The sequence below is a fragment of the Bemisia tabaci genome, chromosome 4 (assembly GCF_918797505.1).
Source record: "Bemisia tabaci chromosome 4, PGI_BMITA_v3".
Taxonomy (NCBI): Eukaryota; Metazoa; Arthropoda; class Insecta; order Hemiptera; family Aleyrodidae; genus Bemisia; species Bemisia tabaci.
The window spans coordinates 6,805,492-7,093,849 of NC_092796.1; the positions used below are offsets into that span (position 1 = coordinate 6,805,492).

Below are 288,358 nucleotides of genomic sequence, written 5' to 3' on the forward strand. Positions count from 1 at the left end.
GATCACATTTTGCAATAAGGAACCACTAGCATTGGCTCTACTATAAAAGCACATATCTGCATAGGGAAACCAATGGCATGTATGCTGTTTCTGAAATGGGCAATAAATAGTGGTTCTTCATAGCAAAATGTAATCCAATTACCAGTCATATATGTATGTAAATTGCTGTAGATTCCTGACGTAATAAGTAAAGGAATGGAAGAAAAATATATTGCCCCCCCCCCAAAAAAAAAAAAAAAAAACCAGAGAATTACACACTTTTCGTGAATAATAATTATTATAATAAAAAAATTTCCTTTGACGCGGTAGGAAATTGATGACGTTCAGAACCACCGGCAGCATCTATATGATACATGAATGCACCTTTGTTAGTAAGTTGAAAAGCTTACAGTCGTTGGAATTCAACGTTATAACGTGAACCGCGTTTAGCAGAAAGAAACAAAAGCCACATCAGCTACTGCAAATTTAAACGGGCAATTTCATTTTTTACAAAAGAATGTTTGTGCGGATTCCTTTGAAAAGTTTTAAAGAATTCCGCACCATGCAAACAATTCACTGAAATTTGCGCCTAAATCCGCACAACCGTTTTTATGTAAGAAATGAAATTGCTTTATTAAATTTGGCGATAGCTGATGAGACTTGCTTTCTTTCTGCTTAACGCGGTCCACGTGTAAGACCGCGAGAGAGGTCACATATAATAGGACGAAAAAAGAACAACCGTCAAAATAATATGACACGATGACGTCCGTATCATATCCGATCACAAAACTTCGCCTTGCCATTGGTGAATGTCGGTCTGAGCTTTCCCCGCGACAAGTCCGTGTTCTACGTGAAATTTTGGTTAAGAAGCATGTATCAGAATGCTGGAATTCGTACCTTGTCTAGTGGTCCATTAGTTTGGCAAACCAAACTTAATTTGCTAAAATTCGCCCAGCTAAGTACTCATTCCGACATTCGCCGGTTCTAATTTGGCAAATTTTATTTGGTTTTATTATGTTCAACAAGGTGCTCAACAATCACCATTAGATGAAAAGCAGCGTTGACCTCCGAACTGACATTTTGCCTCGCTCTATTATACGCTATACGAGCACCTCGTTATACGCGCACTCCCTTATGCGCGTATCTCCTCTTAAGTGTTCTTCCGTATAATACGCGTTAAGCGTTTCTTTCGTTATACGCGGAATAGACATGCACTTCGTGACACGCGTCATACGAGTGTTTCTGAGAGAGTACCGACGCACGGTGTATAAATCGCCTTCATTTACGAAGAATACCACACGAGCACATCAGAGTACGTTTAGTTGCTGGTGGCCCCTTCCGATTCCGAACTCTCCATGCGCTCTACCAACACAGCTTTCTCAGTATCATTAAGTTGCTCATAGATCATCATTTGATGAAAAATAACGTTGATCTCTGAATTTCACTCTCGCCTCACCCGATTACATTTGGACGTTTTTATACAAAAATGAATCATGTGCATAGGGTTTGCGTGGAACGTAGTTCTTTTAGAATATAATTACGATCGTTTCTTAGATTGTTAGTGCAGAGTCTCTAAAATATACAAATTTTGTCCCTATTCTGGCCTAGAATACCTGTATGGAGAGAGTTTGAATTGAATTTATTCTCGATTTAGTGTGCAACAGGTAATAACAGACAAATAGGTAACAAACTAAAAAAAAAAAAAACGAAAATAAAACACCCACTAATAACACTTGGCCATTGTGTCGGGTGGAGCCTCTTTGTTTGATTTTATTTTTTTTCATTATTCCCCTTTTCCCCTTCTTTTTATTATTTTTTCACATCAAATATTTGAGTATGGACATTCGATATGATCTTTTTTGGTGCAGAAAACGTGTGCCATTTTTTGATTGGTCTCCGCATTTTAGCATTTTTCTTGTGGTCGTGAGTAAGCAAATGCTCCTATCTGCCGATAGGTTTCAGCGGCCCGATTATTGAAACTATGCCGGCACTAAAAAAGACTATAGACACAGTCCTATCTCACTCGTGCAATATATCGAATTTTGATGATTATTCTGCTGCTTTAAACTTTCAAAAATCGGCCTGCAGAAAGCTCATGCCTACCATCGCACTATAAAATATCCCAGATGCATTGTTACCAATCCTTTCTTTTTGGATCAACGAAATGTATGATTTTCTTCAAATCATCATGTCATCTTGACCTGAAAGTACCTGAAAGGTTCATTTATAATCAGGTACAAATCATACATTCTTGATCAGATATTTCATAGTTATTTCAATAGTTCCTCCGAAAAGAAATTTAATGGTTGTGTGAAGTCGTCATATTGTTTTTTTTCTTGCGGACGTAAAAGAGCCCTATATCAGACTATTTTTCGCGACCAATAAATTAACGCACACAAACGGCAAATCTCCCTATGGTCACTAGTAGTGTGACGTCATAAAAGAGCGATATTTATCGATTTATTATCATGGGTAGCATTGAAAGAGTTTGAGTCATTGCTATTGTTTGGATCCAATTGAATATAATGGAGAATCGGTTATAGGACATTTCGTCAACGATTTCTTGTCCGCGCACCTGTTTTTTCCAGTAATTTACGTCCACGCGTTTTTCCGGCACGGGAGTTTTGGTCCACGTGTCAGTTGAGACCCGAAGTTAATTGGCCTACATGTAAATACAAACGACAATTGCTCGCGACGTTTTTGGATGAAAATATATAATGTCTTTGTAGAATGGGGATTTGCTTGTTTTTTTGTTTTGTCTGTTTGGTCCAACGGAGAATAATATAAAGTTGAGAGTTTTGGTAAAAATGGGGGAGCGTCAATTCCATGAGACAAAATTCACTAAAACTCTCTACACCTCTTTGGTGTAACAGGACATATTTATCTTTCAAGAATTCCCACCTTGTTACACCTGAACCGGATAAACCTCTATATTTGCCTCAGGTAAAGGCTCTTAGATTTTTCCTGTGTAAGATAAGTATCTTGATTTATTTTGCGAGGAAAGACTTGTGCTTTTAAAAGATGCCTGTCATTCTTAATACGTTCAATTTCGTTTAATACTGTGCAACACCTCTGTTGTGAAATAGTTGCTTCAGGCGCCGCCGCACGGCGGGCGGGCGGCCAGCGTGGAACGCGCATTGGCGCCTACAAACCTAAGTGGATACTTCAAGCATTGTGCAATGCGTGAAGTATCCACTTAGGTTTGTAGGCGCCAGTGAGCCTCGCGCTGGCAGCACGCCGCTCCGCTCTGTTAGGCTTTAATATTTATACTCGCATAGTCAGCGTTTTTTAACTGATGATTTTGAAATTTTTGCACACTCTGCATTGATTATTCTCATTTAAACTGATGGGAAAAAATATGTATCAATTTATCAAAGGAGAATAATAATATAATGTGTGTTTTTTAAATACAGGTGTTTCCGTGTCAAATTTAATGATTTCCAAAGCACTTTAATCTTTTCTTTTACATTTTGTGCTTTTATTGTGCTGCAGCGATGTGCACGCGCAACCAAACGCTCAAAATTTGACGTATTTGACTCTAAAAGATCGATGTACAATGGGTTAAAACTAAAGATTGCGTGCTTCTTGGTTATTTTTCCCTCTTTTATTCATTTTTGCAGTTTCTTTCGGCACAACTGCGGCTCATTGAGATTAATGAAAAAGGATGAATGGAAAAGGTTTTACAGATATTTGTCACATTTTAAAAATATAAATGTTTTCAAAATGAAGTAATAATTTCGTAAAGAAAAAATAAAAAAAAATAAAAAAAGTACCGATACATATAGAAGGTATATTGTACATTCAATATTTTAAGGATAGAAATAAAACCAAATATTCACCAATGAGAATTTAAAAAGATGATTCAAAAGGAGAAAGTAATAAATTTCATTTAGAAAATGAGCAACCATAACAACACCTCCTTCTATCTCAATTTCTCATTTCCATATTGTCAATATAATTTTACATACCGACTAAAATATAACGATTGGACCAAGCCGCACTGTTGCTTATTTTACGACAAAAAGGTGCGCGGACAAAAAATCGTTGACAAAATGTCCTGAAACCGGAGAATCTTTAGGTTGACGTCACTTGTAATAGCGTCTGTATAGGGATAGTAGTCGACCTTGATGGACGGAAATAAAGGATTTCTTCCGCTCCGCGAGGAAAAGTGGGATTTCTCCGACCGGGGGATCTTACAAAGCCTCAAAAAACAATGCGGTCCAAGTTGATGGTCGGACCAAGTTACTTTTTCCCCGTTGATTCGAATTGATGTCCGGTAATTTATATCAGTGAGTGGCGGCTATGCCATCAATATTTAATCCGTCTGCGGGAGGCGCAATGGCGAAATTAGCCGATCGTAGTAAAAAATGAACGCACTCCACGCCACACGTAAATCACGTGATCAATAGCCAAGCCTCACAGGCATCGACTGGATCTAAATCCAGATGCTCGGCCGAAAGCTTTACCTTCCCGCCAAACTATCATAAGCGCCATGCTACGATTCAAAAGTTCCGCCGCCATTTTATTTTTTTACAGAGAACTTCTTCAAGGAAGCTGTCCAAAAATGTCACTTAATTCTCTTTGTGCTCCTGATAAAATCCTGTGAAATTTTCAGACGGATTCAACCAAATTTCTCTGTAAAAAAATAAAATGGCGGCGGAAATTTTGAAATATCGCGTGGCGTTTGTGATAATTTAGCCGGAGGGTGACTTTGGACAGGGGTTTATTTTATATCGTCTAACCGAAAAGCTATGATGGTTGTGTAAAAAAAATATTATTTATATCTTTTTCTCGGATCTTTTGGATAATTAAAGACAACCGATTGCAAGTCATTTAAACAACAATCATCACGAAAAACTCTTTAAATCTGGCTATTCCTTTGGAATTCTGGTTGCAAGAGGGATGAATACGCTTGGCCACATGTTCATTTCCAAAATTTTCGATTTCTGAGTGCCTCGGCGCAAAATGGAATGAGTCAATGAAAGAGGGCGGACATGATACTTTTGACTAAAACTGCAAATATTGATGTTTATTTCGTCACATTTTACATTTCAATGGGTGCTTGTAGAAGACAATTTCACGAGGAAAGCGATGAAACCACTTTTAGAACCTCGAAGTTCTGTATACACGGAGTCATAAACGTTTAAAGTTTCCAATTTTTTTCCGACCTCTCCTATTGAGGCGATCCGCACTGCCGAGCTTACGAGCTTCATTGCTATTTGGACGTATTTCTGATGAATAGAAGAATTTAGCGATTAAATCAAAAGGAACTATGAATGTAGGATTTAAAATTTTGTCGTTTCTTCTGATTTAACTTTTAGTGCACCGTTCTTTTCAGCATGAGAACGTCCAAAGTTGACGTCTGATTAAACTGCTGTATAAGATATATTTGTGGTTGAAATTAAAAAACGCAAATCTCTCATATATCTAATCATACAAATCTAACATTTCTAATTATTCTTGAAGCTTTCTCTGAAATTTTTCCGCTCATTCAAAATTATTCACACAAATTTTCAAGGTGATATTTTGGGTAGGTTTTTTTTAAAAAATAAAAGATTCAGAGATTTTGAAAAAGTTGCAATGGAAATGCGTATTCTTTTACTGTAGCCATTGATATAAAGCGGGGAAATGCGTGCGAGTATGAAAAACATGAGGACAGGACTTACAAATGGAGTGTTGTAATGAGGTCATAGTTTGAAGAAGACTCACCTGAAAAAGAGGGTTCATCAATTAGTATCAGTAAAATGTTATGTTACAATAAGAAACATTGGATTACTCACAAAGAAGACAACCGTTGAGAATTTATCAATGTGCTAAGGAGGATGATAGTTGCGTCGAGGAAGTCATTTATCGTGCCGAGTTTAATTTTAGTTGTGACAATTTAAAATACACGCAGGTTTTTTTCCTTTAAAAGCATACCATATTGATTACGTTGTTTCAAAATTTCTGATTTGATTTCATTTTTTGAAAAGGAAGCGAGACTATTTTACTCCTTAAAATTACCATAGACTATTTTCCAAGGGATATTTTATAAGTTTTAGGAATTTTCATGACAATGTTGACTCCATTTGACTGACATTTTGCAAGTGAGACAATTATTATTTGTTTCCGGCTCATTTTAGAGACAGCACACATGACATTAGTTTTGCATGCAAATAGGTTGTTTCATACTTGAGCTGGAAATAGAAGCTCTTCTTTTAAGGAAATGTAGTCCATTTCCAATGAGTCAGTTGCTCTGGTCACAGAATCGTGTTTTGATGCTCAGTTCTTGTAGATTAGTTGAAAATAATAAGATTTGTATAGACAGCAAATTTCTGCGTTCAATATTAGTTGAGATAACAGGATAACACGCTTTGAAAATTCGGGTTATGGCGTCATTCACCGGAACAGTGACTCCTTTGGTTCTTTCCACTTTGCTGTCATCAATCAGTAAAAAACACATTTGCACAGGTTACTCAACGTAAAACTCGAATGAATGCAAGGGTGTAAATGGATGGTGAATGACGTCATAGAGAGACTTTTTCAAAGCGTGTTGATATTAAACGTAGAAAGTTTCTGTTCGGATGTACATATCTTAATATTTTTAGCTAATCTACAAAAATCAAGCATCAAAACACGATTCTGTGACCAGCGAAAACGACCCATTGTATAAAATATGACGGAGGCGTAGCAAATCAACGAACTTATTCCCCGAATTTAGGCATCAACGCACTATAGACACCAGAGCCTCTTAGTTTTGGAATAGTTTTCCAAGCCGCGAAGTTAAAACCTGCTGGCATGCGAGAGGTATCATTTAAAGTTTTATTTGTCTCTGTGGGTAACTTTCCGGGTGTTTACCACAGCCCATTTCCGATGAAATTTCTGTGGTTCACAACCGAAACGTTCGTCCAAATTGTGCAATTATTTCAAATTCTAAGTTGTAATAAAGGCAAAAGAAGGGAGTCGGTAAAACCGAGCTTCAATTTTTATATGAAGCATTCATGCAATGGGATTTCACTACAAACAGCTGCAAAATGACGCATGAATAATAAAACATGTGATTGGTAAGCTTTCCCGGCGAACGTCACGCGATCTAAACTCTCGAGCTATTTTTAGCGCCTAGTGAAAACGGAGCAAATTTTATTTAGAGAATGTATACCGAGCAGTCATAAAAACGAGCTTTACGAAATAAACATAGGACGTTTTTCGCTATTACGTTTAATGTTGAAATTGAATTCGTGACCGTCTACGGATAAGAGGACCTTGGTCCACTAGGACACAAGATTGAGTCACATGGGCATTTCCTCTTATAGCATGAGAATTAAAGTCAAATAAGTGAGTGAAGTTGCGAGGGGTCAAGTTTGTTTTTGTGCCCATATGGTTCCATTACATTCCAAAAATTGTGTGTCCTATGCAGCATTGATATTGAATACATCGCACATAATACGTATCATTCATTCATTCATTCATTATGAAATTACACGAGAAAAAAACAAAGTTGCCAACTTACGGAAATGGCACTTGATGCAAGTCAAACTTCTGATTTACCCCTCTTCTCCCGTGTTAGGGAAAACAGTCCTTTAATTATTTGAAGTTTGTCACATTTTTTCCAAAACTTTTTTATTTCCTAAAAAAGTTATGATTACTTTTCTTTGAAATTTTCAGACACAATTATTAAATTATAAATACAATTCTGCGGTCAATTCAGAGGTTGATTTTCGTAATATTTCTAGAAATATTTTCTGAAATTAGCGCGAATTTGGCAAGTCCGAATATCCATACAGCGTGTTTCCTTTAGAACGGGAGGGTAAGGATATCCACGCTTAGAAAAGGCCGGACAAAATATTCATCTCCGAGGGAAGTTATGTTTTAAAGTTATATTTTGTTTTCAAAATGTTCAGACATCGAAGATCATATTGCGAATAAAGTTCTTTGAGAAATTTAAGGCAAATTTACACCCTTTTTTTTTTTTTTAAAAAAAAAAGAAATATTCTATATACAATACTCGACAACGTTCAAATGTTCATCCAAAGGTTTTTAACGCGAAGCACACACTGGACCAAGTCAATAGGAGAAGTCGGACAATATCTTGAAACTCTTAAAAGCTTATACTTTCGAAAATACGAAACAGTTAAGTTCAAAAGTCGTCCAGTTGCGTGATTCGTAAAATTTTCTCTCTGAAACACCTCTCAATATTGAGTTTGTGACTACAAAAACATCAAAATTTGAAATTTTAACCAAAAAAATTCATATGCTATCTCTTCTATTAGCTCGATTCACTGTGCGGCAGTCCTCTACGGAAAATCACGACCATAAAGGGTGCGCGATGATGGAGAGGAAAAATATGCTAACCAAGGGTTATTGGCACAAGGTTTCCCCAGCCGCAATTCAATAAGGAAGAACTTGACTCACATTTGAAAGAATTTTATTTTCCACGGTAGTCTCATGGCGTATCCCTCCTTGATTTGGGCGTGGCGCTTGGTTACCTCTGAACTTGCTCAAGTGTGAGAATGATGCTCCGATCGTGGCTCGGCTGACGTAAGGGCGTAACTGCACATTGAGATGAGCCCGGAAAAGCATTGAGTGTATGGACGATAGGGTTCATCGGAGGGTGTGTTACGCCCTTCCGCGAGGGGAGCGACGAGATGATGGACCACTTCAAAGGAACTCCGGCCAGAAATGTCATTAGAGAAAACTCTCTTTGAGGTTGCGGGCGAGTATTTTGAGAGGAGCCGTTCCAGTCGCGTAAGAGTAAGTCGCGCGGGTGGGCACGGGAGGATGAAAAGAGATCCTTCACATCCTGTCGCCCGTCGCACACGCAAATAATACGGGAGCGCTTCCCGATTCGCCCTGTCTCTATTTTTGGCGTCTCGTCGAAAAACCTCGTATCCTCACCCTCCGTCCAAAGTATCTCAAGTGCCGTGCGACGTTTCAAAATTTCCGCCGCCAATTTATTTTTTTACAGAGCAAGTTACTTAACCAAATTGTCCGAAAATGCCCAATGAAAGGTTGGAGGGAGGGGATTGAAGCGGAAATGTTAAGGTGCTCAATGCCCCAAGATTTGTGGCTTGAAAGAGAGCAGTGGAGGTTAGGAGTCGTAGAGTGCGAGGGAATGCTCTAAAGCGACTTATATATATGTATGTATGTGTCCGAAAATTTCTAAAAAAATTCTTCGTGCTGCCGATAAAATTCAGTGAAATTTTCAAACAGGCTCAATCAAAAATGTCTCTGTAAAAAATAAAATGGCGGTGGAAATTTTTGAACGTTGGATGCGGATGCCGATGTGAACTTCCAAATGTTTGCCAACATTTTTCTGGAAACATGATGAATTCAGAAAAAAAGCTGTGAATATTGTCCCCTGAAATTTTCCTGAAAATATCCTGAAATGTCCCCTAAAAATAAAATACAATAGAAAATCAAGGAGCATGCTATACAGTCCTGGTACAATTCGTTGCACTGAAAAAAAAAAAAACACATTGGATCAAGAGTCTAGACTCTTAAAAACATCGACAAGAAAAAATACTCTTGATTCAATCAGATTTAAGCTTAAATCAAGAACCAAGCTTTTTAATTTGAGCGGATTTCCTTTTGATTTAAGCTTAAATCTGATTGAATCAAGAGTCCTTTTTCTTGTCAATGTTTTCAAGAGTCTGGACTCTAGATCCATTTTGTTTTTTTTTCCAGTGTGCTCTATGAACGTGTATAACAACGCCTTGATGCAGCTATTGAGTTTCCAGCATTGCATGCAGGAAAATTGAAAGCGCGATACACGCATCGCTCCCTAGAAAATACTGTCTAACACCTGTATCCGCTTGCACGTAATTTGAAATCCTCGAAAGCCGAACTTTTTTGATGTGGTGACTCTACAGGTCCATAAGGCGTGGAGTTCCCGCGGAGAAGGCGCTAATAGCCCAGCGAAAATCGCCATCCCACATGCAAAGCGTCGAACGCTCATCGAAGGAGCAATAAACACATTCGAGCATAATGCAGTCATGAATACCTGGAATTTTATCAAACTCCATTTATCTTGAAATACTGAGAGGGGGCACGAAAGGGGAGGTTAGACGGGGGAGGGGGGTCAATTAATTTTTCCGCCAGTAGATGGGCGAGCCTTTTTTCACGCAACACGGTGCCCTGCGGAGGCGACCTCCTCCGCCGAGTGATAAAAATGCTAACTGGATTCTCTCTTCGATCGATACATTTGCGGAAATGTCTCTACCGTGCAGATATCGCGGCTCCCGGCGAGTCTGCCTCCATTGAGTTAGTAATAACTCAATCAAGGCGAACACAATCGGATGTCACAATGGACGGGTAAATGGATTTTAAGCGCCCGAGCCCGACGCGACGAGACGGCCCCGATTACGCAAACAGGAACTTTCGCGCGCATCAGCGTCGCCGTGCAATCTGCATTGTACCCGGGGAAATTATTCATTTAAAGTTGGGATTAATTAAAACACTGCTCAGGAATGGCGGCGTGTTGACATTCAAGCTCTGTCGAATAGCCCGAGTCCAACGGAAACGCACCAAATTACATTTTCGGGGGAAAAAGAGTTGGGAGCAGTTTTTAATCCCGTTACTCGTAAATTTTCTCGTGTCGAAAATTCAAAGCCGAGGAAACACATTTTGAGCGTGAAAATTGTCGTTAAATTTATAACCCTGAATGAATGAATGAATAAAACTTCAAACTTTTTTCCCGATTTAAACATTTAATGCGACTCGCAGTGTTTCTTTTATACTCGGTCGAAATAATTTGAGAAGAACACAGACAAAGGTACACATGCTGCCCAAAACGGAAATAGTAAAAGCAAAATATGGAAACAGTGGAAACAAGGCTAAAATACATAAAAATACACGGGACGTTTCGGTGTCTCACGACACCATTATGAACCGCTAAAAAAGTACACAAATAAAAAAAAATTAAAACCAAAAGAGACCAGCACGGCGTTATACATGGTGATAAAAAACTGCAGTGATAAGACTGGTGCACACACTAGGTTATCACTACAGTCTTTCATCACCATGTAACGCCGTGCTAGTCTCTTACGATTTTAATTCCTTTTTTATTTCAATACTTTCTTAGCGGTCGATAATGGTGTCGTGAGACACTGAAACGGCCCGTGTATTTTTATGTATTTTAGCCTTTTTTCCAATGTCTCCATATTTAATTTGAGAAGAAAACATTCACAATTTTCACTCAAAAGTATTTTACCCCAAAGATATTTGGCAATACAACGCCTAAAATTCCTTACGACGTTTTTCATGAGTATTCCTCTCGAAGACACAACGGCGCCGGGATGCAACTAGTCTTGCTCTACGGATATGCATATCACATTCAAGGAATTGAAGGCGCTCTTGATTCTCGTAAAATTACTCCATTTCTGCAGCGAAAGATCGTCTAGACGAGTAATTTTTAGCAGTCCCTCTTAAAATATGAACAATAATCACACAGAGATATGAGGAAGTGTGCTAAACTTGCGGTTCAAATTAATATCTAAGGATGAACTATTAATTATTTACGCGAAAAGTCATTAATATTTTCCCAGCCAATTTTCAAGTCTACTTGATTGATTGAAAATGAAATGTTCCAAAAAAAATTAAAAAGAAAGAACTAAACATTTTGCTTTAAAATGTTTTTAAAATGTTTTTGATCAGAAAAAATTTTACAACGTCCGAATGTATATTAAGGAGTTTCTCCGCGGCGCAGCAGGACAATTGATGAGCTTTCCGGAAAAAGGGCACATACCGAAAAAACAAGTTGTGAGAAAAACTCATTTGAAGTTTTCATTCCTACTTTCTGGGCACTGATGATGACATACATCGGAACTGGGGCACTCATATCAACGTTCATACACTGTAGAATGAATAACGATCATTATAGTAAAACTTACACTTCTTTCCGTGTTGTGGGAGGAATTTTTAAAAATTTTCCGTTATGTGCCCTTTTTCCGGAAATGGACCGGTGGTTATAGGTTTTGGCTTTCAAAGCTATATTTTCAAGACTTTAACGAGTTTCTAAACAAAAATAAATCATAATTTCGATCGCGAACGTGCGGGTGGATCATTTTCGATCATCGTTAATAAAAAAGACAGCAAAAAACGCGAAAAAAACGAAAAATTCAAACCCACAAGAGACCATTAAAAATTGAATTATTAATAATTACAAAATTTCACGTGTCACCGGTGCAACGCGTAGACAATCACTGCAACCAGACGATATAGCATTCATTAGTAGAATCAGTGCGATGCATCTGTAGTGAGGGATCCTTACTTACATCCTTACCCATCACCTGCCTGCCTGCCTGCGCCCTGCGCGCTATCTCCTCAACGTCGCGTCGCGGCGACCGTACCCAGAGGCAAATAGATAAAATACGCCTGACTTAGCCTCACAAAACTTGGTCTCTTAGCTCCAAAAATTGATCAATTAAGCTGAAACTCGGGACATTGGTACATTAGGATGCGAGGAATCCGTTTCTGTCATTTCCGGAAAAAGGGCACATACGCATATGTGCCCTTTTCCGGAATGTTCCTCAATTCTAGCTGTTTTCAATATTCTGTTTTCATTTCTAACCACTTGTTTATTTTTAATCCTCGTATAAAAACCGCCCATTTGCTAAATACAATTTATTGGATTGCATTTAGCAACTAGGAATTACAATTTTTGGCTCAGACATGAATCATGTAGGACATATGTTTTTAAAAATTTAATTGTTAAATCAGCAATCCATTTTTTTCTGTGTAAGCTGGTTTTGGTTACGTCTGTCCAAATTTTGTAGTTTTGATACTGCCTTATAAATTTTGGTCTGCTTATTTTTTTCTCATTCCAATGAATGCGACTGTTCGGGTAAAAATTATTTTTTGTATCCATGTTTTCTAATCGATTTAGCCGTCGTCGAAGTCTTTCAGTGTCCCTTAACGTGAGCATTCTATATTACTTGAAGAAACTAGGCCAAGCTAAAATACATATAAGTGTGCAGCGCATCACGTGAGCGATGTTCATTCTACCATCCCTGTCTGGCGTAAAAGCGTATCCCCACGTGAGCCGTGGGAAGCATGGTCTTTTATGGATAGTATGACTCAACTTAAGACAATTATTTGAGCCCTTACGTCAGAAATTCGATGATATGAGGCACCCAGGAAAACTGCTCGAGGCCCGGAATCTAAATTGGTACTAAACTCGGTGAGACGCGAAATCCAATCTGAGTGCTTTGCATACTGAAATGCGACTGCTGCATCGGAAGGATCTCAATATTAGCGGTGGAGCTCGAGTGTTTTAAGTCCCGAATTAAGTGTCTGAGCACAAATTTCCCTCAAAACCCCACGCCTATCTCTGTCTGAACGTTTACACTTACTTAAAAGCCGATCAGTGGTCAGTCTGGGCCACAAGCTTCGTCTCTTTTGAGCTCTTTTACAAATTGCGATAGTTTTGTGAGAGTATTTTTATCAACTATATCTCTCAGAGACTGGCATTAAGCTCAAAAAGCATTTGCGATATGATCTGTGAAAATGGATAAGAGACCGCAGTAAGTACTCAATATGAAAAAGGGGTGAAAACTACCCGTCTAACCTCCAAGTCTAACATTTTTCACCCCTTTTTCTCATCGGCGGAAAAACGCTCTAACAAGCTGGAAGCGAGATAGGCCGAGATTGGGAAAGAGCCGTATATCACCCTTAGCGCGAACTACATTCCGACTGTGAGTGGGTTACGAGAATAGCCACGTCGACTGCTGTCTGTAATTCGGATCAAGTTAGCATACATCTCCCCGCGATTAGTGCCTCGGTGGAGATAAAAGGGATTACTTGAGTCTCGCGCTCATGTAACATGGCACGGAGTTAAAATCGATATCCACCTCCACATCGTCACCCGAAGGAGAAAAAATCGTCACTTACTCTGCCTTGCAAAATAAAAACAACGCATGAACTTGTACATGTTGCCACTTTTCCTCTAAAAAAACTTATGCGCGAGGAAATTTCGTCGTCTTTTTCGCGAAAGAACGTAACCGCATATCAGCGTTGTAAAATTTCCTCCTCGCAAATTGCATATTAATGAAGAGAATTTTGGGCTTTTCCAAATGAAAATTTCACCAATTTTTCCTTCAATTGCATGGAAAAATCAGACAAATTTTAGAAACAAATTGCACGGGTAAATTTTTGTAAAATAAATCAACTGTTTGCGTCAATGTGACAACCTTGAAATTGAGTTACGTTCCTTCGTGCGGGAGACGCCGATTTTTCATAGTAATTTTCTTTTAACGTTTCGGAGATTTTATTCATTACTTGATCTTTAAGGGTCGGATTCATGTTCATCTCTTAGTAAACGCTTTTCCTGAGGGGATTTCCATGGATTACATGGACGTATTTCTGCCAAACAGACCTATGTGCAGGTGAGAAACATGGGGTGTGCTCTTGGAAGCTGCATAAGAAACAATGTAAAAGAGGGCGTGATTCCTTTTGAAGAATTGGAAAAGCGGGATTTTACATTCTATCAAAGAGACCTATGTGTCATCTGAATGCGGGATATATGAGCCGCGGGCATAGCACGAGAGCGTTGTGGACAGGGCTCATGAGTTAAAGACCACCGACGACGATCTCCCCGCCGCGGCGCGTCTTGATCATTGCCGCTGACGTCACTGGCGCTTTATTACTCTTATGCACTCTTACGGCCAGAGAACTAACGAGCATACCCCATATTTCTCACAACCACATAGGTCTGTTTTATAGAAATACGTCCACATTGTTGACTAAGGGAGGTTTAAGATTGCATTGACCATGGCATTATATGGAGGACAAAATTGACGAACTTTAAAGTGAAATTCGTCAGTATAGCTTCTGAAATAGACCCTTCCAAGGTGCTAAATTTTCGTGCAACAACAAAAAATACAAAATATTCAAGGAAAAAATTAAATATGACTGCGGTTTTGCAAAATTTAAGGTAGTTCCGTATCTACCTGAACGATTTTTTGGCAATTTATAGGCTTAAACCATCATAAGACGATCTGCAGATGGATCGCATTTAGCAAAAAAGAACAAGCGCAATTACAGCGTTTTCAAACCGTGCAACTTATTCTTTTCTTTTAAAGAACGCTTGATACGTGTACAGTATCAAACTTTACACAATCGTTTTCCTTTAAAATCAACAATTGTTGGATAGTAAGCAAGAATGATTTGCTATGTTATGAAATTTTTTAGATAGTTATGAAGAAGAAGCAACATTTTGAAAACACTGTAATCACGCAAATTCCTTTTTGCTAGATACGATACATGTGAGCAGCGCAATGAAGCCATTCAATGAAAAATATTCAGAGATTTCCTAGAGATTAGATATAATTGGACGCATTTATACTGAAAGGAACTATGTGCAAGTGGAGAGATGGGGTGTGCTCGTTATTGCTTGGGCCTTAAGAATAAATGGGGATTTTAAAGCGCCAGTGACGTCAGCGGCAACGAAGCCGTCTCCATTGTAGTTCTTGCTCGGCTTTTCAACTCATAAGCCCTATCCACAAGGCTCTCGTCACATGTCCGCGGCTCACGAGTAGGCGCTCAGTTCTTTTTGATTTAGTTTCAAATCCCGCTTTTTCATTTTCTCAAAAGGAACTAAATCCTCTTTTAAAGTGTTTCTTATCCAGCTCACCGCGAGCACACCCCATCTTCCCACTCGCACATAGTTCCTTTTAGCACAAATCCGTCCAATTTGGCAAGTTGCGGAAGTTGATAAGGGGTTTTCCTCTTGAGTTGTTGTTTGTGGAAAGCCGCGCGGACGAGAACCCGGGAGGAGTTTTATCCATCTCTATCCATCGCGACATCTATGTTTCTTTTTCTCCTCTGGCTGGGTCCTCGTCGAGCGTCCCTTTATGATATCTCTATTATTTATCGATACTCTTCTTTCGCAACTTGTTCCTCGGCGAGCGCCGCCTTTTCCGCGCTCCAACTTCCCGTGTCCCGCCCGGATCGATAATGTAACTGTTTACGCACTCGCTCCTCGAGTTTTGTTTTCGGTTCAAGCACCTCCGCTCGGCCCCGGCCCCGGAGCGGATACTCATCTTCTCATCCTCGCTGAAATGGACCGCTGCACAGGATAAAAATTAAAGCTCGCTCATTGCATGTAGAGACAATGGAGATGTTGCGTGTGTGAGGAATTTGCGATTTGACTGTTGATTCTTATGTAAAAGTTCGCGAGAAACACGATGGTGCCACTGGTTTTCTCTGAAATCAACTCCCAAGCTCAAAAAAAGCTCTCAAGTTGAAGCCAAAATGTAGGGGATATCCCACGCTATCCTGAGAGTCCACGTCTACACCAAGACAAACTCTCCATGCAAAGATAGGGTGCAAATACATCAGCAGGGTTTCCGTGTTTTCAGTTTTGGAGTCCTCAAATAAAGTGGCAGCCCTATCAATATATTTGCTCCCTATCTTTGCATGGAGAGTTTATTTTGATGTAAAGGTGGACTCTTAGAATAGCGTGGGATATACCCTCCATTTTGACCTCAACTTGAGAGCTTTTTTTGACCTTGGGAGATGATTTCAGAGAAAACCAGTGGCACCATCGTGCCTCTGGCGAACTTTTACATAAGAACCAACAGGCAATTCGCAAATTCCTCACACATGCAACATCTCCATTGTCTCCATCTAATTATCCCCGAATCAGCATTTCTCAACAGGTTCACACATACTATTACACGTCACCATTAAGAAGATTCGACGGTTGCCATTTTTTGCGTCAGAGCGACGCGCTATATACCGCATCAATTCGTTTCATAATTTCAGCTACATGTCATTTTTTTCGAATTTTGAGATCGCACTTCTGTTGTCATGAGACTAAAGAATACATGTACCACATTTGACAAAGAAATTCAACATATTAAAGGAATGTTTTTTTTAGAGGAAAAATATCCCATTCGATACTGGTCTCGATACTGGTCTCGAAACTGCACTCGAGTGCGATATTTTTCTTCTAAAAAAACCCAGCCTTTATTACGATTAATTTCTTTGTCAAATTTGGTACATGAATTTTTTAGTCTCATGACAACAGAAGTGCGATCTCAAAATTCGGAAAAATGACAAGTACCTGAAATCATGGAACAAATTGGTGTGATAAGTCGCACGTCACTCTGAAGGAAAAAATGGCAACCGTCGAACCACCTTAATGAGTGGTGACATGAATAATACTTAAATTTTGTCTCGATATGCGATTAGCCAGCTTCGTAATCTCATGCTTCGTGTCTTCAAGGACGAACGTCTAGTCTTCGGAAACATGAAAAATGAATAATACGCTTAAGACACCCCCCTACACAAAGTTTCAGCTACTCGCGATAAAATAACCACGAGTTACATCAATTGAAAAGGAAAAAATGGCAACTTTGGATGTGTATCACTTAAGCGTTTTTGGACATAATTATGTATATAGGGGAAAAAGGCATATTTTGAGCCTCAAAATCGATCCTGAAAGTTAAGTACGTCAATCTCCAGACACCCAGTATATTGGACACGTATAATCTATTGGTTAGTATTTTGCATTTATTAAAATTGTAGGTGAAACAAAACTATATAAATAAAACTGATTTATTTCCGCGCGACCCCCACGGGGAGAGAGATTTCAGCGCACGGGGGGCCTTAAGGACCTTAAGGGGTCATTACCCTTAAAGGGCACTTAAAGCCAAAAAAATTGCACGAAAGCGGTTTTTGCCGCATTTACACGTCCTTATTTGCTTGGTGATTAAAACTGTCGAATTGTACGAAGCCCCAATATGACAGAGTTGAAAGGTCGGACTCTTTCAACGTCATTGCCTTACATTTTTCCGACTCCCTTTGGCGTTGGAATGCAACGGAAGTGAGACGGGCGCAAACTGTCTGCGTGCCATCATTAGAGTTAATTATGAAATCCTCATTATCGCCGTAATTAAAACGAGGGAAGAGGAAATTTAGCGAGACGCGGGCGTTGTTTGGCGGAGCGGCGACTTGAAGCGCGCCGCCAGCCGCCGCGCCGCGAGGATACGTGATGTATTATAGCCTCTTGATGTAATTTGTAATAAGTGCCGGCGGTGGAGTTCTCCCGACGAGCGGTGTTGCCTAACCAAAGGGAATAACCTCACCACAGCGCCCGGGCCCCGAGCCGGCGAGGATTGACGTCAACGCGCTATGTGCTTAGCTATTCTGACTGTCGCTTCGTCGGGGGAAAAAAGGAGAAGAAAAGAACAACTCTCTCAAGGGTGAATTAAGTCTCCTCGTGGTTAGTGACCTTTTCAGTGCACTCCCTTTTTTTTCTTGGGGGCTTTTTACACTTAGTACGCTGTCTTCGTGGTTCCGAGACGCTTTTGAAAACAAGCTGGGGGGGGGGGGGGATCAACTTCATTTTCAAAGCGCCTAAGATCTCTCGCCCTCCATCCGTTAAAGAAAAACGCCGTTTGAGCAATTGAGTAAGGCCAAACTTCCTCTAGTGAAAATTTATTATTGAAGAAACTTTTGAATTTTTCGGTTTGAAATTTCCGGATATCCAAGATCGAATTGCGAAGGACATTCTTTGAAAAATGCAGGGAAATGCATGCCCAAGATTTCCAGATTATTTGTTTTTCATATAACTTGAATGGAGAATTTACATGCACATTTTTATTGCCTTATCTGAACATGCCTAAAGAGCTGATTTCACAGTATTTTTCATAATTTTTTTTCTGATATGGGACATAATTCAGAAATAGATTTAAAAGTAAGAAAATTCACCGCCTAGGGACGTCATCTGGCGGCATTTCCCATTTAAATACACGTATTTTAGCAGATTAGATCATTTTGTCATATCTTCTGCAATAATTGTTCAATCCATGAACAAAGGGTATCCTCGTGTTTAGTTCACTCAGTAGTTTCCACTGAAACACGAAATTCATCAATTTTCAAACACCTGCAAATTCTCTATTCTGAAAAGGCCCAAATGTTCATGAGGCGTATTTCCATGGCGTTATTGGTGTGATACAATTCTGCGTGGGCGGAGTCCTTGTGCTAAGCGCTGTTCATTTATTTCTACTCTTTAAGGCGCCATCCGTAAATAACGTGATACCAAGTCTGCTGTTTTTGGGTACCCGCCAACCCTGTGCCGCTCCGTGGTGCTTGACTTATCTGGAGATTTCCCCATAAGCGACGTAAAACTGGCTCTGACTATAGCCTCCCTCCCCTCCTCTATCCTTCGCTCATAAGTGTCATAAGAAGCGTGGTAAGGCAGTGTTTCAGGCCAGGTTTACTATTAATAATATGCAAAGAAAAAATTACACTTTAAAGACGGAAAAAAGTAGAAGACATTTATTAGTTTATCGATTCGTTTGTTGAAAGTTCTGTTAAAGTGTTTTTAATGAATTGGCCGCGTGAAGCATGAATCAAACAGACATTTTTTTCAAATGCCCAGTCTGCAAAGAATGCGATTTTGGAGGAAAATTAAGTTTTGCATGTTATTCATAGAACATTCTGACCGCCTCAATAAACAAAAATTATTTTAGGAAAAAAAAAGTTTTCTTCAAATTAATATGATAATGTTTTTCATTATCAAACTACTTAAGTATTTTCTATTTTATGGAGCATCCATCAATTTTTAGATACATTTTTAATCCCAAAGCTGAAAATTCTGGGAAAGAATTACAAATAAATCTAAAAGGTGAAAATTTAGCTTTTATCCGCATAATGAATATTTTCTCTTCAAAAATAAAGGAAAATCTCAGATTTCAACCACCTAGTGCAAAAAAAAAAAAAAAAAAAAAAATTAGGATAGGGAACCGTTGCCTAAAAAAATGAGGACGGTGAGATTGCATTGAAATCATAGGGCTGTTCTTTTGCACCACCAGGACGCAAAAGAACTCAGATCGAATCATGTCGATCGTTTATCCATGAGAGAGAGGACGGTGTTGTATTCATGTCGATCGTTTATGCATAAAAAAGGACATTGCTGTATTCACGGGAAAAAATTATATTACTGATTTAAAAATTTAGTAGTTATAAAAAAGTGTCTGACATATTCCAAAATATTCACCATAAAAGATGCCAAAAAACCACCCCAGTGGTTGAATTAGCTTTCCACGATAGAATCGGTAAGATCGAAAACACACCAACTTGATAACTCAAAAACGCGCAACTTTCATTAAAGACGGTCAATTTTTATGAAGGTCATTGAAGTTAGCACATCTGTTTCAACTTGGACCTTTAAAAGTTTCTTAAGTGCCTCTCTTTCGGCACCAAACAACTTTTTCTTAGACTACTTTCTTTATCTACTGAGCACTTTTTTGTGTGTCTTGATTTTTTTCATTTTTCCGAGTTGGTGTGTTTTCGTTCTCACTGATTCAATTGTAAAATATACAGTTAAAACATGCCGGACATATTTTTTAACAATTTAATCGTTAAATGAGCAATGAATTTTGTCCGTGTTGTGCACGGAATAAGGAGGATCCACTGCCGAGCGCGCTCTTGAAGCATGACTGCTGGTGTGGAAGGGTGGTTTTCCGGGAGCCGCGGCCGCGGCTGCATTCCGGGAGCGGTGAAGCTCGGGTGCGGTGACAGGTTGATCCGGGGTTAAAGCCTCGAATTCCCGCTATTCTTTGATCATCAGGTGGTTACAGGATCTTCTGTCCAGGCCCGCTACCTTCCCCTGTTGTCTAGTCGAGAGCAAATTTAAAATCGGCCTAATAGAATACTTTCTTAGGGACAGCATGACTGCTGAAAACCTGCCAAATCTAGGAGCCGAATTTTGTTGGCCCTCTACCGCACTTAAATATACTTGAATCAGTGAGAACAAAAACACACCAACTCGGTGGGTCGAAAATGCTCAATTTTCATTTAAGACGGTCAATTTTCTTGAAGGTCATTGAAGTTAGCGCATCTGTTCCAACTTGAACCGTTAAAGGGTCCTTAATTACTTGTCTTTCGGTACCAAAAATCTTTATTTTGGACTAACTTTTTCGCCTACTGTGCAGTTTTGTGTTTGTCTTTATTATTTTCATTTTTTTCGAGTTGGTGTGTTTTCGTCCTCGCTGATTCACCTAGAAAGAGTCTCGGCTCCACTCAATTCTGGCTTCTCCAGCGCCTCAGATTGGGCGGTGATGCGATTTGGATTCATTGATGGATGTTGCACCTCTATGTGAAAGAACCGACAAAATTCGGCTCCAGGGAAAAAAAATTCAAAGAGCCGAGGCCCTGTACCGGCACCACTGTAATTGGGTGAGGCAAAAGTTAATTTACAGAGGTCAACGATACTTTCCGCTCAATGCCAATTGATGTAGCAACTTGTTGAGCATGAGCGTAAAATCAAATTAAATTTGTCTAAGAGGCCCTTTTCCTGAAGAAAACTCACCAACATGTCAATTGAGATTATTCCCCACTAAAGTTGGCGGAATTTCTTAAGTTTGATCTGGTTTACTGAATGTGCTAGTGAGGGTGTTTAGTGAGCTCTGGGAGTAGAATGCCCGAGGTGTACTGATGCGAAAGGGGCTACCAGCAACTAAATGTGCTCTGATGTGCTCAAGTAGTATTCTCCGCAAATGAAGGCGATTTATACACCGTGCGTCGATGATCTCTTAGAATCACTCGTATTTACAACACGTGACTGGAGTCACGTGTTGTAAATACGAGTACGCGCGCAGCCCGACACAGATGAAGTAAATTGCTCGCAGATCATTTACAGGGGAAGTTTTTTGGCAAAATCTCAAATTCTGATTTTTAAATCAGACTTTACAATGAGCAATGTGCTAGTAGTGAATATATGGGGGCGCAACGGACACACAGGCAGAATTTGACCTTGAAAAGTTCATTGACCCCTAAAGTTCATTGACCCCTAGCGTAAAGTTGACCTTGTAGTATTCATTCATAAAGTGCATTCATACATTTATGCATAAATTAATTCATAACATTCACATTACGGTCATACATTTTTAATGAAGATTTTGAAAGTTCAATGAACTTTAACGAAAAGTTGCGTTTGAATACTACAATGAAAAGTATGAAGGAACTAGTATGTTAATTAATAAAATGCGATGTAAATGTTGGTATGTAGAAAAACTCCCCCCAAAAAAAATTTAATTATTTGTTATTGTGATAAGACAAGAAAATATGTCAGAAATTTGAATATGAAACATTGAAATAGTGATAAGGTGAGTGTTAAATTGTTGTAATGTTCGTCGGAAAACGAGGTTAGAGATAATCGAGAGAGAGCCGTGCAAGCGGCAATGTTATTCGGATGGAAGACTTGTATGTCTAGACGACATCTCCAAATATGGAAGTTACCTTGAAATTATGCGCGAGAGATCCGTTGCATCGGCAGGGGTCCAATTTCAAAGAGCGGGAGAGGTATGTACAAGTCGTCTATGAACAAAGGGTACATGTTTCAACCATGAAAAATGCTCGGTGTTTTCGGAAAGAGGATTTGATGTTTCGCAAAAAAAAAAAAAAACAACTATTTTACATACATAGAGTTAAGTGATGTAATGTGTGTCGGTAAACGAAGTTAGAGAAAAATTGGAAGAGACAGGGAGAGAAATTCCGTAGATGAGTTATATGTCTAGTCGTCAACACCAAATATATGGAAGGTAGCTAGATCGCAGAGAGATCCGTTGCTTCGGCAGGGGGTAATATCAAAGAGCGGGAGAGGTATGTGTACAAGTCGACTATGAATAAAGTGTACATGTTTCCACCATGAAAAATGTTCGGGGTTTTCGGAAAGAGGAATTTGATATTTCGCAAAAAAAAACAACCATTTTTTAAACGAAGTTAGAGAAAAATTGGAAGAGACAGGGAGATAAAATCCGTAGATGAGGCATATGTCTAGTCCTCAAGACCAAATATGGAAGGAATCTAGATCGCAGAGAGATCCGTTGCTTCGCCAGGGGGTAATATCAAAGAGCGGGAGAGGTTGGAATGTACAGGGTGTCAACATGAAAAAAAAAAAATCCCTTTTGGTGTATAGGTTACGGAAAGAGACTTGATGTTAGGGGATTTAAAATTTGACAGGAAGAAAAAGAGGATGCGTTGGTAATTAAATATAGGGGAGAGAGGATTAAATGTGTGGAAAATGCAAGTGCGGTTCGATTGAAGATGACAATGCAAAAAAAAAATAATGTATTGGATAGACTAAGTGACTCGAGTATATCTAAGAAAAAATATATTTTGTTAGCGGTTTTTGTAAAAAGAAAAGATTAATTATCATTCAAAATTCATCCGAGAAGAAATAAGTCGGTCGGAATAGGTACTTTTTTATTTTAAAAAATTATTCGAAAAAAAAAACTCGATAAATTAGAAAACGAGATTGTCAGATTGTTGAAATGGTAAATAATTGGTAAAGTCCCCCACCACAATTGTGTTGTTGTGAGTCTCTATAAAACGGAAAATGTTGCTGCGCTGCAAAACATTTGTGCTTGATTCGTGGACCGTGAACTAAAAAACAAACGTGAAAAAATGGCCGTCCTTTGCAAATTGTGTCCCCAGTTGGGAAAATCTTACCGCGGAGTCACCTTGTGCGAAACACATTTCCGAAAGTTCCGGTCGGAACACGCCGATTACCACCTATGTAAGAGTTATTCGCGTGCGCGGAGGAGTATGAACAATCAAATTTTGAAACGTATGAAAAAAATAGACGCTACCATATCTTACGAGGACACAAAAATCGCCTTAGAACTGTATTCACACCAATATATGGGACAGATCGAAATAAGAAAAAGACTCGCTTTCAGTTTGAAATATTATGACGGTTATATTGACATTGCCCACGAGAATTTTATTAAAACATTAAGAAATAGATACACACCACCGGAGGAGACGGACGATGAGTTTGTTAATATTGCGATAGCGTGTTTACAGAAATATCATTTTTTAAAAGAATAGATTAATTTGTGTATGTAAATAATGTGTGTAAAGAGTAGGTTAACGTAAAAACTTGGGATAAACTTTTTTTTGGGGGGAAAAAAAACTGAAGATGTGCGGAGTGGGGGGTGTGAATGTAAATAAGTGATTACGCGAAGACATTGCGCATGTGTAAAGTTTATGTAAATATTATCGAACACGAAGTAAAAAGTTGAAGCAGGGAAAGAGTAAAGGAGTGTGGGGGGGTCGACCACCAAGTGTGTATATAAAGGAGCGACACTGGATTCTGGAAATTGACATCATGACACCAGGAGAGGAGGCTTTCGATGGAGCGTATAAATCTTATAGTATAGTAAGTCCGGAAACAGCTTCACCATATGATTTTTTTGAGGTTAATAATGTAAGAATTAGAGATATTTTGGATCAACATCGTAGCATGCCGATAAAAATTTCATCCTTTTTTTCAACTGTATTTTATCACGACAGGACCAAAACTGAATTAGAATATACGATAAGTTCAATACCGAAAACCCTTGTAACGCCTAGAGACTATAGTGAATATACAGATTCTTTGTATAGAGACTTGTTTCGTAGGATAGTAGAGTTAGAGATGCGGAACAGTCAGTGGAGGTTATTGAGAATATCCGCATTAGAATTAAGGGTGTATTCGTATGTACCATTGGGAGGAGGAGCAAATTACGTGATACCGGCTTTTATAAAAAAAAAGCGAGGTATAATTTCGTTCGTGACGTCCAAGGATGATTTGTGTTTCAAATGGGCGATGTTAGTTAAATTTAACGACGGCAAGGCAATAAAATCTGTTAAGACTATCATCCCTTTTTTGAAAGAATATCAGTGGGTAAGTTTTCCCGTGACGATAGATTCGCTCGATTTGTTCGAAAGTAAGAACCCCAACACTTCGGTGAATGTATATTCGTACGATAGTCAACTTACGTTGTACCCTCTTAGGATCTCCAAACAAAAAAGAAGTGACCATAATAATTTGTTACTGTACGAAAATCATTATTATTATATAAAAAATTTAAGCAGTCTCGTCTCGACTAGATTGGATAAGGAGAAAAAGAATACGTGTGAAAAGTGTCTTTTGAGTTTTAGAGTGAAGAAAGATTTGACCAATCACGAATATTCTTGTAGTGGAAGGATCGTGCGAGGGAAGAATGTAACGTGTCGAAGTGAGAAATTACCCACTGAGCTTTTAAGACGTAATGCTTTGTTCGTGCCGGAAAATCTTGTGCCTGACATATCTTTTAGCGTGGCGGTTCACTCTGCTCTGAATGGAGCGGTGCCGGAAGAGTTGTCAGAAATGGAGCCACCGGTAACAGTGAACGACATAGATAATTTTAATAGGGAAAGTACGGATGTTTTAATTAACCTGTACACTAGTACAAACCAGAAAATTTATCCTTTAGTAGTGACAAAAAATTCCAAAATATCGAGTAAAAACCGAATGATTAATTTGTACATGTCACAGAGTAAAACTTATTATCATATAACAAGTCTGAGTAGACTGGTTCGGGCACAAGTAACGCGTAATGAACATAGCATTGCAATTTGTCATAGATGTTTAAATCATTTTTATAGTGAGGAAGCGCTGTGTAGACACATGGATTTGTGTGGACCAAATCCGGAAGCTCGTGTTCGAGTACCCTCCCGCGAAAATTGTAAACTAAACTTTAAGAAATTCAAGTATAAAATTAGAGTAAAAATAGTAATTTATGCAGATTTCGAGACGATTTTAAAACCGATAGATAGATCAACTTTGAACGGGAACACTAAATTTTATCAAAGGCACGAGCCGAACAGTTTTTGTATGTTAGTAGTTAACGATTTTGATAGGTCAACTCTCCCGCGCTTGTATCGAGGGCCGGACGCTGTTAAGGTATTTTTTGAATATCTGAGAGAAGAGGCGGACAAGGTCATCGACTATATGACTCGGTACACGCCGTACGATAAGTCCAAAGTTTCCGAATTTGATCCCACCATGTGTCACATTTGCGAACGAGCTATCGTGCCTCCTCAAAAAGCTGTTGTCGATCATTTTCACCAAGGAGACGGAGGACCCATCAGGGGTTACGCTCATGTTTTGTGTAATCTTGAGTACACTGAACCTGACTATCTTAATATTTATTTTCATAATTTAGTTTACGACGGAAAGTTACTTATTCCTTATTTGAACGAAATTCCAGGAAGAATACATGTAATCGCAAAAAGCGACGAGGAATATATGACGTTTACGAAATATTACACTAAAGGAGGGTTTACGGTGAAATTGCGATTCATTGACTCGTTCAAAATATTGCCGAGCTCACTTGAAACCTTAGTTGCCAGACTTGGCGGTCGAAAAGAATTGTTCGTTCAAACAAGGAAAGTAATCCCTGATCATTTAATGCATTTGACAATGCGAAAACAGGTTTTTCCTTATAGTTATATTACCGATTGGGAGAAGTTTAATGAAACACAGTTGCCGGACAGGTCAGAATTTTTCAACGATTTAACGAAAGAACCATGTTCCGTGGAAAATTACAATTTTGTAAAAGAGTGTTGGGAAAAATTTAATTTAAAATCTTTGGGTGCACTGAACGATCATTATTTAACCTTGGATTGTACACTCCTCGCAGACTGCATGGAGCACTACCGGAATTCCGCTCATTTATCGCACGGGCTGGATGTAGCCCATTTTATCAGCACGCCAGGGTTCACGTGGAACGCCGCGCTTTACCACACGCGGAAAGAAATCGAATTATTGACCGATATTAATATGTACTACGCATTTAAGAATAGCATACGAGGGGGATTAGTCGTGTGTAAAAAACGATATGCACGAGCAAATAATAAATATGTTAATCCGAATTTTGATCCAAACATTGATGTGCCGAGTTATCTGTTTATGGTGGATTTTAATAATTTATACGGGAAAGTAATGTGTGATTATTTACCTTTGCATTCGTTCCGATGGATGAACGATTCAGAATTACAATTTGTTCGGCAGAATATTTTGAGTATATCGAACGAGTCCAGTGAGGGATATTTTCTAGTTTGCGATTTGAGTTACGGACGGGAGCTCCACGACCTCCATTCGCGGTTGCTACCTGTGTTAACGGAAAATATTACTCCTGGAAACTCGAATATGCAAAATTGACGGCTAATTTGTACGATAAAGAAAAATACGGTCTTCATTACCGATCGTTAAAAATGGCAGTATCGTTGGGGGTAAAAATAAAAAAAATACATTACGGTATAAAATTCCATCAAGAGCCCTGGTTGGCGTCTTACATTAACAAAAATACTGCGTTGAGACAACAAGCTACGGATAAATGTCAGCAACAAATCTACAAAGACCTGAACAATATGTTGTACGGGCGCACACTTTTAGATAAAAGCAAGCATAAAAATGTGTTGATGATTAGCAAAAAGAGACTTTTTTTGAAACACGTTAGCGATCCTTATTTTGAACGAGCAAGTTTTATCGATCCGCAATTCATGATTGTCCATAAGCGGAAAAAACAGATATATTTTGATTTTCCTATCTATGTAGGAGCCTCAATTTTAGATATTTCTAAGACTTATATTCTAGATTATTTGTACAATCACGTAGCTACTCATTTTGGTGACAATGTGACAACAGTGTACAGTGACACAGATTGCCTAGCGCTGTATTGGAAGGGGCAGGACGCTCCCGATCCTTACGAGATAATCAGGAAAGAAAACTTGAAAGGAGCAGACAGTTGGTACGACTGCTCGGGGTATGCGACAGATCACCCGTGCTATTCTCCGATCAATCATAAAGTGCCGGTAAAATGAGTGACGAGAATTGTAATGACCCCATGGTAGAATTTGTCGGTTTACGTAGTAAAATGTATAGTATCCGTACTTTGTTGGGAGATAAGAAAAAATGTAAGGGAATCAAACGTTATGTGGTTGAAAAAGAAATTACTCACGAGGACTATCTGAGAGCTCTTTTTCTGAATGAACGTCACGTTCATTCGCAGAATGTAATCATGTCAAAAAAACTACGCATATATTCCGCCTCGGTGAGAAAAACTTCCTTAGATTCGTACGATAACAAGGTTCATGTATGGCCGAATAACATCGATACGTTTCCCCTGGGACATTATGCAATTGTCGAGCATAAGGAAAAAATGAAGGCGTTAAGTGAGGAAATTAAGATGCATTATTTGAACGACATCATGACCTTGTTGACGACGACATCGATAGTACGGAAGAATCTCAAATTTAGTTTTAGTATTTTATGCGGGAGCAATGCCCCCTCCCCCCAAATTTAAAATGTAATTAATTTTTTAATATGCGGCATGGTTCTGTTGTTTATCATAAGAGTTGTACAAAAAAAAAAAAAAAAAAAAAAAAAACGACATTCGAGAGTGTATAGTGTATAGTTCTTGATGTCGCTCAGGGTGTGTGACACCCAAGTGATTTTTACGAAGTCGTTTATTTTTTTGAAAATAATGCAGAATTATCTTACGTATCAATGTGTTGAGAATTTGCGATTTGACGACTGTGTGCTAGCGTTGAGAGTAGAACTACCTGTCGATTTATCATACAGTGTGAAATTGAGACTAGTTGATAGACTATATTTTCGAATCGAAAATCATTTGCTCTACTCCAACGTGCGAAGTTGTCCGTGCAGATTTGAATGCGTAAGCCGACTCTGCAAGATTTTGGAAGCTTTAAAACGAGAATGGAGTGAGAATCTTTCTTTGTATACATGTATAGTACATTTGTTCCGTAATTGGTGTTTACATAAATTAGGTCATAGTCATCCGCTGACGGATTTTATGGTAGACGTAGATTATTACTATTATAGTTATGAGAGTATTTAAGAGAGATAAGTTTTACTGGTCTCAAATGGATGTCGATAGTTTGATGATAAAAGCAGTGCATAAATTAAGTTTTGACGAATGTATATTTATGATTGAGAATTTTAAATTATCTTATTACGTGGAGAATTTTATTAAAAGACAACTTGTAAAAACTTTGTCTAACCGAACACGTGTTCATGACTCCAATGAGTTTTGTCTTTCTACGAGTAATGATAATCCTTGTGTAGAAATCGTAGATACACTGTTTAGCACTATACGACAAAAATTGCACAAAAAACGTTATTTTTATCGTGCTTTGATGCGTGCATTTTACAAGGAAGTATATTTAAATTTTTCGTTTTGTTACGCCCAGCAACGTTTCATTAGAAAACAATACTTAAAAGAGACCTATGTTTCCAACCCCAAATCACTGTATTTCGACTGATATTTAATGTTGAAGTCACCCCCCCCCCCCCTGTTTTTTAAGAAATAAAATTTAAAATGTGATACAATGACGGTACCGGAGTTGCAAATTTTAGCCTTGAAAAAACTTTCGTTTGAATCGATTGTTTGGTTACTGGAGCAAAACTTAGATTTCCCATGGTATGTTACGACTGAACTTGTGGACCGTTTAGCGTGTAAGTTTTTACGTCGAATCTCGCCACCGTACGCATATATTCACATTTTTTGCACGAAAAGAAGGTGTGTGAGAGAAGTGTCACGTATTTTAGACTTGATAGAACAAAGATTCAGTAGCAATCCGTACGCTTTTCCGGCATTCATACGTCGCCTGCTCATGAAAACTCGAAATACTTACAATACATTGTGTTTGGCACGCCTAATTTTCATTGCGGAAAGATACCGACTTGTAGCGATAGCAGGTGTTTCCATTCGGAGGGGATAAGTCCATATAATCTGCTCGGTTGCATATAATCAACATATAACACACACGTGTGTGTATCTCTCTCGTATGGACCCTGATAAATTGTGGGAACTTGCGTGTAAACGGTAATCTTTTGACGAATGCGTTCATTTACTGACCGAATTTGAATTCCCACAAGAGATCGGGTGGCGAGTACACAATCGTGTGGTGACATTGTTGTTTGATAGGATCAATCCTTATCACCGAAGAGAGTGGCATCGATGCGATTATGATTGCATCAATAACCTCCAATTAATACTGAACACAGTAAAACGTAGATGGAAATCCTGCCCGCAAAAGTATAATTGTCTGATCGCAAAATTTTATTCTTGGTGTGCAGACAACTTTCTAAAAGAACGTAATCGAGTAATATTTGATTTTGTAGAAACCACGTTTTTACTGTTGGACGACGACGTGACCTTGCCGGATTGCGATATGTTATAGAAAATGGCTCCTGCTCTTAGTAATCTTTGTGTCTACAAATTGTCCCTGGACGAATGCTATTTCGTGTTGAACGAACTTTCTTTACCGGCGTCTCTGGAAGAGGAATTAATGAAATACGTAGTCAATTTTCTCACACAGTATCCTATTGTGCATAGATTGAGTCTTTTTTCGTCGTTGGCTTTCCGAAAAAACTTCTTTTGGGCTTTCGCTAGATTGACCAGACTGGAATATTTGAATTTGTATCATAGTAAAACTGCATTGGATCGTCACTTCCCGGCGCATTAGTTGTTGCGACAATGTCCGAAAGGTTGGAAATGATGTGTTTAAAACAAATAGATTTAAGCACGTGTACATACGTATTGGGAAATTTAGGTTTATCTCCGATGTTGAGAGTTGAAATAATAACTCGCACAGCGCACGCAATGTACGAGGAATTTGTTCATTTTATATCATGTTTTGACCAACTTTTCTCAACGCACGTGTGCGGAGTATTGTGTTGGTCACGACTAACAGTTTCCGTAGCTAATGTATATGATGTGCTACGTAATATGCACGAAAAACAGATGTTTATCACTGCTTTGATTGTAAAATTTAATTCTAACAACGATCCTGATAATTTTATAAGTATAAATTTGTTTCAGACGTACAATAATTTGCAGAGACAACTACATCCGGGTGATTCTTATGATTTGTATCGATCCATTTACCATTTTCGATCGAATGAAAATTAGAAAATAAAATTAATCTAATAAGTTTTAAACTTAATTAAGTAAGTTGTTGCTGCGCACGATTTAGCAGCAAGGGACATTTTATTGTGTGTGTGTGTGTGTGTGTGTTAGGTATAACTTATATTATTGATGATGTTTTCATGTAGTAGTAGTAGTAGTAGTACTAGTAAGAAAATGAGAAAAATAAAAATGAAGAAACAAAATTGGTTTTTTGGTAAAATTATTCATCTTCCCGCGCACTAGTGCGATTTCCCCGAAAAAATATAAATAAATAATTGACTAAACACACGCACGTGCACAAGCGGAAAACAAGTGTATTTCAAATTTTAAAGTAATCTTTTTGTTTTTTTTATTTTTCCATAAATTATTCTATTGCATCCTGCTGCTAAGCAATCAAATTTTCCACCACGAAAATTCTTAACACTCTATTCTCTCACACAGAGTGCTCATACTGTGAATCATCAATAAAATTAGACTGCATTTTGCAATTTGGAACTATAAATTCTGACTCATCTGAAAAAAAAAACACTTATGTGTGTAGGGAAACTATTGACACATACGTTGTCGTAACCGGGTTGGAATTTATAGCTCCCAATTGCAAAAATGTAGTGCAAATGTCGAGCGTGACGGCGTCGACGACTTGAAATACACTTGTTTTTGTGTTTGTACGTTGAAATAATGTGTAAGATACACACAATTCAAACTCGACAAAAGTCGGAAAAACTCAAAACTCAAAAATGATGACGTCAAACGTCGTGTGTTAAGATTTGAATTTACTTGAATAGCAAAAAAAAAAAAAAAAAAAAAACAATTTAATAAAAAAGAATGAATGAATGAACTGGAGAGAAAAAAAAACAAAACAAGTAACGCTAAATGCCGCAGAAATAATAGTAAGTTTTGAAAAGAAATATTGACTAATTGTAGAAAAAAGATATCACCAAGTCTCTCTCACTATACATCATAATCCAATGAAATCAAATCAGAACATTTAGTTATTCTCCAATTGGTTAATTGACTGCGACAAAATGGTGGTCAAGCCACGCCTCCTTCCAATCACAATCTCGCTCGTCGCCGCACATTGATATCAATATGTAAAAACAAAATGGCGATGCGCTGCAAAGAAAATGTAAGGCAGGATCTTACCGAAGGTATTTCCTAGGTAACCACGAAGGTATTTCTATACTTAGGTAGGCCATAGGCCTACCTAGGTATATCTTACCGAAGGTATATTCTATACCTTAGGTAGGCCTTAGGCCTACCTAAGGTATATCTTACCGAAGGTATGTCCTTACCAAGAAGACGCTCCGCGTCTTCTTGGTAGCTTACCGAAGGTACCTTACCGGAGGTAGCGGGGCCTCCCCCCCCCCCATATCTAAAGATAAAATGTTGATCAAAAATGTATATAAAGGGTGTTGACGAACGTAGTTAGAATATGATTATTACGAGAATGCCTGCTCGTGGCCGTTGCACAAGCCGCATAAAACGGGGGAAAGGAATTTTAAACACTGTGGTGGACCATTTTCTTCCGATTGACGTAACGTTGAGAGGTACACGATATTGCGGTCCCAAAGAGGATAAGGCTGCTTTGATCAAAGCCGGTCTACCGCCACTGAATAAATTGGACGACGCGTGTTTACGTCACAGTAAGCGATATATCGAAACTAGTGACGACGCAGCTCGTTCGCAGGCCGACCGAGAATTACAGGACGCAGCTTGGGACAGGGTTAAATCGTCCGACTCGAGTTTACGCGAACGCTTAAATTCGTTAATTACGGCCGGCTTGATGAAAGCTAAAGTAATGACAGGTCAGGGTTTGAACAAACGTAGCAGGCGACGAAAAACGCCTGCCTCGCCGCGTAAATCTAAACCTCGAATATTGTCCATCTCCTCGCTCACTAAGGGGGGTAAATTGAGAGTTGTGCATCGAAGAAAAACGCTCGTCTCCAAACGTAAAAAAGCGACAAAAAGGAAATCTATCGTACATTTAATGACGGGAGGCGCGTTGCGCGGCGCGAAACGACGAAAAAAACGCGTGCTGCGTGGCGGAGCATTTTACCTGAGACAGTTTAAAAAAAAAAGCCCGTATACATGAAATTACCGACGAGTGCGCTTTCTAACGTTCAACTTTTGCGTTACGCTGCACGTTTGGCGATTCCCAATTTCAGAGGAGTCTTTTGTAAGGACTCGTTACCGACGCTCGGAAAACCGCTTAAACGTGAATGCGCTATTGTCAATTTAGACGATTGTAAAACCGGTAGCGGCACTCACTGGGTATGTTACGTGTCGAATTTTCCGCAATGTCATTATTTCGATCCGATCGGAAACTTAAAACCGCCCGTTGAATTAAGCGAATATTTTCGCGGATATCGAATACTATATAACTACGATCGAGTCCAACCCGTAAAAAGTAGTTTGTGCGGACAGTTGTGTTTGCAATTCCTCTCCGAAGCGACCCTCCCCTCCCCGCACCTTGAGTCATGAGTTATAATATTTGCTTGGACGGCCGGAGCTCCACTTTAGTTTCAAAGTTTTACCCGCCTATCGAATTAAATGCCGATAAATCCTACGAGATGGCACTTGTAGAGTGCGAGGTTGCCAATACTATCCCGAATGTCACTAAGGGTCGAAACAAATTTTACTACCGCAAACACGGTGCCAAAGATTTTCTATGGATCGAAATGGCAGAGGGCTCTTACGAGGTGGACAGCATTGCCGCATTTATCGAAGAACACGTTCCCGGTATCGTAATTAAACCGAATTCGAACACCATGAAAGTTGAAATTATCTCCAACGAATACGACATCGATTTCGCGAAAAACGACTGCATAGGTCCGTTGTTGGGTTTTTCACGAAAAACTTTCAAGGCCAAAGATAAAATTTTAAGCGATAAACCGGTGGATATAATGTCCGTTACAGCGATCAGGGTGAGTTGCAATTTGGTTAACAATTCGTACGTGAACGGCTCGAAAAGTCACGTGCTTTTTTCGTTCGCCATTGACGTTGATCCCGGATTCAAGATGAGTCAAACGCCGTCTCAGCTCATATATTTACCTATAAATAAAAGAATCATCGACGAAATAATTTTGACGTTTCACGAAACAAACAATAAATTGGTTAATTTTCGGGGTGAATCTGTCTCGGCGCGTCTGCACATCAGAGAATGTTTAACTTAAAAAAAAACTATATAAGACGTCGCATGCGCGATCGAACCGTGAATTTTGACTCGATCCCGTTAGGATCGTCTAATTTTGGAAGTGGATCTGGCAACGTCGACGTCGTCGGAGGTTCTCTCACTCGTCAAAGTATTTTCACGCTGAAAAAACTGGGATTAAAAATTAAAAATGGCGCTCGCGGCAGCAGACGTACTGGGTCTAGCGCAAAAACCGGTCTTGGACGAAAATCAAATAACAAGTTATGAATATTACGTTTACAGTCCGTTCAGTCCGGCAAGTTTAGGTTACTCGGACGAAATTACTATTGCGATTAATTTTCACGATTTGCTCACCGACACGGCGAATTCTTTTGTTTACGTTGAGGGAAAAATCACTAAAGCCGATGGCGTGACGAAGGGCGAATCCGAACTCGTTTGCAACGGTGTCGCGCATCTATTCGAGGAGGTTCGTTTTAAAATGGCATCGCAAGAAATATCGAAAACACGCAACACGGGTATCGTGTCGACGTTGAAAAATTATCTCTTATTGAACCCTTTAGAATCGCATTTCATGCAAATGTCCGGCTGGGAAAATCCGCACACGTCTCTTACTAAAGACGGAAAATTTACTGCATTTATTCCGTTGAAATCTCTTCTCGGATTGGCCGAGGATCTGAACAGCCCTATCATAAACGCTAAACAAGAGCTGACCTTATTGCGGTCCCGCTCCGACGTTGATTGTTTGAAAGGCGCCGCTGGCAACACCGATAAAATCGTCCTATCCAAGATCGCGTGGCACGTTCCGCATATAACACTGTCCGACTCGATGCGTTTGAAATTAATGAAAATCATAGACGCTGACCAACCGTTACAAATCGCTTTTCGAGATTTCTCGATTTTTGAACATCCTTTGACCGAAAATAAAAAAGATTCGTGGACCATTTTGACAACGACCGCGCTGAAACGACCCAAATTCGTAATTGTTGCATTACAAACGGGACGCAGAAATGACGTCACAAAAGACGCGTCTGTTTTCGATCATTGTTCGATAACCGATATGCGATGTTTCTTGAACGCACAATGTTACCCGTACGCTGCTTTGAACAGTGATTTTACTCATAACCAATATTTACAACAGTATTTAAACTATTGTCGCATGAAAGGCTCGTTCGCAGGCACTAATATTTTCGAACCACTGCTCAGCTACTCAGACTTTAAAAGCAAAGCTCCCATTTTCGTGTTCGATACGACCAAATCTGCCGATAATTTAATCGATTCTACGGTCGATTGTCGCATCGAGTACTCTAGTAGTGAAGCCATTCCGAAAGACACAATTGCTTACGCACTGATTATTCACGATCGACTTTGTGAATACAGACCGCTCAGTAATTCGCTCAAAACTCTAGTTTAGCTTACAAAAAACAACAAAAAAAAACAAAATAAAAAAAAATAAAATTAAAAAAAAATAAAAATGTCCGACAAATCTTGTTGTTTCGTTGATGTTCAAGGCTTCCAATGTGACAATACGTTCATTTTAAAGGAATTAGCATTGCAAAACTTGCACGGAACAGTACAAGAGCATTACTTGTTTAAACCTCCGTTCGAATTCTGCGAACTTTCTCAAAAAGATCAAATTACAAATTCTTGGTTGACTCGTAAAAATCATTGTCTCGATTGGTACTGCGGCGAAATAAAATACAATAGATTCACGCTCGTTCTGGAACGTATCGCACGCACTTACTCTTGCATTTACGTCAAAGGTAAAATGAAACGTGATTGGTTGCTAGATTACGTGCCTCGCCATTGCAAAATTATCAATTTAGAAAATTTAGGGTGTCCCCCTCTCTTGGAGCTTAGTTTCATCCCCACCATTTCTTGTTGCCTCAATCATCCGTCGTGCGCGCTGAGCATCGCTTCTAGGCTACGTACTTGGTATATAAGCAACGACACCACGACCGGCGGATCATTCTAACCTACAAGTTTTCTTTTCCGAGTGCAACCATGAGTTCTGTTCAGCAAAACCCTAACGTCTCCGGTGACATGAAACCTGCCTTCAGCACGGCTTCTCGTTTCGACCAAATTAACTCGGGACATTTGCAACGGGGTGAATTTCAACCTCAACCGTTGCTGATCGCTGCCACGACGTTCTTCCTGAACTATTCTGGTTTAAAGCAAGTGTGCATCGGGTTACGTGCGGACGAAAATTTTGAAATTAAAATTGTGCTGTCACATTTAAAGGTACCCAGTCGACATGTCGAGTTGTCAGTTTCTGATTTCGAATCGTTTTTCCAAAATTTCCCACTTTTCAAGCAAGCATTTGCCACGCCCGACTTTGGATCGAAAACTTTAGAATTTGACAACTTCAATATTATAATAGATCAGTACCAAAACAAACCGACAGTCACAATACAGGACAAAAAAACTGGAGCGAAATTTTCGTTCCAACGCTCCGTTTTCGACTCGTTTTCATGGTTGCGCGAAAACATATCGGCAGCAGTCATGACGAGTCGAGTCTTACGCGATGCACTCTTGACGACCGATTTTCAAAATTTGACTAACATTAATGACGTCAGAATCCAGCAATGCATCGCTGAAATGAAGACTTACGGTTGCATTCTGTAAGGAAAAAATGTACATATAAAAAAAAATTTGGGAGACGATGTGTTTTACTTTTTTTATTTACTTTTTTTTGTTCACACATATTTTATGCATGTACCCTTCTCTTCCCGCACATCGTCTCCCGCCATGACCTGATTAAGGTCAACCACTTTCGTTTGAATCATGAGTTTAGTTGAACTGTCTCTCGCATAACCTTCGTCCTTGATTACTCGAGGAGGGTTATAAGATGCGATCTACGGCGGTTCCTTTGACTCAAATTCGAACAGTATAAATACAATTGTTTCTTCTTTTTCTTCTTCTTCGTCCTCCTTGTTCTCTCTCTCTCTCCCTCTCTCTCTCCCCCTCTCTCCCCTCTCTGTCGCTCTATTTCGAACGATTATGGAGTCGTCAGAAATTTTGCTACACTTAGTCTCTCTCGAGCGGTCTCTGTACAAACGTCTGCGCATTGACGATTTGTCGGAAAACGATATTGTACGTTTCGAAAATACTCTAAAATTGTGTTCCGATTCTTTGGTGCATTCCGATCCTTCGTACGATCGTATAACAAAAAAAATAAATCGCATCCGTGAAAAAATTTCTAATTACGTTAAAAACTATGGGTCCGACATGTAATGGTGCACGTGACGTTTTACGAAAAATTTCACAATTTAAACAACGTAACCGAGGGTTTTTGACCAATAGTGATTTGAATACACTACAAAAATGGTCAACAAAATTGGAAAAATTAATCTCTTGTGGCGAACAACAGGGACATTTTAAATGCTGTCCTTTGTCAGAGTATTTTCCGGGATTAGCAGTCGACGTAACCGACTCGTGCGAGTGCTGCACCGTAGGATTTATCGAGTTGCGCCTGATTGCATGGCAAAAAGACATTCAACCCGGTCGTTCTTCGCTTGTTTGCTGACACCGTTAAAAAAATGAAATAATCTAAGAAAGATTATGATCGCAGTGTCCACTTGTGTTTTTTAAATTTTTTTCTTTTTTTTCTTGTTTTTTTTTTAAATTTCCGTCTTTAAATCATATAACTCCCCGCCATCTGACTGGATCAATAACCACAATAAGGTAATATATTTCACATTACATATAATTTTCTTTTGGTATGGGTATTTTTTTTCTTCTTCTTCTTCAAAAATACATTTTACCCGCCTTATGTTGATGGAAGAACGGGTAGTGGAGAGCTCACACGCACAAGCGTAACTTTCGCACGTAGATCTCCGTAACTAGAAAACACTGATAACTGAAGAGATCAAAATTTTTGGGTATAAAAGTTTGGTGGTCTTTTTGCTCTCGGCTTTCCTACGTTGAAAATCAGTATGCAAGCTCACGATTCAAGATTCCATTTTCGCCCCTTCAAAAAAAAACTTACCGTTCTACCCGTCGTCGAAGAAACAACGACAATTTCCAAACATGGAGAATTATTCCCGGCCAACGGAGTACGGTCAATTATTTGTGGCGTAAGTGGAGGAGGTAAAACAACCATACTCACCAGGTTGCTTGAGGATGCTAACGGTTTAAAATTTCTTAATATTTATTTATTTTCCCCTTCGATCAATCAACCTAAGTACCATCGATTGTTCCAGGTTTTAAGCAGCATCAAAGAGATTAGCGTTAACTTTTTCCCTTGCGTTTCGCGCATACCAATTAAACCGCACTCCGTTGTTATTTTTGACGATTGTCAAACGGAATCTAATTCTCTCAATTTTATCTCCGAACTTTTCGCCCAGGGACGTCATCAACACATAGACGTTATTCTTCTCGTGCAAAGTTACGCCAAAGTTCCGAAACATTTAATCAGAGACAATGTAAATTTCTTAATCGTTCTGAAGCAAGACATTCAAAACTTACATCATATCTACAAAGATCACATTGCTGGTGACGTCACTTTCGCTCGCTTCTTAAGTTTAGCCAGAGAAATTTGGACTAAACCGTTCGGTTTCATGGTAATTGCTAAATTTTTTCCTATAAATAAAGGTTTTCTCAGGGAGGGATTTCATAATTTTGTCACAAATGTCTCGTCAGTCGAAAATTCGTTTGAAACGAGAGGTGGCTCTCGCCAGAAGAGCCATAAAACAAAAGGCTCTAGCCTTGAAGAGAGGTCAAGTTGATTTTGACATCGAAACTTCGCGGGCTTTCAAACCGCTTGTCGAACCTCTCGAAAAACTAGCCTCGAATAATTTGTCTAATGATAAGATTAATGTAAAACCTAAAGTAGAAAAACCCGAACCGGAATTCATAGTTGACGACGCGGCGTACGAGGAAGAATGGCCGAATCTTTCGGATCATCCTATTTTCAATCATGAAACACCTGTTACTTCGCTTAGACGAACAAGCGGCGCGTCGTCAACGATGGAAACTCCTAAACGTGGCTCTTTTTATCCGAGTTTTGCAATGGACGATCCTACAGAATACATCCACAATCCTGAAATAAGAGAATCTTTCAATAGTATTAAGGAAGTGTACGGTCCCCTCGCGACGAGATACATTGGGTCCGTAACTGCTAACAAGGATTTGCATGATTCCACGTACGGTATCACTTTTCATCCCGACGGTGTTCTAAAGCTCGGTTCGGCCGTAGTGGATTTTGAAATTAACGATAATATTCACGTGAACAGTTCCGTTTTCCAAGGTACTCCGGGCCTCTACGAATTACTTTTCTTGAAAAATCCTTCTCCTTCGATCATTACCCATGTCGATATGGAAAACTATAAGAAAATTTTACAAATTAGTAATGTACATAGGGTCGGTTTTGAAGACACGGGTCGATTGCGTTCCACACGCATGGACAAATATACACGATTTATCGGTAAATTATTCCCGAGCACGAAACGTGTGACAGGAAAAGGTTTCATCAGAGACAATACAAAAAATTACAATTATATTTACTGGAATGACGTGAATGAATTGATTTCGAGGTTAGAAGTGCTGATCGCTGCCAAAAAAGCAGGGAATTCAGGTTTGGATCCTGAAATTTCCAGTATTCTAGAGGAACTTCGCGAGAACGGCACGATTCATTAATTTAATTTTTGTCCACCTATAAATACGCGAGGCTTGTCCTTTTTTTATTTTCGCTCTCCTATCATGTCGATCGATATTTTCGGGAGAAGTCGCAGTAAAAAAACTCCGAAACAAGGTCCCCGGGGGATCGGTTTCAATTTGACTAGTGATGGGAATTTCGATTTACGCGGTAAAAAATTATGCAATGTTGCCACTCCTACTGAAACAAGTGATGTTGCAAATAAATCGTTTGTAATCTCCTCTCTCGACTCTCGAATCAGTCTAGAGGCGGATGGTCTGTCGGTAAATAATCGTAGAATTGGCAACGTAGCACCACCGGTTTCGCCTAACGATGTTGTGTGTAAATCTTTCCTAGAAAATACTGTTCCTTTCCTGGACGAAACCACAGATTGTTTCGACTGTAAATCCAGGAGTATTGCAAACGTTGGACCTCCGGAAAACGCACAAGACGCTGTCAATCTCGATCATATCGCTGAATTTTGTCTTTCCAAGGCTGCCGCCACTCTTGAGGACCCTAAATCGAAAAAAGTGACGCAATCGACCGTTTTCGATGCTAAAAACTTACCCATAGACAATTTAGCTTTACCCGTTAGCGCAGATTCTGCCGTGCCGTGGGGTCATCTGGAAAATATCCTAAAACATTTGACAATGTCCTTGACGCATGAAATGTGTGATTTAGCCATGCAATTGCGTAAGGAAATCTACGAGGTTGTACCCAGATCGAAAAAAACTAAAAAACAACTAGCTGATCATTTCAACAGCATTGACGGTTCGATAGGTCGAAATTGGAGGTCGGCACTCGAAGCGACTCATTTAAAAAGGACAGAGTACTCTCGCGAAGAGTTGATGAAAGCGAAAGTTTGGTCGGAAAAACTTTACGAATAAAAAAAAAAAACATGCCTTCTATTAAAACTAAAATTGTCGAGGAATTGTATCGACCCGCTAGGAAAAATTTCCCCCGACGACACGTAGAGTTACGCGGGCTTGACGATTTAATGCAAATTGATCTGATCGATGTCCAATCTCTGAGCAAAAATAATAAAGGAATGAAATATATTTTAGTTGCCCTGAACTGTACGAGTAAATTTGGCTACGCCGAACCCATCCCAAATAAAAAAGGTCCCACTGTGACGTCTGCTATGGAACGTATTTTAAAAAGATGCCGCGAAAAAATTAAAAACGTACAGAGCGATGACGGCTCTGAATTCTATAACGCTCCCTTCCAAAAACTCATGAAACAACATAATATTAACCATTACAGTACTTTCAGTCACAAAAAAGCATCAATTGTCGAACGCTGGATCCGAACTCTCAAATCTCGCATGTTCAAAAATTTTCAGTTGCAGGGTAATTTTAATTGGGTCAACCATTTACAAAATCTTGTCAACGAATATAACAATAAAGTTCACTCCTCTATAAAAATGAAACCCTCGGACGTCACCATCAAACACGAGAAACGTCTTCTCCGCTTGTTGAACAAAAAATCCTATATAAGAAATTCCAAAACTTCGCTGCGTGTAGGTGACTCAGTGCGCATCTCTAAATACAAGGGCATTTTTGAGAAATCTTACCACGCTAACTGGAGTGCAGAAGTCTTCTACATCACCAAAATCCTCAAAACAATACCCCGCGTTTATTTATTAAACGACCTATCCAACACACCAGTTCTCGGTGGCTTTTATGCATCCGAATTGCAAAAAACAAATCTCACAAAAGATTTCCTCATCGAGCGCGTCATAAAAAAACAGGGACATAAATTATACGTCAAATGGTTGGGGTTCGCAACTCCGTCTTGGATAAATGCAAATGCTATTCTCTAATTTATGCCACCTACATCGCATGTCTCCCTTTCATCTTTTGCGATACCGACGAATTGCACGCCGCCTTACGGGTCGCTTACTGCCACAATGACACCCGCGAAAAAACAGGTCTTGCCGCACTGCAAAATATTACCCGTATTCTTTTAGCATCCAATTACACAGATGCTTGTCTCAATCTCAACCTTACCAAAATCGAAGAATGCCGTGCAAACCTAGAACTTAACCGTTATTTTCAACTTATTAATCGATCTATCGATCATATTAAATTTATATGCATCGAATCGAAAAACAACTCCACCAACATTACTTCAGAATCTAATTGCAACTGTTCACCGTCTAACAACAATCACATTTTTTTACTCGTTCTCGCTGACGACACCATTACCAATAATTCAAACTCTCCATTGTGGGACTCGATTCTTTCCATCAGTTCTTTTATTTCCACTATTCTAGTATTTATGTTCGTAATAAGCGGAATTTGGATATTCTTCACTTCAAACTGCCAATTAGCAACATTGCATCGTAATTAATTAATTTCATTTTTTTCTAGTAGTGAATTTTTTGGCGGGAAAACGCGACCTATTATCAAATGATCTTATGAATGAACTCTATGAATGAACTTTATGAATGAATACTACAAGGTCAACTTTACGCTAGGGGTCAATGAACTTTTCAAGGTCAAATTCTGCCTATGTCCGGTCTTCGCCGCCATATAATAACTACTAGTATTTTTTCTTGTCAACGTTTTCAAGAGTCTAGACTCTAGATCCAATGTGTTTTTTTTCCAGTGCTCTGTGACACCCAGCCGTCGAAGTCCCGTATTCTCCCAGAGCCCTCAGGGAGCTGACACTCCCTCATAATCCAGTATCAAAATAGCCATTACTTTTCTAAAGCGTGAATATTTTATCTGGAAGTAATCTGGCAGCATTGGAATGCGCAGACGTCATTCTTGCTCAATGCGAAGGAGTAATAGAACACTTTGTGCCCTCCTGCGTTACCTTAGTCACGCACTTACGTGTCTGAATCCCGGGACGAGCGGGTCGTACCTTTCCTTTTCCGCAAATATTATTCGCGGTATTTTGCACGCGTAACTGAATCTTGTTATTGCTCTTTGTTCCTCGATTGTCTGGCCTCGCCAAGCAAACTAATCTGGTAGTCTCCTCCGCATCGCTATTTATTATTTAGTCTGAATTTACCACCGTGAATCTCCACAATGACGAAGTTGCTCTTGTTAAAAGTTATTGTTTGTGTTCCCGCTGTTCTCGACCCCGGAGTTCCGAGAAGAGTGTGGGATCGCTTCGGCAACTAGATCGGCTCAGACTTTCCCGCCATGTTGAGCTTTGGTCTTGAGGTCGTCGAGTTGTGTCATGAAATGTGGATTTCATAGGGGTTCGCCATGTATTTTCCGCATAATCTTGCAACAATGCTCGCTGTGCATCGCATGGGTAGAATTGGACGTATTTCTGCCAAACAAAACTATGTGCATTAAGACATGAGCCTTGAGACCCATAATAATGTATGCATAACAGGGCTTACGTCATAATGCACATAGTTCCGTTTGACAGAAGTACGTCCAATTGGAGGGGAAGAAGTTGACTCTCGATTGAGTTTTACATCGTAGCACTCGTTTCGTGGATACCCGTTGTTCAGCAAACCGTAGATTTGAATTGTGTGGAGTAAACCGTTGAAAGTTCAAACTTCCGAAACTTAAACATACAAATACACATGGAAATATGAACGGGAAAAATCAATAAAAATTTGCATAAATACATGAATAAATGAACGTGGATTTTTGATGGGCTTTCGCCGTTCCTGGGTGATTTTTGTTTTGGCTGATTTCATAAAAATATTTATTAAATTTGATGGCAAGGAACATTATAGGATTCACATGACGAGCAGAAACAAAAAAGTTCGATCGTATGAGCCGAACGTGCGGTGTTTAATAAGGGCCGTATTGTTCGGTTTATACGACCGTTCTCTCATTTTTGGGACCTGTAATCTCGGTTCATGCAACCGAGCATTTTCGTTATTTATTCTGTTTGATTTGAAAGTTTGGTTGTATGAACCGAGGATACCGGTCCCAGAACCATAAGAGAGCGGTTACATGGACCGAAGAACCGCCGACATTGAACACCGTACATTCGGTTCGCATGACCGAAGTTTTTTTCTCGGTGTCTCTTAGAGACATTTCACTAACGATCCAAACAATGCAATCTAATTAGGCAAAGTTACGGTTTATGACCACTGGATTTTTTCGGTCAAAGCCTGAAAAGCTGATGCTGAATACGAAGCTTGGTTTTTTCGGCTAGGAAAGCTCAACAGGTCTGCAAGCTCCCAATTATGTAGCTAATTTACTTCTCGAGGTTATCCTAGGATTCATCAGGTGGAGCAAGGCCAAGAGACTTATCTCTGATCAGACCCGGTCCTTATTTTAAGCACCAAGAGCGTCCTCTCTCTTCCTCCTCCGAACGGACCATTTAACTTGGCGAACGCTCATAATATACATGAGGCTCAACTGGACGCATTCATGCTAAAAGGAACTATGTTCCACGCAAACCCTATGTACATAGTTCCTTTTGGTATATATACATTCAACTGTTCCACCTCATGACCGCATAATTAGCACTTTCATAAGACCACCGGATCAGAGAAAACATATTTTAGAGACTTAGCACTAACAATCAAGTAATGTAATTGGATGAGGCAGGGAAGTTCGGAGCTCAACGTTTCTTTTCGCCCTATGATGATTGATGAGCAACTTTTTGAGCAAAAGTTGAAATTTAATTCGCCTAAAGATCTCAATAAACGATCAAATTCCAAACCATTTCTACTTAGAATAGATCAGTTGATGACCGATGGTCACCATGCAACAGTCTTCTTTGATCAAATTTGGACGGGCTGTCAAATTTTGATCAGAATGGAGTGCCATCACTCATCATTCCCCGCCGCACGAAACATTTCTGTCCTGTCTTCATTCTAAAATTAAACGATTTTTTGACTGATGTGTCCTTTTATGGTAATTGGTTCGAGAATTTGATCGTGTATTGAGACCTTAATGCATCCAGTCCACGCACAAGTTAGGGACTTCAAAGAGGTTCATCGATGGAACTGTTGACTGTTGCCTTGCTTAATCGTAAGGCTGACGATCTTTGAAGACAACCGATGTGTGTGGGACACGTCACAAATCAGATCTTGAGATTTTCAAGGAATTTCGTGCAGATATGGCAAATAAATTGAAGAATTAGTGTCAGTTTGAGAGCCCCGATTTGAGCGTGAGCTGGGCGGTTAAGGCGCGTTTACTGTGGTGAATGCGTAATGCGTGAAGTATTCCTGCAGTCTTGTAGGCACTACGCGCCGACCGGCGACTGCACTGTGTTTGGCGCAATGCGTGAAGTATTTCTGCAGTCTTGCAGGCGCTAGTATGGGTTCCACACCGACTGGTGGCCGTACTATGTTTGGCGAGCAGAAAGAAACTCTGATGATGGAACTGTGATGTGGACTGTGTATGTGTGGATTAGTTTCCTCGTGGAGACAGGTGTTTTTATGGATGAGCCAGGAGTAGTGGTACTAGCAAAATGCAGTCCAAATATCGGGAACCGCCTACATATTCTACCTTGCTAAGGAAAAACGAAGTATGAACCTTTAGGCATCGCCAAATTTCTTTTGATAAAACACAGATTCCCGGGTAAACTTATAAATATTTTCCCTCAATTTTTTTTAGATAATTTTGCTCGCAATTTCACCTATGGCTCCTGAAAATTTCAAGGAAAAATATTCATAACTTTCCTCAAAAATAAACATTTTATTGAAGAAACTTTTGCAACTCTCGAATGCTCATATACGGCGTTCTTCCTTAGCACGGCAGTATTCAAGTCTGATGGCGACATATTTTGTATTAGTCCGTAATGATTTCAAACTAATGGAATGCATATTACTATTATCTTTATGGTATCTTTAATTAGAAGTGCATTGTTGCTAGATCCCATTTCCTCCCTTAAAATGGCGTACCGCTCGCAGTGTTTTCGTCAGGTGAGGGCACATCGTCGCTCCAATTTATCGACGTGTCAAACTGCGGTGCGCTGCACCGCGTTGGATAAGCGCAAAAACGTGGAATGCGTCTCTCCTTGAATAATGGCTTTGAGGGTTTTTATGAGCCCCAAACCTTGTTGCGCAGTCTTCGTGCGGAGAAATTCCACTCTACTAGACTTACAATTAGACTACTTGTGCACTGAAAGTTGGAGTAATCAGGATTTTGGTGACTCGGGCTGCAACGAAAATTACAGTTGTAATCATCGAAATATGGATTTGATTTTGCAACAAGGAACCAAGAGCATTCCAATGTTGCTAAGATTGTGTAACTTACATTCTTTCGATAAAATTACTGAAATCGTGCAAAAAAATTAAATTTACAAAGGTAATTTTCGGCTTGAAGTTATAGTTTATTGGGAGTACAGATACAATGTGTATAGATAATCTTTGATATTTGCAAGGCAAACAAAGTTGCACAATCTTAGCGAAATCGGAATGCTCTTGGTTTCTTTTTGCAAAATGCAATCCATATCATCTTTGAAAATTATATGCGGGAAACGAGCTGCATGAAATGAATTTGATGAAAATGAATCGGTTGTTCTTAATTATGTTTGTCAAGAATGTCTATATGAGAGTCGGGAAGTAATCTTCGTTAACATACATCGATTAAATCTTTCATCGGAGCATTGACGTAATTGTTTTCAATGGTAGCAATGGAACAGAACTAAAGACATCAGGCTTTTGGTGACAGAAGGGAGCTCTTACTTTTGAGGACCTAATATTTCTTCTTTGAAATAAGTTAAACAGCAACAGTTATCGTATCTTATTCTTGGCTGTTGAGTTTAGGAGTAAACGTGTCTGACACATTTCTAGTCACAGTTGTTTTTGCTGAAAAAGTAGTTCAACACGTGACACAGCAGCCAACGAGGAAGTATAGATGAACACTGCTCGTTTCTTAAATGCCGCGATCACACGCTGAATTTAGCAGCTGAATGTGGAAGTCAACAGTCATCGCCCAACGGCTGAAATTCCGCAAATTCGAGTTATTTTCATCCAGATTTGTATCAAATCTACTCGAATAGTTCAGACAAATTCAACATTAGTCCGATGGTTGCTGAGAATCGTTGCTGAATTTTGCGCGTCATGAGCAAAATTCAGGTATCGGGCCGATGTTTTCCACATTCAAGCCACATTCAGCTCCCACATTCAGCGTGCGATTGCGGATAAACTCAGGAGCGTAATTAAATTTCAATATTGCAAAATGACCCCGGCAATTCAAATTTTCTTCGAGAATTCGGCTGCGCAATTCTTATCGGAATTTTAGCTAAATCTCCTTGTAATCAGGAAAAAATTCAGTTTTCTTTTCATTCTGGAATGGCAGACAATTTTTTACTGACTGTATAATTTGCAGATCGCTTCCTCCATTTTTAAGATATTAGTAAAGGGTTTTCATTCTACCGTGTTACCATAAAGAGTCGTTACTGCATTCTGGGGTGAGCTTCGAGACACATAAAAGCATATGCTAGCCTTGGCTCTTATAGAAGTTCACTTACTGCTCTCTTTCGTAACATGGACGTTTTTCTCTCTGCAGTGTGATTAATCGATACCCATTGAAAAATCGATACATCCTCGTGACATCGGTCTGATAATTTGATTAAAAGCGGCAACAATGCGAGCTCGTGCGAGCCAAAACAGTATCGGACACATAAATCCTACGGAATGGCGAATTACTCAAACTTGGCGCACTCTCCGCAGCCCGCGCGCCCTCTGCCGGCGGGTCGCAGGAACGTCCTCACCGCAGTTACGCCACTAATGACTCATCGAATAGATACCCACCCGGCACTAGTCGCTGGTACCTCCAACGGGGGACGGGGGGTTACGAACTTTTCGTACCCCGCTCGGGAAAACGAGAGAACCGATCAATGCTGCGAGAATTTCGGATCTCATCTGGGTGCCCTTAGAATTCGAGCTCTGTCTTTACGAATGCAGATATGCAGGCTCTCCTCCAAGTTAAAGATAGGAAACTGCTCTCACAGAGGTCCTCTATAGGTTTCTGTGGTCATTAGCGGATCCAAAAAATTGGCAACATTGTTTATTCCCCAATTAAAAAGATGGAAATGTATCGATTCTGAAAGGGGCCAGGTGCACGGAAAAAATCGATCATTTAACATATGTTTAAATGGAGGAAATTCGGTGTTGCCGAATTGCTGGATTCGCCTTTGTCTGTGGTCTCTAGAGATTTTATTTACTCCTCTAATAACGCACAAATGTTCTCGGTCAATATTTCCAAAAACTCTAGAAGAAGTTATTGAAATCTATGAACCGTTTGGATCATTGGTCTTTTATAGACTTACTCGATTAAATAACTGTAATTACAAAAAATAATCGGTAATTCCTCCATGATTAATATCTGCTGGATTTTTTACAAACTGAGAACAGATTAGCGGTATTCCTTATTAATTTTTTTGAATATGTCTATACGAATAAGATACTTCGTTTAGATACTTTGTCCGAAAAAGTGTACGTGAAGAGGTCTTCATGAAACTGATTTAGGTTTTTATAGTTGTTTTTAACACTATTTTACAATGAATTCGATTATTTAATCATAGCCCCCCGTAAATTTCACTTAAAATGACACCGAAAACGTTTTATTTTACGTAATTTGAACAGTTTTACGATTGTATTAGTAAAACTTACAGGTTCGTTTCAAAATTCGGCAATAGGTAAGTTTTACTAACCACTGAAGGTGGCTGTATTAGCTTTCGATGCTTGTATCTTCATTATATTCGGCGATGCTTTACTTTTACCCTTAGTTTTTTTACCATGATGGATCACGTGGTACATTCCATTATCCTTGTACAAGAGAAGAAACCCGTCTTTGTTAAGTTCCATTACGTCGGGGAAAAAAGAGTAATGGAAAATTAACTTTTCCCAGTCCTTTCCCTTCTTTTTACAACCTCACACTCCTCTACTGGATTTGAAAATAGCACTCAAGTCTATAAACTCGTAAAGAATGCATAGCGGGCGTATTGAGGGGAACAAATAGTCGCAACGTTTCATCTATTAAGTATTATTTCAGCTAACTTGATTTTAAAAAAAGAGCTCTATTGAAAACAGGATTGCATGTAACAATGTTTTGTGGTTTTGCAAGTGCATTATTTTTCCTTAAAACGGCATTGCCTCGAGTCAGTCTCGACTTCTGAATTTCATCGCAAAAAACAATGTTAAAAATACCAGTGATTTCATCCACTGCTTAGTGTATAATTAAAACTGATACTTGAAAAAGAGGAGGAAAAGACAAATTTAATGCTTTCTCAACAAACAGCACAGAATTAGAACAAATCACTTTCAAGTTTCAACTTCGTATTCACAAACGTTGAGTGCGACGCGCGAGAGACGCAGCATACGAAACGCCTTGATGGGTTGATGCAACTATTCGTGATCCTGGGATGCCCGTAATGCATACACGAATGTTTGAAGGCGTTTTGACTTCCCTCTTGTTTACTGCAGTACGTATTATCCGTATGAACGTGGATTTCCTCCTTTCAATATTCAAGAATATATTGTTCAAACACTGTCTTTGATATTATCGACCCTTGTGTCGAGTGCCACTTTTACAGTTTCGTTAATTCCACAAAAATTATGCACGATGTCAGTTGTTTGTTTGTTTTCGGTTTTTAGCACTGAGTCCGAGAGTGCCATTCGTTTTCTCCCATCAAGTGGACGTATTTCTATCAAACGGAACTATGTGCATTATGACGTGAGCCCTGTTATGCACAAATTTTTATGGGTCTCAGGGCTCATGTCTTAATGCACATAGTTTCGTTTGATATGAATACGTCCAACTAATGATTTAAGAGTTGCAGTTCAAGTACGGCAAGATAAATCTAGCATGTATATTTTTTAATTATAGTATAATATTGATTTTTGTCAGAATTTTATCTATCCCTAAAGGGACTGTTAAGTTCATAAAGTGAATAAATCCATTTTTAATAATGAAATAAATAGGGAAAATTACAAAATTCAGAGCAAAATTGAACTTTAATGGAGAAAAAACCTTTATGAATCGCTCAAAACTACTATATCGACGGTGCAAGTCGGCAATCACATAACTCGTTTGCGGTGTCTGAAAATCTCCGCCTCTACGTCATTTTTTTAAAGGAGAACAAATTGATATTATTTCTTGAAGTTTTTGCAGAATTTTCTTCGCATTGAGAAGAAAAATCATGACAGTTTTAAAGAATTGCCGTTGAGTAGTTTTCTATTTAAAAAATAAAGTATGACAGGAAGTCTGCGACGTCGCAAACCGAGTTATGTGATTGCGACTTTCACCGTCGATATAGCTGATGAATTTAAGAGGGAAAGACGAAAGAACCTGAGTATACACCATCGCGGTAGATGACGTCATCCTCCGTTAATGTCGAAGGACGGTGTCTTTGGTGATATTGAATTTAAATACTTGAAAGGACTTTCTTCACTCTTTGCTATAATCTTTCCATAAAATCCAATTGTTTAACATATTTGGACGTATTTCTATCAAACAGAACTGTGTGCATTATGACGTGAGCCCTGTTATGCGTGTATTCTTATGGGTCTCAGAGCTGATGTCATTGTTCTGTTTGATAGAAATACGTCCATTTGTAACTGGAGCAAGTGACTTTTCGTGATAATTTTGTTTGAATATCAACGATGAACCTTCCAGACTACGCATCTCGTTTAAATCTCTCTCCATATCCATTGTGTTTAAAAATATCTGCTACTGCCTTGTTTCTTTAAAGAAAAACAAATCAACATCGTTCCCTGACCTTTTCTCCGAATATTTCGCACACACAGGAGAAAAATCACGGAAGTTTTCAAGAATTGACGTTGAATACTTCCCCATTAAAAAAATAAAATACGAATGTATAAGTCTGCAATGTCACAAACCGAAATGTGGTTTAGGAGTTTCACTATCGACTCAAAAAAATTACTTAATCAAAATTACGATCAAATTTTTGTGTATCTGCATATTTAGCTACAATTCAATTGCTGCATTCAGCAAAAAGGAACCTGCGCGATTGCAGTGTTGTAAAAATGTTGCTCTTTTATAATTAACCAAAAAATCTCCTGAATAGCAAATAATTTCTGCTTCCCACCAAAAATGTTTGATTTTAAAAGAAAATAACTGTGCAAAGTATTTTTGAAAGTAAGGGGGAAGTTGCACGATTTTAAATACACCGTAATCGCGCTGGGTCCGTTTGCTAAATGTGATCCAATTTATAATCATACTTTTGAAGGAACTAGTAAGCAAAGGAAAGCCTTTCCATCTTCAAAACTTTTCAAGAAATGTTTCCATTTGGTTTTTTCGGGGAGAGGTGGCCCACTCGGGCAACCACGGATTATGATTAATGGCAGTGCCGACAGTGATCTATGGTGACGCGAAAAAGGAGACGAAAGGGGAGGGGCAAGCGTGCAGCAGCGGCAAGTGTCTGGGACCAAGGAGGCGGGGGGGGGGGAGGAGATTTTCGGACAAAAGGTGAAAAACACTGTTACGCAGAATGACAGCTCTTCAGCTCCGGCTGCAATGTTGATATTCACGCTGCAAACTTCATTCATTCGGCGCCTCCGGCTGAGATGAAGACCTTTTGAAGGCTCTTTTCATAAACGCCCCCTCCCCCCTCCCCCTGGGCCCCGACGACAGCATAAAACGTGAGTGTTTTCCGGCGCAGCAGCTCCCTCTTAATTATTGTTTCCGCAATGAGGAGCGGTCCTCAGTGGGCTTCTACTCTTAAAAAGAGCACCGCACCTTCAAATATTTCAATTTTTATATAATTTCAGATTATGGGACACGTTTCTAAACATTCACAGTGAGGAAAATTGGACGCATTTCTATCAAACGGAACTAAGCGCCAATTTGAGTTCCTTTTGAGGAATTTAGAATCCCGGATAGCGCGTTCTGTCAAACGGACCTAAGCGCCATGGAAAATCATTGCGAGTATAGAGCGGAATAAGCCGGAAGTCCGATTCCGCCGCCAATCCAAGCCCCCCTCTACTTTCCTCACCATATGGCGCTTAGAAATACGTTCAATTATAATCAAAATCTTGTGTTCATATGGGAAGTAGAACACGAAGTAACACAAGTTGTTGGTCGATTTTTTTGTGTTAATTATCCCCTTGTCAAACGACCAAATATTCGGATTGAGGTGACCACACGGAAAAAAGTATCACGATTTTTCATCCTCTATTTATTGTTTCACAATGGAGAAACGTTTTCAAATATTTGATGATGCGTAAGTTCTCGAATAAAATTTTACTCTTTGAGTTGTTTCATCGCGAACTAGGGTCATGGTGTAGGTGTAGGGATGCGTAACTGTCGTGAGTTTGACACTCTATTTAAACGGTAATTTTTTTTATAAAAAACAATTAATATTGGCAATCTTTTTGTGTTAATTATTAAAAAAAAGTGTTTTCTTAATATTTAGGCCAGAACATAAAGAACAAACTTATATGCTAATAAAAGACCAGGGACAAGAATGTCGCCTATTTCAATATTTTGTCCAGGGACCTTTATACAGAGGCGGTTTCTAGTCCTCGAATTTTGGCACGTATACTGCCGTCCTAAGAAAGAACGTCGTAAATCCATCAAGATTTTCCCTCGTTTTTTGAAACTTAACACAAAATAAAAACTGTTTCACCCATACACCTTAAATTTTCAGGTTGAGTCTTGATAGTGCTTGCGAAAGGATTCTTTAAAAACACTGCCCCAAGGTACACACGTGGTTCTGCGCTGATACATTGTTCCCAAAAAATGTTAAATGGCGTTTACGGTGTTTTTTGTGTTGCACGGCAGTATAGGTCGCAGATGTGTCGAAATCGGCTCGTCGTGCGGCGAGAGGCGTAGTTTTAAAATTCGGTCTGTCGTCGCGTTGCAGCCGTTGACAGTTGAACCAGGGCCGGGAGCAAATCAGATTGGGCGCGACGCAAATGCAAGTGCATTATTTTTTTCGCAAACGTTGCGGCTGTGCCTCAGTTGCACCCCTCCCCCGCACGAAGCGTCGCTTGCAGCGTTGATAATTATTGCAGAAGCAAAAACGGCGCTGAATTTCCGGCCGCGTTGCCTTCCGCTCTTTAGAAGAATACAAGAAAATAGAAGCAAGAGATAAATGAAAAGGAGGAGAAGAAGCTGGAAACAAGCAACCAACGCAATGAGTCTGTTCCACACATCTGATGAAGTCAACTGATTAGAGTGTCTGTAACACCCTTATATCACGCAAAAACGTGATTGCTAATTTAACAATTAAATTTTTAAACAACATGCCCGACGGTTTCAGGGCATTTTACACATTCTATTATTATTCTCCTTTGATAAATTGATACATATTTTTCCTATCAATTTAAATGAGAATAATCAATGCAGAGTGTGCAAAAATTTCAAAATCATGAGTTAAAAGACGCTGACTATGCGAGTATAAATATTTAAAGCCTAACAGAGCGGAGCGGCATGCTGCCAGCGCGAGAGGCTCACTGGTGCCTACAAACCTAAGTGGATACTTCACGCACTGCACAATGCTTGAAGTATCCACTTAGGTTTGTAGGCGCCAATGCGCTTTTCGCGCTGGCCACCCGCCCGCCGTGCGGTGGCGCCTGAAGCAACTATTTCACAGCAGAGGTGTTGCACAGTATTATACGAAATTGATCGTATTAAGAATGACAGGCATCCTTTAAAAGTACAGATCTTTCCTCGCAAAATAAATCAAGAACCTTATCGTACACTACAAAAATCTAAGAGCCTTTAGCTGAGGCAAATATAGAGGTTTATCCGGTTAACGAAATTTAAAAAGTCAACAGCACGCAGTGTTCCCAAGCGGTCTCCCATCTAAGTACTAACTACGCCCGACGCTGCTTTACTTCGGGGATCGGACGAGAACCGGTGCTTTCAACGTGGTATGGCCGTTGACGAAGGACCAGACTGTCGCTCTGACCGATGCAATGCCAAACTGACAGAAACAGTATATTTTAGAGACCCTACTCTGCTATCTCCTCTATGGTGTAAAAGTTACTTTTGGAAGTCGCCTAATGATATTTGAAGACCGAAGAGTTGAGTAAGTGCCTCAGCAATCCGAAACTTTTTTTCCAAAAATTTGCCTATATAGCGAAGTGCTCATCCTGATTTTCATCATCAGTCATAATTTACCGAAGTTCATTTGATTTTAGACTTAACACTCCAAAAATAAAGTTATGCTGATTAGGATGCATTCTGAATGCAAAAACTCACAAAACGCTGAATAAACCTCCACAGCAGTTAGTTTTACAGCTTGACATTGCTAAAGTAACTGCTGTAGCGATTAATTAAGCGTTTTGTGACTTCTTTCACACTTTTTTACATCCCGAATCTTAAATCAGCATCACTTTCTTCGGTGCAGGTTAAGCTTGCTCTATAGCCATCATTAAACAAAAAAATAGCGTTGATTTCCTTATGTTTTAGCTTTTGCTTCGATTACATTGCTTACATTGTTTTCCAAACTATATGGATTGCATTTTGCAAAAAAGAACCAGGAGCATTGCAATGTCGCTAAGATTGTGCGACTTCTTTTGTCTTGGAAGAAAAACCAAATACTAAACAGATTAACAGTTTCTATTTTACCCGCTAAAAACCGTAAATTTAAGACACAAATTACCATGTAAATTTCATTTTTTCATAGTTTCAGTAATTTAATTACAAAGGATGAAAATGCACAATCTTAGCATCATTGCAATTCTCTTGGTTCCTTTTTGCAAAATGCAATCCATATTGTCCCTGGCTCAATGCTTCATTTTGAGCTCTAAATAAAATTCCATAATTTAAACCTAAACGATCGGCCCCATTGAGAAACAGATTAGAAGGATTGAAGAATCAACTTCCAGATTCTTTTCATGACTGCTTCCCGTTCCCCCTCGTCGCCCCCGCCTCGAACTACCCCACTCGATCCTCCAGCACAGCGAAGTCGAATCCCGGGGGTGAGTTTTCCTCCCGACTACTCCCTCACTTTTTTTTCCTCATCCCCTCAGATTAAATTGATCGTGATTACACCGGTGTTCCGCTCTTGCTTAGCGCAATTTAAGTGGGTATCGAGGTCGCGGAGCAGTGTAGCCGTTTGCGGGGGCGTCGTTGGCGCCCGCACGCTTAATCGGTTCGGGGAAATTCGCATAAGTTCCCCGAAATCACAACATCTTGAGCGAAATCTGCTCGTAGATTAAGGAGTTGAATCGCAGCAATGCAGCGTATCGCCGGGAAAGCAACAGCAGCAATTAAAAGTTCCGAGCGTTTTAAATTGAGTTGAATTCGCTCGGTTTTCGAGAACAGCGGAGCGTGTCTGCGTACGCGATAGGGGTAGTTTGACTCTCGGCTAGTTCGCCGAGTGAGGGAATTTTTCCCCCATTCGAGTTCTTTTTTCGTGGGTTTAATGGATCTGTCCTCGGTGGTTTGATTTCGTCGGTAATGGATAGAAAAATGTTAGCGATGACTTTGGATTAAGTGGATTTAATTTACTTGGTTTTGAGACAGTTTAAAATGCAGATCGACGGCGTAAGTCCGCAATTACATATCTTGTTCGCGGTGTTTGAAAATTTCGCCTCTGTTTTTTTTTTAAAGAGAACAAATTGACATCATTCCTTGAAGTTCCTGCAGAATTTTCTTCGCACAGAGAAGAAAAATCAGAGCTTGCCGTGGAGTAGTTTTCCGTTTAAAAAAATAAAGTATGACAGGAAGTCTGCGACGTCGCAAACCGAGTTATGTGATTGCCGACTTACACCGTCAAAATACATCCAGGAAAATATATGTTTTGATAAATTTAACCGGGATCGGCCAAACTGCAGGAGACATTGCATTTTCTCTGATCATTTATTTTTTTAAGCAGAGAACTTAACAACACTGAAGTTGTTAATTGTTTTAGTGTATTTTTCACAATTATGGTAAAACAGACAGTTAAAAAGCTGTAAACAATTTGGAACTCAGGAGAAAAAAAATTATGAAATATGAGAGAGAGTAAGGCAACATGAAATACAGTTAGACTGATTTTGATTGGATATGTCCATCTGATCAACTATAGATTTCCGGAAAAATTTCTGAATGGACCTTGTTCCTGATCTTCGAGTGTTTTTCGTTTGTGGATTAAGTGGCATCAAGTTGGAACGAGCAAGGAAGGTTCCAAATTTTATTCTCAGAAATAAATCTCTATGCACCAAAATAAAGTTCAATCCATTTTTCCATCTCCAAAAATTATTTCTCGATAAGGGATTGTTAACCAGAGGAAATTAAATTTACTGTCTAACTCAGAAGTATTCTTCACTCAGTTTCTTGAAACATTTGAAATTGATCCTTCCCTTTGAATTTGGTTTATGACAATTGATGATCATAATACTTTACTTTACGGATAAAAAACCCTACTCTTTGAGCTGCCTGCTAAGGCATCGCTTCAAGAGTTGCCGTTCCTCACGAAAAAGTTCAATTCAAGATTCGGAAAGCAAATCTTGAGAACTTCATAAACTTGGCGACGCTGATTGCATCATAGTGCGCCAACTTTTCACCAAAGACATGTTTTCTTCCTGGACGAGTGACAGAAGAGTGTGAAAGTTTTCCTGTCTGTCTACGCTACGCCGCTTTAGAGCTATTAGCGAACTTCCCGAAGCACCTACAACCAGGGCTGAGGAGAAACTTCCACGCTTGTTAGTGATATTGATATGTCGAGACGTTCTGGGTTCGAGTGCAGAACTCTTTCTTTGTATGGGTGCGGGTGTGTGTATGTGGTAGTGTTATGCCCTCGTATGAACTATGCCTCAGCGAATATTTTTGTCTCGCATTGCTACTTATTCCAGAAAGGCTTTACTCATGAGAGTTGTTTAAGCTCAAATACGCACTTATCTAGGCCAGACTCATATAGGTTAAGCAAAAAAATAAATTAAGCAATTCCCCTGTGGGAGTGAGTCCATCTATCTTTCGACTAATTACACTGCCTTTATTTTATAAATAGTCTGTGTAAATCTACACATTCTGACGTCACTGACTCACTAAGAGAAACAAGAGACCCTCCACTGGCCTCTTGGCGACAGGTGGAAGCTTTCACCTTCGGGAATTCAATATTTCCTTATGGACAATTGGATTACATTTTGCAATAAGGAACCACTATCTTTGGCTCCTCCATAAAATCACTTTTCTCCATAGGGAAACCAATGGGATTTATGTTCTTTCTAAAACGAGCCAGAAATTGTGGTTCCCTATTGCAAAATGTGGTCCAACTATAAGGGAGCTGAGTGTTTCATTACGGACAACTATAAGGGCCCTGAGAATATGCAATGGATCACTTGACAAGATGCAATTTTGAGCATTCTGATACATATTTTTAACCAAAATTACACATAGAATACGATTCGCGCCACGAAAATTGCTAAAAATAACCCTCAACCAATATATTAATGTTTCTTGACAAGTAAATTTAAACTTTCCGCTCATGAAAACACAATGGTCTATATGAGTCAAATCGCACAATAAACGTCGCCATAAAGGTCTCTTGGTATGAAACTATGGCAACCTTAATCTTGACGCTCTAGCTCAGATATTACAAGTTGTTTACGCGCTTTAAAAACACGTGGTGGGAAAGGAATAATGGTCAATTGAGAAAACTGCCAAAACCGTCGTGGTGCGCGACTTGACTCAAGTAGATTATTGCGTTTCTTGACCGGACAATTCAAACTTCCCGTAACCAATGTAAACTAAAAACGTTAATATCTCACTGAAAGAAAAAATGTCGGCCGTGGGAGCCGCAATTACGGTCTATATAGACATACCGTCCGTTCCGGGCTCAAAGGCCGAAAATTCCGGCTGCTGGAGCCGTAGCTTCGGCTTCTGAACCCGGAACAATCGAAGCTACGCCTCCAGCAATCGGAATTTTCGGCCTTTGAGCCCGGAACGGACGTTATGTCTAAATAGCCCGTAATTGCGGCTCCCACGGCCGGAGTTTTTTTTTCAGTGCTTATATTTAGAAGTTGATTTCAGTAATTTTCGATGCGAAATCATGTTCTACATGTAGTTCTGGTCAAGAAACATGTATCAAAATGCTGAGATTCCTACCTTGTCTGGTGATTCAATGTGGGCGTTATTTTCTCGAGAAAATCCGGGGAATCGTCCGTGGAAGAGGTTAGGGGGAGAAAGGGAGCGGGGGGCGGTCACTGCGGGATAGGCCGGAGTGCTGCGGCAATTACCGCACGGTGAAATATTAAAGTGGATGTCTGCCGAGGGCGCAATGTAAAACAGGGGCTTGGGGCCGCCAGGCTCGGCTCGTAATAAATTCGCGAAGAAATTAATCGGGCGTCGTGATGAAGCCGTCTGATGAAGCACTTAAGCACCCGTGTAAATTAAAATACGCCGCGTAAATGGCGTTAATAGCGCCCGGTGATTTATCTTTTGTGGCCCACTCAACGATTTTCGACCCAATTTCGGCGCGCCGTTGCCAAGCCCTACCGATGATGACCCCCCGATAAATTTCACAAAAATTTGTGATTCGTGAGGCCCTTGCACAGGGTGGCGAAGTCTCACGAAAAATAGAGTCTTGAGATTTCCAGTGAAATGTTTCATGGAATTTCAGAAATTTATGACGGATATTGAAAAGTACCGGTTCCTTTTCATGTTTCGCAAAATGTAAAAATTGTGGCTTTCTCCTAATTTTTCTGTTTGACCCCCCGAAAAATTTCACAAAAATTTGTGATTCGCAAGGCCCTTGCACAGAGTGGCAAAGTCTCACGAAAAATTAAGTCTTGAAATTTCCAGTGAAATGTTTCATGGAATTTCAGAAATTTATGACATATATTTAAAAATACCGGTTCCTTTTCATGTTTCGCAAAATGTGAACATTGTGGCTATCTCCTAATTTTTGTGTTTGAGTGCAGGTTGCATACCCTAGCCTCCTGAAAAATTATGAAATATTTCACGGAAATGTCCAATCTTTCATCTTTTTCTTGCATTTCATGCCACCCTGCATTTGCATGCCTCGGGGATCCGATATCTAAATATTTTATCCGCTGAGTAATTAGGTTCATAGAATGCGTTACGCTCTAGGAAGGATAAGTATTCGACTGCGGGTGTAAACATATTGCTGCTGGTAGGATTGTAGGCGCGTCACACTACGAAGATGACTCCACATCATTCCCTTCTCTGGCTCGCGCGACGCACAATGGATCGCGTCAATAAAAGAGGTCAGACAAAATTTTGAAACTTAAAACGCTTATAACTCCACTTAAACAAAATTTTGAAGTTCTAAAAGTGGTTCCATTGTTTTTCTCGTGAAATTTTCGACTGGAGGCCTTCCTTGGAGTTTAAAATATGACGAAATAAACATAGAAATTTACAGTTTTAGTCAAAAATGTCATGTCCGACCTCTCCGATTGACTCGCTCCACCGTGTGACGTTAAAATCACCGTAAAACTAGGACCACGCATCAGTAGTCTTCACTCTTTGCTCAGTTTTTACGATAATTAAAGGGGAAATACTACAAAAATTCAGAAACTCAGATGATGTTACATTTTTTCCTGATTTGAAAAAAAATAGATTAGAACGATCGAAAATATTGCGTCAAAATTCTCTTGATATATTTGAAATCATTTAGGAAAATTCGCGGAAACTCTTTAGAAAAACTATGTGTAAAAATTACACACACGGCTATCAAAAATAAAACATTTGCATCGGTGCATAACGTTGCAATCCGAGATAAAGGAGTCCAGTCATCTCCGCAGAGTGACGCGCCTTCAATCCGGCTAGTGGCAATATGCCTACACCCGTGGTCGAATAGTTATCTCAAATAACCCTTGCATTGCATTTGGTGCGATGCGAGAAGTATTCATGCAGGCTTGTAGGCGCTTATATGCGTTTGACGCCGACCGCTCTGTTTGGCGCAATGCGTCGCGGTTGCGTTATGAGCGTCGTTTAAATCAATGATTCGTAACGCCAGCGTTAGCGCTTGGCGCCGATTTTTCGAAAATCGAAAATGAAAAATTATCCACGCGGGGTGGCAATTCTTCATCGAAAATGTATCACAAATCGCTAAAAGACGGGGAGGTTGAACTGAGCGTCACGTAATTTTTAAGGGGTGAAACGGTTTCGAGCGCGGAGGGAGGGGTGGGTCTCTATCGGAACTACGAGGCTGCAGCCACGGCAACTCTGCGAATGTATTCGCTCTCTCCTTCTTTCAGCATGGAGAGTCTAATTTCAGATAAAGAAGGGTTACCCTTGAAAAGTGTATTCAGTCGGCTGTATCTCTTGCTTGCAAGGGCCCACTTTATTCAGGTAATGATGGTCTAGCCGTCTTTTGCGGAAAAATTAAAATTGTTACATTTTTGAATTGTTGCAGATACCCCAATCGAGGGAGAGGAAACCGGTCTGCCGTGCATAGTGTACATCCACGGAGAGTCGTACGAGTGGAACTCCGGAAACCCGTACGACGGAAGTTCTCTGGCAAGCTACGGCAACCTCATCGTCGTTACCCTTAATTTTAGACTAGGAATATTAGGTAAGCTCCACAATCATGATATTATACTTTAAACTTCACTGGTAAAAAAAAACCTCTTGGTTCAAGAATGCAGTTTCTTGTCGCCGGATTTAAGAGTCTGGACTCTTCTTTCAATGCAAAATCCGCTTGAAACAAGAGTTCAAGACTCTTCAATTCGGCGACAAGAAACTGCACTCTTAAGTCAATGCAATGCGGCATTGATCCAAGAGGTTTTTTTTTTACCAGTGATAGAATAATTTTGAAAACAGAGTTTTTGAGTCATTTTTGGTGAATGTGTAGCAGGGAATGGGTCAGTTGCGCTGGTCTTAGAATTATGTTTTGATGCTGATTCTTGTCAATCAGCGAAAAATATTAAAATCTGTCCAAACAGCAACTTCCTACGTTCAAAATCAACCGAATTATCGCGATTTGAAAAATTCGGTTTGAGACGTCATCCACCGTGGTAGTGACGCCCTTGGTTTCTTCAACCTTGCTTTCATCTGAGTTTCACGTCGAGTAATCAGTGCAAATGTCTGTTTCCCTGACGGATGAAAGCAAGGTGAAAGAAACCAAGGGTGTCACCACCGCAGTGGATGACGTCATAAACCGAATTTGTCAAATCGCGATATGTTGGTTAATATTCAATGTAGAAAGTTGCTGTTTGGACGGATCTTCAGCAAATCTACACGAATCAAGCATCAAAACACGATTCTGTGACCGGCACTACTAACCCATCAGCAACTGCCGATTATTCGCAAGCGGCTTACTTACATATTGTCAAGGCAAATTGCGATGATCTGCACTAGTATAATACGAGGGTTTCATTTATAAATGCCTCTGAAAGCACAAAATTGACTTAGAGTGCCTTCATTTTACCGTGATACATTACGCTTTGTCACGCAGTTAGTTTAGTTGCCTGTCCGGGCGGAGCCCAACTGAGGTCACTGGTTTCACTACACGCAGCATGCAATCACTACCATGCACTTAAAGACAAGAGAAATCTCATTCGAATCAAGTAAAAATAATTAGTACTAACTTCTAACTCATCCTCTCTGAATTTTACGGTTTAATTAACTGAAAAGTTGTGATTAGCTGGCGATAGCTAATTTTCTATAACATATCGATGGGCAAATTTCGAAGTCACATATCACAGTTTGTTACGGTGTAGACTTCCTGTCATGCTATATTTTATTTATTTGTTTGGAAAACTGCCCGGCGTAATTTTTTTTTTTTTTGAACATTTTAAAACAGTTTTAAATTTTTTCTCTGTGTTAGCAGATTATTATAAATAAATTTCAATCCATAAATTTGGCTTGTTTCCTTTCGATAATATCGAGCATGAGTGAAAATTTTAGAGCGTTGAATTAGAAATACAGGGTTTTACTTTTAAGCCATCAATATATGGCATCGCACACTAATAGTTTAAAAAGCATTGCCCAGGTGTACATGGTCAATCGTTGTATCTCACATTGCAATACTAAGATTTTTCTTATTTTTAACTACAACCTCATCATTGTGTAAGTATGAAAATCCTATGCGGAATTTTCGATGATAGAATGATATTTTCAGTGAAATAAATACCAGTGAGATGATTTGTGAAATTATTAAGAGAGGAAGTCTTGAAACAAACAAAAAAAAACCCTTAACAATGCCTGATTTCTTTCTACCTTCCGTTAAAAGTGCTTGAAGACTTAAATGTATTTGTTTTCAACACGTGTCTTATTTTGTCTCCTTTTCCATGTTTGTGTACGTTTCTTTCCCTGAGTGCAATATTGCCATTGCATTCTTCTTATGAGTATTAATTTTGTACGTGAACATGCCTCTCCTTCGATGGATTAGTGGAATCTTCGCAAAAAAATTAATGGTTCCTCATCTCCACGTTGAGGAAAAATATACCTTACCTGACTTTCCTCATTTTAGGATGTAGAAATAGCAAATGATTGGTCAAATCTAAACGGACGCCACGTTGTATTTGAGGATGTAGCTGTAATTGTGTTCATTCTTGATGTAAGTTATGATATACACTCAAGTTTTCAAGCAAGTTTTCAAGACAACCAGCAAAGAACTTTCAAACACAAGCACTGAGGACACTCATCTGAAGATATTTGTTTACTAAACCTCACAACGAAGTCAGTACATCAGTAAATACCTAAAATGTAACCTTGACACGGAAGAAATCTTCTTTCCTTAGACATATGAAGTTTCGCCGATTCGAATACTGAAGTCTTGAACAGTTTTATCGTAGTTTTGTCGAAGATTTTTATCTCAAAATGGAATTTATTAAATTGTGCATACTTTTTTACACAATGCGCGTCTCAACTTCTGAAAAAGCATCCCTTTTTGATAATCATACAGACTATGAGACTTTTTTGTCTAACGTATGCATCCACTCAGTAATCCGCTCCAAAATGGACCTCTTTTACGTGATCAACTTGAACCAAAATATTAACCACGCCCGGCTCATCCGCAACCTTCACGACAACGACATAGCCACAGTCACAGTAGACCGCCCCCACAAATTCCATACCTGCGTCGGAAACGAGTACGTGAAAAACATACTTTTCATCCTGAACGACTGTAGCGACGTACTCAATTTCATGTTCGGCTCCATGATCAACCACTTCAAGAACGTAAGTGAACCCCGTTCACGTCGATCATAGTTTTAACGACTCTCGTCCCTTAGACGAACGCATTCTTCCTAACGTTTGCCTTGGTCTTGGCACGCTCACCTTGAGGGACAGAAATAGGGCTTGCGACATGAATATCACTTCATTACGGGAAAGTTTCCTAGACGGCGCTCCCTTGGCCACTGGCCTTTATTGGCTCATCAGGGGCAATGTGTACGATGAAGTTTGGAACCCGGATAACTTCCTCATCTTCGCCACCGGCGAGGCCTCGGGGTCCAACTGCGATATCCGTTTCGCGCTGCGACTCGCATGGCGCGTGTACAAAGGTCGCCGAACAGTGATCTGCGCGGGAGCGACCTTAGGGTGCGTCAAAAAAAATGAAAGTCTGAAATGTTCCGCTCCCCAGGCGGCAATCGATGACGTTTGGTAAAAAAACATGTTTGCCAAAATTTGGGCCAATTTCAACCATTTTAAATGGTGCCAAAGGTCAATTTTGTGATGAAATTATGATATTTTGGTTTAGACCTCGATTTCGTACAAAAAACTCGATTTTACGCTGAAATCGTGCGTTTACGAGAAAAATGCCAAAGAACTCGACTTATAGAGGATGAAATTTTACACTAGGGGGACGTCTTTGTAACCGATAAAAATCAAATTGAACTAGAAAAACTCAACTCGGTATTTATTTTTTTGGTCCTCAGAATTTCCGAGGTCTTACAAAGTAGAGGTTTAAAAGACTAATTTTTCACGAAAATGAGTCGAAAGAGGGTCTAAGTGAACTGTAGGCAAGTGTTGAGGATGCAAATGTCATCAGAACTTCCTCAGTTTCAAAAAAAGTTCCAACAATTTTGCACAATCCTCCAAAAAGTGTACGGCTCGAGAAGGAGGATCGTGCTATAATAGTAAGGGGAAAGTGCGGTTTGACCGGGAAAAATTGCGTAACAAACTTTCCCTATGTAATCGTCATCAATAGGTCCCCCTGAACAACTTCCTAAAAGTTAAAAATGGCCCGACCCCGGAACACCCCTCAAAAAAGTTAAAATTGAAAATGGCGGCCGTAATAAGAGGGTCCGGGAAATCGGTATTTTAAAATGCTCATTCTGTCTCATCATGTTAGGTATCATTTCCTATGTAATTTTGGTCGTAAATTTCATTAAGGAATTCCACAAGGTCCTCCGGCCAAAGAAGGCGCTCCAAATCAAAGATGGCGGCCAAATGTGAAAGGCAGGAGGTTGCATTGTTTTAAATATTCACCGAAGGAACAAGGAATGTGAAGTGTCATTATTTTCATGTATTTATGGCCAAGAAACTTAAATTTGATGTTATAAACGTATTTAATAAAGGAAATTAAAGGAAACATACAACTACCGAGAGAGACGTAAGTTCAGAAGGGGCCTTGCGTAATTCATTTATGAAATCTACGACCAAAATTACATAGGAAATGATACCTAACATGATGAGACAGAATGAGCATTTTAAAATACCGATTTCCCGGACCCTCTTATTACGGCCGCCATTTTCAATTTTAACTTTTTTGAGGACTGTTCCGGGGTCGGGCCATTTTTAACTTTTAGGAAGTTGTTCAGGGGGACCTACTGATGACGATTACATAGGGAAAGTTTGTTACGCAATTTTTCCCGGTCAAACCGCACTTTCCCCTTACTATTATAGCACGATCCTCCTTCTCGAGCCGTACACTTTTTGGAGGATTGTGCAAAATTGTTGGAACTTTTTTTGAAACTGAGGAAGTTCTGATGACATTTGCATCCTCAACACTTGCCTACAGTTCACTTAGACCCTCTTTCGACTAATTTTCGTGAAAAATTAGTCTTTTAAACCTCTACTTTGTAAGACCTCGGAAATTCTGAGGACCAAAAAAATAAATACCGAGTTGAGTTTTTCTAGTTCAATTTGATTTTTATCGGTTACAAAGACGTCCCCCTAGTGTAAAATTTCATCCTCTACAAGTCGAGTTCTTTGGCATTTTTCTCGTAAACGCACGATTTCAGCGTAAAATCGAGTTTTTTGTACGAAATCGAGGTCTAAACCAAAATATCATAATTTCATCACAAAATTGACCTTTGGCACCATTTAAAATGGTTGAAATTGGCCCAAATTTTGGCAAACATGTTTTTTTACCAAACGTCATCGATTGCCGCCTGGGGAGCGGAACATTTCAGACTTTCATTTTTTTTGACGCACCCTAGGCGACCTGCTACCGCTACGACGCCTTCTTCGACCGGATGGAGTACTTCACCGGCGCCTCCGGGGAGAACTACTTCGACTTCTCCTGGCGCAACATGAACGGCGCCCCACTCGTCAGCTACATCCTGGACAGCAACGCGAATGTCCTCGAGATCCGGACCGGCTACGCCTTGTGGTCGAACATTATCTTTTACGTTCTGGGGGACTTCGCGAAGCACCGCTCTGCAGTGGACGTCGTGATCAGCGTGCCTGACTTCGACATCATGCCTGACACCGGTCTGGCGCTGTGGTCTGACGCCAGTCTCATCCTCACCGAGATGAACGCTCGTTTGAGGTGGGACGACGTCAAGTTCAGACCCACCGTCGCCACCGACCACGGGTCCGTGTGCATCTTCGTCCCGCGGCGCGGGTTCAAGCCGCCCTACCTGGCCGTCCTCAAGAGCTTCAGTCCCACCGTCTGGGTCTGCATCCTGGTCACAATTGCCGTCTCTTTGACCGTTCATCACTATCATACGTCGCTACAACTGCGACAACCGAGACTGTACACAGAAGCGGAGCTCACCCAGTATGAGAATCTGTCTAGCTTCCTCACCATTTACCGGTACTTTTTGGGCGTGGCGCAGCCACGCCTCCTCCTGGGAAGGCCGACATCCGGGAAGATCCTATTCTGTGTCTTCATCTTCTCGGCTTTGATACTGACGACTCTTCTTCAGAGTAGAATGGTGACGCTGACCAGTCATCAGCCTCGCTTTGCAGACGTCGACACGATGGAGGATCTGAAGGACAGCGGTCATCTGGTGCAAACGGCCCAAAGGAGCCAGGACTTTAGGTTCCTCACCGCGGATGCCACTTTCAACTGGCTCTTAGAACGCCTCAGTGATAGCTTTTACTTCTCCTCCGAAGTTCTATCCTCTGAATGGATCTACAACATCAACTATACCCTTGGTTACTCCCACCCTTTGAACAACAAGACAGTCGAGCTTATCCGACTGTCAAAGTCCTCCGCAGTGAAAAATATAAGGGCGGCGATGAAATCGGATGCCTTTGCGTCGATCCGGCCGTCCCAGATGGAAGGCCGCAGGTGGTTCTTTCCCGTCGATATGGAGGAATACTGCGAGTACCACTGCATAGAGGAGTGTCTGATCACGTATCCTCATTTGTATCTCGCGCCGAGTCATACGTTCGCTTTTGCCGAGTTCAACGCCTTCCTCAACAAGTACTTCGAGGCCGGGATACTGGTTAACTTTAAACGGAATTTCTTGAGAGATTTCGACGCCGACCTGCCGAGTATCTCGATCGAGGATAGCGCGTATTGGAGACCATCCTCCATCAAGGACATTCAGATCGCGCTCATTTGCTTCATCGGAGGGCTGCTACTTAGTTCGGTCGTCTTTTTATGTGAAATTGCATTGAAGTTTTAAAACACTAGGAAGAGGAAGGATCTCTTTTTGTAAGATCATCACTTTTCTAGAGTTCATGGCACTTTGAAAGTTCCTGAATGCACGGTCCTCACGCAAAAAAATCGATCGCTGATTTAACGATTAAATGGTTGAAGAATATGTCCGATATGTTTCAAATTTTACATAAGAGAAAGCTAATTGGACGTATTTCTGTCAAACGTAACTGAGCGCCAATTTGAGATCCTTTTCAGGAATTTAGAATGCCGGATAGCTCGTTCTGTCAAACGGAACTAAGCGCCATGGAAAAGCGTTGCGAGTATAGGACGGAATGAGCCCGACGCCCGGTTTCACCGCCAATCCAAGCCCCCCTCTACCCTTCTCCCCCTGTGGCGCTTAGTTCTGTTTGATAGAAATACGTCCAATTCAACCTCGGGGGTGGTTAAATCAGCATTTTTTTCACGTAAAATCTACATTAAGACATGTCGGACACTTTTTTAAACTACATAGTTGTTCATATCAGCAAGTTCATTTTTTTTTTCGTGCTTTTTTCTACGCTAGTCATATAATGTTTTGTAATTTACGAAGTGCAATTCTCTTGTTTACTCTAATTTATGCAGGAAAACTTGGCTAATGATGAGACCCCGATTTTAACTATTACTAACCTCCCTCATTTTGCATTCATGCGGTCTCGCGATAGCAGAACAAGAAGTGCTTTGATCTGACAATTCATTCCAATCGGAATAGCGCCAAATCCGAAGTTTTGTCATCGACAATCTAAAACGATGTTGCCACTTTGTGGAGAGTCTCGGGTTTCCCAACACGTAAAAATTAAGACATTTTCTGGGCAAATAAGCCGTAGTTACTACGCGGTCTAACATTCAACACTTTAATGCACCTAGTTTTTCTAAGAGCTGATTTAATTTATTATGCTTCTATGGACAGTACGATATTTGGTCTTACAGTGCTACAATTATTTTGCGATATTTATTATCATATTCATACAATTATTGTACAACTGTGCTAGGAGATAAGCAAGTTTCATCTCTATCTTTTAATTTAGTTGTCTACGTTTAAGCACCGTTCCTTAGAACCGTGTTTTCTATTTTTTTGTTGTTGATGTCAGAGAAAAATATCAAAATGAAGCATTTCTTCTATAATTGAACGGCTTAATTGTCTGCTCTCTCATAGCAAAAACTGTTGCGAACCTTTATGATTGCTTTAAGAAATGCCCTAATCTGTCGGATGCTCAAGTCTGCTGTTTTCCCGCACCACACCGTAGATTTTGATTTCCAAGGAACAGCAAGGGAAAGCCTCTCTCAGATTCATTTCATTCATCTTTATTTCCGTGTAAAGATGCTCAGTTACTACTACGTATATGTCGCAGGCAAATAGCAAAATTAGGCATTTTGTAGAATGTCTAGGCAAATAGTCAAATATTCTAACTTAGATTGAAATTCTGATTATTTTCCTAATTTCAGACAGGATAATTAATTTCTCCTGTAAGGAAAAATTCTCAGTAAAAATTTGCATCACACAGTACTTAATTTAGCAAAGAATTCTTTTGAATTGTTTTATTGAATAGATCCGAGAAATTTTTGGAACTTTAACTCTATTTTTGAGGCTTCTATGCTGAAAATTTTAGAAAATACTCTGTGAATAAACACAGTGTTTTTCGATAATTAAGAGAGATAATCATCCTCAACGAAGGTCTTTTCCCACCATCCAGAATTTCTGGGGGGGGGGGGGGCAGCAGATGATACTATGTTCAATTCTAGGGGGGCCAGCCGCCAGCCCCCCGGATCCCCCCTTCGTAAGCCCACGGAAATGAGAGATATTGAAACATGGTGTTCTAGAAAAGACAGGACGTTGGGACGTTTTCTATAAGTTATCGCGAATGTTGACCGAGCGCAAAGCCCCCACAAACGGTGCTTGGGCGCGGCGCACAGTGGACCGAGTTAATTAGAGAGGATGGACATGGCATTGTTCACTAAAACCGTACATTTTGATGTTTATTTCGTCACATTTTAAATTTCAAGGGGTGCCCCCAGAAGAAAATTTTACGAGGAAACCAATGGAACCACTTTTAGAACTTCAAAGTTTGTATAAACGGAGTTATAAGCGTTTAAAGTTTCCAAATTTTGTCCGACCTTTCCTATTGACTCTGTCCATTGTGCGCCGGGCGGAAAGTTCTGAGGAATCGAGACAAAAGGAAAGCGCTCGACGCCGGCCTATTGTTCGTTTCTTACTCCATTATTTTGCATAAAACTTAGTCCGAAGATGCAGGCGGCGGGCCTTATCGCGATGCCCCTTGATCTTTTTTATTATATTATTGGCGAGATCCTCCGTTTGTGTCCGCCCGCGCTTGCCACATCTCCGTCGTAACTGTCTCACAGCTTACAGAGCTTTGAGGTAGAGTGGAGTTTAGAGTACCTGTATACGGGAGAGTATTGCCATTTCAATCCTTTTACTGTAGAAAAAAAGTGCCGCTCTCTGATTGGTCGGCTATCATGGAGCCCCAAAGTTGGACCAATGTAAATAAACCCCAGCCTTTCGCTCCTAGTTTGGCCCAAAGTAATCAAACAAGATGGCGACAAAGTTCTACAAATTTCTAGACGTGATTTTGGATGTGATGGAAATGTTTCAATATCCAACTTCTGAATTCCTTGGACTCCAACTTTGATGGATATTTATGCCAAAAACGTTTGAGTATGATTATCAGTCATTTCTCAGTCGATACTACGTGTTCCTCTGGGTCGGGTTTGTTCACATTGGTCCAACTTTGGACCTTCATGATAGCCTGAAAACTGATGAACCAATCAGAGAGCGGCACAGAGACGGCAATACTCGCTCCCGTATACAGGTACTCTAGTAGAGGGTGGCCAGACATTTAACCCAGTTTTCTTTGATCCAAATTCTTCACTGTCCATTTATACAGTTGGTCAAATAGTTTTTTTTTGTGTGCAATGCTCTATGAACCAATAGTTTACTTAGTTCGGTTATAAGCAATTGAATAGATGCTGAGATTTTGCCAAATAATGGAATGTAACCCTTAGATGTCCAAACCGGTTCAAATTGACCCAAGGATCGCTGAAAACACGTACTTTGCAGGTTCTATGGGGCTGGTACATCCGAACTGAGATATAGGTCTACAAATTTTGTATTGGCAAAAGGTCAAATTGGAAAAAGTACAAAATCAAATATGAACACAACCGAAGATTGGAGATTCGCTTTTGTGTCTGATTTTATTACTTAATCCCTAATCAGAGCGAAAATTCATCGGCAGCGGTTTCAGGGCATTCCGTCAACGATTTTTTTTCCGCACACCTGTTTTGTCCAGTAGTTTACGTCCACGCGTGAAATAAGCAACAGTGACTTGGTCCAAGTCATATTTTAGTCCGTAAGTAAAATTATATTGACAATAATGAAATGAGAAAATTGAGAGACGGCAGAGTTGTTGTGGTAACTCATTTTTTGAATGAAATGTTATTTCCTTCTTTTGATCAATCTTTTTAAATTATCATGGGTGAATATTTGGTTTTATTTCCATCCTTAAAATTTTCGATGAAAAATAAACCTTGTAAGTACTTTTTTTTAAATGAAAATATTACTTTATTTTAAAAACACTTACATTTATAAAACGTGGTTAATATTTGTAAAACCTTTTCCAAGCAATGGCATCGATATTAAAGTCAGTGAGCAGCAGTAGGGTCGAAAGAAACTATGCACAAATGAATAATAGAGGGAAAAAACTGAGAAGCACGTAATCTTCGGTTTTAGCCCATTTGTACATCGATCTTTCAGAGTCAAATACGTCCTATTTTGAGCGTGTGGTTGCGCTCACTGCACCACGCTGCAGCACAGTATAAAAGCACAAAATATGAAAGAAAATATTAATGTGCTTTGAAAATAATTATATACGACAAGGAAACAACCTTAATTTTTACAAAACGCACATTAAATTTTCCTTTCATATATATATTTTTTATCAATTAAGAGTAATCCATGCAAAGTGTGCAAACATATAAAAATCATGAGTTGAAAAACGCTGAATCCGCAAGTTTAAATGATAGGGCCTAGCATAAAGCGGAGTGATGCGACGTGCTGCCCGCACGAAACGCGTACTGGCGCCTACAAACCTAAGCAGATACTTCTCGCATTGCGCAATGCTTGAGGTATCCCTTGGGTTTGTAGGCGAAAATGCAACTATTCCACCACGGTATTGCACGGTATCAAATGTAATTGAAGGCGCACTAACGTACATGGTATTAGGGGGTATTTTTTAACGAGGAACTTTCACTCAAATGTGTGTTCCGTGCTGGCTGGCTAGCCGCGCCGCAGCCCTTCACTATTTCGCAATAGAGGTGTTGTACAGTATTATACGAAATTGAAGGCACTCCAACATACCAACAATAAGAATGACAGGCATCCTTTAAGAGTACGGAACTTTCCTGGCAAAATAAGTCGAGATAAGAGAGATATAGAAACATTTTTGAGTATGCCGTCAAGAAGATTTTATTTTGAATCAAGAAATAAAATAGGTGAACAAAAGCGGGTTTCTGCTTGATGTATGTGACTTTCCTTTTTATAAAAGCATCTTTTCTTCTTTAGGAAAACATTATTTTCTTTATTAACTCATAAGGAAATCTTCTCGGCGGTAAATTTGAGGATATTTCTCCCTAAATTAGATCACTTGATCTTCTAATGAAGTTAAAAATCACACTAAACTTTACTAGACACAGATACTAGGACAGTAAGTTTTTCGACTACCACTCTCTTTTTGTTGTCGTCACTCGATTTAATTTGCGAGGGAACTTCGTGCTTTAGAAAGATGCCATCAATCATGATACGTTGGGGGGCCCTCTCATCTCATATAATACTGTGCAACACCTCCGTGGCGAAATAGTAGCTCGAAGCGCTGCGGCAAACCAGTGTCGAAGCGAAGTTATCGTGCAGAGGAAAAATATGAGATCCTTTAGTTGAGGCAAATCAAAAGGTTTTCCAGTTCAGGTATAAAAATATGGTATTATCTTGAAAGATAATTAAATCCTGTTGCACCAAAGAGGCTTAAAGAGTATTAGTGAATATTCTCTCATGGAATTGACGCTCCCTCATTTTTACAAAAAATCTCAATTATATATTTTTTTCTGTTGGAGCAAACAAACAAAAAAAAACAAGCAAACCCTCATTCTTCCAAGACATTAAACATTCTCATCCAAAAACGTTGTAAGCAATTGTCGTTTGTATTTACATGTGGACCAATTAACTTTGGGTCTCAAGTGGTAAGTGGACCAAAACTCCCCTTCCGAATAAACACGTGGACGTAAACTACTGAAAAAAACAGGTGCTCGGACAAAAAATCGATGACGAAATGTCCTATAACCTCTGCAGCATAAAACGGCAGTGGCGAGGCATGAATGATCGATTATCGATATTTCCCTATTTAAAGCTATGGTATAGAATCGATTATTAAGATGTTAGCTGCGAACACCCTGCTTATCGATCCTTTTCCATAGGTTTAAATGGTAGATCAATCGATATATCGCAAAGCACTCAACGCCACTGTAGAGCGGAGCATCGCGAGCTCACGCATCGTGCCATAGCGCCTTCAATTTTGCAGATGCATCACAGACATCCATCAAGTACGAATAGTTGTTGTCCTGCGCCGTCATCAACGCGCGACCGTTCCCTTGTCCCCCTTTGTTCCTATGTTGTGTTGGTTCCACCTTTGTAGTAGTGCTTCAAAAACTACGTCAGCAAAATAGCCGGACATAGGAGAGATGTTATCGGACCTTTCTTTTACTTTTTCTCTCGAATCCAAGCTATACCTCATTGACGGCATAATGCGGAACATTGCGAGTTCACGCATCGCGCCTTCAATTTTGCAGATACAACACGGATATCCATCAAGCACAAATAGTTGTGTCTCCGTGCCGTTATCAAAGCGAGTCCTTTCTCTTACTCTATTTCCACGTTGTGTTGGTTCCGTTTGTCTTACTTGTAGCGGGGCTTAAAGGGCGACGTGAGCAACACAGCCAAATGACTTGGATTCTATTAGTTGGCCAAATAAGGTGTCGGGCGAAAAAAAATTGGGTCAAGTGTTTAGCTACCTAGTGGAGTTTTCCGACCGAAAAAGAGGAGACAGAATTGATGCAAAGAGGGAATGAGCTTTACGCAAGAAGTAAAAAAGAAATCAATGCTCCTGCTTAAGGACCATTATGAGAATGGGCAGGAAAACAAGAACACAAAAGTTCGGCAGGGTACTTGCTTCATGATCCGCTGTCTCAGAGTAACCTACTGTTTGGGTCGATTCAAAGTCCTTTGGGTTGATCTGACACAAAAAAGTAACACGGAGTAACAACGAGTATATAACACCAAACTCAGAAATTCTTCACTGTGTAGTTCACTATGTGTGTGTGTGTGCTCTTCTATGGTTCTTTCCGGGGCGAAATTACAGAATTACATTTCAACGTTGTATTTGCTCTCACAATTTCTGTTTACTTGGAAACTATTGGATGTTCCTAATTAGAATATCATCGACTTTACTTCTAATAAAACAAAAAAATCGGCAACATTTTAGGTAAAAATTGTGCATATTTCCGTACAAAAATTTGGTTGTATAAGTTAATTTTGCAACTTCATAATGGAATCTCGTTTCTTTCGCTTGAAAAGGACGAAACAGCTTTGCGTCGATTTTGGGTAGGCACCAATCCTGCTCACGCGGGATAGGGCTGGTACCTACCCAAAATTTAGGTTAAGCCATCTGACCTCCTTCCTTAGGCATGAGCACTATACTTTTTTCTCCGTGCTTATTCCATCCACGCAGAATTAGTATTACACCTAATTGAATTTTGTGTATGGTTTTTAATAACCAATTTTCTCTTTTTTTTTTTTTTTTTTTTTTTTTTTTTTTTTGTACATCTGTTTTATGAGATGACGTAAAATTCATGTGCATCGCGAGGTTTCCGCGAGATTTGAGTCATAAGGTGTGAATTTTGAAGGAAATTCTGTATCACTGAAGCAGGTGACATACGATAATGCACAATATGGCGAGCTCACAATTATTCAAACTCCAAAGACATCATTCTTCGGAAATTGAATTTTCGAACCAAGGTTGCCTGCTCAGTTCACTGGGAAACAACCAAACTTCGTGTGTCGTTGCACCGCATACGTGCGAAGTTGATTTAATTAACGATGCAAAAGCAAGTAAGACGCAAGTTCAACCGTTCCAGTTCATCTACAACATCTCCATGAAGCCCATTATGGTAAAATCAACCTGCGATATATCTCCTTGGGCTCTCAATCATTCAAGCAGCTGTTTTCGCGATCAAAATAGGACATCGATGCAACTGTTGAGGAATGCTTACTTAAATTCAGAAGCACCTCTTTTTCGAATCAACAAAAACCGCGAACAGAGTATCAAAAAGACATATGTGCCAAATTCTGTTCACGATGTATAACAATCAAAAAATTGATGCCCCTCGTCTGTGTTTCGTTGGAGAACACTCAACTGTTGCATCAATGTTCCATTTCGATCGCCTCATTTTGATCCTGGAAAAAGAGCTTGATCCGGCACAAAAGTGAAATCCTACATTAACTACAGCAACTATTCCAAGTGAGTAAACCACCGACATTGATTCAATCTCAAGCCGAGGCTAGGAGGGCGACGAATTGTCACGTTGACAATTACAAAATAAACGTCACAAGTTCTGCGGGCTGATTATTGGAATTGATAGACAAAGCGATAGACAAGAAAAGAAAACTGAAAATAAAGCGATGCTATTGGTGAAGGAGGAATTGCAATGGACAAGGGAGATAGTAATAGACAACTAACGGCAACTCACGAGAAACTGGACCGTGTAGTTAGTCCAGCCTTTTACCCCCAGTCTATAACAACCACCCGTTTCAACCAATAGGACTGCTCCGTGTTCTCTATGTCCTCTTTGTGTACCGCTTTGTCTATCAATTTCAATAATCAGCCCGCTGGCGTGACCGATCAGAAAAAAAGGAATCCACCAGCTACTTTCTACAGCGTAATTTTAATATCAAAACACTATGCGAAGTGAAATTATCATTTCTAGTTGGCGAAAACACGTCGATGCAAGTGAAGACGTTATACCTGCATCTTGAAAATGCCAGCATTTCCTTAGATCTGGCGGCTTAACGGTCGTCAAATCATCGGTACCTTTTATTTGCCACGGAAAAAACAGCGGAGCACCTCGCCGTCCGGCGTTGGCGTCGCGATTCGGCGTGAATTGCGATATATCGATCTTTATGTCATTAAAACCATGGTAAAGAATCGATCATTAAGGTGTTCGCTGCGAAGACCCCGTTTATCGATCCTTTTCCATGGGTTTAAATGGCCGATCAATCGATATATCGCAAAGCACGCCGCGCCGCTGGATTCGATGGCGCTGATTGCTCCCCCGGAAACGGAAGCAGAAGTAGCAGGAGAAAACGGTCCTTGTTGGGCTTTCCGTCGCCGCGGCGGTGAAGTGCGTCGCCGGAAATAAGGCTTTTACTCCAATTTCCGGCTCGAGCGGAGAGAAAAAGTCGAAGACCTGCATTCCTCTTTGCATGCGCGCCATGTTACTTCGGATTTCAGACTGTCTTTGTCCTCTCAGTGTGTTCGTTGTTCGCTTTTTATTGACAGTATTGCAATTTTCTCGTATTCCGCCGTGCTAAGGAAGGGCGCCGTATGAACCTTCAGACGTTGTTTTCTTTAATATAAAACTAATTAATTGGGAAAATTGTGAATATTTTTCCTCAAAATCTTCAAAAAATTTTGTTCGAGATTTGATCTGAAATATCTGGAAATGTCAAAGTAAAATATGCGTGACTCTCCTTAAAAATACATGTCTCATCCGGGAAAATTGGAGAACTCTCGAATGTTCATAAGGCGTTTTTCATTAGCAGGGCAGTATGATATTACTTCATTTTTCAAATTATTTCTTTCAGGTTAAGTTTCGGTCATATTATCCAAATTGTTGTCAAAATCAACCGGAAATTTGGCAACATTATAAATTTTTTATCATCATTTAACTCTTAGATACTCACGACTTTTTTTATACTAACACTTTTTTGCCCTCTCTCTTCTTATCCACTACATATATCTCCCCTAAAACAGATAATCCGTCGGGTCAATTTATGATCCGGCTTGGGATTCCTAGGCACAATCGTGAAAAGAAAAATTCCTTTACGCGACACGATTCTCGCCAAAATACCAATTTTTAGAGGTGCCTCCTTTCAGGTGATAGAAAAAAGTCTGATTTCTTCCGTAGTTTTTCTAAAATGTTCATTAATCTAGACACATTATCGCATAATTTTAGGAAACCTGACCCTACCTTTTTCTCGAATTTCGAAAATTAGAGAGACCTTAACGCGCGTTGATTACAGCTCAGAGATACAACTATTTGTGCTTCATGGATGTCCGCATTGCGTCTGCAAAATTGAAGGCGCGATGGTGCGAGGCGTGAACTAGCAATGCTCCGCTCTAAGCTGCCAATGGAGTGTCACTCAAATTCGGGATAAATGTTAAAAAAAATCAGGCTCGATTGGGTATCTCTTATCCTCGATTGGTCGCTCTTGTAGCTCTTAAAGCACCTCCACAATTACAGGACAAATTGAAACGAACAAAAAATGGAAATAAAGTAAGGGAAATGACATGCGTTAATGACGGCGCAGAGATACAACTATTCGTGCTTCATGGATGTCCGCATTGCGTCTGCAAAATTGAAGGCGCGATGGTGCGAGGCGTGAACTCGCAATGCTCCTAAGATACCGATGAAGTGTCGCTCAAAATCGGGCGAAAAGTTAAAAAATCAGGCTCGATTAAGTATCTCTTATCTTCGCCTGGTTGCTCACGTAGCTTTAAAAGCACCACCACAATAGTTTATGCAGAATTTTCTTTGCTCGGAAAAGAAAAATCGTGGCAGTTTTAAAGAATTGCCGATGAGTAGTTTTCCGTTTAAAAAATAAAGTATGACAGGAAGTCTGCGACATCGCAAACCGGGTTATGCGATTGCTGACTTACACCGTCGACATGTGTCGTTCCTAAAATAAGCGAGGAATAGTAGTTGATCGTTGCTTAATATAGTGCAATTAAGCCGAGTGCCGTTCAAGACTGGATAGTTGTGATGGCTCAGTGTCAATGTCTCCGGGTGCGAGAGCTGAAAGGAACATTGAGAAGACGACACAAGATCGATTCAGACCCGAGCAGATACCCTCGCTGTGCGGGACCCGCATCGCTGTGCATTTATTCCTCCAGAATATTAAAGAGCATTGACTCAACTGTTCTGTGGACACACTTCTTGAACGAGTGGAACAAGGATCTGTTTTTGTCTTTTTCAAAAACATGTTCAAGACACGTGTCACGCTCATCGCCAGATCGTAATATCATGAACACAACAGCAAATGTTTTCCTTAAAAGTTCACAATATTCGAGAAAAAAACCATGCCGATAATGGCGTTTTTTTCCATCTAGCTGTAAACAACAATTCCTTGATCAAACTCGGAATTGAATTATTATTTCTATTTTCTGTATATTTATATTAGAAATTATACAGACTCGGAGGGACACACACACACACACACCCTCTCCCTTATATACTAACACATGGACGTATTTATGCGAAATAGAACTATGTGCAAGTGGGAAGATGGAGTGTGCTCGTTAGTCGAGAGCCATAAGAATGAATGGGGATTTTAAAGAACCAGTGACGTCAGCGGCAACGAAGCCGTCTCGGTTGTCGTCCTCGCTCGGCTTTAACTCATGAGCCCTGTCCACAACGCTCTTGTCACATACCCACGGCTCACGAGGTAGCGCACAGTTCCTTTTGATTTAATGTCAAATCCCGCTTTTCCATTTTCTCAAAAGGAACTATATCCACTTCTACATTGTTTCTTGCACATAGTTCTTTTTAGCATAAATGCGTCCATATAATTTACTGCAAGAAAAGATTTGAGGACAACCGAAGACACCTCCTCAAACTTACGCAGTCCGAAGATTCTTGTCTGACCTACTTCGAAAATTAAAGGCAAAATGTGTAACCATGACATCCCCTCGGTGTCAATGCCGCTCCGTCTAAATTATTTTTGGGGACTTACACTGTGCTTCAGCATGATTTCGTCTCGTTCCACTTTTCAGTAAGTACTCGGAAGAATATCCTCAGTATTTTCCCAGAGAAACCTACTACTTATGCTATCAAAATTTATTTTTTCCCTCCCTGGATGTATAAACTTTGCAACCGTGTTTCGACTGGACCAATTTTGAACTGGAGCTAAAAATTTTACCAGGGGCTTGTGGCTCGTTCCGTATGACGAGGTTTCGTCGGAGCCACATTTCAATAGATCCGGCGAGATACTTTGGGGAAGGGCCACTTTGAGGGGAGGCTCGATGCACTGTGTGCAGAGTTATTGAGAAAGCGAGGTTTTTCCTCTCGCCTGCTCAAGAGGAGCTCCCTCAATTTCCCTCCATCGCGGAAAACACCCTCGCCGACTCGAAAACACCCCGAAACCACCCCCGCCCGGGCCCTCATAGTGAACTGAAGATGCTTCGATAAGTAAAACAATTAAAAGACGAGCATAGCGCGATCGGAGCTTTCAGCTTGTTATCAACTTTTCGAGCTTGTTAATTGAATTGGCGGGCGGCGCGGCGGCGACCCTCCCCCTCCCCCAGGAAACCCGACCCCTGCCGCCCCCCGCGTCCTAATAAGCGTCTGAATGATAGGTCCTAATGGCACCCAGCCCCCTCCAATTAACAACCCCTCCACCCGCGGCGCTGGTCTAGATACTCGGGCTGGCTCCTGCTATTATGAGTGCAGCAAGAGACCGGACTCATAATTTTATGACGCGATAGTGGCGAGTAGCTAATTTCACAGCGTTTTAACGCCGGGCCCTGTTGCCAGCTGCACGAGAGATACTCTCGGAGGATGAACTCCAGGGTGGGTTGAGGGGCTTTAGATGATGCTTCATGTTACAATACCCCACATATCGTCACCTTCGAGTCCTGCCTAAGTATCACGAGCGCCAGGCGACGTTGAAAATTTCCGCCGCAATTTTTTATCTTTTTACAAAGAAATTGTTCAACGAAGCTGTCCGAAAATTTCACTCAATTTTCTTCGTGCTGCCGATAAAATTCGGTAGAATTTTCAAACAGATGCAACCAACGTTTCCTTTGTAAAACAATATAAAATGGCGGCGGAAATTTTGAAACGTCGCATGGCGCTTTTGATACCTAGGTGGTGTATATGTTTCTCCTAAAATTAACGAGAAATTGTCACCTTTCAGCCTAAGTATCATCAGCGCCTTGCGACGTTTCAAAATTTCCGCCGTCATTTTATTTTTTTACACAGATATTGTTCAACGAAGCTGTCCGAAAATTTCACTGAATTTTCTTTGTCCTGCCGATAAAATTCAGTGGAATTTTCAACTCAACCAACAATTCCTCTATAAAAAAATAAGATGGCGGCGGAAATGAAACGTCGCATGGCTCTCGTGATACTTTGACCGGAAGTAGAGGGAATAATGTTTTCGTATTGCAAAATGTAGTTCAAATAGGAGCTTTTTTGCATCAATGAACCATTAGACAAGGTGCGAATTTAAGCATTCTAATCCATGTTCCCCAGCCAAAACTCCACTTAAAACACGATTATTTTTAAACAACAAAAATTTCTGATTTTAGCTTCTAAAATAGGTTACCTTCAGAAAATTTGAATTTCCCGCTCATAAGAAAAACTATGATCTACTTGATTCAAATCGTGCGATTCTGCCGGTGCAAAAGGCAGGCTTCCTCAATAAGCAATGTTCCATGTTTCCTTTCCACCTTGCTGTTCAAATTGTTGACAATGTGCAACAGCTGAGAAGAAAAACCTAAATTGGAGTTACCATCTTTCCGTACCGCAGAGACAGTCACAATAATGATTGGTGGGGAATGTGACTCGCATGAACTCTTGTTGTTTCATAGGCGGGAAGTTTGAATTTACGCATCGGAAAACGTTAAATATCCTAGCAGGAGGTCAATTACTGTGGGTAAAATTTTGATCAGGTTATGTGTGTTAAATTGCTAAAAATCGCACTTTGCCTAGTACTCCTTTGATAAAATAATTCACCTCGAATTTCGTTTTTTGAAAACGTCACCTATATTGAAATCACAGTTTTTAAATAGCTTTCCTCTGGACATGTTTGCAATAATATTCTCCTTTTTCTCTGTTACAGGCAAGCCAATCCTTTCTTCATTTTACAGTAGCTCATCTTTATCAAAAATTTATGACCAATCTTTTGTAAGTAATTCACAACATCTAATGCTTGTCGTCCTTGGAGCAGCTAGTGTAACTCGTGCATTACTTATTGACGAATGTAGTACTGAGAAAACTATCCCTCACGGCGCATCATACGCCCTGTTGCACCTTCATAATTTTTATAGGCAACACGGACATAATGAAGCTTGAATAGTTGAAATAAGGGATTATTATAAACATACGTTCTGTATTTTAGAATAGAGAATTTGCAGGTGTCTGAAATTTGACGAATTTCGTGTTTAGGTGGAAACTACTGAGTGAACTGTACACGAGGATGCCCTTGGTTCATGAATTGAACAACTACTGGAGAATAAGATATGACAAAATGATCTAATCTGCTAAAATAAGTGTGTTTAAATGGAAAATGCCGCCAGATGACGTCACCAGGCGGTGCATTTTCTCACTTTTAAATCTATTTTTATACTATTCCCCATATCAGAAAGAAATTATAAAAAATACCATGAAATCAGCTCTTTAAACACTTTCAATTGGAGCAATAAAAAATGTGAATTTCCATGCTTATTTTTTGGAATCGATTTGGATCCATTGGAATCAATCGAACTACGAGTGTTCGATAGTGCAGTTCCATTTTGGTAGCTCCTTTTTGCAAAATCCAATCCAAATGTAGAGCGAAACCACCGCGGAGCTCTACGAAGAGAGTTTGTCTAGTGCCACCCGAAGGAACAATAAAAAGACGTAGCTGAAAACAATGGGTACCTGACTCGTTCCCTCCTCTCAGTCCCCGAAGGGAAAAAAGGAGAGAAAGTGAGGTGCAATCCACCTGAGTCTTTCCCTCCAACCTTGATACACATTTAAGTTCCGGGATTAAGTAGACAGGAGAAGAGCCAAGAGGAAAAAGAAGACAGACAATATAAACGCAGCAGTGGCTTGGCGTGAATTGCGATATATCGATTGTTATGCCATTTAAACCTATGAAAAAAGATCGATTATCAGGGTGTTCGCAGCGAACACCTTAGTAATCGATTCTTTACCGTAGCTTCAAATGGCGAGATATCGATAATCGATTATTCATGCCACGCCACTGAAACGCAGCTTCACGACCGCGCTTTCAGGGTTAAAAGGGATGGTTCAAGATAAAAATCGAACTTTTAAAGTCCTCGGGGACTCACCTGCCCCCCTCCCCCGCGCCCGCGACCCCGCGCCATTCGATTACGATCCTATTTTTCTGACGCCCTCATTATGTAAATCAACTCCGACTCTCCGGGTCGGTAGCTTGTTACACGGGCTCTTTGCTTTTGTCCCCGGCTACACAAGTCATTCTTCAGCCGCGGTTACACAAGCAGCGCGCGACGAGAAGTTGACCCCCTCGCGAATTTGACCGGACGCAATCATTTTAAACCTGCCTGCTGCTGCTCTTGTGGCGATTCTCGTCACCAACGTCTGTGGTAACGGATAGAGTACCTATAAATGGTAGAGTATTGCCATCTCTGTGCCGCTTTCGGATTGGTTCATCAGCTTTAGGCTATCATGGAGCTCCAAAGTTGGGTCAATATAAACAAACTCGACCCAGAAGAACACGGGTTATCTGTTAAGAAATTAATTACAAACACACTCAAAGATTAGTTTTCGGCGATAATAATTTTGTGTTTGCATCCCCATGGCTTTATATTAGGTTTTTCCTAATAGATCTTTTGGGAGTGAACGCCGATAATGTGCTTCTTAGCGGAGTGGATCCGTTTTGTGCCAACGATTTAAGAAGAAAACGATATTACAATGAAATGGACGCGATATCTGGATGAATGTTTTAACTATTTACCTTAAAATATATGAAAAAAATATTTTTTGGCTAGACTTGTTGTGCAATTTGTTTTCGATAACTCGATATTTACTCACATCAAAATAGGTATCAACTAAAAGTATGTGAAGGAAGAGCCGAGATACGCCCCTAGACGTAATGAATCCGTTATCCGCCAAAAGTTCAAAGCGGACTAGTAGTTTAGCAATTTTTTTTTTTTTTGTCAAGAGAAATTATTTATTCCATAGATAACAAGAGATTTTACAAAGATGAATGATAAGCCAAAGTACTTAGTGTTAATATGTAAAAGTATAGTAGGTAAGTAATATATAAAATTATAGTCTAGTATTTAGTGTAGTAAAGTAAATGATTATACATACATAGTTATTCATAAGCACAAATAGTTAATTAAATGAGTATAAGAGTAAAGTAGTCAAGAGTTAACTTCCCGAGACACGCCGAAATTACCACAAGGTATATCTTCCGGCGTGTCTCGGGAAGTTAACTCTTGACTACTTTACTTTAGCAAAAATGTTTGATGCCTCTATGTTCGCTGTTTTTCCACCGTGCATCAACCTTAAATCTTGCTCTCACTTGGCGTAGTCAGCTCTCCGTCGCGAACCGCGTGTGGGAGCGCGGCTTCCCGCCTTTGGCTCGGAACTTTCAACGCAACGGCGAAAGAAAAGTTATTCAAAAGTGGATCGGCCGAGGGGGCCTCCCAGGGAAAGGAGAAACTTTCGACTCGTAAAACTTACTCGCGCAATGATGTAATTATGCGGGAAAAAAATTTAATGGTGTTAACGTGCGCTCCCCCGTCCCTTCGAAATGCGAGTTGAAGTTCCAAGTTTTTTCCCGTTTAATCTCTCCGAGTCTTTCTTGCCCCCCCCCCCCCCCCCCGGTCCAACGTTATCTTTGATGACTCTCTTCTGTCTTCCACTCGGCGCGGCGAGTTTTCTTTTCGGTGGAGTGACCGTGCTCTAAGGAGGATTTTTTCTGCGCCGCACATTGGATCGAGTCAATCAGGGAGGTCGGACATGGCATTTTTTACTAAAATTGCAAATTCAGATATTTATTTCAGTACATTTTTGTATAAACTTTAGTGTGAACGGAGTTATGTGCGTTTAAAGTTTCAAAATTTTATCCGACTTCTCCCATTGACTCGTTCCAATGTGCGCCTATGCCAGGAAATACAAATTTGCTGCCTTGTTTCTGCTCGTGGCGATTCTCCTAAGTTGATGACAGTGCTTTTCCTCTATTTGGAGGTATTTCTGTCAAACGGAACTATGTGCATTAAGACATGACCCCTGAGACCCATAAGAATATGTGCGTAACAGGGCTCACGTCATAATGCACCTTGTTCCGTTTGATTCGGCCATTTAAGCACCGTAGAGTCTCGATTATCAACAATTTCGGTTCATACCGCGATTTTTCACTTTTTTTCTAAACCTCGAGTGACCGATCGCAAAACAGTTTGAGGTCGAACTACTGATTGGTTTGGAAATCAAAATAGCAGTCCCGGTCAAGTAGCGAAAAACTATCAGCCGCATTTTGCCTATATGCTGTTTATCCACGATTTTTGATCACTTGTGATACCGCCGCACAGTGGTTTAAGTTAATTAGAGAAATTGACCACGAAATTTTTAACTAAAACTGCAATTTTGATGTTTTATCTATCACATTTTTACTTTTAAGGGCAATTATACGATCAAATTTTCACGAGGAAACCAATGGAACCAATTTAAAACCGCGAAGTTTTGAATGAACGGAGTTAAGAGCTTTTAAAGTTTCCAAATTTTGTTCGACCTCTCCCGTTGACTTGATCCATTGTGCGCCGGTCCTTTGGCATGGCGGATAATCGAGACTCTACTGCACAGAATAATTATCGATATTAATTGAAGCATATGGTAAGACAAACTTAGCGCTAACACTTTAGGTTAAATATTTAAGACCAAGAGCCTGTGGCTGCTACGCGGCCGCCAACCACTGAGAAATACTTAACGAAAAAAATCGTAGAACAACCATGTCCAAGATGTTTCAGAGATGAATGGATTCAAAAGCCGACGGTGCGCGCGAAAGAAGCATATTTATCTCTGATTGCAACGCCATGCACCATTTGTCATGTCTTACTTTTAAACACCGGTCTAGCAAATAACTCTCGCATTGCGTTTGGCGCAATGCGAGAAGTATCCATGCAGTCTTGTAGGCGCTAATGTGCGTTCGACACCGATTGCACCATTTGGCGCAATGCGTGAAGTATTCCTGCAGTCTTGCAGGCGCTGAAGTGACTTTAACGCCGACCGCACCGTGTTTGGCGCGATTATTCGAACTCGCGTTGTATTTCGACGCCGTCATCAGCAACTCGAAGTCTTTGAGTCAAGTAGTCACTTATAACGTCCATCCGCACGGACGAAACGCGTTCTCCTTTTAAGGATTTGATGTGCACATGACAGTTGTAACTTTTTAAGTTTTAACCAAGTTTGCGTACGGAGTTTCCTGAGTGTTTGATTCGATCGAGATCCATGTTTTCGTAGTTCCACTGGCGATGAAAGGGCATGATGCGATGTGGATCTACTAGCGACGTGCTTCTCTCTGCGTTATCTTCTTCCGGTCACTTTATTGTGAACATAGCGGTTAAACAATCTCAGCGACATTGCAATATACAGCGGTATTGCATTATCTAGCTTAATTTGGCATTGCTGCTTTCATTTTAAAACTTTAATACATTTATTTCTTTATTAATCTTGGAGGCTTCTTTATTGGTGCGTTTTAACGATAATCTTAGTCACGTTTTCTCTCGCTTTAAAAATTTGATCCGAGCCTCCTTAGTTTGATTCAGATTCATTTCATGAACACTCGTTGGCGTTGAAGAGTCAGCTTGGTTTTTTCTTATTTTTCCTTTTCGCTATTCATCAAAGAGATTTGTTATTCTCTTTTCTTCCGCTGTGCAACTGAGTGTAGCCGGCGTGGATGAAGTGGATTTGCAAGGAGCTATCTTCGAGATTTTCTCGCTAGAATTACAGTTTTCGGAGAGCAACACCCGACACTAAAGCTTCCAGACCAGAGTTGCAACTCAGCCAAGTTTTTGCTTCGACTCAGAGCCATGCCGTCGAGTGTACTTCCGATTTCATCGCAAGTTGCCAGCTTGTGCCATAAAATTCTCATTAAAACGCCTCGGAAACCGCTTAAGACTAGAGTCCTTCTATACCCATATTGGCGCAGTGTAGAATCCATTTCTGATTGCTTCCTGTTTGTATGTTTCATACATGTCACATGGGGGGGGGGGAAATATACCAAATTTTACCTGATGAAAAAGTAGTGAGCTGGAATGGACTAAGGATCTGAATGTCAAAAAACCTTACCAACTAATCTTCTTGCCCGTTTGTGACATCCAGAGACATGAGCTCAATATTATACAACTCTGGGTATTATCGGACTCTACTAAGAAGAACGGACTCTAGTATAAGAAGAATTAAACTGCCATGCTATATACAAAATTCCATCCTCAATGATAATATTTTTGCTGTGGTGCTTATGAAAGGACGATGAATAAGCAAAGTTATATATTTGTGCTCTCTTTTTACTGATGTAATGGTTTACATTCCGTCAGGAGTTCACAGCCAACTGTATCACTTATGAATTGTCTGTAGACATCAAAAGATAGACAAATCTACGCCCTGTGCAATGCTAGCTTTCATGGATTAAAACAGAGTGGAATCCATTTCCACTGATCCACTCGTCAGTTCGGTGAACATTCGTTACCGCTACCAGAATTTGAACTTGAGACATATTTTGACCTAGAGTCAGAAACGCTGATCACTAGGTCACCCTAATCAGCCAGAGTGATAGTTCTGGGGAGTTTTCCAAGGGAGGAAAAATAAAGTGTTGCATCTCGAGCATTTCGAAAAGAGGTCGGTGACGGAAGTGGGTACACAAATTTTCTCATCAATACTCTCGAAAATGGTGAGGTTAACGGAGCGAAGTCGTACGACACGCTATTAAAGTATAGATTTTGATAAATCGCGCTGAAACAACGGACGTGGCGGTCGGTTTTCCATGTTTTGGATTTCGATTTTTGCTGGAATCTTGACACCGTATTGTACCCACCTGCGTCACGATATACACAAATCGGAAACTGCCATCACCTTTTTTTTCTCTAAGCGCTGAAGTTTCCCTAATCAGCAAAGTAGTTGGGCAGGTCTCCGGTTTTTGCCTCAAAAGGCAATTCAAAAGGTCGATCCAGGCTCCCCAAAATCTGACGACCATGTGCTCACTCTCAGCACGCGAATGAGGAGCTGGAGCCGAAGATTACGGGATCAAGATTTGTTTCGGGGGAGGGGGGCGGAGGGGGGCGTGTGCGGGCGGTATCGCGGCCAAGTGAAGGCGCGGAAGAAACATTTAGGATGCGGTGAAACCCCGGGCTCTTAATACGAGCCACTTAGCATATAAATGCAAAACGAGGCCGCAATGACAATTGAATAATGTCGCCCCCTCCCCGACCGAGCACCCCCCACCGACCGCGGGGCGACCGACGACCTAACATTTGGAATTGGTCGCCAACTCACAACTCAACCTCTCCCGTTAATTTATGGGTAGGTACCGAACTTTATCTTTAACCGCTGCGTTGCCAAATTTTGCCTCGAACTGCCGTGGGAGAGACTGCGCCCATCGCATCAAATGGGCAGTGACTCTCTCCAATCAGAATTCGCAGGCAACGAGTCATACGTTTGCAGTGAGTGACTTACAAGGAACTTGCATGACGCCAATGGGCTAATTTTCGAGGGTGGAAAGTGTACGTGGATTTATAAATTCAATATCTTATAAATTAAATCTCAATTTCCGTTTTAACTGTGTCTCAACTCACCCATGAACTAAGTTTAAAAATTGACACATCACTGTATTTTAAATATTTGAGGGGTGTTTTTTCCTTATAGTAAAAGTGATTCAGCCTGACGCCAGGCTATGTTTCATAAACTACTCTGAGTCTGACTGATGTCAGACTGACATCAGTCTGACATCAGCTTGAATCAGTCTGACTCAGGGTAGTTGATGAAACATAGCCTGACGTCAAACCGATTCACTTTTACTAGGGAATTAGAATTTCATGCTATTTAGGAGGATGAAACCTTAACTAACAGATATCATCACGATCTTTTAATCACAATCCCATTATCGATAATTCTATGTATTAGGTAATGTATACAGCAAAATGAGGTCAGTTTATTACATATTTTTTGGTGTACACAACTGTAAGGTCAACTCGAGTAAACCTTTGAGATCGTAATGAAAAGATATATTTTTTTCGTAAAAGAAACGTATAAGTTTGTGTTGCCGTTAAAATCTCCGGTTCTCTATGATTTTCTTGTTCCAGTTCTCACAGTTTTTAATGTTGTGGGATGAAAATTGAACGTTTCTATGCTAAAATAAACTATGTACATAAAAACTATCTGCTTCGTTGTTCAATTTTATTCAAAGAATTCGAACTTACGTAGTTCCTTTCAGCATAAATATGTTCGATTACCATCTCGACAATCGGAGCACTCACGTGGAGTGGCAACACTGCTGATGTATTCAGTATACGGCCTAACAACATTCCGAAAAAAAGCGAATGCAATCAAAAGCTACAAAAACTATAGAGTGATAAATCGATAATAAAGCTCGATGAATCGATGGCTAAAGTCAAAAAGTGCCTACTCTCCAATTGAAAAATGCACAGTGTCGCATGTTTCTATGACACCAATGATTCTCCTATTCAAAAACGAACGAACAAAACATTTATCCTGAAATTTATTGTAAATTTTCATCACTTTTTCGAAATGTTCGAAGAAAATGTGAAGGAAGGATTTGGTTTGTTTTCTTTTGAAAAAATATTATATAATTGGATAATTCGAAATGTCCTAACGTTGGTGCGCAATTCTCAACTGAAGCCATTAAAATGCTCTTATATTTCAGGTATTATCAGTTTGAATGGGCGTCTTTATGATATATGAACCTTGTTCCACACTAACTCGAGTATACACATAGTTATTTTTACCAGAATGCAAATATGTCCAAATAAGAATTAGCAAATATCAAAGAAATAGTTAAACTTTAATTCGTTCTGTTTTTGGTTTTACAAAAATCATATTTTCAATCCAATTTCTCTCTCCATAGTTTCTTAATCATCTCTAATCTCTGTAAATCTTCCTCGAATGCATTAGTTGTAATGAGGCCAATGAGGCACACAAGTGTTTTTTCAACGTTATCATTCAATTCAGTGAGAAATCACAATGGAAAAATACTCTGCTCTCACACAGCTCCTAACAAGCGCCTTCAATTCCGACGATACCACCTGGCATGGCGTAGGTGCTAGTTTAGTTGTATCTCTAATAATGCTCTCATCATGCGCAAGCGTACTCAACCGCGTAATGGCTGTTGGGCATTTGGAGTTCCTTTCTTATCAAACCTTTGGCTTTTAGACCGCCTTATTTTTTCTTTTAATTGTTTTAAGGTTAAACTGAATAGTTCCTTCACCATTTGTTAAAGAAAAATACGCTAGTTGAAGTTTTTAAGCACATGATTATCTTGAAAGTATGTATTACTGCCAAAGAAACTCCTTTTGGAGAGGGTAACATTTTTTTAAATATATTTTAGTCGATTGCTATAATCTTGACAATGTATTTCAATGAATTCACGCACACATAAGTAAAAAACCCTCGAAATAATGCTCGTAAGAATGCAAGTTAATTTTAGTGGTACATGAAAGGACATAATGACCTCTTATGACAACCATACGAAATAATTAGATGTAAAATCAGCCATATCTAAAAAAATTATCAATTTATTTTTTCTCCGCAGGCTTCACAAGAGAACAAAATTATTCGTACGGAATTTACCAGAATACCTAAGCCTAACGACATTAGACATTGCCTAATTTTTTCTCATGTTTTATTTTTTAACCAAAATTTGAACAACATTTTCACTTGAAATCTTGTGAAAGTGATCTTCACGATAACAGACAATTTACAGAAAGTTTCAAAGCGGTGTTGGCGTTGTTTTCCGTTAAGGCCTTAATGAGATCTCAAAATCTACATATTATCAATTGATCGATTGATACACTCAAAATTTCTTTAGGGTCACCTCGATTCTCTTGTATGATGGTAATCAGCGACAATGAATTCATAGACTCTGCACTAACAAAAAAAGCAATGTGGTTGAGTGAGGCAATGTCAAATTCGCAAGTCAACGCTATTTTTCGCCCAATGATGGATAATGAACAAGTAGTTGAGCGCAAATTCAAGTAAAAATTGTCTAAAAATGACTGATGAATGTCAAAGTTAGCCATTATTTAATCGCTAGACGAGTTTTTGCTAGTTAAATTAGGATTGCTAAACCGAATGTTCAACTCTTTTGTCATCAGACGTCACTAGGTGATGCAACGCGTTGACTTCCGATAGGATATTTTACGCTACAGGAAAGATATTAGCGCAGGGTGTTTAATATGCATGGGCTAGTTACGATAGTCACAGAATCGTGTTATCATTATTGCAGACTTTAAATCAGCAAAAATAATGAGATCCGTCCAAACACCAAGCCTCCGCGTTCAATAATAACGGATACATCGTCCTTTCGTAAACACCGAATTTAACGTCATCCACCGCAGTTATGCATACCACAGTTTCTTTCCTCTAGGTTTCATCCGTATTTTAAGTCAAGCAACCAGTGCACAATGTATCATTTATCTATGAAACCAAGGTGAAAAAACCATGGTATGCACAGACTACAGGTAGATGTCATCATGTACCGTGGTTTTCCAAGGGTGATATCCCCGACGTAGAAACAATGGGTTAAAGAGGTCTTCTTATGTTTTGCTAATCTGCGGGCTGATAGTTGAAATTGATGGACAAAGCAATAGACAAAGAAGACGTAGAAAGTATGGAGCTATCCGATTGGAATGGTTGGTTCCTATAGACTAGGGGAGAAAATGATGGACTAGCTATAGAGTCTCTCGTCGGTTGCCATTAATTCTGCCGTGCTAAGGATAAAACTCGATTTCCTTTGATAAAACTCGAATCTCCTACTGCATCTATGAATGTTTCTCTTTCAAGTTTTCAGGTAATTTTTTTTTCTTGAAAATTTACCTATATTTCCTGAAAATTTCAAGAAAATATTATCATAATTTTCCTCAACAATACTCATTTTACCGGAGGAATTTTGACCACTCTCGAATGTTCATACGGCGTTTTTCCTTAGCACGGCAGAATTGGACGTATTTCTATCAAACGGAACTATGTGCATTAAGCCATGAGCCCCGAGGCCCATAAGAATACATGCATAACAGGGCTCACGTCACAATGCACATAGTTCTGTTTCGTAGAAATACGTCCAATTAGTCTATTACCTACTACCTTTTTTTCCCATTACAAGCAACGGCTTACACCAAAAGGATCCCTTCACGACCCCTTTGTCTTTTTTGTCTGTAGCTTGTCTATCAATTTCAACAAGGAGCCTGCTGTAAGCTGTAACCATCAGAGTAAAATTCTACGACCAGGGCAACTGATCCATTGTCTCCGACGGGAACCAACTCTTGTCCTATTTTTTGAGCGCTCATCCGGCAACCTGGCGAGGGAACACCTCAAGCCGGACCAGGACCGGCGGGAGAGGCGCGCGGCAGTCAAATTTTTTTCCGAATTCGGGACGCGCGGCCCCGGCCTCGGCTCTCAGTGTTCCTGAGCGGTTTCATAATTTATGACGTCCCGACAATCGCTTAACTGGAATTGAAAATTTATGATAATGGCTCCAGCCTCTTTTTCTCCTCGTTGCACCCCATTTGAATAACTAATGTCGGAACCGGTCTCGTGTGCCCGGGCCCGAGGCCCCTCGCCCCCCCCTCCCCCCCCCTCGCCCGCCCCGCCGCCCCTCGGTGCAAAGATTCTAACGCGCTATTGGGAGTTGTAAACGCACCGCGGAGTATATTATGGGTTCGCATAAAGGTATCTTATCTCCTCGCGGAAAAATTGAATTTCCCCCCGAACGGCTCCTTTTATCTAAATCAGACCGCACGCGGCGAGGAAAAATGGGCGCATAAAAATATTGACGGGCTCCGTAATAACTTGAATTTTCGCTCGGTGCATTATGCTCTCGCCCGTGTTTGGCATCGTCCTTCTTCCGAACGAAAGGACGTACCTACTTCTCGACGATGCCAAATTTCCTTTCCCGAATTACAATTTTACGGTGGGACCTTTAAGGAGCCGTTCAAGTAGTATTATGTACGCACTTAGGGGGGAGAGTCAAGCCCAGCGTTACGTAACAAATCCAACCCGGGGGGACGTAGGACTTTGAAAAAGAAAACGTGCAAAAAAGTGAAAATCCCGCCCTTATTACCCCACCCCGTAACTTACTCAAACTTGTCAAAAGTGCACTTTTCCGTAAAAATTATGAATAAAAAAATCCTCGTATGTTGAGATTGTGATACATTTACTTTCTCGCTACCTTAGGGTAGAGGAAGTATTGTCATCCTCCAAGGGGGAAAAAATTGAAATTTCATCATTTCTAGACGTTTTAAGGTCCCAGGAGTCAAAATAACCATACTTGAAAACGTGTGTCCGTTTTTTTCAGTGTGCGTTTCAAAAAAATAATTATATTTTATCCGGATAAACAACATTAGAGTGTTTATATGGCGTTCTTCCTTGAGCATACCTACGGCTCAGAGTTAACCTCGAGGCTGAGCCCAAATTTGTGGTCACCGGTTCTGATGTTGCCACCCTCGAGTAGGACCGAGGCGTGGAGGGTGACGCCCTGGGCGAGGACCTGTGAGTAGCAGAGGCCGACGCGGGCGAAGCTGTCGACTTTGGCCCGGAGGGAGGCGTCGAAGGGGAGTTGGTACTTGAGGACGACGCTGCCCACTGGGCCGTCCGTAGTGGCGTTCCAGCTCACCTCAGTCCCCGAGACGAGCTTGTCCGAGAGCTGCCGGCAGATGGCGCCCGAGACCGTTTTCGGCGAGGACTGCGGCTGCTCCATGTTGGCCACTTTCACGCCGCCGGTGAGGTGGGTCTTGTTCCGCGACCAGCTCATCAGCAGCTGGCTCGGCCCGAAACGCCGGTCCTGAAATCCGTCCCAAGAAAAAGATTTCAGAGTAAAAATCGTTAGGAACCGAAGTTGACTTGGAGGATAGGCAATAGCTCAACTCAAAGACTGTGCGGAGAGGTTCGTAATTAGAAAAAAATTCCTGAGAAATGTCCTGAACTCTATATGTAACAAGGTCAGTGGCGTGGCGTGAATTGCGAGGTATCGATTGTTATTCCATTTGGCCCAATGGTGAAGAATCGATTGTTAAGGTGTTTGTTGCGAACACCCTGTTTATCGATCCTTTTCCATAGGTTGAAATGACGGAGCAATCGATGTATCGCAGAGCACGCCACGCTACTGAACAAGGTGGCGAAAGTATAGCTCCAAAACATTAACTCGAATTGATATTGTTGGAACTTTTTGGCTTTGCAGCAAATTTTATCAACAAAATCCCAAAAAACCTCCCTACCCGCGACACAAAATCTTGAAATGACGTTTGGACCGCGCTAAGCAGAAAGGAACCGTACCACATCAGCAATTCCCGAATTTGATTGAGCAATTTAATGTTTTACATGAAAACGGTCGTGTAGGTTTTTACGCAAATTTCAGTGAATTTCCTGCATAAGGTGAAACAAAGTTCTTAAACTTTTCAAAGAAATCCGCACGAACGTTCCTTCAAAAAAAGTTAAATTAGCCAGTAAAATTTTGACTACAGCTGATGAGCCTTGGTTCCTTTCTGCTAAACGCGGCTCATTAATTGTTAGGATCGTCATAAGTTACAGTCCACTACAGATGTATAAACTTTTTACGAAATTTCGAAGGAAAATCTTTCATCTGTCTTAGTCCACTAACTCATAATTTTTGACGTTTTGTCTTTCATTTTTACCAAGATTTGAGCATGAAATTACCTCAGACACCCCGTCTCCTCGTAACTGAGACTCAAGAAATTTCCTCTTTAAAATGTGTAAATAAGATAATCGTCATTATTTTAATGGAAGATTTGTATTGTTTCATTTTAAAAGTCTCAAATGCCCACGCTTCTCACGGTTTTTTTCTTCTTTATTTTTCTTTTTTTAACGAGTTAATTCAGATTTGTCCACAGTATGTTAATAAAACTCTTCTCTCTGTCGTGTCACATTATCGCAGCTACTTTATTGGTCAACCGTGGTCGAATACAAGGAAGTTCGATATTTCGGTCGGAATAGCGGTGACCTAATTCCGTTAAACTCCATGAGTAAAACATGCTGAAATCCGCACAGTAAATTCTGTTAGAACGTGTGCTATGTTGTTTATCCTGAACATTTACGTCGTAAATATTTACGAACGGCTTCTAAGTCATGGGAAAATAAACAAAAAAGGAAAATGGAGAAGAGTAAAATCAATAACTCTCCGGAAATCACAGAAAGTGAGAAAACTGGTAGGAAAAAGAGAGAAGAGAAAAAATAAATTCTCTTTTTTTTAGTTTCGATACTTTGTTAAGTAGTGCAAATGAATTTAATATAATAAAGGCAACATAAAAGCAGTTTCTACAGACTTACTACGGTGCTGCCGCGCAGAAGAAGAGCATCGAATAAAAATCTCCCCCAATACGATACGAATTTTCTGAAAAATGTGGAAAGCTTTTTATCTTATAAGGATTTTTTTTTCAATGTAATCCAGTGTAAATACAATTTTCAAGTAGAAGAATTGAAAGGTCATATTCTTTTGAAAAATTGAATTAATATGTGTGTTGAATGAAATGTCCAAACGCTCGCACAACGTTTTTCCTCCACACGGCAGCGCAGCGTAGCCGTAGACTGCCACGCGACAAGGCGCCATGATACAACTATTCGTACTCGATGGATGTCTGTGTTGCATACACGCTCAATTGAAGGCATTTTGGCTGTTCATGAGTTTTAGTGATTCTACGGCTGGATGGAGAAACGTAATAAAACTTTTAATAAGAAAGGACGATAGAAGTAGAACGAATGCAAGCCGTAAGAATGTTTGGTTTTCTCATTTGCATGAGAAATAAATTGAGCAAACTTTATGAATTGGACGTATTTCTGCCAAACGGAACTATGTGCATTATGACGTGAGTCCTGTTATGCATTACAGATCTCAGGGCCCATGTCTTAATGCGCATAATTCTGTTGGCAAAAATATTATTCAATTAGATCCATACATGGGTATATTTAATTTAGTGTTGTACATTCGGATAACGTTTAGAGAGAGGTACAACAACCTTTCTTGAATTAAGAGATCTCCTCATGTATGAGCTGGCATTCAACATTTACTCAATAAAGAATTTTTTTGGATCATTTTTTTAATTTGAATGATTATTAAGGTATCTCTCTTCATTCGAAGCAGCAACAGTAGTGAATTTATTCGGCAATGAATTTTTATTCAGCGTATTTTTAAAGTTGGTTTATTTCTAATTTTATTGAAAAAGGATTTATATTGAAAAGAAACAGATGAGCAAGTAATCAGTGGAACACATTTAGCCAGAATTAGCCTAATTCTCATCATGCGTTGCCTTACTACCTATACCATATTTCACTTTTCCAACGGAAAACCAAGCAACATTTTTCGATTCAACAAATTTTCCTGAAAATGAGTGATTTATCCAAAGAAATTCGGCAACGCCTGAAGGCTCATACGGCGTATTTTCTAGCACGGCAGCATTTGGCCTCCCTTGCGGTCCGGCTCTATCACATTTTGTGACGCTTGACTTTCGTTGCTTTGGCTTCTAGCTAACATTTTGTAAGCACTTTGAGTACCTATTTTCAACTGAAAATAAATACTTTTAGTTCCAATTCGTATCCCCAGAACCAAAAATGTCACTTAGATCATGGAAAGCCCTAAAATCCCAAAAATATCAAAATTAAATGAGCGTAAATAGCGTAATAAGTTTTACCTCGACAAAAGATCCAGTTCAACTAGAAACTGGGGGCCGATTATTGAAATTGGTATAGACAGAGCGATAGACATAGAAGACAAAAATGATATGAAGGAATCCTATTGGTGGAAGTGGGTTGTTGCAATGGACGAAGGAGGTAAGCAATAGACTAACTAACGGCATCTGGACCGAGTTTATCAGAAAGGAGCCAACGCACATTTTCGAAAAAATTAAGATGAGAATATTTTTGAATTCCTCTACACAATGATCTTGAAGCAAAAAAAAATGCGACAAAAATGTAACAAAAAACGGTTTGCGGGGTGAGTCTTTGATATGTGTGAACTTAAAATCGCGGAAAATCAAAATCTTGGCTGATCCGAATTTCAAGATACCGCAATTTTAAATTTTCATACTGAATTAAAGTTTTTTACTGGTGTCGATCAGCTATTTTATTTCTTCGTCCAATGAATCTGTGTTGATCGGCTTAAGTTTTTATTTTTCGTTCGATTCATTTCGATCGAATACACACCCTCTCGTTACATGCAGACATCCTACCATTTCTTTTTTTTTAATTGAACAATCCGCCTTCTATTGCGTCTGCAGCAATTGTTGTTGCGAATATGTTGTGCGTGCTGATTATAGTTCATTACATACTCGACTTCCTGAAGGCGTTTTATTTGCACAAGTAGCGCGATCTGTTGGAGAACGAATGAAATAGGGATTAATTGATTCGTTCAATCTCCGAAAGGGTGCTCTAATTTCGCTCATTAAACGCCTGCAAAGAGTCAAGTATGTAATGAGCCGAGATCGGCACGCACAACATATTCGTAACAACAATTGCTGCGGATGCAGCAGGAGGCGAATTGTTCAATTAAAAAAAAGAGAATGATAGGATGGCTGCATGTAAGGAGAGAGTATGTGTTCGATTGACATGAATCGAACGAAAAATAAAAACGTGAACCGATCACCACCGATTCAATGGAGTAAAAAAACTGATCAAAATCCGTAGAAAACCTGCATTTACTATGAAAATATCAAATTGCAGTACGTAGAATGTACGATCAGCCAGGATTTCGATTTTTCACGATACTAAGACGCACGTACCGCAGATTTACCCCCTGCAAACCGTTTAAAGGTACATTTGTCGATTTTTTTTTCCTGCTTCAAGGCAACCGTGTCTAGTTGCATATTTCCTTCTGTATAAACTCAAAGTCGGAAAAAAATACTAGTTTCTAAAAATAAGGGGTTAAAGTTTACTTTCCAAAAGTCTTATGGGGAATAAAACTGCTTGGCTCCTTTCTGATAAACTCGATCAAGCTAATGAGAGACCCTTCAGTTTGTCCATCATTTTCTTCCTTAGTCTAAAAGAACCACCCATTTCAACGACTAGTATCGCTCCAGGCTCCTTATGTCTTTTTTGTCTATCACTTTGTCTGTCAAGTTAAACAATCAGCCTGCATTTCCCAACAACTGCCCATGTATACCTGAAAATAGTAGCCGGATTTAGCTCCGCCGTAAAGACCACCAGCGCCAAAAACCGCTGACATCTTGACTAATGGCATCTTAACCAGCTCGGCCTCTCCGTTCAGAGCAATGTGATCAGTTTTCATCTCGCCTTTGATCCCGAAGTTCTGATCGAGCGGTGACGGTGGCTTCGTGAACTGAAGGGACACCTTCGCCTTATCCCAGAGGGTCGGAATTGATACCTGTGAAAAGTCGAACTATCGTTAGAAATTGAGGCATTATCTGCAAATGCATGCCAAAACTGCATTGTGAGCTAGCGTATTTTCACTTGTCAAAAAGACATAATTCAAAAAGGAGTCTATGTTTTTCGGCCAATTTTGTTTGATATTGTAACTAAAATTGGATCCATAAGGAGAAAGAAAAGCCATAGGCGGATCAAGACACCTCGAATGTGTGAGGGAGGGCGGAAGGTGAGTCCGGAGGTCTCCTTCGGAAATTTTTTGAATTATTAAAGCATCTATAATGCAGTTTGAGTCAAAATTGTCGTAGATATGATTATCAACAAATGCTTGCGTCTTTCCTTTCTTCTTTCTTCCGTTCCTTTTTTCTCTCTTTTTTCTCTTTTCCTTTCTCCTATTTTTCGGCCGAACGGGGGGGGGGGGGGGGGCGCATGCCCCCCTCCTGGGTCCGCCCATGAGAAAGGCTTGGAATTGTGAGATAATAATCGAAGTACAGTTTTAAAATGACATACATTGAAGATGGAGTCCTGGGACATTGCGCTCTAAACGGTGATATAAGCCAACTTAATCTCTCAATTAAATGAATTATATGAGAGGAACCGAACAAAATCGTGTGCAGAATCGTCAAATACGCCAATTAAGATGTTTCCACACCCAGCAGTCATAATGAATGCCACTGCAAAAGGAAATCTGGCGGGAAGCCTCTCTAAGCTCATCAATTGGACCTTCCCTTGGCGCGTTACTCGTAGAGTGAGGGTATTATTTTTCTTCAGAATATGAGAAATCAAAAATATCCCTCTCTCCAAAAAGAACCTTTTTCTTGCAAAAATTGCTTAAATTGAGAGTGAAACGGATTGTACCGACCGACAATTTCCGTCGGCACCTCTTGGATCTGCCACAGTCAAAAAAAGTGAAGTTGATTTAACATTCTGGATGTACAAAAAAATGTGCGAAAACTTACAAAATACTGAATTAACTACTACAGCAGTTACTTTGGCAATGTCAAGATGTAAAATTAACTGCCGTAGCGGGTAATTCAGCATTTATAAGTTCTCACACACGTTTTTTTTTACATACAGAATGTTAAATCAACTTCACGTTTTTTTTACATCCAGAATGTTAAATCAACTTCACGTTTTTTTTACATCCAAAATGTTAAATCAACTTCACGTTTTTACGGTGCAGTAAAATTAAATTCCGCAGCCACCCAAGGGTTTCAATCCTACTGTATAGGCTTAAACGACTGGCCTAACCACTAAAACACTAAACCAAATCCATCTTTAAATAAAAAGATGGGCCTTTTTTTTAAAAAAATCTTATGTGGTTGTTTCCCGCTTATTTTTTGATATTCAACTGTAAAAGTAACGTATACCTCTGTGAGCATCACTTTGTCTGAGTTCATTTTTGCGGCAACCTCGACTCCACGGTAAGGTAAGGTTTTCTTCCCTTCGACAAACCCATAAATGTTTGACCCGTTAATGCCACACAATCCACACGCTTTGAAATCAGAGTCAGTCACTGGTTTTGAGTCGAATTCCAGTTTCATCAAGTCCGAAGCAAAACCTGCGTCAACAAAGTGACAGACTCATTCAACAACTGTGACACTAAAAATTTTGGAAAATATCAAGTGAACTGTGGGTTGATTATTGAAGTTGGTAGGCAAAGCTATAAGCAGAGAAGACAAAACAAAAACAGAGTGATCTTATTGATTGTAGTGGGTGGGTGGAATGGAAAAAGGAGGTAATAAGGACAAACTAACGGCGACCTAGGAGAAGTCCGTACAGTTTGTCCATCATTTTCCCCTAAGTCAATAAGAATCACCCGTTTCAACCAATAGGATACCCCCATTTTCCGTTTGTGTTCTTTTCACATGACTTTGCCTATCAATTTCAATAAATCAGCCCGCATAAGCGATTCTCGTAAATTAGTAACCCTGTATTTTATTTTAAGATCAACTATAAAAATAATATTTGATTCTTACAGGCTGGCATTCTTCCTACTCTAATAAGGCAGCTTACTCCAAGCTATACGGAAAATCAGTTTGCTTGATTTCAACATTGTAAAATCAACCATCCTAAATTTTCAGAAAATCCATTTTCAAAATATCCAATCTTTCTATTTTGGAACTTCGATTGATGATAGTTCTTTTCTGTATTGTCAAGGTTTTATTATAGGGATAATTTATTTTGATAATCTTATATGCTGACACTCAATGATTATGTGTCTGAGAATTTTTGTATTAGCGCCTAAATATATGCTCTAAAACACAGCAATGTGTTTTCTAGTATCAACACTGAAGGGAAAAAAATTTCCTCAGGTATTTTGCTAGAGAAATAAGATGCAGCTTCTGAAAATTTCTATTGCCCGAAGTTAAGATGTAGACTGCTTTAGTTTTCCATTCATTTATTTGTCATTTTCACCGCCAGTTCAGTTCTTAATAAGAGAATGTCGACAGTTAGTAATTTAAATAAATGAGCTGCAGGAGGTATTTTAATGTTTCAACATTTAAGGAGAGAAATCGCTGATTCCAAAAATTGTATAAGCCCTTAAACTTGCACTTAACTTCCTCCTCTTAAGAACCAATTGTTCATTCAAAATGTAACCCTTATTACATTTTTATCTTTCAACCGGGAAAATAAGTTGCCCCCGGCTGCACCCATTTTACTTGTATAGTTAACACTTTACCTTTGTGGAAGAGATCGTAGGGTTGCTTCCCTAGTTGGTTGAAAAAAGGAGGAATTTCCTTCTCCTTCGATGAGAAAATTGAGAAGACGGAGGATTTTTCACTACCTTGCGAATCATCTCTCTTCCCGAAGAACTTTTTCCTCAGCGTCTCTGTCTTAGATTTTTCATCCGAAGGCTCGTTTTTCGAAGATCCCTCCTTCGAAGAATCTTTTTTTGGAGATTTATCTTTCGGAGATCCCTTTTTTGACGAGTCCTCCTTCGTAAGACTGTGGATTGCAGCCGTGGGAGTCATAATCTCATCGGGTAATGCTGATTCCTCTATTTTGGACGTTGAAACGACCGACTTTCCACCCGTGTCTTTCAAAACCGGTTCTTGTTTTGAAGCTTGCTCCGTTAAGCTCACCGAGGAGCCCTCTACATCTTCCGGGTTCTGCACCAGCTTGGATGCTCCAGGCTGAATGCGCCCCTTCTCGTCAGTGAAACCGGTTCCGCGGACCGGAGTTGTGGATCCAACCAGTTCAGAAACTGGCTCATTTATCTCACTTCCCCCATTAGTGGGAAGAATCGTGTCGGATGGATGTTCCTCGAGATCCGCGGAACTGTTCCCATTTTTCTTGTCGGTGCGAAAACCCCGGATCCACATCAGCCGGCCGTTCCTTTCATCTTCGACATCGGCGTGGAATGCTTGTAGCAGCGATTCAAATACATGTGGTTTCCTAGGTGACGAAATTGGATTTCTGTTATCATTTTTTTCATCGGTAAAACGGGGCCCGAAGAAAAGCGGCGAAATCACGTTCATCGAAGACACCTCTCATAGAATTAACTTTAGAATTTAAGTAATTTTTGAAATTAAAAATTGGCGTACGTTCCTGGTTTTAAAAATCGTATAATGTTTGGTGAAAAAGAGTCGGTACCACGTAAAATTTGGGAAAGGAAACATTACCGAGAGTGAACAATCATGTAGCAAGGAAGTGCAAATTTCCATCGGCGCTGGTTGCTATAGATATTTCTCAGCGTTATGCTTCAGAGATTAGCGTATTCATTTCTTGTCATTACCAGAGTTAAGAAATTTCGTGAGGAATTTTCAAGAAATTTCATGGGGAAAAAAGAAATTTCGTGAAATTTAAGAAATTTTATGGGGAAAAAAGAAATTTCATTCGATAAAATTTCTTTCAGCAACTCTGGTAATTACCGAGCTCAAATATTATTTTCAGTCAGTTTATCTCATCGGATTAAAAAGTATGTGAAATCAGGTGATTTGCCAATGAGGTTGATGAAGTATTTAAAACAATCTTGAATCGAGGGATTTTAGTTTCAACTTCTCTCCAAGTTATGAAGATTGCTGGTTTTAGGTTACGCTTTCATGGGTACCTAAGTATACGGAATAAAACTTCTGAAAATTATCAGAATAGTGAATTGAAGGCTACGCTACACACAGAATAATTTTGAACATAATTGAAAGTAATAATTAGGATGAAATGGTTTGAGAGTTGATCGTAACATTAAAAACATTCTTCTTGCACATTCTGAAGAAGACGTGGTAGCATTAAGTACATTGAATTATTGGGACTAAATGAGTAGATGAACATATGACCTCAATGAAAAAAATGAGAGGAAAATATAAAATTGAAAGAAATATGAAATCTTCAACCATAGTTGGACATTTCTAGAATCACGAACTTGAGTTTTTCCCCTCTGATTTCAACTGATGGAATTGTTCAATCCCCCTCCCCCTATCTCTAAGTCAATACTGTTTTCTCCCCAATCAAACCAAAATCAAAATAAAAAACTCAACCATGGAAATTGATATCCATGGGATATTTTTTAATAGTGTAGCATTATACTTCTGAAAATCTCAAGCTTCAATGCTTACTGCTAGAGGCCGTATATACTTTAAGGATCCCGTATACTTTCCATCCACCGCTATCTTCCTCATACTATAAAAGTTACTTTCGGAAGTCAATTAACAGATCCGCTATATAATGACTTATGACCAAACAGTTGATTGATTGGTTAAACAATCCTAACCTAACTGGCGAAAACTCGCCTATGGGAAAGTGATCGCTCGGCATTTATCAGTCATCATTTGGCGAATTGTATTTGACTTTTTTCTCAAAAAGTTCCTCAAAATGTCGGCCTCCTGTGGTATAGAGGTTGTAGCGCTTACTCTTTGATCGGGTCCCGGATATTCGATTCCCGGCCAGGTGACCCGAATATAACTGCTGATCCTAAACAACGGTTACCTGGGACTGGTTTGATTAGGAAAGGAGGGGGGAGCTACCCCGTAACGCTCGTAATTTTACCCGCTCAAAGACATTTGAAGTAGGGAAAAAACCCGAAAAATAGCATCGACCTCTAAAATTACGTTTTGCCTGAACCGATTACGATTTTTAGATTGTTAAGGCTTGATCTCTAAAATATATTGCTATGAAAATTTATATTGACGTCTCTGCTTGCTCCGCGGAAAAATGTAATATTCCTCGGCCGTAGATATGTTGAGACGTCACTCTGGCGGCACATACATTTCATATCAAATAACGCTTGCCGCATAAAGGTGGCGTTCAGGAGCCTGAAATATTGACATCGAATCTATATTCGGGTGATTGATGTCAGGTAATTCATATTTCGTCGCTCGGTTCGAGTAAGAGCGTAACTCTATTCTCACGTAAGCCTTAGAAAAGATAAAGGCATACGGGGACGGCACGGCTTGACTCAAAGTGCAGTTACGCTCACGTTTATACCAGTAGCGTGGCGTGAATGATCGATTATCGATATCTCGCCATTTGAAGCTATGGTAAAGAATCGATTACTAAGGTGTTCGCTGCGAACACCCTAAAAATCGATCTTTTTTCATAGGTTTCAGTGGCGTATCGATCGATGTATCGCAAAGCACGCCACGCCACTGGTTCATACGTCAACGAATAGACGATTTTTTTGAGCGACTACCAAAAACCGATAGTCCCCCTCTCTTAAACATGACGTATTTTCAATGACGCTAGCACGAATGTGTTTTAGATTTTAAATATTTTCAGACACTTGCAATCATTACAACTTTCGACAGAGACTTGAATACTGCGATACATCGTTGGCAATTAGTAATCATTGGCCCTTTGAAAGCGGCTTACGTGATGGTTCAATGGGCCTGTTTCGAACTTTAGCTAGAGCGAAAATAAGATTTGTTACACATTGAAAATTTCTCAAAAATCATGGAAATTTCTCAAAAATCACTATGAGCGAATCGGTAAAGTCTGAAATGCACTCTTTACCTCACAATTTGCATTTAAAAAATTTGCATTTTTTTTAGCTTCCCCCCTCAAAAAAATATAATACGGCACAGGTGAAAATTTCGGCAGAGGAGTCGTCCCATCCAACCCCTGCTCACAAGTCACAAGGATACGACAATATTCAACATAGCCGATGCCAATCCGCCAAAAAACATGTGACGGGACGATGATTCTAACCACCTGATTTCAATCGGTGCAGCGTGTTTGCAATCACGTTTTTCTCGCGTTGATAAATATCCGCCTTTATTGACCTCGTGCTCTCCTCAACTTGCGCAATGAAGCGTGGGCCATGTTGAGCAAGGATTGAATTGAAAAACTCCTTTGACGAAATGTTCACCAGTGCCGTAGTATCCTTTTTGAAGCGGGAGGCTTAAATAAGCGCGATTGTTTCTCATGGAAGAGATGAATTAAGAACGGAAATTTTGAAACATCGCAATGGAGATACGTGGTTTCGCACTTCAGTCGGACCGATACGGACATCCAACAAGTTTAAATAGTTGCATCAAGTCCCCGTCACCGCCGACCAACGCGTTTGTCGACCGAATCAACTACTGGTATTATGCGTAGGAAGTCAAAACGCCTTCAATTTTTTGAACGCAATGCGGACATCCGTCGAGGTTGTATAGTTGTATCAAAGCGCCGTAGCAAGCGCGTCCCATTGTTTATCGTTACAGGCGAATATAACTTGAGAGAGGCCAGTCAGAATGCCTTCAATTTTATAGATACATATTTTCGGGCGAAATGAGAAACGACGTTTCTCCATTTGCGACGTTGCAGACTTCCTTAGAAATTTTATTTTTCTTTCGAGAAGCGTGGTCAACATGAAACTTGAATTCTGCATGATTTTTCATATTCGATAGCAGAAGATTTGGTTCAAAATTTAAAGTCGTAAATTTGGATTGTTTCTCATGGAAGAGATGAAATAGGAACGGAAATTTTGAAACACCGCAATGGAGATACGTGGTTTCGCACTTCAGTCGGACCGATACGGACATCCAAAAAGCTTAAATAGTTGCATCAAGTCCCCGTCACCGCCGACCAACGCGTTTGTCGATCGAATCAACTACAGGTATTATGCGTAGGAAGTCAAAACGCCTTCAATTTTTTGAACGCAATGCGGACATCCGTCGAGGTTGTATAGTTGAATCAACGCGCCGTAGCAAGCGCGTCCCATTGTTCATCCTTAAAGACGAATATAACTTGAGAGAGGCCAGTAATAATGCCTTCAATTTTATACATGCATATTATCGGGCGAAATGAGAGACGACGTTTCTCCATTTGCGACTTTGCAGACTTCCTTAGAAATTTTATTTTTCTTTCGAGAAGCTGGTCAACATGAAACTTAAATTCTGCATGATTTTTCGTATTCCATAGGAGAAGATTTGGTTTAAAAATTTAAAGTCGTAAATGCTCTTAGATGTCTTCAAATTATATGCGGGATTCTCATTTTTCAACCAAATTATATGTGGGATTCTCCATTTTTGATTATTCAACGGAACTCTACAGAAATTGCTCCACTAAACATTTTGTTTTCGTCGACTAATGTTTCGCTTTCTATTGACGGTTACGCATTGATAAAAATCGGAAATGCGTTTTTCAGATTACAATGAACCGTGCGAGTCTTCAATTTTTTCAAGGATAACCAACCATTAGATCCTATTGAAATTCTCTGTATATTTTCATCGCTTTCTCTAAATAAATCACAACCAATTGCAATGAAACATTTCAATTAGTTTTCTTGGATTAAGATCGAGTCGGACGTTTTTTAAGGTGATTCGACGATTGCTATTTTTTGCCAGAGCGACGAAAGATATATCGCATCAATTCGTTTCATAATTTAAGGTACTTATCATTTTTTATTTGAATTTTGAGATCGCACTGCTGTTGTCATTATGAGACTAAAAAATTGTAAGGAGACTACGAAAAATATAGCATTCGATACTAATATCGAAAGTGCAGTCGAATGCGATATTTTTCCTCTAAAAAAACCCACGCCTTTAATACATTGAATTCCTTTGTGAAATTAGATACATGAATTCTTTAATCTCATGACAATAGAAGTGCAATTTCAAAATTCGAAACGAATGACAAGTAGCTGAAATTATGGAACGAATTGATGCGATGTATCGCACGTTGCTCTGACACAAAAAATGACAACCGTCGAATCACCTTAAGCGTTACAATTGAGGTTTTACTTTTTCGCCTTTAGCCATTGATACGTGAAGAGTGGATATTCAAAATCTGGAAAGTGTCATCCGGTATTGCTAAAATTGTGCATCTTGCTTCGTAGCGTAAAAGGACCTGAATATTTCCCTTCATTAAATTTTAGTGAAGAAATGTTCTATGAACTTTGACCTTATAGAAACTGGTGCTCAATCGTAGCAACACCTGGGGGCACTTGCCAGGTTTTGAATTTACGCTCTCCCTATAAAAAAGATAAAAAAGCACTTGATGAAAAGATTCTCAGGTTTTGATTTTACTTACTCAGAGGAGGAATAGAGGAACATATTTTGACAAGCTCGTTTCCACACCACCTTAGGAAAGCCCGATCAGGTAGAGGATACGGTGCTGCTCCTGGAGGTAGAGCTTACGGCGCGTTTTTTTTAACGTGGTGTCGCCAAGAGCCCTAATCCACGGGGAAGGGAAGAAGAAAAGGGAGAGGAAAGAGGAAAAGGGAGAGGAAAGAGGAAGAGGGAAAGGGGAAGAGGAAACAAAAAAATACACTCACCAACGCCGATGCATCTCCACCTGTTACTTCTCCATGCCGTTTTTGATACTCCTAAAAACAGCTGTGCCCGCAGAAGACGAAAGTAGCGCCCTCCGCAACTGATTATGGAGGAGGAATAAAACAGTATCTTACCTTCGGTTGCGGGAAGATCCAGCAGCAGCAGCAGCACCTGGAACAGAGAATAAAAAAAAGAAAAGAAAGAAAAGAAGGGAAAAAAAAATAAAAAAAATGCGACGATCCCGGCACGATGGCACCCAGCAGCAGCACCTGAAACAGAGAATAAAAAAAAGAAAAGAAAGAAAAGAAGGAAAAAAAAAGAAGAAAAAAATGCGACGATCCCGGTACGATGGCACCCAGCAGCAGCACCTGCAACAGAGAATAAAAAAAAGAAAAGAAAGAAAAGAAGGGGAAAAAAAAAAATGCGACGATCCCGGTACGACGGTGTCCACCAGCAGCGGCCTCCCCCAACCCCGGCTTCCAGCGTCCCGGTTCCTTCCCAACCTCCTCCCTTTTTTTTTTTTTTTTTTTTTTCCACTCGTGGCTTGCTGAGATCCTCCGGGGCGTAACGCCCCGGAGCCGCCGTCGCCGGCAGGGGCGCCCGCCGGGACCCCATAAGGGTCCGCTGGGCGCCCCCACCCCCGACCCCCCGCGAGGGGGGTCAAAAAGCCCCCCCTTGCGGGGGGGCAAAGTGACCCCCCTCGCGGGGGGTCGGGGGCAGGGGCACCCAACGGACCCACGGGGTCCCGGCGGGCGCCCCTGCCGGCGACGGCAGACCCCGGGACGTAACGCCCCGGAGGATCTCAGCAAGCCAGTCGCGGAAAAAAAAAAAAAAAAAAAAAAAAAAAACCCTAGTCCTCCCCCCGTGATCCTACTCCGCGGCCCCTCCCCCCTTGGAAACCCTGCTCCGCGATCCTACATAAACCCAACGGAGTCCCCCCTCTCCCCGGGAACCCCCTTTGGGAAACCCTACTCCGCGATTCCGCCCCCAACCCCACGAGCCCCCCTTTCCCCGGGAATCCTCCCCCCCCTTGGGAATCCTCGTCTCGCGGTTCTTCCCAACCCCACGAACCCCCCGTTCCCCGGGAATCTCCCCCCTCAGCGAGCCCTCCCCCAAAACCCCCGCTTCTTCTGCCGCATCTTCTGGAACAAACAAGATAAATCGAGAGTTATTAGTATGGTTTGCAATGGGTGACAAAACTGGCTTTTAGAATTCTCTATTAAACCCCTCATTATAATTAGAAGTTTTCTTGTTATCAGCAATTAAATTAGTTGGACCCATGTATGCTAAAAGGAACTATGTGCTTAGGATTTGCCTGCAACATAGTTGGTTCTAGCCTAACAGTGTCCAGTTCTCTCTCGCCAGGATTTTAGTCGATGCATTATGCCATAATGAATCAAACGTTATTTTTCCAAATTTTAATTTGAATTGCAGTTTCATACTCTCTTTGGACTCGCAACATCATTGGATCACATTTTGCAATGAGAAACCACTATCTCTAGCTCTCATAAAAGCACATATCTGAATAGGGGAACCAATGGCATGTGTGTTATTTCTAAAATTGACAAGAAATAATGGTTCCTTATTACAAAGTGTAATCCAATTACAAGTTTGCATTCAGTTGTAGTAATTGAACTGCATTGCGCAAAAAGGAATTAATATTCTTGGCTCTTCAAAATTCACCTACTTATGTTGGAAAAATGAAACTCGTGTTTTCTCTACGGTGAACCGAGAAAGATAATTTATTTTTGCGTAATGCAGTTTAATTTCTCCCAGTTAAATGCAATATTATTTGACTGAATTAAATGAGAACCATGCGCAGAACTGGAAGGGATAGCAAATACTTCTTATATCCCTTTAAACAGCTGAGGGCATTCAAGTTAAAGGCCTCTATAGACGATCAAATTCCCGAACCAATTCCGATCAAAGTAGCATCAAAGTGTCGGGAGTCATCAGTCTGAAATTCATAAATTTGCTTAATTTTAAAATGAAAACTTGACAGAAACGTTTCCTGTGGCAGGAAATGATGAATGATGGCACTCCTGTCTGATCTCACTTTGATCAAAAAAGTGCGGCCCGTCAAAATTTGATGGTAGATGGTGACCACCAGTCATCAGCATGTCTACTTTGATCGGAATTGGTTCGGAATTTGATCGTCTATTCAGGCCTTAAGGTGATTCGACGGACGCCATTTTATGTGTCAGAGCGACGTGCGATATATAGCATCGATTCATTTCATAATTTCAGCTACTCGTCATTTCTTGCGAATTTTAAAATCGCACTTCTCTTTTCATGAGACTGAAGAATTCATGTACCAAATTTCGCAAAGAAATTCAACTTCACAAAGGCGCGGTATTTTTAGAGGAAAAATATCGCATTCGAGTGCAGTTTCGATGTCAGTATCGAATGCCATATTTTTCCTCTAAAAAAACCACGCCTTTATTACGTTGAATTTGTTTGTCAAATTTGGAATATGAATTCTTCAGACTCATGACAACAGAAGAACGATCTCAAAATTCGAAAAAAATGACAGGTAGCTGAAATTTCAGAACGAATCGATTCGATATATCGCACGTCGTTCTGGCACAAAAAATTGCGTCCGTTGAATCATCTTAAGGATACGACACGTTTAAAATATAATTATTTTTATGGATTTTATGAATGAAATTAATTAAAAATTGATTGGATAAAATTTCAATCATACTAGTAATTACTACTTTCTAAATTATATGGAAATAATACACATTTAGGAGGGCACTACTTCCGTCCTCAATGACTCAACATGCGGAGCATCCATCCTCTTCGTTTCTTTCCGACCTGAAACAGACTAAGAAGAAAAAAAAGGAATGATTAGTTCTTAACCTAAACCTAACTTGTAAATAAAAACTTTTATAACAAATTAGTTTTGATTTTTGCTTAATATATTTGTCAAAACTCATACCTCCTCTTTTCTAATGCTAAATTCATTCCGTGCAAATATTTGGAACTTAAGGTGATTCGATGGACGCCATATTTTGTGTCGCATCGATTAGTTCCATTTTTTCAGCCACTCGTCATTTTTCTCGAATTTTGAGATCGCAATTCTGTTGGCAGGAGACTGAAGAATTCCCTCACCAATTTTGACAAACAAATTCAACGTAATAAAGGTGTGGTTTTTTTAGAGAGAAAATGTCGCACTCGAGTGCAGTTTCGATATCAGTATCGAGTACGATATTTTTCCTCTAAAAAAACCACGGCTTTATTAAGTAAAATTTGTTTGTCAAAATTGTTAAGTGAATTCCTCAGTCTCCTCACAACATTATTGCGATCTCAAACTTCGAGAAAAATAATGGGTAGCTGAAAAAATGGAACCAGTCGATGCGATATCGCATGTTGCTCTGACACATAATATGGCGTCCATCGAATCACCTTAGTGCAATTGTTTTTACGCTATTTGTTCTCCTGAGCTATTTATTCTGTGAGCAAATAATTAGTCATTTCAAGTGGCTTTTTGAACGCAGCATAATTGGACTGCATTTTGCAATTTGGAACTATAAAGTCTGGCCCGGTTTAAAAAGAACGTATGTGCCATTAGTTTCCCTATGCACGTAAGTGTTTTTTTCAGATAAGCCAGAATTTATAGTTCCAAATTGCAAAATGCAGTCCAATTATAATTGTTCTGATTTTAAATACTTAAAATATCAAACATCATTAATGAGCGATTCAATGATCAAAATGTGACTTTATGATACGTCTAAATTGGACCATGCTGTACAGTAGAGGAATTGATAATTTGTCTTATTTCAGAAATATTAGCAGTTTGCAGATAAGTGCTTTTGTGAGGGAAAAAGAATTAGTAGTTTCAATCGGATGTATTTCTGTTAAACGGAACTATGTGCATTATGACGTGAGCCCTGTTATGCATGTATTTTTATGGGTCTCAGGGCTCATGTCTTAAGGCACATAGTTCCGTTTGACAGAAATACGTCCAATTACAATATGTACTTCAACTGCAAATGGTGTAAAGTGGCAGATACACTTGCAAGTTAGAAGCGCTTGTTAAAAGTGAAACATCAATAGGAAACCGGGATTTCAATCGCTCGACGTCTAGCTATCAAAATCTTCCTTTCCTATTGGTGTTTCACTTTCAACAAGCGCTTCTAATTCGCAGGTGTATCTGGGTCTTCAGAGGAGACGCTAATGAAAGATGGAAGAAAGAATAAATAAAGAAAGAGAAATTAATAAGAGGTAGTTACGAAATAAAATGAAGAGAGCAAAATAAAATTAGGTATGAACTGCTTTCACTGCACCCGTTTCTTGCCAATCTGAAAGAAGAAGAAAAAATGGAAAATTAGTTTGAGGTATTTAGAATATATAAAAAAAAAAAGAAAAATAAAAGAAGATGAAACAACTTTCACTGTGTTCGTTTCTTATCGATGTAAAAAGAAATAGATAAAGAAAAAACATGATAAAGATTTGAAAAAAACACGGAGAGAAAAAGTAATATGATGTTTGAGAAAAACTACCAATTCTGTAAAGCAATTTTATCCGCGATCAGTATGCTGAAAGTAGCTTGTGCTCTGACCCTGTCTCTTGTCAATTTAGAAGAGATAAATACACGAGAAAGGAGAAAGAAAAATTAGCATGAAGCCTTTGAAGAGGAAAAATAAAAATTTAGTCCCATAAAATAAGTTGATTTCATTCAAAAAGCAAAATGCCGGAAACTTCATTACTGTTTTGCCGATCTGGAAAAATAGAAAAATGAAGGAAGCAGAGCTGCTAAAGATCTAATGTAAATTAAAATTATAGCCTGTGCGCAATTTTTTTTTTTTTTACTAAAACTTTAACGAGAGTTCGAATATCGATATCTGAAGGTTGAAAATACTTATCTTTGACTGTGACGTCGCAAATCTCTGCTCTTGTTTTATTATTTTCAACCAGAACTAATCAGCAGTTTTTCATTAATAGTTTTCATTAATGAGTTTTCATTATGAGTTTTTCACTCATTCTATAATATTTACGGAGAATTTGAGGGAGATTCCTCGGTTACTTTTCTTTTCTGAAAGTGGAACACCATCGGAGATTTTCAAACGTGGAGGTGTAGTTGCGCATTTTTTATTTAATCAATGTATTTTGATGCGATTCTGGATGCAAAATAATGACCTGAAACAAACAAAAATAAAAAAAAGAATTATTAAAAGTCTAAAAGCATGAAAATAATTGGGAAATTAATGAATAATTGAATTGATTATTAATCAATTTTAACCTAGCAAATATGACCTTCTTCTAAAAATTCTGGGATTTTGATTTCGTTTATTTTTTTGACTAGGCGCTAAAAATTACTCAAGATTCAAGAATGCAAAAAAATGACCTAAAAGAAAAATAGCAATAATATAAGTCAAAAAGCATGAGAGCGATTGGACAATTCGACTACATTTTGCAATTTGGACCTATAAATTCTGGCTCATCTGAAAAAACACTTATGTGCATAGTGCACACTAATGGCACATACGTTGTTTTTAAACCGGGCTAGAATTTATAGTTCCATATTGCAAAATGCAGTCCAATTAATGAATACTTTGATTGATTACTTTTAAACTTTAACCAAACGAATGTTCACTTCTATTAAAAAATCTGCGATTTTGAGGGTTGATTCTCGTTTATTTTTTCAGAATAAGCGCTGAAAATTACTCAAGAATTCAAGAAAGTTTTCACAATCTAAGGGTTTTTTTGGTTGTGTAGATCTGTGCAAATTGCAGGAAAACAATGAAGGTGATTCGATGAACGCCATATTTTGTGTCAGAACGGCATGCGATTTCTCGCATCAATTGGTTCCATTTTGTCAGCTACTCGTCATTTTTCTATATTTTGAGATTGCAATTCTGTCGTCAGGAGACTAAAGCACTCACTTACCAATTTTAACAAAGAAATTCAACGTAATAAAGGCGTGGTTTTTTTTTGAGAGAAAACATCGCATTCGATACTGATATCGAAACTGCTTTCGAATGCGATATTTTCTCTCTAAAAAAAAAACCACGCCTTTATTACGTTGAATTTCTTTGTTAAAATTGGTAAGTGAGTACTTTAGTCTCCTGACAACAGAATTGCGATCTCAAAATTGGAGAAAAATGACAAGTACCTAAAAAAATGGAACTAATTGATGCGATATATCGCATGCCGTTCTGACACAAAATATGGCGTCCATCGAATCACCTTAATATACTGTTGATCCATAGAATTCGAATGAATTGGAATAAAATATTATTACTTTCCTTTTTCCTTTTTTATTTATTTACCTTCTTTTTTCCTTTATCTTTTTTCTGAGAATACGAGTACCTAAAACGATGATTAATAAAAATTTAAACCTGGTACGGCCGTAGTAATGATAAAATACTATAGAATATACCTAAAATTTATAATTTATAAGCGAAAAAATTTCAATTTGAAAAATGACTGCTTTATTTAACTTTGAAAAATAAAAATTAAAAATTTGAAAATTCAAAATTTGAAATTTGTAAATTAAAAATTTAAATTTGAAATGTTTAAATTGGAGAAATAAAAATTTGAAAAATAAAAAATTTAAAATTAAAACTATCAAAATTTCAAGTGTATAAAAATAGAAGGTATGAGTAAGCTATAAGGTTCACTTACATATTAGGAGCTTAATCCAAATTGAGTTACTACAAATGTTGGAATTCCGGTTGCTGACTTCAGTGTACCACTAAATCACTACCACTGAAACACTGAAACACTGAATTACTGAAGCACTGAACCACTAAACAACTAAGCCACTGAGCCACTGACCCTCTGACCTGTTCACCCATGGAACTTCTTCGCTTTCTAAACGCACACTGATTGAGCTTTAGGGAATGGGTCTCCCTTTTGTAAGCTCGGTTGGTCTGTAGCCACCTCCAAAATTCCCACCCCCCTCTGCTGACCCCTCCTGCAATTAGGATGTAATTTAGAAACTATTTCCTCATTGTCCTGTGGCGGGAAACCCGAATTTTACGGAACAAAAGGGGAAAAATGCATCCCTTTTGTTCCATTGAGGTAAAGGCACTTCTTTATTGTAAACAGGATTTGAAAATCCCTGTTCTGATCTTCGAGAAACTTCGAGACTACAAAACAATGAAAAAGGATTAAATTGTGTAAACAATAAGAAACGAAAAGAACGCTGTGAGGATGTATTTTTTGGGGGAAGGGAGGGGTAAAAGTCCGTAAAAGTTCAAAACAAAAGAAAAATACTTAACCCAAAACCCTTTGGGGAGGGGCGAAAAAGAGAGGAAATTTCTAAATGAACTGTTCCAGAATGTTCCAGAAACAAGAGCGTCTATAATGTGATGATAATGGGGAAAAATTAATCAACGCAGAACTTTATTTTGCGTTCAAAACAACGTAGTTTTTTCTCCGTTCTCAAAATTGTCACGGAATCACCATGCGTGCACTGAAATAAGAAGCAACTTGCAACAGTTTTTGCTCTAAACTGGGAGGTGTGACTTGCAAAAAAGGTTAGGTAATTCCAATTGGACTTCATTTTGCAATTCGGAACTACAATATTTGTCTCATTTGTAAAAACTTTTGTGCATAGGGAAACTAATGGCACATTCGTTGTTCCTAAACTAAGCCAGAAATCGTAGTTCTCAATCGAAAAATGCAGTCCAATCGACCTTTGATGTATATTCGATGCAAGCTAATTTTTTGCTTGGATATTCCGTAAGTCGCAAAAAAGTTAGGTAAATCCAAGTATTGGACTTCATTTTGCAATTTGGAACAACAATTTCTGCATCATCCGCAAAAACACTTTTGTGCATAGGGAATCTAATGGCACATACGTTGTTCCTGTACAGAGCCAGAAATTTTAGTTCCTAATTGCAGAATGCAGTCCAATTCATCGCCCCGCATTGTGTCTCCGATGCAAGCTAATTTTTTGCTTGGATATTCCAAAACAAAAAAGGAAGATCAGGAAAGGAGGAAAAGGGAAGGAGGAGAGAAGGAGGATAGTCGCAAAAAAGTCAGGTAAATCCAATTGGACTCCATTTTGCAATTTGGAACAACAATTTCTGCATCATCCGTAAAAACACTTTTGTGCATAGGGAAACTAATGGCACATACGTTGTTCCTGAGCAGAGCCAGAAATTGTAGTTCCTAATTGCAGAATGCAGTCCAATTGACCTTCTCGAATTTTTTCTCCGCATACAAGCTTTTTTTCCGCGGATGCTCTGAAAAAGTCCCAGAATATCATTTTGTCGTTGTTGAATTGTTAAATTTAATTTATTTTCGTTTTAGTACAGAGGTATACAAAGCTTAAAGACATATAGTTTTTGTATATACTAGCGTATTAAAATATCGTGGTTTATCCATTTCCGAGTAAGAGTTGCGCTAAAAATAATTATTCCAACAACCGTTCCTAATCAAATAACGCGCGTATCAAGAGTATTGAGTAGTTCTGAATGATGGGTAAATGAAAGGCTTCCATTAGTCTTTAAGTGCAAAAGTGATGATTGGATAATATGAGACATCGGCTATAATCCGATATACTTATAACTTGCAGAAGCATTCTTCTCTATGAAGAAGACCCCTCGGGACTTTTAAAAATAGTTTCACCTGCGCCTTTGAGAGTGTGTTCCCATACTGTCACTTTAATTATCGATCACTTTACCTGAACTCGAAAATTTCCGTTGTTATCTCAGTGAGAAGTAAAATTCGACGGATTAAAAATCCAAAAAAAAGGGGTGAATCATAAGTTTAATGTTACGTTCTATCCAAAAACCATACATAAAACAAAAGTTCATAATTTTTAAAGAATTTTAGCGCAAACCGCAGATCAATAACTCAAGTGGTTCAAATGTTATCGAATTTTTAAGGTTGCAACTTGGCAACGCCGCCAAAGCGCGGGAAAATTTTTTTTGGACTTGAAATTATCAGAAACGGGGGCCCTTTGTTATGGTAAAATAGCATACTAAATAATGGAAGCAATCGGAGCTACGGGGGATTTGGCCGTTTTTGCATAAGGCTCCTTGGATTGTTTCTCATGGAAGAGATGAAATAGGAACGGAAATTTTGAAACACCGAAATAGGGATACGTGGTTTCGCACTTCAGTTGGACCGAAACGGACATCCAACAAGCTTAAATAGTTGCATCAAGTCCCCGTCACCGCCGACCAACGCGTTTGTCGACCGAATCAACTACTGGTATTATGCGTAGGAAGTCAAAACGCCTTCAATTTTTTGAACGCAATGCGGACATCCGTCGAGGTTGTATAGTTGTATCAAAGCGCCGTAGCAAGCGCGTCCCATTGTTTATCGTTACAGGCGAATATAACTTGAGAGAGGCCAGTCAGAATGCCTTCAATTTTATAGATACATATTTTCGGGCGAAATGAGAAACGACGTTTCTCCATTTGCGACGTTGCAGACTTCCTTAGAAATTTTATTTTTCTTTCGAGAAGCGTGGTCAACATGAAACTTGAATTCTGCATGATTTTTCATATTCGATAGCAGAAGATTTGGTTCAAAATTTAAAGTCGTAAATTTGGATTGTTTCTCATGGAAGAGATGAAATAGGAACGGAAATTTTGAAACACCGCAATGGAGATACGTGGTTTCGCACTTCAGTCGGACCGATACGGACATCCAAAAAGCTTAAATAGTTGCATCAAGTCCCCGTCACCGCCGACCAACGCGTTTGTCGATCGAATCAACTACAGGTATTATGCGTAGGAAGTCAAAACGCCTTCAATTTTTTGAACGCAATGCGGACATCCGTCGAGGTTGTATAGTTGAATCAACGCGCCGTAGCAAGCGCGTCCCATTGTTCATCCTTAAAGACGAATATAAGTTGAGAGACACCAGTCATAATGCCTTCAATTTTATACATACATATTTTCGGGCGAAATGAGAAACGACGTTTCTCTATTTGCGACGTTGCAGACTTCCTTAGAAATTTTATTTTTCTTTCGAGAAGCTGGTCAACATGAAACTTAAATTCTCCATGATTTTTCGTATTCGATAGCAGAAGATTTGGTTTAAAAATTTAAAGTCGTAAAACTGCTACGCAGATTTTGAAGTTAGGAGTGCATTTCAGAGTTTGCCGATGCACTCATCGTGATTTTTCAGACATTATCCGTAAGGAACAACTCTTATTTTTGCTCTAGCAAAAGTTTGCAACAGCCCCATTGGTACAGGCCGTCAGAAGCGAGACATTGGCTTGGAGCGCCTCCATTTTGCCTTGATACCTTACGCTTTATCCTGCGGTTAGTTTAGTTGCCTATCCAACCGAGACTTAATCCTGGTAATTAAAATAAGGATAAAACAAAACGAACATTGGCGGATCCAGCAAACTGGCAACATTGTTCTTCCCCATTTAAACCTATGGATATGCATCGATTCTTAGAGGGGCTAGGTGCTCCGACAAGAATCGATTATTCATCATAGGTTTAAATGGAGGAAATCCGATGTTGCCGATTTGTTGGATCCGCCTCTGAAAACGAAACACCCATTCTATTACTTTTCAAATTAACGTACAATTGTAATTTGTAGTCCATCGTATGCATCTCAGGTTTAAGTCCATCTTCAGTGATATCATAAGCTAAAATAAATCAAAACATAAAACAACAAAGAACATTATCACAATGCATGGTTGAAACCTAAAATGCATACGATGAATTATCAATTACAATGGTATGTTAATTCAAAAAGTAAAAAATAAGTGTTCTGGTATTTTTTCTTCTTTTTTCTTCGTATTTTAAGTGTTATAATAGCACGCAAAATTCACTTCATAGATAATTTAACTCTGCGATGTCTGATTTTTCCACTCGGGAATGTATTAGTTTCTACCATGTATTTACAGAGATAGAGAGCAAAATCTTTTTTTTTCTAATTCCGGGCAAATTTTTAGTTGCAGCATTCAAAAGCTCGTCTTGGTATGCTTTACTTCGCCTCTGGGAACAGTCAAAACTTGAGAAGGTTCAGAGTAGCAACATTTTATGAAGCACATACTCCTAAACGTCACGTGTATCATTTCCTGACATTTTTCCAAAATACGTGAAGTACATATTTTAAATTGTCGATCATCAACCTCAAAAACTCACGCGCGCCTTCATTACCAAGTTTGGCCCTCTCTAGAGTCATGTGAAATTACCTACAGTACTTAGTTTTTTATTTTATTTCTTTTCGAATTTTCATATATTTGATGATTGCATTTATGTATCCATCCAAAATGCGCTTTTGATTAAATCATGACCATTGTTCACTATTTAACATCTACCTAACGATCGCGTTACCATCAACTGGTGTGAACAAATTCCTCATAATTTCTAGATATATGTTAACAATGCAAGTAGAATAGTTATTTTGGTTTGATTTTAGGTGTTCAATAACGCGCTACACACGACATACGCATACATTTTGTAAATAAACACTACACTTCAATCAACGCATATCAACGCGGGACGCATATCCGCAACTTTTTTGGCTTTTAAATTTTTTTTTACTTTTCTCTCTGTGATACATTTCCACCGCTGTCACTCACTCACCTCAGTATTCAATCAGACGATATATATGTTCCGGAATCATTCCATCCGCGAAGCGAATAGTAATCCCATAGCTGATGGGAAAAAATGAGGAAACACAACGGCAGTAACTTGTTTTTTATGGCCACATATTTCCACTTGAAACGAGGAGCATGCGTATTTGGAGAGCTGGGGAAAATATATGCAATCAACCGAAAGTCATAACATATCAATTGTGTTCTGTTAAAAAATAAAATGTGAAAGGAAATAAGGCAACTTTAAATAAAGTCAGGATAATACTAGTGAGTGGCGTTCAGTTTGCTGTGAGATTTATTTTTCTGGTCTAAGAAAAGTCAGGTAAAAACTATAGAGAAAACTGGGATATTAATAACGCCTAAATATGACGAAGTGTGTAGCCAATATTGCCCACCGTTTGAGGCTTATATGTGTTTAATAAAGTCCTGTGTGAATATTCGCCGATAAAGTATTGAAATTAATACAATCTTGAATGACCATCAAGGTAAAAAAACCTTATACGTGTTAAATAAATACTCCTAAAATATTTAAAAAGTACTAAATTAATATTGTGGCAAGACTTGTCTTTGTAATACTGACTAAAGTAAAACAATTAACTGAATAGTCTATGCAGATTTTATAACACCACCATACCGGAACTGTGCAATCTTTTTAGCGCTGGTTCAGTATTAGCAGAATATCGATGGTGAGAGTGCAGAAGTGGGTATCTCGATGTTTGACAGTTTTGAGTTAGCTGCAAAAACGTGTTGCTAAAGATGTCTTCTATCTGCCAGCAAGAGACTATAATCGAAAAAATTGGGAAGCCACCTGAAACAGTAAAACTTTTTTCGCGTATCTCGGGCTTCAGTGCAGAAATGCGTATCTCGTTCGATTATTAAATAATACGATTTTTTTCGTCTGTAAGGCTTATTTCAAAAAAGGGCGCCAAATGCTTGCTTTAAAATGTGGTTTTTAATTCTTCTTGCTTTGGTTATCGTATTATAATGCGAATCGGAGAGAGTTGCCATTTACAAGATCGCAACCTACTCTAAATCTGTTGTGAATTCAATATGTTTCGCACGAATGAAATGAGCTTTCGTCGATGAACTTTAAAAATTGAAAGCAAGTTACCTTGTCCACTGGTCCATTTTTATTGGCAGTGGGCAATTTAATTTTTTTACAAGAGAACGTTTATTGTGAAGATTCCTTGGATAATTTTAAGGAATTCGCTGCGCACTATGCAGAAAATTGACAGGAATTAGCATGGAAATCCGCACAACCGTTTTCATGTAAAAAAAAGTTCCCCATTAAATATGGCAAAAGCTGATGTGGCTTGGTTCATTTTTGCTGATCGCGGTCCAAAAAAAGAAATCCCAGATACGACATAATATTTTTACAATATTGGACAAATATTGTCAGTATTGTCGCAATATTTACACAATACTGACAATATTTTGATAATATTTTAATTAAAAATTATTTTTTTTAAATATTTAAAGAATCTTTATTCAGTATTTTTAAAAATAATGTTTACCCAAAATATTTTAAAAATATTTTCACGGTATTGACACAGTATTTCACAGTATTTTAAAGTATTGGCACAGTATTTATGCCAAGAGGAAATATGGTGTACACTTTTAACGTTGGCTCAATATTTAACCAACATTGATCCAATGATTGCAAAAATATCCAAACAATATTGTATAAATATTGGCTAAATATTTCTGTCTTATCTGGGAAGGCTCCTGAAAGGTGGCAACCTGGATGAGCCAATGGAAGACGTCATCCGTGGCGGAGAGTGACGTCTGGCTTTTAATATCGCAAAACATGGGGTCCCTGCACTCAGCAGACTGTATCCTTGGAATTGATTCTATGTATATTCCCGCGAGAGGCCACCGAAACACTCCCTCCCGAAATCCGCCTCCACGACCCTCACAGCCCGGCATCCGATGCTAATCCACTCTGGATACTGAACCACCGAGACGGCGCACAATTCATCGAGTCAATTGGACGTATTTCTATCAAACAGAACCATGTGCAGGTGAGAAATACGGGGTGTGCTCTGGAAAGCCAGATGAGAAAAAAAAATACATATAAATAGTAAATAAAAACGGCGAAATATGTGCCAAAGAGCATTCAATTGGGTCAGGCAGTCAACCGTCTTAGATCTCGAAAGTCTCAAGATAACATTTTTGGCAATTTCTGCCATTTTGGATTTTTGAAGTTTAAAAATTTGAGTTGAAATTCAAGTTCCTCGATAGAAAATACCCCCTGACACCATGGCGGTAAGAGTCAAGTTTCATACGTTAGTGCGCCTTCAATTACATTTGATACCGTGCAATACTTTCGTGGTGGAATAGTTGCATTGGCGCCTACAAACCTAACAGGGATACTGCATGCATTGCGCAATGAGTGAAGTATCCCTCTTGGGTTTGTAGGTGCCAATGCAACTATTCCACCACGAAAGTATTGCACAGTATCCGATGTAATTGAAGGCGCATTAACGTATGAAAATTGACTATTACCGTCAACCACTGTTTGCCAAGTGGTAACTTCACGCCGACTAAAATATTTTACAGGGTCCAAATTTTCAAAATAGATACTCATGATATAATCACCGTGTTTTAGCGCACTTTTTCGATGGCTCCTGAGTTTTTTTTTTTAGGTCTAAAGAGATGATATTGAAATAAGTCGAAATTCACGATTTTGCTCAGAAAAATGACAACGTCGCAGCGTGTCAAAATTATCAGAAGGGGAGCATTGGGAGCATCTAAACTACTAATTTCACACTCTGATTACAATTTAGGCATCTGTAAAGTTAATTTATCGAGAGGGAAAAATCATCAAAAACAATAAAAAATTCGCTATTTTCATGCGTGAAAATGGCAACCGCGCGTCGGGTCAAAAGCATGGAGGGTGACCAAAACTTCACTAGGGTGTAGTTTATGAACTAATTTTGTCCTTAGTTAAATTTGCAGACCCCTCCGACTTTATTTTTTGGGAGCGAAAAATTACTGAAAAACAGTAAAAATTCGCTATTTTTGCGGGGATAAATGGCAACTGCGCGTCGGGTTAATTTTGTCCGATTGACCCCAAATTTCATTTTCCGTGTTTTTGAACATGCTGTAACCGATTTAGGGGGTTACGGCTATACATTTCCGAAATTCATTTTTTGTGGGCCACCCAAGCATTCATGTATACATATTCGAGGATCTTTTTCGTCTCAAAAGGAGTGATCGGAAACAACCGAATTTTCATTTTGAAATACGATACTATCTGCCTACGCAACGGACCAATTTTGAATTTTCCCAAATTAACAACTTTATTAAGATAATTTCAGAACTTTGACGATGCGGTTGCCGTGATTTTTGAGCCATTTTCCATGGAGAACAACTTTTAATTTTGCTCTATCTGAGGGTCGTATCGGACACATTCCAGAATTCAATAAAATTTCAAGTTGCAGCTATATTTGAATAATTTTAGAACTTGAAATTGTTGAAAAATTGGCAACCCTGTGTGCAGCAATCGTATCAAGGCGGGTAAAAGATAAGCTGGGTAAGCCGGGTTTAACGATCAGGAGCACATCCCATCGTAGACTGACAAAATGAAATTCAGTCTTTATTCGATTTATTGGGACGTAACATTTTTCATGATGTTTCGTCTTGAGGGATGAAAACGTTCACATGCTGCAGTTTCAGCATAGTCGATAATCTTGATGAGATGAGAGGCATGTGATGTTACGGCACAGAAAAACAGCACGTTTGGAAAAAGACGGACTAGCTCTAAGATTCAGTTTTGCAAAATGTGTATTGTCCACAGTCTTACGCAAAGTATTTTAGAGGCCCGGCTCTGTATTATTTTTAAAACTATTTCCTGTGCAAAATCAACCTATTTTAAACCTATTTCTCTTTGTCAAGTAACAAAATACTCATCGCCACATCGATTGGTCATCAAAAAATGAAAATATTTGTCAAGCACTTATGAAACACCGTCAAGCCGGATATAGTATTGCTTACAAAAATGAGCTCAATATTTAAAAATTCTGTGATCTAAACTCACCAAGTACTAAGTAGATTAATATAATTGAAATATTGAGATGACAGAAGTGCGATTCAATTATTTTGTAAAAGTAATAAAAAAGTGAACAAAACTTTAAAAGTTTAATATGTTAGGTATGGAATTAATTTTCCTCGACCTACTTATATAAGTGTATCTATAGGGAGCCATGGCCATGAGGGCTACTCTTCCCTATAAATTTCAAATGAGTATCATTCTGTCCGTCAGAAATTCTGTATGGTTGAAAAAAATCTTCGTCAAAGATAACGCTTTGTCACGGTGTAAATTGTTGTAACAATGTGTCAGTGTTTTGAGCTAAAAACGCTTTAAACTGAGTAATTTATTTACAGAAATTAATGGTAGATTTGCTTCGCGGATGCCTCAAAATGCGTCCAAATACAGCCAGGGGCGTAGCTAGGAAATTTTTCTGGGGGGGGGGGGGGGCATGGGACCACCTCTCGTGGTGAAGAGAGCGGGGGGTGGGTGAGGAATGGAGGATCCCGTTTTTCTGGGGGGGGGGGGGCAGCCCCCCCCCCCAGGACCCCCCTAGCTACGCCTATGAATACAGCTATAATTTCAGAAATGTTCCAATTGAGGCCCCCTGTGATACGGGGGCCAGGCTTTCCCCAGCAAAATAACCCAGTTTATGAAATTACGGACTTAGTCAAAATGCTTTGCCCTATGCTACTAATGAAGTAGCATGAAGTGCCGCTTAGATTCGGGAGAGAAATTGAAAAACGTGCCCCGTCAGCGTCTCTCTTATCCTCAGGTGTGTTGCTCACGAATTTATAACCCGTTAAGCCAAAAATGATAATGAATAATCATTTTTCAATTTTTCATCTAGTAAAATATAGCCCATGACCCATTTTGGTTGCTTTAAACTTGAACAAATATAACACACACAAACAAACAGCACAAATAATAATAATTTCTTTGCACTGCACAAATATAGTAGCGGAACAAGCACAACATTGAAATAGAACAAGGGAAAGAACGATCGTTAATAACGGCGTAGAGATACAACTATTCGTGCTCGATGGATGTCCGTGTTGCTTCTGCAAAATTGAAGGCGCTTTCTCGCAATCGCTATGCTCCGTTCTATTCTTCGAATGAGCTGCCGCTTTTCGGGGGAAAAGTTAAAAAACGAGGCCCGATTACGTCTCTCCTATCTTCTGCTGTGATTGAATCCCGATTTACTTCGATCGTTTTTTTTTTCAGCTTGATGTAGTTCTTTTTAGAATAAAGCAATCTTAAACATTATAGAAAATGAAACCAATGGAAACAAGTATGGCGAGCCTCTCTGGTAGCGACAGTGAAAATGCTCTCTTCAAACTGATTCGCAATGTAATCCATATCAATAAGCCAAATACCTTCATGTAAAATTTTGCTTTTACTTTTTCTTAAATTAAATCATTGACTTTATGACGTGCCGAGCTTGTCACACCCCGTAAGTGCTCATTGTTTTCATTATTATTACTCTATAAGCTCCGCTTTTATTGCACGTTCTCAACTGGCCAACAAATATAATAAGAGTAAGAGGGAGGAAGTTCCCTTTGTTTTCTTTTTCCATACAGAGCAAAGCTTAGAAACTTTCTATGGACCCGACCCCTGTTTCGTCATCCGATAAGCGATCATTAAAAAAAGGATAACGCGTTCATTCCTCCAGAATGTCTTATATTCCTGCCGAAACTACCAAACCAACGCGCAATATACCAACGTAAGGTTTTGTTGAATATCTCGCAATTCAATTTCTACCCTCTGATTACTGCAACGTTGCCACTTGTACACATTATTAAAAAAAACATCCGAGGCAGAATTGGATTCGGGGCGGAATCGGATGATCCCCATTTTGATGGGGATATTTCGCTGAGATACGACGGGAAGAGACCAACAAAGATGTGAGAATACACGATTTGATGTGTTTTATTCATAAATTTACCGGAAAAGTGCACCTTGGACAATTTTGAGTAGGTTAACCGGGCGGAATTGTTACGCAACGCTGGGTTTGACCCTCCGTCTCCCCTTGTAACGCACCGTAACACTGGCTCAAACCAACTCCCCCTCCCCAAAAGCGTCACGCCATACTTGAACCGCCCCAAAGTCCCACGTAGCAGGTTTCTTTCATCTTTAGTGGTTCTTCGGCTCAATGTAAATTCCGATGTCGCTCAACGCACCATTTGAGTTCGACAACCCGTTGGCCGGAGCCCCTGCAGCAGGCCTCCCAAAACCAGGTGAGTATGTTGACGGTGCACTTGAGTCTGAGCTGATTAGGCATAGCGCGGCACTCAGCGTCCCACGGGCTTCCGCAACGGAAGAATTTGTACTTGAACCAGGGCAGCCGCCGGTACTCTTTCAGGGCCTCTTTGCAGTACTCGTTGGCCCTGTTCAGCTGTTCCTCGAGCCGTTGGCGCTTAAATGACCCCGATTTCCCCCTCAGGCGCAGACCCGGGCTGTGTCCTTCATTTCGTCCATCGAGTAGGGATTGGCTAGGCGACGAAGGTGGGTCCAGGGCACTTGCGGAAAACGCCGCGCAAGGGTCCTTGTTTTTTAGCCCTAATAAGTTAGTGAACGTTTTCTGCTCGCGCGCTGCGGAGACTCCAGGTTGTTCCTGAAAGGGTAATTGATTTTCAAATGAACGTATTCCTGCCAAAAGCCGCTAACACACGTACACTTCGAATGTACATTATGGCCTACTGCGCATGCGCGGGCATCGCGAATGTACACTCATCATTCTCTTGGAAAAGAATGTACAGTTTGACGAGAAGAAGAAGATACCCGCGATGATCTTTTACTCATTCCTGTAACGTATAGCTGTTCAAGAGAACAAAATGAGGAACATTCTCGATGCCCGCGCATGCGCAATAGGCCAGAATGTACATTCGGAGTGTACGTGTGTTAGCGGCTGAACGGAACTATAGACGAGTGGAAAATATGGGGTGTTCACGAGGTTGCCACGGACAGGGAATACCGGGAAAGCCGGGAAATGTCAGGGAATTTTTAGAAGTCAGGAAACATGTTTTACTTCACCTTAATTAAGCTTTCTATAGTAGATTTAACGTTCAGAGCAACACATTTTGCCTGGAAGCTATTTCAAAATATGTCTTTTTGGCCAAATGGTATATCTTCAATTGTAAGAGAAATTTACTCAGAAGTGTTAGGCAAATGTCAGGGAATTTCATTTTCTTAATTATGCGGCAACTCTGGAAACAATGTTTAAGTGGGAGTAATTACCTCTGTAGAAATGGAAAAGCGAGATTTTACATTCTGTCAAACGGAACTATGTGTCAACTGAATGCGGCGCTGAAGAGCCATGGGCAGGCATGTGACAAGAGCGTTGTGGACAGGGCTCATGAGTTAAAGCGGACCACGCGACGTGACGTCACCGGAGCTTTATAATTCCTATTTATTCTTACGGCCATCGACTAACGAGCACTTCCTTCTTTCCCACTGCCGCTGGTTCCGTTTGGCAGAAATACGGCCAAGTGTATTTCATGGAAACAAAAATACGCCTACCGTGAAGCACAGAATACGCTGTGGATACTTTAAACATATTTGAAAATATATTAACCTTCGTGAAATTTTCTATGAATACTCAGAGCCCATATATTCATATTCCAAATTTTTTTTCACAGGCTTTTTTACTTCAAACAAAGATAAAATCGAAAATTTCTAACAAGGTCAGAGGGTTGTATGTAAACTTTATGTGGACAGGAGCCGAAGCAATAAGGGTTTGAAGGGGTTACAAAATGAAGTTCATGAGTATTTTAAAGTAATAAAAGTGTGTCAAATACATGTTTCCAGAACGTTCAGATATTTTCCCTTGAATATTCATACAAAATATTTCAGTTTTGTCAACGCTCTTATAGTCTCTAATTATTAAAAGAATATTCCAGCGCCATATGGAAGAGGGAATATATCTTTTCAGGCCCGAAACGGCTAAATTTTGAATTACAGACCCTAAAGTATTCTTACGCTGTAAGGTATACCCCTTTTTCAAGGAATTAGAAGGTTTCTAACTTTATCAGTCCCCTGAATGGTAATTTTTCGGACTCAAGTGGGAAACTTCCAGTACGGACTCCTGCATACTAAAACCATTAATCTTACCTGAACAATTTAGAAGAAAATATATGAGAAAATAGCACTGTGGGAAACTTCCAGTAGGGAATCCTGTACACTATAACCATAAATCTTACCTGAAGAATTTGGAAGAAAATACATGAGAAAATTGCACTGTAAAAGAGATATATACACACTCCATGGAAAAGACTCGTGTTGGACTCGAACATTTCTGATGGAACAATAGTCTTCATCAGTCATGGGCGATAACTCTCCGTCACCTGGATTTTGAAAATAGATTATCAAGCAGCGTCACCGCTACACTCGGTGACATGCTGAAAATGGAGAGTGAGGTAATAGGCAAAAAGTTATTAGCGAAAAATGCGATCGGCCAAAGTTCGGAATTTTCCATTCTCTTTGATCTTTGTGCCCTGCTAAAAATGACAAGGACGCTATTCAGAATTCGCCAGCTGACACAAGTAGAACTTCCTACTTACATGAGTAGAAATTCTACTCATATGAGAAGAAATTCTACTCATACCACTAGAATATTCTACTCATGAGAGTAGGAAAGTTCAACTCATATGAATTCAATTTTTTTCATTTTTCAGAAGAGCTGTTTCTGACCAGGAGGAAAAATAAAAACATTTTGTACTTCTGATTTTTTTGATGCGGTAACTAGTTTCTGAGATATCGGACACGGTAGATTCAACGCTGAACTCATGTGAGTTGACATCTTTAGTCATATGAGTTGGAATCTCTAGTCGTAGAAGTTGGCGAAAACTGGATGTAGAAATTCTGCTCATATGAGTTAAATTCTATTCATATGACTTTGATTTACTACTCATTTATACTCACCATTTTCAGCAGGGTGGGAGTCCAATAAAAGCGAAAACGGCTAATCGTTTTCGTTAGCTCAATGACGAAATAATGAAAATTACTGATTTATGTCCAAAAATTTCGAGGGACAGGAACTTCATTTTGGAATAAAAGTTGCAAAAAAAAATCCAATTTATTCCAAGGTCAATTGCAAAATAGATCTACTGAGTTTGCAGCAGAGTGAATTTTTTTTGCCACATTTCATGCATGACCCAGGAATACAAGTGCAAATCACGATCCATAAAAAATTGAAAGGCATGTGTCGCAGCTCTCAAAAAAAGTAACACGGCCGCCCGTGGTAAAGGCCACGCGGTTCGAATATATTGGACGGCAGTGATGATGATCATCTGTTCAAGTTAGGCTCGCTCTTAAATCTGTTCGGTTTTTAGATGGTTCTGTCTAGAGTCCCTTTATACTGAGAGTCAAGACAACATCCCTCATGGAGTCACAAACGGGAATAAAGATTACACAAATTGAACGTTTTTCGTAATCTTTGATCGGCCCATTCTCAAATTCCTTTCTCCGTTCCTTCTCTCATTCCGTTTGCTCCTTGCCGAACCCGTAATTCCCTGGTCCATTCCAGATTATAATCTTTGCAATCGGTGAAAATGTCATCTTTATTCCCGTTTGTGACACTGTGAAGGCCTGAAATACGGGAACCAATCAGAAATGGATTCACGTTGTCTTGACTCTCAGTATAAAGGGACTCTAGTTCTGTCTTGATGACTTCAGACTGTTATTTCGCGTTATTTTTATGGGTCAGCTGCGCTGGTCACGGTATCATTTTTTGACGGTCAAAGCTTACAGATCCGTGGAAAACGAAAAGCTTTATATTGTGGACAAGTTTCCCCGTGCAATATTGACGGAGTATCGTTCATGGAAAAACTTGGTGCGTGATGTCTTTCACTGCCGTCCAGTGGCGTGGCGTGAATTGCGATGTATCGATTGTCATGCCATTTAAACCTATGGTAAAGAATCGATTATTAAGGTGTTCGCTGCGAACACCCTGTTTATCGATCCTTTTCTATAGGTTTAAATGGCATAACGATCGATATATCGCAAAGCACGCCACGCTACTGCTGCCGTCCGAAGTGAAAACGCCGTATCTCCATTCAACACTTTTTCAATTTTTTTTTCCTGAAAAAATACTGTTTTACAAAAAACCCAACAAACATTTATCCTTCATTTTTTCGATACTACTCCGCCACACCATTAGGAACTAAAAATGAAAAAATTCAGCCTTGTGGCGATTGAATTTTTTTTATAATAGAGCAGGAAAAAAGAAAACAATTGGACGTATTTCTGCCAAACGGAACTGTGCACATTAAGACATGAGCTCTGAGACTCATTAGAATATGTGCATAACAGGGCTCACGTCATAATGCCCATAGTTCCGTTTGATAGAAATACGTCCAATTTTGAATGGAGTTACTGCGTTTTTGCAAGTAAAGCACATCATAGTTTCTTCCGTCTTGGTTTATCTGGTGTTTTACATCGAGTAACCAAAATGCGTTGCAACTAAATTGGTACGGCACTCAATGATGAAACCAAAGGCAATAGGAACCATTTTATGCATTACTGTGGTGGACGACATCGAGTTCCCTCTCTTTCCATGGTAAATATCAGCGTAAACGCTGATCCAAAAAGTTGGTTCTTTTGAACTTCGGACGTTTTCGCATTGGCCGATCTAAATAGAATTGGCACTTGTGTGAAAGTCCATAGCTCATGGTTGGGTTAAAAATACATAGAGTACATAGAGTCGTGACATAAGTTGGAGAGCTGGCGCCACTTTTAAACATTTTCCAGGGCCCGAATTCCGAGACTCCTGTGTGACGACTGACGCCGGGTCACTTTTTCGATACATTATCGATTGTTTTCGATACACGGGCACCTGGCCATCCGAAGTAAACAAAGAAGATAGGAATCACCAAGTATTCCACACCGCCATTTTGGATTGAACACGTATCGAAAAAGTTACCGAAGCTCGGCGCACACCGAGCTCGGAACTCGTCGAGGAGGATATGGCGCCAGCTCTCCCATTTACATCACGACTCTTTGTACTCTATGTAAAAAAGTGACCACCATATGCAAGCTAAAATCTTGAATCACGTTTCTCATTCAGGATTTTTTATCCTGAAATCCAAATTGTGTATATGAGCAGCCCAGGGGAATATACTTTATTACCATTTTAGGACTGTTTCTCGACTAGTGGTTGACAGTAGCGCTATGGTGGTACCAATCACGTAAGATTAACTTGGGAAAGTCTTGTTAGACGCATCAAAGATCACAACTATTTGAGCGCAACAGCACTAATATACTCTGTAATGGACCACTAGACAAGGTACAAATGTAAGCAATCTGTTACATGTTTCTTAACCAGAATTTTACGTAGAACACGATTAGCGCAACGAATATTACTGAAACTAACTCCAAACGAAGATATCAACGTTTTTATTTCACATTGGTTACGAAGAATTTGAACTGCCCGCTCACAAGAAACTCAAAGCTCTACGTGAGTCAAATCGCCCACTACAACGGTTTCAGCAAGCTTCTCAATCGAGCAATATTCATTTCCCACCATAAGTTGTTCAAACTATAAGCAATTTGCTATAGCTGAGCCAAAGCGTCAAGATTGAGATTGCCATATTTTTATATCGCAGAGACTGTCATGATAAACGTTTAGCGCGCGATGTGAATCACGTAGAGCATTGAGTTTTCATGAGCGGGTGGTTTCAATTCACGCATCAAGAATCATTAAATATCTTTGGAAGGAGTTGATTTCCATAATTTTCGCTGTGCGCATCGTGTTTTACGTGAAATTTTGGTCGAGAAACATGAATCAGAATGCTGAAATTCGCACCTCGTCTAGTGGTCCATTGCCAAAATTCTTGTAAAAATGTGAGATAAAAATCGAATTTTTTTATCGTTTCCCTCCAGATTTAAGTTGTCGAGCGGTTCGACTTCACCCGCTTTTATTCAAGGTTGCCATGCTCGTCATTTTCAGCGCGGCAGCGGATATCCCTTTTGACCCTCTCCGTCTGCACGCTGAAATATGACAACGCTGGAAGGGACGGGCAATATGCTAATACGGGCTCCCGCGAGCTGATAAGGTGACCAACTGGTCGTGGGTTGTAGTGTATGTTTGCATTGGTATCGCTTAATCATCGCGCGTGTCAAATCAATGAACAAAAACAAAATTGATGAGGGGTGTATCTCGGGACTCAGGAGCATGACTACACTCGTCCAGCAGCCCCCCAACCCCCCAACCCCCTCCCCCGGGGCCCTCGGTGGTGGCTTGAGCGTGCCGTCTAAACAAATTTAAATTCTGCTCGGTGCCAGGTAAACTTGTTTCCTGACAGTCCGGGGCCCGTTATCCAACTTTCACGCTTTCCTCCGAAACTCAGAGATTCGATAACGCCAAAGATTCTGATTTGCATGCTACCGCACATAGTGGCGAAATCTTGGTGTGTTAATTAGGAGAGTGAAATAGCGTTGGAAATGAGTTTGAGGAAGTTTTGTGTCGTTTAAAAAATTAAAATGGTCTGATTTTCAGAATTTGTTTTTTTTTTGGCCCAAAAATTGTTCATTTTAAAGGAAATTTGGTCTTACGCAAGGAAGAACCTCTTTGAATGAAAGAAATTATTTTTACCAGTTCAATGAAAGTTTGTTTTTTTTCTAATGCAAAAAAAGTTAAATTCGTCATCGACAACAAACTTACAAGTTTTCAATTTTTATTTTAAAAAAAAAAAATCTGCAGTATTTTTTTTCATTGTTTCTTTTTTGAGTAAAAAACTGCTGGAATGTTTTTTCTAACTAAATTTGTTGTTTGACTCTTTCTTTGTATGAAAAACCCTTCTAAATCATTTTTGCCAAAGTGCGTTCAATATTCTCCCTTGTTTTGTTTAACAAGGAATCGAACTCTTTTTGGAACAAATATATGTACTAAAAACAGAAATGATGCTAAAGTATGATCAGTTCATTCAAGTTAGTTTTATGATGATTTATTCTACTGGTAAGACTGATTTTGACCCCAGTGCTCAGAAAATGTCAAACATATTTCTCCAGTGTCGGTTTTGTGCTTCAGACAACATTTTTCATCCCAAATCAAGAGTCATCAGACGTGGATTCAAACCTCTAATATTACCTACTCTCAACTCCTTGAAGAAAGACAAAAATTGGTGGGTTCAAAAAAACAAATTTTCAGAATTTGAATAAAAATAGCGCAATATTCCACACCATGACTCTCAATTTTTATAAAATACTCTTCACGTGATGATAAAAAATCTCGTAATTTGTCAAGATATGACATCAATTAGTTTTCCATTTACAAAATAAAGTATGACGGGAAGTCTATCATCATGTAGGAACCCGAGGTGCGTGTTTCTGCAGTTCCACTGTCAACATTTAAATTCAATTTAAATGTTTTCTTGTTAGATCGTAAATGCCGTGAGAGGGCTGAAAATGTAACATTCCATTCCGCATTGCGGCAACTCCGCCAATTCTCATACTCATGGAGAGAATACACTCACACATTAAGTTCTGTTTTCGTACCATGAATGATCGTGGAGATGTCAGCACATCTAGCTTGTTGCGCGCTCACATCGGCTTTCGTACTCCTTGTTTGCATTCGGAGAATACTCAATCATCGACTCTAAAATTTGACCCCGATTTAAATCGAAATTTAATGACGATATCTATACTGCTTAGTTAATGACGATATCTATGCTGCTTAGTTAATGACGATATCTATGCTACTTAGTTACGGCATTTCAATTTTTTTTCCAAAACCTGATAGACGGCGCGGCGGTAGTTAAAGCGCTTCTTAAGTTCATTCTAAAATCCAAATTTTGTATAGTATCAGCCTGGGGGAATATATTTTGTTACCGTTTTATGACTGTTCGTCGACTAGCTGTCGACAATAGCGCTATAGAGGGTATTTATTGCGTAAGATTAACTTGGAAAATTCTTGTTAGACGCATCAAAGATTAAACTATTCGAGTGCAACAGCACTAAGAGACGCTGTTGTTACCAAAATCCTTGTAGAACTGCGACTGCGAGATACATCAGCAAAAGATAATGTAGGCTGTAGAACTTTTGTTCTCTGTTTATCCACAACAAAATATTTTCGATGAATCGTGCAAAAGGAATGCACGGGAGGTTTTGAGAGGTATATTTGCAGATATACCTCTTAAAATCCAAGCTCAAAACCAAGTGGGAGTACCTGCAGCAGTTGACGATATCATGGATGTCCAATAAATTGTCCCTTTACTGAAATAATGGCGTAACTACACATCGAGATGAGCCCGGGAAAGCATTGAAACGTATGGAAGACAGGGTCCATTGCAGAGTGTAGTTACGCCACTATGTCAGGTAGGCGACGAAATGATGTAATCCGGTGAAACGTAACTCACGCAAATAAATTGTATTTTCAAGTTTTTTACAAACTCACATGAAGAGAATACTATCGACCATTGAAAATGAACAATTTTGTTGGAAGACTCAAAATTTACGACACTTTGATAATCTGAAAACAGTTTGTCGAAGCTTTTCTTAAGAGAAGAATGTCGAGAGAATTGGTTTGCTTTCTTAGCAATTTTTTAACAAAATGTGTTTTAATTTAGGAATGGTCGAGGTCGTGGTGGAACCTAACACTCTTATTGCTTTGGTGGTATATAGTGGTTCTGAGGCTATAGCCGTGGCATATCTTACTAATGGAAACTTTAAAAATTGGCATGTAGAGAAATAAAAATTAAACATCTGAGTAATTAGGAATGAATAAATTAAGATAGAAATGACACGAAAAAGGAAAAATCGAGCTTTTTATCTCACGATTCTCGGCACTCTTTAATGTACTCTCAAAAGTACTGTAGAAAATATTTTTGGGATGACCGCGCTATTCTAATTTGATATGCAAACTTTTCCATGAATCTTTATGTAGCTCTTTAATTTTAGCTGATTAAGTGAAATAATGACAATAAAAACATCGGAAAGTCTTGAAAAACTGCAATCTTCGAATAAAAATCATAACTTTATGTAAACATGTTATGTAAACATCAAAACATTCTACCTCGATTCAATCTACAGGGTGATCCAGAGTTGAACGGTCAGACTGCAAGATCCGAAACACCGCCAAAATCCCTTTTTAAACTGAGATTTTTTCTTTCTTTTTTTAGACCGTTTATAAATTCAGGGCATAAAAGTACAGAGAAGTACACATTTTCTATAAGATTAGGTTCACGACTGTTGCTAAAATTCAGGAAAAACGATTTACTCTCCGACATTGGGGGGGGGGGGGGGGGTGTTACCTCCAACTGGGGACACTTTTGGAAAAAGAAAACTTTATACAACAAAAAATTTTGACCCTTAGAACACGCTCCTGCAGTCTGGCCATTCAACCCTGGATCACCACGTATAGGCATCAGTGCTATTCATGAACACTTTTTTAGCGCGAAAGAGAATCTAGAATTCTCGTAATGGAGATAAATTTAGGCCGTGAAAATTACGTCTCTTGTTCACTGTGCCGCGGTGCAACTTACTCGGAGGTGATTTAAGGCGACGCCGCGGGCACGTCGGAAAACATTCGCTCAACTGTGTGATACTGTTATTCAACTCCACTCGGCATTAAAGGTTAATCTTAAGATTGAAGCGTGACGCTGTGCGGGCTGCATCCGTGCCCCTTGACCCTCTCTCCCGCTCCGCCGACAAACCCTCCTCTCGTATCTCCCTGTCGCACAGTCAGCTGCGAAGGAAAAATCCACGATAAGAATAGGAAGAAACTTAGCTCGGATTCCGATTAATGAACTTCCTGCCACACTAACTCAATTTATGAAAATTGGCTGCGTTCTGACTAAAAAAATAGGTGGGGGTTGTTGGATAATATGGGCATTGCCGATTAATTGTGGTAGCACCCCAATAAATTAGATTACGAACCCGAATGTTGCGGTGCCACCATAATTAATTTGAAATACCCATATCATCCAACAATTTGGGGTGGTACCACAATTTTAGGGAATAAGGCCTCACACTTTTTTTCGAGTCATTTGTGCAATGTTGCATGATTTTTTTGGGAGGAACCCAACATTTTAGAAACTATGAATAGGGTGATCCTATGCTACGCCAACGGTGAATTTCGTCACCAACCACCCACCATGGGCAAAAATTAGGTTAGGACGAGGACAGCAGATTTCCATGGTTTCTTACAGGACTGTTGCTGAGTGCGAGCTTAATGCGAGCAGGGATTGAATGGAACGACTTCTCTAACGAAATGTTCACCTGTGCTGTAATGTCCTAGCGGGAATCTTAAAAAAAACGCGAATTTCTTACGCAGATAGTGAAGTTATAGCGCGTTGCTGAGTTTGCCGATGCGCTCATCGCGATTTTTGAGACATTATCTATAAGGAAAAATTCTTATTTTTGTTCTAGCAAAAGTTTGCAACAGGCCCATTCTATCCATGAATGGAGATGTTGCATGTGTGAGAAATTTGCGGTTTGACTTTTGATTCTTATGTAAAAGTTCGCGAAAAACACGACAGTGCCACTGGTTCTCTCTGATATCAACTCCCAAGCTCAAAAAAAGCTCTCAAGTTGAGACCAAAATGGAGGGGATATCCCACGCTATCCTGAGAGTTCACCTCTACATCAAGACAACCTCTCCGTGCAAAGATAGGGAGCAAATACAGTGGCAGGGCTGCCACTTTATTTGGGGACTTTACAACTAAAAGAATGCAACCCTGCTAATGTACTTGCTCCCTATCTTTGCATGGAGAGTTTGTTTTGATGGAAAGGTGGGCTCTCAGGGTAGGGAGAAATATCCTCTCCATTTTGGCCTCCCTTTAAGAGCTTTTTTGAGCTTGGGAGTTGATTTCAGAGAAAACAAGTAGCACCATCATGTTTCTCGCGAACTTTTACACAAGAATCAACAGTCAAATCGCAAATTCCTCACACAAGCAACATCTCCATTATTGGCACCACCACAGGTCTCTTCCTTGAAGCTCATACGTGGATCCGCGTGTTGAAAGTTGCCGGTCGGGAAGTCGAAGGCGCAATTAATCAGCGGTAATTATCGACAGTGGCTGGACGGGCAGAGCTCGGGGCCGCGCGGCGGCGGGGATAAATTATGCGCCATTCCACACTCGCCGCCGAACCGGAGCCCGGAGCCCGAGCCCGGAGCCCGGAGCCGGAGACTGAAGGAGGAGCCTGCTGACAGGCCAATCCGCTAGTATTTATTGAAGATTCATCCCTGTTCATCACTTAGTCGAGCCCCGCATCCCCCGCCCCCCGTCCCCCGCCTCCGCCACGCGTCGCGGCTCCATTACTTCAGACCACTGACACCGGTCCGGCTCCAAATTAACAGCTCCGTTGCCGCCACCACCCTCGCCGCTGAAGCCGTCGCAAAAAAGGGCTGCGCAGTTTCATCATGTCCCGGATCCTGGGATCGCGTGACCTCGAGAAATCCCTCCGAGGGTAGATCTGAGACCTCGCGGATCCAGGAGCTTTAATCAACCACCAGGCGCAGTGTTAGGATTCTGCCGTGCTGAGGATAAACGTCGTATACAAATTCGAGAGTTGCCCAATGCTCCATGATAAAAACAGTATTTTGGGCAGCATTCATGCATATTTTTCCTTACAATTTTCAGATATTTTAGATTAAATTGCCGACAAAATTGTCTGCAAGTTTTGGGAAATAATATTCACAATTTTCCCAGTAAATCGGAGGAAACTTGGCAACGTCTGAAGACTCATACGGCGTTCTTCCTTAGCACGGCAGAATTGAACTTCCACGGGCTCGCGGGCCACTCATAAGAACGTAACGCTAAATGAATTGCATTTTGCAATAAGGAACAGTGATAGATCCCACGTGTATGTCTTAAATTTCAGTGCGAAGGGATTAAGTTAAATGTCATTGAAATTATTCTATCACTAATTTCGATGGTAGGAGAGTTTAATTTTTTGTGAGGAAAAGGTTGGAATGGATGTACTGTAAAAACGCTATTAATTCTCTCATTAGTTGAGATAGGAATTTTTTCATGTGTTTACAGTATTCAAAGGAAAATCTGATGCAATATCTTGTGTTGTGGTCATTGATTTCTTTTTGCTCCAGTGGTCCATTCGGTCAAAAGCTTACGCATCAGTTCGTAAGAGTTTTTCAAGATCTTTGATCAGCTAGTTTTATGCGTTTAGCCGACAGCAAGGGGTTTTTGCCTACAACTTGCCTCTCCATGTTAGAATAAATACTAGCGCTGAAGTGATTTAATGGCGTAACAGGTCAATAAGAAGATGACGGAATCTTGATTCACAGCAGTTTGTAAGAAGATTGGCCCCGTGTATCATTTTTAATGTTTTTCTTGACTAACCTCGGAGAGTATAAATTACTTTTTTGCGATTCTCTTGTATGAAGATAACGTGGTTTGCTCCAACTTGATCTGCAAAGTTTTAATGAGGGTGTTTTTACATCCAAGTTTCAACTCTCAACATAAAAACTCGCCTGCCTTCGTAACCTTGGTTACGTTTTATGGGATAGAATGTGCGCACACATTTGAGAATGTTTAAAAGGTCTATAAGTCTAGTCTCTTCATATTTAAAACTCCTGATTACAAAAGAAAAACACGTAAAATGTTTACTTTGAAAGCTCATTTACTCTAATTGACATGCGTTTCGAATAAAATTCAAAACAACATGCAGCCGATGGTGTCTCCAGTGGTTCAGTGGATTTTAATATTGGTGGTTTTTAAGTTTAAAGTTTTTCTTTTGTTGCTTTGGTTGAGGCATTTTTTATCAATATCAATTAATGGATGAACCAATTAGCGATAAATAAGCAGATACTGTAAAATTTACCAGTTTGCTTTCGTCACGCCGTGATCAGCAAGAAATTTAAATCACAGAGTCGTTATAGCATCTTTGGCATGATTATGCCAAGGAGTCTACGTATGAATGGTTTTACCTCAAATCATGAAAAATCAAGAATATTCCTCCCGTGCAAAAATACCACTTCACTATAATTTAAGAGCACCTTAAAAGGTCTTTACTTATCTCTTACGTGGTGAGCAGAATTCCCAAGTACTTTGATGACTACAACTTTCACCTAACTTCATTCCTTCCTGAGAACTTCTCAAAATTCTATTTTATCTCCATCAAAAGTTGAAACGGTGCAGTAGCTCTCCTTTTATTTTGTTTCTCCATCAAGTCGAGCAGCTGGCGTGGAGACCGAAAGAAAATCAAAGAAATATCGAATTAGATTATTCCGAAAGCTGTGAGCATTATATTTATAACGATGCAACTTCTTTTCCTCAAAGCACTCTCTCACAATCACCCACCCGAGAGCTGAACTTGATAAATCCCTAAAAATCAGCGCTTGCCGTAGGGCTGCGAGACGACAATGACGACATAAAGACTTTTTCGCAGCCACGCTTAAGCCCGCTGATTCTCCGCCCCCGCATGGATGCCAACTTCCAATCCAAATCTGGCATTCTTTCTTGTACAAGGTGTTCAAAAAACAACTTAATCGGCCCGAAACATTAACAGAGACCCAACTTAAAACGGGACTAAGGCCACGGGTCTCACAATAACAATGGTGAGGCTCATAGTGTCTTTTCTTTTAATTTTTCTCGTTTTGCCGGTTGAAAATGCGGGTGTGGTCCCTGCGAAATGTCCCGGGTTTCTCATTTTATTTTATGTGTTTCTTTTTATTATTTGCGGCCCGTTTTAAGTTCTTTCTCTGCACAAGGTGTACAAAAAAAGGTGTATTGAAATGGCTGCTGAGAATGTCTGAATGTTACCTATGCCGATGCTGCCATACCAAAGAAGAACGCAGTATGATCCCTTGGATTTTATACGAAACTTCCTCCGCTTAGACGTACATTTTCTGTAAAGGATGCGTGAATTTTTTTTTTTCAATTTTTTTTGAGACCTCTAATTGCAATTTGATCTGAAATATCTGAAAATTTTAAGGAAAAATATTCATAAATTACCTTGAAAATTAATGGTTCATCGTGAGAAACTTTAGCAACATTCGGATATTCATACGGCTTTTTTCCGTGTATCATGGCAGTATGCAGGTTTAGTCGTTTCCACACAATTTCCGAAATCGATCCAAGACACTTTTGTTCTGAAGGAGAAACATTATTCAATGAATCATTCTTCAGCAAAAATGCATCTTGTGTATTCATGATACTTCTATCACCTATGCTCATAGTTTACCGGGTGCAACTCAATATTTAAAAAAAAAGAAAGAAAAAAAACATAGCGTAAGATTACCTTCTCTGCTCCTTTGTGTGAAGGGTCATTCAGGAAAAGGGCAACATGTCCATTCAGAGTCGCCAATATAGTGTTCTACTTCATTGCTCTTTTATTTAAATAAAAATGTATTGAGCCCTGCACAAAACATTATAGAAGACCAACACCTGAAATTAAAAGCGTCTGTCTCTGATGAGCCTCTGCGAAAAATGTCAACTTGACCTTGCTTCGAATGCATCCTCATTTTTGTTCAATTTTATCAACTATTAATGTCAATACATTAAATTGCAACTAAACATCATTCAAGATCCTAGTTCATATGAATTTTTCTTTATGATTGGGTCTGTTGGAAATAAGAAATACAGCGAACAAAAAATACTTCCCACAGCCAAAATCGCTTGTGAAATACATTTAATAAGTTACAAATGCACAATTTGCGTAAATTGATCTTAATATCGCCCCATAAACGCAGAGAAATGCCCTCCTCGCGACTCTTAAGTCATATTTCTTACACCCAGAACATGTTCCAACGCATAATTATTCGTCGTTCGCCATACGGAGGAACGTATATACATTCCAAGGCTGTAAAATATACTAATACAATCCTATTTTTTACACGACGATGACAAAGCAATTTCTCTCCAAAATTTTGCTGTTTTCCGACGACGATCCAAGAAAATACTTTCGCAAATTTTCAATAAAAATTTCCAATGGTTTCCGAGTTAAAATAACATCGTGAAAAGAAACTTAGCAACCTTGAAATGTAGTTACGCCCTTTCGTCTGAAAAAAAAAAAAAAAAAAAAAAAAAAAAAATGGCCGCACACATTATTGAATAAAGATTTGCAACCGTTTCAACCTTCTTCAAGGAAGCACGTCTTAAACATTAAATTCTACGACCACCCAAAGAATCAGTCGTCTCCAAAAGGGAACAGGTCCATTCTTCGCTGAGTCTTAGTTAGCATTTCCTCTTATGGAAGCCAAGGCTCATGCTAAAATGGACTGGTCCCCTTTTTGAAAACAACCGATTCACGACACTCGATTCATGAGCCGTGATTTCGAGGGGAACTTCTCGGACACACTGTTTTCGACACGCTGCCGAGTTTTCCGCGGAAATCCGGCTTTGCTATCGCGCGCTCGAAGTTGCAATATCCTATCGCTGGAGCCGGCTCAAAGGAGAGGGATCAAGAAAAATACCCCGAAGACCTGTCTGCTCTATCTTATTATCTGACGATGTTTCCGTTCTTGACGGAATAAAAAGGATCTGCGACGGCGGGAAAACGGGGAATGGAGGGGGGGGGGGGAGGTCGCACATCAATAGCTGACATGGATTGCGAACGCTTACGCTCGCCACCCCCGTGGAGTTTCAATTTTCCCCGCACAACCGCACCCCTGCCAAATTTACCCATGTCCCGCTGCTAGAGTTTCAACCCCCAATTTTATCGACTCTGCATGGGGTTGTATGCCGCAGGCCTCTCTGCCGTGCTAAGGAAGAACGCCGTATGAACATTCGAGGGTAGCCAAATTTCCTTCGATTGAATGTTTATTTTTGAGGAAAGTTTTGAATAGTTTGCCTTGAAATTTTCAGAAACTTTAGGTGAAATTGTGAGCAAAATTATCTGAGAAATTGGTAGACAAATTTTCAAAAAATTTCCTGAAAATTAGTGATTTGCCTGGGTAAATTTGGCAACGGCTAAAGGTTCATACGACGTTTTTCCTTAGCACGGCAGTACTGATCTAATGCCGAGGCTAATAGTCAAATTTCAAAAACCTACCGCCAAATCGCATTTATGTCCTAAAACCATAGCAGTGAATTTTTGGGAATACTACTTTTACTCTCTTTATCTCTTTCTGTCTCAGCATGTCTTCAGTCCTCTACTTTTAAATTCTTCCTTTCTCCTCTTTCTTCCCTATCTTCTCTCTCTTCTCTTTCCTTCTTTTCTACCCTCTATTTCATCTCGAGGGCGGCCATGTTACCGAGCACTCCCTCTCCTTTTATCTGCCACTGCATGTAAGTCGAGGGAGACCTCTCTTTAAAAAATTTGAAATTTAAAACTTTCTTTAAAAAAAATTGAGGCGTTCTTTGACGCTCATCGTGCGGGAATCGAAGAGGAGAGGACCCCATGTCAACTGCACTATGAGCCTACGACAAACTAAGGAGAAGCCTGTGGTCAGAAAAAAATTAAAAAGTTTATGTTGAGTGGAAGGGCGAAAGGGGAAAAAAACTTTGTGACGCGAGCCCCCTGGCGCGCACCTAGTGCGCTAAAAGTGCGCTAAAGTGATGAATCCGGCCCCAAAAATTGTGCGACGCACGACCGTGTTCTTAACGTGTATTACAATAGAACGTATTTATGCTAAAAGGAACTATAAGCATAGAGTTTGCATGTAACATAGTTTCTTTTAGCATAAATACGTCCAATTTTCCCAATGATCTGTGTAAAATTTGTTGCGAGCGATTGTAACTTAATCTTTTGCAACAGTGTCCATTGATGTTCATGAGAATCCTCCTGAGTATTTCCCTTATCCCATTTGGTGCTCTCGAAACTTTTACCTTTAGTTGTTAAGACACAGAGTGTTCCGCCTCATAATCTCTTTCAATCGGACGTATTCCTGCCAAACGGAGCCAGAGGCAGGTGGAAAAGAACGGGCGTGCTCGTTAGTCGAGGACCGTAAGAATGAGTGGGAATTATGAAGCGTCAGTGACGTCAGCGGCAACGAAGCCGTCTCCGTTGTCGTTCTTGGTCGTCATCAACTCATGAGCCCTGTCCACAACGCTTTTTGCCATGCCCACGGGTCATCAGTGCCGCATTCAGTTGGCACATAGCTCCGTTTGACAGACTGTAGAATCCCACTTTTCCCTTTCTCCAAAAGGAATCACGCCCACTTAAACAATGTTTCTCGTGTAGCTCTCTGGAGCACACCTAATCTTTTCCAATCATCAACACTTCCGTTTGGCAGAAATACGTCTAGTTGAAAAACGATGACTTCGCAAGTTCGAATATTAGAGCCAGACACAGTACTGCCAGCGCGATACGCGTACTCGTGCCTACAAGACTGCATAGATACTTCACGCATTGCACATACGCACCGTGATTTACGTGCAACGCGTGAAGTATCCTCCGTGGTGTACGCGTAATGCATGAAGTATCCTTGCAGTCTTGTAGGCGCTAATATGGGTTCCGTGCTGGCCGCACTGTGCTTGGTTCTAATATTCGAACTCGCGGATGCAACGTTTTTGAACTCATTATTTTGAAATTTGTCTGCACTCTGCATGGTACTATTCTCGGGTCCTACAATGTCGGTAGACGCCCAAATACTATTCTAATTCTACGGTCTTGAACTGTAACTTCAAATTACCAAAATTATTCGTCGGACAGCTCTCCACAACTGACGGACACCATTTCGCAAGCCAAACAACGCGCAATATTCCCTTCCCTCTTAGTTGTCAACATTTGCTTGCAAGTTAGAGGGCAGAATAAGTTAATTTGTTTTTTTTTTTTTTTTTTTTTTTTTTTTTTTTTTTAATTCCACATCATTGACTATGTCTATGATACAATTGTGCTAGCCTAAAAATCAATATGCATGATGTATTTTTGGCAGGAATGCTGATAAGATTTCAATCCTAGAATTTGATAAAAAATACAGCAGGAATAAATAAATTATTTACAAAGTTTTCTCTTTTTTTCTTTGAAGGTTTCAAACTTGAACCTCCTTTCTCTAGCTAAATTTGAATTAAATCTTTATACGTTTGTTGTGGTGAAACTAGAAATACATCTTGATTGCTCGATTGCTGATTAAATGAACGAAAAAACACCATCGCATAAGATTTTCACGGAATACCTACTCTTCGGAAAAAATTAATGAAAAATAATGAAAGTTTTTAAAAAAGGAAGGTTTTTCACTCGAAATGCACGCCTGATAGGAATTTAGCAATGCTGCAAATCGAGTAACGTATTTTCTAAGTCTCATCATCGACGTGTAGGAAGTCACAAGATAAAAATGTAAGTTCGAAAGTTCTATAAAATTAGGAGTATTCTTAGGGGCGTATTGAGAAGAGCTGAGAGTCCGAAAAAATGTGGCAGTGATGATAATATTAGTTCTCTTCAGAGCTAGTAAACAACGCGGCAAATGTGTTTGAATGAAATTTTACGCGCTCGAGTTGACAAAAGTGTAATGACAGAAACATTAGACGAAAGTTACTTAGCTGAGAAAACATCAAGTTTTTGTTGACTTTGCGAAGAAGCTGGACGGGAAAAACTCGAAGTAGGATCCTTCACGTAATTCGACGAAATTCGGTACACAAGTAGCAAAAACTAAACTTCTGAAGATCAATAAATGCATGCATTCAAAGGCTGCCGCAAAATTCCAGATCTACTCAAAACTTAACTCTGGTCATTATTATGTCCATGGCTACAGTCGAAGAGTGCAAACCAATAAGTACACGGAAAAAATAGATTGCTGATTTCGCAATTAAATTGTTAAATAATATGTCCGGCATGTTTCAAATGTACGTTTTACGATAGTGGAAAGCTAGTTTAACCAGGGGGGCTGTTAAATTAGCATTTGCTTTTGTAAAATCTACATCGGAATATGTCAGACACTTTTTTTGACTACAAAATTGTTAAATCAGTCATTTCATTTTTTTTTTTTTAACTTAAAAACCTCCTATGTTTTACAAGGAGAGTACAACTTTCCTGGTAATTTCATCGTCAATAATTTTGACTGAGTAAAAAAATTTACAGAGACTCTGAAGGAAAACTGTCGATTTGCTCTTTTTTTAAAATAAATGAATAAAATCAATTAAAATTACGGCGATGCGGCCCCTGAGAGTTTCGTAGTCGAACCCCTCCAAGCGCTTCGCGACTCCGGTGATATGCATTACGCGTTACTATAATAATTTGGAATACATTTTGCAATTTGGAACTATAAATTCTAGCATGGTTTAAAAGCAACGTATGTACCATTAGTTTTCCTGTAGGCATACGTGTTTTTGCAGATGTGCTAGAAGTTATGGTTCCGCATTGCAAAATGTAGTCCATAGTATAGATGAGTTGAGATTAATGAAGTCAAAAGCGGAGTCGCGCACATTTTGACTATAATCATTGATATTCAATTTTTCATACTCAAAACCCTCTCATTACGCTTACCTGGTTTTTGAATTTCTTATCTTCGTGTATTCGCAGTCCTAACCTATTAACTTCCGTATTATTAGTTTTATACCTATAAACTACAAAAACCCTCAAAAACATTTTTCGGGCAAAAAATCCGGTCGAGGAAATTGACGTGTCACTTCCTTTTCAAGTATAAGATAGGCAAAAACCTTTGATGAATTCCCAAGGTCCACTAAGACTAATAATCATCAAAAAGTTCAAAAAAAAAAATAAATCCCTTGCCAAAAATAAATAAAAAAAACCGATTTTGAGATAAATCCCTCGAATGAACTTGAAATCACAAAATCGGTCGAGGATGTCAACTGAAACTTTTCCCCCTTTAATTATGAGCTCCGCAACAAGCGTGACTCGCTTGTACCTTTTCATACACGAGCCGCACGAATTCATCTCTTCTTCTCTCCTCTCCTTCCGTCCATGGACAGAGGTCCAAAATTTTTCGGATTTACTGACGCGACCGGCTGCGGCTCGATGCTCTCAGTGAATCGGTGCCTTCTTATCATCCCTGATGTCGGCTTCAAGTCGGTTGCAATTTCACCAGTCGCCCCATTTTCCCATAACCACATGTTAGACTTTTTCGAAACATGATTCATCTGAAACATGGATTTTTTTTTAAGGGAGCTTACCATTTGCTTTGGACGGTAGGTAGGTTGTAAGTAATAATTGTTCTTATACTCTATCAATTAAGTATAAAATACATCTGTACCATTGGATGACATTTCGACAGACACGTTAGGTCCGGACAAGTGAGGGGATTTCTGAATCGCAAAATTATTAGTGGAATTGTTATAGTGGAGGAGTTGAGTCCCTTCACGGAATGAGCCCCACTTAAGTCGACAGGTTGTACGTGTATCTCTCTGACTTATGTGTAATATTAGTATAATCCACCCATGTTTACGCACCGAGCCGCAGCCGGTCGCGTCAGTAAATCCGAAAAATTTTGGACCTCTGTCCATGGACGGAAGGAGAGGAGAGAAGAAGAGATGAATTCGTGCGGCTCGTGTATGAAAAGGTACAAGCGAGTCACGCTTGTTGCGGAGCTCATAATTAAAGGGGGAAAAGTTTCAGTTGACATCCTCGACCGATTTTGTGATTTCAAGTTCATTCGAGGGATTTATCTCAAAATCGGTTTTTTTTTATTTATTTTTGGCAAGGGATTTATTTTTTTTTTTGAACTTTTTGATGATTATTAGTCTTAGTGGACCTTGGGAATTCATCAAAGGTTTTTGCCTATCTTATACTTGAAAAGGAAGTGACACGTCAATTTCCTCGACCGGATTTTTTGCCCGAAAAATGTTTTTGAGGGTTTTTGTAGTTTATATCAGGTCGTTTTTGGGTGAATAAGTACCTAAAGGTCTGGCTGTACGAAGAACTGGCAAAACCGAAGCGTCGAAAAAACACAAGCAGTGTTGTTGATTTCTCCATAAGCCACCATGTTAGAATGCCGGTTTGGTTCACACTTTGTATAAGTCAGAAATTAAATCCCTATATGAATAAAATCCAGGAGTAACATACATGAATGGATTTATTATGGCTTTGACCATCTATTTATAGCAAAATTTACACAAATTAATATCGATTGACTTAAAAAATGTCGAAAAAACACGAGCAGTCGTTGCTTTTCCCGTAAGCCGCCGTGATAAGAAATGCTTGTCGGTTCACACTTGGTTTAAGTCTCAATTTACTTCCTTTTTGGAATATTTTTCAAGAGTATGATACATTAATGGATTCACTAGAGTCCCTTTATACCCAGAGTAACGACAACTCGATTATCAGCTGACTGGCAGCCGACCTTGGCTGGCCATGGAGGCCGAAACTAGTGCACTCAAACGAACGATATTGAGGGATAAGGATCAGGAATCCTGCGATGTCTGTCACACAAAAACAACAACATCAACAAATTGATCAATTAAAACGAAAATTAGATTGGTTTGTGAATAATTTCTTAATCTATTTTCATTTTAGACCGATGGAAATAACAATTTACTCTTGATAAACCACAATTAGATAATATTTTCATTATTCTTGTTCACATTCGAGGTACCGCCATCTTGGTGCACTAGTTTCGGCCTCCATGAGCGAGAACCAATCAGAATTGGATTTTTTTTTAGGCCACTTTCAGCCCAATCCTGGCCCAACCAAAAGTGAGTTGTCGTAACTCTGGGTATAAAGGGACTCTAGGATTCACTATGGCTTTAACTACCCGTTTCAGCAAAATTTGCAAAAATTAATGATGATCGAATTAAAAATGTCGAAAAAACACAAGTAGTTCTTGATTTCTCCATAAGCCACAATGATGATAAGTGCCGTCGGGTTCACACAGCGCTTACTGGTGGAGAAAAGTGAAAGTGAAAACTAGGGTTTTGGCGTTAGCCGCTAGAGAGCGCACCAATGCTGATTCTGAAACGAATCTGCAGGTGTTCATTGGTTCATGGTTGAGAAGTAACTCTAACTGCATCATGAAGAATGTGGCCACCACAAACCACAATTGAGTCCTTATTTTTACTGAACTTCAGACAGTGGGAAACGCACACAGAACTGTTGTCAAATTAAATGATGTTTTTAATTAATAATAATGGAAATATCGTGATCTTTTTATCCAAAGGAGTGATGCCAAATCACGGACCGGTTGGGAACAATTGAATCTATGAATCGCTGCATTGCAGCTAGTGTCCTTTGTCCACCCAATGACAAAAAATTATGTTGGTACCTGCACTTGGTATAAAGATTGACAACTGACTTTACCTATTTAATTTATTATCTTATGTGTTCTTAATGCAGTAAATAAGTCTGGAGATCTAAGTATTGGCATGAGTTCATTAGAAAAAAAGGCTTATCTGAATGTGAGCGGCCAAAGCGGTACTTACGGTCACCATACCTGGGTTCGTAGGCTCACCCTCGTACCTGCTGAGACGGCAATCTCCATCTCTTGATCGGAGGATATGCCGCACCTAGTTGGTAAGAGTGGAGAGGCATTTATGATTACATTGATACCATGGGGTCTAATTGTATTTAGCCTTGATTAACACGATCACACTTATTGCAATGGAACTAGACAGGAACACGTACCTACGTATCTTAATACTGAAGTCCTCTAAACAGATGGGCGATACATTCTGTTACTCTTTTAAATAGAGGAGGGATGGACGCACCCATTTCACACAGCAATTTATGCAAGAAAATGAAGCCTTCATTGTATTTTTATCATCAACTCATGAAATTATGAGAATAAAACGGGTACATACCTTTCATTAAAGACCTTGTTATTCATTGTTGGGCAAAATGAAGTTTCTAACAACTCCTGACGCAAAATCAAAGCGACTCAGAAGAAACCAATTTGAGCAAATGCTCACAGTCAAAGACCTTTGATTATGTGACATTAAGTTGACCTATGATTGAACTGTTCCGAAAAGGGATGGAATTGTGCCTCACATACTCAGGTTCGCAAGCCACGCGTAACAAGAACGGTAGAAGAGATAGGAGGATTCCAAGATAAATCATGAAGGAAACATGTTCTTAATGTAAATAACATACACTTCAGAGAAGCATAATCACTCCAGAGCACATAGGTTGATGGCAAGATATAGAGCGAATAAATTTTGGTCGAAGTTCAGTGACAGTCGCATGTGAAGGCCGAGGATCATATTCCAGTAATTTTTAGACTTTAGTCACGAGCATGCATTCTGTGATGTAAATGCTGCTTCCTCTTTAGAGTTTGGCACAATTTCGGTGTAATTTCGTTAACGTAATTTACCTGAATTACATCTATCGCTTAGGTCAGGTACTGACATAAACATGACGACATAACCTCACTTAAAAATTTGTCACATTTTCGTTCAATAAAATAAAGATACCACTTGAAAATTTTAAGAGAAACTAAGGTAATAGTATATCGGGCTCCAGTAGAACACGTGAGACGTAATAATATGAGTGTGTAAATATAGTAGTTAGCATCTACAAAGAATTAAACTCTTATCCAAATTAGGTAAATGGTAAATCTATTCACAACTAGTTAGAGAGGTTGGCAACGACCGACCAGAAATCACTTGAGATTTTTAAGAAACCAATGAAGTAGTGTATCGGGATAAAAGTGGGCGTAATAATATAAGTGTGTAATATTAGTTAGGATCTAAAATGAATTGAACTTTTAAATTACATCTGTTCATTATTCACAAATAAATACAGTAGATGGAGGTTGATAACGACGACAGGAATTTCGTTCCCGAAACTCGGACGAACCTGAACAGAATGAACCAATGGCGTTGAACCATTATATTACTGGTTTTTTTCTAAATTCAAAAATTATAGCTAAAATTTTGAAGGATGTAAGCGGATGCTGGATTATCCGTGAGATAAAGCGCTTTTTTATGTGGCAAAATGAAATCCTCACATCTTCACGGAGTGCCCTTTATATAGGCTCCATTACAATCCGCGGCCGGGTAAGCGAGAAATCTGTTGTTAAAGATGGTCATGACGGGCAGTTTAGTCGTATTTTCCGTAATTTCTCTTTAAGATCACTAGGAATGTTACAAAACTGTAAAAACCCGTGGACACGGTAACATGACGATTCTTTAGGTACCCACTTTTATGGGTCTAAGGTTTACCGTTATCGCGGAGTTTGAGTGACTTTCTCAGTACCCTGGATTCTTGAAATTCAAATTTCCCGGCAAAGTAAAAAGTAAAATTTTCCTTGTTTTGGGTCATTAAGTGCTTATAACTTTTTGAAAACTCAATGGATCTTATTGAAACTCTTCCACTTTGTAGTCCTAATTGAGATGCGTCCGTAGACACCAAGATCGTAGGAATCCGTGCCGTCGTTTGGGCTGCAGTCGAATGGCAACCGAATCAATTTTCAAGTTAAGGGAGTTGCCTGTGACTAAGAGTGTCGGCCACCCGTTTGTTATCGGGACTTTAGTAGGACGTCATTTTCCTCGACCGGGGGTGGCTACCGCCACTCTTGATCTTAAAATTTTAATAAAATAAAAGTAACAATTAATAAATTATGAAAAATATACTCTTTACTACATTAAACTTAATGAATTCATTCCTAAATCACTTAGGTGCGAACAGTTATTGAAAAAATCCAAAGAATAATGCTCAATCTTAGGTTCAGTAGATTTCATTGGTAATATTTATAATACACGACTTCTTGGTATGAGTTTTCAAAAAATTTAATACAGGCAGACCTGACACTTGTTTAAAAGCGTCCCATTAATACACGAAAACAAAATGAAATTGCTGATGTAACAATGCTGTAGTTAAAAAAAGTGTCTAACATGCTTCAATGTAGACTTTACAGTAGAAAAATGTTAATTTATTCATTATTATTATTAACCTAACCACCCTAGTGGTTAAATTAGCTTTCCACTATTGTAAAAATGTACACTTGAAACATGTTGGCGTATTCGTTAACAATTTAACCCTTTCTTGCATACCGTTGCATGAAAGCAACAAATTGTTTATTTCTATGCTGGAGTATTAAATTGAATCAAATCAAGAAATGGTTTTGGGTATAAGTCTGATTTCGTAACTTAGAAAAAAATAAAAAAAAAAAAAAAAAAAAAAAAAAAAAACAATAATACAAAAATTGACCCCAACTGACTCCATGGTCGAAAAAATACTGCACAGTATAGATTTTCTCTCCAAAATCAACGATTACCTCATGCAAGAAAGGGTTAATCGTCAAATTAATCGATTTTTTCCCGTGTGCCACGCAGAAGATGTGCGTATCGCTAACCGAAAAGTCACGTTATTTCCGGGTGTAACTTTTGGTCGGCGATAGACTCAGCCTCGCCACTGTGTGCACTATTAGTCGAAGCCCTTATTGTTTCCGCGCTCTCGAAACTTGGGCGCATGTTTATGTGTTTTCTTGCGCGCCAACTTCGAGTTCTTCGCTAAAATTGGCCTCCGACGGGATCGCAGAGTGCAACCGTCGAGGAGGGTGAAGGGGGGAGGGGGGTTGACAACGAGAAGGCATAACCGCCGCCGTAATGTTATTCATTCAACACATACACACCCTCACACACCAAACACACGAGTGCTCCACCACTTTCCGCGCTTACTTGAGGGCCATTTTCGACTTGCGGGGCATTACGGGTCTAACGAGCACGTGAGGGGCTGTAAACGCCACCACATTTTGTTTTTCACCACCGGGCGAGCCGGGTCGGGCCGGGGGAGAGGAGGGGAGGTTTACGGAAACGGGAGCTTTTGTTGGCGTATCAGCTCTTGTTTTAAGTCACTCGTTACGTGGTTAAGAATCCCCTAGTAGAGTCGATTTGTACAGCTCTACGAGGAAAATTATAGAAAAATTATTATACAACCAATGACGATTATTATTCAGGGTGATCCAAAAGTCCCTTCCACCCCCTCTAACTTTTTACCTAATTGAGGTAAAGATTTGAAACTTGGGGGATATTCCTAGGTCAAAGGGAGCTACTTTTTGGCCCCCCTAAAATTTTCAGGGGGGCCCCCCTTGGGGGAACAACGACCCCCAACTTTTAATTTTCAAATGGAAAGACCCCCTTTGTGATAGCTCGTTCGAAAGAGCATAAAAAAAGAAAACTTTTCGCGCAAACCCGAAGTCAATATCTCAAACCGTTTCAAAATGGCGGCTGGTTAAAGTTCAAAATGGCCGAAAATTCACACCGGTTATTTGTCGATGGATTTGCGCGAAAATCGGTATGCAGGGGTATTTTGACACGAGAAAAACGAATTTGACGTTAGATTTTCAAAAAAACCGAAATTTCCAAAATGGCCGCCGGTTAAAGTTTAAAATGGCCGAAAATTGTCACCTCGGTTTTTTGCTGATGGATTTGCCTAAAACTTGGAATTTGAGAGTATTTTGGCATACGATAAACAAATTTGAACTTAGATTTCCAAAAATATCAATTTTCGGTCATTTTGAACTTTAACCGGCGGCCATTTTGGAAATTTCGGTTTTTTTGAAAATCTAACGTCAAATTCGTTTTTCTCGTGTCAAAATGCCCATACATACCGATTTTCGCGCAAATCCATCGACAAATAACCGGTGTGAATTTTCGGCCATTTTGACTTTTAACCGGCCGCCATTTTGAAACGGTTTGAGATATTGACTTCGGGTTTGCGCGAAAAGTTTTCTTTTTTTATGCTCTTTCAAACGAGCTATCACAAAGGGGGTCTTTCCATTTGAAAATTAAAAGTTGGGGGTCGTTGTTCCCCCAAGGGGGGCCCCCCTGAAAATTTTAGGGGGGCCAAAAAGTAGCTCCCTTTGACCTAGAAATATCCCCCAAGTGTCAAATCTTTACCTCAATTAGGTAAAAAGTTAGAGGGGGTGGAAGGGACTTTTGGATCACCCTGTTTACAATCAGCGGATTGCTCAAGACAGTCAGCTGATGCATCACGGTGGGGTATATTTTGCGTCACACCGCATAGCACTGCCGTGCTAAGGAAGAACGCCGTTGGAACATTCGAAAAGTGCCAAATTTCCTTCAATAAAATGTATCTTTTTGCGTAAAATTATCGATATTTTTCCTTAAAATTTTAGAGTTTTTAGATCAAATTACGAGCAACATTATCTGAGAAATGGGCCTGTTGCATGCAAGAGATACAGCCGCGCGAATAGACTATTTAGAGGTTAAATGACACGAAAATTACGATGGTCACATTGAAAAAGTCTGAAATACACTCCTTACCGCGCAATTTGCGTTGTTAGGAACGCGCTTTTTCAAATTTCCCGCGTCTGGGGGCAGTTTTCTAATCACCGGAAACGAGCAAACGGCGGGCTCGGTGATTTCCGGAAGATGCCGAGTCGTTGTTGTTGTTGTTATTTTTTCCTTTAGTTTGTTTACAAACCCAACGTGATCTCTCATAGTGGTCCATATACGTTTTATGCGGTAACCAAATCGATCAACTTTTAAATATCCAACGCAATCCTTCTACATTTCATTTCACAATATCACGAGCTCCGATTTTAGGTTATGTTGTCAGTTTTAGTTGACCGGAAATAGCCGCGAGTTGCCGTTAATTGTTTCTGTTAGAAAACTGCCCCCAGACGCGGGGAAATTTGAAAAAGCGCGTTCCTAATAACGCAAATTGCGCAGTAAGGAGTGTATTTCAGACTTTTTGAATGTGACCATCGTAATTTTTGTATCATTTAACCTCTAAAAAGTCTATTTGCACGGTTGTATCTCTTGCATGCAACACATTGCTTACAGGCCCATTGGAAGAGAAATATACACAACTCTTTCAGAAAATTACAGATTTGTCAAAGAAAATTTGGCAACGCCTGAAGGCTCATACTTAGCCCTTGGCACGGAAGAGCAGCATACTGGGGGGGGGGGGGGGGCTATGCCCTTGGTTGTTACGCGGTCCAACTCTCGAAATGTCTATTCGAAAGTTGTGATGGCAAACATTTATATGGAAAATATGATACCAGCCGGACTTTCTACAGGTGCAATTCTTTATTATGCAGTACAATATTACAATACAGATTTAGATAGGAAATGAATTATTCGTAGTTATATCCGTAAAATGGCCAATAAACAAGGTACCATGTAAACAAGTTACGGGGTTTTACAGTTCGTCTTTTATTGACTCCATTACGAGAAAAAAGTAACAAATGTGGAACTTAAATTGCTTACTTCTAAAAGATCGATTTTGTGCCCACACAAGCACCATCAAAGTATTTTAATGCGATTTTTGTTTTTACCCACTTCCAAACAGTCAATAATGGTTGTCTATGTGCAATGAAGTTGGCGAAACTCCCATTGACTTCTAACTATCAAACAGGTACAAGTCAAAGAGCTGCATGACTCCTATTTAACAACCAGTCGCAATACTTCCAGATCGTGAATCACGTAACTGTGTGATACCGTTTATCTTAAAGTAGAACACCCATTGAAGTGCATGGCGGTAGTTAACTGCCGTATGTGACAAATGTGTCGACCGACTCCCGTTGACAAATTTATCGGCACGCTGTTGAACAGTCGACCAACCTACTACTCCCAGTTCGCCTTGGAATTTCTCAGATTCAGAATCTTTCAGTTTTCCTTCTTAGAAAACCATTTGAACGGGGTCAAACCGAGAGTTAATTTGACTTAGAGGCTCACTGCATCACCGTACAGCATCTAACTTTCCATCCACCCTCAAACAATGAAAAAATTTTCAACATACACTGAAATAAAATATTGGTAGAATTTACGATTCCTTCACGCTTTCTTTCACACACCGTGAAGGAATGGTAAATTCTACAGATCTTCAAGTCAATTCTGCCAGACGAATGGTTACCTGTGCGAGTATATAGTAACGTTTACCTTTCTTCTGGCAGAATTGACTCTGAATTGACGCTGTGTTAAATACAGCGTGAAGGAATGGTAAATTCTGCCAATATTTTTTTTTTCAGTGTATTTTTTACGATACTTTACTATTTAGCATTTGCCGAAACTTTGACAAGCATTTTTCAAATCGCCTCCCTTCCCCTCTCAAAAAGTACATGATGATATGGCGGAAAAGTGCATCGTGTTTTGGCGACACAACCCGCGAACGGCCGGCCGGTCAGTCCTTCGTTCTTCTAACGGGAAGGCAATCTAAATTTTCTGGCAAGCCCTGAAAATCATGGAACCATACGGACAACAAGTCTCATATCAAAATGCAATTACGCTTTTACGAGTTTGCAGGGACCGAAAACCACCCCACTGATTGCACCCATTCATGGGGAACGCAGGCCTCTGTTCATAAATGGAACGACCGCCAAGAGCCATATTTGGACGTATTTCTGCCAAACAGAACGATGTGCATTAAGACATGAGCCCTGATACCCATAAAAATATGTGCATAACAAGGCTCACGTCATAATTCACATGGATCCGTTTGATAGAAATACGTCCATTTGTTTTCCTCTGGAGTATAAATTTCGTCCATTTTCAAACTGCACACACTTCTTAATTTGTGGTATCTATTTACTTTATAACTTAATGATTGGAGACCTACGTTGACTACCTCCCGCTTTTATCGTCTAAAAGTTACGTTCAAATATTAATATTCTATTTTTGATCGGCATTTGAGTAGCGTATAGTGATCGATTTCTTTAAAAGACAACCCTCGGTCTGTTAATTTACTCGGTAAACTGCTAACCCCTAAATACTTACATGGACGTATCTCTGCTAACGTATTTCTGCTAACTTATTTCTGCCATACTACACAATATCATTGCAGTCACGTCATGAATCAGTTGGACGTGTATCTGTGCGGCCATCAGCGCGGGACCCATCTGAGCGCCTACAAGACTGCAAGGATACTTCATGCGTTGCGCGTACACCACAGAGGATACTTCACGCGTTGCACGTACATCACGGTGCGTATGTGCAATGCGTGAAGTATCTATGCAGTCTTGTAGGCACCAGTATACGCGTTCCGCACTGGCAGTACTGTGTTTGGCTCGGATATTCTAACTCGCAAAGTCATCGTTTTTCAACTGGACGTATTTCTGCCAAACGGAACTTTAGAAGAGTGGGAAAGATGGGGTGTGCTCTAGAAAGCCGCATTTGTAACAATGTATAAGTCGGCGAGATTCCCTTCGGAGAAATGGAAAAACGGGATTTTACATTCCACCAAACGGAATTATATGTGCCAACTAAATGCGGCACTCATGAGCCACGGGAATGGTAAAAGAGCGTATGGACAGGGCAATTTTTGGCAGACCCGGCAACATGCATTGCCGGATCGTCGCGCGTTCTGACGTCACTGGCGCTTTATAATTCCCATTCATTCTTACGGCTCTCGAATGACGAGCACACCCCTTCTTTCAAACCTGTCTCCTGTCCTGTCCTCTGGTTCCGTTCAGAAAAGGTACGCCCATATGAAGCCGTCATTCGGTGACGATGCATCTAGCTACCCTGAACAAAGTTTTATGCCGCTTGAAGTAAATATTCATACAGCTGAGCTGATTTGGCTGGTGCGGAGGTTGTGGAGGTACATTTTATTCGCCATCGCCACTTATTGCTAGACTGTCTGTTGCTAGTGGAAGGGTCCACTCAAGTTTTCCGCCCAGGAAACCACTTACTCGGGATCTTCATAGAAACAACTAGTTTTCTGGTGCAGCGAGCTGATTCTTGAAATTCATGGAAAAAGCGATAAAAAGAGAAGACATAAGAAGTATGGAGCAATACTATTGGTTGAAATGGGTGGTTTTTATAGACTAGGGGTAAATGATGACTAATTATGGTCTCCCTTGGCTTGCCGTTAGTTAGTCTATTACCTACCTCCTACCTCCATTGCAACCCACCGCTCACACTCTTAGGCTCCTTCCATATCTCTTTTGTCTTTTTTGTCTATAGCTTCGTCTTTCAATTTAAACAATCAGCCCGCAGATCCGTAATTTCACGAACTAGACATACACGGAAAAATATTGCTGAATAACATCCCTGATGTTAAAAATCTGCGTGACAAGAAATACGTGTCAAATGTTGACATGAACACTACGGTTGTTAATTCAACGTCGCTAGGATGTTACTTCAACGGCCAGAGTGCCCATTACAACATTCGAGAGTTTTTGAGCAGATTTTTAACATACGGGATGTTACTTCAGCAATTTTTTTTTCCCTGTAGTATAGTTCCTCATTGCATAATATAGTCCAGTGGGATGCGATACGCAGCCCCTGAAAACTCGTTGGAATTTGACAGAAAATGAAATTTCATTTTGCATAAACGCAACTCGCACGTGATCGGGTCCCGAGAATTCCAAACGCGCTGAAGAGCTACATCGAAGCGCACTCAGTTTTGCAAGCGATCACAACGCAATAGGATGTCGAAACGTATCCTAACTGCGTAAATTATGAGGCTATTGTCACCCGCTCAGGGAACGGGTTCGGAGCTTTGACACGTTTGAGTTGCGATCAATTCACTGCTTCCAACTTGTTTACGCTTTCGGCAGCGACGGATCGTTCGAAACACCCATCGTCGCTTCAACGGGGCATCTATAATTTTGGCAACGCTGGGGAATGAACTTATGCCCGCAACAGGCTCATTATAGTCGGTGCTATGAAACCGGCGCCCAGTGGTGCGAATAACTGAAAGAGAGCTCGGGCATGATTTAAAAACTTTAAAAGCGTATATCTTTATCAATATTAAATGTTGATGTTTTGAAAGTGGTTCCATTGGTTTTATCGTGGAATTTTCTACTAGAAGCACCCTTTCAAATCTGAAATTAGACTAAATAAACATACAAAGCAGTCGTAGAAAAAAAATCCATGTTTGACTTCTCCCCCTGACTCGATCCATTGTGCAGCGTTGCTCGTTCGGGAAGAATTTCTCGGATTTTCCGGGCAAGTTCGACGAATTTCGAGAGTTAGTCGGGAAAGTGTGGATACGGCATGCGGTGTGAGGCGTGATCAGGGATACAAAATGATATTTCACGGAATGAAATCCCGCATTTTGCTCAAATGTGAAATTTCAACGAGTTTACAAAGGCTGCGTGAGCAACCCGCAACAATAATTCGAGAAGTTCAACGAAGAACTTATAAGCTCGTAATAAAACTAAAAAATGAGCTTTCACCATACAGCTATGAAACGATTGTTCCTTAATATATGAAAAGCGATTAAGCTTAGAGTGTATGTACTCGTAATTAACAACTGGGTGTGCCCAGTATCAAACTGACCCAACCTTCTCCTCTACTGCCGTGCTAAGTAAAAACGCTGAGTGAGCATTCGATAGTTACCAAAGTTTCCTCTTAAATAAGTAATTTTTGAAAAAAGTTATGAATATTTTTCCTTAGAATTTTTAGACTTTTTATACCAAATTACGAACGAAATCCTTTAAAAAATCGGGAGAGAAATATTTATAAAATTTCCTAAAAATTCATGATTTTTCGAAAGAAATTTGGCAACGCCTGATGTCTCATACGGCGTTTTTCCTTAGCACAACAGTCTTAAAGAGTTACATATGATGGTGGGGGAGAAAAAGTGCCAGTATATTTGACTGGAAGATATTTTGATGCGATGGATTTTGTCTGTTGCAGGTTTTTTGAAAACGGGAGCAAAAGGGAGTGCTCAGGGTAATTTCGGGCTCCTGGATTTGATCGCGGGTCTGCACTGGTTGAGGGAGAACCTCCCCGCGTTCGGCGGCGACCCAAACCGGATCGTCCTCCTCGGCCACGACACCGGAGCCGCCCTCGCCAACTTCATCGCCGTCTCTCCCGTCGCCAAAGGTGAGTTTTCACAGCACCCGCCAATTGACCACAAGACAAGCTACGAAGTTAAGCATTCTCATACTTGTTTCTTGACCAAAATTTAACGTAGAACACGAATCATGCAACGAAAATTACTAAAAGTGACTCCCAACCAAGATATTTAGTGTCGATTGAGCACAGGCGAGAATCTCATGAGCGCCGCCGCCCGCGGCACACTATGGTCCAAAACTCAAGAATGCACTGAAAAAAAATCTTGGTGTATTTACTAAGAAAAGGGTAAAATTACCAAGAATTCAGGGTTCTATTTGATCCCAGTTTTTTCTTGGTAAAATTACCATTTATGGAATTGGTAATTTTACCAAGAAATCTCGGTAATGAACTGTCTGCAACGCCGCAATAATGGCAAAGTTACCGGGAATTGATTACCAATAAAAGTGGTTTTCTTACCTAAAAAACACAGTAAAAATACCGGTTTTTAGGTAGGCTTACCAGTCTGTCTCGATAAAAGTACCAATAATTGGTAAAAAATGAGATGGTAAAGGTACCAATTCGGACCTTGGTAAAAACGCCGAGAATTTTTTTTCAGTGTGGGAGGAAATAAGTCGGATAATGACTGGAAGGTCACGAAAGTTTTGTAACTGATGTTTTTTGAGTCGCTGATTTCGAATTTGATGTCAAATTGCCTACATTTTAACACCCTGACCTATTAGTTACGGGCAAGTTTATAGCATGCCACGGCGCGGCGCGGCGTGCTGCTAGCTCAAAACACGCACTGGCGCCTACAAACCTAATGGGATACGAAAAACCAAGGTCCAATACGCGCCATTACGGAGGGTAAAGTCGCAAGACAATCATTTCCTCGAAGGATAATATCCAAGATGATGTTCGACGTATAAAGTTGGCCTTTGGACAAGACTTTTTGTTTCTTGCTGCTTCGCATTGTGTCAAATCCCAATCCTGCATCACGTGCGGTGTACTCATAAATTCCTCAATGACATAAAAAGTTCATGGAAACTGCGACTTTGATTATAATGCTTCAGCGGAACTATTCCTTTCCTATAGTCGTCCGTGTAGTTTATGCAATAAAATGAAGGCGCAGTTACTTGTCCTGCGCAATAAGCAGGTTTCCAATCATTTCTTCAAACTCTTCAAATCATTGCTGCCGCATTTCTTTGAAACCTTGCAGTGTGGTGGTGAAACACTCACCCTATCAATTTTGGAAAAGTACATACATTAATAATTTTTACAACCAGGGGAGATAGTAAAGAATGATTTATGTTAAAATTGAAAAGAGGAACGAAGTGTTTTCATCTGTTATTCTGTTTGAAACAAGGGCAGAAAATTGAGGATGGAAAAAAGTAAATGAATTCCACCATTATTTGAAGATCAATTCGTAATTCATAGATTTATGGGAAATCCAAAATTTGTGTAAAATTATAGCCAGCAATTATATATTTTCAATAGTATTTACCATACTGACACGAGGAGGGCAAATCGGGCGGATGTTGTATATCACTATACAATATATATAAATCAACCGAATTGCTCCAAAAATTCAAGAAGTGACAGCTGCATTGGTGCTGCGGTTTTTTACCTTAAACATTCGTTAATTTACCATTCCTTAAATATTTCGTTTGAATAGTTTTTATTTGATAACCACTCGAGAACAAATGCACCGTGTAATTGTCTGTAAAACTTCTTAAAGCGTATTGAGCGCTATAGACGGCACCAATATATTTCCTGTATGATTAAACATCACGGAGTATATGATTGTCCAAAAACTAAGGATTAAATGACAGGATCAGATAGTAAATTTCATAAAGTCACAAAATTTTTACTCTAGAGGTAATTATAATGTGGAAAAAAAATGTGTCCAAAGGTCTTTTTGTATGCACATGTGGCGTTGTGGCGTGCATTCTGCTTCGATAGGGCAAAGCATAGTTTACATGAATGCAGCAAAAATAGGTACTAACTTGAGTTGTGTGATTTCAAAATTTCTTTTTTAGTATTTAAAGAAACAGAACTACGGAAAAATAATATATAAAGAGTTGAAAAGTTTTTTTGTAAAAATGAGAATATTGAGGATTAATGTGAGGCTGGTTCATGAAACGGCGTACAAGTGTACCAATGTTAAAAATCTCTTTTCTCCGAAAATCTCTTCTTCCCACGCCGTGTGTCTCTTTTCAGCACGACAGTATATTACAAATGGATAGTATTTAACTTTTCCCAGCCCAAAATTAGTAAGTTGGTAACGTAACTTATTTCAATTCGTGAAACTTGGAAAAAAAAACACGGAATTGGATACTGTCATCGGAATTCCTACCCAGCGAAAAGTAATGGAGTCCCAAGTGAGTCCTAAGCCTCCCCTAGTGGACAGGTCAGCCTTGTGCCTGGTCCGTGCGGCGGCAAGGCTAGGTCCGTGCAAGTCCCCGTCACCTCCCCAGTGAGCCCGTGGCAGAGGGAAGCCGAATCAAAGCATAATTTCGGGAATCCCATCCTTACGCAGATTGTGAAGTTATGAGTGCATCTCAGACTTTGCCGATGCGCTCATCGTGATTTTTGAGGCATTATCTATAGGAAACAACTCTTCATTCTGCTCTAGCAAAAGTTTGCAACAGGCCCATTAAACTTTCCAGCCCAAAAAGTAAGATGGAAACGAAACTTTTTCATTCGTGAAACTTGGAAAAACACGGAATTGATACTGTCATCGGAATTCCTACCCAGCGAAAAGTATGAGTCCCAAGTGAGTCCTAAGCCTCCTTATGATAGTAAATTGCACCCAACTGGCAACCACTTGAGCTCTGCTCTATATGCTCCGGGATGTTTCTCTTCAACTAACCACCCTCCCGTCGAGTCAAAGTGGTGAGGGGTTTTTATTGCTCGACAAGCTTTGACATTTATTACGCTCGGATACGATTTAGCATCAGATTCCCCGTGCAACCTTCAAACTCAGCCGCAGGGTAATTTTTCACTGCTGGTAATTACTGAGCTTCCTTAGTCCTTAGGTTGATTCAGAATTGTCAAGTGTCCCCACTTAAGTATGTATGGTAGACACGTAGGCCACAAATTTATAGACTACAACTTGAATAAGACACGAGCAGACGAAGGGGTCATGTAACTAGTTAGAACAAATTTGTCAGAACATTTACAACCGCATGAAGGTCACTCGTACATACTGCCGAGCTAAGGAAAAATACCATTTGAACATTCGAGAGTTGCCAAAGATTCCTAGATAAATCATGAATTTTTAACGACATAAATGCATATTTTTCCATGGCGTTTGCGGATATTTTAGATTAGATTGCGTACAATATTGTCTGATAATTTTGGGGAAAAAAATTATTCAAAATTTTCCCAGTAAATTCAGTTTGTATTGGATAAAACTTGGCAACGTCTGAGGGCTTATGCGGCGTTCTTCCTTAGCATAGCAGCATACTCACAACTACGTTACGAATGGAAAGCGGGAATTAAGAGGGCGTTAATTTTGAAATTTCTAACAAGTCTAAAACATAATTACATCATATGCCTTGTATATCCATATTAATTAATGCTAGAAATTATTTTTGTGGCAAGTTTTGAAAAATTGTATAACGGGAAGTTATTTTTTTCTCAAACTATCACATAGGAGACACTAGCAGCGAATAATCACACCTCCTAGTTTACCTGTCACTCGTTTTCCTGATTGCTCAAATTTTGTGAATTGCTTCTCTGCTAAAACTGCATTAAGTAATTAGAGCAATCACGTATGAAAAAAAGAACCTGAAAGACAAGGAAGACTGATTTGTATCCAATGTTAGGACTTGAATGTAGAGTAGAAAGTTCTCTGAGCCATTACCGAGACTGAATTCATCGTCGGATGCTCGTCAGATGCTTTTGATTACAGTCTAACGTTAAGTAAACATTGATGAAATTTTCTACTCAAAACTGAAAGGATGTACCTTGAACATTTTCCGTATGAGAAATCCGATTATTCAACGGAGAATTCCTTTTAAAGCAATCAAAATTCCCCTCAAAAAATTAATGCTTGCTTAATTGGTCCTCCAAAATAATTGAATACTTTTTTGGAAAATATGTGAAGTCCTTCCCTATTCAAATAGCGTGTGTTTCTTACTGCAAAGAGACCCTCTCAACAAATGGTGTAAAATCCCAATGAATCGGTAGCAATCGATGACGGGAAGAGTCGGTTGTCAATGACCAACCGAGGTGAGAAAGCGGCTCTTTTTAACAATGAAAACAGAACGAGGCGACAAGGCGTTCCAAGCAACTATTCGAACCTGCCGGAACGCGTAGAGTATATTCTCAAAATTGAAGGCGCTCTGGTCCGCTGTCTTCGAACAGATTACGATTTGACAACCTTTCCATCAGGCGCCACCTTTGAATCCGGTTAAAAAATACCTCTTGAGGCAAGCTTGAAGCTTTGATGTGCAAATGCTCCAATATGTGAAATGCGATCGACGGGGTTTTAAAGTAAAAATTGTAAATTGTTTTGTAATATGCAAACTTCAAAGATAGAAACATTCAAGATTTTAAGCGATCCTCAGAGATGAATTCCCCAGAGCAACTCTAAAGAACTTCTTCTTGATATCCTATATATTAAAATGCAAAGTCCCGAATCTTGGGGCATTAACTTTGAGAGAACCACCGGACCGATTTGCATGGGATTTTTTTTAAATGAAAGCCCCTGAGCTGTAGATTTGCAGGCTGTGATCGTTTTTTCGATTTTCTCAAATTTTCTCCCATAATTTTCTAAAATTGTCTTCGATGCATTAAAACGGAGGTCCGAATCTTTGGACGTTAACTTTGAGAGAACCACCGGACCGATTTGCATGGGGTTTTTTTTAAATGAAAGCCTGTGATCTGTAGATTTACAGGCTGTGGTCGTTTTTTTCGTTTTTCTCAAATTGTCTTACTTTTATCAACGAGTGAAGTTTAGCTGGGCTCAAATTTTCTCCCATTTATTCAGACTAAAGTCCGCATTTTGGGGCATTAACTTTGAGAGAACCATCGGACCGATTTGCATGGGGTTTTTTTTAAATGAAAGCTTCTGATCTGTAGATTTGCAGGCTGTAATTGTTTTTTCGATTTTCTCAAATTTTCTTACTTTTATCGACGAGTAAAGTTCAGCTGTTTTGAGCGGTCATCCGGCCGCTACCTGCTTGCCCGTCCCTAGATACCCCCTCTAGGGTCTCAGCCACCCCTCCCACCACGTTCTTTCGGCTATCTCCGTTTTCTTTCGTATAGCTCTCCTTCCACCAACCTCAAAGAAGGAAGTTTGGGTCGCATCGTCGTTCGTCAGTTCGTCACTCGCCACCCACATTCCTTCGCCATCCCTCGGCTGCTCCGCCTCACAGCTTCTTGATATCCTGGCATCTTATTCTCTGCGGCTTGACTGACCCTGACTTATTAACTGCAGTATTGCGTATTGCTAACAACACGTATTGTTACAGACATTTTATTCATCATTATTAAGTAGATTCAACTAATTGCTCCGATTCCAATTAAGGTACTGCACCACCATTGCTAGCTGTGGAGGGCGCCCGTAGGGCGTCCGGAGCAGCTAGTTTTTCTTAATATTCCTTGGCTTTTTTCCCCAACATGATAACATGGCTTTTTTTGACAAAATGATACAAACCCAGCACCATCATCACCTTGTTACATACATTTTGGACCATTTCTTAGTGTTTTATCTCATATACGCACAGATTGGGGTTCTGTGTTTTTGTTTGTAAGAGCCTTGATTAACTTTTTCCGGTTGACACAGAGACAAGAGACCCTCCACTGGTATCTTGGCAATGGTGGAAGCTTTTACATTCGGGGCTTCAGCATTCTACTGTTAACTCACCTACATGCTTGATGTTAAACAACGTGTTGGCAGTTTCGTTTGGCAAACAAGCCGAAAAAGACCGAAGTTCGGGAAGCTTGTTTGGCTCATAACGTCATCGAAAGCTCATCATCCACCATGTGGGTAAGTCAAGAGCCGAAATTAGGGTGATGACTGTTGCTTCGTCATCATTGTCCATGAGAAATGGAGATGTTGCATGTGTGAGGAATTTGCGATTTGACTGTTGATTCTTGTGTAAAAGTTTGCGAGAAACACGATGGTGCCACCAGTTTCTCTCTGAAATCAGCTCCCAAGCTCAAAAAAAGCTCTCAAGTTGAGGCCAAAATGGAGAGGATATCCCACGCTATCCTGAGAGTCCACCTCTACATCAAGACAAACTCTCCATGCGAAGATAGGGAGCAAATACATTGACAGGGCTGCCGCTTTATTTGGGGACTCAGAGACTGAAAACATGGCATGACTGCTAATGTATTTGCTCCCTATCTTTGCATGGAGAGTTTGTCTTGATGTAGACGTGGACTCTCTGGATAGCGTAGGCGTGGGATATCCCCTCCATTTTGGCCTCAACTTGAGAGCTTTTTTTGAGCTTGGGAGTTAATTTTAGAGAAAACCAGTGGCACCATTGTGTTTCTCCCGAACTGTTACATAAGAATCAACAGTCAAATCGCAAATTCCTCACACATGCAACATCACCATTGTTGAATCCCCGGAAAAAAAAAACCTTCCACCTGTCGCCAAGAGACCAGTGGAGGATCTCTTGTGTCTGGGTTAACATTAGTCTGAGGGAAAACTTTGTATGGGATGATTTCAGAGCTGCTGCACCGGGTGATACTGCTGAGCGGGTCGGGTCTGTCGCCGTGGGCGCTGCAGCGGGACCCTCTGGCGATCAAGCGGGCGGTGGCCGTCCACACGGGCTGCCACGGGGACCTCGCCGAGGAGGACCTGGCGCCCTGTCTCCGCTCCAAGTCCCTGGCCGCCCTCCTCGACGTCCGACTCAACCAGCCCCGCTTCCTCCCCGGCTTCGCCCCCTTCGTCGACGGCGCCGTCCTCTCCCACCGCCTCGCCGCCGCCGCCACCGCCGCCTCCGTCTCCCACAGCACTGCCGGCCTCCTCACCGGCAACAAGGAGGTACGCCCGTTCCACCAAATTTTCTCAAAATCTAATTGCTCAGTTCTGCCGTGCTAAAGCCGCTATCACACGCTGAATTTAGCAGCTGAATGTGGAAGTCCACACTCAACAGTCATCGCCCAACGGCTGAAATTTCGCAAATTCGAGTTATTTTCATCCAGATGTGTATCACATCTACTCGAATAGTTCAGACAAATCCAACATTAGTCCGATGGTTGCTGAGAATCGTTGCTGAATTTTGCGCGTCACGCGCGAAATTCAGGTATCAGGCCGATGACTTCCACATTCAGCTCCCGCATTCAGCGTGTGATTGCGGCATAAGGAAAAATCGCCGTATGAGCCTTCGGGCGTTTTTAAATTTCCTCTGGCACATCACTAATTTTCAGAAAAATTTTTGAATGTTCATTTACCAATTTCTCAGATAATTTTGTTTGTAATTGAAGACTGGATGCGAAAAGGTCACTTCTCGATTTCAGTGTTTCAGAGTCTCCTCTAATATTTCATTTATTGTATGGAAAGTGAATGCATCCATTTCACTAAAAATTCTACTGAATATTTCTTATGATTCTACAATTTTCTATGAAAATAATTCTGGAAAAATCACCCAGAAGAGGCTTCTCAAAAGGATTTATTTAGGGATTCTCCAAGGCGATTACAAGATTCTGAAACACCGCAATCGAGAAGTGCCCTTTTCGCATCCAGTGCCTCAATTTGATCTAAAACGTCTGAAAATTACAAGAGAAAATATTCAGAATTTTCCTCAAAAATAAACATTTTATCTACATCAACTATGTCAGATACTGTCGGAAACTTAAGAGGTGCCTTTAGCTTGTCGTGAGTTCCACCTGACATAGGCACGACATAGCGGCGATAAGACAGCCGACCACTCACGCCTCACGCTCCACCTTTTAACCCATGTCATCTGGATTGTATTTTGCAAAAAGGAACCACTAGCATTGCTATGTTGCTAAGATTGTGCAACTTCTTTTGTCTTGGAGGAAAAACCCGATTATCCATTCATAGTTTCTATTTTACTCGCTAAAAGCTGTAAATTTAAGACAAAAATTACCATCTAAATTTCATAGGTTTTCAGGATTTCCGCAATTTTATTGCAAAAGATAAAGTTGCACAATCTTAGCATCATCGCAATGCTAGTGGTTCCTCTTTGCAAAATGCAATCCATCTATGTCTACCCGACAAACACCTAATTTCAACAATCAGGATGTTGTTGAATCACTCGTTACCCATATTATTTTTCTTCCTCATTAATCTTATTAGGCCTCTTAATTTTTGGGGACTTATTTGAAATGATGATGGGTTTCAGGTGCCTGGAAACGAGCTGGGCGACTTCCCCGAGCGGGACCTGTTGTTCGGGCTGACGTCGACGGAGTCGTACCTGGACCTGAACGCGCAGGACCTGGAGTTCGGGTTCAACGAGACGCGGCGGGACCGGATCCTGCGGACGTTCGTGCGGAACTCGTACTACTTCCACCTCAACGAGATCTTCTCGACGCTCAAGAACGAGTACACCAACTGGGAGTGCGCCGTCCAGGGCCCGCTCAGCTACCGCGACTCCACCCTCGAGGTGCTCAGCGACGGACACACCGCCGCCCCGCTCATCACCGTCGGCTACCTCCACGCCGCCCGCAAGGGGCGCACCTACTTCCTCCACTTCCAGCATCAGTCTGGAGAGAGAGATTTTCCTCAGGTAACCACACTTCTCTTCCTAATCTACCAGGTACACCTGCGAGCTAGACGCGCGTCTTGAGCGGCGAGTAGGCCCTCGGCCGTGTCTGGCCATCTCCATAGCCAATCAGGTTGCAACTTGCCGCTCGTAACTCGCTCAAAGTAGGATCGGATCAGGGTGGCATGAAACGTAAGAAAGAAATGAAAGATTGGAAATTTCGGTGAAATATTTCATGAAATTCCACGAGGCTGGGAATCATTTCAAACTTTTCAGGGGCTAGAGTATGCAACCCGTACTCAAACACACAAAAATAGAAGAAAGTCAAATGTTTTAAATTTTTCGACACATGAAAGAGAACCGGTATTTTTCAATATCTTTCATAAATTTCTGAAATTTCATGAAATACTTCACTTGAAATTTCAAGATTTTATTTTTCATGAAATTTCCCACCCTGGATCGGATCCTACTTTTCGCGTCTAGACGCACGTCTAGCAAGTAGGTGTATCGGGCGCTTTAGTCTACGAGGTTGTGACGTTTAGGCTCATTGTTGCCAGATAGTGCTTTAAAATGAGCACTTTTCCTCATCTGACCCCTTGCAAAATATCCTTTCAATATCGCAGCATTATCCGGCAGCCTTGCTTTCGCTCTAGTCATTCCAAATTCATATAAAATGGTAAAAAGAGGAGACAACTGGCTGAAACTAATTCACCACTTAATTTGGCTGACTGTGGTGCGACGTGCCGAAACCGCTCAGAAACACAACTTCGACATTATGTCGGGGACCTCTTTAACTTGAAAATTTGTTATTTCGCAAGACTATGAATCGATAAGGCGATAACATTCACGGAGATTAAATCTAAATGTTTCGTAAATTTTCGGCCAGATATTGTCCAAAATTCAGGAAAAAACGAAGAAAGCGCATAACACGTGCATCAGTTCGCGAGGAAGTCATTTTTCCCCCCTCTTTTTTTCTTTTTTCCAAAGACAAACCATCGATTATATCTCCTCGTATTTTAAAAAAATTCCTCATCGTGTTTTGAGCATTCCCTGAAAATTGCGGAAAGTAACGCCTATCAGTTTTTCTCTGAAAGCTTAAAATCTAAACAACAGCAAGGATTTTGAAACGTTGCAATCGAGACACGCGTTCTACCGTGCTAAGGAAAAACGCCGTATGAACCTTCAGGCGTCGCCAAATTTTCTTTGATAAAACACGAATTTCCTGGTAAACTTATGAATATTTTCCTTCCAATCTTTCAGATAATTTTGTTCGGAATTTCACCTGAAGTTCCTGAAAATTTCAAGGAAAAATATTTTTAACTTTCCTAAAAATAAACATTTTATCGAAGAAAATTTGGCAACTCTCGAATGTTCATACGGCGTTTTTTCTCAGCACGGCAGCGTTTTACTTTGGTATTACTATTATGAAATCTATAGAATGTTTTCGCTCGCTGGATGATTTAATTTCTTTGGAAGTCACCATTAAAATTCCCACCCACGAATACGCACTCCGCATTTTACTCTTCCCGTAAATTGAGAACTTATCACGTTTCGGACTCATTCTGAAGGCGTAAGACGAATAACTTCTCGCACAACCATGACGACTCGGTTTACTCAACCGGCCCGTCAAGGGCTTATCCCGTTGATTTCAAGCGCTGAATTCTAGGCTCCGAATTAATATTTAATGCGAGTCGAAAACGCAAAGCGGGAGCAGTTCTCAGTTTTTAATTAATGTGAAACGACCGGAAAACACTGCAGCACTAACAGCTTTTGTGTTTTTGGAATGGGCGCCGTTGCCAAGTTGATCGCTAAGAGTCGATTCCGATCTCCTGAAAAACGGTCACAGCGGCCAACAGGTTAGAGGGCTAATATCCGGTATTTTGATTATCGGCAGAGACGGAAATGTGTACGAAATATCATGATTTCTAACACCGAAAAATTAACTCTGAAGTTTTCTCGCTCATAGTATCATTCTGATGATTTGAAAATGATATGTTGAGGAGATTTTTTGAACAAGAAAATCTTGCCAGTTTGATGAACAAGATCGGCAAACTGCCGAACTTGACACTAGTCAAAGATTCATTTTTAGGTCGTACTTAGGGACCGTTCAAATATTGACTAACGCACTTTTCCCGATTTTTTTACTCCCGAACACACTTTTTTTCTCTCTCCTTGTAACGCAGCCCTACACCCCCCCTCCTTTTGAATTACGTAACGCTGGCCTGAACCCCCCTCCCCACCCCCGATTTGAAAAATCAAGGAAACGCTGAGAAAACAGCTTGAAAAATTCGAGGTTTTTTTTTTGGAACTACTTCGCTGAAATACGACGGGAAGAGATCAATAGTATTTTCAATACTTATCGTGTGTAATGGTAAATTATCATTCTGATTACTGAGACTAGAGGAGAAAAAACTACGGAATGCATCAGAATTTCACTTTTTTCCATCCTCTGACAGTCTGGCACCCGGGAGAAAAGCAGACAGTAACCAGAGCTACGTTCGCGAAACTGACTGAATAACTCTTATCTCAGTGTAAATTTGACGGGAGAGTTCTGATTCTTGCGAAAACCTGACCTCGATGGAGAGGGGAGGGGAGCTGGGAAGCTGAAAAGAAAAAACACAGAAATGCGCTCAAGATGTTTACTCTCCACAGGGCCCGTCGGAGTACCAGATATAAGTCAAATTTAAGTAATGGTTTTCTGGAGAGGGGTGAAGGGGAGGTGGTGGGAGGGACTCCCAGCCCCGTTGCCACAGTGGGCCCGAGTAACTCGGAAAAACACCGTATGAACCTTCAGGTGTTCCCAAATCTCCTTTGGTAAAATACTCATCTACTAATATTATTATAATAAAGCTGTACATATTTTTCTTTCAATTTTTTAAGCAATTTTTTAGCTGTTTATTTCAAATATCTGACAATTTCAAAGAAAAATATGCGTAACTTTCTTTTAAAATAAATCTTTTTTCCGAGAAATTTGGCAACATTCGAATGTTCATACGGTATATTTGTTTACTATAGGAACGTAATTCGTTGTATCCGAGAGGAAGAAACGTACCTCCATTATGAAGTTGTGAAATTGACTCAAACTATTTAAATTTTAACAAGAATGAGATCATGGAAATTCTATCTTTAATTTTGCTGGTTTTTGTGTTAGTCAAAAGAAAAAAAATTCAATTCTCAGTTGCTTACTTGGAGATTTTGCAACGCTGAAAAGTGGTTATGTTCTTCCGCGTGGGAGGCGACGAAATCAGCCTCCGGCAGATTAAGTAATTCAGACAAAAGGTGTGGAAATTGTGCCTACCTTATTTGGTGGTAGAATTGGATACCAAAGAGCGCCTTAAGTTTAAATTTCCAGACGCGTCTTACCTAAGCCACCCTCACTTAAAACCTCTTAAAAAAGTTCCTCATAAGCATTGAAATGAAATCACTGTGCTTTAGGCAGTGTAAGTATTACTCGAATTTGGGTCAGAAGACGCAGTTTTGAGAGAAAGAACTTAAAGCTTTAATCTGAAATTTTTGGGGCTCTAAAATTGCTGAACTGTAGCCTCTGGCCTTATATCGGTACAAAAATGGACTAAATTCTTCGTTTCTCGAAACGAGAGTTCTTCTTAGAAAGGCGATATTTTGATATCTTCGCCATACTTATAAGAAAAATTGGAAAAAATGGATATTATGACAATATGCCTTTCGGTGAACTGTAAAAAATTGTGAATCAAGAATTGTGTTAATTATTCATCTCAGAACTCCAAAAAATTTAGTCGGCAAATCTGTCTCATGATGACTGAGGAATTCGTTTACCTTAAATTCAACTTTCCAATTTTCTGAATTTTTTCCTGTCAGTTTAAATTTTTTAGGTTTCAAGGGTCCGCCGTATACCTGTCACCCTGATAAAACTGATTGTTTTCAAGCGAAAGGAAAATATGTTTGGCTCGAGTTAGCTAGGCATAGGCAACTAAATTAACTGCAGGGCAGTAGCGTAGTATCACGTTAAGTTGGAGGCGCTCTAGAGTTGATATCGTGCATTTGAAGTACTCTGCAAATGAAACGTTTGGAGAATTTCTATTTTTATTCACAGAAAATTCAGGTGACCCGCCTTTAACTCTGATATCAGCAAATGGCTCGTCGCGAGCGATTTTATAATGTTTTATAGTATTCTTGTCGTGCACTAAGTAGAACTGCTGAAAATGTGTTCTTTCCACGGGCATTTTAAATCCATTTTGAAAACCTCCCAGCATACTGAAATACCGGAGAACTAACTGATTTTGGTTCCTACCTCCAATTTTCGGTCAAAATTTAACAAACAATGCAAATTCTAATAGTTTTGTCACAAAATTTTTATTCAAACGAATAAGGAGAAATTCCACAAATCCAACAAAAGACAAACAAAACAAACCACTCCTCGATTCCCAAAAAAATTGGTTCCCCCTCTCTTTTGGCTCCTTCCTAATTTGGTTCCCTCTTGCTGAAATCGACCCATCTGACAGCATAGGGTAGTTTTAGACTCAAGCTTTGCGCCAGCACCATAAACAAAAACTCGTAAAAGGCGTCCGAAATTAGTTGTAAGAATATCGATAAATTCAGAAACGACCGTAAGGTTTACGGTCCTCCCGGATGTATACCGACTAGACAGTGTCATATCTGCATCACCGAATCGACTTCATGAGTCAAGCGTTACTTTAGCATGAGAGACCTTTTTACCGGAAGAGGGCTTAAAAGAAAAAAAATCACGCTCGAACTTGCCAAAACTGAAAGCAGGATTATAAAGTAGTTTTGCGCAAGTATGACAGCATAATTTTCGCATCGTCGTTTTATATCCTTGGCTACTGTCATGCACAGCTTTAGAGTTTATGATTTTTCCGATTTTCCATAGACTGCCTTTAGTTTGCTAAAATATCGGTTTCATTCTAAATTCTTGGCAGTGCACCACATCCATTACATTACGAGCATATTTCAGTCTTTTTTCCATCCCAAAACCGGGATTATAGTTGAAAAGGTGAGAAACTGAAAATTAACCGTTTGATTTGACCAGTAAAATGCAAGTTCGCTTTTGCATACTAACATCAATATTGTAGAATCCACAAAATAGATTATTTGAATTGAAGCAGCTGAATTCCGCTTCTATGTGCATGAACAATTCATTTTGCCGAAATTTGAAGTACTTAAAAGCAATATTTTAGGAAAAAGTGTTCAATATCTCGGAGATTTTTCATAATCGGTGTTGATTCATAACAATGCAGTTTTTCCACCCACATTTATTTTTAAGTTAAAAACCTATCGTAACGTACGGCGAGCTGGTGTGTCAGCGTAATAAATCGTGGGTTTCAGCGAGGCAAGGGGCAGGTGTACTCGTAAAACCCGCGCATCTATCGGGTGGAGTTCTTTGTTCGCGACTCAAGTTGTCATTCCGTAAGTCTCTTGTTTTTAGATCTCGTCGGACGCGCCATGCCAACACACCCGCTCGGATTCAGCACTGCATATTGCTATCGGCTTTTGTGGACTGCCTTTGTCTTGATTGAAGAAATGGTCGCTGGTGGCCCGCAACGACGGGCTTTTAACTGTCGTAACGGATCTATATTTTATTACATTTTTAGCGCACGAAACCTATATACACGCAACTAAACGTACTTGACAGTTGTCTTTGTTGCCTATGCAAAGTATTGAAGGCGTTTGAATCTCCTCGCGCATATGAAGGCGAGTGCATGTCGTGCTTGATTATTTTTGGCAGGACGTCGCGTCGCTTTAGTGTATGATGGACGTCACTTGGTAGTAAAGTCAAGAGGCGTTTATAATGAAAAAAAAAAATACTGATAAGCGCATTAAACTTCACAACACTCATTATAATGGAGGAGAAAAAATTTCAACAAACTTTTTTCGGCCCAATCGAGATCAGACTTGGTTCTTCTCTGCTGAGCTCCGTATAGGGATCTATTATTGAAAGTGGTAGACAAGAAGAAACATGGACAATGGAGCGATCCTATTGGTGGAAGCGATGGTGGATAAAATGAACAATGAATACCTGTTATAGACTAACTAACGGCATTGTGTAAGAGATCCAATAGTTAGTCCATCATTTTGACCTTTAGTTTATAACAACCTCAAGCTTCAATCAATAGTATCACTCCATTTTTCATTAGGTTTTTACCTATCCCTTTGTCTATATCAAAAAATCAGCCTGCAGTTCAACTACAACTTGTCGTTTCTCGACGAAGGGATATAACTATTTTTTAAGTTTACATAACTTCTAGTCTTTATTCTTACTTCTACAAGAAAATTATGAGGCACTTTCAACCAAACATGTCACCGATTTTTCCTCTGATTACTCACAGAATAAAAACCGGCATGATTTTAAAAGGAATTAAAAAGAAAATGTCACACTGAAAAAAAATAGTAGATTTTACCAAACTCTGACACAGTGATACGAATATGGTAATAAACACCGGACTGTATGGTAGAATTTACTATACTATGGTAAGTATCAGCAGACTTCTGGTGAATATTACCATACTTCGGGTTATTTTCACTAAATGGTGTCATCGTGTAAAAAATCGAGTAGACTTATAGTAGATGTTACCATACTTTTTTTCAGTGCATAGTCATAGGAGTAAAGTATTTGCGTTAATTTTGCACCCATGGAACTAAGTCACGTTACTTTGTCTGAAAAACGACGGGCTGAGCCGTAGAACCAATCACCCCATATTTAGACTCATCTAATCATCAAATAATTTTCTCTCGTCGAGAGTGAAGCATGAATTTTTTCGGATGCTATTTCAGACAGCAGGTGAGAGCGTGAATCCACATTGATTCCTGAACAAGGGTGAACGGAGGTTCAGAAGATCTTAGAGGGCACGCCCCACGCCCTTGCTGACGATCCGATTACGACCCTGATGCGAGAGAGAGAAAAAAAAGTCAGAAAAAAATACACATTAACCGCGTACGCAGCTCGGATGGGGAGAAAAAAACATTACAGTTTGTCTCAATAACGCTCGTTAGGGTGGAAACTATAGCACCGACGAGGTCAAAGTGGATAATGAAAAAGGCGTGAAGAATCACGGAGGGATTGACGGATCGCTCGGAAACTTGCCGTGCTAGCGAATAACGCCGTATGAACATTCGAACGTTGTCAAACTCCCCTAAAAGTCTCTTCAAAAAAAAAAAAAAAAAAAAAAAAAAGTGTGTATATTTCTACCTCAAATATTAAGATACTTTAGACTGAATGGAGATGTTGCACGTGTGAGGAATTTACGATTTGACTGTTGATTCTTATGTAAAAGTTCGCGAGAAACACGATGGTGCCACTGGTTTTCTCTGATATCAACTCCCAAGCTCAACAAAAGCTCTCAGGTTGAGGCCAAAATAGAGGAGATATCCCACGCTATTCTGAGAGTCAACGTCTACATCAAGACAAGCTCTCCATGCAAAGAGTTTCCCCCCCCCCCCCCCCCCCCCCCCCCCCCCCCCCCCCCCCCCCCCCCAGGGAACAGAAAGGATACATTAGTACTGTAGCCAGGGTTGCCGTGTTTTCAGTTGTGGAGTCCCCAAATAAAGTGACAGCCTGTCATGTATTTGCTCCCTATCTTTGCATGGAGAGTTTGTCTTTCTTGATGTGGAGGTGGACTCTCAGGATAGCGTGGGATATCCCCTTCATTTTGGCCTCAACTTGAGACGTTTTTTTGAGCTTGGGCGTTGATTTCAGAGAAAACCAGTGGTACCATCGTGTTTCTCGCGAACTTTTACATAAGAATCAATAGTTAAATCGCAAATTCCTCACACGTGCAACATCTCCATTATCCGAGAAACTGGGAGAAAAAATATCACAAAATCGAAATTCCCAAAAATTTTCCCCGAAACTTAAGTCTAATCGGAGGAATTTGGCAACGCCTGAAGGCTCATACGGCGTTTTACCGTCATAACACAGATATCTACTGAGTTTAAACTATTGTGGCTGGGAAGAACGTCTTGAGAGTTTTTAGACGTTGCCTGTCTTTCAATAACTACAATTTTCAAAAAACACTTGTGGAAACCTTTCTTTGAAATTTTTTATGAATTCTATTCGCAAATTCATTGAAGGTATTTGAATATTTCAACGCGTGATATTCATAATTTTTCTCATAAATAAATATATCATCGGGAAAACTCTGCAGCTTTTGAATATTGTTCTGCCATTTTCTTGGGCGGCGGTAAATACGTTGTACATAATGTTAGTAATTTGAATCGGCACCATTGAGAAAAAGGCTAGATCAACGTAGTTCAAATTCTTTAATTGGACATATGTCAATAAAAATAAGAGTAAGCTGGGCTCTGCTGTGCTTCTATTTGCATCCATCCATGTGGATTTCATGGCTGAGTTCACGAAGGATATAGTTCCATTTGACTAAAATGCATCCAATTAGTCATTAACGATAATATCTGTTCGGTTAATACTCAAGGTTTAGTCTAACAACATGTTATTCTTCCTCTTAACTGTTCATAAACTTGAAAACTTGTCAGGCAGGATCCAGCAAGCAGAAAATACTTCAAATTGGTTGTGCTAGATTTGACGCAAGTAGGGTTTTTTTTTTTTTTTTTGAGAGAGAGAAATGGAGTTGAATTACATGAAAGACACATCATATAATACTCAAAAGTAATTGGTAACTCATTCCAAGGGACGCGAGAATTTCAATTCCTATAAGAGAAAAATGTCCGCACTGCAGACAATTTTCAACGTTAAGAATTTTGGCATTGGACATTACACATCGGACGTAATTGGGCTGGGTTAAATGCTCTTAGGCCCTTCAGGTATTACGTAACGCACTTGTTCCGATTTTTGACGCCCCTCCCCCGTGTAACGCACCCGTAACGCAGCCCTACACCTCCTTCATTTTGAATTACGCAACGCTGTCTTAACCCCCCTCCCAACTTCCGAAAAAATTCATTCGGGAAGGGCGGGATTTTCAATTTTTGCGCGTTTTTTCAAAGCTTCTTCCCTCCCGGCTCGAATTTGTCACGTAACGTTAGGCATGCCCCCCCCCCCTCCACCCTAAGTCCGTTATGTAATACTTGAAGAGCCCCTCATGCCTATCTTTCTCAACACGGTGAAAAAGAGATGATTTCGACTTGTAGGCAACCGTGGCCTGGGGCCGCTATTTTTCAGCATCAGATATGCCCCTCGCCCCCCGCCCTCTACTGCCGTGCTAAGTAAGAACGCCGTATGAACATTCGAGAGTTGCCAAATTTCCCTTGATAAAACATGTATTTTTGACGACATTCATGCACATTTTTCTTCGAACTTTTCAAATATTTTAGATAAAATTGCGAGCAAAATTGTCTGAAAATTTTGGAAAAAAATATTCACAACTCTCCAAGTAATTTAGGTTTTTATCGAAGGTAACTTGGCAACGTCTGAAAGCTCATACGGCGTTTTTCCCTAGCATGGCAGTCTACATCTCTTCACGCATTCAAGAGTGCGCCCAATTAGCTAATGGCTGAGCCCGGTCAAAATTCAAGTCGACGACGGCGAGGTGCTAAGTATCCTCCAGCCCTTCTTTTCACCCTCCTCCACCCCCTCCCAACACCCCCTCCATCCGCTCTTTCCCGCCGAATGCGTTCCGGAGAATAAGGACTCGGAAACGAGCACGCATGATTTCCTGCGAGAAAAACGCGGTTTTCTATTTCTATTCCGCTCTAACAATCAAAAACCGCGTAACTGCAATGAGAAACTGTGTTTGGATACGCGGTTTCTTCGTCGCGGGGGAGTTCGAATTCGTGGCCGGGAAGCGGAAGGGTGATCCGGTTACACTCTGACGTTTCGTCGTTCCTTTGCTATCGTGGCGTATTTCCATTTGGACGTGAACCTTGGAGAGCATGGAGTTATACGGACGATAGGGATCATCGCAAAACGCGGTAACGGGCTTTTGTATGAGGAACGATGGTCTGAGGCGCGGCGCTGTCTAATTTGAAGACGAAGAAGCGCTACCGGATCTGAGAGAAGAGACGAATCGAGGACAACATTGACTCGAGTTCAGCGAGAAAGGATCGAGCTATAACAAGCCGAAAACGAGATAAAATAGGTCAGAAGTTTTATTTTTCCGGAGGTGTCAATTTTAAAGATTAACCCTTAACCTGTTTTTACATTCTAAATAATTTTTCTCAACTTTGAACATTTGGGAAGAGGGAATGCAAGGCTACTCGAAATCACTGCAGGTTTAGGCAGTGAGCGAAATTAAGCACCACAATAAATGTCTCTTCACCGGGATCATTCATCAGCGATCACGAGGTAAATCCTATTTAAATTTTTGCTCAATAAGTTGCTAATCGATCATCATCAGGCGCAAGGTAGCATAGACTTTCAAATTGAACTTTTGCCTCACTAGATTACATTGCCTAGAATTTTAGTGCGGGGCTCTCAAATATCTCGTCTCTACCCACGAATAATCTCTATTAGTCTAACTCCAAAAAATGTCGTTGGTTCACAGTCAAGAGCTTAAAATCGTCACCTACCGGCCGAAGCATCGCAAGTGTCATGCGACGATTCAAATTTCCGCTGCCATTTTAATTTTTTACAGAGAAATTGTTGGTTGAATCTGTTTGAAAATTTCACTGAATTTTACCGGTAGTACAAAGAAAATTCAGTGAAATTTTCTGACAGCTTCGTTGAACAATTTCTCTGTAGAAAAATAAAATGGCGGCGAAAATTTCAAGACGTCGCATGGTGCTTGTGATAATTAGGCCGGAAGGTGACGACATATGGACTACATTTTGCAATTTGGAACTATAAATTCTAGCCTGGTTTCAAAGAAACGTATGTGTCATTAGTTTCCCTATGCACATAAGTGTTTTTCCAGAAGAACCAGAATCCATAGTTCCAAATTGCAAAATGCAGTCCATATCGACGGTGTAAGTCGGCAATCACATACCTCGTTTGCGGTGTCTGAAAAGCTCCGCCTCATTGTTATTTTTTTAAAGGTGAACAAATTGACATCATTCCTAGAAGTTTTTGCAAAATTATCTTCGCACAGAGAAGAAAAATCACGGAAGTTTCAAAGAATTGTCGTCGAGTAGTTTTCCGTTTAAAAAATAAAGTATGACAGAAAATCTGCGACGTCGCAAACCGAGTTATGTGATTGCCGACTTACACCGTCGATATGGAAATAGAGCAAAGAAAAGGAGTCGCGTCGATGACGGCGCAGAGATACAACTATTCGTGCTTGATGGATGTCCGTGTTGCGTCCGCAAAATTGAAGGCGCGATGGCACGAGGCGTGAACTCGCAATGCTCCGCTACATACTGCCAATGAGGTGTCCTACACCGCCGTGCTAAGGAAGAACGCCGCATGAACATTCGAAAGTTGCCAAATTTCCTCTCGGAAAATATTCATTTTTGAAGAAAGTTATCAATATTATTCTTGAAATTTTCAGAAATTCAGTGAACTTTTTGGACAGCTTCGTCGAACAATTTCTCTGTAAAAAAATAAAATGGCGGCGAAATTTTTAAAACGTCGCTTGTAATGCTTTGACCAAAAGGTGACGACATAACCTCAAAACACTATCGGTAAGACCGCAATAATCGCGATTAAAGAGGGAGAAAAAAGCTGGCCTCTAGATGGTACCCAGTATTTACACCGTTCTAATTGCCCCGGGCAGCCGGAGCGATGATTTTGAATGGGCCGTAACGCGATATTTCGATATTAAAACGAAACCGATGGGAATGAAATTGGAAAAAAGTTCAGCTACTCGGCCTCTTTATGCGCTCTCCCGTTGCGCCCATCGAAGTTTAATCTAAACGATCCTTGATGAAGGCAACTTGATCCGCAGGTTTGACTTTTGCACCGATTCGCGCTTTTTCGCCGCCGCCCGGATTTAATTTAAACTTTGATTGCGTGCCTCTCGTGTCGAGTAAATTGACAGCACGGCCGGGAACAGTCGGACGAATTTAAGCGGGAATGATTTATTCGCATCTAGCGATAAAAACCCCACCTCCGCCTCGCACGAGTGTTTGTTCGGCGAGTAGGAAAGAAAGGATTACAATTCATAAATTATTTCTTGAATATGCACGCTGAAAGCTTGCTTTTGAAAATTTTGCCTGTGCACACACCTATTGATTGGGAAATTGTCGAAAACACCTACCTCAGTTTGCTTGTTCCTTGTTGTCACATTTTGTTCCTGAAAAAGGGAAACTATCGCATTTCAATGGTGTAATTGCAGAAATGCGTATATCGGTTTGAGGCGTTTCAGACTACCTGTTATACTTCATTTTTTACATGGAAAACCGCTGAATGTCGTTTATTGGAAACGTCTATGATTCCTTTTCTCTATGCGAAGAATATTCCGTGAAAATTTCAAGCCATGATGTTGATTTGGTCTTCTTTTAAAAAATAAAAGAGGAGCGAAGATTTTGAAACACCGCAATCGAGATACGCATTATTCTGTCGTGCTAAGGAAAAACACCGCATGAACGTTTAGGCGTTGCCAAATTTCCTTTGGTAAAATAAGAATTTTCTGGTAAACTAATGAATATTTTCTTTCCAATTTTTCAGATACTTTTGCTCGTAATTTCACCTGAAGTCCCTCAAAATTTCAAGGAAGAATATTCATAACTTTCCTCAAAAATGAGAACCAAAAAAAAAAACGTTTTGAAGAAAGTGTCAACTCGCCTGAAATAGAGATGGAGCAGCGATGCGCATAAAATTGGCAACCCCTAAAAACTCATCAATGGTCCAAAATAAATAGATCCTCACGCGCAGCCTTTATAATCGTGAAAACATTAATCAAACGAGGGAAATAAGTCCATAATCTTTTAAGCGGCTCGTTGTTCGTTTTGAGAGATACTTCGAGGGGGTGGAATGTGTAAGAGGGAGGTTGACGGGTGAAATTTTATCATTACACTTTTCTCCGGGTACCTCAAGGTTGAGAACGACGAGACTACATCTTGTTACCTATTGGACGTATTTCTACCAAACAGACCTATGTGGAGGTGAGAAATATGGGGTGTGCTCTAGAGAGCTGCATAAGAAGCAATGTAAAAGTGGGCGTGATTCCTTTTGAAGAATTGGAAAAGCAGGATTTTACATTCTATCAAAGAGACCTATGTGCCAACTGAATGCGGGATATGTGAGCCGCGGGCATGGCAAGAGAGCTTTGTGGACAGGGCTCATGAGTTAAAGTGCCCCGACGACGATGTCCCCGCCCCCGCGCCCACCCTCGTTCGTTGCCGCTGACGTCACTGGCGCTTTATTAGTCTCATTCACTCTTACGCAAAGAGAACTAACGAGCACACCCCATATTTCTCACCTCCTCACTGGTCTGTTTGGTAGAAATACGTCCTATTTATTTCCTGTCTGATATTAAAATAGGCGTATTGAACTTTGAAAAAAAAAACTGTCCGCCTAATATGTCAATAGAGAATTTTCAGGTGTCTGAAATTTGATGAATTTCGTGTTTAATTGGAAACTATAGCATAAGCAGCAGCATAAGTTTGTAGTATTGAACAAGTAACCGATAGACCTCTGAAATTAAAGAAATAATGAAAAATCAAAGGCACTAAACGCATCCAAGCACCATTATTTCAGACGGAACCGAGCCAGTGTAGCGGTTTACACGAGCTCAAGATGTGGGTCTACAAATCCATCCTGAAAAAGAATCAGACATGAACCTGGAAAAAAAATAATCGAGTATTAACACAGCCGAAGACAGGAGAGACGTATTCGGGCCTCTTTTCTAACTTTTCTGCCGAATCCAAGCGATGCGACACCTCATTGAGTCATAGGCAGCATATAGCAGCGAGCATTGAGAGTTCAAGCTCCGCGCCATCGCGCCTTCAATTTTTCAGATGCAGCACGGACGCCCATCAAGCACGAATAGTTGTATCTCAGCGCCGTCGTCAACGCGCATGCTTTTCCTCGCTCTATTTCCATATTGTGTTTGTTCTTCCATGCTAAGGAAGAACGCTGTATGAAAATTCGAGAGTTTCCAAATTTCCCTCTGCAAAATGTTTATTTTTGAGGAAAATTATGAATATTTTTCCTTGAAATTTTCAAGAACTTTAAGTGAAATTGCGAATGAAATTATCTGAAAAAAAAATTTGGACGAAAAATATTCACAAGTTTACCCGGAAAAACGTGTTTTATGAGTCGATACCTACAATTCGAGTTTTAAAATACAACGTATAACTCATTAAAATAGGTCAAAAGATGTTTTAGACCTCCACCAGTATATGCAATATTTTTTGTGGTATTGTGCTCCCTTTAGCCTTGTTCTTCTTTTTTCAATTTTTTCAAGAAATTTTGTCACGACCCGGCACGACTGCGGAATTCAAGAGAGGCAAGACAACTAGTTTTTCGTCCTTTTAATTTTCGAAGTTTCTCCGCCGAGAAAGATGGATGGTCCTTTGACCTGGTCCCCACTCCACCACCCGCCCTCCGCGCGGAGGAAACAAAAGCGGGCTTTTTTGTCGCGCGAGCGATGACAGACGCGCGTTTGCTCGGTGTTTGAGTGGAATTGATTCGGACGCTCGAATCGGCGCGACAGTGAAAGCAAGCTGTGACGTTCAATGGGCCCGATTTTCAGCCCCCCTGTAGGACTCGGAACGCTTTCGATGATATATGATGCCCCGCAATTGGAAAATTGATTTATTAATTTTTTTCATCTTTTTTTAAAGAGAATGAAATGTGACGCTTTAAATGCTGCCAAGGTTCAAAGAGGACAATCAGTTTTGAAGAAAACATGAGCAAAGGAAATTACATAATTGAGTAAACGAGAAAAAATTAAACAAGTTGGTTTTTGCAATCGCTAGCGATAGCAATATTCGTCATGGGAACTTTTGCTTCTGGGATATGAAAATGTTAAGGTACAGTTCGTTTGTAGTATCTTCAGGATTGAAGGGGCTATGTAATTTTGTGTCGACATCTCTTTTTTAACATTTTTAATTTTTTTTCTTTGCATACAAGAAAGCTGTTATATTTACCAATTATTTATTTTCGTTGGATTATGTATGGTTTTCGGAAGTTAACGCATTTAACTTTCAGTTTCGTTTTTTCGGCGTAAAGTATGATATTTTTACTCTACGCATATGCCCGAATACGCATCATAAGTGACCTATGTGCTTCCTAAGTTGCCATTTTTTTCATTCAAATAGATGTAACTGAAATGTTAGATGTGTACTACCTATACTACTTTCATGTCATTGCTTTATTTATTTATTTATTTATTTATTTACTTTTTGCGTAGGTATAAATTGTTATTTTTTGCTGAATTTTGGAGAAAATATTGCTTTAAGAACGTGGAATGTAAATTAATTTTATTGAAAAAAGAAAATACCATCATTAATTTGGGCGAACAGAGAAAATATACATCAATATTTGGGTCAACATCTCCCTGATTATATAAAGGATGAATATATTAGTATTTCTGTATCAAAAAACTTAGCTTTTGTCTTCAGAGATACAATGATTCTAGTCCCAGTCAATTTGTTGTATTGAAAAAACAAAAAAACAAAAAATAAATAAAAAAAAAAACAACTGAAATGTTAGACATACTATTTTCATGTCTTTCTATTTGTATCAATAGGTACTTTTTGCTTAACTTACGAACGTTGAATGCAAATTAACTTTATTGAAAAAAGAAAATAACGTCATTAATTTGGGGGAACATGTGGCTGATTATATGAAGGAGGTATATTCCAGTATTTTTGTTTAACATATTAACTCACGAGAAAATGTTCGTACATTTATCATCTAGTATTAATTATTTTTTGATGATTGGTCTAAAACATTCAATACAACCATTAAAAATTAACTCCCATCGTCGGGTATCGAACTCCCGATCACCTATTGCCCGCACCTTATCAAAATATGAGGCGCCTCAGTCAACTAGGCTATCACAGATCAGCGACAGCTGAGAAAAAATAGCATTTAAAAGACTCGGACGATGGGCGGGACTTATCACAAGAGTTGTCCTTGAGCGATTCGGCGATTCGCGTCTTCGTAGCTTCTGGAGAAACGAGCTAAGCGCCTTTCTCTGTGAGACATTGTTTGCCTATGCTATCATGTGTCTCAAGGTTCATATCAGCAGGCATTTGCCATCGCGGCAGTAAGCTCAGGCAATATTTCTGTATTCATGGAATAAATCAATCAATCGAGTTCCGATTTTGGCTCATATATCCGTAACGGGTCCTCCAGAGCAGTTTTCCACCTTGCACAATAGTTATAATTTCTTTATTTCTATGTTTAAAATTTGAGGTGGGATAATGGCGGCTTCTCAAGAGCAACGAAGTAGGCGATCTTTTGCACCAACGAACAGAAAACTGATGGCGAAAAATAGCCAATGAAAACCTCCCAAAAAAAAGAATTTGCCTAAAAACGGAACTTCGTGGTTCTGCGCAGATTTACCAGTCAGACACGACATCTCAAGGTGGAAAAAAACTCGCTGAAAGCGAATTTTAGAAATCAACACAACTTGACGTAGAGACATGATTGGCTAAAAAATACAACGGTTTTTGATACATCGGAAAATCAACCAAAAATCGGAGACTGGGCGAAACGCTCAAGGTCGCAGAGGTATAGGGAATCCCATAGCGAAAGCAACGGAACGATTCTAATATCATGGGGAACTCCGTTCCCATGACAAAAGATGAAAGTGGAAGGTTACTTTTAACGGCTACCAAAATCCAAATAGAACCACCCGTTTAAAATATGGCAAAAGGAAAAAACTCAATATTTCTAAAAACGAGAAAACTTGTAAAAGTACCCTTTGGGTAATAATAAAGGTTTTTTTATTTTTAGCTAACAATGAGAGATCAAAAAGTTCCCTTCCGGGAATTTGCATAATTGAGTAAACGAGAAAAAATTAAAGGATGATAGTGAAAGGTTACTTTTTTTAGGCTACCTACCAAAATCCAAATGGAACCATCCGTTTGAAAGATGGCATGAGGAAAAAAATCAATATTTCTAAAAACGAGAAAACTGTTAAAAGTTCCCTTCAGGTAATGATAAAGCTTTTGGCTCTTTATTTTTAGCTAACAATGAGACATAAAAAAAGTTCCTTTCCGAGAAAAATATCACACAAGTCGTTTTTATAATTGCCACACTGGCTCGAACATTTTATTTTACATTCAGAATGATTGTTCTGCCTTGCAAAGGAAAAACGTTGTATGAAACTTTAGGCGTTGCCAAATTTCCTTCGACAAATCACCAGTTTTCAGGAAAATTTGTGAATATTTTTTCTCCAATTTTTCAGAGTATTTTGTGAAAAGTCTGAAAATTTCAATGAGAAAAATGTTTGACTTACTTCAAAAATACATGTTTTATTCGGGGAAATTTGACAAGTCTCGAATGTTCATACGGCGTTCTTCCTTAGCACAGCAGTGTTGTCCTATTTGTCCTAAACGTAACCGAGCTTCTCTCTTAGTACCCACGGGGTATACTAAAATCTTCAATCGAACATAGAAAAATGGTTTTTCAGTCGAAAAAATACAATGTCGGAGAATTTGGCGGATTTGGAGAATGTGGATTGTCGAAGTTTTGATTCTTTTGGGTCTCAGGACTAAATAACATACCGAAAAATTTGGCTTCGTTTGCTGGCGCCAGTGAATTTTTTCCCGGAAGGCATGAATCGTTGAAGTTTTACTTCCGCGGTTTTTTTTATCTCGTCGTCCGGCGTGTCTTGCCGGTTGTATTTTGTCGTCTTTTGAGCGTCATCTAATATTTATTTATACCTCTCTCAGGAGATTGATAAATGACGTTAAGGAACATTTATGAAAGTTCCATAAAGATACTTATCGGAAAGCCCAATCATCTATCGGCCCATTTGCCGCCTATTTTTTCAGTTATATTCAAGTGTTAAACTAATACATCAGATTTTTAAATCCAGAGTCATCCATTCATAAGCTAATTTTATTAGCTTTTTGTTATGAGCAAGTGTATTTACCAGCTTTCTTGAGGCAGATTAACGGGAAATAGCTCAGCAGTGTGCAGTTTTCCGCTTTGAGGAGAACCTGGCATTACCCGCTAAAACTTACTGTATCATTAGATTTTTAATTATTCATTATTTATTTTTTTATTTTTATTTTATTTTATTTTTTTTTTTGCTGGCTTATTGGTTTTTTCTGTTAGGAACCTACAGACATCTAAAGAGTAGATGTATTGTCTGCAGAAATCAGGGAGATAAGGACACCTGCATGCTCTAGGCTTTTTAAATTTTCAGAGAATAAAACCGAGTAGAATCTGTTCCTGCAGATCCGTTCGACAGTTCCAAGACAATTTGACGCCACTCCCGCACGGGAAAAATTTAATGTTGTTGAAAAAATGTGCGACGTGTATAAATGCTGATTTTACAATAAAAATGCTACTTTAACCACGTCCTTGGTAAAAGGAACAAATTCAATGTTGCGTGATCATTTTTTTTTTTTTTTTAATGTAAAATATGCATTTGATCCTCATCGCACATTCATTTACCAGTTTAAATGCAAAATCAACATCCAATTTTATTCCGCACGGGATTCGAACCTGGGCGGGACCTATTGGACGTATTTATGCTAAAAGGAACTATATGCAAGTGGAAAGACGGAGTGTGCTCGTGGTGAGCTGGATAAGAAACAAATGTAAAAGTGGATATAGTTCCTTTTGAGAAAATGGAAAAGCGGGATTTGACATTAAATCAAAAGGAACTGAGCGCTAACTCGTGAGCCGTGGACATGTGACAAGAGCGTTGTGGACAGGGCTCATGAGTTAATACTCGGAGACGGCGGTTTCTTCACCGCTGACGTCACCGGCGCTTTAAAATTCCCATTCATTCTTATGGCCCTCATCACTGAAAAGTATAATATGCTGTTTTAGCATCTAGGGTGTCAAAAATGTGTCTGGTGATCCAAAGATGTTGCCTTTACTGCCTTCGCAGTTAACTTTACATCCTGTGAATGCAAATTCGATTGCGTATAGGCAATCAAGACAGCATCCAAGGATCACCAGACACATTTTTGACATTCTAGGTGTTAAAACAGCATATTATTTCTTTCAGTGAAGTAACGAGCACACCCCATCTTTCCACTTGCACATAGTTCCATTTAGCATAAATACGTCCTATTGACCTAGAGTCAGACGCGCTGACCACTAGGCCTAGCATTTTCAAATGTTGATGGTGTGATTTTTGATTTTCATTGGATGTTTTTTACTGTTCGAACAGAGGACGGGAAGCGTTCGAGGAGAAGACGTGCCTTACATCCTAGGATTACCTTTAGTCGGCGGCCAGCCGTTTTTCCCGCACAACTATTCTGCCAAAGACGCAGCCATCGCTCGCCAGCTCACTACCTACCTCGCAAACTTCGCCAGAAACGGGTGAGTCCATCCCTCATCATTCCTCCCAACTCGGAGAAAAGCTCCAAACAATTCCTACTTAACACTCCCGGCCACTATTTGAGGTTCAGTGGCGTGGCGTGCTTTGCGATATATCGATTGATTTGCCATTTAAACATATGGAAAAGGATCGATAGACAGGGTGTTCGCAGCGAACATCTTAATAATCGATTCTTTACCATAGCTTCAAATGGGGAAATATCGATGGATCGCGAAGCACGCCACGCCACTGTTGAGATTATCTCCTCAAAGCTGCCGAGAATACACGAATCGAGACATGCAAAAAGAGCGGAAGTCCAAAAAGTCAATTTTTCAGGAGAAGCAAACAACTTCCTGTAATACAAACAATTCGAATTAAAAAATATAGGGCTTGTCCCAATCGTACTAATAAGAATTGAATCTCCTAAAAAAATTTTGAACCTGCTTTTTTAGGAATTTTTTAGTTTTGATTTGGACTTCCGCCCTTTTAACACATGGACCTCCGCCCTTTTCGCAACTGGGGGAAAATTGATCGTAAAAAAAGAAGTCCAAGATTTCCATGCTTTTCGCATGCACCAATATTTCCCTTCCCTATTATTCAACGTTAAAATGATGGACTTCCGCTGTTCTTCGCAAAGTCGATGCACATACATTAGAAGACTCCAAAAATGCAAAAAAGTCGATTTTGAAAAAGTTAGACTTCCGCCCTCTTCTCATGTCTCGATTCACACGGGATCATGGAGGGTGGACTTAAAATAACCGACTTTTTTACTTGAGAGAGCTAATTTTTTCTGAGCATAGGATTCTTAATTGGATTCCTAGGCAAGTTTAATCGAACAAATTCATACGACAGAATCCCAATTCAAGGTCTTGTCTCCACGGGACGTTTCATGGGAATCGTCCCAGGAAAAAATCTCACTTGCGGAGTTGGAAAAAATATTGAGTCAGTCGATTTTAATCACGGTGCCAATTAAGAGTCATTACGGAGTCCCAGAAACAACTTAAAGAGAAGAGGAAGAAATTTTTTGTGTTGTTCTTTGGGGAAAAAGATCAGAAGTTTCATTTCTACGATTTGAACTTGGAAGAAATCCCGTGAAACGTCCCGTGGAGACAGGGCGAAAAAGAAGGTAAACATTGTTTAATGTATGCCAATGTAGGGAATGTTTCTCGACACAGAATTAGTTGTTGACAAATAGTGCTGAAAAATAAGATTTCTCCATTTAATCTCATGTAAAATATCTACGTTTTATTCTAACCTGGCCGCAGCTATTACTAACAGACTCTCATACGATTACTCGAATGACCAGGAATGCTAATTGTAAGTAGGGATTGCTCTACACTGGGTAGTCGTAGCTCTTCTCATGAATAAACTTTTTACGGGTCAAATTTGATGAATTTCGAGATGACTTCAGTAAAGTTTGATCCCAATATATGAATATGCGACTGCATCGGACAAAGTTAAATATGAAGTTTCGTATAAGGTCCAGCCCAGATACTTGAACGTTGATTGAACTTTCACGGAAGTAGTCCGACGAACTAAACTTAAGTCACCTGAAACAAGTTTAATGAAGTGGCGCAGTTTGATGAGCCACGATGAGAAGCTCTGCCTCTTGGGCGGGCCTAATTTTCCGGGTGTATGACCAATCTGAATATAAATTCAATCTTATTACTGCAGGTGATGAAATCAATTCCATTGAAAATTTTCAATCGAGTTTGAACAAAAGTTTGATCAAGTTTGTTGTAAGTCATAAAAAGTATAGGGGCCAATTTTATTATTCAGAGAATTGTATGGAAGGGAGGGAGTTCAATGGGTGAGTTGCGCTGGTCAAAAAATCGTGTTTCCTTGCTCACTTTTTGTAAATTAGCTAAAAATAATAAGATCGTTTCAAACAGGAACTTTCTACGTTTAATTTTGACCGTGATATTGTGCTTTGAAAAATTTGAGTAACCGGAGCAAATATGTGTCTCACTGATAGATGAAAGCAAGGTGGAATTTCTTCCACCTTTGGAACCACACTCATTTTCCGAACATCATATGTGCCATTTCTCTATCTGGATAGGTAATGGACGAGGTAGAAATAGAAGTTCCTTTTATTAAAGTATTTTTTTTTAAATTTGAATTTACTTTAAATCAATTTAAATTAAATTTAAATTTAAAAACTACTAATAAAAGGAACTTTTATTTCTACCTCAAAGTTAGTCCCATTTATCGTTGGCCCACTTCAGCGGGGTTACTACTGATCGCATCATCGCGTGAACATTTGCATTTATTCAAGTTCTATTTCAAAACGACCCAATGAATTAATTTACCGTGTTGTTATTTTTAAAGTGTTATTTGTTACACCGAAGGCGATCAGTCGTGGAACCGCCGCAGGGCTCCACCACTCTGCCGAACACGAACCCCTCAATACTCCAATGAAAACCGCGATCAGATACGCGTTTTTGCCACACTATTCGGGGGCACCATCAAAAGTTCGATTACCGGAAAATTACGTGCGCTCTGAAAACAAAGGTAGCCCACCCCTCCACTTTTTCAACACCCCCCCTTATCGTCCCTAGCGTTTTTGTCGGGACGTCAAGTATTCGCGGATGCAAAAATAGGCGCCGGACGGTGAGTCGGATCGAACCCTGAAATTATGATATTTTTCGTTGCGACGCGGGTGTTTTTGGAGGTTAGAGTTTGGCAACGCCGTCGCGTAAGTCTTTGGGTCGATTCTTCCGAGTCATTTAACCTTTTTGGTCAGGTCCTTTGTGCTCCGAGTCCCGAATCCTCTCGCTAACCTATCGCTCATCCCGTGGGTTTTGCGCTTACATAATTTTCACCGGTTATCCGTGCTGCCAACCTTGCGGAAAATTTTAGAAATGCCACTCGCGTATGAAGGAAGAAGTTGGATTCAAATTGACCTCCAAAATACCGAACCTCTCTGATTCGGCTAACCGAAATTTAGCTCAGCTAACCAAATTTCGGTTCCCATGATTGAGAAGTTCGATTTCCTCAACCAAAAAATTCAGGTGTTCCTTACGAACAGAAGTTAAGTTAGTCGCTGTAACCGAAGTTTCTCCCTTCGTGTACGATGAATTAAGCCCCAAGTCCGTAAGCCATAATCCCAGGTTGTGGAGGTTGAAGTTGTGTGTGTAGAGAAGCGCTGCTATGACGCTGTAATGTATGAAAAAATTGCAAATCTAACATTAAAATTACAAAAATGACGATGTTTTCTCTGTTTTTGCAAAATCATTTGTATGCAGCTAGGCAATATTGTTCGCCAGCCATCGAAATCCACTGTGCTATTTGATCCATGTAACCACATACTTTTAGGTAGTCCTCCTTCCATTCTTGGTTCATGCAACCGAGTTTTTTCTACAGTTTGGTTTATTATACTAAACTATTTCTACAGTTCTCTTCCCTGGTAAAAATTGGCGATAGGAGCTGCGTTTCAAGATACCATAGGAGTTCTTAAAGCCGACTAAAGAAGGCTATTGAAAATCATATAGCTGGCTGTAGAAAGCGGAGCAAATCATATAGCCGGGCTATACGAAGCTACAAAAAAGTATACAGTCGGGCTATAGTTCCCATCGCCGGGCTTTACACTTTATCGCCATTGGCTAAAAAAGGCTATAAGAAATTGTGTAGAAATTTGTGTGCTTTGGAAATCATTAAGTTTGATACGGTACTACCGTAATATTTACAAAACACACATTATATTTTCCTTTAAAACATATTTTCATTTATCAATTAAAATGAGAACAATCCATACAAAGTGTGCAAACATTTCAAAATCATGAGTTGGAAAACGCTGACTCCACGAGATTAAATATTAGAGCCTAACATAAAGCAGAGCGGCGACGCAGTGGCGCCTACAAACCTAACTGGGATACTTCACGCATTGCGCAATGCTTGAAGTATCCTCTTAGGTTTGTAGGCGCGCGCCAATGCGTGCGGCGCTTCAAGCGACTATTTCACACCAGATGTATTGCACAGTATCATAAGAAATTGAAGGCGCTCCAACATATTAAGAATGACAGGCATCCTTCAAAAGTGCGGAGCTTTCCTCGCAAAATAAATCAAGATACTACGACACAAAAAGAGAGCGGTAGTCCAAAAACTAACTAAGTCCTAGTATCCGTATTTAGTAACGTTTATAGCATAAACTTTATCGTCTGGCTGTTGCTTAATCGCCATCGGCCATAAAAGGCTATAAGAAATTGTACAGCCGGCTACAGAAGCTATTGGAAATCTTACAGCCGGCTTTAGGTCTATAGTATTTTGAAACACACATTCTACTGCCAATTTTTACCAGGGTTTGGATTTAGAATTCGACCGTACAGAGTAAGGCATCGCACCGAACAGCAGGACCTACATTAAACACCATAAACCACGCTTGGTATGACTATATTTTTTCCTCAGTATAAGACGCTCCTAAGACGACATGAGAAAATCCCTGAATGTTATTCCTTAGCGCGAGTTGAAAATCGAACGCAAGTCCGTCTCAAGGTGTTCGACTTAGCACGCGCGAACATCCCTCCACCATCCCTTCACCTCATCCCTTTCCTCTTTGTCTTTGATTTATCACCGACCCGAAATCGGATCAGGTTTCGGCTGGCACCCTCTCAATATTCAATCTGGTTTGATCGAGACCGCAGCCCCCCCCCCCCCCTCCTTTTCGCGTTTATGATCGCGGAAATGACTTATTACTCGAATTTTCCGCCGCTGTTCATTGAATTACCGATGCTGGTGAATCGGAGCAAGGGACGGGACCTTATCTCCCGGGTGCAGTTGACGCCGAATGCTTCCGCCTTGAGAAAAAACGACGTATGAACATTCAAACATTGCCAAACTTCCCCCGATAAAATATATATTTTTAAGGAAAGTTGCAAATACTATTCCATAAAATCTTCAGGTCACCTTCTAGCCGAAGTATCACAAGCGCCATACTGACGTTTAAAAATTTCCACCGCCATTTTATTTTCTTACAGAGAAAATTGTTCAACGAAGCTGTCCAAAAATTTCACTTAATTTTCTTTGTGCTGACGATAAAATTCAGTAAAATTTTCAAACAGGTTCAAACAACAATATCTCTGTGAAAAAATAAATGGTGGCGGAAATTTTGAAACGTCACGCGTAAGATACTCCGGCCGGAAGTTGGAGGAAAAACGGAGTCAGTTGTTTTCAAAAGGGAACAGGTTCATTTCTTGACGAGTTTTAGTTAGCATTTCCTTCTATGCAAGCCAAGGCTCATGCAATTTGGGACTTGTTCCCGTATGAAAATAACTGATTTAACTAGAAAGTCGACGAGTGTTTGACGTCTTATTTTTATCTGTAGATTCACCCTTCGTCAAGAAAATCTGTAGTGATGGTCTTGCAAAGCTGCGAAAACACTTCTCCCACAGGACCTTCACGCGTCCTTGCAATGTCTTTGCCCTCAATTTCAAAGTGAATCATCCAGTACTAATGTTCCGAAGTGCTACTCTATGAGTCGTTCACCGAGGACATGCACTTTCCTCAAAAATGACAGTCTCTAAACTTGTTAGCAACAGCCATCGACTAAGCTGTACCGACTGTATTTATTTAAAATTAATTTAAAGAGCAGCGAAGGTGTCACATTTCCTGAACTCGCCTCTGAGACTTCTGCTTGATTTTGCCGGTCAATCCAGCTCAGCGCCTTCATTCACTAGGTTCGGCAACCCTCGGAACAGACATTCAAGTGTCGGGTTGACAGCGGAATCAATCGTTATCGCGAAAACAAGTCGGGGTTTTTTTGCAATGTGCACCGTCCTCAGACCTCGATGAGTGCCCCCAGAATGCATCCGGGAATCGTCGAGTGCTCAGGGTCCGATGTATAAAACCTAGTAAGTTGATTTTTTGCTGAGTCCTGAACTCTATGAGAATATTTATATCCTGGAGCTCATTAGATGGTGGACTTGCGGTTTGAACATTCACACATTCACCGACCGCCACCCAATTATTCTTCGAAATTTGTGTCAGGTATTTGTCCTCGAAGGGACCGAAGTGGACACGCGAGGGAACACGCTCGCAAATTGGAAACAAACAAGGAAATGGCGGAATATTATTTAAACTGACTCTGACTCCGTTTTCTGTCATTTCGGTCGTGATTTTTCACAGTTTCGGTGTCGAAGGTTTGACCAGTGGATTATCAGTTTCTTGTCCAGTTTTGCTCGTTCGTCCCTCGGTTTTTAGTGGTTATCGTCGAGTTAGCCTTTTGTTCGGTTGTGAAGCTTCTTATCTAAATATTTTTTTAAAGCTGTGCGAATTTCTTTTAAACTGCCTCTCTATTCATTCTTTTCATCTAGAATAAGTTTCTAAAAAAACTGAGACTCTCCGATTCAAAAATTCCGAGACAATAATTGAAGCAAAATTTGATTTAGTGAAGTTTTTTTTAAAAAAAAAAAAAACAAAAAAAACTACTGAACTTCAATCTCTTAAAAATAGGTAGATTCACCTATAGGTAGTTGACTTCTAAACTTGCATTTGTTCAAGTGTAATCCAAGGGTTTTCAAAATCAGATGAAAAAAGAAGTTCAATGACGAAATCTTTAATTGATTTTTAGAGCATCTCATCTCGAAACTGGCCTTCATTTGTCTTTGACCCATGATAGTCTCTTCCAGTTATTGTGCATGGCAGAGTCTATTAGTGGTCATAGAGCTGAAGTTTGTCACTATGCAACGATGATCTACCTCCAAAGTCGATCTTATACAGAAGAAGTATCGACCTTTTATTTCTCTGATATTGTATTCTTGCTGCATTAATTACTTCATTTCAACGACGAAATTTTCCGAATTTCACCACGCAGAATTATTACAGAGAAAAAAATGCAAAATGAGATCCGATTATTTCGGGTCAGAGGACATCGCAAGCACCTGACTTTTGACATTTCAGCATGGCTCAAAATCTTGAGCCAGCAAACCTTTACCCGAGAAATGAAACAAAAAATCGGCCGGAGATCCAATGCTAAACTTAATTCCACCACGCTAATGGTTCGGAGCTCATTAGTTGATGTTCTCAATTCGTGTGTGCTATTCGCTATTCGGTTCGCTCGGGGGACTTAGCTGATGCAAGGGGCCTAGGGTCCTGCGCCTCTATTCATCCTGAAAACAACCCGCAACCCACCCCCACGGACCCCAATCTCCGACGGGTAAACGTTTGACTGTATTTGTAAACCTTTCCACCCCCCCTTCCGTTCGCCCCTTCGCCTGGAGTTCCCACGGTAGCAAATCAAGTCACGTTCCTCGGGATTTACGAGCGTCTTCGTCAGCGGTGTCAGATTTTTAGTTTAATTTTTGGAAGTTTAGTTCATTTCAGTCAAGTCCAAATTTTCGAGATTTGGATTTTAGGATTTTGGACACTAGATTTTGGAGGGTGTATTTGAAGTATATGACGCCCTCGTAGCGGCGGATCCAACGATTTGGTAACACCGGATTTCCTCCATTTTAACCTATGTTAAATGATCGATTTATGTCAGGGCACCTGGCCCCTACAAGAATCGATACATTTAATTGAATAAAATTAAGTGATGTACAAATATTGTTCCAAAATCATATTTGAAACACAGTGCTAACATTATGCATTAATATTTGTTTCCAATGTATCTGTTTCAGAGATCCAAATATATCAAACCCACCTTCTAGTAGTAATTCAAATCTTCCTCTGTGGGACCCATATGACTCAGTCAACCAAACGTATTTAGAATTAAGTAAGTGATCATCCTAAATCCAAACTCTTTGTAATTAAACTAATTTTTTTAAATTCCTTACAAACTTTAAACCACGTTTGCCGGTGTTAATGACATACATGAAGGTATGAGATGCGATTTTAGAAAGGTCTCTGAAATAGCCACTCAATAAATTCAAAAATGTTATCTTTAATATTCAACGGATTCCAATGTAGGGTATCCGTAATTTTTAATTGGGATGTTACTATTTAAAACGCCGCGCAGCGCGCCGTCTTCTACACTGCATTAAATGTTGAAAAATCTGAGATGATAATAAACAATTTTTCGAAAGAATTATAAGAGGTCAAGGGTTTTAATTTCTAGATTGAAATAAATGGGAAAGGAATTCTATTATTTGGCACATTGGGATCAACTTTTAATTGAGAGTGAATAAAAATGCTCATAAAAGGAAAATAGCGCAAAATAAAGATATAATACAGATTACGGAACAGTTAAGTGCACGAAGAATGTAAAATCGTGATCGAATCTATGAAAAGGGGCCCTTTCTTATGGGAGATAATTCTCCTCAACTTTTTTTCAAAACCTTTTAAACCACAGCCTAAGAATTTTTGTCTTGGAACCATAGGACTCGTAATATCTTTCCGCAGGGTCAAACTTGCGCCACAATTCCCAACTTTTTTCCTTCATGCATTCGCAAGAAATTAGGGAAACATTTTCCCGGGATATAATGTCCCTTTTCAAAGATTTGGTCACAATAGAAGATGAAATGGATTATATTTTGCAATAAGGCACCACAATCTTTGGCTCTGCCATGAAAGGATCTTTCTGCTTAGGGAAACCAATGGCATAAATGTTGTTTCTAAAATGAACCAGAGATAATGGTTTCTTATTGCAAATGTGGTCCAAATCATCCGAGGACTGTTTAAAATCTCGGAATGACATCCTTGATAAAAACTGGAGCGAAATCTATCATTTTTACAGAGTAAACTTCAATCTTACAGAGCGGATTTATCTCTTTTTCCGCTCCTTGTTTATATTCATCCCGCTAGGATTTTTTCAGGGCAAAATAGGTTCCGAAGTGAAATGTACTTGAACTTCACTCCGCAATTACTAACAGTGTAAGCAAAATAGATACTTACATACAGATGAATCATAACCGATTCAAAGAATTTGTGCAGGTTTTTTTCCGATGAAGGTTCAACCAATCAGATTGAGCGATCAACCCGTCTGAGGCATTGACTTGGAAAGTTATCACACAGATATTTATCATAATCCAACGATAACCTTTAGAGATACAGAGATGACAAAAAAAGTTTCGTTTAAATCTAAAACTAAATTACCATGAGTAGTATATTTTTCAAAAAGTGGAGTTAAAGTAATATTTTAGATTAAACAAACACCCTCATTTGGGCGCTTGCACGAAAGAAGTCCCTTTACATTGATATATTTGAGGAAGGCCATGTCTGTTGAAGGGATGGGTTGAAAATAGAAACTTTCTCTGTATCTTTATTTTGTTTGCTTTTTTCAAATTTCTAATGCAGAAGATAGACCTTTTTTCAGTTAAAAGTGCCATTTGTCGTCATACTCTCTCAACCTGAAAAATTATCCGAACATATAACTGTAATATGGTCTTTTGATACACAGCTGAAAACTCTACAATCAAGAAACACTATCGAGGTCACAAGATGTCACTGTGGCTCAACTTAATTCCGCAGCTTCACAGGCCGGGTGTGGACGAACTCAGCATGAGCCATCATCATTTTCAAGAAGAAGAGCCTCAGTACTATGACGGTATGTTATTCTTAATGCTTACTTCAAAATACCATTTTCTTCTTCAAGAAAGGTGACTATACTGTGACGACAAGTAAAAATACCCCCTCCGTTCATAATCATTTAGGCTCGCATGCGTTCCAAGGAGCACAAGGTGGGGATCAATTTCGATTACAAAAATTACAGAATTATTACTATACTGCATCGCACAGTGCGGTAGTGCGGCCAGCGCGAAACTCGTATTAACGCCTACGAGACTGCAAGGATACTTCACGCATTGCGCGTACACAGCAAGGATACCTCACGCATTGCGCGTCACCACCGTGGTGTACGCGCAATGCGTGAGGTATTCCTGCAGTCTTGTAGGCGCCAATACGCGTTCAACGCAGGCGTCATTGCAGTGCCGTATGTGTTGTCTAGGTTCTCTGTCTGTAAAAGTTTATCGCAATAAACTGAATCACAGCATAATTTTCTTCATTTGCCTTGCAAACTTCCGATCTCTAGCCTCAGCATCTAATCTCTTTAAGCCAGTATTTCTTGACCTTTTGTATAGATTTAATCAGATTCAGTCTTACTACATCAGATCGCGTAATTTTTTAAAAGTTCCATCTCTGCATCAGGAAACTAAGCAACATTTTGACTTGAAACTTCGTAAGTAAATTCTTCAAAATGTGGAAAATTTAGAGCAAGTTCCAAGGTCTATAATTTTGTTTAGATCTCCTTAAAAAATTTTTTAAAAAAACTTGCAAGAAAGGCAGACTAATTATGTTTAAATCTACCCAAAAAGTGTGAAAAAAAAAGTATTTCGTGGTAAAAAAAATTTGAAACTTATTTCAATAGTTTCATTGTATTGTGTTTTGGGAAGCTGTTACACTGTTTAAAAACCAAATTAAACGAATGTGGGGACTGGGTGAAATATTTTCTAAACCTCGGAGATCGTGTAACCTCGCAGTCAGATATTAAAGTAAATTGGACATTATTAAATGAAAATGGATGTCTTTGAAGTTGATGAAACAACACACAGATCGGTGATTATTAACACCACTTTGCGTTTTGTTTCGTCTTATTAGATTGACTTTTCTTTGATATACGCTTTACTCACTGAAGTATCCGACCTCTCTTTTACATGAACTTCGAGGTTTAAAAAAGTTTTGACCCAGTTGCCTTATATACTTAATTTGATTCTTTTTTCGACGTGTAGGTGTCACATTATTTAGTCACCAATGCCTTAGTGTTAGTGCTGCTTAGCCGATTTTTTTTACGTTGTTGGGGGAGGGGGGTGTAAAGTCTTTTCATCAATTGAACCACGTTTAGCAGGGAGTTACCAAGCCACACTAACTATCGCCAAATTTGACCGGGCAATTTAATTCTTTACAATAGAACGTTCGTGTAGATTCCTTCGAAAATGTTAAGGAATTTGCATCGTTTTAGGCAGAAAATTCGCTGAAACTTGCATAAAACTCTGCATAATAGAGAACTTGCAGGTGTCTGAATTTTGTAAATTCCATGTTTAAAATGATACTGCAAGGAAAACTGAGTGTGAGGATATCCGTGGTTTATAAATTGGACAATTATTGGAGGAAATATGACAAAATAACCTGATCTGCTAAAATACATGTGTTCAAATGGAAAGTGAAACCAGATGACGTGATGAGGTGGCACATTTTCTCACTTTTAAACCTATTTTCCTCCAATTTCCCATGTCAGAAAAACATTATGAAAATTACTGAGAAATCAGTAAACACTTTCAAATGATTAATAAAATTTGTGAGTGCAAATTCTCCATCAATCATCCTGGCTAGCGCATGCTTCGCCCTTGTGGGCCATTTGAAGCAGTAGTAAAAAAAAATAATAATAAATAACCGTTCTCATATAACAAAATAAATTGCCCGATTAAATTCGGTAAGAGCTAATGTGACTTGGTTCCTTTCTGCTTAACGCGGTTCCATCCTGCGTGTTACTCAAAGCCGTTATAACGCATTTCTGTGAATTTGGTGTTTCAGGGACGGTGCGGCGATACCTGATGCAGCGCCCGTCGTTCTACACGCCCCCAACGACAACGACGACGCCGACGCCCAAGGCGGAGCCACCTACGTCAGCGGGGGCGGCGAAGGCCCCTCTGCCGGCGCCGACGACGACCCCCGCGGAGTGCACGAACCTGACGGCGCTGGGCCCGGCGGCGGACGCGGTGAGGCCCACCTCCGGGGACCGGGAGAGGGAGCGGGCCCACGGGAACAACCTGCTCAACCGGTGGGGCCCCGGCTCGTACCAGCTCTACGCGCCGGCCCTTTTGTCGGCCGTCGTCATCGGGTTCCTCTTCCTCCTCAACGTCCTCATCTTCGTGTTCATCTGCCACCAGCGCGGGCGCCACCTCCACGACCGACGCCGCAAGAAGCGGAAGCGCAAGGAGGAGGTCTGCGAGATCAACAGTTGCTGCAGCAGCTCCAGCGAGTACCACTCCGAGAGCAAGATCCCTGTTGCCGGTAAGTTACCGCCGAGAAACTCAAGAATCGTGGAAGAGTGGAATAGTGGGGAGGAAAAAGTTCTTTGAATCAAGCATTTTAACCGTCGAGAAGATTTCCTTATGAATCAATAAAGAAAAGAATGCTCGTGTGAAGAAAAAAAGATGCTTATATAAAAAGAAAAGTCAGTTACATTAAGCAGAAACCCGCTCTCAACACCTCTATGGTGAAATAGTTGCTTGAAGCGCCGCACGCATCGGTGCGCGCCTACAAACCTAAGGGATACCTCACGCATTGCGCAATGCTTGAAGTATCCCCTTAGGTTTGTAGGCGCGCGCCAATGCGTGCGGCGCTTCAAGCAACTATTTCACAACAGAGGTGTTGCACAGTATCATACGATATTGAAGGCGCTCTAGCATATTAAGAATGACACGCATCCTTCAAGAGTACGGAGCTTTCCTCGCAAAATAAATTTACTACGCCCAAAAAGAGCGGTTGTACAAGAACTCACTAAGTCCTAGCATCCGTATTTAATAACGTATAGTATAATTTTTGAAAATCGTTAGAGGAAAAATGACTCGATTTAGGCAACCTAAGGGATACTTCAAGCATTGCGCAATGCGTGAGGTAGCCCTGTAGTTTGTAGGCGCCTGTGCGCGTTTTGCACCGGCGCTGCCGTGATAGCGAAGAGAGCCGTAAGTGCAAAAATGAAGTTTGATGAAGTTGAAGAAAACGGGCTCAGAAGCTTCTGACAAGATCATTTTATTGAAAGAAGCCTCCGTTCTTTGTCAAATTGCCCCTAATCGTCCGGAAGACTCCTAGAAATCGTATGGATGATTAAAAATCGACTGATTTTATTTCCATTACATGAAAAGGGTATTTTTCATTTTCATGCTAGGCTATTGTTAGGCAAGACAGCCGTAAGTGCTATCTTCTGCATGCTTTCGTGGTTGCGTTTTGGACGCACAACAAACACATTTTCAGGTTAGAAATTGGCAGAAGAGGGCGGCACTTTACTGGAAGGAAGCACTGTTTTCATTGGCTCTCATTGCATCTACGGCTGTCTTGAAAAAAAACTGTGTCATTTTTTGTGCACTTACGGATTTTACATACGTCTCGTTTTCATTAAATTAGGATGAATTTTGCTGTTTTAGCTGTCTCAGTAATTTCATCTAAAAGAGTTTAGACGAATTTTGAAGAAAACTCGATTTCGAAAATTTCGCACTTACGGCTCTCTTCGCTATCACGGCAGAGCGGCACGCCACTTTCGCTCTGTGTTAGAATCTAATATTGGAACTCGCGAAGTCAGCGATTTTGTCGTGCGACTCTATTGTACTCTATGTTATTCGATTGCTAATTGGGTTTGACCTGTGACGTGTATGAATTGCAGGGATCAGCTACGCGCACCACCAATCGACCTCGACGAGTCCGATGGTGGAGCTGCAGGAGTTCAAGTCGTCGCCGCCGTCGGCCGTGAAGCGGATGAGCAACTGCACGACGCCCACCTACTCGATGGACACCCTCCTCACGCCGAGCATCCCGGAGCCGCCGCCGCCCCCGAACCAATCCGCCGCCGGCATCCTCCGCCCCCACAACTGCCCCCAGACCCCCAGCTCCATGAAGAAGCGCGTCCAGATCCAGGAGATCTCCGTCTGACACCAGCAGCCTCCGCTCTACCCTCCAACATCGGGTTTCGGTGAGAATCCTAGTCTCTCAAAAAATACAAATATGAATGGACGCATTTCTGCCAAACGGAATCAGAGACAGGTAGGAAAGAAGGGGTGCGCTCGTTAGTCGAGGGCCGTAAGAATGAATGGGAATTATAAATCGCCAGTGACGTCAGCAGCGTCGAAGCCGTCTCCGTTGTCGCTCTTGGTAGAATTCATCTCATGAGCCCTGTTCACAACGCTCTTTTCCCATTCCCACAGCTCATCAGTGCCGCATTCAGTATGCACATAGTTCCGTTTGACAGAATGTAAAATTCCGCTTTTCCATTTCTCCAATGAAAATCACGACTTCTTTAACATTGCTTCTTACGCAGTTTATTATAGCACACCCCATCTTTTCTGCTCATCTATAGTTCCGTTTGGCAGAAATACGTCCAAATCAAGAGCGAAAATTTTTTTATATGCAATCTGGAAATGCACCTCTATCATTTCACCATCGATTTGAACCAATAATGACATTGAATAAGGAGACCGTGCATTCTGTTCAGTTTTTACTGACGATTTCTCCGAAATCTCTCGGAACCCCATGATGGGCGAGCGGGAGGGGAAGGGAGTGTGTGTCCCAAGCGTTCGAAGAGACTGCAAAGAAGCAATGGAGAATTCATTTGCCGCGCTCGGATTTTCGCGAATAACTCGTTTGAGTCCTTTTCAATCGAAATTCCCAAGGACTAAAGTTGTAGAGCATATAATTTCATAACCGAATTACAAAGTTTCACTTATCTGAACTCATTAACAATCGAGGAAAGCTCCTCACAATCTAACAAAAATTAACTGGAGCCGCTACTGAGCATGCGCAGTGGGACACACAAGCTTACCTGTGCAAGGTCAGTGCTCTATAGTCATTGGTTGGTGCGCCAAACGATTTTTTATAAAAAATTGTGCACGTCCTCCATAACAAGGGGCATGGTCTACTTGATTGAATGTCATTTAATTTGAACTTTCAGCTAATCATACCACTCATCTCATCGCTTATCAATGTTAAGTCACGTAATTTGTCCTATTTTTTCATTTCAGAGTCCAGGGATTACCATGTCTTGCATGGAGATTTGACAGATGTCGGGTATGGACAGTTCAACTAGTGGGAAGATGTTGACTGGTCTCAAGGTCTTGAAAAGCTCGAACGGCAGCTCTCTCGTGAACCCAAAGTGGTATAAAACTCTTCAAGAAACGCCATGGAAAACTCAGTTCGTACTGCGATACCTGTGTTCGATGCACTAGACATGTATCACCAAACATAATTTCGTAATGGTCGTTGGATGGGTGAAATCAAGATTTCTGGTGAGAGAAAATTGAGAACTGAAAGTAAAACCCATTCTTATACAATTTATATCTTAAATGGACCGCGCTAAGCAGAAAGGAACCAAGCCACTTTAGCTATTGCCAGATTTAATTCGGCAATTTTATTTTTTACATAAAAACGGTTGTGCGGATTTTTGTGCACATTTCAGTGCATTTTCTGCATCTGCATAGTACGAAGCAAATTCCTCAAAATTTACAAAGGAATCCGCACAAACGTTTTCTTGTAAAAAATTAAACTGCCCAGTTAAATTTGACTATAGCTGAATTGGCTTGGTTCCTTTCTGCTAAACGCGGTCCAAAAATCATGGTACATATTTAAGGTAGGCACTCTAAGCAACTAATTCCTGGATATGCAGTGCTAAATTTATCTTCTTGGTTCGGCCATGGTAAGAATTTCGGATGTCTTTTATTACACAGTCTCAATTTTCTTCCATCATGCAAACTCTGCAGTAAAAACAGAGTATCATGAGGCACTTATTCTGCTTAAATAGAGATGCAAGAAAACACTGCCACTATTCTGATGAAATAACACTGTAGCCTCTCCTTCCACCTAAATTTCACGGGAAGCAATGGCCGTTTGGTAGTTAATCTGAGAGTTTTCCACGGATCTGCGCCCTCAAGAAAGGATATCTCAACCTCCTCAGGCAGATACCCACGATTTTAAGTGAGTTACATTGTAAATGTGTCGACGATAAAATATTGATTTTTGTTCTGTGAAAATTTGATTTACGATTTGTTACTGTTTGTGAAAATGACTTGTTTAAATATGTACAAATAGTTAATGAAATGTGATTTTAAATTGTACAAGAGCTTATTCCTTACTCCTCACAAATCATCTCCTTTTAATCCATTTCGTGCGGTGATTTACAAAGAATATCTTACTTCATAATATATAAAAATCTCTATAATAAGTGAGTAGCACACAACGCATAAAGCCTGAAGCGCCAAGCGCTTCAGGGGATTGGGCCGTAGCCTCCTAGTAAAGTTGAAAAAATTGACGAATGTCCGTCTCCTTTTCAAAAGAAATATATGAACAAAGGAGAACATGCTTAGTATTCATATTTTATGCGTCATCTCTACAAATGAAGTAGTGCAACTAAAAGAGAAAGTTTTGTTCCGATGAAAACACGTACCTACACAAGTAAAATATGTTGATTGAATGAGCCAGTTTCACAAGGGTTAAGTTAGTCAAAGAACTACCTACCTCCCTCTAACAAAAACATTACACTATAAAAATTACTGTCAGATTTCAGAGACCTGAAAATTATTGAAAAAACTCGATCTACGTGTGTATCACATTTGACACAGGTTTGAAAATGTTTGTTGAATGAGCAATGGACTGCATAATTATTTCAGTCAACACAGAAATCTGACACATTTTTCAGGTGATCAACATTATTCGAGGTAGGTCTGCGTAGTTTGAACGCAACGTTGGGTTTCATATCTACACATTTAGCAGCCGAAATTCAAGAAACAAACCCACATGCACGAGAGCAGTTTTTTAACCCTGAAAATCAACGTGGTCCCTTCTGAATTTACACGAGGATCCGATTTTTCGCTAAATAAGCTAAATGATGCTATTGCCATTGCTAAATAAGTACATTGGTTTTCACAAATAGCGAATCAAAAAAAAAAAAATCTGGGATTGATTTTCTTCTCAGAGTGAAATAAACAAGACTCTGACATTTTCAGGTGGATCGGAAGCAGGATTTGTTGCCACAATCCGTTCCCGGTTCCATAGCTATACATTAATTTTGTGTTACACATACGAACCTGTTTTAACTGACCAGAGACTTCACCGGAGCATGTATACGTATGAGATGTAGTGATGCCCGCCGTGCCGTCGCAACGCGAACGCGATATTCTATTAATGCCACTCTATAAAACTCCTTCAAATCGTTGAGTATGCAACCACCTCATTCCTATACGGGTGCTAACTTCTACCGTTCACCCTTACAAATGTGCAATGGGCTACTTACCTGGAAGTTAAGTTACACGGCGATTTGCATTATATGTCTACTCTTGGTATAAATCAGCCAGTATTTTAATATGTCTCCGAAAACACCAAAACTTAAGCTAAACCCACTAAGAGAAATAAAAGCCTGTAGGGGCTTTTATTTCTCTATTTCTAAAATGAAAGAATGATGAATCTTTAATATGATTTTATTGAATTTTAGTTCTATTATGGTAATTCTAAAGGTAAACACATGCTCAATATAAAAAACTTAACAAACCAAACAAATCCTTTTGGCTTATTAAAAACTTAATCAAAGTATGAGATCTGTAAAAAAAAAAACGAAAATAAAGCAGCTTATAATGAATGATAAGAAAGAAACTGAATTCAAACCAACAATTCCCTGCTCACAACTTAATTTGCAGGTAATTTAGCGATAAGAAATTGCCTTTGAATTATCGTATTATCATAATATCTCAGGGGTGATACCTCTCGAGTGGAGCATTCAATTTTGCTGTTAGGTGCAAAAACTACATATACGCGCATAAGCCATTAATGCTGCGACTGCCTCAGTTTGATATGATATTTTTAAAAGAAAACTTTGAAAGAGTGAACGAACGGTCAACCGTGTTTTGGAGAGAGCTGTGTTGCATAACCTAGTATTTGAAGGAGCTTCATGTGATTGCATCAATTGAATGTGCTGTTGCGCGTGGCGCACAGTGGATCGAGTCAATTAGAGGGTCGGACATGAAATTTTTGACTACAACTGCAAAAGATGTTTATTTTGTCGCATTCTAAATTTCAAGAGGTGTTTCAAGAGGACGATTTCAAGAGAAAACCAATGAAGTCACTTCTAAAACCTCAATTTTTGTATCAACGAAGTTATGAGCTTTTAAAGTCTCCAAATTTCGTCCGACTTCTCCAATTGACTCGGTCCACGGTGTGGCGTTGCGATGCGATGGCGCGCATCAGCACGGTGGCTCTGAGGATCATATAGGGATATGTTTTAGTGAAACCTATTTTCAATCTTCGTCATAACGCAAAAGTGATTACAGAGGCATTAAACGGGCCAATATCGTCACGCAGAATCCTTGATTCGATTCATTTCAACAACGAATCAGAGATGCATTGTTTGACTATAAGCAGAGAATCTTTCCCGAAATTTCGATAAGAGTCGAAAGGTACAACTAGTTCACAACTAGTGTTAGGTATCATTAACAATTTTTTCACTTAGATAGAACCTTTACTAGTTGTGTCAAAAATGCAAAAAAAAACCCAAAAAAATAATTACCGCGTTTTTTGGCTCATGGCTATACAGAAATCAGCTATGATACTCTTTACTCACATATCAGTAATAACTACTCTGCCGTGCTAAGGAAGAACGGCGTATGAACATTCGAGAGTTGCCAAATTTCCTTCTATAAGATGTTTACTTTTGCGGTAGGTTATGAATATTTTTCCTTGGAATTTTCAGCAACTTCAGGGGATATTGCGAACAAAATTATCTGAAAAATTGGAAGAAAAATAATCATAAGTTTACCAGGAAATTCGTGTTTTATTAAAGAAAATTTGTCAACGCCTGAAGGTTCATACGGCGTTTTTCCTTAGCAAGGCAGTACTGATATCTATACAATGTCGCAGCGGACGGGGCAAACAATTTCGCACTAAAATACACGTGCCCTCGTCAACATTGTACGTATATAACACGGTGGACACAACAAAAGTATTCAACCTTAACTCGCACACAAGTGAGTAGTTTGCGATATCTGCACCTAACAGCTCAAACTCCTCCCCTACAAAAAAATCCAAGTCCACTTTAGAAGTTCGAATGATAAATAATTTTTGGGGAGTTTTGTGATGAAATAATATTTCCGACATTAGAGAAGGAAGGAAAATCTTGTATGAAATCCAACATGCATCATTCTCCGAACGGTTAAATTATTTTCAACGGCCCACAGTGGCTCGAGTCATTAAGAGAGGTTGGGCATGCAATTTTGGCTGCGGAACATTGTTAGGAGGCTACATAAGTTTTCAATTTTTAAAAACAAAAAATGTTTGATGAACACTAACAGTCTCACTTGCGTAAATACTTGTAAAAATGAAGGGATGAAATTTCGACTAAAACTGCTACTTTTGATGTTATCTTTGTCACATTTTAAATTTTAAGGGGTGCTTCTTAAATGAAATTTTACGAGAAAACCAACGGAACCACTTTAAAACTCTAAATTTCTTATTACGAAGGTATATAAAGTTTTTTTTTTTTTTTTTTTTTATTTTTTTAATTTGCCACGCTCCATGTCCAACCTCTCTCTTTAGCTCGCTCCGTTGTGCGGCCCATTTGAGCTAATTAATTTAACTTTCGGTTTGTTTGAGAATTTGATTTGACTAATTCTATCCACTAAATGGAACTCTTTTAGCTGCGAATTTCTCTTTGACGAGCTAATTTTGCTTATTTTCAATGTGTTCTGCGTGAGTTTTCGATGAAGTTACGTGCCGAATAGTACCCAAATTCTTACCCTGTCTAGTAATCTATTGTAAAAGTTGACAGTGCTTGTTGATGACACCCAGAATAGTACTCTTTATCCAAACAGTCATTATACGGGGGTCGTCCAAAAAGTAAATTACCTATTCAATGTCTCCTAAACTAATATTAGTAAAGAAAATCTGTAAAAAAATTTGAAATGCCATTACTCTCAGCTTTTTAACGTGCCATACATTTTAAATTAACTCGATTGAACTCTAGAAACGTGGATTTTTCTGAACCTCTCTCCTTTCCGCCCGGGTCCAAAATTTCACGGAGAGTCATCAGCAAGTGAGCTACTGTATCCATCGCTTGGCGCAAAAAAGTGGCTTAGAGATGGTTGAAATTATGTAAAACATAAGGAAAAACATTAATCAGCGAGAATATTGCAGGATTGACCGTGTTTACTTTGAAATCAGTGGTATCCGAACAAAAGTTAACCGCATTGTTAGCATTAAATGTACTAGCGTTAAATGTAAATAGAAAAATGTACTTCCTCTTGTTTAAAATAAAATTCAACCCCCTCTAAGTCACATTCTTGGGACATGCGATAGATACAGTACCTCACTTACTGATGGCGCTCCGTGAAAGTTTGGACCCGCGCGGAGAGGAGGTGGGTTCAGAAAAATCCACGTTTCTAGAGTTCTATCGAGTTAAATTTAAGAATCTATAGTGCGTTAGAAATCAAAGGATGGTGGCTTTTCAAATATTTTTACAGATTTTCTTTATCTATCTTTTTTTAGGAGATAATGAATAGGTAAACTTACTTTCTGGAAAACCCTCGTAATTTTGAAGTAAAATTAAAACACAGCTTGAAAGCAAAAGGACTCAACCATTCGGCATAGCGCTATGCCGCGATTCAATCGCGCGATTGAGGAATTTCTGCACGAGTTTAGGTCAAACCTCACGCCGCTGCCGGAATCGCAAAAATGCGGAATATTTTCACCCCCCACCAAGCTGGACCCCGTGACGTCACTCGGCGTGGCGGGTTGCGGACAACAGGCGCAAGCGATTAATTGTGCATCTAAAATAGGAAAGAAAGATCCGCATGGACCGCGGCTGGTCGCCCCTGGCTCGAGCCTGCGAATGCGCAATGCCGCTCCGTTGGTCCCGTCGCGCCGCGCTATATCTGGCGTTACGCGCCCCCCGGAGGAAGAGGGGGTCCCGGGGGGAGGGCAACCCCCCCCCCTTCTCTAGAGAGGAGTGAGGTCTGCCGACCCCCATTCCACTCGAGCCAGATCGGGTCATTTCCACGCTTGAGAGTCCGCCGTGAGCCGCTCGGAAGGTGCGATATACATAGGGATATCCCACGGGAGCCAATCGTGTTCCTGTCACCGGATGACGTCACGAAGATGAGTGACGTCGTATATGCGCGCGCACTGGAGGTTATCTATCCGTTTATAGTATTCGATTCGTTTCCGGTTGATTGCGCGCGTGCCGACAGAGACCATTCATGCAGTAGAGTACGACTTTCGGGGATACGACGCATGGATTGGATCACGCCGCTCCAAGCAAAATTCTTGAAATAATTTTCTTGCAATATATATGAAAATTGTCTTTGATTTAGGGAAAATATTATGAAACCCAATTTTTTGAACTAATTTTATTTATCTATTCAAAAAAAAACCTAACTGGAAGATTTTGTCTGGAGTATGGAAGAAATTTTTCGTTATTCAATTAACCTTTTTCTACTATTCAAAGAAATGCAATTTTGTCATCGATGCCAAATTTAATTTTCTTTGAATTAAGAACTTTCTTAAAACTGCATACCAATTAAAAAAAAAAAAAAAAAAAAAAAAAAAAAAACTTGAGTAAAAAACTTTTCGTTAAATCATGGTTTTTTATTTCAATAATTTTTGAAACCTCTCCCCTCGGTCACGGATCTGTTACGCAGGCTCGAGCCCTCAATCAATTATATCACGCTTTGCTTGATATCTTGCAAGTCTAAAATCGGTCTTTTTGAAAAGTCTAGCGCAACATCTATCAAAAATTGGCGCTTTTCCCAATTTTTGCGTGATATCTTACGAAAAAGACATTCTCCTTCCTTGTCCCGCCACAGCCCAACACGCGTGGACACACTGTCTCTCCCCAGTTTTTGAACATGATATATTTTTTTTTAAAAAAAAAAAATTCATGGAGCTTTATGAAATAAATAAACCATATACTGAATGTCAAAGTCGAAAAATAAGCTGCAATATTCAGTTCCATCGTTTACCCTCCAGTAATATATATAATTTAATTACTTTACTTGAAATGTGTACTTCATGAATTAAATAAAAAGCGTCTTTCATCTCATTCATATGTGATACCTTTTGTCGGAGAATCCTCATCTGGAGTGAAATTTCCATGTCAGAGGAAAAATTCAGCCTCTCTAAAGCAAGCAGCAATCATAATTAATAAAATATTCAAAACCCATCAGATTAAAATTTACTTCACTAATCCTAAAATTATACAAAATCCTAGGAAAAGAGGCGTGGTGAAATATTTATGGGCGAGGAATTCAGCCTAATAACATCTGCGTGAGGGTCATGAGAATGAATGTGGATTTATGGCTCTCACCCCCGAAAAGTAAAAAATTACAAGCCGCAATGTAGATTTTAATTAGCTGCAACAGTTTTAAGAGTCTCTGTATGTCATCGCTCTCAAGCAACGGCCATAAAATGTTTTGCAAAAGAAGGGTGTTGCAAGTGTAACAACGCAGCAGTTTGATGGTTTGATGGTAGTTTGATGGTCGAGAGGTGCACATCGATGGCTGAAGGCGAAAAATTCGCACCTCAGTTTGCGAAGTTGTAAATGTGCACTGATTTTCCATCTCTTTAGAAGAGGACTAACTCACAGTTGGTACTGAAATTGTCCCAGAATTTTGCTCCTTATTCCTGAAGAATCCCTCAAAATTGCAAGGAAGCAGTTTGATCTGTTCTCCTCGAAGAATATGAATCTTAAGCGAATTTTTTAATGATGTAAGCATTTTTGGTGTTTAGTCATCCATGTCTTTATTGCGGCTTTTGAAAAACTCTAATTTTGTTTTCTATTAATAATTAAAGAACGAGTTAAAAACCGTGGCAAATAAATCCGCGAAATCTCCTGTGAATGAATGAAGAAAATTTACAGAAAATTGCAAGATAAACTTGATTGCATTTTGCGAAAAGGAACCAGAAGAATTGCAATGATGCTAAGATTGTACATTTTTATCCTTTGCAAAGAAATTACTGAAACCATGAAAAAATATGAAATTTACAGGGTAATTTTTGTCTTATAATTTACAGTTTTTAGCGAGTAAAATAGACACTGTTAATGGATAATCAGGGTTTTCTTCCAAGACTAAAGAATTTGCCCAATCTCAGCAACATTGTAATGCTTCTGGTTCCTTTTTGCAAAATGCAATCAAACTGTTGGTCAGCTTTCAAAAAAAAAGTTGATGAACAATTGCGGACATTTGCTGGGACATACACATGTGGTTGGTTTTGGGCAAGAATTTTCTGCAGCAAATAAGTCTCCTGAGCATGCTGAGCGAATGCAAGTGCTGTGAACATGAACAAGCAGCGGAAATACGGATGTGAAGCTTGTGTTTATTATTAGTGTGCGTGGTTCGCCGGTGGCCATTGATGAAAATCGTGCGCACTGCCTATGAAGGGGCATCTCAGCATAGCTCATAAGAGAATTTCGCCGGTTGAAAGTTGGTTAACAGAATGGTCGGGCTCTCAAAGTGGTTTCTATACTTAGCACTTACAGGAATCATTCAGTAGTTGGTCAATTAAGTCATAATTTCTGGATTTTAAGACACTTTTCTCACGAGAGTCACACCACACTGTAGTACATCTGCCGGCTGATTATTAAAATTGATAGACAGAGCGATAGAAAATGGAGACAAAAGGAAAATGAAGAAAAAAGTAAAAATGGAGACAAAAGGAAAATAGAGAAAAAAGGAAAATGGAGACAAAAGGAAAATGGAGTTCTTTCGTTGGTGAAAGTTAATGGTTAAATTTTCAAAGGAAGTAAGTGATGGCTAACTTACGGCAACCCACGAGAGACCCTATGGTTATAGTCTATCATTTTCCCCCTTAGTCTACACCACCCGTTTCAACCAATAGGATCGCTCCATTTTCACGTCGTCTTCTAGTCAATCGTTATGTCTATCAATTTCAACAATCGCCATTCAATAATTCAATTCAATACCAAATTCAATAGTTTTGCTACCTCCTCATGGACTAAGTCTCACTCGGGATCCATCTGAAAAGAAATCAACTGATCAGTTGTTAATGAACTAAAATACATATGAAAATTTTCCAATCTTTTTCGGCGAGCGAACTTCTTCTCTGAGAGAGGCCATTTCTAACTGTAAATTCAAAAGTTGCAGATTGCTATTTTGCGTTCAATTTTTAAGCTAGGTCAGAGAACATGCATCCTCCTTCTGCATGGCTCATCGATAAAAGCACTTCTGCGTAGGGAAATTAAAGGCATATTTCGAAAGCCAAATGGCGAAGCCACGTATCCAAAGTCTTTATTTTTTTGAAGAGGAAGAACCTAACTTTACTGCTTAAAAGAATATTTCTGAGGAAAAATCACGGAATTTTTCAAACAATTACGCTGACCATAGTTTTCTGAGGTAAAATTAAGTAGGACACGAATTCAGCAACCTACGCAAGATACGGGATTACACTTTTTGGCCATCGATGTTAATATCCAAAGTGCGAAACTACACATATCCGATTGCGACGATGCAGACGTACTGATTTACTCTAAAAAACTAATTGAGGTATTTTCTTGAAAACACCATGATTTTCTCTTCTCTATTAGAAGAATATATTGTGTAAATTTTAAACCAAACATTTGACTCGTTCTTCTTGGCAAAAATAAAATGTAGAGAAAGTTGAAACATCGCAATGCTGGAGACACGTGATTTTGCACTTTAGCCGTCAATATTTGGTTTCTAAAATGAATCAGAAGTAATAGTTCCTCATTTCAAAATATGGTCACTTAAGTATAAAAAAACGATAGCAACACCTATGAGGGTCTCAGCCTCATTTAGCGGTGTCGGAATTGTTTAAAAAATAATGACCTCATTTTTAATTTAAAAAAAGCGGGCATCACGTACTATTTTCCGAGACTGGATTTTCGGATTTTGACTCGGAAATGATCATGTGTACGTTGTGCAATTCATTTCTAGCAAAAATCATGGTTACGCCATTTGGTGATTCATTTTAGATTAAGATAAATTTTTACACCGAAAAAAATGTGCAGTTGAGTAAACATTCTGGATGTAAAAAAAAGTGTGAAAACTTATAAAATGCTGAGTTACCCACTACAGCAGTTACTTTAGCAAAGCCAAGATGTAAAACTAAATGCTGTGGCGGATAATTCACCTTTTATTAGTTTTCACAAACTTGTTTTTTCATCCAGAATGTTAAATCAACTGCACTTTAGTCTCCGTATGTTGCTTAACCCTTTAGGATATACATACCTATCCTCCAGGAAGTTTCATTCCTGATAATTGCAGGCTCTTTTGTCACCCGTTACGTCAAGTATTAAGTGATTAAAAAATACTTAGTCAAGAAAATCTGATAGATTTTTTTATAAATACATACAACATAAATACAACCTTGCATTCCTCAAGAAATATACACCCAGTAGTGAAAATCATGTAGCTCAATCGTCCATATGAGGAAACTTTATTATCTATCAAGTTTACTGTCAACATTGTGTGCCAAATTGTATAGGCAGTTGGTCCAACACCAACAGCGGAGCGGCTAAAAAAGGGCTTGTCCTTTCGTGTGGTGAAATATGAATCTCTCAACGATATATTCAGTTGTTGACATTCAAAATTCTTGAAAGTGAACACTCACTTTCATCGGGACGAAAATTTCTCTTGTATTTAAAATTCGTGCTACTATAAATAGAAAATGTCTGATAGGGGCTCCATAAATGCGCTAATGCAGCCTTTGAGTGGCGTGAATTACAGCACCTCGGAATAGGAAATTACTAATTTTGTTGGAATGTGGTGTTTTCCCTACTTTTTTTCTTCTTTTCTACTGAAATGATGACTTCACACTTTCAGATGGTCGCCAAATTTAATGCGAAAGCGTTGATTTGTAGCGTCGTCTCAAAATAGATGCGTTTACGACGTCACAACCATAGTTGCTCCCAGTACAGTGTTGCCAGGTATGCAACTTTGAGTTGGAGACAAGGAAAAGAAGATGCGACCTATGTTGCCGATCGCGCAGAGAATAAAAATTAATGAACAAATAGAATTTGATAATTATCATAAGTCATGAGTCATCAAATCATGATTGCTCACAAAATAAATAAAATGCATTATATTTAATGTTAAAGATCTTTATAATTTAACTAGTCATGACTTTTCGTCGGATATGCACGTTTATTATTATGACAGTGTTATTAAACTTTGACACGCCACTGCGAGAGAAATTTGCCTCCTTCTGTAGATAAGATATTTTAAATAAACAAATAGAATATCGTGTAAAGTTAACAATTCTTTGTTTTTATTTATGTAAGTAAATCGCAAAGCTAATAACCTCATGAACATGGGTCCAAAATTTCAAGTCATAATTTCTTTACGGAGAATATTGATGGCTAGAGTAAAACAATGGCCCCTTTGCAACCTTTAATTGCGACGCTAAGGTCTTTGCTTGGATACTACTTTTTTTAAAACATTGTTTAAAAAATTCTTGGAAGTTTTTCAAATACAAAATAACATTCCTAAAAAAATGTTGGGAGATTTTTTGGTTAGCCTTTTTAGAGAATCAAACATAGTCGGGGATTTTGAACATTACAACGGAGGCATTCATTCTTTTAACTTAGCCACGCTGAACACTGATTATGACATTGAGTTGAACCTAAAATGGACGTATTTATGTGAAAAGGCGCTAAACGCCATTTCCAAACTTCTCAGTAAAGCAAGTTTGACTAAAACAATTGGCGTTTCCGTACTAATGGACCGATTTGGTTTACTTTAGCGTGTTTGAAAGCTAAAGAGTTCCTCTAATTACGTACGTTGCCAAAATTAGGAAAAAATGCGTATTAAGCGAGATATAGGGGATTTTTGCACGTAGGTCCATTTGATTTAATGCGCTAACCCGGATTCCGAATTAAATCAAAAGGCGCTATCTCCACTTGAATCACTTGATTGACGCGCGCGCGGTGAAGCTTGGTGGAAACTTGGTGAAATTTAGTACGGGGGGTATTTTCGGACGGGAAATTCGAATTTCGGGTCAGATTTTGAAAATTCAGAAATCCAAGATGGCGGACATGGCCTAAAATGCTATCTCGGCCCCTGTCCAGCCGATCTTGGTGAAACTTGGGATCAGGGGGTATTTTCGCATGGGAAACTCGAATTTCGGGTCAAATTTTGAAAATTCAGATATCCAAGATGGCGGATGTGGCCTAAAATGCTATCTCGGCCCCTATCCAGCCGATCTTGGTGAAACTTGGGATCAGGGGGTATTTTCGGACGGGAAACTCGAATTTCGGGTCAAATTTTGAAAATTCAGAAATCCAAGATGGCGGACATGGCCTAAAATGCTATCTCGGCCCCTATCCAGCCGATCTTGGTGAAACTTGGTATCAGGGGGTATTTTCGGACGGGAAATTCGAATTTCGGGTCAGATTTTGAAAATTCAGAAATCCAGATGGCGGACATGGCCTAAAATGCTATCTCGGCCCCTGTCCAGCCGATCTTGGTGAAACTTGGGATCAGGGGTATTTTCGCATGGGAAACTCGAATTTCGGGTCAAATTTTGAAAATTCAGATATCCAAGATGGCGGATGTGGCCTAAAATGCTATCTCGGCCCCTATCCAGCCGATCTTGGTGAAACTTGGGATCAGGGGTATTTTCGGACGGGAAACTCGAATTTCGGGTCAAATTTTGAAAATTCAGAAATCCAAGATGGCGGACATGGCCTAAAATGCTATCTCGGCCCTATCCAGCCGATCTTGGTGAAACTTGGTATCAGGGGGTATTTTCGGACGGGAAATTCGAATTTCGGGTCAGATTTTGAAAATTCAGAAATCCAAGATGGCGGACATGGCCTAAAATGCTATCTCGGCCCCTGTCCAGCCGATCTTGGTGAAACTTGGGATCAGGGGGTATTTTCGCATGGGAAACTCGAATTTCGGGTCAAATTTTGAAAATTCAGAAATCCAAGATGGCGGATGTGGCCTAAAATGCTATCTCGGCCCCTATCCAGCCGATCTTGGTGAAACTTGGTATCAGGGGGTATTTTCGGACGGAAACTCGAATTTCGGGTCAAATTTCGAAAATTCAGAAATCCAAGATGGCGGATGTGGCTTAAAATGATATCTATTTCTTAAACAAACGCACTACACGTCTAGAATGGCCGCCAATGAACCTGCGTAAAGCGCACGGGCGGGTTGTGAAGGCCGGAGGTGGTGGGAGCCCAAATATACCTACCTAACCTCAATCTGCTTTCCGCCGCATCTTGCCAATGTGGATGAGATGTGGAAAATTTCCACGTTTGTAAACTTTAAATATATGGCACTCTACACGGAGAAAAAAACTCGTGCGTGGGACCCGAAGTTTGGGTCATATGGATCTCTGAAGTTTTCGGATTGAGCATCTGAACACTTTAGGTCTAGCTGTCGAGGTTCGGATCACACATCTGAAACTTCAGTTCTTACGTCTGAAGTCTTCAGGGTGTGAGAACCGAAGTTTTTCGGATGTGAGAACCGAAATTTTCGGATGTGAAAAACCGAAGTACTTTAGATGTAAGAACTGAAGTCTCAGATGTGTGATCAAAACCTCAGCAGCTGGACCGAAAGTGTTCAGATGCTCAATCCGAAAACTTCACAGACCCATATGACCTAAACTTCGGGTCCCACGCACGAAGTTTTTTTCTCCGTGTACGTTCACAATACACCACCTCGTCGAGGTGCGTAGTTTACCTAGCAGCGTCGGATCGTGAATTCCCTTCATGTGCTGATTACCTATGTTAAAATTTTCGTATCTAAATTTAACAGTTTCTGTTGTCATTTCGAGCCCCTAATACCGAACTTCACACAAACGATTCAGGCATTGAGCTATTGTTGAAGGCCACATCCGCCATATCGGAGTTTAAAATTTTAACAATGAGGTTATTCAGTAATTTTTAATTTTTGCATTTTTTTGGAGGATTGAGTACGCACAGTTCGCTGGAATTTTCTCCGATTTTTTGAAACATTATTAACCCATGGAAAACAAGTTCGAAGTTGCGTAATCTGAGCTCCCATTTAAAATCGCGTCTCCGAGGAAGTCAAGATGGGGCCTGACGAACCCCTAGGTGACGGTCACGCTTTTGACCACGTAATCCTTCCAGCGCGCTCTAATACTCATGAATTTCTAAATACTGTTCCGATTCCAATAAAGTACCTAACAGCGATTTTAATGAAAATTAAGTGATTCCGATGGGTTCGTTAATTTGTTCGCTCGTTAAAAGCCCTTGTCCATGTCAGTGCACACTGACATCGATCGAGCCAGAGGGAACGCACGGTCGATATGTGACCGTCACTCACACGGAAAAAAAAGTATTACAATCCCAACTATACATCTGGCTGATTTTGGCGCCACATATTAAGAGTAGTTGCAGGTTGCACAATTCAGAGGTATATAGTCAAGTCGGCTAAAAAAGTGGTTGGATAAACTATACCGCTCGCTGGTGCCTTTACATTTTAGCGGGTGTAACTACTCTTATGGTTGGCGCCAAGTTCAGCTGGAGGTATAGTTGAGATTGTGATACTTTTTTTTCAGTGCAGGGGACGACATCTGGGATTTTTTGGCGATGCGCGTTTAAATAGGAGATAACATTTTAGGCCACATCCGCCATCTTGAATTTATGAAATTTTAAAATTTGACCCGAAATTCAAGTTTCCCCGTCCGAAAATACCCCTGATACCAAGTTTCACCAAGATCAGCTGGACAGGGCCGAGATAGCATTTTAGGCCATGTCCGCCATCTTGGATTTCTGAATTTTCGAAATTTGACCCGAAATTCGAGTCTCCCGTCCGAAAATACCCCCTGATACCAAGTTTCACCAAGATCAGCTGGATAGGGGCCGAGATAGCATTTTAGGCCACATCCGCCATCTTGGATTTCTGAATTTTCAAAATTTGACCCGAAATTCGAGTTTCCCATGCGAAAATACCCCCTGATCCCAAGTTTCACCAAGATCGGCTGGACAGGGGCCGAGATAGCATTTTAGGCCATGTCCGCCATCTTGGATTTCTGAATTTTCAAAATTTGACCCGAAATTCGAGTTTCCCGTCCAAAAATACCTCCCGGTACTAAATTTCACCAAGTTTCCACCAAGCTTCGCCGCGCGCGCGTCAATCAAGTGGAGATAGCTCCTTTTGATTTAATTCGGAATCCGGGTTAGCGCATTAAATCAAAGGGAATTACATATAGTTCCTTTTGATTTTATTCGTAATCGCTGATTCCCTGTTTTGCGATTTTTCAGGGGCTGATTCCAGGGATGAAATTGGTATTTTGGGGGCATATTTACGTGTGAGAGCAGCCTATTACATGGAGAATCCAGATCCGTTAAAAACTGAAATTTGGAAATTTGGCGCTTAGTTCCCTTTCGTATAAATACGTCCAAATCAAACTGCAAACTTCCTATATAAGCACTCGAAACTTTAGCCTGGGTCAAGTTCAATCTCCCATCCTTAACTGGGCTTAGGGATTTCTTGTGGGGGAAACAGAAGGGCACCTCATCGAGGAAACTCTAAAAGACTCAAAAAGATGCGCTACCATGAAAGGAGGGGGTCTGGGAGCCCACCTTCAATACGGATTTTGGAGGTCTCTTTAGAAATATTTTGGAAATTGGAACATCGTAGGAAATTTTTTTAGGTATTCTTGCTAAAAAATTTGGTATAACATAAAATTTTAAATATGAAGTAAATACCGCCAGATCATTTCGTGAATCCCTTAACAGTTTGAGAGCAGACCGAGTGTAATTTGGGGGGGGGGGGGCAGCCACCCCTTTCATCAGGTCTGCTCTCTCCAACCAAACATTGTTACACTTTCCAACTCATTTAATTCGGTCCTTCTCGATAAAATAAATATATTGAAAATGACAACTGAACATTTATTAAGATAACCGTTTTTAATTTACATGGGCGTTTTCGAATTCACATAACTACGGCCGCAAGTGACGCATGGAAGAGACACAATTTTAGAAGGCAGTGGCAACGCTGCTTGAAAATTGTTTGAGAAGAGGACAAACATGTGCTTGGTCGCGAGTTCGGCCGCGACAACTGGACGTATTTCTGCCGAACGGAGCTATGAGCATTATGACATGAGCCCTGTTATTCAAATATTCTCATGGGTCTTAGGCTCATCATGTCTTAATGCTCTCAGTTCCGTTTGGCAGAAACACGTCCAACTGAGACTTCATCCGCAACGGTATGCTAAAATTTTGAAGTCGGAGTTGAGTTTGGAAATCGTTCGACGAGCGACATAAGATTCACTCGTATGTAAAACTGTGGCATGGTAATCTTTATTATGATAAGGGTGCATACTGTGCGCAAAATACAGAGGCATGAAAATGGACAAACATTTCCGTGGTAATGACCACATGATTTATTTTTCTTAAAATCCTAGATTTCCGACAACAGCCGAATACGCTCAGGCTCGGACTGGCCATAAGGCCAATATACCATTGGCAGATACGCCCCCTTTGCGCGCCGAAAACGCGCCCCTCTTACAGATAGCAAAATAAGAAGAAAAAAAATTACGACCGAGAATATGTGAGAAAAATTTCTTAAATGAACGGAAGAAGAGAGAAAAAGGAGTAAAGACAGGTGCTTTAACGCATGATAGTGGTGAACAAAGGTCCAAGAACTACTTTCTGAAGCGTAAACAATTTTCTATAAAATTTTCACTTTCTTCTTGACATACAGGCGCTTTATCATCCTCCTCCATCATTCGCTATGTGTAACTCCCTTAGAAGCGATGGTCGGTGCGATTTTTAGACATACGCATCCTTTATAGACCTCTTACGAGACCTTTAAACATATTTCCTCCTTTTCAAATGACTATTGATTTGGACATATTATAGCATAGCTCGGGCAAACTTAGCCTTAATTTATCTCGAAATTCAAAAATAAGAGACATCTAAAATGTAAACGCAATACAACTATTCGCGCAAGAGGAATGTCCACATTGAATATGAAAAATGTAAGACGCGATGCCGTGAGTCGTGAACTCGCAATGCTCTACTCTAGTTTGAAGCAACATTACAAATAAGACAAACGCAAACAAACAACATATGGAAATAAAGTGAGGGAAAGGGTGCGCGTTAACGACGGCGCGGAGATACAACTATTCGTACTTGATGGACGTCCGTGCTGCATCTGAAAAATTGAAGGCGCGATGACGCGAACCGTGAGCTCTCGACGCTCTGCTTTATGCTGTCAATGAAGCGTCGCTCTGATTCGGGGAAAAGTTAAAAAAAGGCCTGAAGACATCTCTCCTACCTTCGGCTGTATTACTCACGTAGTGCTTCAAGCACCGTTACGAATAAGACAAACGGAAACAAACACAATATGGAAAAATAAGGAGGGAAAGGATGCGTATTAACGACGGCGCAGAAATACAACTATTCGTACTTATTGGACGTCCGTGCTGCATCTGAAAAATTGAAGGCGCGATGACGCGAAGCGTGAGCTCTCAATGCTGTGCTTCACGTTCAATTTTGCAATTTTTACTCCGTGCGATCAATAAACTTTGAATCTGAAAATACCGTAAACTTGTGCTGATTTGCCAAAATTTTCTGAGCCCCTCTCCACGTGGGAAATGCCCTACCAGGAAATATCACATTACGCCCCTTTAACCAGCCAAGGGTCTACGCCCTCAGATGCGAGCCAATCCGACCCTGAATACGCTCTAAAAATTTGAGGGAAAAATGGCAAGTTAGTTTACGTTCCATTTTTCTCGTTTACTTGTCCCCTCAGGTGTTGAATGAACGTTAGAGAAGCTAAGGAAACAAATGCCATAAAACACTAAATGGATTACATTTTGCAATTAGAGACAAGTATTTCTGGCCCATTCTATAGAAACAACATACATGCCATCTGTTTCCCTATGCAGATATGTGTTTTAATGGAAGCGTCAGAGATAGTGGTTCCTTACTGCAGAATTTAATCCAAATAGTCTTGGCCGGTGGAAGAGGAAATTGAGTTCGACGTAAGTAAATAGCAGGTAATTTTTTTCAGGTGTTTAGGTATTGATACTTTTCAACAAGTATTTAGGAAATGAAGGAGGTGCACTAAAGGGCTCCAAGTAATAAATTAATTTTCAGAACATAAATAAAACTTGTGGCAATTAAATAAAAAAATATTAAAAAAAAACCAGAGCCCAACAAAATCGTTGAGTATACACGCATCGTTGAGGACAATCTTTAGAATTTCAATGATCAGCCCAACACTTCATCAATTGTTACTTGAATAAGCTACGACTTGAGTGTATAAAATAATAAATATTTCAGAGGAACTTTAACTAACAGTAAAGTTAGAATGCAACAAGCTGTGAGTTGTGAGAATCTCCAACACGTAAATTTTTTCCTGACCTGCCCCAACCTGTCAGAAGTGTGTCGTTGAAAAATAAGAAACAATAAAACCTTTGCGTCCACAGTCCTTAAAATCCTGCAAGACCACAAAAAAAGACTAGCCTCAAAACGCAATACTTACAACATTTCGATGGTGAAACTACCAAACCACGTATCTCGGTTTGCGACGTCGTAGACTTCCTGTCATACTTTATTTTTTAAATGAAAAACTACGTAATGTCCAGTCTTGAGAATTTCTGTGATTTTTCCTCTTCGTGCGAAGAAAATTCTGTGAAAATTTCAAGGAATGATATTGATTTGGTCTATTTCAAAAAAATAAAATGTGAGCGTAGATTTTTAAACACCGCAAACGAGATACGTGTTTTGGTAATTTCACCGTCGATTTTAGCTTGAAGCCATAAAGACAAAATAGTTAAACCATAAAAGCTCTCAAAAAGCAGAGCATCCCCTACGAACTTCAGCACATCAACAGGTGCTTAGCACAGCAACGTGAGCAACAGTCGATCCGACACTTAAAAAAAAGCTCTTTCAACTTCAAAGACAATCAAGAAAGATCGAAAGTATTCAAAATGATAGCAAAGAAGAATGCATATTAGTCAATTTGTAATCGATTTAATATTTTCAAAATAACTATTTGCAGACTAAATGCCTCGGAAATCGCAATTGAACCACGAAAACAAGCCCACACGATTATATCAATCTTGTATTTTTTACAAAAACCGTTCCGGCACTTCAAAAACTGATTCAGCACATCAACAATTACTCAGCACTTCGAAAATCGACCGACCACGCTCCTTCAATTTCAAAAACAAACGATCAAAACTCTTACAAAATAATTCGAATCAATCAATCAATTACTATCCATACAGTATCTTCAGAATAATTTTTAGTTGATTTTATGCCACAGAAACTGTAACTGAACCGCACTGCAAAAACTAACCGTCCTCCTTGATCCCAACAATCGTGCAGTTTTGACTAAACCCGTCCCATCACTTCAACAGCTGCTCCAGCACCTGAACAACCACTTCAGCACATCGACGATTCCTTAACTCGCTGGGGAAAAAATTAAAAATCAGCGTAGAACTTAAAAAGTACCTCCTTTATTATCAAAACTCAAGCGACAAACCAAGTGAATAATTCGAAAAAAAGTAAAAGTTTAATAATTTAAAATTTTTAAAAAATCGAATTAATCAATATGATAATTTTAAAAAATTTAAGAATTCATTTTAAGCTACAGAAATTGCAGCCGAACAACAACGAAACCGTACGCTTGGTGGCTGAAATCTACAAGTGGGCAAAAGCGGCATCGTGGAAGTTCGGATTGTTCCCATCGAGTAAACGACGGGATTAAGGGTACAGGGCGGAGTGTCACCGGGACTCTTACGATTAGTATCGCGTTAATTTGACGGATCTCGTGGGGACAAGATTCCTCCATAGATAGGTCGCGATGGGCATGACGCTGAAAATGCAGCCAGCTGGCGCGGGGCCAAATTAGCCGAGAATTCTGCCTCTTCGCGAGGGGAGACCCTTTTCTTCTCGAGAGGTGAGCATGGAGCTCGCAGCCGGAGCCGGCGACACCGCGCAGCGGGGGTGACAGTCACGCTTGTCGAGGTCCCTCCACGTTGCCCCAAACTTGGACCTAGCCTTGCGCGAAACGCTACTGGCGCACTCTGGTGGAGCGCACTCGTGCTCGGGTCGGACAATGAACTTTAGAGTACCTTTATAGGGAGAGTATGGACAACTCGAAAATTTGGAGGTGAGGTTTGACCGGGGCATGTAGCTCTTGGAGCCCAAAAAGGCATGCCAACCTATGAACTCAAATTATTCAGTGGTACTAATTTTCACATTCCAACTATTTACACTCAAAAATTATAAAAGCACGTAAAGAACTTTGCTTTCGCATACATTTTCTCAGTTTCAAAGTTTTAACCCTTTGAGACACTTGTTTGCAATGCTCTGTTGGTCATATTGAGTAATCTTCCAAATGCATTAGGTTGGCAGCGGCACTTTTCTGGTGATCTCGTTTTTCACGTTGTCGCCCTTTTGGGCCCTAAGAGCTACATAAATCGAGTTTTCCATACTCTCCCTATGAAGGTACTCTAGTGAACTTTACCTTGTCTTCAGCAGATCAGAAAGCTGAGTCTCAGTGTTTTATTGTTGTTCTAGGGGGAGGAAAGTATATGCGAAACTACAGAGCAGTATGTCGGGATACTGCTACACGACAAAAGAGTCAAGGGTCCAGGCTAGGAATCCCTGTATCACAGGGAGCCCAGTTGAGGTCTATAATTTATTGGACCGCGTTCAGCAGAAAGGAACCATAGCTCATCCGCTATTGCCAAAACTGGGCAATTTAATTTTTAACAAGAAAACGTTTGTGCGGATTCCTTTGAAAGTTTTCGGGAATTTACCTCGTATTGCGTAGAAAATTAATTGAAATTTGCACATAAATCCGCATCACCGTTTTCATGTAAAAAATTAAATTGCCCAATTAAAGTTGGCACTAGCTGATGTGGCTTCGTTCCTTTCTGCTTAACGCGATCCTACTGGTATGTGAAATGGACTGAGTTTTACAGAACGTCCAAATCGCATCAAGTTTGAACTTGGGAAAAAGGTTTTGAAGTCAAATATTTCACAAATCTTAAGCTTTGATTGCTTAAAATTTGATCTTTAAGGGGTTTTTTTTTAGAAAATTATCCCCCGGACACTCTTTTTTTGGGGTTTTTTCCCTCAGACCTCCTCTTGCCATCGCCAAAAGCTGTCTCTAGAGTCACTATAGGTTCAACCTCCCTTTAGTGGGATTTAGCCACAATGGATTGTGGTCAAGACACAACTTGAATTGCGGACCTTTCCAAATAAATCAAGGATGGCTATGTCATCCAATGAATATTGTGACTGGACTCCATAAATTAGGTTCTAGCCACAGTTATGAGAGAACATGTCGTTAAACTGAAAAAAAGAGTGTCATAGCTGCAAATTATTTATTTTCCGCATGTATGAAAAGAAAAGCGGTCACAATGTGGCGTTTACCGTCAAAAAGTGTTGATTATAGGTTGTATTGTGTTGAGTATAGGCTGTTTGATTCAAGTAATCGTGCTTTCAGTTTTGGTAACCGTATCCTCTGTTCATTTATACTCATTTATACTTCATTTATTCAGCTTCTGTTTAACTAGAAAGCTCCGTTACATGAACCGGAATATGGTTTCCGAGTCGCACAGCCAAAGTTGCCAGATTAAAAGGAAAACCCTGGATATTTTATGTTTGGTTAAAGGAGGACACGTACTGAATTTTCAGCACAATCTGGCAACAGTGCGTACAGCTAATATGGAACATCATTCTACAACTCATATAAACGATTTTTTTTACGATGCAGCAGGTTCAGAACCAAATCAGGCATGTTCATTACATGGCTGATGGGATAGTCAAATTTTAAGAGCCAATGAAGTTTTGGATACCTTATGAAATTTCAATTTGATATCCATACATTTTGAGTTGCAAAACTTCGGATCAGTGGTAATTCTCGCAAGTTGACAACCCTGAATTTTGCCAGAGAAACGATTGTTTTAGTGGATTCTAATGAAGATAAATCAGTTTTATCAACTTATAAGAATAGACACTGCTGGTTGGTCATAGAGTGGAACATATTATTCAATCATATTCGATCATCCAGAAGCTGAAATTCTCGACGTTTTCCATAATTCAACATTAAGCGTCATTTAAGGACTAATAATGACGTCATCAGTATTAGGATTCGCCATGAACGTATATTTAAACATTTTAATTTTTTTAATTCTTCAATTTTTTTGGCTCTTGCTTTGCTTAATCCATAAACTTAAGCATATGGTTTTAAAAGCGAAGTAGGTACTAAATAGACTTTGGTGAAGTTGATAGCCATTATGTATTTATCACAAGCTTTCCTTCATTTAGCAATTACTTAAAGTATTAAAACGTGATAAAAATGGTCTGGAAAAATGGAAAAACGTCTGTATGCAGTTTTCTCACAGTCGCATTCTTCTTGATTTCACATGAGTGAGCAAATATGTGAACATGACCTGTAAAGTCCACTAATTAGCTGAGAGAGAGTGTTCACCACTATTTTTCGTAGTTCAAACGTTCTATTCTGAAACTCTCAAACACGATAAAAAGGCAGTCATTTTAACTCTTTCATTTTTTTTTTTTTTTTTTTTTTTTTTTTTCATGGATTTGGTCAAATTAAACTTTCATGTAAACGTTTTGACGTGTAATAAATGAACCAAATACAAGTAGAGGCGAAAAGAATAAGTCGAAAACTCATGACTGCTCTAATGTTTAAAATCTCTTCAAAGGAACCATTTTCTCCCCCTTCATTTTACTAATCGTTCGTAATTTGCAAACCTTGTAGGGTTTTTCAAAAATAAATATAACCAGAAACACGTGGCATAAAAAATAATAGTGCAAATAACCATTTTGAATCTTACGGCGGAGACAGGAATCGCAAGAAAGAGTAAGTTAAAATAATTCAAGCACTCTTTGGTTTGTCAGTTTTTGGCAATAAAACATGTATGTGATTGAAACGGGACTCAATGAAGGGCTTTTTCTAAAACATGGAAATTCTATAGTCAGACATCATTGCTCTTGCAACAGAATATAACAGCATTAGTCCAAAAATTATATATACAGGATCTATGACTATCTCCATATTTTGAATTCGATTTGAGATCTTTTATCCAAAATACAAACACACGAAGAGTAATGCAGTCATTCCAAGTACGAAGCTCCACGGATGAATAGTCTGGTAATGCATTTTAAAAACCACAAATTAGAAAAAAGTATTTCACCACAGGGATGTGTCCTCTTTGAAAGCAGCACGATTCTAGTTCACGATAGTTCCAAGTTTTGGTGAAAAAAACTACGGCATCAAATACAGTGATGAACGTATAATTGTTGATTTAATCTTGAAATCGTTTAATTTTTAACTTTCCACACTGTCACTACTGAAAAAGTTGCGTCTAACTAATAAGTATAAGCACAAAAATGAGCAAAAAGTTATGTACAATGTTGTTAACCATCCACCACCCATATGTATTGGGGTCTGGTGGACTTAAAATACGCATTTCATGGGGTCATTGAAAAGGGCAACCAAATATCAGATTAGGGTGTTAAAGTAGCAAAATGAATGACAAAACCAATAGCTTCCCTCCACATCCGCAGGTTTTTTGATCACACATTTATCAGCATGAGGTAATTTCGAACACTACTGATAAAGAGATGATGCCTCCTCAAAAGCACAAAGAATTAAAAATCATTAGTTTGTTAATTTCTTTGGGCATGAGGTTATGTAATTCAAAATTACATGCGTTCATGCATCTCGCAAACTAACTCGAGATCAGCGTGGTTACCATTCACAACTCGTTTATTCATTAATCGTTGGAATAAAGGGTAACCTTAAAGAAACACAAGCTTAAATGAGAAAAATCGAAACTTCAAAATTCCTCAACCTCTGTTGGTTCTATTTACTTATAAGATCTAACTAGAGCATATATCGAAGGTTTGACGGTGTATTTCATTTTCGTTGTCTCATAAATTATGCCCCTTTTTTATTTTTTGCAAGGAAACGAACCAACATCATGACTTAAATTTTACAGAATACTTGCATTTTTCGTACGAAATAAGAAAGTTTCAAAGTTTTGACCTTAAGTAGTTTTTCGCATAAAACTTAAAGTACAACAGAGAGTCTGCAACGTCGCAAACCAAAAAACTCGTCTCTACAGTTGAATCGTCGATATATCCCAATGTAAACGCAAAAGGAGAGACAATAATCAGGATTTAAGAATTCAGATCCAAGGATACAACTATTACAGCTCCTGAGTGTCCTATTTGGCCTACCCTCTCAGTTGAAGGCGAATCAGTTTGTCGCCGTCTCACAGTGTAGTCGGTATAGTTTCTTTTTTTTCTGCACATGCTTGTTCACACGTAGTCATGGAGGGAATAGAATCTACATTATCACTACGAAGTACAAAAGAGTTGTCAATATTGGCTTCAGCATAAAAAAGGCGATTTGCCTACAGAGAGAAATGGGAATTTTTATGGCAAGAAAATGTCTTCTCTTAGCAGTTTTTAGTTCAATACGCTGAGAAAAATACTGGTTTCGTCAAGAGAGCAATCCAATGGATCGAGTAAAATTTCAGTTGGACTAGGTAACGCAGAAATGAACCAAGCCGGATCAGCTATTGCCAAATTTAGCTGAACAATTTAATTTTTTACATGAAAACCATTTTGTCGGTTTTTGTGCAAATTTCAGTAAAAATTCTACACAGTACGAAGCAAATTCCTTAAAATTTGCAAAGGAGTCTGCACAAACGTTCTCTTGTAAAAAATAAATTGCCCAGTTAAAATCTGGCAACAGCTGATGTGGCTTGGTTCCTTTCTGTTAAACGCGTTCCAGTTATGACAACAGACGTTTAAATTTTAGATTGAAATATTTTTGGCTGTGATACCTTAAAAAAATTTTATAATGGCGTGGATTTTTTTTGTTTCGAATTAACATTTTACCCATGCGGCAAAGCAAACAATTCATTTCCGTCGAAAACCGCATAAGTATCAAAAACAATTTTCAAACTATGCTGAAACAGGAAAAATCACGGAAGTTTTTAAATGCCGTTGCTTAGCTCCTCGTTAAGAAAAATAAAATGCAACGTGAGATTTTCAACATCCCAAATTGATCACATGCACGGGAAAATGGATTGCTAATTTAACAATTAAATTGTTAAAAAATACGCCCGACATGTTTCAAATGTACATTTTACAATAATGGCAAACCACTTTAACCACAGGGGCGGCTCAGTTAGCATTTTTTTATTGTAAAATCTGCATTGAAACATGCCGGCCACTTTTTCCAACTACAAAATTGTCAAATCAGTAATTTAATTTTTTCCGTGTGTCACCACGGTTGAGTAATCCAATGGGAACAGTCATCGATCCAATATATAATCAATAATATCAGCGCGGCGCGCGATTACCTAATCGCGATAGCGTAATCATCATTTCGAATCGATGACGGAAAAATCGCAAGAGACTCACCCCGACACCGCATCTAGTGCGATCAGGCGCCCCGGGCCCCCTCCCACCCACGGGACGACAGTGAAGCGAGCGGCAACTAGGTTAATCCTCCCACCGAAGAGCAAAGGGTTGATAATGAATTTATTTTGATTTGAGGCGCCATATATGGTTGGTGCGGGCACTGGTGGGGTGGGGCGGGGACGCGGGGGGCGCATGACGCGCTCCCGGCTTCGCTGCCCCGTGGGATTCCCATCTAAGGAGGCCGATATTTTGGGAACGGACTAGCCCCCAGACTCCCGCGGAAATATAGATAGGTGCCCCGGCCTTCCCAAACTCATTCGTTCACCGCACTCAGGCCGAACCGCATCTATTCTCTTAGCAAAGGTAAGCTCCCCAACCAGTGAAAGTGGAAAGTGAATCTACATATACACTCATAAGTGACTTTTTTTCTGTGTTCTTTGTGATTCGGTCGAGGATCTTTGAGTTGTTCTCGCAGCAGTGTTTGGATTACCCACGGACTCACCCGAGAAGTTGCCGCAAGTGTTTCCATTGTTTTCAGTTCTTACATTTCGAAAAAATGATAACGAGAAGAAAGGATATTCGCTTGAAATTCAAAGAGTTGTTTCGGTTTTTACATTTTGCAAAAATTATACGATGAAAACGGATACTCTAAAAAAAATTCATAACGCAGTTTTCACTCACATCAATTTTACATTTTGAAAAGAAGAATAATCGGTTAAAATCTGAAAAGCTGTTTTATTTTTACAATTTGCGAAGAAAAAACCAAAGAAACGCGTGCCTGCTTAAAGTTTAAAAGTTACTGATACTACCGATGATCGAAAATCTCAAGTGATTTTTCCGGCTTAGTCAGTGATTGCCGCAAACGATTCAAAAGTTCAGAGCATTGCATATCTTAAACTTATAATTTAATCAACAAGTGAAGTAAATACATATTGGCACTTTTTAACTTTTTCGACCTTCTGAATTTAAAATTGTTTGATCCAGCAAACTTATGATTACATAAGCACTAGATACAGATAATCTAACCCCCCCCCCCCCCCCTACGTCACTTCTCTGATCTCGCGGTTTGTGTTTAGTGATAATATCCCAAACCGAGATTGACGAAATCATTTCTTTTAATCTACTTCAATGGTTTTTTGTGAAAATTTTGATAATCGCGAGTTTGAAAATAGAAATCGTCGCTAATGGGGTATCAAAGGCTCTCTTCAACAAGATTTTTTTAAGAATTTCGATTAAAACTTAACATAACTGCCTCGAATTTATTCGATATGACACATAAACGTAATGTATAAGTAAATTATTAACATTCTATGAATAGATTTTGAGCTTTAAAGTTGATCCAGAATTTTAATTTTAAGCGGATACGATAACATATCTAATGTTAAACCTGAATTTTCGGGATATGGACGCTGATATTTAACTAAATATCAAATTCAAGCGAAATTATAATATTTTTCGGCAATAATAAAATAGGATCTATCCGAAGAAAGTTTAGTCGCGAAAAAGATGGTTGCAAAAAATAACATTTTTTATTGAATTTACAAAAGATATAGACTACTTTAAAAGTTATTTCACACAATTTTTTTGAATTAAAATACAAATCGTTCACACATAACCTACCGAATTTAAAAATTGATATTCATTTCATTTAAACTAATTGCTTAAAATCTTGACGAAGTCTCCAAGATTTGCTTCAAGTTTTGTATAACTATTGCTTTCAAAAGAAGACAGTCAAACAAAACAGTCCTCTGAAACTATTTTATTAAAGGTTGAACGTGCCTCGTTTTTACGGTTTACAAAAAAGCAAAATATTCTTGTGAGAAAAGGCAACCCAATTTTTTTAAAAATTACCGTTCAAATGAAGCTTAACATCTGCCGGTGTCGATTCCTTTAATGTGATTTAAGCTTTCAAAAATTTTTTTGTCAGCTTTAAACCCGGAATATCCGTTTTCAATAAAATTCATTCACAAATATAATATCCAAATGATAGAAGTCGAATTTGTTTTAGGATGCGGGTCAGCTTGTATTAGCGTGAAAGATTTAGTCAATTCTTGTTTCTTATCCTTTATTAAATTTTCATCGCTCGATTCTAAAAAGTGCTTATTAAGATTTGGAGCCTGATGTATTTCGAAAAATTCAAACGTTAGTGCCACGACTTAAAAAGCTTCTTCAAAATTCATGACTTTTCAATTTTACCTCAGCTTGCCCTTTTCATTCCAACAGTTATTTTCAGCTTTTCTTAGTCGCCTTTTGAATATTACAATGTGATGGAAAACTGCAGGAAACAAATGCTAAAAAAAAGAAGTAAATAAATGTTTTTATACGAAAGCAATTCAGATATTTCATCATAATATTTAGGTAGTAAGTCTAGGGTGAACCTACAAATACTGAGAATGATTCCTCTTTTGTGAGTTTGAGAGAATAACAGCACTTTGTCTCAAACTCCTTTAATGAAGAAAATTGCATTGGTTATTATTAAAAAAAAAAAAAAAAAAAAAAAAAATTCTAGGTTCATCATCTTCTGCGCTTTTTGTAAAAGGACTCTTACCTCACAACAACTCGTAAAGACATTTTTTCTTGTGTAGTAGATCAGTAGTATCTGCTGCGAAAACTTTCGGCAACTTTCGGAATTGATATTTAAATGGACTTGAACACAACTTTCCTCGACTTCACAAACAATCATAGATTTTACAATCATATAATGTCAGAACTTTGAAATTAGAAGTGCGCACCTATCACAGAGCTCCGTACAGTTGATTCATTCCAAGTCGAAAACTGAATAGAAATTTTTATCTGCAAAGTAACACACTTTATTCCTCTAGTCACATTCAAAAAATTTTCAGAAAAGTATTTTAATCGCAATTTTGAAAAATTTTGCTACGGCTCATTATTTCATTCAAAAACAATTTCAATTTGCGAAAACGGAAACCCTCCAGACACATTTGACTTGGTATCTAATTTCTAGGGAGTAGAATAGGAGAGAGCTAGAGGGGCTTAATAAAATCGCAATGTTGCGAAGTTTTACCAGGCATATTCTTTATTCATTCATCGACGTTTGCAAGTTTTGCGTTGGAAATTTTAGGAAATTTTCGTAAAAACACAAAAAATGTCAAATAAAATTTGCAAATCCTCTCGAGTAAATAAAGTAAACTATCAAGCGAAACTTTGGAACGTTGATTTGCCTGATTTTCTGTATCTTAAGAACAGGATGGCAACATCTCATGAAAAATAAAATCTTGAAATATTTCATGAAATTTCTGAAAGTTATGAAAGATACTGAAAAATACTGGTTCCTTTTTATGTTTCGCAAAGTGCAAAAATTGCGACTTCCTTCTATTTTTGCGTGTTTCATTACGGGTTGCCGACTGCAACCCCTGAAAACTATGAAATAATTCACTGAAATTTCCAATCTTTCATTTCTTTCTCACGTTTCATGCCACCCTGCCTATGGACCATAATAGTTGCAGCGTGCATTATTCTTACGGCGTTGTTTACGTGTTACAGGTGACAACAAAAACAAATCAAGATGTGTGACGATGATGTAGCAGCCTTAGTTGTCGACAATGGATCCGGTATGTGCAAGGCCGGATTCGCCGGGGATGACGCTCCCCGTGCTGTCTTCCCCTCCATCGTCGGTCGGCCAAGACATCAGGTAAATAACTAAATAATTAAATGTAGGAAACAACGAAAAAACAAAAAAAAAAAAAAACAAAAAACAAAAAAAAAAAAAAAAAAAAAAAAACGTTTAAAAGTTAACACACATCGTGCCTCATCTCGATCAGTACTGCCAATTTTGAGCTGAAATTGCATTTGAAACATGGCTGACTCAAATCAACAAGTCAAAATTCTGCCGTGCTGAGAAAGAACGCCGCACTGTAGATCGATTCAATGGGAGAGGTCGGACAAAATTTGGAAACTTTCAACGCTTATAACTCCGTCTATACAAAATTTTGAGGTTCTAAAAGTGGTTCCATCGGTTTTCTCGTGAAGTTTTCTCTTAGAGGCACCCCTTGAAATTTAATATGTGACGAAATAAACATCAAAATTTCCAGTTTTAGTTAAAAATTTCGTGTCCGACCTCTCTAATTGACTCAATCCACTGTGCGCCGTATGAGTCTTCAGACTTTGCCAAGTTTCCTTCGATGAAAACCGAATGCATTGCGAAAATTGTGAATATTTGTTTCCAAAAATGTCAAATTATTTTGTTAGCAATTTAATCTAAAATTTCTGGAAATTTCAAAGAAAAATGTGTATAAATGTCGTCAAAAAGACATTTATTATTAAGGTAAATTTGGCGACTCTGATATATTCGTACGGCGTTCTTCCCTCGCACGGTAACATTATACTTGGGGTATATTTTTGAAAATATTCTAAGAGTCGCTCACGGGGGAAAATTTTATCTGAGTAAAAAGTAGGAATCCTACCTCAGAATTTCTCGCGTTTGTTTTCTAAAACTCTCGAGGAAAAAGAAATATCATGCTGAAATATTGACAAAATTACTCCGTGAAATTGTGGAATCCCTGAGTTGGGGCAAGTAGATCGTCTGAGTCAGGAAATCGACCGAAAATTTCCAAAACTGATCAGTCAATTATCAGATTCTTTTAGACTCAGCCATTCCGATTTCGCGTGTTTTCATGGCCTACCTATCGACCAGGTTACGTATTGTGTTCCTACTTTTGACGAGGGAAAATCTGCCTCAGAGCGAGCTCAGAAACATCCTAGACTCAATTTTTCTTACGAGGCATCATGTACTCAGTCTCCCCTCGCTAAACGCTGCTCAGTTCGCGCTAAGATTGTTTGAGGTGCTCGGAAGACAAGGCGTATGAGTGCAGTTTTCAGAAACACTTGTTCGAAGTTTCGAAATTACATGGATCCTTACGGCGGAAAGAAACTTCAAATTGGCTTTTAGATGTTTAAAAATTTGAATTTCGGAGCGAATTTTTCTCAGAATATGCATCAAGACTTGTTTTACTTGAAATCATCAATACCTTAATTTTTCAAAAACTGCACTTCTGCGCCTTGTCCTCCAAGCCCCTCGTTTGTGCTCCCAGCTAGCTTGACCTATCGCAACTTTCGGGAAGGAAGGAGGGGTCGGGGGGATCCCTGCATTTTCCGGCGACTTGAGGCTCCCGAAGTGTGACAGAGGCGGGAAAAGAAAAACCGTCACCTGATTTAATTTTACCCCGGGTCGAAAATAACGGAATCGAGTCCAACAATGCCGCGGCCGATAAGTCAATTATCCGCGAGTCCGACCACGCAAATTCCGCCCCAGGGCCGGCCCGAAAAAATCTGGGCCAGAACCCGAAACACAAATCAAACAAGTCCGGGCTCGGGAGCGCGCCGCGCCGCCCGAACAGGAAAGAAGTGTTTTTCCACAAAACAAAAATAAACACGCGGCGCGGGAGAGGGCGGGGGCGAGGGGGGCCGCGCTGCGGGGCTTTATTTCGGGCGCGCCTCGGGATGCCCCGTTATGGTCTTGGCGGGGTAGGGGCCCGGGTAAAAATAGGTTCGGTATTCTCGGAGCACGGCGGCAAGCCGCGACGCTCGCGGCCCGGCCCCGCTTGCGCCCTATCACCGCCCCGATGCGATACGACGGCGCATCTTGCTGCTCGCGGGCCTCTTACGGCGAGGAACATGTTGCAAAATGTATTCCGGTAGGCGTCGATTGAAAATGAGACTTTGATTCAAAATTCCGCGAGGGTTTACAAATTCAAGCCGGGATAAAAAAAAAGATGAAAACTTTGATTTACCCTGAAAACTAAAGTTTTTGGTATGCGGATAACTGGAGTTCGAGGTTAACGGTGGATGTTTGGCTTTTCTTGGAGCATTCAGACATTCTGAGTACAATGTAGGAATTGCAAATTTGAACCATTGGGTGGGTTATTTTGGGACGATCGGAATTTTAGTTTAAAAACTAATCATCAAGGAATTTTCATGCCTAATATCAAGCTCCAAAATTTTAGAGCGAAATCAAAATTACTTTTTCCAATCAACCTCGATACACTGAAATAAATTGCAGTATGAGATCAGAACTTTTGACTTCATTTTAAAATTTTGGAGGAAGATTTTCGGCACGAATTTTCCAGTTCTCCTAGATGTATGCAGAGACTGAAATTCTGATTATTTATTTTTTATTATATAATCTATCTAAAGGTTGTAACTTGAAATATTTTGATCGTAGCCAGAATGCATTGCGTTAAAGCTGAAAATTTACCTTAAGGCCATAAACTTTGGTTCAGAAAAGCACAATCTTTGATAGTCGTACTGAACTTCGTATTCTTTACCAAAGTCATTAGTTATTATCTGAACCGAGAACTTTGCTCTTCTAAATGTTTCAAAGTTCGCACCCTAGGAATAAGGTTTCCTACTCTGTCATGAAGCTGCCTTGACTTTAAATTTCCTCGAACATTATTTTTGCGTATTCCAAAGTTTGTAATTATGGCAGTTCCAAGAAGATTTCAAATCAAGGCAGCTTCATGGAGAATTGTAAAATTTTAACCGAGGCTCTCTTCCTTCGTGCTAAAATTCTCAGACTAAATAACTTCCAAATATTTTTACCCTCACTTTAAATATTGCACGTCGATGGTGAAACTACCAAACCACGTATCTCAGGTTGCGACGTTGCAGACTCCCTGTTATACTTGATTTTTGAAATGGAGAGCTACTGAACGTCAATTCTGAAAGACTTCCGTGGTTTTTCTGATCTGCGCGAGGCAATTTCTGAGAAAACAACAAGAAGTTATGTCGACTTTTTTTCCTTCAAAAAAATAAAACAGGAGCCGAGATTCTTAAACACAGCAAACGATATACGTGGTTTGAGAGTTTTATCAACGACATGCGGGATGTATTATTATTTACGTAAAATTCTTGTCACGACATTTTCACATGTTTCTAACGTACAATTTTGAATCTCATAAAAGTCACCAGTTCATAGAAAATTGACCGTAAGGCTGAGTCTCAGGATGGCATCGCCTAGATTTTTAGCCTCATGTCTCAGGACCAGCACGATTGGGGCTTGCGCCTACCCAAAAACTAGGTATTGCCATTTCGTCGCCTTCCTGACATAAGGGCGTAACAACACTTCGTGAGATGAGCCCTTTTGCCCTTATAACTCAATGCGTTCCCGGGCTCATCTCAGAGTGAACTTACGCCCTTTTGTCAGCCAAGCGACGATTTGGCTCGCCTCCTTAGTCATAGAGCAATGAACCAATTTTCCGTTTGTTGCCCTTTTTTTACTAGTTATTTCACAAGGAGTGTTATTAGGGAATCTCAGGTCTTTAACCACATCATGCACAAGAGTGATTCGCTGTTTTTTAAACTTGAGATTCTTTTTCTGTGTTCCAGGGTGTCATGGTCGGTATGGGTCAAAAAGACTCATACGTAGGTGACGAAGCCCAGTCCAAGAGAGGTATCCTCACCCTGAAATACCCCATCGAGCACGGTATCATCACAAACTGGGATGACATGGAAAAGATCTGGCATCACACCTTCTACAACGAGCTCCGAGTTGCCCCAGAAGAGCACCCCATCCTCCTGACCGAAGCCCCCTCAACCCCAAGGCTAACCGTGAAAAGATGACTCAGATCATGTTTGAAACCTTCAACACACCCGCCATGTACGTCGCCATCCAGGCTGTGCTCTCCCTGTACGCCTCCGGTCGTACCACCGGTATCGTCTTGGACTCCGGAGATGGTGTCTCCCACACCGTCCCCATCTACGAAGGTTACGCCCTCCCCCACGCCATCCTCCGTTTGGACTTGGCTGGTCGTGACTTGACCGACTACCTCATGAAAATCCTCACTGAACGTGGTTACAGCTTCACCACCACAGGTAAAAACAACTTACAACATATTCATCCCTATCATTAATATAAACTTCGAAGGATTCTGCCTTTTTCTATTTCACTCGAGGGGAAGTGTCCCCTCTCCACCTCTCTTCCCCACCCGGAGACTGACGCTGCGCTGTGCTGAACGGTTCAGCCTGAACCTTTCCCCTACGTCTGACCAGTCCCTTTCCTCTGTCAATCGAACCATGCCACCGCTTACGCATTGTCGCTCGCCCACCCAGGTACCAGGGTACCTAGCGGCCACCGGTCAGTTGATGACAAATCTCGCTCGTGCTCCCACGCATAGATTACGCCAGCGAATTATTTTCCGAATGATTAGAATTTCTTCGATAGTAATTTTCTTTATTTATTTGACTGTACTTTTTCTCTGCTTTACTGTGTTTTTCTTGAATCTCCTCGGTGTTATTATTTTATCTTGCTCATGCTCACACGCAGCTGAGCTCAGATTACCCTAGTGGAGTCTTTTCTTTGTTATTTTTCTATATTTTTTTCTCTGTTATACTGTGCTTTTCTTGAATCTCTTCTGCGTTTTTCTTTCCTTTCTTTTCCTTTCTGTTCTAATATTTCTTTTCCTATCCTTTGTTCTCTGAGGATATTTTTGATAAAATAAGCATGAATCCAGCTTCAATGATGACGTATTGCAGGACGTGTTGTCTGGCAACACAATTAATTCGCTTTTTAACATTGTGCGTCATAAGACGAACTTTCGACCTGTCAATGTAAATTTAATGGGTTTTGTGGGATTTCTTAGGCCCAGCTCAACTGAATAACGGCAATTAAATCAAATTTTGAGTAGCAGGCTCACCGGGAATATAAATGAAATTTCCTGCTGGGTAACTTTTTATTATTTTAACAACACTGTAAAAAAGGGAAATTTATATTAACACTTATCATTTAAGGAAGCGCAACTAAAATTTCAGTAATATTTTTCAGAAAAGTAAAAAAAAGTGGCTAAAGATGGTTCCTCACTTACTCGTGGTGTTGGCTGTTTCTGCTAAGTGGGAACCGTCCATTTCAAGATACAGTCTATCTCTTGTCCCGTCATTATTATTCTACAAGTTAATTGTGGAGTGAAAATTGAATAATGTTTTCTATGAAATCTACTTAATAAAGTGATAAAAAATTCGCAACCACTACAAAATCGGCTCGCGAAGCGAGCCGAATGTCACTCGCGTAGCGAGTGACCGGGGGTCCAGGGGGCGCAGCCCCCCGGCTAGACGTGCCGGGCGCGCGAAGCGCGCCCAGAACGGCTAGTATTCCATATCCTTCCTATGCATCATAAGAGTCGCTTTCATAGCGCTCTCTGGCGCTCTGCAACGCCTAACCGCCACAAAACTCGATCCTCCCACAGCCCGTCAGGGAGTTGGCATTCCCTCATTTCATTTAACCCATATCCTTACCCATCCTTAAATATTTTCCTCGAAAATTAATAATCAATAGATACTCCTCAAATATTACATTATTAAATAATATCCTCATATAGTTTACAACTTTATGAAAATCCTCGCTAGGGCGTGGTTATGGCTTCACAACCACAGGTTGAAACAACTTCCAACCTACATTATACACCCTTTTAGTGTTCCTTCAATACTATCTTCCAAAACTATCCGAAAATATTCTGAGTATTATTCCGGAACACTTTTCAAAAGTATGAGAATACCCCTTAAATTTTACTTTATCATTTCATATTTCCCTAAAATTTTCTCAGATCAGAGTGTTCGTGTCCGTGATGTCACGTTCATTACCCAACAAAATGTATCTGCATGTTTCTTCCTTGCTCTCTTCATACATTCCATCGTCTTTTAATCTTTCGAGCTAAACCAAGATGAACTCAAAATCATAATTACATAAGAAATCAATTTTATTCACCCTCGGTGCTAAAAAGATATGGAAATCATCCATTTTTTGATGAGCCCCAAGAGGAAGAAGATTCTTAGTCTCAATCTAGAGTCATGAACGAGCGAAATCCATGTCCTTTCATTTAAAGATATCTCGTACCCTTCTTTTTGATTTGTTCGGGAGGTGTAACATTCAGTGAGCAATTTGCATCATTACGTCAATGTCATTTTTGACTATCATGTGATAAAGCTAAATTAAATAATTGTATCCTTCTCAAATGGTGACGGGAACTTTGAATCGGCAGAGAGACGAAACCGCACCGAGTCACAGGCACGGTTAGGGACTTAAATTTCCTCTACACGATAACTAACGCACTGTGATTTTGTCTGTTGACAGCTGAGAGAGAAATTGTCCGTGACATCAAGGAGAAATTATGTTACGTCGCCTTAGACTTCGAGCAGGAAATGGCCACCGCCGCTGCCTCCACCTCATTAGAAAAGTCCTACGAATTGCCCGACGGACAGGTCATCACAATCGGAAACGAAAGGTTCCGTTGTCCAGAGGCCCTCTTCCAGCCATCCTTCTTGGGTATGGAATCTTGCGGTATCCACGAGACCGTCTACAACTCCATCATGAAGTGTGACGTCGACATCCGTAAGGACTTGTACGCCAACACAGTCTTGTCCGGAGGTACCACCATGTACCCTGGTATCGCCGACAGAATGCAGAAGGAAATCACCGCCCTGGCCCCATCAACAATCAAGATCAAGATCATCGCTCCCCCCGAAAGGAAGTACTCCGTATGGATCGGTGGTTCCATCTTGGCTTCCCTGTCCACCTTCCAACAGATGTGGATCTCCAAGCAGGAATACGACGAATCCGGCCCAGGAATCGTCCACCGCAAGTGTTTCTAAGTTATTCGAACTTCCTCATCAAAACAAACGAATCTCTTTCCATCTTTGTTTCATTACCCAACATCTTTTGCAATCTACATCAAATGTACATATTATCCTCATCTCAATTGCAAGGACTTATTGCTAAGTTGTTCCTTTATTGTTTTTACGCGTTTTGTAATTCATTTATTAATTTATTTATCGATTTATTTATTTATTATTTACTCTCTTTCAATCGTGAACCTCGCTCGGACGGCGTGCGCAAGTGTGGGCTGACTATTTAATTTCAATTGTAATTTATTATATTTATTTTCTTTGTAAGACTCTGTACAATTCCCATGACCACACAAATATAACAACAATATTTCATTTATTTTTTTGTTAAACTTTGGTAGTAACTTTTTATTTCAACCATATTCGTCATCCAATCAAGTACAACTTGAACTTTCCATTGAAAATAATTTTTAAAAAAATAAAATACTAATAACCTGTTACAGCAAGCCAAACAAAATATTTACTAGTCATTATTAAAGAGGCACGATCACTAAATTAAGAGAGAAATTTGAAAAAATAGTTCTTTAGAAAAGAAAGAGCCCAAACAGGCCCAGACACTGGCTTTTAAAAATCCTCTGCTTTTATCCAATAATTTTGATAACTGATGATTGTTTTTAATGTTTATATCCTCGATTTAAAAAAATGCCTCTTTTATTTAATAATTTTGAGAAGTTATGATTGCTTTTGATTACTTTTCACTCAATTATAAAAACAGGTCTTATCATTATCACAACAAAAAAAATCACTCATAGAACTAATCAGTGGTTTTTTCAATCATAAAATAATATAATTTTCGATGAGCACTCGTGATAAGTAGTGATTACATGATTTCCATCTTATTGTGTCAGCATGGAAGAGCCCTTCAGGTAAAAAAATAATGAGAATACTATACTTAGCATAGAGGGTTAGTTATGCGTCATTTGACGCAAAGAACACACCAAAAAAAATTAAATTTGACATTTTAAGATCATTTGAGCAGTCAAGCAAAACAGTTACATGTACATTGCAATGTTTCAAAATCTGATCTCCTACTTTAATTTCTTCGGAGGAAAGTAGCCCTCAGCTTCGCTTAACATTTTTTGGAAATAATTTTCATTGGGTCCGAAAAAATTGAACAATATTCAAGTGGGGATGTTGATTGATTTCATCCAAAAAATTAAAATAGGAGATGAGATTTTGAAACAAAGCATAGTAAATGTGATTGTTTTACTTAACTTCATTTTTTTAGAGTAAGAGAATGCAGTGGCGTGGCGTGAATTGCGATGTATCGATTGTTCTGCCATTTAAACCTGTGGTAAAGAATCGATTATTAAGGTGTTCGCTGCGAACACCCTGGTTATCGATCCTTTTCCATAGGTTTAAATGGAATAACAATCGATACATCGCAAAGCACGCCACGCCACTGAGAGAATGATAAAGGAAGATCTTGGGAGAAACAAACTTAAGTTTTCCGGCGTTGCTGTTAGCCGCAGAGATGACCAATAACACTCGTGGCATCATCAAAAGTATAAATTATAAGACTTAAAATTTTGACCAAATTTTTTTGAGTTATATACGATCGAAAACTGAAAATTGATATTTTTGACTCATGGTCAGTGTTTTCTCTGAACTAAAGAATTGGAGTTTTCCAGAAAGATCAAAATTCCTAAGATGAGCTCTGTCCCTAGTAAATATAAATGTCATCAATAATCTTCAGAGGCACGAAGAGCTCTGTAAAAATCATCAAGACAGAATGGCAAAATTGTGATATGAACCTATACGTTGAGAAGAATCGCTTATTTTGAAACGTAGAGTCAAAGTATAGGAGCAAAAACATATCACAATTTGGCGACACTCCCTGGAAAATGATTGCGGATTTTATCGTGCTCTGAAGATCATCGATTATATTTTATTTTGACGTATTTCTATCAAACGGAACTACGTGCATTAAGACATGAGCCCTGAGAGCCATAAGAATTAATGCATAACAGGACATCATAATTCACATAGTTCCGTTTGATAGAAATACGTCCAGTTTTACTAGAGATGCATTTAATCTTTTTATGGGTCATCATTCATACTAATCTTAATTCCGAACTTTACCTAAAAAGTTGCAGTATCCACAGCTCAAGTCAGCGACTTGTCTTGTTTTGCGATCAATCGATTGATCTGCCGTTTAAACTTATGGAAAAGCAACGACTATCGGGGTATGCATTAAAAATCGATTCTTGATAATGGCTTTCTAATGGTAAAAAATTGATAGCCGATGATTCACGCTTCGTCGCTGATCATGGGCTTACGATATTCACACCAGTAAATTAATCGAAGGATGTCAAAACCAAACATGTCCATTATCATGATGAATCATAGATCATAAGTATTCTTCTAGGAGCAAAGGGCTCACCAAACAATAGATTCATTAGGTTTTAACATCCACCAATCCAATATCTGAACTGAATGAATGGTTCAGAAACTCAAAGCAAGTTGGCATCTCAGGAAGATTTCAGGTCTAATTTGAATAAAATAAAGCGTTACGTCATAACTCGTATATTGTTTCATGTATAGATATTAATCAGGATATACTCGCAAATCAAAAAAAGTTAAAATCCATATGTAAGCTGAAAATATTCATTTAAAAATACTCATTAAATAAATTTAAATGAGGGTTGACAAAAATCGTATTTCATTAGACTTCACGTAATGCAAACTTCATTTCACACGTGTAGGAGTTGGTCTCTGAGGGTTTCAACAAGTGTAATGTTTTTTCCATGAGATTCTCTTCGGACATATTCATTAGGAAATTAAGCACTTTTAATGCTCCTTTCATGCTAAAAGGAACCAGGTTCCCTCAATTTAAATTTTAGCTCCTAAAACTAAAACGAAAAATAATGATAATTTTGGCGCCCATTCTAAGGACTTGTTTGATTAGATTGGAATTATGCTCTCTTTTAAAGAATTTGACGTATGCTACAACACCGCAAACCATGCCTTCTTCTACCCTTGAATTTATTCTTAATTACTGATACTTATCGCACTAATTACGTCATATGCATTGGTAATAAGACTTTGTCTTATGCAGTGGCGATTTTGCAAGTTGGCAATACTATTTTTCCCCTATTACAAACAATTGAAATTTTAGATTTTAGGTGAGGCAAGCTGCCTGACCAAAAATCGATTGTTTTACATGCATTCAAATGGAGGGAAAACAACGTTGCCAACTCTGAAGAATGACCACTGGTCTGATGGTCTGTACCGCCGAATAGCATTGATCACAAAAAATTCTTCCCAATAGGTAATGATGATTGGTCAGCCTTCAAAAAATTAAAAAGGAAGAAATCTGCAGCATTGCAAACTGAGTTACTTGGTTTGGTTCGCCCATCGGCACTATTTACATGCAAATTGTTCTTCTTATCTATTTCTTTGGACCTCATCAAACAAAAATGGCAAACGTCGATGATGTCCTCTGAAAATCGAGTTTGTCTTTTTTACCGCAAGAAGAAGGTGAGAATTTCAACCAGTTGAAAGATTTTCAATTTTATTCCTCCCTTTCCCTGCAAAAATCACTCTCAAAAAATTTTAAAAATCAGGAAGTTCTATAACATTGCATTTGTTATCATTGATATCCAATTATTATTATTATCATATCCAATCATCAGTTTCCCCTCTAACTTGATGATGATTCATCACTGTATGATATTTTTCACTGCTTCAAGGATTCGCTCATGAAATTGGCCGCTCTGAACACAATTACTTAAAGGCAAATCCTCAGAAGCATTCGGTCAGGCAGAACACAAATCCTTTAATTTCCATTGCTGACAAGGGGAATTTTTAAATCCACATTGTGATAATTTTAACCGGCTCTCTGTACTTCATTGCTTCAACTTCAAATCCATGGTCCAACTTTGTCAAGGCGCATAGCCCTCTGTGCTGTCAACACAAGCATTATCAATAATTAGGGCAAACTGCCAATGGAGAGAGTAAATTTCTACACGGCAAGTAATATGTCATGCTAATTAGCAATCGTAATTATTAGAATGCAAGTGAGAGCCAACAGCCTGTTGCCCTATGATGGCGTTTGTCTAATAATAATACGTTACGAATTTCCTTTTAAAGCCTGATATAATTTTATCGATGACTTCGATCATCAGATTATCATATCGGTAGTAATAATAATTTTATTCATGACCGCATCATGCATATACCCTCATAATACAATGACACATGTAAGAAGTTTTCTAAATGTCTTTGAAAACACAAAAATATTTCAGATACGTTGCTTTGAAATGGACGAAAAACTAAAAAAAAAAAACTCAAAAACGACTTTAAGACATTCAACTTGAAATGCTATAAAAGTAATTACTAGATTTTTTTCATATTTTATAATTGTTATTAACGATATTAAGTAACATGTTTTTAACTCTGAATAGAGACTTTTTAGAGTTAAGAAAATTAACAAATTTTCTTCTAAAATTTTTTCAAAACATGTCTAAGTCATTTAAAAAAGAAAATGTTTGTTACGACGGTTCATCTATCACGGTTCGTATGACCGAAATTTTTTTCTCACTCACCGAGTCAATTATTCGCGTATTACTTCTGGAGGCAAAATGCAATCCATCTCCTGCCAATTTAATCTGTAATTCTTCTTCTGCTGGTTCTCCAAAACCCCCAGATCCCTATTTGAAAATTTTCGTATCCCAGTCCGTAAGTGTTCATAAAACATAGGGATAGATAGAGAGTGTATGTTCTGGTGTAGTGATAGGATTAAAAACACCATTGAAGTAAAATGAAACTACAAATTCACCTCCAGTGGTTATCCATGAGGCTGCTCACTTGTGCGACATACGGTTGATTCTCGGTTGATGCGAAAACGAACTCGTGCCAATACGCTCATAGCCTGCATCAACTGAGAATCAACCGTATGTCGCAAGTGAGCAGCCTCATTGAAAACCACTGGAGGTGAATTTGTAGTTTCATTTTACTTCAATGTTGTCTTTAATCCTATCGCTACATCAGAGCATATACTTTCTCTATCTCCTCATAGGAGCTGAAAAATCTGAATATTGCCGATGAATCTGCAAAAACGCTCTACCTCAGTTTGCGCTACCCTGGTAAAAATTGGCAGTAGAATCTGCATTCCAAAATACCATAGACCTCCAGCCAGCTGTAAGATTTCCAATAGCTTCTATAGCCGACTACACCATTTCTTATAGCTTTTTATAGCCGATTGCGAAAAGGCAACAGCCAGGCGATGAAGTGTATACTAAACGTCACTAATTACGGATGCTACGACTTAGTGAGTTTTTGGACTACCGCTCTCTTTTTGTGCCGTAGTATCTTGATTTATTTTGCGGAAAAGCTCCGTACTTTTGATGGATGCCTGCCAGTCCTAACATATAAGAGCGCCTTCAGTTTCGTATGATTCTGTGCAATACCTCTGGTGTGAAATAGTTGCTTTAAGCGCCGTTGCGTGGCACGCTGCGGCAAGGCAGGCGGGCAGCCAGCGCAAAATGCGCATTGGCGCCTACAAACCTAACAGAGATACTTCACGCATTGCGCAATGCGTGAAGTATCCCTGTTAGGTTTGTAGGTGCCAGTGCGTCGCCGCTCCGCTTTGTGTTAGGCTCTAATGTTTAATCTGGCGGAGTCAGCGTTATTCAACTCATGATTTTGAAATGTTTGCACATCCTGTATGGATTATTCTCATTTTAATCGATGAAAAAAAATATGTATTAAAAGAAAATATAATGTGTGTTTTGTAAATATTAAGGTGGTTCCGAATCAAACTTATGATTTCCAAAGCACACGAATTTCTACACAATTTCTTACAGCCTTTTATAATCGATGGCGAAAAAGCAACACCAGGCGATAAAGTGTAAAGCCCGGCGATAGGAACTATAGCCCGGCTGCATAATTTTTTATCGCTTCGTATAGCCCGGCCGTATGATTTTCTCCGCATTCCACAGCCAGCTATATGATTTTCTGTAGCCTTCTTTAGCCGGCTATAAAATTCCTATGGTATTTTGAAACACAGCTCTTATCGCCAATTTTTACCAGGGTACTGCGGACTTTGTGTCATAAGTAATCTCTACAATAAAAAAATACTCAATATCTTTCTTGAAAACCACCCTGACAATTCTCTCTATGTGAAGAAAATTCTGTGAGAGTTTCAAGCAAGCATGTCGATTTGTTCTCCATTGGTAAAATAAAATGGGAGTTTAGATTTGAAGCACAGCAAACAAGTACGTGTTTTTGCAGTTTCACCTCCGATACGTTCCGGCGAGAGAGGGCGAGAATAGAAGCAGGGCAAATTAATTGCGCATTCATTCAATTCATCGATTAACTTATAAATGAACATAAATCATTGATTGCAACTCCTAGATGTAACTATACAAACCTCGTGGCTATCTGAGTTGAAGAACACGATTGGACTGTAAGTTCCATCTAAGATCAACGAGTAAGTTCCAAAAAAAAGGCGAGAACCATCACACGTGGAATTTAACTGCAAAATTCACCGAAATTCCTCATACAGGAGTAGGTTAACAGCATCAGAAAGATTGCCATAAACAAAAATTGATTACCTTCCCACATAATTCCCTGGAGTGCAACAACGGCACGTTACTCGATTCTTCCTCTTCCTGGCTTGGAATCCTTGCAGTGAAATTCAATTCGCTCTCTGAAATCATCAAAGAGTAAATTTTTTGCTCTTGCTGAGCAGGAAAGGTCTTGAGCAGGAAAAAACCATCGTTCATTAAGCCGGAGCACTAGAGGTTTTTTTCTTTTTCAACGGCGAATGTACATTTTTTGTGCGATTATGCGTCACTAGTTGATGGCACTTTAATTCTATGGAGTCAAACCTAGAAAGTCGATTTCAGGTCTGAACTCTACTTTACGTCAAAACGTTTACAAGGACAAGCGTTTTAAAAAATTTTAAAACGATACGTCAATCAAGATTTTTACCGTTGCTTTTCAAAATTTCGTGAAACTGAAATATTCGCACCACCCGAGATTTTGCGACGTCATTGCCACGCTGTAGGCAAAAAATTCCTCTTAAAACCGAAAAATTTCAGCAGTTGAGGTAATATGCTAAAGAAATGCTTCAAAAGTACGCTACGAGAGTGATTGTTGTCGAGATAATCGTGACGCTGAAAGTTTCATCGTTATAAATATTTGATTTTAGCTCGTAAATAGTGTCCTTCTCATGTTCGCAAGTAATTTTTCGGTTAGAACCATTCACTTAGTGATGTGTAATATTAGTGTAAACTAGGGGGCTACGCCCCCTGGCCGCTACGCGGCCCAACCCCCTGAAGGCGCTCGCGCCGTCAATGGGCCGCTTCGCGGCCCTATTTTTACCCTCCTATCGGTGTTAGTTTTATTTTTCCCCTAAAAAATTACGATATGAGATATCCTTTACTCTTAGAATATAATACATTTTGGTTTTGATGATAAAGAAACACATTTTTTTTTTTTTGAAGTCTAAAGGACGCGTTTTGGAATGACTGCTTGATGAAATATTGCAGTAAATCAACGATCAAATCAGGTAATAATTAAGTATATCGGATGTGGGAATCGAACTCACACCATGATCTGAGTGGACGCTTCCGACGTCTTTGACGACTCGGCCACCGCTCGTCTTGACGGAATTAGAGCGAATCTTGTGTAGATAAGTGTAGAGCTGATGCGCAGGCTACACAGCTACTGCGCAACCTCCTTGACCACTGCGCATCCTCCCGCGCATAGCGGTAGCAGTCTCGGAGCATTCTGAAAACTCACTCACTTTTATAACGTGATTGTAAAAAAACCTGGGTCCTTTTTCCAAAATCTGAATAGAGCGGGCTCATCTAGGGCCAATTACCCGTCGATTACCGCAAAAAACTTGGAAATCGGCCGGGTAGAACGCTCAAACGAACTATGACAAAAAGTATAAATTTACATTGTTTAAATGGGAGAATTCGCAACTTTACCACTTAATATAAAAAACCTAGGCCATATTTTGAAAATCTGAAAAGAGTTGGCTTATCTAGAGACAATTAATCGTCGATAGCCGCAAAAATCATAAAAATCGGCTTGGTAGAACGCTGGAACTAAGCGTTACCAGTTTCGCAAAATTAGGAGGTCTTGGAGCTTATAGTATAGATATATATATGTAAATATTCTAAACATTAACATTCATAACATGTTTTTCCCGTTGAATTGCACAAATTAAAGAAAATACTTCAATATTTCTGATACACTATGGACCTCATGATGATTATCATTATGCTGCATTAGGTCTTCATGTGGGCAAAACGCATGTAAATTTACAGCACTGGTCGATAGTTGGATGGATTGGATCTTCCGTCATGATTATTCTTCGTCTATTCATTATTGGTAAGTCCCTGTTCGTTCCAAATTAGTTCTACACAATAGACTATATAGAATGCTTTTATAATAAAACGTATATGATATAATATAAGCATTTATCGTGAAAACCCTTGAAACCAATTTATATTAAACGATCATTGTTTTGCGTGAACAAAAATGCGGCGCGGAGGCTAGCCTTGAAAAACACATGCTTAAATTTCAAAATTGCTGGACTTTGCGAAGGTACTCTCCTTTTATACCACATCGTTTAAATCATGGAGATCAAGCTAATCTCGGATTTTGAATACTTCCATGTTTATCTTACTCTAATTGAAAACATTTTATAATTTTCAGAAATAAACAAGAAAGTTCTCTCCATCAATTTCTGAGAGCGTTTTGAAATATTCTGAAAATTTTTAAAAGAAACGAAGGATTCGCTCCGTAAAATTTTCCGCTCCGACACCACTTGGTCCGTTTTCAAGAAACTTTATTTAGTTGTTAACTAACAGTTAAACTGCACTTACTCCTTTCATGAGTAACATGAGCATTGAGCAGGATGGCTACAATATCAAAGTCAGAGGGGGCCACGCCACGGTAGCATGCCCCATTGCCTCCCTCTCTCGAACAGAGACAAAAAGTGTTTTTTTCGGAAAATTTGTTGGAGGAGGCCTCCCGGACCCACCTATCCTCTACCTCACTGAACAAGACTACCCAAACAGGGAAAGCACCAGAGACAAGAGACCCTCCACTGGCCTCCTAGCATAGAGTACATAGAGTCGTAATGTAATTGGGAGAGCTGGCGCCACTTTTAAGCATTTTCCATGTCCCGAATTCCGAGACTCCTGTGTGACGCCGGGTCACTTTTTCGATACATAATCGATTGTTTGCGATACACGGGTACCCGGCCATCCGATGACAACAACAACAACAACGAAGGAGATAGGAATCACCATGTATTCCACACCGCCATTTTGGATCGAAAATGTATCGAAAAAGTGACCCGAACTCGGCGCACACCGGGCTCGGAACTCGTCGAGCAGAACATGGCGCCAGCTCTCCCATTTACATTACGACTCTATGTACTCTATGCCTCCTAGCGACAGGTGGAAGATTTTACTTTCGGGATTCAACAGTTCCTTATGGACAATTATTAGGGAGCAACAGTCATCACCTCAATTTCGGCTGTTGACCTACCTACATGGTCAATGATGAGCTTCGGGTGACGTCATGAGCCAAACAAGTTTCGCAAACTTCGGTCATTTTCGACTTGTTTGCAAAACGAAACTGCCAACACGTTGTTAAACATCAACCACGTAGGTAAGTCAACAGTAGAATGCTGAAGTCCCGAAAGTAAAAGCTTCCACAATGGCCAAGATACTAGTGGAGGGTCTCTTGTCTCTGGAAAGCACGGACACGCCGGTAATTTTGAGGTTAGGTCATGGAGCTCTTAGGGCCCAAAAGCGCAGCCAACCTAAGAATCCTAAATATTCACAGTGATTTACTTTTACAGTTTTTCTGGCAAGTCGTTTGTAAAGCACGTGTTTGACTTCAGGCTCCGATTGGCCATACGGCCAATCTGCCATTGGCAGATACGCCCCCTTGGCGCGCCAAAAAAGCGCCCCTCTGACAGATAGCAAAATGTGAAGAGAAAAGACAAATTACGACCGAGAATAGATGCGGAAAATTTCTTAAATGAACGGAAGAAGGGAGAGTTAGAAGTAAAGGGAGATGCTTTTACGCATAGTGGTGAACAGAGGTCCAAGAACTACTTTCTGAAGCGTAAACACTTTTCTGTGAAATTGTCACCTTTTTGTTGACATACAGGCGCTTTATCATCCCCTTTCTTCATTCTCTATGTGTAACTCCCGTAGAAAACGATAGCCGGTTTGATTTTTAGACATACGCACACTTATTATGTAGACCTCATGAGAGACCTTTAAACATATTTCTTCCTTTTCAAAATGACTATTGATTTGGACATGTCATAGCATATCTCGACAAACTTAACCTTAATTTATTTCGAAATTCAAAAGTAAGAGACATCTAAAGTGTAAACGCGATACAACTATTATCGAAAGATGGATGTCCACATTGCATATGAAAAATGTAAGACGCGATGGCGTGAGTCGTGAACTCGCAATGCTCTGTTCTAGTTTAAAGCAACATTACAAATAAGACAAACGGAAACAAACACAACATGGAAATAGAGCTAGGGAAAGGATGCGCGTTAACGACGGCACAGAGATACAACTATTCGTACTTGATGGACGTCCGTACTGCATCTGAAAAATTGAAAGCGCGATGACGCGAAGCGTGAATTCTCAATGCTCTGCTATATGCTGCCAATGAGGGGTCGCTCAGATTCGGGAAAAAAGTTAAAAAAGAGGCCCGAATACGTATTTCTTGTCGTCGGCTGTGTTGATACTCGTTCTTTCTTCTTTTTTTAGGTTCTTGCCTGATTCTTTTTTAGGATGGATTTTTAGACCCACGTTTTAAGCTCGTGTAAAGCGCAGCACTGACACGGTTCTTATGGAAATAATGGTGCTTGGATGCGTCCAGTGGCTTTTAATTTTTTATGTTCTTTTTAATTTCAGAAGTCTGTCGGTCATTTCAATACGTTCAATTTTACAATTTTTACTTAGTACGATTAATAAAAACCTGAAAATATCGTAAACTTGTGCTGTTTTGCCAAAATTTTCTGAACCCCTCTCCACGAAGGGGATGCCCCATCAGGAAATATCACATTACGCCCCTTTAACCAGCCAAGGGTCTACGCCCTTAGATGCGAGCCAGTCCGACCCTGTTTGACTTACAGTGTAGTGTGTAGTTTTAGCATAAGTGTATTTATTTTTGCGGAAGAACGCTCATCTATAAACATTCTTGGCCCTTCTTGGTTTGATGTCGGAATCTAAGGATTTTGGCAGCGACATTTTCGTGTTCGAAGGTTGTCTACCCTTTTGGGCTCCAAGAGCCCCTTGTTCTGATCTGTCCGTCCGTACCCTCCCTGTACATATATGGACTGCATCTTGCACTTTGGAACTATAAATTGGACGTATTTTTGTCAAACGGAACTAAGCGCCAATTTGAATTCCTTTTGAGGAATTTGGAATGCCGGATAGCGCGCTCTGTCAAACGGAACTAAGCGCCATGGAAAAGCATTGTGAGTTCAGGATGGAATGAGCCCGACGCCCAGTTCCGCCGCCAATCCGAGCCCCCCTCTACCCTCTTCCCCATATGGCGCTTAGTTCCGTTTGATAGAAATACGTCCGATTCTAGCCAGGTTTAAAAACAACGTACGTGCCAATAGTTTCCCTATGCACATCAGTGTTTTTCCAGAAGAGCCAGAATTTATAGTTCCAAATTGCAAAATTCAATCCATATATGGACTGCATTTTGCAATTTGGAGCTATAACTTCTAACTCGTTTGAAAAAACACTTATGTGCATAGGGAAACTAATGGCACATGCGTTGTTTTTAAACCGGGCCAGAATTTACAGTTCCAAATTGCAAAATGCAGTCCATACATGTTCTCTAGGCTAGACCCCCAATCTTCATCTCCAAATTCCCCCCTATAACTCTCTCTAAATCAATCTCTAGATAGCTACGTTTGCCTTGAATTTTGACTCAGAACATCTGTGTACAGTTTTCTTCATTCTTTGGCCGACGGATTTCGTAGTCATCGCTCCGAAATCGAGGGCCTCCTCTTCGCCGTGGTCTGCAAAGGAAAACCCGCAGGCGGCTCTATCCGGAAGACGCGCGCGTGGCTTCCCCAAGCGAATTGTCCAGGCCGTTGGCAGATCTTATTGCTGCGTCCTTAAATTCCGTCATTGGGCCGACGTGGCGAACGGAGACATGGTACAAATGATCCCGGGACATAGGAGACTCCTCCTGCTCAGAGCTTTCCACTGGGCGTTGTCGTGAACGATAACATATTTCACTTCAATAACTTCAACATGAGGAACGGAACGAGTTACCTGGAGCGGATTGATTCCTTTGCCGAAGACGAGTTGTTCAGTGTTGGGCCTAACCCACGCAATGAGCCCCGTCTCGCCTTCGAGGAAATTGTTTCGCTAACATATAGGTAGGGTACCTTATTCGTACTGAGATTACTGCATTTACACGGAGAAAAAAATCTCGTGCGTAGGACCCGAAGTTCAGGTCATATGGATCTCTGAAGTTCTCGGATTGAGCATCTGAACACTTTAGGTCTAGCTGCCGAGGTTCGGATCACACATCTGAAACTTCAGTTCTTACATCTGAAGTACTTCAGATGTGAGAACCGAAGTTTTTCGGATGTGAGAACCGAAGTTTTTCGCGATGTGAAAACCGAAGTACTTCAGATGTAAGAACTAAAGTTTCAGATGTGTGATCCAAACCTCAGCAGATGGACCTAAAGTGCTCAGACGCTCAATCCGAAAACCTCAGAGATCCATATGACCTAAACTTCGGGTCCCACGCACGAAGTTTTTTTCTCCGTGTATATTACTGAATCCACTACCTGTGCCCGCAGGGCGCAGGTGCAATTACTATAATATTAGTAGATCGAAATTTCAACTGATATTTTTATGATCCATTGGAAGGAGAAGATCCTGTTTTATAGCAACGGTCACTCTGGTTTTTTGGGCACTCATCATCTACGTATTAATTCTGACAGTTTTGGTATTATCTCTCATTTAATAATAGGAAAGAGTTAGGTAAACTTGAGGTATTTTAAAACCACTATATCCACTTTTAATTAGCTCAAGAGTACTTGTCTAAGAAAAATAGTGTCATGTCTGTACCTACCGCTCTCTGATTGGTTCATCGCATTTTTAGGATTTCCATGGGGACTCTTATGGACCAATATGTAAACAAACCAAGAGGAATTCGTTTTGCTTATGCTGTTACCGGTTCATAAGAATCACCAAAAAGTTTAATTTATGGTAAAAATATCCATCAAAAATTGTTCAGAATTCATCTCAGAGGCTGGAAATTAGGAGATCTCTACATGTCTGGAACCATGTGGCCATCTTGTTTGTTCACCTTGATCCACAACCAGGAGCGAGGACGATGAATCGAGCTACGATGATAGCCCTAGAACTCGCCGACCAATCAGAGAGTGGCACACTTTTTCTGTGGTGAAAGGATGGAGAAAATAATACTCTGCTTCTCCCAGTGCAGGCCCTTCAGCACAGCCATCTCCGGTTTGATGAGGCTAATAGGATAAAAAAAAAAAAAAAAAAGTGGCAGATGTTACATTCGGATGATACAAAAATACAGATCGTCACCCTCCGGCCAAAGTGTCACAAGCGCCATGCGACGTTTAAAAATTTCCGCCGCCATTTAATTTTTTACAGAGAAGTTGTTGCACAAACTGATTGTGGTAGACGCTCGGGTCGTAAGACAGTATGTTGGAGTTTTTTTGCCAACGTGCGTTAAAAATTCAGCGTAAAGCTGAAAATCTCAATACAATTCTCCGTATTGAGATTTTCAGCTCTATGCTGAATTTTAACGCACGTTGGCAAAAAACTCCAACATACAGAGATTGATGGTTGAATCTGTTTGAAAATTTCACTGAATTTTATCGACAGCACAAAGAAACCCTGGTAAAAATTTGCAGTAGAACCTGTGCTCCAAAATACCATAGTCCTACAGCCGGCTATAAGATTACCAATAGCTTCCATAGTCGGCTACACAATGGGCCTGTTGCAAACTTTTGCTAGAGCAAAAATAAGAGTTGTTTCTTGTAGATAATGCCTCAAAAGTCACGATGAGCGCATCGGCAAAGTCTGAAATGCACTCATAACTTCACAATCTGCGTAAGAAATTTGCGTTTTTTTAAGCTTCCCGCTTCAAAAACGATACTACGGCATAGGTGAACATTTTGTTAGAGGAGTCGCTCCATCGTCGGCGATATTCATCATGGCCGACGCTTGCACGCAGTTCCGCGCGTAATTCAAGGAGAGTTCAAGGTCAATCAATTCGGGCGTGGAAAATATGAACGTTAACACACCGATTGTTATCTGGTCTAATCCAGTTCAGGTGTTATCTCGTCCCATCAAACGTGTTTTGGCGGATTGGCGTCGGCCATGATGATTATTGCCGACGATGGAACGACTCCTCTTACAAAATGTTCACCTGTGCCGTAGTATCGTTTTTGAAGCGGGAAGCTCAAAAAACCGCAAATTTCTTACGCAGATTGTGAAGTTATGAGTGCATTTCAGAGTTTGCCGATGCGCTCATCGTGATTTTTGAGGCATTATCTATAAGAAACAACTCTTAGTTTTGCTCTAGCAAAAGTTTGCAACAGGCCCATTACTTATAGCCTTTTATAGTCGATGGCGATTAAGAAACAACCGGGCGATAAAGTGTATGCTGAACGGTACTAATTACGGATGCTAGGACTTAGTGAGTTTTTGGACTAACCGCTCTCTTTCTGTGCCGTAGTATCTTGATTTATTTTGCGAGGAAAGCTCCGTACTTTTGAAAGATGCCTGCCATTCCTAATATGTTGGAGCGCCTTCAATTTCGTGTGATACTGTGCAATACCTCTGATGTGAAATAGTTGCTTCAAGTCAAGTACTGTGGCACGCTGCGGCGCGCGGCGCGGCGGGCGGGCAGCCAGCGCGAGACGCGCATTGGCGCCTACAAATCTAACAGGGATACTTCACGCGTTGCGCGATGCGTGAAGTATCCCTGTTAGGTTTGTAGGCGCCAGTGCGTCGCCGCTCCGCTTTATGGAGTTAGCGTTTTTCAACTCATGATTTTGAAATGTTTGCACATCCTGTATGGATTATTCGCATTTTAATTGATGAAAAAAAAATATGTATTAAAGGAAAATATGATGTGTGTTTTGCAAATATTAAGGTGGTTCCCGTATTAAACTTAATGATTTCCAAAGCACACGAATTTCTACACAATTTCTTATAGCTTTTCATATAGCGATAAACTGTATATCTCGTTGATAGGAACTTTAGCCCGGCTGTATAATTTTTTATCGCTTCGTATGGCCCGGCTGTGTGATTTTCTCCGCTTTCTACAGCCAGCTATATGATTTTCTGTAGCCCTCTTTAGCCGGCTATAAGAATTCCCATGGTATTCTAAGACGCAGCTCCTATCGCCAATTTTTACCAGGGAAACTGAGTGAAATTTTCGGACAGTTTCGCTGAACAATTTCTCTGTAAAAAAATAAAATGGCGGCGGAAGTTTTTAAACGTCGCATGGAACTTGTGATACTTTTGCCGGAAGGTGACGAAATAATGAACATTATTTGCTTGTATCTTCGCGAACTTCACTCACATTTTAGCAGTTTGAACATTTAAAAATTTCCGGGACCTTCAACGCAGTTGAATAGCTATTGCAGTGACCAGCGAGTTTTTTTTCATTCATTAATATTTTTATTGAAATGTCTCTTTTTAGAATGGTTGGAGTGGTGCTACCTTACAATCCGATCTTTTGCAACTGCAGACATTACGCAGATTACGTCATATACGGGAAGACGTTCGGCAAGAGACCCAACTACTCTGACATGTCGGACTGGAGTATCGGGAAATTTTGCCCTCTGCATCGTAATTTAACACGAGGAATGGACTTCGAACACAAAAATTTCTACCTAATGGATGGACACGGGAACCCGTATCGTCTTAACCGCATACCTGATTAAGGAATGGAGAATTTGCACTCGAAAATTTTATTGCTTCATTTGATAGTGCTAAATGAGCTGAGTTCGCAGAATTTTTCATAATTTTTTTCTGACATGGGAAATTGGAGAGAAATAGATTTAAAAGTGAGAAACTTCACACGACTTTTTCTTAAAATACGTTTATTGATCTTCAAACTTCAAATATCCACAACCCCCAACTGGTTTGATATTTTTTGACTTTTGTGCCACAATATTCTTACAAATACCGTAAAACCAAAATTTCAATTTAGAATTATTTGGTACTAATCTTTCTCGAATCATTCGCTTGTAGTGTCGCCTTTTTTTTTTTTTTGGTTCTGAATAATTGTCACTTTAAAACATTCTCTAAAGATAAAAAAATCAAAATCTGGTGAGCGCCGCGCCATCCGGTGTTGCTAAGATTTTGCATGGTACTCCCACGTGTAAAACCATCTGAGTGCTCCATTCCTCATGTCGTAGACCTCATACCGGAAAACTTTCTCTAGATTTTGATTTTTAATGACCAGACATTTTTATCTCAGACCACTTACTACAAGACTTATGTCAAGAAAGAGGAACAATCGCACAATCTTAGCAACATCTGATGGCGCTTACCGGATTTGAATATCCTCTCTTCATATCTTCCGACGGAGAAAACTTTTCTAGGACATACACTGAAAAATAAATCCGGTGTATTTACTAAGAAAAGGGTAAAATTACCAAGAATTCAGGGTTCTATTTGATTCCAGTTTTTTCTTGATAAAATTACCATTTATGGAATCGGTAAGTTTACCGAGAATCTCGGTAAAATTATTGAACTTTCTCGGTAATTTTACTGGACCTTCGTAAAAACGCCAATATTTTTTATCGACTGTGGTAGAATTACCGAGATAAAATGGCAAAGATACCGGAATTTATTACCAATAAAAGTGGTATTCTTACCTGAAAAAACAGTAAAAATACCGGTTTTTAGGTAAGCTTACCAGTCTGTCTTGGTAAAATTACCAATAATTGGTCAAAAAAGTGGGATGGTAAAGGTACCAACGGACCCTGGTAAAAACGCCGAGAATTTTTTTTCAGTGTAGGACAATGTTTACTAAGAAAATGTCAAAATCGCGAAACCGCTTGTTTTTTCTGTTAGCGTGACCTAACCCACCCTGACGCGACGTTTTGTCGGCCTACTTGTGTTCCTCTGTTAACGCTTCTGTTGACACATTTTACGAGGTGACGCTGCCAACGCGTGAGGTTTGAGATGGAAAGAGATATTCATGGAGAGAAACGTCACGTGAAGATCGCGTGCGCAAATAAAAACAACAGCTTCAGTATAAAAACATTTCAATTAATTGGGAACCATTAATCAATACTCTATTAAATAATATTACATGAGTGAAGCGTAACGCATGACGCATAACGCTTAAGGCGCAAAGCGTTTCTGAGCGTTGACCGCGAGGCGGTCACGGGGCATAGCTCTCTAGTTTTTGGATATTGAGACTGTTGAGGGAGATTCTGAAAAAAGCAGCATGGAGTGATACTGCGATCCCGTTAAATATTACAGCCGCTATCAGAGAAATTTTTTAACTGAAATGATCGGGTCTCAAGCTGAGACCAATTTAATTAGCACTAAATGGACTGCATTTTGCAATTTGGAACTATAAATTCTGGCTCTTCTGGAAAAACACTTATGTGCATAGGGAAACTAATGGCACATACGTCGTTTTTTAAACCGGGCTAGAACTTATAGTTCCAAATTGCAAAATGTAGTCCAAATGTTTCTGGTGCAAAATTGGGTTACTTCACAGAGAGGAAGAATTTTCATTGAAAAAAAATATATGTAAGTAAAATTAGTAAATATTAGTAAATATAAGGCTGTAAATATTAATGCTGCTGTTATTATTTTTAGCTGCTGTAAATATTAGTTTCAATTGCTAATTTTTTATTGTATAAGTTAAAGAAAAAAAGAAAAAAAACATCAGTATGGCGGCTCTTTTGTTGAACTCTGTGAAGTGAACATCGAACTGCGATACATTACGTGGTTGAAATGGGGTCCAGGGTCCATGATGGCCACTGGTCCAGTCTTGTCGTGCCGAAATAGTTTTAATAATCGAAACGCTGATATGCTTTCGCCGGAGTGCTGTATTTCCGGAACTTCAAACTTCCTGTCTAAACAATAGGATCGCATTTGACCAAAAGGAACCAGCGCGATCACAGTGTTGTCAAAAGCATGCAATTTCCTCTTTACTTTTAAAAATACTGAAAATATGTAAAATATCAAAATTTACAAAATTATATTCCCTAAAAATTAACTAGGAGAATTAGTTAATTGAAGAGAAACTGAGAATTAACTAATTAAATAGGACCTGGATCCCACTATGGGCATTGTAAAATCATAGATTATTTTTATTTGTGAAAGTAGCGGCTACTAGAGTGCGAGCTCAAAAAATATGTCCTTGTGAGCAAATAAGCGTTTTGATCAATGACGTGGCCTCACTGGCCTCCCTTCGCCGTGATGGAGAGCAGCAATTACGAATCCCTAATAATAACAATCATTATCAACCGTTGCCAAGAATAAAATGTACGATAGCACTTCAGGACATTGTCTTCAACTGTGCATTCGTCCAAAAAACGTAGACGATCAGCGGATTTAACATTGAGAGTTTATAGAAGCGCGATAAGACATCCAAATGCAGTGTACACGGAAAAAATAAAATTGCTGATTTAACAATCTTGTAGTTAAAAAAAGTTTCGAATATGTTTACATGTAGATTTTACAATAATAAAATGGTGACTGAACCACCCCTGTGATTAAATTAGTTTTTCATTATTGTAAAATGTACATTTGAAACATGTCGGACGTATTTTTTAACAATATAATTGTTAAATCAGCAATCCATTTTTTTTCCGTGTATTGCATGGTTCAGATGGTTGTCTTTTATGGTTCCAGTAATGGAGCCGCTGGCTAGCGATTGACGACACTTTCCTGTCCTGTAGTAATGAACTGATGAATAACAGCTCCCAGAATACTTGGTATCTTAGATTAAAGGTAAATGATCAAATGCATGAAGGGAGGAGGTTTGACAATGACATATAATTCCTATAGACTCTCTCAAGTAGAAGAGTTGATCGATGCGATGGACTTCAATTGTGTGAATGTAGAATGCCTTCATTTTGCAGTGCGGCAAATTGAGTGACATGATGGTCCTGCACCGTTCCTTTGAGCTAGGCAGGAGACAGGTACTACAATGGATCATGCAGGCAAAAATGAAAGATACATCAAATCTATCAGCCTGGTATTTCATCCTATGGGAGAACCTACCAACAAAGAATACAAAATAAATTCAGCCATTTTTTTTTTAAAAAAAAAAAACTGATGCGATCGACATTGCTGATCGCCAGTGTGACGAGAAAACAGTTTCAAGGTTGTGGCAAAATTGTGATAAGAAACGCATCAGTGTTATACCTCAATGTTTCAAAATTCAAGCAAATATGATCACTGATGAAAGGATTACGTTGTTTTAAGTGTGAGTAAATACCAACTCCAGTATGTTTTTTAGACCAAGAAGTGTGACAATAGTCTTCGTTAATCACCTAAAATGTTACACATTTTCGCGTTTGAACCTCCAATTCCCCTCCCCATGGGTAACAGTTAATTCTCAAACACCCCTAAAAATAATAATTCTCTTTCACTCTCGGGTCAGTGGCAAAATTTTACATCCGAAGCTCTCATTCCGATTGTTAATTAAATTACAACCAATATTGCGAAGTAATGATAGCAATTTAAAAGTAAAATAATTCAATTTTCATTTTCAAAAACGCGCATTTTCACATACTTTGAGAGAAGAGATCCCCTTTTACGTATTTCATCTCAGCCAGCACAGTCCTTACTCCTTACTCTATAATGTCACGGTCAGCTTTCTCAACGATACTAAGAGTAATGTGTCGCGAAAATGGCCTAGCTTCGAAATTGAAGGCTATTTAAGCGTGCGGGTAGGTCGAAGCAAACCTCTAACTCATGCGGCCGAGATCAATATTTCCGAGACCAAGTCTTACCGCCATCAACAACCAACAACGCAAATGAAGGGTTTGCTTTCGTAATTAGTACACCTGATATGCTCATTTTTTTGTGACACACGCTGCAACCATTTATATAATTAATTGCTTAAACATATCGCTGGGAGGATTTAGATGAAGCGCTTTAATTGAACGTACGCGCTCGACTCGGTGTTTTTCTAAAAGTGTATCCATAAAAGAAGTAAGTAGCCTGCGAATGTGTTTTCCTTTTGTCAATTGAATCAGACTGCGAATGTGTTTTTCTAAATTAATCACAGCACCAGTAATCTTAAAATATACGACCAATCAGCTTTTAGTATAAGAGAGCGTACTGTCAACGTGCAAGTACTTATTTTTGTCTATTCATGCTTCCCCATCAGAAAAATTTAGGAATCTTCCTATCCTTCTATCCTTCTCCTTCACTGTAGAGTACCCAATAGCGAGAGTATAGACAGATGTGACACTCCGAAAATCCACCAGGCCTTCACCGATGCCTCCGCGAATAAAGTTAGATCCCAGAAATGCGGTCAACCGCATGTATGTATTTCAATTAACCAGAGCGATTTTCTAGTACAAGTGTTAGGAACCGTTGTTTATAAAGCACGTATTTGACTTAGTTTTTTCATAAATTTACTCATTTTTGTGGAAGAACGCTCATTTCTGTACATTTTTGGCCATCTTGGTTAGAATTGGTATCTGCAGACTGGCAGTGAAATTTTGTGTGTTAGAAGTTGGTTAGAAGAATGGCTCCTCTTTTGGCCCTAAGTCCTCCATGAAACGATCTATCCATACTCTCGCTATATAGGTACTCTATTTCACTGCCGTGCGGAGGAAGAATGCCGTAAGAGCTTTTATGAGTTGCCAAATCCCCGTCGATAAATCACGAATTTCGGGAAAATTTGTAAATATTTTTCTGCGAATATATCGAGGGTTTCACTCATAATTTGATCTAAAGTGCCTGAAAATTTCAAGAAAAATATTCATAAACTTCTGCAAGTATAAATATTTCCCGAGAGGCAATTGGCAACTTTCGAATGCTTATACGGTGTTTTTTCCATGGCACGGCAGTAAAGGAGACACTCTTGGTTTAATAAAAACTGACTCATATTAAAAAGCCTCGTTTGTCTCATTGGTTTTTTCTTTTACAGATACAAAAATTCAATAACCTGCGGACAAAGTATTCCATTGCCAGTACTGATCAGTTTCTGCGTGCAAGAACTGTTCGGGTAGATGGAGACTTTCACCGTCATTCTACTAATACTAATGAGTATTTTTATCTATGGCCAGTACCGTTTCCACAAGAAGCACAAATACTGGGCCAAACTTGGGGTCCCTTGCGTCTCAAAGTGGAGACTTTTCGTTCAGGTGAGACCGATAACTCTTAAAATAATTCATTCAAATTTGAATGTTTCGAGCATATCTTTAAATCATCTTTCTCATGCCAAATTATTATCTTACTTCCTCGCTAACTTCACCTCAAAACATAGACTGAAAGTTTAGACTCGTAAATATGAAGATGTACTTACAGATTCTAAAGGTTTTACGTGGTCGCCGAAAAGACAGACAAAAATTAATCCTAATTTCAGTAATTCATCAATCAATATGCAGCAAGAGGATATACAGGCTGTCCAGAAATTAACGTACTTAACTTTCAGGATCAATTTTTCGGCTCAAAATTTGGCTTTTCTTTCCTATACACATATGCCCGAGAACGCTTCATAAGTGAGCTATGAGCTTCGACCTTTGCTATGCGCTATACTTTCTTACTGACCTTGCAGTGAAAATTGCCTGTCCAGCAAGGAGCTTTGAAAATCTGAAACTTTTTCAAAGCTCTGTTGCGTCAAAATGACGCGTTTCTGTAAAATTTTGTGCTCTGCCTACCCCGCTTGATTTTTTGCGCTCTTTCACGTACCATCATTCATTTTTCCAAATATTATCTATTAAAATAGTTATCGTAATTTCAAAATTCGAGAACGCCCGTAATGCCATTTTCCGAAGACGTACGTCCTTGAAAACGCGAAAAATGAACATTACGCTGAAAAAATACCCCTCCACACAAAGCTCCAGCTACTTGCGACAAAATAACGAGGAATCGCATAATTTTAAAGAAAAAAATGGCAAATTTGGAAGCGCATAGCTCACTTATGAAGCGTCTTCAACCACATACATGTCTAGAGGAAAAAGTCATATTTTGAGCCAAATACTCAATCCTGAAAGTTAAGTACGTTACTTTCCGGACACTCGGTATAGTGCCACCGTGAGGCTAATCCAATTCTGCGTTTTCATCATCGCTTCATTCTTTTGATTTTGCCAGACGGTGGCTATATCACTGGGGCGCCTTCCACTTTGGACGATGTTCACTCAACAATACGATGCGCTGTCAGGACACAAATGGGGTGGCACTTATCAGATAGGTCGACCATCGCTCTTTTTCCGTGATCCGGAAATCATCCGTTGCTGCTTGGTGAACAGCTTTTCTCACTTCCACGATCGGCACGACGTCAAAACCAACGAGGACGATCCATTGACTCAAGATCTCTTCCACCTCTGTGGCCATCGATGGCACATAGTTAGACAAAGGGTAATGGTAGATAACATTCCCGAAGAAACCTTACAAAGAAAATCGTATTTTGAAAGTTGAAACCTGTGAAAAATTAGTAGCCTGGTGTGCAGAACATCACTCTTCAGTTTCTTAAAGGGTAAAATATTTTTTGAAACTTCGAATGTAAACATTTGAAGTTCCTTAACTCTTGTATTGGGGGGGGGGGGGGAGGAGTTGAACAACGTATGGTATTCGATAGAGAAAATCTGACTCAACACTAAAAATCATGGAAAATTACTTTTTTCGGGGACAACGTTTTATGTGGTTTCAGTCATCTGTAAGCCGTCCTAGTAACAACTTTTTAGAGCTCAGTATTTTCATCATAAAATATATTCTCAAATTTCGATCATATTTTCATAATTTGGATCTGTCATGGTCTCCGGGTGAATAATTTCCGGAAGCCGTAAGAATTCGTTCTCATGTGGCAAAAGACCGGATCATGAAGAATTGGGATTTAGACCCCTTGGTCTCTCTTTCTTGGTCACGCCTTCACAAAGTTTCATGCGGCCTCACAGAAAGAAATTTCGACACAAAAGTTTGGTTAATACGAGAAGTAAAACATAAAATAACCTTGGTCTGCGTTTAACAAATTCAAGAGAAAATGACAACTAGTTTTCTTAAAGGTATTTAATAAAAAAAACGAGTGGTAAATACCAACATCGTAATCGGAGGAATGCATTTTCTCAGTCTCTCCATTGCTTTCTGCGCTAAATTCACCACAAACTTTACCAAAACCAACACAAAATTTGTGTTGGTTTGGGTTCCAATTCCTAAATTAACCAAATGTAACCCAAAAGGACAAATGTTTTTATTAGTGCTGATTTCTAGGTGGCGCAAGCGTTTAGCTCGGCAAAATTACGGCTCTTGTACCAGTCACTTTGTGGATGTGCGCAGAAACTTGATGCCCACATCTCGAGTTTGTGCTCGGAGCAGGGTTCCGAAGAGGTGGAGGTCTGTATCAAGGAACTCATGGCCAATTACACGATGGAGGTGAGAATGACATGACGATGCAAAATAAGGCTTTCTCGAGGAGATCGTAAAAGGAAAAGAAGTCTCAATGAATTCAAAAATGTTAGGTTGTAAAATTTTAATATCAAAATCGGAAATTCTCCTTCGAGCTGAAACTAAGCTAGTCTCATATAAAATGACCCGAGAAGTCCGATTCTAGGATCTTAAAAGCTCCACGAGTCTGCTAGTTCTCGCGACTGGCGAATAAGGCATGCCGGTGAATCGTCGAAAATGGTAAAAGAAAATAAATAATTCTCAGCTTCGGCTTTAAGGTGAGGCAGGAAATCTTATTGTTAGAGAATATACAATTTTATCAACGTTTTCAATAAAACAAACGGATTGCATTTTGCAAAAAGGAACCACTAGCATTGCAATGATGCTAAGATTGAGCAACTAAAATAGAAACTATTAAGGGATAATCGGGTTTTTCCTCCAAGACAAAAGAAGTTGCACAATCTTAGCAACATTGCAATGCTAGTAGTTCCTTTTGCAAAATGCAATCCAAATGGAAAAATAAAAAATCTTTGAAAATCATCACTCATTTTGAAGAAATACTGCTCGAATTTTTACATGGACTTTTTAGAGAATAGTGTTGCAGGATAACGAAGAAAAGTCATCCGGAACACTGAGTATCGTCGCAGACCGAAATACGTGGTTTGGTATTTTCACCTGCACCATCGAATTGTTCTCTGTTTCTCTTAATTTTGGAGCCAGTCGATGTGCGAAAAGAGGCTAAGTTAATCATAGCGCCTGAATCCAACTCATCATGCTCCGTGGATGCGCTTGTTGCATGCAGAAAAATTGAAGGCTTTTCTCGCCCGCACTGAAATCTGCGTAATTAATTGGATATGATACTTTAAACAAAAAGTATTCAATGAGTCAAGTTATTGCCGTTGGTAAATAGTTAGGCCATTTTATATTTTGCATCTCTAAATGGATGGCACAATAAATATGAAAACATTTAAAAAATTAAATTATTTTTAAAAAATGTTTCCACTTAAGGTTCTCTTTGGGGATATTATAGATTTCTATTTTCAGAGAAATATTTGTTGATTGAAAAAAGTCAATATTTCAAGCCATTTTAAATTCGATTAAACGAGTTTGATTGTAAAATTGAACCTGGGTATTCCTACTAACTGATAATTTTCAACTTAACGATAAGTTCGTCCTTTTCTATGAGCTTAAAATTTTGAGAAAGCCATAAAATAGTTGTTACGTTCACGTCTTCTCTACTAATCTTTTATGTTGTATTTACTCCCCACTTTTAAGCGGGAGCCTCGACGTGAGCATTTTTTCAATCCAATTACACAAGTATATTTTTTTTTATCAATATAAGCTCATTTTTTTCCTTCTACTCACAGCGTGTGAGTGTTCTTTCCTCTCAACATTACGCATGTTATCATAGGTCATAAGTGCCTCTGCTCTGGGCATTCAGTGCAATGCAATTAAGTACCCGGATTGTGAACTGCGGCGCATCTTGGAGCTCACGATGTCTTTTAGCTTTCGCAAATACTGTATTTGGTTCATGGAGTGTATCTGGCCTGGTCTATACGGAAAACTCGGTATATCGCATGTCAGCTGTGAGATCCTTCAGTTTTACAGGTAAAAATAAAAGTCTTTTCGTAAAGCGCAAAAGTCTGATAATCGACTTCTTATTAGGAATTCTTAATTGTTTGCAAACAAAAAACATGAGCTTTTTTTCAAAAATTACTTTTCTACCGCCCCTTTAAATGTTATTTTTCCCCTTATCCACCTGCCATTTGTATGTTATTGATCATCCCCACAATTTTTTCGGAAATATCAACGACATAACGATGCTCAAGTCCCGCCGCAAGGTGTGTGGATATCTTAGACTCCTCGGTCGAGCTTCGTAGCGCAGCGTGTGGGTACAATTATTTCAATGGGGCAAATCAGAGAAGCCATTCAGAAAACTCAACGTCATGCATTTCAGCTGCATGCGAGATACATTAGTTTATGAAAATTTAGTCGTTTAGTGATTTTATAATCGGCCAGAGGAGACTGTGGACGTTATGAGCAATGTTTCTTCGCCTTCAATTAATTTTCAACATATAGGTCATAAAATCTCCTTAGCCCAACAATAATCATCAAGGATTTATGCCTCGTGCTGTCTGAAGATCTTACCTCGTAATACATTATGTGAATGTTCACCTGACGATTCTCAAGCTAACTTTGTTTTGCAATTCCTCCTTGTGATTGCTAATAAGTATGTGCTTTGAAAATAAAAGGTCGATAGACCCAGGGCCTCGTGCATTTTGAACAGAATTGGATATTTTTTTTTGTTCCACCCTTAGATCAATCATTAAAGACGCAGAAGAGATGAAAAGAAAGGATGCCGAACCACATCGCAAGGACTTCTTGCAAATATTGATGAATCTCCGAGATTCCGAACAACAAAGCGAGAGAAAAACGGAAAAAAACGATGTCAGAAGACCCAGCTACAGCAACTCAAGGTATAATAAAAAAACAAAAGTAATCCAACATTTATTTGAAGTCTGATACACAGGACCGAATTATCGCTTAGGAGCCCGGAGTGCTGGCGAACAAAAGGGGTCATTTGCGGGTTACCTACATTCAAAATTGAAGGCATTTCACCTGCATTGACTTGATACAACCTAGTTAGATAAACAATATCTTTAAAAATGAAAATTTAGAATATTGAATCAATGCTTTCACAAAATATTTTTGAAAATAATTCCAATTTTTTTTTACTTTTAAAATAATTTTTGATTATTTTCGGAATATTACCAATATTTCAAACAAATTTTTAAAATATTGTTGGCTGACTGGGTATGCTCAAACATTGAGATTGACTCGTAAACATGGAGGACCATTCGTAGGATGTATGCGTAGGATGAAGAAAGAAAACCGTAATATAACATTTTTTCATTGTAGGTCCAGTCCTGACGGAGAATATCATGGTGGGCATCATCAGCTCTTTTCTTTCTGTAGGCTATGAGACAATGGCGTCTGTTTTGGCTATCTGTCTCTACGAAGTAGCCCTCCACCAGGAAGTTCAACAACGGCTCTTCCAGGAGATTTCCCAAGTCCGCAAAGAAGCTGGTGGCGAGATCACCTTCGATGACACTAAGAAACTCCAGTTTATGGAACAAGTTATGAGTGGTGAGAACCGAATGTTTATAATCACATACCACGGACCGCAGCGTGGTCGAGATGGGATCCAGGAGGTCCGAATTCCCGAGTGCCACCAAAAATGTTTTAAATTTGTTCATTGTATAGAAAATCATATACTTTAGATACACCCTCCCCCTCACTAAAAATTGAATCGACTCGTGCGAAACGTCCGTTGTCCAATACAAGATTTCATGATTGCAGTGATTTCTTTTGGCCCACGACACTGATACCTAAATATAGGATCTATCTCTTTTGTAAACGTTTAATTATACTCAGGAGATTATTTATAAATTTTTCTACATGCCTAACGTCATAAAACATTTTGCGTCTGTAAGGTACAACGAAATCGTTCACTCAAATTCTGAAACACTGTATTGGACACCGAGCGTGTTTGCAGACGTCAATTCAATTATTGACCCTTATAGCAGTAATAGCTCCTCCATGAGAAATTTTTAACCCTACCACCCTCATCATTAAAGATTTCCGCAAAAATCAGGGATCTAAGATTACTTGATTAAGAATTAGTTGCTGAAATTCTCAGAGGATGATATTACCTTTATTCTCTTTGTAAAAAATTTCTAACTTCAGTTTAATTGCTCTCTTTCGGAATTTCTTATCATGCAACTGCAAAGGGATTCACTGGCGCGATCAAAGCATATAAAGAATTCCATAGGAAACAAGGGATTTTAATCGATACATTTTAATGACAAATTTGGCTGGCTAAGCTGCATAGAACATGGTGATCGACTAAACGAAAAATCGAGAGCAAAGCCAAAAATGTTGGCTTATAGCTCGATTCTTTGTTTAATCAATCACCATGTTGGATTTTAACAAATGTGCTCTTCGTGATTTTTTAGTCATTTCCGGAAGAACACTCCTCCTTTTGGTCTAACGAAAGTTTGCAACAAACCCACACAGAAAAAAACTCCGGTCTTGGAAGCCGGACTTATTGGGTATATAGACCTATACCGTTCGCGTTCCGGGCTCAGAGGCCGAAAGTTCCGGGCGTAGCACGCAAAGCAGTAGAAGCTACGGCTCCAGCACCCGGAACTTTCGGTCTCGGAACACGGAACGGACGGTATGTCTATATAGCTGGTTCGCTGCATTCAAAACTCTCTGACATTTACCAACCCGTTTTGTATTTGTCTGCTCAGAGACACTGAGGAAGTACCCGGTTGCAACTACTATCGGTAGGTGCTGCACAGAGCCTTTTCAGATGCCGGATTCTCCCGTGGTCGTCGAGAAGGGTATTCTATGCTTCTTTCCGACCTTGAGTCTCCATCACGACCCCAAGTATTTTCCAGAGCCAGAGAAGTTCGACCCGGACCGCTTCGCGCCCGAAAATCTGGACAAGATCGTCCCCGGCTCCTACCTCCCCTTCGGCGATGGGCCCAGGTCTTGCATCGGTAATGTATTTCAAGTAACTTAAAGTTTGTTTAAGTACTTAAGTAACTTATGTACTTAATTGGAAAATAAGATAAAACAAGCAGTGAACTCCAACACAATGTGTTGATAAGGCGCGTCATTAACTCGCACATATCAAACCCTTTAGTTTTCATTTACAGAGATTTCAAAAAAGGCAAGCAGCACAACAAGAGAATTCACGATCCAACACTGCAAGGTCAACGACGCACCTTGACGAGACCGTGTATTGTGAATCTAGAAAGCTATTCGAACAAATTTAAGTTTTTTGATCTGCCTCAAGCAAAATCTTATCAGATTCTTGAAGAAAAGTGCTACGGAAAAATTTAAGCGAAGAAAGGAAAAATTCTGTCGAACTCCTAGAAGATAAAGTCGATTTAAAGGTATTTTGGAACTAAAATACCCAAATCACCGGTATTATAAATCCCGTTATATTATTGAAAAGAAATTGACTCGATATAAATTCAATTGTATTAAATATGTCTTGATTTTGTTATTTTAATCGCCTTTTCATGCTGTCGCGGCCACCGCCCGCCGCCGCCTCCGCCGGCACCGAGTCTGCCGCGGCACGGGACGGTGCTCAGTTCAGAGCGCCACCGCGAGATCGCGCTTCGCGCATCTTCACCGATTGCATTAATTAAATAATTTATTTTAAATTATTTAATTAAGAATATTGCGGTTGCATGACTTAAATCGGTAGGTCATCTCAAATGCTAAGTGCAACCCAAAAAACCCATACGCATTACGTGGTTTTTTATATCCTTTTCGTATCTTCAGTCCCGTTCCCCCGGGGATAGTGCTAAGGTTGCGCGCCCCTGGGCTCGGGTGGTTCCGCTATCATACCAGGACTTATCGCCTCATGCAAAGGATTCATCACCCCGAGTCAAGGTTTCACGCTTTCAGTCTCACAGCTTACTACGGTATTCAACCAAGGATTTTCTCATTCGCAAAAGGTATATTACAGGAAGTATAGTGTTTCTTTCTTCGTCCAGCGGATTTCCGTAGGACTTTTACTCTAGGGCGAATTCGCTCAGGAGATCATTAAAGTGAAGTGTTCATTCGTGCTCTCTCTCTCTCTCTCTCTCTCTCCCCTCCTCTCTTCTACCTTTTCTCAGTCTTCTACATTCGCTCAGCATCGTCTCTCTCTTTCACCTCTCTACCTCGTCTCTCCCGCCATCCTACTCCTTCTACATTCTCTGGCAACCTATCATTTCCAGTTTCTTCCTATCCTCCGATTTATACGCATTTTCTCTATCACTCTTTCTCTTGCTTCTGCTTGACAATTCTTCTAGTGGACTTGTCCCTAGGAATGCCCTATCGGAGACTTCTCTGGGGATGAACCACCTAACAACCAACTAAGGTTGTGTAGTGAAAGAATCGTCGTCGCGTCGCGCTTATTTTCGGCACCGCCAGCCGAAACATTGGTCCTCCGAGCCGGATATAAGTTCCACAATTCTTCACTCGGAGTCCGAAACATTGGTCCTCCGAGCCGGATATAAGTTCCACAATTCTTCACTCGGAGTCCGAAACATTGATCCTCCGAGCGTGGATATAAGTTCCACAATTCTGCACTGCGTTTCTTAAGCATCTAAGCATTCAAAATGCCAAAGAAAAGGATGCAAAATCAGGCTCAGGCTAGGGTGCTGCAATACTCTACAGCAAAAGTTGAATTTCATTTTTCTGAAATTAACAACATCGCTGAACTGGCCACTAAAATCGAGGAGCAAGAAGCAAAAAAGGCTTTCCTGCTGAAAGTCTGTTCAGTTGAAACGATGAAGCAGGAGTTTCTGACAACCTTTGAAAAGGTACAGGAGCTTTCGTTTGAAATCGATGAGGACTACGAACCAAACTTTGAGCTTCTCCAAGAATTTTACGATAAGGTCAACCTCATATCCAGCGCGCTGGCTAGTCTGAAAGAAAAATCGCCCGCGTCAACTGCAAAAAGCGAAAAACAAAATTCATCGGAATCCCGAATCAAACTTAAAAGATTGGAGATTCCAAAATTCGATGGAAAAAGAGAAAATTGGCCTGTGTTCTATCAATTATTCAATCAATTGGTTCACACGAACGATTCTCTTTCTAAATTGGAAAAAATCAACTATCTAGTCACGCACTTAGAAGGTTCTGCTAAAACCATTTGTTCCGGGATTCTGCCCATTGAGGAAAATTACGAGGCGTTGTATGAGGCTCTCGAAACCAAATTCGAGGACAAGAGAGCTCTCGGATCGACTCTCTTCGAGAAAATCTTGAACTTCAAGACGATTACGCAAGAAACCGAAAAGAATTTGTCTCTCTTTTTGGAATCCTTCATTGAAGCGATTAACGCATTGAAACAAATGAAAATTCCAGATTTAGAAGATTTCTTATTTTTTCATATCGCACTTACGAAGCTTGATTCGAAAACTCGACTGCAATTCGAGGATACAGTGCGAGGTGAAAGCTTTCCATCTTTTAAAGCTTTAGTCAGCTTTGTCCAAGAACAAGCGCGGATTCTTCAAAGGACGCCTCAAGAAAAGTCGACAAATTACAATAATTCTGGTAATTCTGCCAAAAGGTCTAATTACTACACTAACCAGTCTAAAAACATGCTCGCAGCGCAACGTCAAAGTAGAGACAATACTTCATCTCAATCAAATTCTAAATGTGTCGTATGTGACCAGGAACCACATAATCCTTTGTACAGATGCCCTGAGTTTAGGGACATGCCAGTTTGCGAACGCTGGAAGCACATCCGACCAAATAAAGTTTGTTCAAATTGTTTGACGGTAAATCATCACTCGCACCAAGATTGTGGCTCAGAAAACAGATGCCGCGAGAACAATTGTGGCCAAAAGCATCACACACTACTGCATCAAGATCAAAATTCAAAAACGGAGTCAAATCCTAACCAACAGAACGAGAATACAGTTGAAACTGTAATATGTTCCTCCGCCCTGACAACCAGTGCGCCGCAAACTGTCTTACTCGCCACGGCGCTAGTTAAAGTCAAGGACAAAAATGGTAAAGTCCACACTTTAAGAGCACTTTTGGACAATGGAAGTATGACCAATATGGTGACACCACACTGCGCCCAAAAATTAAACCTTCCTCAGGAACACAGTACTCAGACTCTACAAGGGATAGGGCCCGGAGCTGTCCGCCCAAAATTTCAGACAGAGTTATGTTTTTTCTCCGCGCTGAATCCAGGAAAGCGGTATGCCATCAAAGCGCTTGTTACCAACATATTATCCTCAAATCTTCCGTGTACGGAAATTTCTCGCACGCCACGCATGGAAAAACTAATGCAATTACAGCTGGCTGATCCTACTTTCCATAAGCCTGGAAAGGTAGACTTGCTCCTCGGTGCTTCGGTTTGGTCGCATCTTTTCGAAGACTCACACACCATTCGCTACCAAAATTTGCCGCCAGCCATCAAATCCACGTTGGGATACATCATCATGGGAAGCGTGCCCACAGAAATCGAACAACCACCCGTGGTCACCAGCTGTCTTACCATCTTAGAGCCGATGGAGCAAATAATGCAGAAATGGCTCAACGTTGAAGACGCACCTAAGCCTACATTTCTTAGCGCCACGAATAAATACGGCGAAGAACATTTTCTCAAACCGCACTACCTAGAAAACGGGCAATTTTCAGTTGCACTTCCGTTTCAAAGTCAAATTCACCACGTCAGCTCCTCTAGAGCAACCGCTGCTTCAAGTTTCATCACTCTAAAAACAGAGTTACTCAAAAACTCAGAATTGCATCTTGCATCTGTTGTTCCTGACTTTCGCGCAACGTTCTCAAGTCCCATCATACATGACAAACCTGCTTTCCAGGTGACCCCGAGGGCTGCTGATGAAATTTATGGCACGGAAACGGAAATAGCGGAAGTCAAAGTTCAAAACTTTTGGAACAAAAATCAAGCAACCTCACAGCCAACAAATTTACCAACTAGCCATGAAAACAATGGATCCACCATAGTTTCTACATCTAACAGTTTTGATCTTTCAAAAGAAAACTCAAATTTTTCAAAAATACTGTTGAACACGGAAACCACACAAAGACCGGAAATGCTCTCAAACCCGGAAACCTGTGGAGCCTCGGAATTGCTACCTAATGCGGAAACCAGAGTACCTTCGCTGTTACAAACTACGGAGACCAGCGTAAGATCGGAAGTACTAACAACTGCTGAACTTAGTGCGAACATGATCTTACCTAATAATGGTTCCTTCAAAGTTTTGGGTACCTGCCGGACCACCGCCACGGATGTGATGTCCTCACATCAAAGTAATTTCGAGTTTAAAGTCATCAAAGGCTACATCCGTTCAACTCTTGTTCAACTCTGCATTATAGTTGTTCTCTTCCCGCCCGGCAATGGGCCGTTGCAGCAACGTTGTAGTAACGTCGCAAAAAATCAAGTAACGTTCCTGGCCTACGTTGTCACAACGTTGGTAAAACGTTACTTTTGTCCGCGGAGCGCAACGTTTCGAGGTAACGTTGCCACAACGTTGCTGAAAAAGTAGTCCTAACGTACCTCACTAACGTTGTACCTACGCCGCGTAACAACGTCACGCTCTGCGGCCAAAAGGAACGTCCTCACAACGTTACTCGATTTTTTTTTTTTTTTTTTTTTTTTTTTCTCATTTAGTAGACATAATTTTTTTTTTTTTTTCTTTTTCTCCATTAGACATCTAAGTAGTGATATTAAATTTCACAATGGAGCAAAGGGTACATGACTAAATCGGTCATGTATGGTACAGCCATCATCTTATATACTATGTCTGATACAGGCCAGACTTTCAAAGAGGAAACTCTTGATTTTGAAACCCTATAAATATTAATTAGGGAACTTGGACACGGCACATCAAAGAAATCTCGGGGTTGAAGAAATTGGCGCGCAACAATAACCATACCATTCAATTTGTCACAAAAACAAATATTTTCAACTGAGACCACTTCCTTTCCTTTAAGAAAACAAAATGACTCCGACTCTACTTTAGGACGGATTTGAAAATTTCGGAAACGAACAGTTTTGTATTCAGGACTTGAGCAATATGACAGCAGTGGCCCACTTTGATGGAGACCTTCAAACTGAGGAGAACAAGAAACCTCGGATGCTTGTTTAATACCAAGAACTGAGTCCTCTATATGGCGGTTAACGAGTTGTTGTAGCGCTTGGTCTCCCTTCCTTACTTTGTTCTTCAAATGGCCCAGGAAACTGTCGTATGGGAAGCTGCTGAAACTCTCAAGAGGCCCTAATGTTCTCACATCTTGAACTAAATGATTCAGATAAAGCCCATGAAAATTGTGAGTAAGAAATTTTTCGTCATACAATCGGCAAAATTGCTGAAGGAATTTTAACAAAAGTTTTTCAGCATAATTCAAAAAATCTTCCTGCTTACACAAGATAGGATCCGCTAAAATTCGTATCGCCACATGGAAACATAAGAAATTGATGTAACGCAGATTATCTAATTCTCTCTTCAGACAGACAGGACCAATATATAAGGAAAAAAGCCTGTACTCAGTGGCTTTGAAAAACGGAAGATGGATAAGAGATCTAGGTTTACGCTGGAAATCAGAGGGAATATACTTGCGGCATTCTTCAAGGTGGGCTGAAACAGAAGTACACTGCCTTGCTGATAACTTATATGGTACCTCTCCTGCTGTCCAAAGACTTAGAAATTACTGTCTAAAATTACTGTCTGTCAACTTGGATATTTTTTTGTACAAGTTTTATACAGCTTTACATTTTCATTTCGCAAGTTACTTCTGCATAAGAGAACTTGTATGATAGGTCAGAATTTTATAGCTGAGCAGTTCTCTTCAGGTTATTTTATTTCTCTCAAATTATTTTATCATTTTATTTTGTGTGTTTCATTATTAATTGGAAACTAATTATCCAATTAAAACGAATTGCATTAAATAAACTTTTAAAAGAAATTAAGAGAAAGAAAATAACCTGAAGAGAACTGCTCAGCTATAAAATTCTGACCTATCTTACAAGTTCTCTTATGCAGAAATAACTTGCGATATGAAAATGTAAAGCTGTATAAAACTTGTAAAAAAAAAATCCAAGTCGACGGACAGTAATTTTGCTTGCAGCTAGCTGTATGACTCCTCATAGTCTGCTATAAGAATCCTTACAGCCAACAACTACAGCCTTAGAAGCAGTTAACATGTATATTACTTTTTATATGCGCGGCACTTTAGCAGAGATAACAGACACTTAAAAGTTCTTCACCGTTTAAATAAGGGATCCTTACAGCCCGCTATAAGATTCATATGCATTCTTTAATCTTTCTTTGGCAAGATATTAATCTGGGAAATTCATAGAATAAATAACTCACCCACTTCGGTTCCTCTCCAGGTTACATGCTTATCTTCAGCACAAAACTCAGCATTCTTCAGGAAAAGTATGTTCCAAGGAGAGATGTTCACGCACCACAGTCATCACCGTTTTATTAGATACATTGCACCACCACTTCTTATAAGCGATGTTTAAACCAATATCGAATAGCTCATTTTAAGAAAAAAGTAAATTTACAAAAATATCACAATCACAGCACTTTGGGGAAAAAATTAAACACGTAGAAGGCTCCTCAGTGGAGTCCACATATGGCGTGTGAATTGCACTAAGGAATGTGAGATTCAATCACAAATACAAGTTCATAACTTAGGTAGATCATTGATGTTGAAAAATCGCCGTTAACCTCCTGTCCACGGCTCTTTCAAATAATTTAAAAATTGCCACGATGACAGGAGACAGACGGAGTGTGAGTCGAACCCAGTACGCTACAGGTCAGCTTCCACTATGCCTAGATGATGAGACCAGTCACCGCGGATATCAATGCTCACAGCCTGGAAAATTATGAAGAAAGGAAACAAGGCATAAAAGGGAATCATTGATAATCTCTGGAAGGAACATTAACGTTTAATTGCCATGCTTAGGTTGCATTTATTATCACTTACGTTGCTAAACAGAAGGCATAAGAATTACATCTTTTAACATTTGAATGATAAAACGGAGGTACAAAAATGGTGTACCTAGAGCACCTAAGAATTTGCGGATGGTAATGATGCTCATGTCTCAAGTAGGTATGTACGCTTTCGCTGTTCCTAATGAGACATATACTCCAGTAACATTGAAAGATTCAATTAATCTTTTAACATTTGAATAATAAAAAGGAGGGGCAAAAATGAACTTAGGCATATTATCAGCGCTTGATGACTTCCATGTACGCTTGGTTCTGAATATCGCACAATTTTGACTGTTGCGCATAGATTGACTTCTTCAAATTCTGAACGGAGACATGAGTCCTGGTCAGATAAGGAATGAATTTCGACGAGCAATTAAGGATAAGGGCCAAATTTTCCCTTTAACTGAGCTGTATTTAAGTCACAAAAACTAGTTCCTGAGAAGTATTTGGAGGAAGTTCATGTTGAGCGCAAGGTTGGTACTTAAAAATAGGTAAAGTATAATAAAAAGAATCGGGGTTGAGGAGTGTGAGTGGTTAAATTTTGAGCAGAGTTCTATTGCCAGAGCGGAGCTGAATTAGATTCTAGCATAGAAAATAAGATGAAATCCAAATTTTTCTTATCACTAGAGTCGTATTTTAGTCACAAAAATTACTCCCTAAAACATGACACACCGTACACAATTTTACGTGGTCCCGACCCAAGTTGTTTGTCCAGTGTACGTAGTATGACAGAAAGTGTTGCTTTAAATATGATGACTTTGTTAGGCGATAGCCGATGTATGGTTTGCACTGCTGAGGAAGTAATGATGGATCGAATCTGCTGTTAATGATATCCAACTTGTGTAAAGCCTTAGCTAAACAATGTTTGTTTTATAGTCGAATGCATTGGGGAGCCTTAAAAAACAAGATTTACACCCTTTTAAAGCCCAATTCACACTATAAAACTTTTCATCCGACATGATTGTACAAAAAGTTGGATGCAAAAAAACTTGATTCAATTACCGTTGCAGTGTAATATCGTCATCAGCCTGCAGATCAGGAAACAGCTTCGGCTCGTGTCGGTTGGAAGATTTTGTTTCAATTTGAAAGTGACGTCACATTCAAGTGTCCGTTCAATTTATCATCAAACTGTCCTGTTCTCTCATCAGTATCACACTATCCAACTTTTCATTCGACATGTTGAATCCAAGAGGTACATGAAAAGTTGGACAGTGTGAATTAGGCTCTACGCACCTCAATGATCACAAACTACTAGAAAATTATTGAAAAGAGCAGCAGCCTGACTGTTGAAACTTATGTTGGTACGACAAAACTCAAAATATTACACAGCGCAGATAAGGCTATGTCTTCGCTCATCTTGCAAACAAAGCTAGTTTCAGTTTTAACAATCCAACTGCTGAGCTGAGCAATATGCTTGGCAGTTGCTCGCTTTGATGTGGGTTTCAGGTGACAAACATGTGGAAGTGGAATCAAAAGGGTTCTCAAGGTTAGAAAATAGAAAGTGCGTAATAGACCCCGTATGTGTGTGTGTGTTTAGTTGCTTTATGAAAGTCCATGACAAGACCAGGTAACGGAAATTCGGATACCTACTTATTAGTACACACTACTACACGCACCGACAAAACTGGCTGATCACTTCGACGAAAGAGACAAGATTTTTGAAAGGAAAAAATGAGCGAGTACATTGCAAGTATGTACCCAACACTCCATTTGATGGCGGACGAGAAATCTGATCAATTACATACCTTTAATACGACGATTAGTTTTGTGAGGAAGAATGTTGTCAGCAATTAATGATACGACAGTAATTATCGAGCAATTTCGTGGATATAATATATTAAATGAGAGAGTTATTCTTCATGATACATGAATCCACGACAGCACACAAGCACGACACGAAATTAACGTAACGGCTAAGATGGAATGGATGAAACAGCAAGGACGAGGACGAGGCAGCCATTTTTAAAAATTCAAATAGACGTGACGTAGAATCACTGCTATCAGCCAATGAGAGTGAAGCCTCCGCCACCAGCAACACCACGCCATCCGCCATGGCCCAAGTACGTCACACTGGACCTGTGTTATGTTTAAAGTATAATAAGTATAAAGTTTGTTTCGGCCGAATTGCCGAACTTTTGTCACGGTCACGGTGAGAATGAAGAATGAATGTAAAATACTTGGAAACAGTTTAGTGCTTCTCAATACAATACCCATATTTGCGTCTCCTCACACAACATGGAAAGAACTTGACCAGCAGCAGATTCATTACGTATTATGCTCCTTTTGCTGAGTTCCGTTTTGTCAAAAAGTGTGGTAAGGTTAAGTCATTGTATAAACATTGAAATTTGATTGAGAACTTACGCATAACTCTTTTACTGTGAATCACAGCCTGTCAATTACAAAATGCAAAGCAGAATCCACAATGTTTAGTATGTATCCATACGAATCTTCGAAACCAAAATGTTTGCGTTCCGAAAAATGTTAGATCTTCTAAAATGCAAGTTCTTCCCAACACATTGGGTTGGATCAAGTTCGTATGTACTCCTTCTTTAAGTAGCGTACAACTTACCTGAACAAGATTGTAGAAAATAATGTGCTTAAGCACTGAAGATAGAACTCTGTTCAAAATTCGACTACTCGCACTCCTCAACCACGATTCTTTCCATTATACTTTACCTATTTTTACCAACTTTACGCTCATTATGCACTTCTCCCGAATACTCCTTCGGAACTAGGTTTTGTGACTTAAATTACAGCTCAGTAAAAGGAAACATTTGGCCACTATCCTTAATTGCCTGTTTAAATTTATTTCATTTCATTCCTTATCTGACCAGGACTCATGTCTTCGTTCAGAACTTGAAGAAGTCAATCTATGCGTAACAGTCAAAATTTTGTGATACTCAGAACCATGTATACATGGCAGTCATCAAGGGCTGATAATAAGCCTAAGTTCATTTTTGCCCCTCCTTTTTATTATTCAAATGTTAAACGATTCAATTTCATGCCTTCTATTTAGCAACGTAAGTAAGTGATAATAAATGCAACCTAAGCACTGTAATTAAATGTTAATGTTCCTCCCAGAGATTATCAATGATTTTTATGCCTCGTTTCCTTTCATCTTATTTTTTCCAGGCTGTGAGCATAAATATCTGCGGTGACTGGTCTCATCATCTAGACATAGTGGAAGCTAACCCGTAGTGTACTGAGTTCGACTCACACTCCGTCTATCTCCTGTCATCGTGGCAATTTTTAAATTATTTGAAAGAGCCTTGGACAGGAGGTTAACGGCGATTTTTCAACATCAATAATCTACTGAATTTACGGAATCATAGTTGTGATTAAATCTCACATTAGTGCGATTCACGCGCCGTATGTGGACCCCACTGAGTAGCCTTCTACGTGTTTAATTTTTTTCCCAAGTGCTGTGATTGTGATATTTTTGTAAATTCACTTTTTTCTTAAAATGAGCTATTTAATATTGGTTTAAACGTTGCTAATAAGAAGTGGTGGTGCAATATATCTAATAAAACGGTGATGACTGTGATGCAAGAACATGTCTCATTGGAATATACTTTTTCTGAAGAATGCTGAGTTTTGTGCTGAAGATAAGCTATTCCATCATCTAACCTGGGGAGGAACCGAAGTGGGTGAGTTATTTATTCTATGAATTTCCTAGATTAGTATCTTGCGAAAGGAAGATTAAAGATCGCATATGAATTTTACAGCTGGCTGTAAGGATTCTTCAAGTTAGCTATGAGTCAACCTCCATGTTTTGTTTGTTTTTCTTCCCGAGCGCTCTAGTAAATTTTTCAAGTCTTAAAAGAGTTTCTCACGATTTTTTTATGGGTTCAAATTTTGAAAGTTCACTCATAAATATATGGAAATATCACCTACATACCAATTTACTGATTACGGATTCTCGGAAAATTTCAAATTTCTGTTTTGATCGTTACATATGTATTATTTAACCGATTTATAAGTATTAATATAATCCTTTTTTAAAATCATTGATTAAAATATTAATATCGGATGAATAATATGTATTAACCGAGTATATAATGTTTATTTAACTTTAACTTTGAAATTCCTGTTCTAATTTTATATATGTATTATTTATCCGATTTATAAGTATTATTATAATCATTATTTTAAATAATTGATTATAATATAAATAAAGGATGAATAATATGTAATTACCGATTGTATAATGTATATATAACGGATTCTTAGACAACTTTAAAATTCCTTTTTTTACGGTTATGTATGTATTATTTATCCGTTATATAAGGATTATTATAATCATTTTTTTAAATAAGTGATTAAAATATTAATATCGGATGAATAAAATGCATCTAACGATTATATAATGGATATACAAAAAAAATTTGATATTCCTGTTTTAATCATTATATAATGAGTAATTTATCCGTTATATAAGTAATATTCTGATTCCCAATTTTAATTGTTATATAATAGTTATTAAATATTTTATATACCACTTATTTAATGCTTATATAACTGAGTTTACTGCAAGTAATAGGAAACCATGTTTAATCAGTATATACCCATTATATATTCTTTATATACCAATTATATATGGGATACATATCGTGCTTCATTATATAACGGTTAAATATAGAATAATTATCCGATAACTTTAATTGACCGTTAATTAATTATTTTATTAACCGTTAACTTCGTCTGCTACTAGGGTTCTGCAGGCCCGCTCATAGAATAATGTACAGACAGAGCGCTCTATAGTGGAGGGAGGGGTGCAAAGAGAGCATTATCTCACTTGGTTGTAAATGATAAGGTAAATGTAATGGTAAATGATAAGGATCTGTCATAACAGCGTTATGTGGGGTGGAAGGGGGGGGGTCGAAAAATCCGAAATTTAGCGTTACGTATTTTACGATAACGGCCCTCAATTTCTATACGATTAGGTTGCTCTATTTTTGGCATCCATCCATAAATTTGTTTTTCTTTTCTTTTATACTTTTTTACTGATGATGATATAATAATTTATAGTTTATTCATATTATGTCTTACATCTTTTAATAGCTCCCCCCCCCTTTTTTTGTTGGGGGGGGAGAGGGGCTTATAAGAGAGGGGTATGTATATATTCATCTCATTTTTTTGCCAAAAAGAGAGATTGGATGACATGCTATTGAAAATTGAAGATGTGAAACTTTGAGTTACCGTGCACTTGATTATTTAATATTCCTCTAACCGTCTTCCCTTGAATATTTTTGCGACATTGAATGAGGGTACATTTCCCTCACATTGATCGGAGAAAATCATCTGTTGAGAAACAACAGAGGGGAGAACACCTGAAATTTCAGTGTAAAAGTGTCCCTTCCGATGTGCAGCACATGACGCGCTCTTTGCCAAACTATGACATTTTTTATCAAACGTTGCAGCAATGTAAATGGAAACGATTTGACAACATAGCAATAAAACGCTTTTAAAACGTTTGCCTAACACATCGAAACAACATTGTTTAACAACGTTTTAACCAACGTTTTTTAAAAGCGTTTTTACACCGTTATTATAAACGTTGCAAAAACGTTTTTAAAAGATGTCGACTTGAAACTTCTTCACAACGTTTTGACAACAATTTTAAAAACGTTGCCACTAAACGTTTTCAGAACATTGTAAAAAAACGTTGCGGCAACGAACCCGCAACCATCCTTGCCGGGCGGGTTATCATTAATTCTGTCTACCGTAAACCTACTCCAAAAAACGCCTCGATACTCAGAGGTTGCAACCTCATGTCCTAGTCATGACTGGACAATGAATGCACCGCAATGCACTTCTCCACAAATGAGACAATTTCAAGACAAACTATCGCAAGTCTCAAAACTGCTCAGTTTGTCGCCTCTTACACATCACTTCTACAAGTGAAGCGATGCTCGCGCACGCCAGTGGCAAAGCGCATATTTACTCCGCCTACACTTTCGCACAAAACCCAAACTAAGTCGCCTCAGAAAGCTTTACTCAGCACACAATCACGCATACCTCTGACTAATTCTCTTCCTCAGTTAGATTTCATGCAGCTCCTTTGCTGTGCCTATTCAGATTACGTGTTTCGCACATCTTCAACGACTGCCATACATTGAAAAGGGCAATTTCTCTTAATAATTTAGATTCTTACTTACATTGTATAAAATTCAATTCAAAACAGTGGATTCTTTTCATCACCATCTGCAAAGCTCCCATTTGGAAAAATGCCTTACCGCATCTTGGACAACACACAGCAGGAATTTACAACTCCAGTTATGCGGTGTCCTACTGTCTACCAACGTCAAATTGCATAACCTACCTAAATAGGTATAAGGATCCTCTATGGTCTTCGCAAACTTACGCCGTAACGAACATCATAAGTGACCTCATGTACTCAAAGCCACTTAATGAGACACTCCGACAAAAATCACAGCCGTCGTCCTTGTCACCAGTTTGCACTCAATGGCACATCAGACTCGCAGTCCTGCTGCCGCACTCAAAATCTCATCTACTAGTGCTCTGCAGTGATGCAGGTGTGTTCAGGCGTCAGTTCTAGAACAACCTCTCGCTCGAACAAATTTTATACTTTCTCTCTCTCTCTTTACTCTTACTTCTAAACATCGTTTCTTTCCCTCTCTGTTCTTAAAAAAAAAAAAAAAAAAAAAAAATACGTACATCTTGCATACCTGTTTCAGTGTTTCATCCTTTGAACCCCAAAGCTTCAACGTGGGGGGGGATGTCGCGGCCACCGCCCGCCGCCGCCTCCGCCGGCACCGAGTCTGCCGCGGCACGGGACGGTGCTCAGTTCAGAGCGCCACCGCGAGATCGCGCTTCGCGCATCTTCACCGATTGCATTAATTAAATAATTTATTTTAAATTATTTAATTAAGAATATTGCGGTTGCATGACTTAAATCGGTAGGTCATCTCAAATGCTAAGTGCAACCCAAAAAACCCATACGCATTACGTGGTTTTTTATATCCTTTTCGTATCTTCAGTCCCGTTCCCCGGGGATAGTGCTAAGGTTGCGCGCCCCTGGGCTCGGGTGGTTCCGCTAACATACCAGGACTTATCGCCTCATGCAAAGGATTCATCACCCGAGTCAAGGTTTCACGCTTTCAGTCTCACAGCTTACTACGGTATTCAACCAAGGATTTTCTCATTCGCAAAAGGTATATTACAGGAAGTATAGTGTTTTCTTTCTTCGTCCAGCGGATTTCCGTAGGACTTTTACTCTAGGGCGAATTCGCTCAGGAGATCATTAAAGTGAAGTGTTCATTCGTGCTCTCTCTCTCTCCCTCTCTCTCCCCTCCTCTCTTCTACCTTTTCTCAGTCTTCTACATTCGCTCAGCATCGTCTCTCTCTTTCACCTCTCTACCTCGTCTCTCCGCCATCCTACTCCTTCTACATTCTCTGGCAACCTATCATTTCCAGTTTCTTCCTATCCTCCGATTTATACGCATTTTCTCTATCACTCTTTCTTTGCTTCTGCTTGACAATTCTTCTAGTGGACTTGTCCCTAGGAATGCCCTATCGGAGACTTCTCTGGGGATGAACCACCTAACAACCAACTAAGGTTGTGTAGTGAAAGAATCGTCGTCGCGTCGCGCTTATTTTCGGCACCGCCAGCCGAAACACATGCAAAGAAGCTCAACCATGTCCATGACTTATTCATTCATGAATGAATGTAAGCAATCCACATCCCGAAAATCTACCGATTTGCCGTAAAAAATCGCAGAAACTTGATATACCAGGTCGATGTACCCACTCTTTGAATTTACCAATCAATTTAGTGAGTGCACGTATGTGAAAGTCAAAATGCTATAGTCATTTTGGGTGCATTCATTTTTCATGAAACAATTGTTAGTAATTTCAATCCCGAAAAACCATTAATTTTCCGTATAAAATCGAAAAAATCAAAATATGTCGACTCCCTGACGTGAAAATTAAATTCTACGTGTGAAAATACTTATGTATCGATATGCTGAACAGAATGCTCGCATCTCCTCGTAATTTACAAACCGTTCCTATACTCATCTCAAAATGTTTCTCAGAGCTTTGTGTTGTAATCAGCTTCCATTTAAACTCGGTTTGATGGCCGAATCGGCTGCCCAAAAAGCAAGCCATTTTTGAAGGGCTCTATGAGAAATTCGTGATATTATCAGCTCTTAGGAAATCACCCCATGGGTAAAATTGCTGGTATAAATTTTCGAGTGCTTAAAATAATTGTATTCAAGAAACTAAGGCATTAAACTATGGAGTCAATTTCGTTTTCTATACTATAAGCTCCAAGACCTCCTAATTTTGCGAACTGGTGACGCTTAGTTCCAGCGTTCTACGGGCCGATTTTCATGATTTTTGCGGCTATTGACGGGCAATTGTCTCTAGATAAGCCAACTCTTTTCAGATTTTGAAAAAATGACCCAGGTTTTTTTATATTACGTGGTAAAGTTCCGAATTCTCCCATATACACAATGTAAATTTATGTGTTTTGTCATAGTTCGTTTGAGCATTCTACTGGGCCGATTTCCATGATTTTTGCGTAAATCGACAGGTAATAGGCTCTAGATGAGCCCGCTCTAATCAGATTTTGGAAAAAGGACCCAGGTTTTTTTAAAATCACGTTATTAAAGTGAGTGAATTTACAGAGTGCTCCGGGACTGCTACCGCTATGCGCGGGAGGATGCGCAGTGGTCGAGGAGGTTGCGCAGTAGGTGTGTAGCCTGCGCATCAGCTCTACACTTATCTACACAAGATTTCCGCCGTTTACCTCAAGACGAGCGGTGGCCGAGTCGTCTACGACGTCGGAAGTGTCCACATTGATCAAGGTGTGGGTTCGATCCCCGCCTCCAGAGATACTTTATAATTATCCGAATTAATCAGATCGTTGTTTTACTGTAATATTTCATCAAGCAGTCATTCCAAAACGCGTCCTTTTGACTTCAAAAAATTGTTTTTTTCTTTATTCATCAAAACCAAAAATTATTTCATTCTATTAAGTATACCTCATATCGAATTTTTTCAGGGGAAAAATAAAACTAATACTAATAGGAGGGTAAGAATAGGGCCGCGAAGCGGCCCCATTGATAGCGCGGAGCGCCTTCGGGGGGTTGGGCCGCGTAGCGGCCAGGGGGCGTAGCCCCCTAGTAATAATATAACGGGATTTACTTGTCTTCAGGTCAAAACTCATACAAGGAAGCCCCGTGCAAGAGGCTAATTTTTTGTAATTTCACTCAATTTTTTCTCCTTTTTATAATTGAATTGCTTGTCACATTCTGAGGTCAATCATATTAAATTGTAATTTATACATTCCTTTTTTCCCCCTTCATTTTATTTTTTGTTTGGAGAAGTTTTGTTGATTTCTTCGGATTTCGAATACTGTAACTTCTCTTCTATTTGGCCGATTTTCATGAATGAGACCTCTTTTAATTCGTGTTTTAACGGAGAGAAAGGAAAAAATTGCTAAAAACTCGCGAAACAATTTTCTTTGAAAATTGGACGAATCCTAGCGTGACGGTGAAATGGTTAATGAAGCGTAAGTAATAGACCGTATTCGATAACGGTTCGATGTATCGTTTGGTTCAAAACAATAGAACATAACCTCAAACCAAACTGCAAGGATTTTAATTGGATAAGCTGAAAATGAGAAATTTCCTGACAATTTCACTTTGCATTGGCATTTGGTACTCAAAAGAATAAAAAATCTGTTTCAAAAGATCCGTTCTCTCAGATTTCTGAATTTACTTTTGAGGCTATGTTTATGTTTTGAACCAATCGATATCGATACAATCTCACCCGTTTGATGTATCGAATACGATCTATTGGGCGAGGGGCTGAGGATCGTCGCTTGGCGACCGTCATTAGCTATTGTTCGTCGAGACGCCGACGCAGTGAGCAGGAGCGTGGGGAAGAGAAGGGTAAGTGGATTCCTGTATGAGCCACGTTTAGCTAATGGTCTAATGAGTCTCGAGGCTCATCACAGATTGCACTTACACAGATTGCACTATCAGAGCACGGGTACCAACTTTTGAAAATTATAACCGAGGTTACAGATCTGTCAAAGCAACGTTTTGAACAAAACGGAGGAGTTAAATTCTCATTCCGAGAGTGCCGACCTGCTCAGCCATCCTCGAATCAATTCGCTTGATTCTTCTTATATATGCATATTTTAAATCAGCGCGTCGCATTCTTAGGCTTTTTTAAAAAAACCAAGTAACGTAGACTCTTGGTATTCACTGCACATAAACTAGAGACCCCCAGAATGAGAAACAACTTTAAATCATAATTATTGATGGATAAATAAACTTTTTACACGCTTTGGAAAATCTGAGAAGTTCGCGGTAGTCACTTTTCGGTAAGGAACTAAGGGACTCGGTTATTGTATCGAGCAGGGTTCGAAACGATCGCAAAGGCGGTATACTACGTATACGCGCCAATCATCATTAATATAAACTTCGAAGGATTCTGCCTTTTTCTATTTCACTCGAGGGGAAGTGTCCCCTCCCGGACTCTCTTCCCCACCCGGTGACTGACGCTGCGCTGCTGTGCTGAACGGTTCAGCCTGAACCTTTCCCCTACGTCTAACCGTTCCCCACTCCTCTGTCAATGAAACCATGCCACCGCTTTTACGTATTGTCGCTCGACCGCCCAGGTACCTACCGGCCACTCCGGCCAGCGGTCAGTTGATGATAAATCTCGCTCATGCTCCTATACGCAGCTACGCATTGATTACGCCAGCGAATTACTTCCAAATAATTAGAATTTCTTCGATAATAGTTTTCTTTATTTATTCGACGGTATTTTTTCTCTGTTCTACTGTGATTTCCTTGGTTCTCTACTGTGTTTGACTGTGTTGAAATTTATATTAATACTCACACGGAGAAAAAACTTCGTGCATGGGACCCGACGTTGAGATCATATGAATCTCTTAAAACTTGAGGTCCAGCTGCCGAAATTCGGGTCAGAAATCTGAAACACTTCGGTATGCACCGAGTACTTCAGATGTGTGACCTGAAACCTTCGGTATATACCGAACTACTTCAATTGTCTGACCCGAACTTCGGCAGATGGACCTTAACTTTTCGGATGCGTGATCCGAAAACTTCAGAGATCCATATGATCTCAGCTTCGGGTTCCATGCACAAAATTTTTTTCTCCGTGTTTCCTTTTAGGGGACGCAACTAAAATTTCAGTAAATTTTTTCAGAAAAGTAAAAAAAAAAAAAAAAAAAAAAAAAAAAAAAAAAAAAAAAAGTGACTAACAATGGTTCCTCACCTTCTCGTGGTGTTGGCCGTTTTTACTAAGTGGGAACCGTCCATAAGATATAGTCTATTTCTTGCCCTGCCATTATTATTCTACAAGTTAATTGTGGAGTGAGAATTTCATAATGTTTTCTATGAAATCTTCAAAATATAGTGATAAAAAATTTGCAACTACTACAAAATCGGCTCGCGAAGCGAGCCGAATGTCACTCGCGCAGCGAGTGACCGGGGGTCCAGGGGGCGTAGCCCCGGCTAGGCGTGACGGGCGCGCGAAGCGCGCCCAGAACGGCTAGTAAAAATATAGAACTGCAACAAGAATACAGGATATCGGCGCACTGTGGATCGAGTCAATGGGAGAGGTCGAACAACATTTGGAAACTTCTAAAGCTTGTAACTCCGTTTATACAAAACTTTGAGATTTTAAAAGTGGTTCCATTGGTTTTTTCAAAAAAATTTCTTCTAGAATCGCACCTCAAAATTTAAAATGTGAGGAAGTAGACATCAGAATTTGCAGTTTTATTAAACAAATTCATGTTTGACCTCTATAGTTGACTCGATCCGCTGTGCGCAGTGAAACTCTCAAACCACGTATCTCGTTTGCGGCTTTTAAAAATCTCCGCTCCTTTTTTATTTTTTAAGAAGAACAAATCCTCAAATTTTTCACAGAATTTGCTTCGTGCAGAGGATAAAAATCACGGGCATTTTTTAGAAGTGACGCTGAATAGTTTTTCATTGGAAAAATAAAGTATGACAGGAAGTCAGGCAAAAATATTTAGCGGGCATAATTTTGGGTCATATTCAACTTCAGGGGGCGTTGCAACTCATTTTCCGACGTTGCCAAAGGTGGAAAAGTGTACCTACTCGACCTGTATAACATCGTTAGCTAAATATTTGTGAGCAATCTTTTAAAGAGCAATTCTCCTGTTGATTTCAGCATCCAGAATGGTCTTAATGGTCTTCAAAACTGTGTTAATAACCATGATCTCTAATTATACGATTCATTCGTCTCCAAAAACCCCAAAGAAATTGGAATTTGACGGTGCGCGCTTCCTGCTTACACCAAAAGGGAACTTATGGTTGCGCATCCGGAAAAGAAAATGAATTCTCATCACGAGTAGGTATATTCCGCAAGTGGTTATGTATGTGTAAGTCGCTATTACGGCGCTCTAGGGCGCTCTGCGTCGCCTACCCGCCACAGGAATCTGTCATGGTTGAGATCCTCCATAAATGGTTCATAAATTCCATACGTGGTTTTACTAGGAATAAAAGACCCTCCTAAATAAAGGAATATTACTTCAATTTTTTTGGTGGAGAATCTATGGTTCAGTTTCTTTGACCGAATGACCAAAAAAATTGTTGAAAATTTTAAAGTCTATGCATGCGTTTAATATGTAAAAAGTTGTAAATCATCTTACTAATGATTAGAATCCTATAGATTAGTCGATCTGGATTTTCGCTACATTTTCAAATAGTTGGTACCTTAATAACTCACATAGAAACTAAGCCACAAATCTGTTGTAAAATCATTGTTTAAAAAATCCAAAATGTGAAGATCGAATAATCGTGAAAATATGGCAACTTGACGTTGATTTTTTTTCTTTTTTTTCTAATGGTTTGCCAATTTGGACAGTTTCTGTAGGAAAATAACGAAGAGACTGAATGCATGTATCAAATTACCAAAGTATTCGATTTTGAACATCTGTATTTATTTTCAACGGTGGATAACTCAGTTGTAAGTCTCAACTTATGTTTTAAAATTTTGGAAAATAAATGAGGGAGATCTATGAAAACTTTTTAACATTTTTGTAGGAAAAGTTCACATCAAAGATAGTAGACCGTTGCCTTCCCACACAGCTGCGAGATGTTGCTGTCACTGACGTTCACTCAACTTACATCAAAAAGGAGATCGGTCATATAGGGCAATTAAAATGAACTTTGATTACCATCATTCATTTTTTAGTTTCGCGATTGATTTCGCTCCAACTTCCTTCCTCCAGAGATTGCTGTACGGTGAATGAGTTTTTCATTTAGGCGGCGCAGAGCAGATTTCGAGTACGTTATTCGCATACTCATTCGATGCGTGCAATTGCTTCAATTTCTACCAAAGCGTCCTAGAAACAAGCGAAATTTAAGGTTAAAAAACTCGATTTTTGAGTGGCTACCGAAAATATTTGTGATCCCGAAATAAATGTGAATGTAAAACGGTTATTTTTATGAGACAGAAAACTATGCAAGCTCCATATAAAACAAGGCTTTGAAATTATAATATGATTCAATCAATAAGATCTCATTGCGCCATTAAAAGGACTTTTTGCGCCAAGTCGATGAATTTTTTACAAAAGTAACGACCAGAAAAATGTCATCATAGTAAGAAAAATTTCGTCATCGTAACTAAAATTTCACTCGAAAAATTCAGCGCTTTCTTGGCGTATTAAATATATATCTCGAAGTCATGCAGAACCTTGGATGAGACTTTTTTCCTTGTTGTGGTGAAGTAGATTTTTATAGCTGGTGCATTCATCACCCGAGTCGCCGAATCCATATGCAGTAAAAGGAAGAGGACAAACTTTCTTAAACATATCTTAAATTACCCTCAATATTGATGGCTACAATTGACAAATACGCATCCGACTGAGACATTGTATATCTTCCCTCATATTTCATGTTTTTGTTAGGTATAGAAATAAAAACAAGAAGAAAAGGTTTTCCCTAAAATTTATTTTGCAAATATGTTTCACTCAATTAAATACATCCACTAGTTTCAAAGAAATATTTCGGGTGGTTTTTTCTAAAATAAAAAATGTAAAAAAAAAACAATCAATTATAAAATCGGAACGATCGGACATTTTGAAGCGTAGCAATTGAGATACGTATTTTTCCGCTGTAGTCATCAATATGGATACTTCAGACTTTCAAATTCTTCGCAAATTGAAAAATTTGAAATTTAATGATTTCGAAATTAATTATTTGACTTTTTTCGGGATGTAAAAGAGACGAGTTACACATGAAACTTACGAGAGGGTTTTTAACTACTTGGAAACATGATCGAGCTGGATGCGGTTCTTTGAAGTCTGCAAATAAAAAGTAAATTAAGTTGTGTAATAGTGTGTGAGAATACAGAAATCATTCATAAAGTATAGATGCTACGTGGAAAAAACTTAAATAAAATGAGTTAAAATGGTATTAGCCTTGTCTTGGCTTTACACACTTCAGCAAATCCAAATTAAGCATACGTCTCAAGTGGAGAGTTTAAAAAAATGTCTACAAGTGACCTCAGAGGTAAGTACAAGAGATTGAAGAGATCACCCTCCTTTTCTAAATGGCAAGAATTTTTCCTCGCGTTAAAATAATTTATCGCCATGTGCAAGAATATTTTCATCCCGGACACACTGCAACTTTTCAAAACATAGTAGTGATTATACGTTACCATCCTTTAAAAATGCATGATTTTAGCTATGCCACTGATTTTGACCGGCCTCATTTTCTTTGGACAATCGTGATCAACGAAATAGTTTCCGTTACATTCATGCAATTGAGAAAAAAGCATTCCCCGTCCTTTTCAAATTTTTTCAATATAATAGATTTAAAAATGTTTGGCTGCAAGCGCTAACTGAACAGGAGGTGATTTCTTAATACATACGTATAAGTTTACTTACGTTCTGCATAGATTTGGTTGACGGTGGCAAAATCATTTAGATCTTTAAGGAAAACTGTTGTTTTTAAAACTGAAAACAAAAATTGAAATATTATTGATTTTATGGACTTGTAAGAATTATAAACATATTATGTAATGAAGTTTTTGCAAACTTTTGGATCTTTTTGGGTTTTGGGTGGATGTCTTTTTGTTTGAGTGTAACTCAACTTCAATAATTAAGGTGGAAATAAAATATCGTAACCATTTATGTGGATTATTTTTGTCCTATCTAATTTACTTATTTATTTATTTTGTCAATCAAAAAGAAAAAGTCATGTTATAAGAATGATGGTAAGTGAATTTGAAGGCATTCGTCAATTTTTTTGATTTTTCTCTCTTTTTCACCTTTTTTTACGGTACATGACAAGAAAAAGAAAGACAGAGCAGTAAGGCTTAAAATTGCATCTGGTAGTGAGCTGGCCAGTGAATTCTTCTCCGTATCCTCTCTCAGGCGTAAAAATACATCTTTTAAAATTGTGAAAATATTGAAAATTTAGCGGCACATTTGTCCGCCAATCGTGCAACTAAAGGGAAGCGAGGGAATGTTCCGTTGTACCAATAGGAATGTCTGCTGAGTGCAAATCCTGCTCTTGTTTCAAACAGTATATGCCCAAACGTGCTAACACTTTGGGAGAGTTTCAGGTCGATATAACGAGAAGCCTTATAGTGCCATATTTAACAAGAATATTTTCCTCAATGTAAGATGGCTTTGTAAGCATATGATTTACATAAGAGTCTTCAATTTACCATTGCTAAAGTCTCCGCCAGCCTCTTTTAAGATGGCAGCCATGTTTTTGAAAAGTTGTCTCGCTTGCTCAACTACACCCCCTGATACTAATTTCCCGGAGGCAGGGCAGTTTCCCGTGATTCCAGAGATGTAAAGAGTCTTATCAATCAAAACAGCCTGGCTGAAAATTTAAAAAAAAAAAAAAACAAGCATATGAGTTACAAATAACAGAAAACAAAGCTCTGTAACAACCACTCACAGATCTCTAAGTACATACTTACATACAAAGGCTTAGCTTTTTAAGGCAAGGGAAGAAAAGATAAACAAAAAAAAACTTCTCTTAAGAAATTTTGATTACCTTTAGACGTCTGTTGAGCGTCTGTTACAGAACCATGTTTATTGGTAAATCGAATTATTCAGCAAGAGATTATAATATCGCATAATCGCGTTTCTTAGTTTTCGGATGAACAAAAATCTTATGGGTTGAAATTAGGTGAAGAAATTTTCAAGAAAAACCACCGAAAATGTTGAGCAACGGTGTTGACTGTTGATCCATCCTCTTTATAAAAAGAAAAATAATAATTTTTACACAGAGAATTATAAACGCAGAAAATTGAGGTATGTGACCTCGGAATTCATCGGTCTGAAAGCCAAGTTTTCGTATCAAATCACTTCAGTTTGAAAATGAACAGTAATAAATACTCGAACTAAAAAATTAATTGTAATTTTAAAAAAAATGCCTATGCATATGAAGTGGTTACGAGTTCCAGCTCTGATTTGGCAAAATATATTGAGTATTATTAAAGCCTCTGCGAACAAACCGCGGTGATAATTTCTGCGGAAAATGTATGCTTAAAACAATGTATTGCTCTACATTATGTAAATAAAGAAAAGAAAAACTGCGGTCTACGTTATCAGCCAAATGATGTAATAAGGAAACCATACACGAAATAACTCGCGAAAATCCGAGCGCACAAAGATAGATACATTCCAGAAATTATCTTTACTATTTGAGTATTTAAGATACGTATTATTACAAAATGACAATGCTTTTTTATTCCATTTTTCATTTTGAATCTTGAAGAGTTCTACCATTATTCAACTTTTTCCATTTTGCTTTTCCTTAATATTTTCTTGGGAGGGCAAGGGGGAGGGAGATTTATCTTACGTTACATGTAAACGATGTAACGTGTTAAATGTAAACGATCATGAAAGAACTGTAAGAACAATAGAATTTACTTAAATTGATTACTCGTATTGATTAGGCGGGTTAGAATAGTGATTTAATTGCATTAAACTATGATCATGCTTTTAATATCTGTATCATGAATAATAATGATCATCAAATACCCAATAAAAGACGCGATCCTACTGTAAAGTTCAACAGTACGAAATTGAAGTTCATCGCTCATATTTTTGGTGAGTAATTTGCTCCTAACATTTGATCCTCAAAGAACTGACCTGGGATGTTGCTTTGAATTAGATCGCAACGTTTCCCTCTCTGCCTCTATTTTCATTTTGCTTGTCTCTTGTTCATATGTCCTTTTTTTAGCGCTTCAACGAAATGAACACTCAGCGTGCGAAAAATTTTCTCCACTCACTACGTGAAGCTCTACCCAAAACTTTAAGTATATATTCTTAAAACGATATATGTTTCATTCTATGGAGACTCCAAGGAATTTTTGTCAAATAACTGAACAAATTACCCCCAAAAATTTAAAAACAATCTCCAGAAAATGTCTCCCCTTCTCCGTCTACATATTTCAATGATTAACTAGTTCGGGGTCGAATTTTGTGATTTTTAATGGACTTTGAGACATTTTTTGAGATTCGTTGAAGTTTCGTCGAAGGCCCCCCCTCCCGCCCCCTAGGGCAAATTTAACCTCCTCCAAAAATCTTCGTTTCCAAAGATTTGGCTGGAAAGCATGACGCCCCAACCTTGAAACTGGATTACATTTTGCAATAAGGAACCACTATTTGTGGCCCATTGTAGAAACAACATACATGATGCCATTGGTTCCCCTATGCAGATATGTGTTTTCATGGAAGAGCCAGAGATTTTGGTTCCTTACTGCAAAATGTAATCCAATAACACAATCTAACGCGCATACTAATTCCAGGACCTCGCGATCAAAGCAAGACATCAACATGCAGATTATCAGTTTAGCTGTGTTCACACTCCTCGTTGCGGCTGCCTTCGGAATGCCTTGTGAAGAAGACGAAAATGCTATTGCTGACTCTTCTCTAACAAACTACGAAACTCAGCCTCCTGAATACGTCATCGATCCAAGAATCAACGACGCTGATCCTTTGGCTTATGGTTCTCTACCGGAGGATTATATCCCGCAACAGGATGGTGAGTTACTCGACGATGAAGGTGACGTCATCCCGGAGCCGCATCTTTTGGGGGGCGTATAATAGCCGTAGCTCCTCTGACAAAACCTCGTTCTCCAAATTTTTACTATTTTAATTATTCAATCATTTGTATTTTATTATGTAGGGGCTATAAAAATGGAAGGCTAAAAATGGAAGGCTACAAAATATAATTATGTAGGGGGCGTAGCCCCCTAGTAATAATATAACGGGATTTACTTGTCTTCAGGTCAAAACTCATACAAGGAAGCCCGTGCAAGAGGCTAATTTTTTGTAATTTCACTCAATTTTTTCTCCTTTTTATAATTGAATTGCTTGTCACATTCTGAGGTCAATCATATTAAATTGTAATTTATACATTCCTTTTTTCCCCCTTCATTTTATTTTTTGTTTGGAGAAGTTTTGTTGATTTCTTCGGATTTCGAATACTGTAACTTCTCTTCTATTTGGCCGATTTTCATGAATGAGACCTCTTTTAATTCGTGTTTTAACGGAGAGAAAGGAAAAAATTGCTAAAAACTCGCGAAACAATTTTCTTTGAAAATTGGACGAATCCTAGCGTGACGGTGAAATGGTTAATGAAGCGTAAGTAATAGACCGTATTCGATAACGGTTCGATGTATCGTTTGGTTCAAAACAATAGAACATAACCTCAAACCAAACTGCAAGGATTTTAATTGGATAAGCTGAAAATGAGAAATTTCCTGACAATTTCACTTTGCATTGGCATTTGGTACTCAAAAGAATAAAAAATCTGTTTCAAAAGATCCGTTCTCTCAGATTTCTGAATTTACTTTTGAGGCTATGTTTATGTTTTGAACCAATCGATATCGATACAATCTCACCCGTTTGATGTATCGAATACGATCTATTGGGCGAGGGGCTGAGGATCGTCGCTTGGCGACCGTCATTAGCTATTGTTCGTCGAGACGCCGACGCAGTGAGCAGGAGCGTGGGGAAGAGAAGGGTAAGTGGATTCCTGTATGAGCCACGTTTAGCTAATGGTCTAATGAGTCTCGAGGCTCATCACAGATTGCACTTACACAGATTGCACTATCAGAGCACGGGTACCAACTTTTGAAAATTATAACCGAGGTTACAGATCTGTCAAAGCAACGTTTTGAACAAAACGGAGGAGTTAAATTCTCATTCCGAGAGTGCCGACCTGCTCAGCCATCCTCGAATCAATTCGCTTGATTCTTCTTATATATGCATATTTTAAATCAGCGCGTCGCATTCTTAGGCTTTTTTAAAAAAAACCAAGTAACGTAGACTCTTGGTATTCACTGCACATAAACTAGAGACCCCCAGAATGAGAAACAACTTTAAATCATAATTATTGATGGATAAATAAACTTTTTACACGCTTTGGAAAATCTGAGAAGTTCGCGGTAGTCACTTTTCGGTAAGGAACTAAGGGACTCGGTTATTGTATCGAGCAGGGTTCGAAACGATCGCAAAGGCGGTATACTACGTATACGCGCCAATCATCATTAATATAAACTTCGAAGGATTCTGCCTTTTTCTATTTCACTCGAGGGGAAGTGTCCCCTCCCGGACTCTCTTCCCCACCCGGTGACTGACGCTGCGCTGCTGTGCTGAACGGTTCAGCCTGAACCTTTCCCCTACGTCTAACCGTTCCCCACTCCTCTGTCAATGAAACCATGCCACCGCTTTTACGTATTGTCGCTCGACCGCCCAGGTACCTACCGGCCACTCCGGCCAGCGGTCAGTTGATGATAAATCTCGCTCATGCTCCTATACGCAGCTACGCATTGATTACGCCAGCGAATTACTTCCAAATAATTAGAATTTCTTCGATAATAGTTTTCTTTATTTATTCGACGGTATTTTTTCTCTGTTCTACTGTGATTTCCTTGGTTCTCTACTGTGTTTGACTGTGTTGAAATTTATATTAATACTCACACGGAGAAAAAACTTCGTGCATGGGACCCGACGTTGAGATCATATGAATCTCTTAAAACTTGAGGTCCAGCTGCCGAAATTCGGGTCAG

The 288,358-nt window shown here is 39.5% G+C and overlaps 7 protein-coding genes and 1 non-coding gene across 9 annotated transcripts; 4 read left to right on the forward strand and 4 right to left on the reverse strand.

Moving 5' to 3' along the window:
- Window positions 1–23,991: 23,991 nt before the first annotated feature.
- Window positions 23,992–26,935, forward strand: LOC140224379 (uncharacterized). The gene has a single exon (XM_072299057.1). The coding sequence runs from the start codon at window positions 24,077–24,079 to the stop codon at window positions 26,933–26,935; it is 2,859 nt and encodes a 952-aa protein (XP_072155158.1). The 5' UTR covers window positions 23,992–24,076.
- Window positions 26,936–38,484: 11,549 nt separating this feature from the next.
- On the forward strand, window positions 38,485–198,199 carry LOC140224380 (uncharacterized). The gene is made up of 11 exons (XM_072299058.1): window positions 38,485–39,103; window positions 59,699–59,857; window positions 154,325–154,513; window positions 161,149–161,465; window positions 162,790–163,173; window positions 182,298–182,449; window positions 190,061–190,155; window positions 191,779–191,925; window positions 193,908–194,387; window positions 195,757–196,062; window positions 197,108–198,199. The coding sequence occupies exons 1-10, from the start codon at window positions 38,485–38,487 to the stop codon at window positions 196,020–196,022; spliced, it is 2,808 nt and encodes a 935-aa protein (XP_072155159.1). The 3' UTR covers window positions 196,023–196,062; window positions 197,108–198,199.
- LOC140224565 (5S ribosomal RNA) lies at window positions 53,160–53,278 on the reverse strand. Its single transcript, XR_011899846.1, has one exon. It is a non-coding gene; the product is annotated as a 5S ribosomal RNA (ribosomal RNA).
- LOC140223794 (voltage-dependent anion-selective channel-like) lies at window positions 90,688–99,555 on the reverse strand. The gene is made up of 4 exons (XM_072299210.1): window positions 98,430–99,555; window positions 97,117–97,307; window positions 95,526–95,747; window positions 90,688–91,199 (listed from the first exon to the last, which is right to left on the reverse strand). Exons 1-4 carry the CDS (start codon window positions 99,226–99,228, stop codon window positions 90,795–90,797), a joined length of 1,617 nt encoding a protein of 538 aa, XP_072155311.1. The 5' UTR covers window positions 99,229–99,555; the 3' UTR covers window positions 90,688–90,794.
- On the reverse strand, window positions 122,143–124,378 carry LOC140224365 (uncharacterized). The gene is made up of 2 exons (XM_072299039.1): window positions 124,193–124,378; window positions 122,143–122,607 (listed from the first exon to the last, which is right to left on the reverse strand). Exons 1-2 carry the CDS (start codon window positions 124,307–124,309, stop codon window positions 122,143–122,145), a joined length of 582 nt encoding a protein of 193 aa, XP_072155140.1. The 5' UTR covers window positions 124,310–124,378.
- Window positions 198,200–222,677: 24,478 nt separating the features above from the next.
- Window positions 222,678–233,452, forward strand: LOC140224416 (actin, muscle-like). Its single transcript, XM_072299211.1, is given in 5 exon segments — window positions 222,678–222,864; window positions 226,006–226,153; window positions 229,846–230,041; window positions 230,044–230,331; window positions 232,583–233,452. Coding segments are annotated over 4 exon segments (1,128 nt in total). The 5' UTR covers window positions 222,678–222,864; window positions 226,006–226,027; the 3' UTR covers window positions 233,101–233,452.
- Window positions 233,453–254,292: 20,840 nt separating this feature from the next.
- LOC140224418 (probable cytochrome P450 6a14) lies at window positions 254,293–280,791 on the forward strand. Of its 2 annotated transcripts, XM_072299214.1 has the most exons (6): window positions 254,293–254,503; window positions 255,453–255,719; window positions 256,569–256,730; window positions 258,154–258,350; window positions 259,061–259,219; window positions 259,662–259,865. In XM_072299214.1, exons 1-6 carry the CDS (start codon window positions 254,369–254,371, stop codon window positions 259,723–259,725), a joined length of 984 nt encoding a protein of 327 aa, XP_072155315.1. In that variant the 5' UTR covers window positions 254,293–254,368; the 3' UTR covers window positions 259,726–259,865. The 2 variants fall into 2 exon arrangements, with proteins under 2 accessions (XP_072155315.1, XP_072155316.1); XM_072299215.1 differs by lacking the exons at window positions 254,293–254,503; window positions 255,453–255,719; window positions 256,569–256,730 and adding exons at window positions 261,056–261,307; window positions 280,484–280,791 and having other exon boundaries at window positions 258,212–258,350; window positions 259,662–259,889.
- Window positions 280,792–281,233: 442 nt separating this feature from the next.
- Window positions 281,234–284,174, reverse strand: LOC140224419 (rutC family protein jhp_0879-like). Its single transcript, XM_072299216.1, has 4 exons — window positions 283,991–284,174; window positions 283,206–283,274; window positions 282,565–282,620; window positions 281,234–281,660 (listed from the first exon to the last, which is right to left on the reverse strand). Exons 1-4 carry the CDS (start codon window positions 284,031–284,033, stop codon window positions 281,619–281,621), a joined length of 210 nt encoding a protein of 69 aa, XP_072155317.1. The 5' UTR covers window positions 284,034–284,174; the 3' UTR covers window positions 281,234–281,618.
- Window positions 284,175–288,358: the final 4,184 nt, after the last annotated feature.

Coding starts and splice junctions, on each gene's coding strand:
- LOC140224379 (XM_072299057.1), top strand. CDS start 24,077: ATGACACCAGGAGAGGAGGCTTTCGATGGAGCGTATAAATCTTATAGT.
- LOC140224380 (XM_072299058.1), top strand. CDS start 38,485: ATGTCTCGTCAGTCGAAAATTCGTTTGAAACGAGAGGTGGCTCTCGCC. Junction 59,858..154,324: donor TTTTAGACTAGGAATATTAG/GTAAGCTCCACA, acceptor TGTCTGTTGCAG/GTTTTTTGAAAACGGGAGCA. Junction 182,450..190,060: donor GCAAACTTCGCCAGAAACGG/GTGAGTCCATCC, acceptor TATCTGTTTCAG/AGATCCAAATATATCAAACC.
- LOC140223794 (XM_072299210.1), bottom strand. CDS start 99,228: ATGAACGTGATTTCGCCGCTTTTCTTCGGGCCCCGTTTTACCGATGAA. Junction 97,308..98,429: donor CTACGATCTCTTCCACAAAG/GTAAAGTGTTAA, acceptor TTGTTGACGCAG/GTTTTGCTTCGGACTTGATG. Junction 95,748..97,116: donor ACAAAGTGATGCTCACAGAG/GTATACGTTACT, acceptor GACTTTTCACAG/GTATCAATTCCGACCCTCTG.
- LOC140224365 (XM_072299039.1), bottom strand. CDS start 124,309: ATGAAGACTATTGTTCCATCAGAAATGTTCGAGTCCAACACGAGTCTT. Junction 122,608..124,192: donor TTTTCTTCCAAATTCTTCAG/GTAAGATTTATG, acceptor TTACCCTTTCAG/GAACAACCTGGAGTCTCCGC.
- LOC140224418 (XM_072299214.1), top strand. CDS start 254,369: ATGGAGACTTTCACCGTCATTCTACTAATACTAATGAGTATTTTTATC. Junction 254,504..255,452: donor AGTGGAGACTTTTCGTTCAG/GTGAGACCGATA, acceptor TGATTTTGCCAG/ACGGTGGCTATATCACTGGG. Junction 255,720..256,568: donor GGCACATAGTTAGACAAAGG/GTAATGGTAGAT, acceptor GCTGATTTCTAG/GTGGCGCAAGCGTTTAGCTC.
- LOC140224419 (XM_072299216.1), bottom strand. CDS start 284,033: ATGGCTGCCATCTTAAAAGAGGCTGGCGGAGACTTTAGCAATG. Junction 282,621..283,205: donor CAACCAAATCTATGCAGAAC/GTAAGTAAACTT, acceptor TTTTATTTGCAG/ACTTCAAAGAACCGCATCCA. Junction 281,661..282,564: donor AAGTAGTTAAAAACCCTCTC/GTAAGTTTCATG, acceptor GCTTGTTTCTAG/GACGCTTTGGTAGAAATTGA.